A 285,451-nucleotide genomic window follows, 5' to 3' on the forward strand; every position below is an offset into this window, starting at 1 on the left:
CTTCACTGAATTTAGACACCCTAGAGAGGTGCTGAATCAAAACCAGGGGTTAAATCTAATCAGTCTTCAATTCTTCCAGCTAAAAGTTAAGTGATCTGTCAAATGGAATACAATATGAGAAAGCATGAAATTTTCCCTTGGTAGGATGAGTAAAAAAAGTAGCATATTATCGAAATGGTAAGGGATTGCAGGGCATTGTGGGTGTCCTGTTGCATGAATGGCATTTGGCTTGTATGAAGGTTGGAAAAATCCATCTAGTTCCCTCCTGCCCTTTAGGGAAGGAAACTCCTATCCTTAGGGTCTGGCCTACATGTGACCCCAGACTCTTGACTGTCCTCTGGGCAATAGGGGATGGGCAATAAATGCTGACCTAGCTAGCGATGCCCACATCCCATTAATGAATTAATAAAAACTTGTTGATACAATCCAAATTTTCTGACTTCTTTGCAATCCAGAGCTTTCCTTGTTTCTTTAAACTCTCTGAAGCTCTTTATCTTTTTATTTTTCCTCTCTTTGGATTTCTAGTTCACGTTTTCACAGTTCCCTTTCTATGTCATCTCTTTCCAGCTCGTGGCTTTTTTTTAATCCCGTTCATGTTGAAGGTGCTTTGATTTGTAAATGAATTCTGACCAACTCAATCTGTGTTTTATCTGCATTAACTTTTAAATCTTTCTCCTCCCACCTTAAAAATATTCCTTCTAGTTTTGAATTCTGCTACCTGAGGGAAAAGACCATTGCTGTTCACTTATGGCTGTGAGTTAGTGGAAATGTCCTAGAACCTTAATCCTATAGACCTTTTTTATATCAGGTAGAAATGTCTTTGCAAACCTTTTGTAAACCTATCCAAAACATAGTAGCGGGGGTCTATTGTGTCTCGTCTTCCAATTCAAGTTCACTGTGTATGGATGGTATCAGATGTCTCAACAAGTGGACTACTGCCCTTCCCTGTTTTCTAAAGTGTTATCTTGATATTTAACCAGAGTAATAGGCCATGCAACAAAGTTTCACTTTTGCTTCACAGTATTTTTATTGCTACTTATTTCCATTTCCTTTTATTACAGTGTGCTGATATTGATCTTACTGGCTCAGCTTTCAGGTACATGTACTGTTTTATTTAAAGCAACTTTCATTTTTTTTAAAAAAGAATAAGGTTAGCAGCTAATTCTGGAACTTCAAGTCTTTCCTTGACCTTCAGCTGAGATCATCAGTTACATATTTTTGTTTCTAAATATCCTATTTGTAGAAGTACCCTCCTTGAGAGCCCTGCAAGGTTGTTTTCTAAGCTTTTTTTCAAATGAATTGAGCATTTACAGGATACATATTTTATATTTACACGCAGGATGCATTTTTTTAAAATCAGGAAAAGGAGGTTGGCAATGACTTCGACATAACATTTTCTCCGTCACTTCTCGGCATCAATGAAGTGTTACGGTGCAGAGAGAGAGGCCATTTGGCCCATTATGCCAGCACTGGCTCTTCGAGCAAACAGCATTACCTCCTTCCAGTCCCCTGTCTTTTCCCCATACTCTTGCATGTTATTTCTGTCTGTAATCTTCTAATGTCTGCTTGAATGCCTCAATTGAACCTGTTTTCCTCCAACTTCTTCAGGCAGTGCAGTCCAAACCCTAACTACTTTCTGTGTGAAAATTGTTTTTTTCTCACCTTACATTTTGCTTTCTTTAAAAATCACTTTAGATTTTGCCCTCTGATTCTTGATTCTTTTGAGTGGGAACAGTTTCTCTTCTTCTAATCTATCCAGACCCTTGTAATTTTGTAGTAGGATAGGTGTATAAAAGCCTCATATTTATGGGTAAAGTTGCTTACATGTGGAACTCGGTACAGCAAGGTCTGGTTGAGCTGAATGACATTGATGCACATGCAGGGAAAGGTAAATGAGATTGGAGAGGTTATTTCTGGTACAGTTACATGAAGCACCGGCTGAGAGATTTGTATAGAGAACAGACAGTGGTATAGACCTGATGGGCTGAATGGCTACTTCTGTGCTGTTAATTCTTAGCTGTCCTACTGGGAGCCATGACCTGGCACTGACTGTCCTTTCATTTCACTCTCCAATTTTAATAACTCCATTGGGGAACAAACAAGCAGTCACTTCAAAAAACCTCAAGAAATGCTGGAAATACTCAGCAGCTCATGCCATGTCTGTAGGAAGAGAAACTGTTATCAGTTCCAACCAATGATATTAGAAATATAATAGGAGTTTAAGTCAATGAAAGAGAAGAGACTGAAAAGAGAGCCAAAAGGTGTCTATAAATGGCTGAAAGGCAAGGAAGATTAAATAGCATGAGGGATGATGCGAAAAAGGTATATGTGAGAGGTTAAAAACAATAGAGGTGTAAATGGCAGAATAATGAACAGTTGTCATTCAAAAACCAAAAGAAGCAAAAAAAAATCAAAGCAAGGAAATATATTGGGTATCAAGATTATAATCTGAAATTATTGAATGAAATATTGAATCTGGAAAGCTGTAAAATATCTAACTGACGGATATAGTACTGTTCCCTGAGCTTGCATTAGAACTTCACCAGAACATCAGAGGAGACCAAGGACAGTGAACAGTGTGAGGGTAGTGAGATTGTCTGTCTGAAATATAGCATTGTATCATCAGGATCTTATCATGAAAATCATGCTTAACTAAACATCTGGAGCTGTTTGAGGATATTAGAATATCTGAGAGAGAGAGAGTGCATGTGGAGTATTTTGATTTCAAGAAGTCTTTTAATAGTATCTTGTGTAAGAGGCTAGTGGGCAAAATTAAAGAACAAGAGATTAGAGGGAATGTACTGACTTGAATTTGAGAATTGTTTGACAGATCAAAAACAGAGAATGGGAATAAATAGGTCTTTTTTCAGGTGGTGATTGATAGTCTATGCAGGGTTCGGTACTTGGGCCCTAGCAGTATCTTGAGCAATTCCAAACTTGTATCTATATTTATCATCTTTAAGAATCAAGGAAACCATTTCCATGCACAGCAACACCCAAATTCTTAGCTCTGGTTCTAATTAAATTGTTTAATGAGTGACATTGATGTGAAGATTTGACTATCTACTCACTCCCTGAAAGGTTTCTGTTTCTGCTGTCAGGTGACGTTTATGGTGCTTTGGAGTTTCCATTCCTCAATTCCAACCGATTTCGCAGCAGCTGCTGTGCAAGGTAATGTCTAATTTGTTATCATCTTCTGAAAACATTGGCATGTTCTCACAAATTGGCTCTGTTCTTACCATATACGCCATCTTAAATGGAGGGTCTCGCCTTCTGCAGATGAGAGACCTGGAAGTTCTAGTTTCAGCGTTTTCTTTGACCAACTTGAAGGTGGTTAAAAATTAACCTGAGTTTGATGTGACTGCTATACGCCTCCCATGCATTGATTGTGGTTAGAATATCACTGCCAGCCATATTGTGGCAAGGTGCCTGTATCACAGAATAGAAGCAAGAGAATGTGTGCTCTTGAAATGTTTTAAATGAATACAGATCCTAGGATCATGATTAGCTTATTGCTGTGTTTCCAACTCCTCATTGTTCCCCTCCTGCTCACTCTGTACCTCCTCACTGTTCACTGACCCTGAGAGTGAGGGAAGGTGGGATCAGGAGTGGGGAAACCAGGGAGATGGCAAGCTGGTTGATGAGTGGATGTGAGCCATGCGCTGAGTAAAGGCAGGTGCCAAGAGTTCCTTGGGCATCTGTGGCATTACACATGCAGGGTCTACACTAACCTCCATTTCCAGGAGCATGTCAACGATGCCAACAGTGTTAACACCCTGTGCTAATGTAGTAGCAGGAGGTACAGTGCATTCCCTATGGTGTTTTCATTCTGACCCTTTCTCTATACTGTACTTATTGATTTGATTTTATTATTGTCACATGTACCAAGATGCAGTGAAAAGTATTGTTCTATGTCCAGGTGAAACGTATTTTATAGAAGTACATCAGGATAATGGAACAGAATGCAGAAGATAGTGTTACAGAGAAGGTGTAGAGAGAGATCAACTTTAAAATGAGAGGTCTGTTCAAATCTGATAACAGTGGGGAAGAAGCTGTTCTTTAATCTGTTCATACATTTTTTAAAATAAGTGTTTTTTCTTTCCCCATATTGCAAAGACTATCATAAATTGTAACAAATCGTAACAGACCACTCAGCCTGTTGTGACTGTTCCCCAGCTCTGAGTAATCCATTCGGTCCCAATTTCCTGTTTTTTTATCGCCACTGTTTCCCTTTATGTATTTATTCCTGTTCCTTTTTGACAGTTACTATTTAATCAGCTTACAGCTCATTGCAGGCAATATATTCCAGATCATCATCACTGTAATTAAAAAAAAAAGTTTTCTCAATAATTTTGCAAAGCACCTTTAAATCTGTGCCCTGTAATTACAAATCCTTCTGTCATTTAAAGTAGTTCTCCTAGTTTACTCTATCCAAGCCATTCATGATTTTAAACTCGTGTAACTAATGTTCATTTTTCATTCATTGAGGTAAGGATAGCTACTTTCTCCTGAATCATCACGTAACAAGTTGCTTCATGTCTTTACCAAAAACAGTCTGCCCACATTTGAACGCAGTGCTCTATCGTGGTCCACCCAGCAATTTTTAAAGCGGTGGCAAGAACTGCCGATGCTAGAGTCAGAGATAACAACACTGTATGGAGCTGGAAGAACACAGCAGGCCAGGCAGCATCAGAGGAGCAGTTGAAGAAGGGGCTTGACCCGAAAGGTCAACTTTCCTGCTCTTCTGATGCTGCTTGGCCTGCTGTGTTCCTCCAGCTCCACACTGTGTTATCTGTAATTTATAAATGTGATTTTTTTTTTCCTGGCACGCGTTCTGCAATCAGGCTATCATAATGTGTGCTATCATAGAGACAAATAATACTGGGGTCTGCAGAGAATCATTGGAATTTATGTAGTGCCTTGAATGTCAAAATCAACCAAGGTGCTTCATAGAGACCATGGGAATTGACATGAAACTTGGAAGAGTGAGATTAGGAGATTTGAGCAAAAAGATTTTGAGTGCTGCTGCCCTTCTGCTCTGTGTGTAGGAGTCACTGAGCGTCGATGTGGATTATGCCATGATGGATCAGGAGATACCATGCTGATCACCTTGACCTTTCTTCTCCCAGTCAGTTTGCGTCACTGTGCATTAGGGTGACATTAAGCATATCATATACCTTTTCCTTGGTCACACTTTATGAGCATTAACCAGCAGAGAATGGGAGAGGAGAACTTGCCTAAGGAGCTGGTTTCTGGGCATCTGGACATAACGGCATTCCCATTGGAGTTGACTGTTCAGGAGCAGGACTCCAATACTGATAGGTTCACCTTAACAGAGAATGTTTGTTTGTGATGGCCCAGTGGTTCTCCTGCTTGATCCCCAGGTTCCTTGTAGGGACCACTGATGGAAATATTCTAGGATCTTTAATGTGACATCAGTCATTCCTCCAAGAGGAACAACATGAAATATTGGACAAAAGAATCATACTGAGAGAGGAAGGATTAGAGAAGTTGGAATCCTTTTAAAGTGGATACGTCACCAGGGCCAGATCGATTGTTCCCGAGGGTGTTGAAGGAGGTCAGGGAGGAAATAACAGGTGTTTTGAGGTTTATTTTCCAATGTCCACTGGATACAGTTTGAGGTGTTGGAGGACTGGAGGAATGCAAGTGTGGTTCCGTTGTTTAAAAGGGGTGCAAAAGAAATGCCAAAAATTAAAGGCTAGTTAGGCTTACTTCAGTGACGCAGGTTGTTCAAAATGACCCTGAGAGATTGGATAAACAGTCACTTAAAGAGGCATGGACTGACAGGAATAGTCAGCATAGTTTTGTTAAGGGAAGGCCATGCGTTGCACGTTTGAATTCTTTAAGGAAACCACAAGGATGATAGATGAGGGTTGTGCTCCGCATGCCAATGACATGGATTTTAGTAAGGCGTATTGACAAGGTCCCACATGGCAGACTAGTTAAATAAAGTAAAAGCCCATGGGATACAGGGTAAAGTATCATATTGGATCCAAAGTTGACTTAGTAACAGGAAACAAAGGCCAGTGGCTGCTGTTGCAAATGGGAAACCGCATCAAGTGGTGTTCCACAACGCTTCGTTTTGGGATCTCTGCTGTTTGTTTTATACACTTAATGCTTTGGACTTGCACACGGCACAACTGGGGGAGATTTGCAAACCACAGAAAAATTGACCATGGGGTGGATAGTGTAGAGTATAGCTGTAAGCTCCAAAACGATATGGTTGGGTTGGTGGAGGCGAGCAGATGGAGCTCACTTCTGATAAGTGTGACGTAATTGCCAAACAGTGAAAGGGTGCTGGACAATAAACAGGACTATACTGAGAAGGCTCGATTACAGTGAGAGACCTTGGCATGAAAGTGTGCAGGTCCCTAACGTTAGCAGTACAGGTAGATAAGATTATAAAGAAGTATGTGGAATGCTCTCCTTCATTGGTAGAAGTAGAGAATACAAACGTAGGGATGTAATGATGAAACTGGTGAAGAGTATTATGTGCAGTTCTGGTCACCACATTGTAGGAAGGATGTAATTGCTTTGGAAAGTGTTCAGAGAGGATTTACTAGAATGTTGCTAGGGAACCTGTTTCCTTTGAACATGGAACAGTACAGCACAATACAGGCCCATGATGCTGTGCCAACCTATTATCAAACTACCCTGTATTACCCTACATTTTACTATCATCCATGTCCCTGTCCAAGAGTCTCTTAAATGTCCCTAATGTATCTGACTCCACTACCACCACTGGCAGTGCACTCCATGCACTTACTACTCACTGTGTGAAGAACCTACCTCTGACATCTCCCCATACCTTCCTCCAATCACCTTAAAATTCTGTCCCTTCGTGATAGTCGTTTCTGCCCTGGGAAAATGTCCCCTGGCTATGCACTCTATCTACGCCTCTCATCATCTTGTACACCTCTATCAAGTCACCTCCCATCCTTTTTCGCTCCAGTGAGAAAAGCCCTAGCTCCCTCAACCTTTCCTCGTAAGACCTGCCTTCTAGTCCAGGCAACATCCTGGTAAAACTCTTCTGCACCCTCTCTAAAGCTTACGTAACTTCCTATAATGAGGCAACCAGAACTGAACACAATATTGCAAGAGTGGTCCAACCAGGGTTTTACAGAGCTGCAGCATAACCTCACGGCTCTCAAAGCCTATTCCCCTGCCAATGAGAGATTTCAAAAACCAGGGGTTATAGATTCAAGATAAGTGGCAGAAGAATTAGAGGGGATGTGAGAAAAAGCTTTTTTTATTCAAATAATGGGGTGTGTGTGGACTTTGCCCTGAGTTGGTGATGGAGGCAGTGACTCTAAACTCTTTTAAAAAAAGTACCTAGATCTGCACCTTAAGTGCTGGAAGCTATAGGACTATGGATCGTGTGCAGGAAGATGGGTTTAGAAAGAGCTCCTGGGTATCTTTGGGTTGGCATGGATAAGACGGGCTGAGTGCCCCCCCCCTCCCCCCCACCCCCCTTCTGTGCTGTGTTATTTCTGTGATTCTAGTAGATGGCCCAGGTTTTGCTGCAGTCAGGGAGGGTAGTTTTATAGACTTTGACCCCTAGAGGCCCCTGTTGTCAAAAACCCTTTGCAGCCTGAAGATGGCTGTGCTAGCATAACTGACTCAATTTTGGACCTGATCCCCACCATCCTCTGGATGAAAAGGTTTCTTTTCAACCTTCCTATTAGCCTTCTCCTTCTTAGCTTAACTCCATGTTCGCTGGTCATTGACCCCTCTAAAGGAGAGAGCCCCTTCCTGTTCATCTCCCTCACAATCTTGCGCATCTCTCTCAGGTCCCCTGTCAATCTTCACCAATCTATGGAAAATAGACCTAGTCTATTCAGTCTGTCGTCATAGCTCAAACCCTCCAGCCCAGGCAGAGGTTTGAAAGTGACTGTAGGCAATGTCCTCAGTATCAGCCTGGGTCACTTTTTTTCTGTTTTGGCAAAAAGCCATTCTATTCATCAAGCAGCAGGCTGAGCACATGCTGAAACATGCCGTCCGTACAGCTCTTAGGTTTTTGCATGAAGCGTGTTGCTCCTAAGTGGCTTGCTAGGTTACCTGAGAGGGCAGTTAAGAGTCAACCATATTGCAGTGGGCCTGGAATCACATACACATCAGACCAGGTAGGTGTGGGAGATTTCCTTCCCTAAACAACGATCATGAACCAGATCGGTTGTTACGACAACAGTTTCATGGCCTTCACTTACGAGACTCACTTTCAGACAGATTTCTAGTCCAACTTGCCCACGCCAACCAGACATCCTACATTAATCTAGTTCCATTTGCCAGCATTTGGCCCATATCCCTCTTCAACCCTTCCTATTCGTGTACCCATCTAGATGTCTTTTTAAGTATTGTGATTGTACCAACCTCCACCTCTTCCTCTGACAGCTCCTTTCCACAACACGCACCAGCTGCTGTGTGGAAAATGTTGTTTCTTCTGTCCTTTTCAAATCTGCCCCCGTCACGTTAAACCTATGCCCACCAGTTTTAGACTGCACCCCACCATCCCAGGGAGAAGACCTTGCCTATTTGCCCTACCCATGCCCCTCATGATTTAATAAACCTTTGTGAGGCCTCGCCCTCAGCCTGTACACTCCAGGGAAAATAGTCCCAGCCTATTCGGCCTCTCCCTATAAGCTCAAACCCTCCGACCCTGGCAACATTTTTGTGAATCTTTTCTGAACCGTTTTGGGTTTCACAACACTTTTTTTTTTCCTGTAACAGGGAAACCAGAATTGAATGCACTATCTCAGAAGTGGCCTCAATAATGTCCTGTACAGCCTTAGCATGACCTCCCAACTCCTATGCTCGATGCACTGATCAGTAAGGGCAAACATACCGCTTTCCCTATCCCGTCCACCTGCAACTCTGTTTTTGAGGAATTATGAACCTGCACTCCAAGGTCTCACGTTTGGGGCCCTGGGTTACTAGTCCAGTGACTCTACCACCAGCTTCCTGCTCATTGAAAGTTGGATGTATTGGGTTTTTTTTCAGTGAACTGTGTTTCGCAAGGGTGTGATTGTCTTTATTTCCTACCGGAGTTCAGGCAGTTTTGTGCTGTAAGTTCATGCTTCGCTTGAGAAATGTGGATCATTTACAGGTTTTTCTTCTCCCTCACAGTCGCCGTAGTTCTTTGATAAAGGGTCACAACTTAGTGTTTGAAATACTGTTTTAAGTAACAAGCCAAGCAGACTTGGGGGACTGAGGACTGGGAGACCTATTCCAGGCCTCAACCTGAATCTGCTCTGTGTCAGTTCAGCCTGACATTCCCAAACACATTTTTGTGTAAAGTTAGCACAGAGGTTGAATACTTCCATCCTTCGTTCTGTGTGGTTTCAAACACAAGTCTCAGAGGAAGAGCTGTCATTTAAGCACACTGTGTAATGTTGAGATTTTCAGTCACTCTTAAGAATCTGAGGAATGAACTCATATCAAGCACTCATCCTGGTAATACAACGAGAGTTGCAGTTCTTTTTATGAAGATTACAAAAGAATGTCTTCCTATGTTCCAGTTCACATTCACCATGCGTTTCTCTGCCCCATTGATACATTCACTGACAAAGTAACTGATACTACAGAATCTGGGTCCTTTGTAGCACATTAGTAATGCACACAATGTCACATCACCATTTAAAAAAAAATACTGCAGATACTGGCAATCGAAGCCAAAAAAACAGAAATTGCTGGAAACATTCAGTGGGTCTGGCAGCATGTGTGGAGAGAAAGTAGCATTAATGTTTCTGAAGAAGGGTCACTGACTTTAAACATTAACTCTTTGTCATCACACATGCTGCCAGACCTGATGAGCTTTTCCAACAATTTCAGTTTTATGCTTATGAAATGATCTTGTGCTTCTTCCATTGGACATGTTTTGATCCCATTTTAAGTCAGAGTCACAATTCAAAGATTGTTTACATTGAGCTGCTAAGTGAGGTCTATGGTACAGGTCTGAATGAAGTCTTTGGAGTCCTCCTTGTCTGACACCTTACATGGAATTAGAGAAAGTGGGTAAAAAGATGGTGATAGGAAACATTTATTGTTATCTCAGTTTACTATTGAAATGAAAACAAATCCTCATTTCCAGGCATTGGTTGAGTCCCAAAAACCTTTAGTGCAAAATAGCTAGAGCTATAAAACTATGTAAAACTGAGGAAAAGCAATCTCGGAGAATGATTTACATTTCAAACACTGCTGGGAGTGCAGAGTGAAGCACTTTGTCAAGCAATGGTGACAACACTGGCAGAAATCGGTTTCTTGCTGTTTCTCCCTTCCTGTTTTGGTGGCAGCTGAGTTTTGCTGAAAGGAAATATTCCTCTATAATGTTTACTGACATAACAACACTGGAATATTTCTCATTTGAAAACACTCAAAAAGAAAATGCCTCCCTTCTAGTATTTTTCCTTAAGCAACTAATGTAGCAGAACACCACAGACACTTTTTATAATCTGCTTTTGAAAGCTGTGCAGAAATTGTAATTTACAAAGGGATCAACTTAGAACTGGATTTTTACACTATTTCCCAAAAGAGAATTGTCACGTGCCGTTTGTTATTGAAGGTCTTTTAAAGGTCGAAGAGAAAATTTACTCGTACTCTATAAATTTAACTAGAAGGGATAATGGAAGAATTTTAGTGTTTAATGAGGACAGTATTCAGGTGGGTAAATTCTATCTGGAATTTGAATCCTGGCTGTAATTAAAAATGGTCCTGTTGAAATGTTAAATTGGTCCATTTTAGTGGCCTGATGGCAATCGTCTCCAGAATAAAAACCTTCCATCCCATTGCATTTCAAGTCCATAGTGAGCTATTAGTAAAACTCTTGCATCTCTGTCTCATTGAGAGTTTTAAGTCTGAACCCAGAATTTTGAGCACCAGAATCTAGTCTGGGACTCTAGCGTGGTGCTGAGGGAGTGCTGCAGTACCTTGGGGCTGTCTTTCGGATGCAACATTAACTTGAGGCCTCATCTGCCCACTTGGTTAGATGTAAAAGATCCCCTGGCACTGTGTCAGAGAAAAGCAGGGAAACTCTCTCAGTATCCTCACCAATATTTATTTCTCAATCGACTTCAGTGAAAAACAGATAATGTGTGTGCACTGCATTACGTGGAAGCGTACTGTGTACACAATAAATACTTCACTTTCTATATTACAACAGCACACTTGCAGAGTAATTCATTGAATGGAAAGTACTTTGGAAGTTTTGGAAGATACTGTGTAGCTACCAAGCCTGTCTGTCTGTCTTTGTGAGAGGAGACTGTGATTGATACAGTTCTTATTGTTAGGTGGATTGGCCATGCTCATTTGCCCTGCAGTTACCAGAGATGTACAGGCTAAGTAGATTAGCCATGGCAAATGCGGGGTTACGGGGATCGTGTAGGGGGTTGGTCTGGGTATAGAACTGTTCGGAGGGCTGGTACAGACTCACTGGGCCAAATGAGCTCTATCCATGATTCATTACATGGAGGCTGAGTGAGTGTGCCTGCTGAAACCAATGTAATGTAATAATTGCTGTACTTTGTTAATTTGAGACCATGAAAGCTACAGGCTTCCTTGACCAAGGGAGGCTAATATGGAGTGATGAATGTGAAAGAGGCTTTTGTAAAATACATTGAAAATTATACTGCTGGGCTTAGCCTCCTACCTAAAACAAAATGAAATGCAAAATTCATTTAGGAGGTCCTGACAAGGAGCCTGTCGGGCAAACAATTTATTTCTGGTTTCTCCATATGGATTTTCTTATTTGGCATAGGCATTTACTATAAATCTTGACCTAAGGGAAGCATTCCAATTTATTGTCCAAAAGGACTATTCACATGAAAGTTCTTTCATGCTTCTATATTCAAACACAGATTATTTTAGATGTTTTAAAATCTGGCTGCCTGTAATGCTCACTTAAAGGCTCCTCAGTTATCAGCCAGAAAATGACTTGCTGCAGCTTTACTAGATTAAACTCAGAAAAAGACTCCATCACCATCTTTGAAGACCCAGCTACTGGGCTTGATTCAATTCAGCCTAGTAGCTATTCTTGGTGTGTGATTTAAAACTGGGAATGTTGGTAGCTATTTAGTCGTGGAAATTAACCCCAATCACGTCTTCTCTTGATCATCGTTTTCACACTGGGCTTGCTGGATAACAATAGGACAAGGAATTCTGACCCATCTTCCTTGCTATCATGCAGGATACTCTGATTAATTGTGGGACTCTACATAATGCCTTCAATGCTCTCCCCGTAGTTGGAATAGAACCTACTATTTCATTCGTCTCTTCTACAGCCCTCAAAGCGGCAGTGGGATGAGGTTGAGACTGTCACACATCGTCTGGAATGTGCCTTTGCAAGGGAAGTCTGCAGAAAATTGCCCTGGTTCTTGTTGAGGTTCATCCCAAGTAGCTCTGTGTCGCGGGACTCTGTGCCGTAGGGTCTGTTCCCTGGGATGCACTAAAGCTTGGGGCAGCTCCTGCCAAGGCACAGTGGGGGAAGACCGCTGCCTGAGGTCTTTCTGCTGAAGTTAAATGAGGGCCCATTCAGTTATTACACCCTCGCAGTGTCTCTCAAATGAAATAATGAGTCCCAAGCCAATATGTTACTGTTAGGGTGAAGGGCAAGGCTGGTAGGTTTAGCGAATGCTGGATAACTAGAGAAGTTGAAGCTTTGGTCAAGGAAAAAAAAGGAAGCATGTGTCAGGTATAGACAGCAGGGCTCATGTAAAACCCTGGAAGAATATAAAGGCAGTGGGAGTATACTTCAGAAGGAAATCTGGGGGACAAAAGGGGACATTAAATAGTTTTGGAAAATTAGGTTTAAGTAGAATCCAAAGGGATTCTACAAATCTATCATGGACAAGTGACTAGGGAGAGAATAGGGCCCCTTAAAGATCAACAAGTCTGCCTATGTGTGGAACTGCAGGAGATGGGGAAGATACTCCAATGAGTATTTTGCATCAAGTTTACTGTGGAGAAGGATATGGGAGATGTAGAACGGGGGGAAATAAAAAGGGACATCTTGAAAAATGTTCAGCAAAGGAGGAGATGCTGAACGTCTTAAAATGCATAAAAGTGGATTCATCCCCAGGACCTGATCAGGTGTACCCTCGAACTCTGTGGGAAGTTAAGGAAGAAATTGCTGGGTCCTTTACTGAGATATTTATATTATCAATAGCCACAGGTGAGGTGCTGGAAGCCTGGAGCTTGGCTGACATGATACCACTACTTAAATGTGGTAAGGAAACGCCAGCGAACTGTAGACTGGGATGTGACCGACATTGGTGGTGGGCAAGTTGTTGCAGGGAATCCTGACGGACAGGATTTACATTTGTAAGGGCAAGGACTGATTAAGGGTAGTCAACATGGTTTCATGCATGGGCAATCATGTCTCACTAACTTAACTGAACTTTTTTTGAAGAAGTAACAACGAGGATTGATGAGGGCAGAGTGGTAGATGTAATCTACGTGGACTTTAGTAAGGTATTCGACAAAGTTCTGCATGGTAGACTGGCAAGTTTAGATCACGTGGAATACAGGGAGAAGCAGCTGTTTGGATACAGAACAGCTCAAAGGCTGAAGACAGTGTGGTGGTGGAGGGTCGCTTTTCCGACTAGAGGCATGTGATCAGCGATGCACCACAAGGATCAACGCAGGATCCACTGCTTTTTGTCATTTATATAATTGATTTGGATGTGAACATAGGAGCTATGTAAGGGACCTAAAGGGGCAACATTTTCACGCAGAAGGTGGTGCATGTATGGAATGAGCTGCCAGAGGGAGTGGTGGAGCCTGATACAATTACAAGATTTAAAAGGAAACTGGATTGATATTTGAATAGGAAGGGCTTCGGGGAATATGTCCCAAATGCTGGTAAATGGGACTAGATTTATATAGGATATCTGGTCAGCATGGATGAGTTGGACCGAAGGATTTGTTTCGGTACTGTATATCTGTATGACTCTATATGATTCTAATGTCTGTAAATATGGTCTTGTGTGTGGAAAAGATGTCTGGGGTTTGCTTGTTGGATAAAGTCAAACTCCAGTGTGTTTCCTCATTTGCTTCTGTACAGAGCCCCGAACTGTGTTTGTGACAATGTATCTATCTGTATATAAAAATAAATGTTAATTAATAAAATATATTTTTGAGATTTGAAATATGGTTTCATTTGGTGGCAGGGTGGCTCAGTGGTTAGCACTGCTGCCTCACAGTACCAGGGACCCAGGTTTGATTCCTCCCTCGGGCGACTGTCTGTGTGGAGTTTGCACATTCTCCCTGTGTCTGCGTGGGTTTCCTCCCACAGTCCAAAGATGAATACACTGGGCTGGCAATGGCCTCGTGGTATTGTCACTGGACTGTTAATCCGGAGACCAAGATAATGTTCTGCGGACCTGGGCTTAAATCCCACCATGGCAGATGGAAGAATTTGAATTCGATAAATATCTGGAGTTAAGAATTTAATGATGACCGTGTACCCTGTGTCGATTGTCAGGAAAATCCATCTGGTTTGCTAATGGAAACTGCCATCCTTGCCTGGTCTGGACTAAATGTGACTCCAGACCTAAAACAATGTGGTTGACTCTTAACTGCCCTCTGGGCAATTAGGGATGGGCAATAAATGCTGTCTGGCCTGCGACTTCCTCATTCCATGGATTGGGGGGGTGGGGGGTGGGTGGGGAGGAGGAATGTGCAGGCTAGGTGGATTGGCCATGCTAAATTGCCTGTAGTGTTCAGAGATATGTAGATGGGTTATAGGGGGATGGGTCTGGGTGGGATGCTGTGAGGGTCAGTGTGGACTTGGGCCAAAGGGCCTTGTTTCCATGCTGTAGGGATTCACAGAATCCTGTGAATATGTAGGGGTGTCCAAGATAACAAAGTGCGAGGCTGGATGAACACAGCAGGCCACGTAGCATCTTAGGAGCACCAAAGCTGATGTTTCGGGCCTAGACCCTTCATCAGAAAAGGGGGATGGGGAGAGGATTCTGAAATAAGTAGGAAGAGGGGGGAGACGGACTGAAGATGGATAGAGGAGAAGATAGGTGGAGAGGAGAGTATGGGTGGGGAGGTAGGGAGGGGATAGGTCAGTCCAGGGAGGACGGACAGGTCAAGGGGGCGGGATGAGATTGGTAGGTAGGAATATCTCTGATCGCAATATGTAGCAGTGCTTTTGATGCAAATGAATGCAGCTGAGGCTTACATTTTAAGTCTTTGTTTCTTTTGTAACAAATTGGTATTATACCAAATCCCATGTTCTGTGTAAAATGAAAGGATTTCCAAAACAGTAAATCCTGTCTTCTTTTTATTTAGTGGAATTTTGGGGGTGTCCTTGCTTTTGGTTTCTGTAACTGTGAAGAGCAATCTGTCTTCAGAACAGTATGGTACATTGAGACTGCTAACAAAGGTAAGGAAATAAAACTCCATACTCTTAGTGTTTAAAACAATGTTACTTAGTGGTGTAGAGTTACACCTCTCAGATCTGACACTAAACCTATTGAACAGACTTTTGTTGAAGTGCGATCCTTGACCTGTTACTGGAGCATTCAAGGCTAAACAACTGTTTTGAGATAGTAGGAACTGCCACTGCTGAAGTCTTGGGTAATAAGGTGTGGATCTGAATGAACACAGCAGGCCAGACAGCGTCAGAGAAGGAAAGCTGACGTTTTTGGGTCTGGACCATTCTTCAGAACTGTCAGAGGGGAAGGGGGCTCTGAAATAAATAGAGGGAGAGGCAATGATAGAAAGTGGATAGTGGAGCAGATAGGTGGAAAGAAGACGGACAGATCAAGGAGATGGGGATGAAGCCAGTAAAAGTATGTGTAGGTAGAGAGTTGGGGTGGGGGTTGGTCAGTGAGGAGAGGGGGCAGGTAGGTGGGAGGGAAGACTGACAGGTCAAGGAGGCGGAAGTGAGGTGAGTGTAAGTAGGAAGTGGGGGTTGGTCAGTGAGGTGGGAGGAGCGGATAGGTGGGAGAAAAGACGGAGAGGTCATGGAGTTGCGGACGAGACGGGGGACTGTTCTAGGGATGGGGTTGGGGTGTTGGGGAGATTTTGAAGCTTGTAAAGTTGACATTGAAAATATTGCTATTTCTAAGAAAACTATGAAATGTCTTCATCATCAATTTTACTTTTGTTCTGGTGCACAGTGTTGCTTTACTATTAGGACATTTATTGAATGCAAAATGTTATGTTTTACTAATTAATTGAAGCACATGATGGTTTTTTAACAAAGCTGGCTCTGAAATAAATAAGAAATCAGTTTGCTTTAGCATCAACAAGTTGATAGTAACTGTACTGTGAATTTGCACCCTGAGAAGGGGCAGATTTACTAGAAACTTAGTATGTGTTTTTAGTCTTAAGTGAGATTTTTTTTCTTCCCATGCACCAGTTTTCATCTGAGCTTTCATCTGTATGAACAAACATTGCATGCTACCAGCCTTTCAACCTAGTTGTGCTCATGCTTAGCTCCAGTCTTGCCTGCTGAATGTATCTATTTTGACTGAAAGACATAGAGACTAGTACAGCACTGCTAGTTTGGACTGACCTAAAGACCAAGAGAAGTTGTTCCAAGTTTTTCTTAAGTAGTACGGACACAGTGGGCTGAATGATCTTCTGTGTTGCCTGTTCATTTAAAATAGATATGGACCTAGTTGCATCAGCTGTATTAAAAAGCAAGCTACTGGAGAGCATTTGACCATGAAGTTGATGTTTCAGTTTGTCTCATGTGTCCCTTAGCATTAAATTGGATAAAAGCAAAATACCTTGCGTTAGAATTAGAATTAGATTTTGTCACGTGTACTCAGGTTAAGAGTACAGGAGTACAGTTTTTTTAAAAAAAAGTACAATGCTGCCATTCCTGGCACCACCTTGGATACAAAGTACCTGGGTACAAAATGGAAAAATAATGAATAAAGTTAAAAATTCAACGTTAAAGTCCTTGCCCTCACAGTCCTCACGAGGGCTCGATGTCCTGTGTGCTGGGCTCGCCCAACGCTGCAGTAGATGCCAGGGAACTTCTGGCTGCCTGCAATTGCTGCAGTGGTGGGCTCACTGTCCCCTGCGCTGGCTTGATCTTCCCCGTATTGAGCTCACTACTGCTACTGCTGCCAGGAAGAAACTTTCCTCACATGTACTGGAGGCCTGTATGTTGGAAGTCCAAAATAAAACTATAAAATTTGTAGCTCAAGTTGAGCTTCTGGATGTGAGTTTGCTTGCTGAGCTGGAAGGTTAGTTTTCAGACGTTTCGTCACCATTCTAGGTAACATCATCAGTGAGCCTCCGAAGCGCTGGTGTTATGTCCCGCTTTCTATTTATCTGGTTAGGTTTCCTTGGGTTGGTCATGTCATTTCCTGCGTCGGAGGCTCACTGATGATGTTACCTAGAATAGTGACGAAACGTCTGAAAACTAGCCTCCGAAGCGCTGGTGTTATGTCCCGCTTTCTATTTATCTGGTTAGGTTTCCTTGGGTTGGTCATGTCATTTCCTGCGTCGGAGGCTCACTGATGATGTTACCTAGAATGGTGACGAAACGTCTGAAAACTAACCTTCCAGCTCAGCGGCAAACTCCCATCCATAAAACTATAAAGTTTAGAAAAAGATAAAAATATTTATGGTCTCGGATCTTTCACCAGTTCACTAGAGGTCAAAGACCAAAAATGTTACTTGTTTTTCTCTCTCTCCAGATGCTGCCTGGCCTGCTAAACATTTCCAGCACTGTTTTTCTTTTTACTTGTCTTGCAAATAGTTCTTAACTCTTGTTAGTATAAAATTATTTTGCCTGTTCCTCATTTGAGTATGTGGCAGTTGTTTAATCTAGATTACTCCTAGAACAATTCTGCCTCAATTTCTATTGTAGAATACAAACTGACATGAAACCATTAAATAGCTAGTGATGGAATGTGTTCTGTAAGTGTTGATGTATATACATAAGGATTTTGCTGCTAAGATGTTCAGGGGAAATCCAAGTTGCATCAATTAAATTAAATTCAGATGTTGTTGTTATACTTGATTATTCTGATACATCAAAAAGAATATAAATTTGGACAATCACAGGATCAATAACACTGTACTTTTGCAATAGCCCTGACCTGTTCTTCACAAAAGTTTTCCAGTCGAGATCTCTGTACTACTTAAGAAGTACAATGAGTGTAATAGTAATAAATTGATAAGAATGTCTTCAAATTGTAAAACGGCTTCAGGACTTAACCTTCTAAGTCTACACTTATCTTAATAACTTTCAAACAAAAACCAAAAGAACTACACACACTGGAAATCAGAGACAAAAACAGAAATTGCTGGAAAGGCTCAGCTGGTCTGGCAGCATCTGTGGAGAGAAATCAGTTAACATTTCAGGTTCTGAGGAAGGGTCCCTGGACCAGAAGTGTTAACTCTGATTTCTCACCGTAGATGCTGCTAGACCTGCTGAACCTTACCAGCAATTTCACTTTTTTTGCTTCATAACTTCCAATCCCAACCCCAGACAGATATTTATCCAGTTGATCTTTGATTTATTCAACCAAGATATTCTTTAGAGAAGCTATCATATATATCTTTTTCTGTGATGTAGAAGAAAAGTTGCTTGTATTCTCTTCATTCACAACTTGTTCGTTTAAAGCCAGTCTATTTTATCTGTAATCCCTCGAATGCCTTGAATGAAACAAATTGTATTTTTGCCATCCCTCGTCCTATCACATTCACCACTTTTCTTCAATAGAGATAACAAGTCTGACAGCTTCTTCTCATGACTTGAACATTAAGAGCTGAATCTGCCCTCCTGAGGCAAGAAGAGGAAGTCCACCTTTGCAAAGTCATCTTTTTTTTTGAATGGGTGCCTAACTGTTAGTGTGGGTAGGATAGAGTTTGGCTCACTGGCATTGGAGATGGGATGAGGAATTGACTGCTTTTTTTCCTAACGTACCCTAGATTGCCTGTCAATCAGTGTACTCTGTACTCTGGTAGTAAGTGTCTGCTTTCTAACTCTAACCGTGTGAAGTTAGCACTGTTGCATATCACTGCGTATCATGCTAGAAATCAAGTCCTGCTATTCTTGGGGTTAACACAAAAGTTGAAGATTTTATAAAGGAATGAACTGTCTGCCTTTCTCCTGGCTGTTTTCAAAGGATCCAGTACTAATTCTCTAAGGAAGAGCTGAATTCACATTTGTTTTGCAGTTTTATGAGGCTATTAGAGGATTAATTGCCTTTGATATATGTTGATACGTGTTTGGTTTTTTAAGACCCAAGCTGACCGAAAACACAGACCTTCCTATACTGAATAATTACTATTCTAATAAATACACTTTAACTATGATAAATAACAATGAACTGTTGACCTATTACTCTTAGTTAACATTCTAACACTTGTAAACTCCCTGTCTATGTGCATGTACGAACAAACAAAAAAAATGGGTTCAGGGAAAGTCTGGAGAGCAGGGTCAATGGTTGTTCACAGGATTTGCTGAGATTATCCTTTCCCTGATCAAGGTGCTGATTCTTGATCTTCTTTCTCCGGGTGCTTTCACTTATTTATTGGGCGACTGGTTCACACCTTTAAAGTCTCTCTTAAAAGCCACCGCTTTCCAATGGACAGAAATAAACTGGCCAGCTTTAGGGGGACAAAAAGATGAAAGAACTGCAGATGCTGTAAATCGAACATAAACAGAAGTGCCTGGAAACGCTCAACAGGTCTGGCAGCAACTGTGAAGGAAAAATCAGAATTACCATTTTGGGTCTGGTGACCTTTCCTCAGAAGAATCTGAGATCTTCAGACTTGACATTCTTCTTACTGCAGAGGGAAAACAACTCCCTCCTTTTTCTGAGATAGTAGGAACTGCCGATGCTGGAGAATCTGAGATAAAACGGTATGAAGCTGGATGAACACAGCAGGCCAAGCAGCATCAGAGGAACAGGAAAGCTGACGTTTCGGGTCGAGAGCCGCCTTCAGAAAATAAAAAGAAGGGTCTTGACCCGAAACGTCAAACTTTCCTGCTCCTCTGCTGCTTGGCCTGCTGTGTTCATCCAGCTTCACAGTGTTATCTCCCTCCTTTGTTCTGATCTGATGGCTTCTGACATGAATGTTGACACCACTAAGCTGTTCAGCTACATGGGAGCCAATCACATAATTGTTGGCAGGCAGTCATCAATGAGTAGTCACCATTTCACAGACAAATAAGTCACTTTTTGTTTTCAGCCGAATCTCCATTTATATACAGCCCCAGCTAGTCTGTAGCTAGGCTTTCCCGACTGTTTGAGCCAACAGCTGAGTAAACAGTGCTAATAATGATTGCCAGGTAACTAACTGGCTTTTGACAAAGTGTGCAGAAGTCCTTCAATAGTCCTTGGCTTTTCAAACAGTCCTTTTCCCTATTTCTGTTTGCAAGTAAAAACAATAAAATAAAAAGATATGTTCTTTCCAGTAATGAGTTCAAACAGACCCCACGTGTGCTGTCGCAAGGGTCTTCAGCCACTGGGTGGAAATCATGATTTTATGGGGGAAAATGTCAATTTTCTTGAAGGGTGAATAATACTTCTGTTTAAGTGGTGTGAGCTGAAAGCTCCTTAAAGCTAAAAGGTTTCAGATTTTTGAGTCATTGCTGCATAGGAAAAAAAAATGTACAGTTTGAGGAAACCTGGCAATGCTTCTACCAAGACTCTGTGGAGTGGGAGGATAGAAACGTATTTTAAAGCACTTCATCTGGACACCAAAGGTGATGCCCTTTTGGGTTTTCTCCTCTTGCAAGGAATTGAAACCCTGGAGACGGGGGTGCGGCAATGGTTGGAAGAGACCTATAGCTGAGCACAGAAAATGTAGTTAGTTCCTCCCTCCCTGTCCATCCCCACACCACACCCCAGGCACAGCTCAGCTAGATCTTGGATACCTAAGCAGTGCACCTTCTAGTGACGATTGGAATCACTATTAGCAACGCTTGCATTTCCTCATTTAACTAGAATTCTGTAAATTTTTGTGATCAGAGTTAATGGGAATTGCAGATGCTGGAGAATCCCAGATAACAAAGTGTGAAGCTGGATGAACACAGCAGGCCAAGCAGCATCCCAGGAGCACAAAAGCTGACGTTTCGGGCCTAGACCCTTCATCAGAGAGGGGGATGGGGAGAGGGTTCTGAAATAAATAGGGAGAGAGGGGGAGGTGGAACGAAGATGGAGAGAAAAGAAGATAGGTGGGGAGGGGATAGCTTAGTCCAGGGAGGATGAACAGGTCAAGGGGACAAGATGAGTTTCGTAGGTAGGAAATGGAGGTGCGGCTTGAGGTGGGAGGAGGGGATAGATGAGAGGAAGATTAGGGAGGCGGGGACAAGCTGGGCTGGTTTTGGGATGCAGTGGGGCGTGAGGAAGGGAGATTTTGAAGCTGGTGAAGTCCACATTGATACCATTAGGCTACAGGGTTCCCAAGCGGAATACGAGTTGCTGTTCCTGCACTTTTCGTGTGGCATCATTATGGCACTGCAAGAGGCCCAAGATGGACATGTCATCTAAAGAATGGGAGGGGGGAGTTAACATGGTTTGTGACTGGGAGGTGCAGTTGTTTATTGCGAACCGAGCGTAGGTGTTCTGCAAAGCGGTCCCCAAGCCTCCACTTGGTTTCCCCAATGTAGAGGAGGCCACAATGGTTACAGCAGATGCAGTATACCACATTGGTAGATGTGACGGTGAACATCTGCTTGATATGGAAAGTCATCTTGGGGCCTGGGATGGGGGTGAGGGGAGGAGGTGTGGGGGCTAGTGTAGCACTTCCTGCGGTTGCAGGGGAAAGTGCCGGGTGTGGTGGGGTGGGAGGGGAGTGTGAAGCGGACAAGGGAGTCCAGGAGAGAGTGTTCTTTCCAAAAGGCAGACAAGGGTGGAGTTGGAAATATGTCTTTAGTGGTGGGGTCGGATTTTAGATGGGGGGGGGGGGGGCAGTGTTGGAGGATGATGCGTTGAATCCAGAGGTTGGTGGGGTGGTATGTGAGGACTAGAGGATTCTCTTTTGGCTGTTATTGCAGGGGCGGTGTGTGAGGGATGAGTTGTGGGAAATGCGGGAGACTCAGTCGAGGGTGTTCTCAACCACTACCGGGGGGAAAGTTGTGGTCCTTGAAGAACAAGGACATCTGGGATGTGCAGGAGTGGAATGCCTCTTCCTGGGAGCAGATGCGGCAGAGGCGAAGGAATTGGGAATAGGGGATGGACTTTTTGCAGGAAAGTGGGTGGGAGGAGGTGTATTCTAGCTATCTGCGGGAGTTGGTGGGCTTGAAATGGACATCTGTTTCTAGGTGGTCGCCTGAGATGGAGACAGAGAGGTCCAGGAAGGTGAGGGATGTGTTGGAGATGGTCCAGAAATTTTTGTTAGTTTTACTGGAGTACTGCCAGTCTCACTGTCCTTTCCATACCTGAGCTGTTAAAAATAGTTGTTGAAAGAGACAAATGTTTTGGAACATCTTTTTTCAAATTCTAGAAATTTCAAACATAGCTGCTATCTCAGCCATACCTAACATCAGACTCCATATGTATTTACTGTGGCATTATGCTGGGCTGTTAGACATGGTGATGTCATCTCTTCCGTATCCCTCTACAAAGCTGCGCTGAGAAGATTCAATTGCTAACCGCGTCATACCATCTCCGTATTCCCCACAGATTCCAACGGATCCATGCAGTACTTCTAACTTCTTGTCCTTTTGCGACAGACTTCCAGTAGCTGAAGCGTTTTGCCTTTTATTTCAAAAAGAAAGGCTTGTTGGATTTCATTGGAGTTGCAATGAAACCTTATCTGGTGAACTTTTACATTGGTAACAGCCCACTTTTGGTGATACATTCAGTCTGAATTCAGATCATAAATGTAGAAAAAGAAAGGCCTCCCATTTAAGTCTGAGGTGAGATTTTTCTTTTGAGAGTGGGAAGCCTTTTTTCTGGGAAACTGTTGTAGAAATCCTTTCATTTTACACAGAACATGGGATGTGGTATAATACCAATTTGTTACAAAAGAAACAAAGACTTAAAATGTTAGCCTCAGCTGCATTCATTTACACCAAATGCAATTCTACATATTCTGGGAATAACTCTGGAGTTATTCAATGTTTTTATTGAAGAGGAAGGTAGATTCTTGACTAACAAGGGAGTCCATGTTATCAGGGTTAGGTGGGATTTTGGAATTGAGGCCATATTCAGATCAGCTATGGTCTTGTTGAATGGTGGCGCCAGCTCAAAGGGTTTGAATGGCCTTATTCTGCTCCTCATTCACTTGTTCGTATGTGTCCAAACCTTGGCTGAAATATCGTGACGTTCTCCCTTCGGAGCTAGTTATGTTGTTCTTTATTATCCATAGAATGAAGTCATCCTCCTTCAGACTGCACCACCTTATTTAGTAGATTAAGATTTCAGTGCTCTCTACATTGTATCCTTGGTGAAATGGGATTTTTTCAGAGCTTTGCTTCTTTTATGTGCGCATATTGTTTTTTCTCATTGAACTGAAGTGAGAAACACTGATTATTATTTTACAAAAAAATCATGAAGTAGCCAGGAGAAAAAGTTGTACAGCCTTGACACATTCTGTAACCTTTCTTTTACTGCTAGGTATATTTCCAAATTGTTGATACCGTGTTCCTAAACGCACAGTTTCTTCACAAATGAAGAACGCTGTGTTTGGACTATGTTGCTCCAACCTCTAGCCATTGGTTTGCTGAAACCATGTTGTTTTCTCTGGAGATTTCAAGTAGTGAAGTCCTGACTTTATTGTCTGTTTCCTGCAGTGAGCAATTTCCACGCTGATGTTCCTGACTAGTCCTATTACCCCATGCAGATCACAGTCACACATAGATTTACACCACATTTCAGCTTTAAACAAATAAATAAAGTTAGAACTCCAGCTTACTTGTTAGAGTATTATATAACCTTCCTTTACTCAACTCTCCATCAACTCCTATTCACCTAGGGCAAACACTAAGGAATTTCAGGGATACAGTCAATTCCGTAATTTGCATCACCTATGATACACCGTGTTGCTATTTTAAACATAACATTAATATCTGTATTATCAGTATTCAGGACTGAAAATGACAGCCAGGAAACAGTATGGCTTGTGTTTAATGTGTGTCAGTGAGCTCTGCATGTTAGTGTGCTAATTTTGGGTTGAGACAGCGACTAGACTAGAATAAAATTTTAAATATTGGCAGTTTTTTTTTGTGACATTTTTTGAGAAGTAAACTGGGACGGTGTTTAATCGGTTACTAGAAATAACAGTGAACAGATAAATCGATTATTGGTCAAACCCAGTAGTGACAAAAGGTAACTGATCTGAAATGTAAATTGTTTCTCTGTCATCGACACTGCTGGGCTTAGGGTGGAAGTGGGAGTGGGCTTGGGCGTAGGGGGAAGGCTGCGGGCTCCTGGCAACTATTCCATGGGCACTTCTTTGGGCCACCTGATGTGAGGCCAGGATTAAGAAGAGATATTATCTGGCCTGAAGGAAATCCTGTGTAGCAAATAGCTTGAAACTCCTTAAAGCTTGGGGTCAAGGAGCTGTCGCCATGACAAACACGGCAAGTCCGAATTGAGTGAAGTGCGTGCTGTTGGGGTCTTAGTCAAAATGTGACGCTTCTTTCTGTGAGGCCATGCCTTGAGATTTTGGGGGAATGATGTCAGGAATGAAGCCTCCCTTGTTACACTGTGCACCTTCCCTTACTACTCTAACAGATCTGGGAGTTGAGGGAGCATAGCAGAGTTCAATCCAGCAGTTATTCTTGTGGCCCAGCTGTTGTAAAGGAGGGACTGCAGAGATGGTAGAGACAACAGCAGGTATCAGGTGCGGTTACCAGCAAATGACTTACGGCCAGTGCAAAAGGTGACTGCCACCGTGCCACACCCATGCCAGCTGCAGGAGGAGAATTTACAGTCACAAGGGCTGTGTGGCAATGCCATCCCATTATCCTGAAAGGGGGGTAGCTTAATTACTTTGTCAGTAATTGTTTCAGGGCAGCTCCCGGAGATGCCGTGGCATCTCTCAATCCTCAACTCAAAAGTATATCCAAATTATCACTGATGCTGTCTCCTGATCAGCCAATCTATTCACCTTGACCACCTTTGGGAGTCAGGCATTAGGACTTTCGGCCATCACTGCCTCTGTGTGCAATCAGGGTTAACTCCGCAGAGCAGTCATTTTACCCGATTTTGAGCCATCAGTCTTCTTGAGCAGAAGAGGGCTCCACTCCCTTAAGTTCACGTCATCTGTGACCAGTGCAGCTCGATTTTGCAGGTCTGCAACCCATTTCCAGGGAGGTGCCATGACTTGTACATCGTGGATGCCTCAGAGGTGCCAGCTCTTTCAAAGGTCCTTGCCCTGTTAAATGATGGTGCCAAAGGGCACTTCCCACACCTGCCTGAAGAGCCTCTAAGAAATCCTCAGACTACCATTGAGGAAAGATGCAGACCAGAACCATTGCTGGACAGACCTTAGGCTTCCTGAAGATCAGGTTCTGATCTGGTGAACCTTCAATTCATTTCCTCCGTAGCCAGAAGCACCTCCTGTTGTGACAGATTGCTCTTGCAACCACTAAAAACACTCAAATCAACAAAATTCTAAATAAAGCAAATGACTATATTCTAAGAAATGATCTGTTCACTCTGCCTTCTATTGCTAACAACAGATCCTGTAAAAGAATTCTCATCTTCACCAAAGCAAGTCAGTTTTTCCTTTAGGCTATTCCTTCTCTGTATACCAAATTTCACTAAAATCTGTCAGATAGTTTGCTTATAAATAACATATCTGAAAAACTAACAACTTGGACAACACCAGTACCTCTCCTCTTCTTCAGGTAAATATTGTGGTGGAATATTCACAACTCTGTGTGGAGAATTCCAGAGATTCACAGCCTTCTGAGTAAAGAGGTTTCATCTTACCTTATTCCTGTGTGATCATCTATTTCCTGTGAGACTGTAGCTCTGTGATCTAGATGCCCAGATTGAGGGGGAATAACCTTTCTCATTTTTGTATGCTTCAACAAGGTAACTCTTCTGAGGCAAATGAGCATGTGAAACACCTTAGCCGTAAGAACTAGGAGCAGGAGTAGGCCATCTGGCCCCTCGAGCCTGCCCCGCCATTTAGTAAGATCGTGGTTGACCCTTCTGAGACTCAGCTCCACTTTCCCTCCCACTCATCATAACCCTTAATTCCTTTACTGTTTACTGTTTAAAAATTTATCCAGCCTTGCCTTAAAAACATTCAGCGAAGTAGCTTCAACCGCTTCACTGGGCAGGGAATTCCACAGATTCACAACCCTTTGGGTGAAGAAGTTCCTCCTGACCTCAGTCCTGCATCTGCTTCCCTTTTATTTTGAGGCGATGCCCTCTAGTCCTAGTTTCACCTGCTACTGGAAACAACCTCCCTGCCTCCGCCTTATCTATTCCCTTCGTAATCTTAAATGTTTCTATAAGATCCCCCCTCATTCTTCTGAATTCCAATGAGTATAATCCCAGTCTACTCAGTCTCTCGTCATAATCCAATCCTCTCAACTCTGGGATCAACCAAGTGAATCTCCTCTGCACTCCCTCCAGTGCTAGTATGTCTCGTCTCAAGTAAGGAGACCAAAACTGCACACAGTACTCCAGGTGTGGCCTCACCAGGACCCTGTACAACTGCAGCATAGTCTCCCTGTTTTAAACTTCATCCCTCTAGCAATGGCAGACAAAATTCCATTTGCCTTTTTAATTACCTGCTGTACCTGCAATCCTACTTTCAGTGATTCATGCACAAGTCCCTCTGCACAGCAGCGTGCTGCAATTTTTTTACCATTTAAAACAGAGTCCATTTTGCTGTTACTCCTACCAAAATGGATGACCTCACACTAATCAACATTGTTCTCCATCTGCCAGACTTTTGTCCACTCACTTAGACTATCTATCTCCCTCCGCAGACTTTCATTGTCTTCTGAACACTTTGCTGTACGACTCAGCTTAGTGTCGTCTGCAAATTTTGACACGCCACACTTAGTTCCCAACTCCCAATCATCTATATAAATTGTACACAGTTGTGGTCCCAACACTGATCCCTGAGGCACACCACTAGCCACTGACCGCCAACCAGAAAAACACCCATTTACCCCTACTCTTTGCTTTCTACTAGTCAACCAATCCTCTATCCATGCCAATACGTTACCTGTAATACTGTGCAACTTTATCTTATGTTGCAGCCTTTGGTGTGGCACCTTGTCAAATGCCTTCTGGAAATCCAGATACACCAAATCCACAGGTTCCCCATGTCAGGACCAAATGCTTAGAAGTTGGATTAGTATAGATAGAGGGTTTGATGGGCATGGACACAGTGGGCCGAAGGGCCTTTTTTCCATGTTGTAATACTCCGTGACTCTCTAACTTCTAATTCTCATAAACTCTTGAGTGTAGGAGCCATTTTGCAGTTTCTCACAAGAAGCTGCTTTTGGCCAGTGACTGTACTGTAAGTTGTGTTTCCTGTTATTGATATTTTGTATAGGAGAAAAAAACTCAGTTTCTTTAAAAGTGTCCATAATTTTGAGATTTGGTATGATGACTTCTAATTATAAAGCCATCTGTTCACATTTGTCTATTTTAGGCCAGGTTTGAAATGATGAAATCCTTGCTCCCTGAAGGAGGATCTCAAACACGATACCTAATTTTGTTTTTAACCAATCTTTACCAGATCATCATCTTTCCATTACATCATTAAAAGGAAATAAACATACACAAAATAGGCTTCTGCAGATTGTATTCCCAGCCTGTCTTGGAGTATGTGAAGGTCTGACAGTACTTTCTTAGCCTTTTGGGTTTAAACTGTTTATTTTTAAATACTTGTTTCCCAGAGGGTGCATGAAATGGACAAGATATTCAGACGTAGAATGACTCCTGAGTCGCTCTTAATGCATTTCTAGCTCTCACTCTGGTGTGGGAGCTTAAACTATCTGAAAATATTTTGTACCACTTTTTTGAAGAAAAGATTTAAAGCCTGTTTCCTGACTAATTTATTGAGGTACTGCTATCATAATAAGTTGTTCCAGAGGTTAGCTTGAGTTGATTTATATTGTGTCCTGCGTGTCTTCATGACCTAATGATCATTATTGTTACTGCACAAAATTGCAAAAGCAGCAAAGGACAAGTTCGCTGATAAAGTGAATGGGTTCATTGTGGGTCAGGGACTCCTGGCAATAAATTGATGCTTTTCTTCATAGAATGTGGCTTTAAAGCTCGCCCTTGCATCTGCACTGGGGGTGAATGTTTTTATTAAAAAGTGATGCAATTAATGGTAGAGCCCTCGGAAGTGTTGCTGAACAGAGACTTTGGGGTGCGGGTGCAGGCACACGGTTCCTTGAAAGAGGAGTTGGAGGGAGGCAGGCTGGTGAAAAAAGAGCGGTGTGCTTTTCGTCATTAGTCAGAACATTGAGTATAGAAATTGGGAAGTCATATTATGGCTGTACAGGACATTAGTGAGACCACATTTCTGGCCACCATCTTATAGGAAGGATGTTGTTAAACTTGAGAGGGTGCAGAAAAGATTGACAAGGCTGGGGCCAGGACTGGAAGGTTTTGAGTTGTGGGAAGAAGCTGAATAGGGTGGGACTTTTCGTCCAGAGCGTCGGAGGTTTGTTGATGTTTATAAATTCATGAGGAGCAAGGGTGAATAGCCATGGTCATTTTCCTCTGGTGGGAGAATCCAAAGGGCATAAGTTTAATATGAGGGAGGAAAGATTTAAAAAGGACCTGGGGGGTAACTGTTTTCACACAGAGGATGGTGTGTGTATGGAATGAGCAGCCAGAGGAGGTAGTGGAGGCTGGTGCAATTACAACATTTAAAAGGCATCTGGATGGGAATATGAATAGGACGGGTTTGGAGGGATATGGGCCGAGTTGTGAGAAGTGGGACTGGTTCAGGTTTGTGATGTCTGGTCAGCGTGGACAAGTTGAACGGAAGGGTCTATTTCTGTCCTGTATGACTCTAAGTCCTAATGACGATTGGCTCGATCGACGTCTAAGCTGAGAGAGTATTGGTGGGTAAGGGGGAGGTGCCGTGAACCAAGATTCCTGTCTCCACTGATGCTGCAGTGGTCACTGCTGGAGAATATGCTGTACGTGTTTCAAAGTAGAATCTCCTAAATGCTTCTGAATTTGCCTGATGTTCGTGAGGTAAAATAGCACCATGATATTTAAACTCATTGAGTGCTTCAAGGATGCAAGGTTTGAAAGTGCACTTTCCAAACTCCTTACATTATCTCCCCAAATAAACAGAAGGGTCTGGGCCCGAAACGTCAGCTTTTGTGCTCCTAAGATGCTGCTTGGCCTGCTGTGTTCATCCAGCTCCACGCTTGGTCATCTAGGTTGACCTCTGTGTATATTTGAAGCATAATACTACTTTCCTCAACTGGATGCTCCCCGTGGGATTTACTCCAATCTCCGTTAGATTGGTTGGCTGGATGGCTGGTTTGTGATGCAGTGTGATGTCACAGCGTGGATTCAATTCCCATACCAACTGAGAATACCACGAAGAACTCCCTTTCCCAACCTCCCCCTCAACTGAGGCATGGTGACCCTCTGGTTAAGCCTGGGTGTTCCGTTACATGTATTGCAAAATGTTGGTGCGCAGGAAGAAAGTGGAAAATTGTCATTTTGTTACAAGGGGAATGGATAATAAAAGTAGGGGTTTTTTCCCTTCAGTTGTAAAGAGCATTGGAGGAGCTGCATCTTGAGTGCTGTATATTGTTTGCTGTCCTTAATTGAGGAAGAATGTAAATGGGTTAGAGTCAGTTCAGAGAAAGTTCACTTGATTCATTCCTGGGATGAATCTGTTACCTCTTGAGAAAAGGTCAGATAGGCTGGGCCTATATCCATTGGAATTTGAGAATGAGATATGATCTTTGAGATGTAAAGTCCTAAGGAGACTTGATGAGATGTTTCCCTTTAAAAGAAGAATCTGGAACTAGAAGATAGGTTAAAAATAACGGGTGTCCCATTGAAGACTAAGGTAAAACTGAGGAATGGTTGGCTCCCTCAGAGTGTTGAGAGCCTGGAACTCCCATTACCAGAGTGTAGCAGAGGGTGGTTCCTTCGTTTTTTTTTATATGGCAGTGGTCGATAGCTGCCTGTCTAGCAAGGGAGTTGTGGTATTTGGGATAGATGAAAATGTAGAGTTGAGATATAATCAGGGCCATGATGGAGAAACTAGAGGGGCAAAATATCCTACTCCTAATTCATACAATTGTGTAAAGTACGGAGCTGGGTTCAATGCGAGAGCGCAGCCAAGAAGGAGTGCACAAAAGATGAGGCAGCATAGACCAGGATAGGTGTATAGATTGGTGTGGAGACTGAGGCACAAGAACATAATGTGCTAATGATCTGGGAATATGGTGACAGGTTTAGGAGTAGAACACAGGAGTCAGAGTGCAGATCTGGCGAGAACAGAAGACAGACCAGTTTGGTTGACTGCAAGGGTCGACCCTGTTTAGAATAAAAGTTAGATGTTCTAATATACTTTTTAAAAAAAGTTCCATTAGTAAGCAATTTTGTATTTTCTATCATCATAATTAAGCCAGATGATAAAGATTTTTCAAAACAAATTTCAGTTATCCAGTAACTTGTTGTTACTCACTTGGTGAATCTTGCTATCTGTTTGCTCTGTTGGTTTTGATTCTTTTGTGTCTGTGTTGAATGGTGGTTCATTCTTAGTTTTCAGTTTTACTTTTTCTGGTATGCCATTTGTTGTGGTCCGTTGTGAAATGCAATTTGTTCAGCGTGCAATTTAACTCATTTAGAAACAACAAGAACTTTGAAATTTTCAGAAACGTTAAGTGATAGCTGAGGTTCAACAGACGGGAGAGCAAGATGCAAGACTTTGGCCTATGTGTTAGTGGGTGCCCCATGTTGCTCAGAAATAAACAGGCAATGTTTCATAAGGAGCATTTAGGATAAACCTTCGTCTCTATAAAACCATAAAGTCTGGGTGAGGTCATTGCTTTTAAATTTGAAGGTCAGAATCCTGACTTACTTTCTTTCTCCTTTTTAAACGTATAATTGGTAAGGTCATCCATGGGTTATAGACATTCTGGTCCTTACGCAAACGTATAAATCAAAATTGTGTCATTTCAGGAATTTTAAGTTGCTGAGGGCCTTTTGAAATGACTTGCCTTCATTTCTTTGTAAATATGTCATTATTCGCAGGAAATGTGCGTCAGATATGCTGCTTAAATTGTAATGAAAACACACACACAAGTCCTCGAGTAATTCAAGCCTGGCAGCCTCTGTGATCCATAATCAAAATATTAACTCTGTTTCTGTCTGCGGATGCTGCCAGATCTGCTGAGTTTTTCCAGACCTTTCTGTTTTGTTTTCAGATTTCTGGCATCTACAGCATTTTTCAGTTTTGTGTTGTGTTGTTGTTTCTGTTGAGGAGAAGTAAATTTGACACTTTCAATAACTGTATTATGCACAAAACTTCTAATTCATGACTATGTGTCCATTTATAATCCTGTAACTGGCTATTGTGAGTACTAGACCACCAACATGTAGGCAGCAAGTTCCAGATCATTTACATTGTAAATACATTTCCTCCTCACATCCTGCTGTAACCTTAAATCTGTTTTCCCTAAAGACTTAGACCACCACAGAATTGTTAGTGTGGAAGGAGGCTGTTAAGCCCACTGTGCCTGCACCTGTACTCTGTAGGTAATAGTGCTGGCATGTAAATCTCCTGCCTCTTCACCATATCCCTACACACTGCTTCTACCAGATGCTCTGTTGAATGCCTTATCTTCAACCTGCCTCTACGACATTTACAAGAACGGCATTCCATGTGTTAATTACTGGCTGTGTTTGCTTTGTTTGCACATGATTTTGAGTCAGTACCCTCTTTTTTTTCTTTCTTTTAGAGTGCAAAAAGTTTCTCTATCTATTCCACCCCCAACCCAATCATGCTTTTGAAAAGTTGTATCAAATCAGTCATGGGGAACAGTTCTTTGTCAACCTGTCATAATTCTGTACAACTATTAAATTCCCTCATTCTGCATTCTGATAAATCTCCTCTTTACCTTCTCAAGGACCTTTACATCCTTCCAACTAGACTGGATGCAATACTCATTGTAGCTATCCTGACTTTTATAAAGGTTTGACATAATTTCTCTGCCTTTGTTCTCAATACCGTTTTATTTATGAAACCCAATCCCATATACTATGCTACCTTTGCAGAATAGTTTGCCTGTTGCAAATATTAAGTAAATCCCCAGATAATTCTATCAATTAAGTATATGAAAAGTTATGAAGTGTGTATTGAATACCTAAGTATTCTGTGTGCTGCATATAAACATACACTACTTGGCTGACGTTTTAAAATGTAATAATGCTGCCATTTTATTCTTTGTGTTAGCCATAATTTTATTTTAAAATTACGCTGCTTGGACTTGGTGGTAGTATAGAAAGGGTTAAGGTTATAAGAAAAATATGCTTTTTCACAGCTGGGTATTAATTTTACATAAGTGACATGTATTTTGAAGGGGTAAAGTTCAGAAATGATAGCCTCCTCTAGACTATTTGTTCACTGTAGTCCCTTTAATTGCATAAGTCATGCAAGTATCTGCAATAAAACATGGAGAGGTTGATTTGATAGTTGCATATCTTGTAATTATTTTCCAGTTAAATTCAGTTTCTGAAGCTGTGCCTTTTTATGAAAAAAATGCTTATTAAACTCCAAGAGGAGAATGTTGTTTCAGAAATCTGAGACCTGCTTCTCATGTGCAGACCAAGTGGATGTAGCACACAGTGAAAACAACAACAATTTGTCTTTCACAAAGTACAACTTCCCCAAGGCCTTTCACAGGAGCATTATCAAACAACTTGAACCACAGTCACATTATTATTTAATTATAATGTGCTACTTTTTAGCAACAATATAATTCTGCCTTGTCTGATCTTAATTTATTGACTGTTGTATTAGTCAACATTATTAGCCACAGATAAATCATTTACCAATCCTGATTCTGAATCAGCTAGCCAAGATTTTCTTCTCCTCCTTTTAAAAATCTGGTATCTACTGGAGATCATTAGATCATTATGTGTGTATTTTATTTGCCTGAGTAGTTCGATACTGGATTTGTTTGCAGATAGTCATTTGATTTCTGGCCTGGCTTATTTTGTAACATGCAAGCCTGATACTTTCATGAACATTTAAGTATGTCCACATTATATTTTGCTTATTTTTGGATTTATTGTTTACATCAGACTCTTCCTTACAATGACTTGACCTCAGATGAATCTGGTGTGAGAGTTTGCAAACATGCTGCTTATTTACCACTAAAACTGGGTTTAAATCAAGAGATAACTATTGAAAGAATGTCTTCAGTCTCTGAGAGGTATAAGCTGTTCTCCAAGACAAATGTAATAAAATGTGAGGCTGGATGAACACAGCAGGCCAAGCAGCATCTCAGGAGCACAAAAGCTGACGTTTCGGGCCTAGACCCTTCATCAGAGAGGGGGATGGGGGGAGGGAACTGGAATAAATAGGGAGAGAGGGGGAGGCGGACCGAAGATGGAGAGCAAAGAAGATAGGTGGAGAGGGTGTAGGTGGGGAGGTAGGGAGGGGATAGGTCAGTCCAGGGAAGACGGACAGGTCAAGGAGGTGGGATGAGGTTAGTAGGTAGCTGGGGGTGCGGCTGGGGGTGGGAGGAAGGGATGGGTGAGAGGAAGAACCGGTTAGGGAGGCAGAGACAGGTTGGACTGGTTTTGGGATGCAGTGGGTGGGGGGGAAGAGCTGGGCTCGTTGTGTGGTGCAGTGGGGGGAGGGGATGAACTGGGCTGGTTTAGGGATGCAGTGGGGGAAGGGGAGATTTTGAAACTGGTGAAGTCCACATTGATACCATATGGCTGCAGGGTTCCCAGGCGGAATATGAGTTGCTGTTCCTGCAACCTTCGGGTGGCATCATTGTGGCAGTGCAGGAGGCCCATGATGGACATGTCATCAAGAGAATGGGAGGGGGAGTGGAAATGGTTTGCGACTGCCCTCCCAGTCGCAAACCATTTCCACTCCCCCTCCCATTCTCTTGATGACATGTCCATCATGGGCCTCCTGCACTGCCACAATGATGCCACCCGAAGGTTGCAGGAACAGCAACTCATATTCCGCCTGGGAACCCTGCAGCCATATGGTATCAATGTGGACTTCACCAGTTTCAAAATCTCCCCTTCCCCCACTGCATCCCTAAACCAGCCCAGTTCATCCCCTCCCCCCACTGCACCACACAACCAGCCCAGCTCTTCCCCCCCACCCACTGCATCCCAAAACCAGTCCAACCTGTCTCTGCCTCCCTAACCGGTTCTTCCTCTCACCCATCCCTTCCTCCCACCCCCAGCCGCACCCCCAGCTACCTACTAACCTCATCCCACCTCCTTGACCTGTCCGTCTTCCCTGGACTGACCTATCCCCTCCCTACCTCCCCACCTACACCCTCTCCACCTATCTTCTTTGCTCTCCATCTTCGGTCCGCCTCCCCCTCTCTCCCTATTTATTCCAGTTCCCTCCCCCCATCCCCCTCTCTGATGAAGGGTCTAGGCCCGAAACGTCAGCTTTTGTGCTCCTGAGATGCTGCTTGGCCTGCTGTGTTCATCCAGCCTCACATTTTATTATCTTGGAATCTCCAGCATCTGCAGTTCCCATTATCTCCAAGACAAATGTGCTCAGTTTGTCAAACATCCTGGGTTTTTTTCCCCCCCCACCGTATGAAGACACATTATTGCTGAATAGTTTCATGGATGTGATAATGCAGACGAAAATGCTGGAATCTTGTAGGAACGAGTTGGATATTTCATTCTGAGGACTTTGGTTTTCTACTTCCATAACTATCTTGTGAACAAAATCACTGCTATTTCAGTAAATCTTTTGGTGCTGTGGTGATGATTTTATAATTGCTAATCACATCTTTTCTGTGATGGGTGTGTTTTCTTCAGACAGATCTTGATCATGTCCATTTTCACAACTTGGCCTTTCAGCTGGTTTTAAACAATGGAAACAGCTCTTGCTTATCCCCACATCCCCATTTGTTCTTCAATCAGTTATTAATTAAAAACAGATTACCTGGTTATTATCATTTTGCACCCTTATTCAAAAGACAGGTAGATACAGACCACTTAGCATAATAGGTTATTAGTAAAATGTTAGCATCTATTATAAAGGATGTAATAGTAGAGCATTGAGAAATATAGAATGTAAGCAAGTCAGCATGGCTTCATGAAGATGAAATTATCTCTGACAAATGTTTTAGAATTCATTGAGGATATTATCATTATAAATGACAGGGACCTAGTAGATGGAAATCCAAATGTAATATAACATGCATACGATACAGTACCACGTGCATTACTTAATAGGATAACAGTCCATGGTGTTGATGGTATTTTCACATTGATGGCAGATCGGCTAACTAATACAACACAAGAGTTGGGATATGGAGCACATTTTTACGGTGGCAACCTGTAACTCCACAGGGATTAGTGCAGGGGGCCCGATTATTTACAACATACATTACTGACTTGGAAGAGGAAAGTGAATGTAATTTTGCCACATTTGGATATATCATAAAAATAGGCAGGAAGGCACGTGGTGAGTATCTCGCAAAGTCTGCAGAGGGATATAGCCAGGTGAAATGAGCTGGCAAAAACGTGGTAGATGGAATATAATGTGGGGAAAGGTGAAGTTATGCACTTTGACTGGAAGGATAGAGGAGCTGAATATCTTTTAAATAGAAAAAGATTGCAAAAAACTACAGCACAGAGGAATCCAGAAGTCTTTCAAAATAACAAAAAGCCAGCATCCAGATTCAGTGGATTATAGAGAAGGCCAGTGGAACAAAAACAAATTGCTGGAAAAGCTCAGCCGGTTCTGAGGAAGGGTCGCTGGATCCAAAACGTTATCTCTGATTTTTTGTTTTCTTCACGGACGCTGCCCGACCCACTGAGCTTTTCCAGCAACTTTTGTTTTTGTTCCTGACTTACAATGTCCTCAATTTTTTTTTTTATTTAAGGCCAATGGAATGTTGGCCTTTATGTCAAAGGAGATGGAGTATGAAAGTAGTGAAGCCTTGCTAAACCTATACAAAGCTCTGCTTAGACCACACCTAGAATACTGAAGTTTTGGTCCAGATGTCTAAGGAAAAGCATTGGAGGCAGTCCAGGGAAGGTCACTAGGTTGATCTGGATAGGGAGGGGATTCCTTATGCAGTGTTCTTAAGTAGTTTGGGCTTGTACTCATTGGAATTTAGAAGAAAGAGATGTGTCTTTATTGAAACATATACTCTTAGGGGACTTGACAAAAAGCTGCTTTAATAGTGACCATGCTGTTTACTGTCATAGAAGCCCATCTAATTCACTAAAGTGCTTTAGGGAAGTAAATCTGTTATTCTTACCTGATCTGGCAGACAGATGCACAGCAATGTGCATGATCTGACCATGTAGAAGTGAAAAGGTCATATTCCCTATCGGACCATTTAGGATCAGAGGGCAGAGTATCAGAGTGAGGCATCTCATTCAAGGTAGATGAAGAGAAACCTCTGAGGCTGGGGAGTCTCTGGAATTGTTTATCACGGAAGGCTATCATGGCTGGGTCATTAAGTATATTCAAAGCTGAGATGGTCAGGTTTTTAATCGGTACGAGAATCATGGGTTACAGAGCAAAGGCAATAAAGTGGCGTTGAGCATTATCAGATCAGTTATGATCTTATTGGAAGTCTTAGTAATAAGCAAGCACATTTCAGTGCATCTGTAGGCCAGATCAGGTAAGAATGGTAGATTACCTTCCCTGAAGGACTTTAGTGAACTAGGTGGGATTTTACAATAATAGACAGTGTGTTCACCATTAAACTAGCTTTTTCTTCCAGAATTTTATTGAATTTGAATTTCACAGCCTGTTATGGTGGGATTTGAACCCACGTGTCCAGAAAGTTATACGTCCCTGCATTTTACTCTGTCATCTTGTTGCTCGTGTATTTAAGAGATAATGGGAACTGCAGATGCTGGAGAATCCAAGATGATAAAGTGTGAAGCTGGATCTAGGCCCGAAATGTCAGCTTTTGTGCTCCTGAGATGCTGCTTGGCCTGCTGTGTTCATCCAGCTTCACACTTTATAATCTTATGCTCGTGTATTTAACCTGTTTCTTCACAGCCTGTATGTGTCATCTCGTTTACAACATCTAAGGCACTTCAAAAAATACTTCAGTAGCCGTAAAACGTTAGTAATAAAACACTGCTACATCTAGTAGTTGTGAAAAGTGTGATATAAATGCAAGTATTTTCTTTGAATTTTACAACATTATTTAACCTCTTATTATTCCTTTATCAGCTCTCTTGAAAGATTTAGTTCTGCTCTAGAGTGTTTCTTCATAATTCTGCAAATTAATCCTCTTTAAGTACTCACCAAGCTGTCATTTCCAAGTTGCTGTGGAATATGGTTCCAACTGTTTCTTTTCAAGCAGTTTGTTCAACATCCTATTTCTCCTCTAGCTCCTTGTTCTCTTGTAAAGTTCACATGGATATCTGCTTTTACCCCATGGCACTCGTGCAAGTTTTCTGTCTTATAAGTGCCATTTGTCTAACTTTTCAATCAATTTCTAAATCATTCTGATCAAAATTTTTCACACCTACTACTATACCCACCACTGAATGTAAACATGAAGTTATTTATAATGCCAGGATGAGTTTCCTGTGCTGTTTTCAATTTAATAGGGCTAGTGTATTTGATTGAAATTATCTGTGCCATCTGTGTATCTGTATTTCATTACAGTAGCTTTTCTAAAAATTAGGTAGCCAAAAACAATGGTCAGCTTATGATATCTTCACAAATGCAGGTGTCACACCTGCTTAAAAGTATTTGCATGTAGCATAAAACCTCCCTGTCAGTACCAAAAGCCTTGTGACGTTTCTTACTTGAGAGGCTTTAAGTACAAAAGTGCACTACAGTACTGGAGGAGTGCTGCACCTTCAGAAACACCGACATTCAAATGAATGATTTAATCAAGACCTCATCTGCTGTCATGATAGATGTAAAAAAAAAGTTAATGCTATTTTGTAGAAGAACAGTATTCATCCCACAATCGACATTTGCTTATTGCGGTTTGTGGGAGCTTTCTTTGTGCAGTTTAGCTGCTTCATTTCCTAAATTTGAAATGTAGTTGTTGTAAAATACTTAATTCTCTGGAAGGTGCATTCAGACTTCTGAACACATTCTTCATCTTCAACCCTCTGCCTGTTTTCCTCCACACTCTACTCTAAGAACAAGCAAAGAGCTAACGGCCTTCTTTGTAGCTATGATTTGAGGCCTTCAGTTCAGTACCTCTGCCACTTCCCTTACTTTGCCTACCCCACTCCATCATATTGAAACAGCTATTGTCAAAGTCACAAATTACGTCCAGTGGAATTGTGGCAAAAGTCTATTTTTCCTTAGCTTTCTTGACCAGGATGCAGCCTTTCGCATGGTTGATCTTGCCATCTTCCTCCATGTCTCTTCAGTGTTGTCTAATGGGTTGGAACTGTGTTTACTTCCTTTCTTTTCTGTCTATTCAAAAACAAGGAATCACGCTCAATGGCTTTAATGTCTCATGACTGTATTTACCTCTGGTATCTTCTACATTCTGTTCTTGGACCCTTCCTATCTCTCATCTGCAGCATCCCCTTAGTGACATCGTCCAGGATGCATTAGTTCTCACATATATGCTGATGACCCCGAGCTCAATCTCCCAGCATCCCTCTCCACACCTGCACTCTGTAATTTACAGATGCCTTGCCTGCTATCTGTTTTAAATATTGGGAAAACTGAAGTTATCAACTTTGTGTCCCATCACAAACTCAACTTCCTAACCATCAACTTCATCCGTACCTGGTAACTCAACAAATCTGTTAACACTGGTGAGCTGTTTGAACTAAGGTGAGTGGTTCAGAACGTATTCACGGCGTCACTAGAGCCATCTTTGTCCCTCCCTTAGTCTGTCATTGCCTCGGCACATTGACTGAAGACATGCTCTGCGTATTACATCTGGATATGTCTATTCAATGTATTCCTGGGTAGCTTCCCATGTTCTATGCTCCACAATCCAGAACTCTGCTGCTGTTAACACTCATGCGACCATGAACCCTATGCTCATTGACCCCACTTACACCTGGTCAAGCAATTATAACGACCATGTCTTTCTATTTGTGTGGATTTTTTAAAAAACTGGGGACTGATCTGAGAAAACAACCATTCGGAATACTGGTCACTATGCTTTCCACTCCTAAAACTCGACTTTAAAGTTTGCTCCCTAAAATTTTACATTGCTTTCCTTCCCTGACACTTTCTCTAAAACCTGTCTCTTTCTAACCATTTGGTCATTTGAACTAGTGCTCCTTTTGGAGTTCAGTTCCATTTTGCCTTATAATACTGTTCTGAAGTGCCTCAGGACCTAGACCTAGGCCTAGACCCTCCTTCAGAAATTCCCCTCCTCCTCTCCCCATAAAAACCTCTGAATCTCTCTCCCGCTGCAACTCTCTTGTAATCTCTTCGGCCTTGAAACTGTTTGACATGCTGAAGCAAACCAGGTACTACAGCCACGTGACCTTTCTTAATACCTGCCTACGGAACCAGATCATCCCCAATGGACTACAGTCCACATTCAGGCCTTCCCAATTTGGCCCTAACCATGACAATGCCTACATTCAGAACATTGCGATTTTTCAGATGCGTTTCTCCCTGTTTCTACTGAAAGGCACACGCGCAGCAACGCGCCGGCATCTCTTGTCAATACAATCAAGCCTACGCAGCTCAGATCCTCCCTCTCTCACACCTGCAAAGGACCTCTCCTGTTTTTTATTCCATTTCTGAAGAAGGATCTAGGCCCTAAACATAAGCCTTCCTGCTCCTCTGCTGCTTGGCCTGCTGTGTTCAGCCAGCCCTACACCTTGTTATCTATTAAAGGTTTTCTTCTAATTTTTAGCTAATCTGTAAAGGCAGAGTTTAATCCACAGACATCTGCTTTCAGGTGGTGATACGGTCACATGAGATAACCTGAGCACTCCTGGGCCAGAGTGGCACAATCCACCTTCTTTCGCACAAACGCCTCATTCCCTAAACCCCGCCTCTTCCTCCGGTACATTGATGACTGTATCGGCACCGCCTCTTGCTCCCCAGAGGAGCTCGAACAGTTCATCCACTTCACCAACACCTTCCACCCCAACCTCAAGTTCACCTGGGCCATCTCCAACACATCCCTCACCTTCCTGGACCTCTCAGTCTCCATCTCAGGTAACCAGCTAGAAACTGATGTCCATTTCATTCTTCAAGGACTGCAACTTGCCCCCCGCAGTGGTCGAGAATGCCCTTGACCGCGTCTCCCGCAACACATCCCTCACACCCCGCCCCTGTCACAACCGCCACCCCCCCCCCCCCCCCCCTCCCAGAGGATCCCCCTCATTCTCACATACCACCCCACTAACCTCCGGATACAACACATCATCCTCCGACACTTCCGCCATCTACAATCCGACCCCACCACCCAAGCTATTTTTCCATCCCCACCCCTGTCTGCTTTCCGGAGAGACCACTCTCTCCGTGACTCCCTTGTTCGCTCCACACTGCCCTCCAACCCCACCACACCCGGCACCTTCCCCTGCAACCGCAGAAAGTGCTACACTTGCCGCCACACCTCCTCCCTCACCCCTATCCCAGGCCCCAAAATGACGTTCCATATCAAGCAGATGTTCACCTGCACAGCTGCTAGTGTGGTATTCTGTATCCATTGTACCCGGTATGGCTTCCTCTACATTGGGGAAACCAAGCGGAGGCTTGGGGACCGCTTTGCAGAACACCTCCGCTCGGTTCGCAACAAACAGCTGCACCTCCCAGTCGCGAACCATTTCAGCTCCCCCTCCCATTCCTCAGACGACATGTCCATCATGGGCCTCCTGCAGTGCCACAATGATGCCACCCGAAGGTTGCAAGAACAGCAACTCATATTCCGCTTGGGAACCCTGCAGCCCAATGGTATCAATGTGGACTTCACAAGCTTCAAAATCTCCCCTTTCCCCACTGCATCCCAAAACCAGCCCAGTTCGTCCCCTCCCCATACTGCATCCTAAAACCAGCCCAGCCTGTCTCTGCTTCCCTAACCTGTTCCTCCTCTCACCTATCCCTTCCTCCCATCTCAAGCCGCACCTCCATTTCCTACCTACCACCTCATCCTGCCTCCTTGACCTGTCCATCTTCCCTGGACTGACCTATCCCCTCCCTATCTCCTCACCTATACTCTCCTCTCTACCTATCTTGTTTTCTCTCCATCTTCAGTCTGCCTCCCCCCTCTCCCTATTTATTCCAGTTCCCTCTCCCCATCCCCCTCTCTGATGAAGGGTCTAGGCCCGAAACGTCAGCTTTTGTGCTCCTGAGATGCTGCTTGGCCTGCTGTGTTCATCCAGCTTCACACTTTGTTATATTCCATTCCCCTGCAGTTACCCTGGTTTGCAATGTATATATTTGGGCATTGGCTGAGGGCAGTATTTGTTTTCATTGTGATGCCCCAAGGTGAGCAATGGGCTACTGCATGAAGAGCAGCAGCTTAAAAACTAGAAAAGGCATTGAGCATAAAACAGTACAGCACAGTACAGGCACTTCGGCCCACGATGTTGTGCCGAACTTTTACTCTAGTCCTAAGGTCAATCCAACCTCCACACATGTGTTATACTAGTATCCATATATCTACCTAATAGCTGCTTAAATGCTCCTAATGGGGTGGACTCCACTACCCTGTCTAGCAATGCATTCCACACCCCTACCACTCTGAGTAAAGAACCTACTCCTGATGTCTTCCCTGTTTCTGCCTCCACTCACTTTAAAACTATGCCCCCTCATAATAGCTACCTCCACCCAAGGTAAAGAGTCTCTGACTATCTAGTCTTAAAGTGTATATACTCTACTGAATGCCCTATTACATCATTCCCAGCACAACTGGGGAGAAAAATGAAAATTTCAGTGGCTATCAGAAATGGCATTTTTGTATTTTGAGAATTATCTCTAATTTAAGTAAATTATGCCATTTCTTCTAAGTTCATGAGTGCCATTATTTTCTCTTTATTACTTTTCAACTCCTTCAGGGAAATGAGAGTTTATGGGAGGTTACAAAATGTGCCATTTTATATTCTTTTGAATTCCTGCTTTGTTATTGTCAATAAGTTTTGATTCTCAAAAAATTTTCCTTCCTGACGGAAAGCTATTTCCCTTATTATACCTTGCAGTTAAATCAGGCCCTGAATTCTGCAGTCATGACAATGTAATTGTATGTTGTGTCTAGCAATTTGATGCCACTTGTTATTGATTTTTACCACTGTGTTTACGATCAAGACCACAGCACTTCCCACAAACATCATGTGCATGCGAGAGAATGAGTTAAATGCTGTAGTTGGATCTCCAGAGTTCCTGATGCCATCTGAAGCCTGAAATTAAACTACAGACTTTTAAACCGTCTTGACTGCCCGCAACTCTGGATGAAATATGCTAAAGCAGGAAATTATTGTACTTGGGAGTTCTGTAATTTTCTTTTTAAAAATGCACAATTTTTTGATTTTTGCTTTCGACCCAAGGCTAGTCCTCTCCACAAGGGTTGTATAGAAATGGGTGATTTCTGTTCAAGGTTGTTTGTCACATGATGCTGTAAGAAATGTGTCACAGTTGATGATGATGTGAAGAAAACAGTACATTGAATTTAAGTACCATGTCATTAACTTTAAGACCTGAACACAGTTATAACCAACACTAAAGTGACAGACTCCATTCTTAGTTTTAAAGATCTTAAGTATAGCATGTTATGAGAATTTTTCTGGTGGAAATAAGATGATGCCCATAATCAAGTAGAAGCCCTACCTTTTTTATTTTTCTGTGTTTTTCAGTGAGGAAAGGAAAAGAACGCTTGTGAAAGCCAGAGATTTTTGAATGAATCCTACACTTTTTGAAAGCATGTTACCAGACTCTCATTGCAACTGCTTGACCCAACAGTTGTGTAGGAAGCAGTGGGGAAAGCCTAGTTACAGATGGTCTGGGGCCATTTGTACAAATGGAGCTTCAGCCAGTAACATGCATCTGATTAGTCTGTGAAATAGCGACCAGTTATCAGTGACAAAGGCTTTCTGCCTACCAACATTTGTGATTGGCTCCTGAGTGGAGAACCGCTTCAGTTGTGAATGCTCAGGTCCAGATGCTGGAAAGGAAGAAGCAGTTTGTGATTTGCAGTAGAAAACACTTCAAGGCTGAAGGTAGCCAGATTGTTTACCCTTTACTAAATAAAAACCGAAAGTACTGTGGATACTGTAAATTAGGAACAAAAGCAAAGCCGCTAGAAAAGCTCAGCAGGCCTGGTAACATCTGTGAAGGGAATAACTGAGTTAACATTTTAGATCTGCTGACCCTTCCTCAGAAAGGGTCACAGGACCCGAAACCTTAACTCGATTTTTCCCTTCATAGACGCTACTAGACCTGCTTGGCTTTTCCAGCGGCTTTGTTTTTGTTTGCTGTTGCTTTTATTCTGTCACTTGCACTTACTTACAAAAATTTTGGTTTATTATGAATCAGTCACCCTGTATCTCCTGCAAACAAGTGAAAGTACTTTGAAAAGGAAGATCAGCAAGCAGCGTTCTGCTCGACAAAAGGGTCATCTCAGTAAATGCTGTGAATATGGACTATTGAACTGCCTTCCCAGTCTTTCCATCAATAACATGCAAAATCTTCTGTGTCTCCGCACCTGTCCCTGTGCATGTATAATGGGGATGGTTTCGTAAGTGGAGTAGAGGTTGAACTTGCAGAGTTGTACATCAGTGGTTCATAATTGATTATCTTTGGTTAGAATTATTTTATTGTAATAAATAATGATTCTTGTTATGTCCATACTTTCTGTAGATATGTTTCTATGCTGGAGGATTGCCACGTGTATGTCTGGATGGGACTTGCTTGCTTTCTGCTGTTGCCTTCCCAAATGACAGGGGACAGTGTTGAATTTTCCAATTTTTCATGAAGTGACTGAATCTTTCACTCATGAAATGAGGGCCATTATCACTTGTGACTATGTCAGGAATTCCATAAACTGCTGAGGTATCCTTTTAGGTATTCAACGACCACTACTGAAATTGTCAAAGTCAACTCATCCATTTCCCCCGTTGCCAGAATAGTCGTCTGCTGCAACAAAGTAATCAGTTCCTATGTATGTTGAGAGATCACATCCCAGCTTCAGCCAGAATTAATTAGATTCTCTCCCATTGGAGATAGTTAGTTATTAAAAAAACTTACAGCTTAGTGGACAATGACATTATATATTTAGATTTTGGAGCTGCAAATCGGGAGATTAATTTCGGATCAATTGGTCATATTGCAACAAAGAATCTATTATTTCAGAGGACAGTGCAAGGTTGGTTAGCATTTTGAAGCTAGTTCCTATTCAAGGACCATAGACTTTCAAATAAGTATCTCAGGTGCTTGCCTGTTTTATTGTTCGATCTGAGAACTGTTGAAGTAATATCATTTACCCACCTTATCACTTGACACTCTTACCTGACAAAGCAGTTCTGAGGCACTGAATAGCCAAGGTCTAATCTTAAGTTTCAGCTTCCTCACGGCAGAGGAAATACTTTTTCATGCTTTCCACTCCATTGAATCCATTTTTTAAAAAATTCCCTGATTAGATCGTTCCAAGGTGTATGATGCACAAAGCAGTAAAGCTCCAGTTTATGAAACCTGCTGTCATAATTCGCATGGAGATGGCCTCAAGGCCCTCCGCTTCTTCCTGTCCCGCAGGCCCGACCAGGCCCCCTCCACCGACACTCTCATCCGCCTAGCGGAACTCGTCCTCACACTCAACAACTTCTCTTTTGACTCCTCCCACTTCCTACAGACTAAGGGGGTGGCCATGGGCCCCAGCTATGCCTGCCTCTTTGTAGGTTACGTGGAACAGTCCATCTTCCGCACCTACACAGGCCCCAAACCCCACCTCTTCCTCCGGTACATTGATGACTGTATCGGCGCCGCCTCTTGCTCCCCAGAGGAGCTCGAACAGTTCATCCACTTCACCAACACCTTCCACCCCAACCTTCAGTTCACCTGGGCCATCTCCAGCACATCCCTCACCTTCCTGGACCTCTCAGTCTCCATCTCAGGCAACCAGCTTGTAACTGATGTCCATTTCAAGCCCACCGACTCCCACAGCTACCTAGAATACACCTCCTCCCACCCACCCTCCTGCAAAAATTCCATCCCCTATTCCCAATTCCTCCGCCTCCGCCGCATCTGCTCCCACGATAAGACATTCCACTCCCGCACATCCCAGATGTCCAAGTTCTTTAAGGACCGCAACTTCCCCCCCACGGTGATTGAGAACGCCCTTGACCGCGTCTCCCGCATTTCCCGCGACACATCCCTCACACCCCGCCCCCGCCACAACCGCCCCAAGAGGATCCCCCTCGTTCTCACACACCACCCTACCAACCTCCGGATACAACGCATTATCCTCCGACACTTCCGCCATTTACAATCCGACCCCACCACCCAAGACATTTTTCCATCCCCACCCCTGTCTGCTTTCCGGAGAGACCACTCTCTCCGTGACTCCCTTGTTCGCTCCACACTGCCCTCCAACCCCACCACACCCGGCACCTTCCCCTGCAACCGCAGGAAATGCTACACTTGTCCCCACACCTCCTCCCTCACCCCCATCCCAGGCCCCAAGATGACATTCCACATTAAGCAGAGGTTCACTTGCACATCTGCCAATGTGGTATACTGCAACCACTGTACCCGGTGCGGCTTCCTCTACATTGGGGAAACCAAGCGGAGGCTTGGGGACCGCTTTGCAGAACACCTCCGCTCAGTTCGCAACAAACAACTGCACCTCCCAGTCGCAAACCATTTCCACTCCCCCTCCCATTCTCTTGATGACATGTCCATCATGGGCCTCCTGCACTGCCACAATGATGCCACCCGAAGGTTGCAGGAACAGCAACTCATATTCCGCCTGGGAACCCTGCAGCCATATGGTATCAATGTGGACTTCACCAGTTTCAAAATCTCCCCTTCCCCCACTGCATCCCTAAACCAGCCCAGTGCATCCCCTCCCCCCACTGCACCACACAACCAGCCCAGCTCTTCCCCCCCACCCACTGCATCCCAAAACCAGTCCAACCTGTCTCTGCCTCCCTAACCGGTTCTTCCTCTCACCCATCCCTTCCTCCCACCCCAAGCCGCACCCCCAGCTACCTACTAACCTCATCCCACCTCCTTGACCTGTCCGTCTTCCCTGGACTGACCTATCCCCTCCCTACGTCCCCACCTACACCCTCTCCACCTATCTTCTTTACTCTCCATCTTCGGTCCGCCTCCCCCTCTCTCCCTATTTATTCCAGTTCCCTCCCCCCATCCCCCTCTCTGATGAAGGGTCTAGGCCCGAAACGTCAGCTTTTGTGCTCCTGAGATGCTGCTTGGCCTGCTGTGTTCATCCAGCCTCACATTTTATTATCTTGGAATCTCCAGCATCTGCAGTTCCCATTATCTCTGCTGTCATAATTGAAGCCTTTCAGTTATTGTAATTTTGATCCCATTCTGTTGAATCTGTACTGCACCTTCACTAAGGCCTTTGTAGCTGCCCTGAGATGCAGCACCCAGAACTCAAGGTGAGCTCTCTCTGTCAAATTGAATCGTCACCTCCTCATCTCTGTAGTTCAGACCTACTGAGATAAATGCAGATATTCTGAGAGTCTTTTTTGATATTTGTTTTCTACGTATCTACTAGTTTTAGTGAATTGTGTATACTGACATCTGAAACTAATGTGGAATGCCTTCACATTCCCCTACACTGAGCTCTATTTGCCAACTGTGAAGCTGTTAGTTGCTTTTTAAAGTTCTGCTCCACCTGGGCAGCTTATTGTGCGTCCCATTTTGATGCCATCTGCTAACTTTGATGTCTAATTCTCCATCACTTCATTCGAGTCCATGTGAAAAGCTGAAGCCTCAGCACAAGCCCCTTGGGAACACTCGTAGCCTATTTTGTTCTACCAAGTCTGCTTAACATACTACTGTGACCCTTGGTAGTTTATTACTACAATTTTCCTGTATAATGATGCTTTATTAATAATGTCTTACAGTCATCAGTAACAATTGATCTTTTTGTTTACAGGTGTTCTCATTTGTAAAATTTTTGTTCCGATACATTTTGTGCACATTATTTCATGGTCTAAATGTCAGAAATGCATTTCCTTTGAAACTCCAATTGAAGAGAATTTCAAAGAATATGCATTTTAAACGCAAACACCACAATAATGGAGTGCAAGACTTCAGAGAGTAAACACTGAAAACCCACATTCCGTAATAACAAACTGATGAGTGCGAGCACTGCCACAGACATTTCTGTACCAAACCTCAAAAGGCTTCATTGTATCGTTACCATAATCTCAATTTTATCCTCGTAATCCTTTAACTGATTTGTTTGCAGCATCTGTTAACCAATAATTGTGAGGCTGCATGAGAGAGAATTGTACATTACTCATAGCATTAAATATAACTATCTGTGTAAGCAAAATCAAAGCTGAGAAATGGTCAAATCCATTCTGAGGAAGGGTCACCTAATCTGCAACATTAGCTCTGATTTCTCTCCACCGATACTGCCAGATCTACTGAGCTTTTCCAGCAATTTGTGTTTTTGTTTCAAAATCTAGTTGTCCCGATAAACCTTCCAGATGCCTTGATGCTTTGGAGTCAGGTGGAATTTTCCTGCTCTAGGTATGGCTTCTCAAAGCGTTCCTGCAACTCATTGGGAAACTTAATGTTAGGAAAGGAAACTCCACTTTTTTTATTGAATGGCCCAACAACTCCAACCTCCCTAATGGGCCATAGCTGCACTTTATATACTTGCATGTTGAGGAGAGAGAGGGTGCCTCACTTACCTTCCATTGGGGCCTGCTATCCCTTTCAGGCTGAGATTAAAAATTAATTTGGAGAAAACTGAAGCCCTGCATCAATCTATATTCCAAGAAGAATATAAGACTTCAGGCATTGTCTTCGATAACACAATGCTGTTGTTGAAAAGAAAGTGGATAATAAGCTTTCTACAGCAAATAGTGCATTCTGCAAACACTACAAACAAATAAGGAGTAACCACAGCCTGAGAACACAAACCAAACTCAAAAATCTACAATGTCATTGTCTTCAACCCTTGCTCTTCTAGCTGGCACCAAGCCCTAGATCACAGTATTGCTTTCGAGAGCGCTTCCATCAGTGTTACGTCTGCATCATCTTCGCAATCTGCTGGTAAAACTGCATCACAATCGTTGAAGGCCCGGAAACAGCTCACGTCACCAGCATCAATGCCATCCTCTTGCAAAGCCAATTGTATTGGACGGATCATGGTGCATATGAGTGACAGTCAGCTGCACAAAATTGGTCAGTTCTCTGTATGATACACTAAACAGAAGGGCCCCATTCAAGCATTTTGAGGAGTCTCTGAAGGGGTCCCTCCCTGTGCACTACATCAACCATCATCAGTGGGCAGCTCAGGTCAGGGATTATGACATCTTGAGATGCTGCTTCAAGAACGCTACAGAGACTGAGCAAAGAGCCTGCACAATGAGGAAGGATAGATCCAGCTACAGTCTTCGCTTGCACCTTCTGTGGGATAATCTGCCAGGCACAGGCCTGACTAACCAACCTCCAACCAATGAGTACATGCTTCCTAAAATCATCTCCTGTGCAGATATGTCATGAGAGACATTGACCCAGGAGCTGGTTACTTTATTCGATTTCTGCTTTCTAGCTGCAGGCAAGAGTATTGCTGTTTGCTCAGAATGCACATTTAATCCTATAATTTTGTTATTTGTGGTGTGAATAAAGCCCTATGAATAAAATAATGTAACTAAGAGTACTGAAAGTACTCTACTGTGTAGTAGCTGATTTTTGTTTATTTACAGTCAGATGGTCTGGTAATCTTACTTTGTTACTAGTCCCATACAAAAGACATTTTATATCCAAATGAAATGTTGACTTGTACTTCATATATTTGGAGTATCTTCCTTTTTCTTTGCTACGTTTATCCCTGGTATATTAAATGAAAGATAAAGTAAAGTTGTCATAATCCTACTGTACTATAGGGCTGCAGTCTCATTCGAGACAGGAGGAACTGGTGGTAGTTTAACCTCAGGATCACCGTGCCTCAGGCAAGGTGTTTGGGGGGTTGAGAAGGGGAGTTCTTCATGGTAACCTCAGGTGTGGTACAATATTAAATATTCAGATGAGGAATGTTAATTATTCTAATATGTACCATCATAAAGTTTCTGAAATTTTGAAAACTAAGATTAATGGAATAATTTGATTTCATTAGTTTCCATCAGTTAGAGTGATATCTGTTACTTTGGAATTGATTTTGTGATTTACGGGCTATAGGCAGTCATTGTGAAATTTGAGAGTTCTTGTCTGAATCATTGGATGGGGATAGGTGTGGGTGGGGACAATCCAAAAATTGGCAGACCCTTCATTATAGTTAAAACTACTCCATCAGTTTGGATCTTCACTCTACACAGATCATTTTTTCAGGTCAGAAAGAAAAACAGATGGACGGAAGATCAGAAAACTGTAAATATATGCCTTTTGTGTGTTTAGGTTTTGACTGCGTGTTTGTCATTGGTTGTCTTTGAGACGCTTTTGAATGTAACTACAAGTTGCAGGTGAGTAAGCGTTTCATTACCTACGTATATATTGATTTTTATGCATAGAAGTGTGACAGTGCTGATTTACTTTTTCTTCTTGCACTGAAAAAAATTGCAATACTACCTATCATTTTTTAAACCTTTTTTCTTTATGCATGCTTTTATCATAAAGATATGTAACAATATATCGCCACTCAGAGGAGACCACTGGATAATAGATATCCATCATGCAAATTTTGTGGTATTCCTGCGGTGCTGATATATTTGCAGGAACTAAACTGAATGCTCAAGAGAGGCAGCAACTCTGTACAGAATCTATTATCTGACAAAAATCTCACAGCTATATGCACTTCCTGTTTACCTTCCCGTTTTCACTGTGGTAGATTTGTGTGTCTGTAGCACCAGAATCTGATGGTCCAAACCGGTAGCAGTATGATTAAATTCTCCTGCTAGAGGGGGAAGTACGAGCCGTGGACAATTTCTGTTATGAATATAGAAAGTAAATTATAGCAGCAATACAAATAGAGAAAATCCAACATTAAATTGAATTAAACTGAATTGTATTTGTGTTACACCTTTCTTATACTTTTTCCAGCCCTATTTGCATTGCCTTCACCCATTTTGTAATTCAATTCATCCTGCTTTCCACCCATTGCCTGCATTTCCTTGTTCTTTATACCCCCACCCTCTACTGACTCTCCTTTCCCTGTCTCTGCACTTAACTAATAATACCTGTTAAGTGCCTAAGTGCTTTCCAACCCTGTTGAAAGATCATTGATCTGAAACATCAGCATTGTTTCTCTCCCTGCATATGTTGTTTGACATTGAGTATTTCTAGCTTTTTCTATTTTAATTATTTTCTTGTGTGTTGCAATGGAGTAATCTGACTCTAGTTCACATCAAGATTCACGTGAGGACCATGAAAAGGGCACAGAGATTTGCCAGAATACAGCTAGAGACTTCAGTTATGTTGGAAAATTGGAAAGGCTGGGGTTATTCTACTTATAGCAACAAAGGTTAAGGAGAGATTTAATGGAAACGTTCAAAATTTTGATAAAGAGAAAATATTTCCACTAGCAGGAGAGTTGGTAACTTGAACACAGGTTTAAGATAATTGGGGAAAGACCCAGGGGAATGATGGGAAGGAAATGGCATCTCTCTGGCCATCTGCCAGGGTCTGGTTTGCACCCCTCCCGATGCTTTGTGCCCCACATACCCCTCCTCCCCACCTCCCTACCACCCCTTCCCCCATCCATCCACCCACCAATGAGAATGGGATGGTGTGTATCGTCTGAGGTTTTATTTATTGGTGGAGCAGCCTCTCAAAGAATGTTTCCTTTTCTGATATCCTACTTCTCTTATTCCTGCTATTTTCTATAATTCTTGTCCGTCTCCAATACAGCTGTTTGTTACCCCACCGCACCCCCGGCACATGCTTTTGATCTCTCCCTCCAGTTGTCCCCTTCCCTTTCCTATGCTCCTCTCACTCCTTCCAAATTCTTCTCCTGTCCTGCCCTCTTCAATCTGTCTTTTTTCTCCACTCTCCCATCCTCTCTAGAAATGGGATTTGTAAACTGATTTGGAATTCAGTAATATTCACTCAAACCAAAACATTGATAAGAACATATTCAAACATTTGCAAAGTCAGCCGTCAGTAATAATGAAGATGCATTGAGATTTAAAGTGCTTGCTTTTACCCACAAGGGAAATGTTGTGAATCATACTTAAAGCGGGAATTTGCCGTGCAAACTGAACTGAACGATCTCCGATCAACATTCAGATTGATAGTCAGACTTCAGATCGTGTTTTAAAGCATTCCGACTACAGGGGATGTTTGTTTTAAGAAATGTGAGAGAAGGATACCAGGGAATTATAGTTAGTTTTAACATCTGCTCTTGAGAGATGTCTGGAATCTATAATTTAAAAATAGGATGACTGAAGTTTTTCAGCCAATCAGGGATAATCCGTGTGGATTTGTAAAGAATAGGTCATGCCAGATGAATCTGATTGAATGTTTTGAAGCAATGGCAGGAGAATATCCATGAATGTTATTTATAAGGATACCTAGAAGGCAGTTAATAAAGTCCCTCATAAGAAATTGCAATCTAATGTTGAAGTTTGTGGAATTTATTACCTGGTTAAATGAATTGCCTGAGCAGAAGTAGACTGCGAGTAGGGATAATGGGTAAGTATGCGTGATAATATTCCACACAATCTGCATTTTGGTCTAGCTTTTTACTTGTAAATTTGATAAAGGGACAGAAAGCCACGTATCCAAATTTGGCCATGTCATAAATAGAGGTAACATCATAACTTCCTATTTGCACTTACAAAGGGATGTTGACTTAATTAAGGGATTGGGGAAAAAGGTATGGCAAATAGATTTTAATGCAAGCTTTGAACCTAAAGATAGAACATGCTACTTTCTGAATTGTGAGAACTCAAAAAGAGGGATCCCAAGAGATTTGGAAGTACAGGTACACACTGTTTAAGGTATCATGATCAGGTACAGATGTAATAATGTGCATTATATCAAAAGGAATAGAATAAAGAGGTCAAGCTTCACTCTCATATAGAGTCTTGGTTGGGTCTGTCTTGGAATGATCTGTGATTCTGGATAGAGAATTTTGAGAGAGGGCTGGGGCAAGGCGGGGGAGTGTAGGTTTACCAGAGTGATATGTGAAATTCAAGAATGAAATTATTGGGGAGATTACATTAATTAAGGTTGTATTGAGGGAATTTAAAAGGTATGTACCGTTTTGTTTGAAGTTGTCAAGACATTAAGGAGAGTGGATTTGGTAGCTGGAGAAAAGCCCAGGGGCATAATCACAAAGTTACAGCCTCAGGATTTCAAGAGTGAAATTGGGGGGAAGGAACAGCTTCACATAAATAGTGACATGAGTTTGGAATCACGTCCACAAATGGAAATTGATGCTTAATCAACTTTTAATTTAAAAATTAAGCTTGATTAATTACTAGCTAAAAATATCAAGGCATATAGGCCTGTTAGGCAGGTGTTTGGATTTGGATGATAAATCAGCCACAATCATGCTGACTGACAGAATAAGACTGGGGGGCTGAATGGCCTCCTTCTGTACCTATGATCTAACCCTCTAACAGCCCTGTACACTAATGTTGCTGCACTCTGCTCAGTAATGTGGCAGTATGGTCAATGGCCGCATCCATACTCAACATGGGAAACAAAATGCCCCTTTGAAAGGGTAGGAGTATAAATTTGCCATCAGTTTAAGATTGTCTGTCTCCTTTAGCAAACGTAGGATTTGGTCCGACCTGTTTGTCTTCTGTGGAAGAAACCAGCATCCCTAATGACAAGTTCCTGCTGTAGGATGTAAAATTGGAATAGTAAGCTGGCGATACTTCTCACCTGAAGCAGAGGAGAAGAAATCTCGCCTGTATGATAGTGCTGAGCAGGCTGCTTATTATAAATGCCATTAAACATTTGGCTCCATTGAAGTCGAAAGAATGGGATATGAAGTGAGGCATACATTTACACTGATTTGTTTTATAATACCTAGTCCCACTACATTCCCTTTCCCAAGAACAATTTCTGACTGAACCACATAATTCAGTGTGACCATTCAAAGATGTGTATTTGGAGACTTGGTTGAAGAAATTTTGCCAACTCCCTTGAGAAGGATTTACGTGAAGGTGGATTGTTTGAGAAAGTTTGTTTTATATAAAAATAAATGGGGCTGGATGACTATGAGCCTTTATACCATCTTCTCACCTGTGCAAGCTCAATTTGAACTAAAGCCAGACTAATGCAAAACCAGGTTGAGCCATTGCCATTGGATTTCTCGTACTTTTGGACAGATGTCTTAAAAGCAGTCATAGTTTTTCTGGGTGGACAGTCGACATGGGAATTAAAGGGACTGTTTTTACAGTAGTGCTAGAAGAATGTTTTGAGGTGGGGTTTGGGTCACTTTCTATGATCCCTGTAGAGAAGGAGGCTACTGTGAGCTAATCACATAACGTTTCAAAAGCTAATATTTCCAAAGAATTTATTTTCCAATGAATTGTCTCATCTTGATGAGTAGAGAAGTTAACCCCCAAAATGGATCTGTACAATACAAAGTTAATTCAGTTCCATCCCATAGCAATGGCGTGGAGGTTACATACAAGTCAGCACATTATTAGTATGAGCTTGAAATTAGATTGGAGGTAGATGATGTGCTCCCTAGAAAAAGCTTTTAAACAAGATCAGTGAGATGGGGGGGAGGTGGTGGAGTTGAGTTGAGGAGGAGGCAAACATAAAGCTGAGGAAGTGAGAAGTCAGGGTTTCTTGGTTAGGCCAAAAATAAGAAAACAACTTCGAGTCTCCTCTGGTCTGCTGCCAGATTTTGCCGCTGGGTTTAGAACTTTGCAGGCCTCCTGATCCCTCGGGTTGAACAACATGATGCACATGATTTTAAATTAAGCCCCTCCTTGGCTAAGCTCAATCCCCCACACTGTTACAATCCTGACAGTAAAACCGTTTGGTGGTGGTTGGCGGGGGTGGGGGTGGATGGGGATTGCGGTGGGATCCTGTCAGTAATGTGATGCCATCATCTTAATATCCTCCTGTCACTGTCAAATGCCAGGCTTCAGACTCTACAAATTAAGCAGACAGCCACTGCTCATCCCCAGCCACGCATTACAGACATTGTTCATATCAGTCTCTGAATATAGAACTCTTCTGCTCCTTTTGTATTAATCAATCCATTTCAAAATTTTAATTAACTTCGAGGTACCTTGGAGTGTTCTTAATTGCTTTCTGCTTCAGAACAATTGTGTTTTGTGATATAAACTTTATTACTTCAGAACAACCCTGTGCTGTTGTGTTGAAACACGTTTGCAAAGAAAAATGAAACAAGTGCTCTTTAAACATTCACAAAGATTACTGAAATGCCTAATCTCACAACTGTCATTAAGAAAGATGTTAGAGTGAGAAGCAGCAGACTGCAGTGTGTGCAGAGTTAAAGAAAATGCCTCATTTTACTTGCTGTAACAATGATTGTGAATAATGATGCTCTTTAAAATGCTGCTGAACAGGGACTGGGGATGAGCAGGGCACAGGCAACTGAGGTGAATCAGTGGGAGCCAGCCACGAGACTGGCAGTGATTTCTTTTCCTTAACTTGGGCTGTAGGACGGTGGGGGAGGGGATTGGGGATGTAAATTAAGGGCGCCATGTTACTGACAAGCTCCCTCCCTGGATCACTTTACTTTCAGGATTCAAGTAGAGTGGAGGATTGGCCTCAAACAAGTAAAAGCTGAAGTAAAAAAAGTGCTGATTGTGCCACAGCATGATTTTAACAGTATTGAATCTGGCAGCAGATCAGAGGAGAGTAACAGCACTGGACGCAGTGCAGAAACCCACAGGCACAGTGGAGGCAATAGGCCTCCAGGTGGGAGTGAGCGAAGTGTGGAAGAACAGTCTGCACATTAAAAACAAATGAATAGAATGACTAAGAAGATAAGCAACAATCTTGTGAATCAAATAATATAACTAGACAAATAACAAACAAAAGGACATTTATATCCTTCCAAAAGGTTATTTTAAGTGTGCACATTTACCAGATAGTTCCAGGAGCTTGATGGATTTTAGCTACCGATTTTAGTTTTAGTGGGAGGCTATGGGACTGTGGTATGGTTGCTGGACTGCTAATCCAGAAGCCCAGTTCATGCCGAAGGGACCCTGCTTCCAATCCTGCCACTGCAGCTGGTACAGCATTGAACTGGGTGGAGAAAGTATCTGGAATTAAAATTTTTCTGAAGACTGTGAAACTGTTGTCAATTGTTGTTTTAAAAAATAAAATCAATCTGATTCACCAAAGCCCTTTAGGGAAGGAAATCTGCCACCTTACCCAGTCTGGTCTAGATGTGACTCCAGATACACAGCAATGTGCTTGATCTCAACTGCTGTCTGAACTAGCCTAACAAGCCCCTCCATTGCAACAAACACTGAAATTTAAACTAGATTGACTGCGTACAATCACCTGAGTCACCAGAAATGACAACCCTACAAACATCTGGGGGTAGTGCCAAAATTAGAAGAGCTGCCTCACAGAATAGAATTAGCTTTATTGTCACATATACTCAATGAGTACAGTGAAAAGTTTATACATCGCCACCTACAGCACCATCTTACTTACAAAGATACCTAGGTACAGCTTCTTTAGTTACAAGATCTTAGAAAACAGAGAAATAAAATGTCCAGCAAAACACAAATCCAGAACAGCGGTCTTCCAGCCTATATGACACAGGCACTGAGATGCAGTCTGCACTGGGCCCTGGCTCCAGACTGCACCAGGCTTCACCCTGAGGAACATGAGGCTGGGAGATTGCTTCAGCCCGCGTGGCCTGGGGGGTGCTGCCCCGCCACGCTGTGGGGAGGGGTGGGGTGGGGGCGCTACGACAGTCTGGGAGTCAACGCCGGACGCCAGGAGTTGTCCACTGGAAGAAGACACCAAGAAGAAGAATGGGTGGAGTGAATGAACTCCTACTGTGCCGCCATCTTGTACCGGACTAGTCAAGCAGCCAACATAGTTACACTCTCAGAATTGTACCTACTGACCATGTCCCAGACACCAGTATCACTGTCCCTGGCTATGCCCTGTCCCACCAGCAAGGTCGACCCAGCAGAGGTGGCAGCACAGTGCTATACTCTTGGGAGGGAGCTGTCCTGGGAGTCCTCCATAATTGACTCTGGACACTATGAAGACTCCCAGCATTGGGTCCAAAGTGGACAGGGACATCTCCTGATTCTCATGTACCAGATCCCCTCCGCTGATGAATCAGTGCTCTTCCATGTTGACCACCACTAGGAGGAAGCAATGAGGGAGGCAAGGATGGGGACTGTACAGTACTCTTGGCAGAGGATTTCAATACTACCAGGAGTTGCTCGGTAAAAGTACTACTGATTGTGCTGGTCGAGTCTGCGTCAGGTGGTGAAGGAACCAACAAGAGGGACAAACGTACTTGACCTCATCTTTAACCAGTCCTCAAAATGCTGATGTACCCACTTGTGACAGTAAGAGGGGCCGCTGCACGGTCCTTGTGGAGATGAAGCCACACTTTCACATTGAGAATATCCTCCATTGTGTTGTGTGGCACTGTCTAAATAGGACAGACTTCAACAGATCAAGCAACTCCTGACTGTGCAGCCGTGAGGCGCTCCCAGGTCATCAGCAGCAGAATTGCACTCCAACACAATCTGCAACCTCATGACACAGCAATGTCCAATTCTACCAAGCCAGGGGATCAACCCTGGTTCAATGGTGAGTGCAGGAGGACATGCCAGCAGCAGCACCAGGCATACCAAAAAAATGAGATGTCAACCTGGTTGCAAATCAGGCCCACTCTTGTGCCAAGCAGCAAATGATAGACCGAGGCAAACAATCCCTTAAGCAAGGGATCAGGTCGAAGCTGTGCAAGACAGTCATGCCAGTCATGAATGTTGGTGGGCAATTAAACAAGTGACTGGAGAAGGAGGCTGCACAATATCCCCATCCTCCGTGATGGGAGAGTGCAGCACATCAGTGCAGAAGATAAGGCTGAAGCATTCACAACAGTCTTCAGCCAGAAATGCTGAATAAAAAAGAATCTACTATTTAAATGCTGAGCGAGATGGCAGAGCTCAGGGATGCAGCGGGCTCTGGCTGTTTTGGAATATAACACAAGAAATAGGCAAAGTAAACCATTCTGCCCTCAAACTGTCATGTGTTCAACAAGATTTTGGCTGATGCACCCCAGGTCTCAACTCCTGTTCTGTGCCAGATCATCATAGTGCTCAACACCCTGATATTTCAAACATCTGTCTACCTCCTCTTTAGATACTTTGTGACCTAGCCTTGAAAACACTCTCAGGTTGAGAATTCCAGAAATTTACGACCTACTGGGAAAAGAAATTCCTTTGCATCTCTGTTTTAAATGAGTGTTCCCTTGTTTGGTAACTATGCCCCTGAATTCAAGACTTCCTCATAGGTGGAAACACCTCAACATCTACTCTGCTAAGTCTCCTCAGAATCTCGTATGTTACAGTAACAGCTTCCCTACTTCTATACACTGATGAATAAATGTCTTGCTTTGTCAGCCATTCTTGATAAGGCAGCCCCTTCATCCCAAGCATCAACCAGGTGAATCTCTCTTTTGACCAATTTCCAATGGCAGTACATTTTTTTTAAACAATGGGACTAAAATTGTACACAGCACCCCATGTGCAACCTCACCAACACTCTGCAGTTGTAACAAGTATTCTCTAATGTTAAACTCCAGCCCCCCTAGAAACAACAAAGTTCAATTTGCCTTCGTAATTTGCTGTGTGATAACTTCTAATGTCCATGAACAAGAACATCCAGATTCCTCTAGGTTGCACTTTTTTGGAGCTTGTCTCCATTTAAATAATACTTTGCACATTGATGCTTCCTACCAAAATGCTTGATCTCACACTTCTCTACATTAAACTCCACCTGCCAAGATTATGCCCGCTCACTGAACCTATCTGTGTCTTGGTTCTGTATGTGCTTATCAGAACATGCCTTCCCACCAATTTTTATAATCATCAGCAAACTTGGATACATTGCACTGTGCCCTCCTCTCCCAAATCATTGATGTAGGTAGTAAATAATTAAGGTCCTAGGACTGATCCTGTTGCACTGCACTAGCTACATATTTCCAACCTGAAAAACACCCATTAATCCCAACTCTTCACCTTCCGTGTTAACTGATCCACAATCCGTGCCAAAATATTATGCCCAATATTGTAAACTCCTATCCTGTATAAAACCTTTGTTGTGGTATCTTCTGGAAATCAAATACAGTACATATACCAGTTCCCTTTATCTACTGTGCTTGTTTAATCTTCAAAGAATTTTGATACACAAATTAGCATTGGGCTCCTAGAGAACACTGAGGAACAAAGTGTCCTTGGTGTCCATAGATTCCTAAGGGTGTCTGCATCAGTACGCAGGATTGTGAAGAAGGCATACACAGTGCTTGCCTTCATTGGCCAGTATGTAGAATATAGAAGGAAGGGTGTCTTGTTACAACTTTGCAAAACATTGATTAGGCCGTAGATGGAATACTGTGTGTAGTTCCAGCCTCAGGAAGGTCTTAGTTATGAGGAGAGCCTGGATAGGCTGGGGTTTGTCTTCCCTGGAGCAGAGGAGACTGATGGAGGATGTGATTGAGATGTGGTTTGAGTCCTCAGTTGTACTTCCTCAAACTGTGTTTGAAGTTCTTCCATGATTGATATGATCACTAGCCCCCAGGTGATCCTTAATTTTAAGATCTCTTATTAATCTTACCTAATTTATACATACTACATCTAAAATGGCCTGGTTCTAGGTAAGTTGTGTAACATATCGCTCTAAAAACAATCCCTGATGCTCTCTACAAATTTGTCTTCCAATTTGCCTTTGCCCATCTAATTTGTCCAGTCAATATGCAGATTAAATTCACCGATGACAATTGGAATGTTGTTCTTACAAGTCTCCAATATATGCAGATTTATACTTTATGAAGAAACTCTCTGGCAATCAGAAACAGTACCCACGCATGACTTTGCTCTCTTGCTATTCCTTATTTCCACTCAAACATATTCCACATAACAATCTTCTGCCTCAAATCAGCACTCAGCACTGCATTAATACCATCCTTTATTAACAATGCTACCCAACCTCCTTTTCCTTTTTGACTATTTTTCTGGTACACAAGTCGTTTTTAAATATTAAGTTCTCAATCCTGGTCAGCCTGCAACTACTTCTGTGCAATAGCTAGCAGGTCATGTACCTTTATTTATGTTTGGGCTGTCAACTGAACAATCCTCTGACATACGCTGTGTGCATTCTGATACAGAACCTTAAGGTTTGAATTTTTACATTGATATTATTCTGGTTCTAATTTATGCTACACCCTTCTGCTTATGTTTTCCTCCCTTCCTGTTACTCTGACTATTGTTCACCTTTTCACTATCCTGCACCTCTGCTCTCCCCTTTCTTTGTGATTTTTGAACCTTACTTCAACTCCTTCAACTAAACAGCTATACAATTCACCACGATGCTGGTCCTGGCATTGTTCATTTGAAGCTCATTCCAACAGGGCTGCTGCCTGTGTCCCATGGATTAGAACCCATTTCTCCCATTCCAGTGTTTGGACTACACAGTTACATCTCTAATCTTATTTACAAAACACCAATTTGCACTTGACCAGGGTAGTAATCCCATGATTAACTTTGTGGTTCTGACTTTTAATTTAGTCTCAATCTGCTCTTGTTCCCTCAGCAGAAGCTCTTTCCTAGTCATAGCTACCCCATTGGTACCTATGTGGGCCACGACAAATGCAGCCTTCCTCGAAAACCGGAAGATTTAGCAGCAGAAGTAGGCCATTCAGTCGATCAATCAGCTCTGCCATTCAAATCTGGTCTCATAATCCTCAGCTTCACTTTCCTGCCTTTTCCCTGTAACTCTCGATTCCCTTGCTGATATCTTCACCTACCAGTCCGCATACTTCTGCTGTCCAGAAGAGGTGTCCTGAACCTTGGCATCGAAACCTTTGGGTCTCTCTGTCTTTACAGAGAATATTATCCCTATAGAGTCTATCCTTTATTACTACTACAGTTCTCTTTTATCCCTGTGCTTGAATGGCATTCTGTACCATTGTACTTAATAAGTTTGTTCATCCTCCATGTTGCCTGTGCTCTTGTCCAGACCAGGAACATGAACCTCGAACCTGTTGGACAAGACCACTGGCCAAGGCTCCTCCAAAGCTAAAACCTGTCTCCATACCTGCTTTGTTCGTAGTCACAGCCTCCTGTCCCTGACCACAGACCAAATTTGAAGCACATAATTAAAGGACTGTTACTGCCGCTGAAAGACAGTGCCCAAGGATTTTACCCACTCCCTGGTATGCCTTGGTAACTGAGGCTTGATTCGGCTCAGAGCCACTCTGCTGTTTCCCTGGTCTGTTGTACTGTTTCAGAAGTAGCTGAGGCTGTGCTATCTCAACTGCTCTTTATGAAGTTATTCAAGCCGCTCTGTTTCTCTTGCTCTCCCTGCTTTGTCTCTCACTCATTATGAAGCAGTGGACCCTCTGCTCTCTCAGGCTGTTTGCGAAGCTGCTGCCCTCACCTTTGTGCTGCTTCCAAAGTACAGGATTCTTCCCTCTCACTGTTTCAAGGGTCAGTGCATGTCTCCGGGTTCTCCTCTCTCTCACTTACTTGTGTCTTAGTGCATCAGTCACAAAGGTTAGAACGTAGGTACAAGCAGGTACTCACAAAAGTGAATGGAATGTTACTGCTCACTGCGAGGGGAGTCTGGTAGAAAGGTTATGTTTTGTTTATTGGTGAGACCGCTCTGGAGCAATAACAAAGGACAACAGCTCAGAGAAGGTCTACTGCATTAGTACATTAGAATAGATGGCTTGTCTAACTAGGAAAGGCTAAACAGGCTAGGCTTGCATCCAGTGGAGTTTACAAGCTTAAGAATTGATTGAACTTATAAGATTATATGAAGCATTCAGGAGGACATTGGATGGTTATTTGGATCAAAAAGGTGTGCAGGGATATGGGGAAAAGGAAGGAGATTAGCACCAGGTAATAGAATTAGTGCAGGTGAAATGGGCCAAGTGGGCTGTAACAATTCTGTGAAGACCTTATGAGGCTCTTTTATGGGTGGATGTGGCAGAGTCTAAAACTAGGGATGACATTAAAAATTTGGGGTAGCCCATTTAAGATCTTATTTTGACTAATTCCAAGTTGCATCGTGTTTTTTTTTTGGAATGTTTGTCGTTGCAAGACTGGATGAGTTCTCTCCATGTATCTTACCGATTCGCATGATTAATTGCGTACCTTGCTCCCATAGGGGGTCTCACATCCGATTTCCACCCCATCTTACTTTGTGCCACTCCCAAAACAATTCGCTCTGGGATATCTTGGATTTCACTGGCATCCCTTGTACCTGTGCTACCTTTGAAAGGCTGGTGTGCACCTGGACAAGCACTGTCCGTCCAGGGCTGCCTCACACACTCGCTGGCATTTGCCCTGACCATGACAGATAGGGGTAACTTGGTTCCCACATTGTGGGCAGAGTCCTGAAGGTCCTCCTGGGCAGGCAGTTGCTGACCCAGGACTTCTTTGTCCCCTAGAACTAACAGGTGTAGGCTATGACATCAGCCTATGCCAGCATGGTCCCAGATTGCCATCCCTCATTGAAGCCATCTGGTGAAATGCCCATAAACTGTTAGAAGAAGGCCAGTGTCCACCATCATCTCTCCAGTACCTCACACTCACTCCTCTACTGTATCCACACTCCACCAAGACTCATGTTCTACCATTCTCACTATCCCCTGCATCATCTTCCGTCCTCACTGTCACCCAACCCAACCCCTGGCACCACTAACCCTGCATGCTCTTTCACTGCCTACTTACCCGATCAGGATATGTCCCCACCTGCACCAACAGTAATAGCGGTACCACCCACTTACACCTCCCTATAATACCTGCCTCTCTTTCATTGTGGGTGGAAAGCAATCCCCAAAGTGGGTGGATGAAGAAAACACCTGACTCTAGTTGCTTGGCATCAATGGCTGCCCTTGACTCACCGTGGCAGGATCCCTGGAACAAAGTCTAACCCTTTGACTTGACTGAGACCTGCTGACAACATGACAGGATCCCAGGCTTTGTGTCTCCCCTACACAGCATGTCAAGACAGCCGTAGTACAATTCTGGTATTTCTAACCAGAGGGCAGATGTGAGAAGGCAAGATAATGCACGGTTGGGATTCTGTGCACATCCGGGTCAGCTCCTAGCAACAGAGCACTGTGACTGCAAGTGAAGTGCCGGATGGATAGTTTGGTCCAGTCCGTTTGCTGGATGTGTGTCCCTGAGCGCACTGTGTCCTTGCTGCAGCAATGAGAGTTTAAGGTGTAGCCTGAGGTGAAGCATTGAAGTGTAAAAGCAATTACTAGTCTAGTGACACGGCCATTATTGAGCCTTCTTTGCTCAAAGGAAAACAACCCTAGCTTCTTTCCAAATAACTGACATCCCTCATCCCTGATAAATCTTTCTACATTTGCTCCAAGGTCTCGGTAACCTTATTAAAGTGTGGTGCCAAGTAATGGGCACTAACTAGTAATTTATAAAGGGACACACTAGTCACCGTCTCCTTAGTGCGGAGGGATGTGACAAACGAGATGTGCAGCAGCGAGCTGGAATGATTGATTGTTCAAGGAAAGAACTCACTGGTGTTTGGAAATAGTTCGCATTGAGTTGAATTACGAACAATATCCCGAGAGCTGTGATACATTGGATTTGTAATGCTGTTTGTGTCGCACCTCAAACAGCATTAGATCCTATTTCATGTATATAGGATTCTATTTTACTGTCAAGAAAGATTTCTTTTTTCTTCTCAAAAGTGGGCACTATTGCATAAATTTTAAATGACTGTCAACAACACTGAATATTTTGTAACTATAACTTTGAGAAACCTGTTCAGTTTCTGGTGCAGACGGTAGTGATTGTTGAAATTGGCAAGGTAATAATTGAAATAACAGTAGAATATTGGATGTACCTCATCATAAGTCAAACAGCCAGCTCTGAGTGCACCACCAGAACACAGAGTGTGACCATGTGATGAAATAAATAGCACGCTCACAATGAGCTTGTTCAAACTCATCTGATCCCAGTATTACCCTGCCTGTGTTATAACATGGTCGACATTAGTGGGTGTGCAAGGGTGGGCAGCCCATTTATTTAAGCAAATTTCTTTTAAAAGTGCGAGAAAGAGTAGGGGTGTATCATCTTTCTAAAAAAAATGAGCTGGACATGTTTCTAAATGTAAATAAAATACCTTTTTCTATTCATTTGTGGGATTTGGGCATTGCTAGCTGGCCAGCATTTCTCGCCCAAACCAAGTTGCCCTTGAGAAGGTGGTTGTGAGCTGCCTTCTTGAACCGCTGCTGGCTACCTACTATGCGTTGGCCCATGATGCTACTAAGGAGGGAATTCCAGGATTTTGACCCAGTGACAGTGAAGGAGCAGCGATATATTTCCGAGTCATGATGGTGAGTGGCTTGGAGGGGAACTTGAAGGTGGTGAGGTACCCATATGTCTGTTGCCCTGGTCCTTCTAGACCTAAGTGGTCATGGGTTGGAAGGTGCTGTCTGAAGATCTTTGGTGAATTTCTGCAATGCATCTTGTAGATAGTGCACATTGCTAATACTGAATGTTTGTGATGGAGGGAGTGAATGTTTGTGGATGTAATGCCAGTCAATTGGGCTGTTTTGTCTGGATGGTGTCAAGCTTCTTGAGTGTTGGAGCAACAAATGGAAAGTATTCCATCACACTCCTGACTTGTGCCTTGTAGGCTGTGGACAGGCTTTGAGGAGTCAGGAAGTGAGTTACTCGCCGTAGTATTCCTAGCTTCTGACCTGCTCTTGTAGCCTCTGATTACGTGGTGAGCCCAGTTGAGTTTCTGGCCAATGGTAACCTCCAGGATGTTGATAGTGGGGGATTCGGTGATGGTAACACCATTGAATTTCAAGGGACGGTGGTTAGATTGTGTCTTATTGGTGATGATCATAGCCTGGCATTTGTGTGGCACGAATGCTCCTTGCCAGTTGTCAGCCCAAGCCTGGATATTGTCCAGATCTTGTTGCATGTGAACATGGACTGCTTCAGTATCTGAGGAGTCATGAATGGTGATGAACATTGTGCAGTCATCAGCAAAAATCCCCACTTCTGACCTTATGATGGAGGGAAGGTTATCGATGAAGCAGCTGAAGATGGTTGGACTTAGGACACTACCCTGAGGAATTCCTGCAGAGATGCCCTGGAGCTGAGATGATTGACCTCCCACAACTACAACATCTTCCAATGTGTCAGGTATGACTCCAACTACTGCAGAGTTTGCCACCTGATGCCCATTGATTCCAGTTTTGCTAGGGCTCCATGATGCCACACTCTGTCAAATTCAGGCTTGATATCAAGAGCTGTCACTCTCACCTCACCTCCTGGAATTCAGCTCTTTTGTCCATGTCTGAACTAAGGCTGTAATGAGATCAGGAGCTGAGTGACCCTGGCAGAACCCAAACTGGGCATCACTGAGCAGGTTATTGCTGAGCAGGTGCTGCTTGATAGCACTGTTCATGACACCTTCCATCACTTTACTGATGATCGAGAGAAGACTGATGGGGCAGTAATTGGCTGGGTTGGATTTGATCTGCTTTTTGTGTATGGGACATACTTGGGCAATTTTCCACGTTGTCAGGTGGATACCAGTGTTGTAACTGTACAGGAACAGCTTGTCTAGGGGAGTGGCAAATTCTGGAGCACAGGTCTTCAGTACTATTGTCGGAATGTTTTCAGAGCCTGTAGCCTTTGCAGTATCCAGTGTGTCCAATTGTTTCTTGATATCACGTGGAGTGAATTGAATTGGCTGAAGACTGGTATCTGTAATGCTGGGGACCACTGGAGGAGGCCGAGATGGATCATCCACTCTGCACTTCTGGTTGAAGATTGCTGCGAATGCTTCAGCCTTACCTTCAGCTTCCCTCGGAAATACTTCAACAGAGTTAAAGTAATGGAAAAGTGCCAAAAGTCTCACTCCCCAATAGTGAGCTTCCAATGGGAGGGACTCTTCCAAATCTTTGAAATTGGAATTATCAGTTTTCACTGATCAATTCCATGATTTTTGAGATGGTGGTAAGGTCCTCAACTTCAGTCCAGTATTGATCTACAAAGCAAGAAATTTTCAATGCCATTTGGGAAGATCCCAATTAGAAGTTCTACTGTGAGGAGCTAGGCACCAAATTGAAGAGCATACCTCAAAGGCAATCTCGGTTAATACCTGAGCCATACGCCAAACAGTGGAGGGCACATGAGCTTAGTAAATTGAACACATTGCTGAAAGATTGGAGTGGGGGAGGTGGATTTCAGAATGTGGCATACAGACATTATTAGTGGAGATATTGGGATGGTCTCCATCTGAGCTATGTGGGGGCCACCAGTGTTCTAACAAATCATATAACTAGGGAAGTAAAGAGGGCTTTAAACTAGCCAAGAGGTTGAGGGATCAGGCCTGAGTAGATGTAGGAAATCAACAGGCAGTGGAGGTAGGAGAGAAAAGTAATAATATCAGAAATGTGGGCCAAGGGATGATGAGAAGTGACACACAGAATAAACCTAAGAATACACAACAGTCAAGCCTCTAGATGTTGTAAATTTAACAAAAGGACAGAACTAAAAGCTCTGTGTCTGAATGTATATAGCATTCATCAGAAAGCAAACAAGTTGATGGGGCACATTGTAGTAAATAAATATGATCTGATGGTCATTACATAGACTGCAAGCTGACAAGGATTGGGTCCTGGATACTGCTTTTACTTTTCAGGCTAGCTTCATCTCATACTGTAATTTCTTTCTTCTGATTTAATATTTTAGTCATTCTGCTGTTCTTTATGTTCTGTCAAAATAACTCCCATGCCACTCATTTTCACACAAATGCTTTTTCCTTAAGTTGATGCTTTGGTTAACTTCTTTATTAACGACAGATGATGGATCAACCCCTGAGGATTTTTTTTTAATAGTAGGGATGTAGATATTCTGAATATTCCAAACTATCCCTTTAATTGTCTGCCACTGCTTCAGTATTGATCTACTGTCTGGTCTAGTATCCCAGATCACCTCAGCTGGCATACTTATATAGTTAACCGTAGCAGTACTAGCTGTAAATCAGGAGGTTGAAGAGAGGGAGGAACTTAGGAAATTACAACCATTTGGGAAGCGGTGCACTGCAATCAAGTAGAGCTATGGGCTGACAAGTCACTGCTTCCTGTTACACTTCAGCCCAGGGTCTTAAAAGATGTGGCTAACAGGCTGGTAGATGGTTTGGTGCTGATTTCCCAAGATTTCCCTGGATTTTGGAAGAGTTCAGTTGGACAAAAAGTAGAAATTTATTTCCTGTATTCAAAAAGGGTAAAAGGAAGTAAGACAGAAAATGATAGCTTGAAAGATGTGAGAATCAATCAGTACGAAGGTTATAGATGGTTAGAGGTTGCCCCCTTAGAACAGAGATGAGAATTTTTTTTCTCTGCTGGAGGATTGTACAACTTCTAAACTCTGCCTCAGAACATGATAGAGATGGAGTTATTAAATATTTTAAAGGCAGAGGTAGGTAGATTGTTCTTAGGCAAGGGAATCAAAAGTTATTGGGGTAGATGGGAATGTGAAATTCAAAACATAAGCAGATCAGCCATGATCTTGTTGAATACTGGAGCAGACTGGAAGGGCTGAGTGGCCTACTTCTGCTCCTAATTTGTGTTGCTATGTGTATGAATTAAGCAAAAGTGTAAATTTCATGAAAGTCATCACGTGTTGCTTGATGATATACATAGAATGAACTTTTCAGGCTCAGTCCTTGTGTTTCAGATTCTGATAGAAAAGGCAACTGAAACAAAGTTCACTGACACTGAGAGTCCCAGGAAAGAGCATGAAATCTTAATTTCTGACCCAAGAGCTGAGTCATATTGAGTCAACCCAGCTTTTGAACATACAGTTGTGCTCAATATTGATGGTTTGGACTAGTGTGTACTATTACTGTGGGTGTGTTAGCAAAACATGGTCAGTGCCAGTTCTGTCTTGGGAGCTGCAGCAATGGTACTATTGAGACATTTTAAAATGCTTAAGAGTTTTTGCTTCTTGTTAGACGTGGAGCTTCAATCGTGGAATTCCAAACCTGAGTACGTATTCAATTTTCCCCTTGATGTTAGTGACAGATTGTACCAGAAAGAGAGACCGAGTTTAATGGTGTGAAGCTGGAATAGCACAGCAGGTCAGACAGCATCCGAGGAGTAGCTAAGTCAGTGTTTCAGACCGAAGCCTGTCTTCAGTCCCGACAAAGGGTTGCGGCCCGAAATATTTTCGACCTATAGGCTGTGGTTTCCAGCATTAGCAGTCCTTATTGTCACCTTGACAGAGTTTAATCCCTGCTGGATGTGGATCCATTTTGTCTTAATGGTATCTCAATGGTCCAACTGTATTCACTCAAACCCTCGCAAGTCTCTCAGAATGGCAACATTGAACTGGATCAGTGAAGTCAAGAATTCTCTTGTTCACATTCCAAAGTAGATACTAAAGTGAAACAAAATGAAATAACGCACAGGTATAACTCGTTATTCCCTTTTGTACAACTTAACATAAATCCTGAGGACGTGAACTTCCCAGAGTTCTTGTAATTGTTGTTAAATATAACAAATATCAGGGGAATGTAAGATGATGTTCAAAACAAAAACTGATTTTCTACAAATTTAACTGTCTTCGAGCTCTGAAGGTTCTTCTCCACTTAAACTTCTCACATTCCTGGTAGAAGTAATAAAAACTGAAAGATATTTTAAGAAACAATTCCATTTCGTAATATCGGCAGGAATCGCTTGTTTCACAGGCCCTTGGATCCAATGGGTACAGGGAACATGTTGCAATATTTTTTTTCTGAAAATTAACATGACTCAGAAGTTCCACTGTGGTCAACTCTTCTGTTTTTTTGTCCAGCAGCCATGAATCTTCCTGTTCCCCACAATCGTAAGCTCAACGTCATCCCAAAAATTCTTCTGATCTTCTGTGAATCATGTAGAGATTAGCTGTTCAGCAGCTTTCTTTCAGCATTTTACATCTGATTGTTTGTGGCGTTGATTTCGAGTACAGCACTGAAACAAAGGCACTTGTCAAACATCCTGGCACTGCACTCAGGACCAGCCTCATTCACATGAAGATTTTATCAGACAATCTCTTCCATTGTGACTGTTTCTCTCAGCTGCATCATTTTGAGAGTTGTCCTGGGATAGGATCTGTGATTTGTGTTTTTGGTATTTGCGGTGCAGCTTCTGTAGTTTTATTTCCCATCGAAGACATTTTCCCTGTCCTTTGGTTCCCATGGTAAACCTGTTTGGCACTAAATTTCTTGAGTCCACATTCTGGACTTCTGGATTGGAGATTCTACTGGCTTAAATAACGATAACAGGCCTCATGGTCATTCTGTAAATTTGTTACATCAGCAAAATACTGCTTTCATTATTAATTCCATGACCTGGCTGCACAATCTGCAATATTAATCTGGAGCAGAATTCAGGCTGTTAACTTAATAAAGCTGAGCACTGCACTCAGCAGGCTGATTTCAAGGTAATTTTAACAACCAGATCTGATCTGTATGCCACCCGGTTATGGACAGGATGTGGAACTGATTGACAAGAGACACTCAGGTTCAAGTGGGAGGAGTTGGCCAGCTTGCCACCACAGGGCAGCGCAGTGGTTAGCGCTGCAGCCTCACAGCGCCAGGGACCTGGGTTTGATTCCGCCCTCGGGCGACTGTCTGTGTGCAGATTGCACATTCTCCCCATGTCTACATGGGTTTGTCCCAGGTGCTCCAGTGTTCTCCCACAGTCCAAAGATTTGCAGGTTAGTTGAATTGGCCATGCTAAATTGCCTTAGTGAGCAGGGATGTACTAGCTAGGTGGATTAGCGATGGGAAATGCAGGGTTTCACTGATAGCGTAGGGGGATGAGTCTGATGGCATGTTGTTTGGATGGTTGGCATGGGCTTGATGGGCCAACTGGCCTGCTTCCACACTGTAGGGATTCTACAAGACAAGATCTCAAGGGACTGAAGTGGAGGAAGCCTGATTTGAGCAGGTCTGCACTTCATGAGGTCATCAGGAGTCAACTGACTCCACCTAGATCCACAAGGAACATAAAGGAGCTTACCTTATTTGGTCTCTGCTGATCATAGATCCTTTTCCTGTTTGCTTGATAGGGAAACCATGGTTATGTTCTTCCTTGAGTCACAGCTAAATTACAGTCAGGACTGTATTTGTGTAAAAGCTTCCGACCAATGTCATTTTACACCTGGACAAAAGAGCAGTCAAAATTGAAGGCAGTAGGATCAGCTAGCATGCAACACTTCCAAAGAGACAATGAAAAACCTGAGCAGATTCCAGCTCCTAATGTATCTGCTCCTCCTGCCATTTGTTGAAAATATATTGTCTTCTAGCAGGCAATGCCACACAGAACTCTATCATCCTCCCTCCTCATGTTGTTAGGCCAATGAAAGGTGACTTTTGTCTGCTGAGATTGAAGTTTTGGAGGGAACGTGCCATGCAGTAAGTAGCAGTTTCCCTTTGGAAGTTGGTGGGATTATCTATTAGCAAATTCGCCAATAAGACAGGATATTCCAGCCAATGATTCTAATACATGGGCCACACCAGCATTTTCAATTTCTTTTATGCTTTTATTATCTTTGAGCTATACATCTAATATTGCAAAAGCTTTTTCTAAACAAAGTGTTATTCAAAGTGTTTAACACAAATCCCATTTTCTCACAAAATGAAAGATCAAAGGCTGGAAAGCAGGTGATCAATCCATATAGAGCAAATGCAATCACCATCTTATCCTTTAACTTTATGATAAATCTCCCCTAATGAAGAGTTTGCTATTCTCTCACATTAGAAAAATTCAAAACATAAGGAGCAAGTTTCCTCATTCCCTGTAGCAAGTTGCACAGTTCCATTTTGTGTTGCTTTACTAACAATTTGAAAATAACTGATTACTAGACCCAGACAAGATTGTTAGACACGAGTAATCTGCTAATGCCAGGGGAAAACAAAAATAAGTGAGACTTAGAGTTGGTGAGGACTGCAAATGCTGGAGTCAGAGATAAGGCAGTGTGGAGCTGGAGGAACACAGCTGGCCAAGCAGCATCAGAGGAGCAGGAAAAGTGACGTTTCAGCCGGGACCCTTCTTCAGAAAAATTTAGCTGGGCTAAGCAGCAGACAAATGATGGTAAATAATCGTATAGTGATTTGGTGTATTCATTCTTCCTGAAGTGGATTTCAGAACTGGTATTGCTGACAAAATAGACCAGTCAACACAAACAGAATTTCTGCAATTTAACTTCTAAAGAAAAAGCGTCACGTTATTTGCAACATAGTAAAACTGTTGTTTATTACATGCAGGATGCAGTTGCACAACATTTACTGGTCAGATAAATCAGTTTGTTCATCCTGTATGCAATACTGCAGCTTACCATGTGATACTTAGAGATCAGTGCAATACGAGCTGTTTGATTCTGCTGCCAGTGAAATCTCTGATATTATCATTGCATTAGTGCCTTAAAATCGACAGGAACTGATAGTGCAGTGACATTGTCATTGGCCTGGTAATCCTGAGACTAATGTTGTGATTTAAATTCCGCCACGGTAGCTGGTAAAATTTAAATTCAGTAAAATCTGGAATTTAAAAACCAGTCTAAGGATAACCATATAACCGTTGTCAACTGTTATTTTAAAAACTCATCTGCTTCATTAATGCCCTTAAGGAGATCTGCCATTCTTACCAAGTCATGTCTACATGTCTCTCCACATTCACAACAATGTGATTGACTCCTAACTGCACTCTGAAATGGCCTAGAGAGCCAATTCATTCAACAGCAAGAATGGGCAACAAATACTGGCTATGATAGTAATGGGTGTATCTCACAACCTAAAAAGATGCTATCAAATGAATGTATCCCATAACCCAACTTTCTAAAACGTAGATACCTTAAATTCAAAATAAACGGAATGTCCCGGATTTTCCGATGGCCAAACTGTCGTCTTTCTAGCATAGTTAAGAATTTCTGCAGAGTTCCCATCACTGCAAATGCTGATGGAATTGAATAGGAAATTGAAGTTACACTGTGCAATTTCCCTACACCCAAATATCTCAAAAGTATCCATTTATATCAAAGAATTTAGATGATTCCCAAGAAATTAGTGGTTACCTAGGAAAAGTACAGTTATTTCTACCATAACGTGATAGTTGCGTTCTTGCATGACCTCACACAGTAAAAAATCATATTATAGGGAAATTGTTATACTGTACAGTAGAAAGTTTGCGCTATCCAAACATTGTCTACTATTTATCAGTCACGGTACGGCCAATTCGCGTTAACAAAACGCGTTATAGCAGAAATACACAGTTTAAATCCTGATCAATGACTCACATTAACTCACAGACACCCCAACTGCACCTAACTCAGATTACTTACACCCCCTTACCCTGACTTCCTGGAACACACCTCCTTCACCTCTTTCAGCTCCGAGGACCCAACCTTCATTCATCCCACAGGGCTAAACCACACCACCCTCTCCTCGCTCTGCACATCTTCTCCTTCACCTGTCAGAACCCAACATGCCCTTTTACTTAACCTGGCACCCTACCCTCCTAGTGTCCTAACCTCATACCATGTACTTCTCATTTGACAGCAACTGTCAGAGAGGCTGCTTGTGATTCTGGACCATTGTGTTTCAGAATACAGCAGCTGACTGAGGGTATGACTTGCCATCTTCTGATAGTTCTGTGCTCTGAAAGAACAGTCAGAATGGAAGTATGGATCTGTATCCCGTTAGAGAGTCTGACTGGAATCTCCACTCAGGAATGTGGACTTCTCTCCTTTTGTCAAAAAGGAACAGGGAGGCAGTCTCAGCAAATTGCCACTCCTCAGAAAACCTGGCCTGTAATTTGGAATGTTGTCCAGTCACTGAACATTTGATTATATTTGCAGTACAGGACTTGGCATGATAACTTATTGAGATAAGACTTCTGGCCTGATGCCATTCCACTTAAATTTGTCCCACTTCACCAGACCAGGTCATAAACAGTGATATGTCAGAAATGTTGCTGAGATTGCTATCTATTTACGTGTATTATGTCATCTCCGACTTGCAATTCTAATTAGGCGTAAGAATAACAACTCTGCAGAAGCCGAAAAGTTGACTGTTTCAGATGTGTTATGGTGAGCAGGAGCGGACAAAACAATTGAATGATCTGAAAGCAGCAGCATTGTGTGTCGTGCCTATGAACAAGAGAGCACCATCCAGCCTTTCACACCTGCTCTGCTATTCACCGAGAGTCTGGCTGATTTGTAACCTAACTTCATCCATCTGTCTTGGCTCGGTATCGCTTCACAAGGATCTATCTGTCTTGGATCTTGAATTATTAATCGGGCTTCCAGGCACTATTTCTTATGGGAGAGAATTCAGCATTACTGTCACTCTTCACAAGATGATGGTGCTCCCTGACTTAATAAAAAAAAACAAAAAAAAATCTGTGGATGCTGTAAATCAGAAACAGAAGCAGAAATTGCTGGAAAAGCTCAGCAGGTCTGGCAGCATCTGTGGAGAGAAAATCAGAGTTAATGGTTCAGGTCGAGTGACCCTTCCTCAGTACCCTGACATTTGCTGACTTCCTGCATTGGTTGATTGCACAGGCTGCATGATAACATATTCCAGCAAGTTGGGGTTTTTCAGTAGTGTATACTGTTTTTAGAAGCAATAAAACACAACTAAATACCACAACCAACCCCCTAACCTCCCAGCACCTGGCCCAACATGCCTCATCCCCTTTCCCTCACCAAGGCCTGCCACCTGGGACTCGGTGAGATCTGAGACTTGCTTGGAGGTCCGCATCCATCTCTAACACTACCTTGGCCTAAGTTGTAGTACTGGCAGTAGCCACTTCTTCTGGTGGTAATAAAATGTGAGGCTGGATGAACACAGCAGGCCAAGCAGCATCTCAGGAGCACAAAAGCTGACGTTTCGGGCCTAGACCCTTCATCAGAGAGGGGGATGGGGGGAGGGAACTGGAATAAATAGGGAGAGAGGGGGAGGCGGACCGAAGATGGAGAGTAAAGAAGATAGGTGGAGAGGGTGTAGGTGGGGAGGTAGGGAGGGGATAGGTCAGTCCAGGGAAGACGGACAGGTCAAGGAGGTGGGATGAGGTTAGTAGGTAGCTGGGGGTGCGGCTTGGGGTGGGAGGAAGGGATGGGTGAGAGGAAGAACCGGTTAGGGAGGCAGAGACAGGTTGGACTGGTTTTGGGATGCAGTGGGTGGGGGGGAAGAGCTGGGCTGGTTGAGGGATGCAGTGGGGGAAGGGGAGATTTTGAAACTGGTGAAGTCCACATTGATACCATATGGCTGCAGGGTTCCCAGGCGGAATATGAGTTGCTGTTCCTGCAACCTTCGGGTGGCATCATTGTGGCAGTGCAGGAGGCCCATGATGGACATGTCATCAAGAGAATGGGAGGGGGAGTGGAAATGGTTTGCGACTGGGAGGTGCAGTTGTTTGTTGCGAACTGAGCGGAGGTGTTCTGCAAAGCGGTCCCCAAGCCTCCGCTTGGTTTCCCCAATGTAGAGAAAGCCGCACCGGGTACAGTGGATGCAGTATACCACATTGGCAGATGTGCAGGTGAACCTCTGCTTAATGTGGAATGTCATCTTGGGGCCTGGGATGGGGGTGAGGGAGGAGGTGTGGGGACAAGTGTAGCATTTCCTGCGGTTGCAGGGGAAGGTGCCGGGTGTGGTGGGGTTGGAGGGCAGTGTGGAGCGAACAAGGGAGTCACGGAGAGAGTGGTCTCTCCGGAAAGCAGACAGGGGTGGGGATGGAAAAATGTCTTGGGTGGTGGGGTCGGATTGTAAATGGCGGAAGTGTCGGAGGATAATGCGTTGTATCCGGAGGTTGGTAGGGTGGTGTGTGAGAACGAGGGGGATCCTCTTGGGGCGGTTGTGGCGGGGGCGGGGTGTGAGGGATGTGTCGCGGGAAATGCGGGAGACGCGGTCAAGGGCGTTCTCAATCACCGTGGGGGGGAAGTTGCGGTCCTTAAAGAACTTGGACATCTGGGATGTGCGGGAGTGGAATGTCTTATCGTGGGAGCAGATGCGGCGGAGGCGGAGGAATTGGGAATAGGGGATGGAATTTTTGCAGGAGGGTGGGTGGGAGGAGGTGTATTCTAGGTAGCTGTGGGAGTCGGTGGGCTTGTAATGGACATCAGTTACAAGCTGATTGCCTGAGATGGAGACTGAGAGGTCCAGGAAGGTGAGGGATGTGCTGGAGATGGCCCAGGTGAACTGAAGGTTGGGGTGGAAGGTGTTGGTGAAGTGGATGAACTGTTCGAGCTCCTCTGGGGAGCAAGAGGCGGCGCCGATACAGTCATCAATGTACCGGAGGAAGAGGTGGGGTTTGGGGCCTGTGTAGGTGCGGAAGATGGACTGTTCCACGTAACCTACAAAGAGGCAGGCATAGCTGGGGCCCATGCGGGTGCCCATGGCCACCCCCTTAGTCTGTAGGAAGTGGGAGGAGTCAAAAGAGAAGTTGTTGAGTGTGAGGACGAGTTCCGCTAGGCGGATGAGAGTGTCGGTGGAGGGGGCCTGGTCGGGCCTGCGGGACAGGAAGAAGCGGAGGGCCTTGAGGCCATCTCCATGCGGAATGCAGGTGTACAGGGACTGGACGTCCATGGTGAATATGAGGTGTTGGGGGCCAGGGAATTGGAAGTCCTGGAGGAGGTGGAGGGCGTGGGTGGTGTCACGGACATAGGTGGGGAGTTCCTGGACCAAAGGGGAGAAAATGGAGTCCAGATAGGTGGAGATGAGTTCGGTGGGGCAGGAGCAGGCTGAGACGATGGGTCGACCAGGGCAGGCAGGTTTGTGGATTTTGGGAAGGAGATAGAAACGGGCCGTGCGGGGTTGGGGAACAATGAGGTTGGAGGCTGTGGGTGGGAGGTCCCCTGAGGTGATGAGGTCATGAATGGTGTTGGAGATGATGGTTTGGTGCTCGGGTGTGGGGTCATGATCGAGGAGGCGGTAGGAGGTGGTGTCGGAGAGTTGGCGTCTGGCCTCGGCGATGTAGAGGTCAGTACGCCATACTACCACTGCGCCACCCTTGTCTGCGGGTTTGATGGTGAGGTTGGGGTTGGAGCGGAGGGCTGCCCGTTCTGCGGGGGAGAGGTTGGAGTGGGTGAGAGGGGTGGAGAGGTTGAGGCGGTTAATGTCTCGACGGCAGTTGGAGATGAAGAGGTCGAGGGAGGGTAGGAGGCCTGGGGGTGGTGTCCAGGAGGAGGACTTGTGTTGGAAGCGGGTGAAGGGGTCAGTGGAAGGAGGGTTGGGTTCCCGGTTGAAGAAGTAGGCATGCAGGCGAAGACGGCGGAAAAACTGCTCTATGTCCGACCGTGACTGGTATTCGTTGATGTGTGGTTGTAGGGGGACAAAGGTGAGCCCCTTGCTCAGGACTGACCGTTCGTCCTCAGTCAGTGGGAGGTCTGGGGGGATGGTGAAGATTCGGCAGGGCTCAGGGTGGCTGTCTCCTCTGGGGTTACAGGCTGTGGAGGTTGTGGGCGGAGCGATGATGTCGTCGGCCGTGGGCGGGGTTCCGTCGGCCGTGGGCGGGGTTCCGTCGGCCATGGGCGGGGTTCTTCTGGTGGCGCTGCCAATGTCACAGAGCTTGAATGAGGTAGGTCTCCTCCTGGAGTGTGTCAAAACAATTGTAGGACTGTTAGCTCATCAATTTTATTTATTTATTAATGGGGCAGCACTAGATAGACCACAGATGAGGCCTGTCTCTGAATGTCCTGAAGGTGGCGGTAGGCTGCCTTCTTGAACTGCTACAGTCCTTGTGGTGTAGGTACAGTGCTTGAGGGAAGGGAGTTGCAGAATTTTGGCAGAAATCTATCCCTCTCATCAGTCTTTCTCTGACTGAACTGTCAGTTTTCCTCCTGCTTGAGCTGGAACACACTGTTTACAAAGGGTGCCTTCTTGGGAAGAAAAGTTTTAAAAAGGTACCGCATTCGAAGACACGCTTAGAGAATTGGTAGTGTTCCTTTTTTTTATTTCATGTACATGTCAATTTTTCTTTTGAAAGCATCTAGGTAAAGTACTTCAGCCAAGCCCTGTGGTAGCAAGTTCTCCATTTTAAATGTTATTTGAGTAAAGAAACCGCTTAATATTTTTCCATTTGTTCATCATTATCTGGTATTCACAATTGCGGGTTTTGGATTTTTTCCATAATTGGGAATATTGTTTCCACGTCAGCCTGGCCCACCTCTTCCTAAATGGAAAGATCTCTGTCAAGTCTCCTGTAGATCTTCTCAGCCATTTTAACAAAGGTCCCCCAGCCTGTTTAGTCTTTCCAATAGAATAATCTCTCAGTTTTCTTACTTAAGACATAAATCTTCTTTACACTTTTCCCTATATTTAGTTTTCTTAATATGGCATGAACTGTGCACAGTACTCCTAAGTGCAGAGTAAAATCAGAAAGTGGAGAAACTCAGCATGTCTGGCAGAGTCTATGGAGAGAGAAAACCAGAGTTAACTTTTCAAGCTCAGTATGACCCTTCTTAGAACTGAAGAAGGTTGAAAATGTTTTTTTTATGCTGTAGGCAGAGAGGGAGCAGGTGGAACTGATGAATGTGCCCGGAGCAAAAGACAAAGACAGTGATAATTGTGGTAAAGGATGTTTAAAATGTGCATAATGTTAGTCGTAAAAAGGAGAAAATGGGTCAAAGCTAAGAAGATATAAACAAGACACAGTGAGGTAGAGTGGCGATGTAAGAAAATATAGTAAAGAGATTATACTCTGCAGTTGTGAAACTCAACTCAATATTGAGTTCCAGAGGCTGTAAAGTTTCGAAGTACCAGATTTTCAGCATCCAGAGTATTTAGCTTTTACTTGCAAGTGTGGACTGGCCCTATACACATTTAATGTAACAACACTACTTTAAGGTTATAGCAAAGATAATATCTCACGTTGTGGGTGAGGTTGTTGGCTTGCTGACTGAGCTGGCTTGTTCTCATTCAGACATTTCGTCACCATGCCAGGTAATATCAGCAGTGGAGCCTCCAATGAAATGATGTTATTCTACTCCGCTTGGAATTTATACTGTCTGGCCCGTTATGGTGACTACTGTCATTTCTGGTTTTGTTCCGTACAGGTTTGTGCATTGGGTCCAATTTTATATGTTTGTTGATTGCATTATGGATTGAGAACTATGCCTCCAGGAATTCCCATGCATGTCTATGTTTGGTTTGGGCTACAAGCCAAACATAACACAAATGGGAATTCCTAGAGGCATGGCTCTGAACCAATAATGCAATCAACAAACATACAAAATTGGACCCCATATACAAACCCGGACGGAACAAAACTAGAAATGACACTACTCACCATAACGGACGGGACAGTATTAATTCCAAGCAGAGTGGAACAACATCGCTTCATCGGAGGCCTCAATGATGATGTTACCTAGCATGGTGACAAAACGTCTGAACGAGAACAAGCCAGCTCAGCACGCAAGACAACAACCTCATAACTTCACCATGTCTGAATTTTCTCCTCCTTAGAAATAAATCCCAGTGCTTTGTTTGCATTGTCATTTGCTTCCTGACCTGTAAAATGGTTTCATGGACTTGTTCACTTGTATCCCTAGGTCCCTTTGCTAGTCTATGCCACTTCATTTCTGAATTTTTCCTGTAGTACAGAAGATGTTTCCTACCAAATCCAACATCTCACATTATCTAGGTTAAAGTTCATTTGCCACTGCCCAGAGCACATAGTTTATCTTTGATTTAATTTGGTTTATTTATCGTCATGTGGATCTTGTCACGAAATACAGTGAAAAGTGTCGCATTAGAGAGTGCAATTTATGCATAATCTTGTGATTTGTTGCAATTTTATCTGTAATCTCCCATATCCACTATCCCAATGTCAGTTATGAATAACAGTATTGCTGGTACAAATCCTCGAGAAACACTGTTTTATAGTCCTCCAATCTAGATGACTACCATCTCCCCTGAACTTTCCAGCTGATGTGATACTCTGTCACTTACATTTCCTCTAACTCTACATGCCCTATACTTTGTCATGAGCATGTGTTGTTCCTTAAAAAATAATTTGAAAAACCAGTCTTTGACATCCATTTAATTTCCTTTGTCTATACTTTCCATTGCCTCTCCAAAGAATTTGATCGCATTAGTTGAACGTGACCTAGCCTTTCAGAATCCGAATTTGTTATTCTGCATCAGTCATTTCATGCTTTTCTGTCACTTCTGAGAGTGTAGATTCACGTATCCTTCCTGTCACTAGTGTTAAGCTGGCAGTCCACTGTTTCCAGAATTTGCTTCATCTCCCTTTAAGTAAAAATGACCAGCAGGGGCTGCCTACCAGTTCTTTGGCACCACTTCTCTCCTATGAATGCAGCTTATTCATATTGTTGTGGAAGTAAGCTAATTAATAGGGAACTGAACTGTTAGAACTATTATGGAATTTAACATTTAAAAACTTCTTAACCCATTAACGAAGAATTTCAATTCTTGTTAAAAGTGAAATGGTGAACAGCTCCATACCCATTCTTGAGATATCTACCCCTGTTATCTCCTCCCCTTTTTCCCTTAAGTGTGCCGGGGAGTATGTCTTCCAGACCTGGGTATAGTACTTCTTTCGTTTTCCATGAAAAGGTAGACAATATTTTAGGCTAATACAACGGCAGGTGAAAAGGTACAGGAGAAGTTAAAAAAAGATTGTGGAAAGGGAGAAAATGATTAAATAGCAGACTAAAAAAGATGATAATGAAAGTCCAGAGGAGATATTATTGGGTGCTACAGTTGAAATTACTGCATAGAGGCCAGTATCTTGTCCCCAAGTTATCCTTTATTTACATATGCACAGTACATGCGTTCTGACCAGCCAGCTCCGGGCCAGTCGCTAGACTGAGGAGACCTTCTGAATCTCCTGTTTATATCTGTCAGCCAGGGCTCCCTGATTGAGCTTTTGAACTGGGCCAATCGAGGATCTCATAGACAGTGAGTTCCTCCTGGCTCTCAGTCAAGTCACTAGACCAGTAAAACAGAGGAAGAGCAAAGGATGGACAATGTGGCAAAGTAATGAAGGTTCCATCTAATGGTCCAGGAATATCAGTGGAACAAAGTCAGATGGGAGGGAAGGGGCTGACCCAGGAAGTTGCTTAGTTCACTAATGACTTGATTGATATTGATGATTGTGTAACCCATTACAACTGAGTGGTAACTCAGGGACAAGGTGGAGGCTGCACAGCTTTCCTGTTCCCTTAGTAGGCCATATAGTTGCTAGCGTCTGGGCACTGTATGCCCAGCTGATAGACCCAGCAGTGGTCTGAGGGGTAGCAGTTTTAATCTACCCCTTTGCCTTTGTCTGCAACTCACCTCCGCTCCAGCAGGCAGCGCCAGAGTAGACAGCATACAGGCTCCTGTGTCCAAGATAATAAAATGTGAGGCTGGATGAACACAGGAGGCCCAGCAGCATCTCAGGAGCACAAAAGCTGACTTTTCGGGCCTAGACCCTTCATCTGATGAAGGGCCTAGGCGCGAAACGTCAGCTTTTGTGCTCCTGAGATGCTGCTGGGCCTGCTGTGTTCATCCAGCCTCACATTTCATTATCTTGGATTCTCCAGCATCTGCAGTTCCCATTATCACAGGCTCCTGTTTCCAGGCTGGTTCTCTTTGTCTACATTTATTTTCTTTTTCCTTCTTTCCCTTCTTTTTTCTGGAACTTTAACTGTTAGAGCTGTTCAGCAGGACATGGCTTTGATGGGCTCTGGAGCAATGACAACATCTGCAGAGGACTGCATGGTGTGGTGCCCCTGGTGGTAGCATGGCATGGGCTGGGAAGCACTGAGTGGGACTCAGATGGTGGCATTATGTAACAGTGGAGAAGAAACAGTTAGGCTCTCTTTAAGTAAGCTTTCTTTATTTTATTCAAAGTTAATGTGAATGGCACCTATGTACGGCAACGACACACACTTGCCACTGTATTTTGTATTGAATACATGTGACAATACAGGATATTCTATTCCCTCTACCATGGCTCCCACCCTATGACCCCCATCCCACCTTCACTTAGTTTTGATTTGGGCTCCTGTAATGAACCCAGGGCTCAGATGGATGCATTACCTGTCACTGCTCTGGCTGATGCACTAGCAACGACTGGCACCTGTCGATGGATAGGACTTCTGTTGTGGGGAAGGCATCTTAAAATCCCATCAAGCTGCCCCCATGGAACAAAGGTGGGATCCCTGCTGGTTCCTTGACCAGTCAACAAGACCCCCTCCCTGGTAGCCCAACAAAACCTTAGTCACCATCTCCACCCTAAGCACTAATCTGGACCAAACCTGTTCCCAGCTCTGGTACACCATTAGCAAAGTTCCATTGTAATCAAGAATTGAAGTGGTGGTTGAGCGGTGCTGGGTCCACTGTTGTTTGTCACCTATATCAATGATTCAGATGAAAATATAGGAAGCATGGTTAGTAAATTTGTGGATGACCCCAAAATTGGTGGTGTAGTGGACAGTGAAGAAGCTTCTCTAAGGGGTACGACAGGATCTTGATCAGCTGGGCCAATGACCAAGGAGTGGCAGATGAAGTTTAATTTAGACAAATGCGAGGTCTTACATTTTGATAAAGGAAAACAAAGGAAGGGCTTACAAAGTTAATGGTAGAGCCCCGCGCAGATTTGTTGAACAGACAGAACTAGGGGTGCGGCTACATAGTTCCTTGAAAGTAATGTTACAGGGTGGTGAAGAAGGCATGCTTGACTTTATTGGCATTGAGTATAGAGGTTGGGATGTTGTGTCGCAGCTGTACAGGACATTGGTAAGACCACTTTTAGAATACTGTACACAGTTCTGAATGCCCTGCCAAAGGATGGATGTTATTAAATTGGAAAGGGTGCAGAAAAAATTTGCAAGCAGGGGGATGAGAATGGAGGGTTTGACTTATAAGGAGAGGCTGGGTAGGTTGGGATAATTTTTCCCTGGAGCATAAGAGGTTGAGGGGTGACTTTATGGTGGTTTATAAAATCATCAGGGACATAAATAAGGTGAATAGCAAAGGTCTTTTCACCAGGATAGGGGAGCTCAAAACTAGAAGGCACAGATTTAAGGTGAGGGGAAAGATTTTAAAAGGTCCTGAGCGCCAACTTTTCTCACAGAGGGTGGTGAGTATATGGAATGAACAGCCAGCGGAAGCGTTTGAGACTGGTGGAGTTACAATATTTAAACGACATTTGGGCAGGTACATGAAGAGGAAAGATTTAAAGGGATTTTGGCTGAATACAGGCAAGTAGGACTGGTTTAGTTTAGGAAGGAAACCTGATTGGCGTGGAGGAGTTGGCCTGTTTCTGTGCTGTATGACTGTATGGCTATAAAATGCCAATTTAAAAAATGATGTTCTGCTGCTCAAATTTGGATTGAAGCTACATACAGAAATGGTTAGAAGGCAATGACAGAGTGGGGCTAGGTTGAAGACTTAGAATGGCAAATGAGCAGAGATCGGGGTCGCTGTTGCTGACAGGCTGAATGGGGATATGCAGCAGAGCAATCAGCCAATCTATCTTTACAAGCTGTAAATACAGCGGGTTGGAAGAAGTCAATTGTTTTTCACCTGGAAAGCATGGGGTTGGGGCCCTGGATAGAGGATAGGACGAGGTGACAGTGCAGCAGATGGGAGGGTACAGGGGAGAGGGGAGCAAGAACTGGGGGCAAGGGAAAACAGTACAAGAATATCATTGAGTCATTAATCAGTAATCCCTTTGCAAATGCCGAAAGGCTAAACATGAGGTCGCATTGGGGGTGGCAAAATGTTGAATGTAGAGGTTGATGGTATGGCAAGGGATGTTAAAATAGACAATAGAGAAACTAGTGGTTGAGGTTCATTGATTAGACACCTATATAGGAGAACAGAGTCAGGAGACCCAAGTTCAAGTCCACCTGCAAAAGGTGTTTAGTAGTATTTCTAAAAATGTTGATTGGAAAAAATAATGAAAGGAATAAAGGGGGAATGTGGAAGTGATGTGAAGAAGGAGCTGTAAGACTGAATAGATAATAAACTGTATCCACAAAGTCTTAGCTTCTATTTCATCAGTAGCTTGCATTCAGAATAACAAGGAGGACGGTCTGGATTGTTCTTTTTTAATCAGAGTTTTGTTTTTATTTATGGGATGTGAGTTACATCCCTAACTAAGTTCACATCGTCAGCAGGTTTACACACATCACACTTGCTAAGTCTTGACAGCAGGATAATAAAAATCTAAGTTTACAGAATGTGGCTTCACCTTAGATTACTGAATGAGTCAGACCGGAAGCGATGTAGAATAACAAATATTTCCTTTCAAGGAGTATTTACAGATATAAATTTGTCTTGGCTAGAAGTACAGAACTAACAATAGTGAATCCTGTTCTACACGGGATGATCTTTTTCACCCCTTGAAAGGGGCGGGGCCTTGGTGTTGAAATGAGAAATTCCTTGGTGCAAAAACTAATAGAATAGGGAAGGCAAGACAGCTCAGGGAAGCAGTTGGTAATTCACTTGGGAACGGAAGAAACAGAGAATCAAGATTGAGAAGTATGAGTCAGGAAAAAACTGTAGTGTTCCAAAAGCATCAGTGAAATAAATGGTAAGATTTTGTAATGCTAGCCACAGTGACAAGAATGGAGCAATGAAAGCGAGAATAGCCAGCAGAAAAGCTTCTGAGAGAGCCAGAGAAATTGCTCACTGTTAGATAGGAAGATGCAGATCTCAACTGTAAACAATTTTTCAAGCGGAGTCCTGAAATTCTTTGAAATCATATGAAAAACATGAATATGGTGGCCACTGCAAAGGGAAGATTTACAACAGAGAAAAAAGCGAGTGTTGAATTGAAATGGGTGGATTTTAATTCCCTCTAACATACTGATTTTGCTGCTGGTGGTGGGTGCAGGCCCCATGACTGCTCTGATAAAGTTCACTTAAGGGTCTTATGCCACAATAGTTGGCATTAACCCAGAAATAGCGGAGCACCTCACCACGTGAGAGCCTCAAAATTTAAACTCTTGTCAGGGTTACTCACAGGTTCCATGGAGTAAGGCGTCCCTCATTCTAAGGCACTGTGAGTCTAATTGAGGGACTTGCCATAGGGGCAGGGATCCATCCCTCTGCCTTTGCTGCCAACCTCTCCTGTTGTACCCCACTGCCATCAATCCCCTGTCACCACGTACCTTACCAATCACTGGCCTCAGGCGGGCTGCAGCACCTATCGCCTCCCAAGTGACATTGCCACGCATGAAAAGTTATGCTTCTTATTGGCAGGAAGCTCTCAGTCAACCTAATTTCTACCCATGTGGGCTATCCCAACAAAAAAGGCAACGCAGGGCTCTTGGTGGCTGTGCAGCCTGGGCAGGAACCACATACTGCCCAGTAGGCCAAGCAGCTACCTTCTGTACTATATCATTGTTAATTTGACTTACATTTCAGTAGTGCCTTTCATGACCTCATGAAGTCACAAAGAAACTTCTACTTAATTCATTACTTTCAGATCACTAAAAACTGCAGCCAATTCTCTCCCAAAAGCTCACCAACAGCAAATAAACCCAAATGACCAGTTAATTTCTGTGCTATTTAGTGTTATTGTTTGGTAATAAATGTTACCCAGAGCTATCGGTCCTCTTCTTTGATCACAGCTATTAGAATATTTCACATCTGCCAAATCCGGAGGATAATGTCGGGTGACCTGGAGGCAAGTTCCGAAGAAGAGTTATATCCAGAATTGAAATGTTAATTTTGTTGTTCCCTCCACAGATGGTGTCAGCCTTGCTGAGCTCTCCAGCAGTTTCTGTTTTTATTTAAGACCATGTCGTAGCTTTGCAATTTTGAAAGCCAGTCCCTCTTGAAGCACTGATTCAATCCTGCTGTGAAGTGTCGGCCTATCATCTCTGAGGATTGCGATCACAATCTTCTAATTGAGGGGCCAGTATGCTCATAATGTATTCATCTGACACCAAAGCAATGAGTTTACTCCGTTAGCCCCAGTGAGAACAATGTATCCCTAATCTCAGTTTATTGCCTCCAAATAACTTGAGTTTGAACTAATGATGTAATTTGCTTTCTCTGTCTCTCTCTCCAGCCTCATATTTTGTGCACTGGGAGAAGCCTTACTTGTTTATGGCGAGAGAAATGGAGCGGAAATCAAGGGATGAAGATGGTGCCATGTATCTTCTTGTTTCAAAGCCTGTTTCTCAAAAGAAAGGACATTCAGGTTACAATTTTCGGTGGTAAAGCAATTTTCCCTTTCCCTCCTTTCTACAAGTAGACATGATTCAAGAATCCCTAGAGAGCTCAGTGATTAAGATTTCACCTCAAGGCCTTGGATATACATTTTTTTTTAACTGTGCCCTGTGAGAATCTAAAGAGGAAGAAAACGGCATTGTATCTGGTGACAACATTGTGTGTGTGAACTACTTTTAGCTTTACCTTCTCATGCTGGGAACTGGATCACTGCAGTCAATTCACAACAGAAACAGGAAATGTACTACTCTCCTCTGGTTGCCCCAGCCCTGTGAAAAGGCCTTAGAGAGGATTACTGTGAGCAATGCAGCAACGCAAATAAAGATGATTTAAATAGATTGTGATTTTTTTTCCAAAGATATAAATATGAATATGCTTTTAAATGCATTCTTATTGTTCTGATGTCATGCCATTAAATAAGATACAATTGGAGAGTGTTGCAGGGAGAATTGTCTTTCACAAACTGTTTGGCTTTCAATCCCAGTTGCATTGCAGCATGTAAAATATTAACAGATATATTCTAAATGATATTATGCCAGTCAAGTTTACCTTTTCATTTATTTCTCATAAATGCTAAAATATCCTCTTCCAAGATGACATCTTTTAAACTTTCATTTAAATAGAAGGCAGCCAGAAATAATGGAACTTGACTATGATGAAAACAAGAGGTAAAACTCTTGAAATGAGATGTTATAATTTATATAAATGTTTGTGTGTTAGTATCCAAGGGTCAAAGTGGATTTGCAGTATGTCCCTCAAATTGGCCGAACATTAAAGTGTTTTTTTTAATAATCTGTTAAGACTCTCTGCTTTTAAAAATGTAGCCAATTCAGTCTTTGAAAGTCTGTTTGTTTGGACCTGTCAAGTCATGAAGAAATTGGGACCAGCTTTGACCTGTGTTTGTTTTAGATTATTCTTTGGTGTTTGGATAAGTCGCTTACACTTTTGGTATTGCTTGTGGAGTAATGGGACTTGATTTCTAGCACACTACTCCCACTGGAGTTGCAATAAAGTTTGAGGCTCTATGTGAGATATTTTGAATACCTAGCAATGAGAAATGGAGTAACAGCAAAGGATAAAACCACAGATACCAGTTTTTTTTTGCATTAAAAGAAACAGCACTGAAACCAGTGTTAAAGAGATGGAACTATCCTTGTTTGATGTACAAGGTTTACCTAAAGCTAAGCTAATAAAATTTGAAAATGAGTTAAAAGTGGAATAAAATTTGCAAAGGAATTAGAAGCAGATTTCACTGTGAACAATAAGAATGCAGAGATAGTTAATGTACTAACAAAGCATTTAAGATTGGGGGAAATACAAGAGAGGCCAATACTCCAAGTCAGGTCATTAAAGTTAGTTATGATTCAGATATAGTTAAAACAGATTGAACATAAAAAGGAAATGAAGCAATTGGAAATTGATTTCCGTGGAGCAGAATAATAAGGAATGAACTTTGTTATTGGAAAGGGAATTGTAAAGTAAAAGACTCGAACTTCAGAAGAGGAAAAGAAAATGAGAGAGCCCAATCTGGCCTATTGAACTTGCACGATTTTCATCATTGCGCGACAGCTTCCAAGGTCCACATTTCTGGCAAAATCTCAAATCTCTGTGCCTTCCTTACCATCTTAGAAGTCTATATCCTTCATCTGCTTTTGGTAATCACTCTCGTGTTTCATTATATGGCAATTTTTATTTCATAATTCACATATCTTGGTGTAAATTTGGGTTGATGAAGGTTTATTTAAGAGCTAGATAAACATTTGTGTTTAACATGAAAATGTACAAAAGGTTGCAGAAACAGATTACAGCCGTCGAAGGTTGCAAGAACAAAATTATTATGAGGTTCTGTCACATCTTAATAAGAGTGTATTTTATTGCAATTAGCTCAGTGTTAATAATACCATTGCCTTAGAGAAGGCCTTGGGTTCAAGTCTTACTATGAATGTTAATATGCATACTGTTTTCTAAATCGACATAATTGCCGTAATGTTGGAATCCTATTCCATTAGACATGTTCTGTTTTATAGATACCAAACTGAGCCTCTTGGTACCTGTTCACATGGATATTAAAGGGGTACATAACCAAAAGAACATGCACTGGTCAACAACAATCTCAAACTATAATACTACACAGATTAAATGGTCATTATTTATTTACTGTTTTATGAGATTTTGATTGTGTGTAAGTTGGTTGTTTCATTTGCATACAATGCCGAAATTACTTAAAAAATAGTTGATTTCTTATGTAATGATTTGGGCTGTTGTGAGGCTGTGAAAGGAACTCAAGTTAATAGTATTTCCTTTCAAGTCAATGAACAGTTTTATTTTTGACCATCATATGATGACCATACATGACCAAGGGGACCATAGTAGAATTCAGGTAAAGATTGAGAAATAGTGTTCTAGCCTCCAGGGAGGAACAGCAATTTGGATGAAATATTTGAAGGTATTATTGCATGTCAGATGCCCCCAAACAAGAGCTGTCCCATGTGGGATTGGAGGAGGAAAAACGGCAAGCATAAACGCTCATTTTTAAAACTTGTGTGTGTGTGTGTGTGTGTGTGTGTTTCATGCTGTATTTTATTTAAATATTTTAAGAAAGCTTGTTGATAAAATTGAACTACTGGTTTATGCCCAAAGTAATATAGTAATTTTTCTGAAATTGCATTCAGATTTGAGTGTGAAACATCAAGCGCAATGTCAGAGCAGTAGTGTAAGTAGTTCAGTAGAATTCATGCACTACAGAGGAATTAAGAACTCATTGTAATAGAAAATAAAATTTAAAGCCTCCGTTTTGCAGCCTGGTGACCTGCACACGACTGAAGAATTTGGATTTTGTTCCAACAGACTTCCTTTTGTCTCATTATTTCTTTGCCTGGTTAATACTTGTGGTGGTCATGATGTGGAGCTGCCAGTGTTGGACGTAGGTTGACAGTTAGAAGTCACATGACATCGGGCCGTAGACTTCACCTGACAAAGGAGCAGCACTTTGAAAGCTTGTCGTTTCAAATAAACCAGTTGGTCTATAACCTGGTGTCAGGCAAGTTATGACTTAGTTAATACCCATCTCTGAACAAAAGTTGTTTTGAGCTGACCAGTAGCTTCCGTGATTTGAATGTATCACTGCTGCTGAAAACTGAGCAAGTTAATGTTTGCTGCAATATCCAGCAATACTAGTTCAGTTTCGGGATTCTTTAGTTTCCCAATGAATAAGACTTGGACTTTTTTAAACCCAGGCTATCTCTTTAGCTTAGGCATTGTGGGAACTGCCGATGCTGGAAAATCTGAGATAAAATGGTGTGGAGCTGGATGAACACAGCAGACCAAGCAGCATCAGAGGAGCAGGAAAGCTGAGGGTTCGTTTCTAGCCCCGTCTTCAGCTCTACTCCTTTTCATCTCCTTAGTTCGTTGTGTCTCTGCCTCTGCGCCAGAAGACCTGCATTCAAGCTCTATTTCCTTCTGAGGTATATTATCACACCTCAACAAGTTGACTAGAAAATAACTCCGAATCTGTTTTATTTTGCCACTGAAGAATATACTTCCTGCGCTTCTTTATAGTGCCGTGGCAATTTTCACACCCAAAGTGAAAGGCAGACCTCAGGCTTCAGACTTAACATCTGAAATTTAATTCCTCCAAAAGCACAGCATTCCCTCAGTACTGCACAGCAGTATTAGCCTTAATTATTGCACTTTCATCCTGAAAGGGGAGTCAATCCGACAGTTTTTCACTTAGAGACAAGTGTGTCAAGAACTAAAGCACAGCTGACATACAATAGTGGCCAAATTCAGGGATCAGTGGCCAAGAGAACATGAATGTCAACCGGTTAATATTTCAATACAAAGAAATTCCTTGTTGATAATGAGATGAAACACAGTGCGATCAAATAGGTGCCTTTAACTGTAAAATATCTGAAATAGGTGATCAGAATTTTCTTTTCAGCTTAGTCTGTCAGCCCGGCTAATATTCCGCTATCATGAGAGTGTCCTTATCACAAGCACTGCAAACACTTCCATTATCACCTTCTTGGGGCAGATAATACTGCCTGATCAGCATTGTCTACACAAATCAACTCCACTTCATTTGTTTTCAAAGACACATTTTTGTTCATTTAAGTTTCTTGGATAAAGTTTGTTTTGATGCGGGCTTATAGATCTGTGAAGTTAACACTTTTGCATTTTGAACCAAAAAAGTGGACAATTATCAAATGGGAATAACGAATTAGAAATAGCGGTAAAAATGACATTAATGCATGCAAAGAAGTTCATGCTTACCTGATTTTCAGCTAGTAACTAATGCTGATAGAGGTTTCTGTCTGAGACTGACTAAAACTACTTTCTAAAATCAGTTCAAAGTTTCACACACCTTTCCAGGTCTGTTCTGGAAAATCATTTAGTCAATAAATTATCCATAATGTAGGACATTTGGGGCTGTGATAATTTTAATTTTTCTTTTTAATTTTTAAAAAAATGTACTTTATTCATTTAAAAAAGTTATACATTGTCACAAATGCAGTTTGATTCTGTACAGTAGTGTATCAAGAAAACAAACATTGGTATTTGGCTCTGTCTAAAAACCAAAGATCTGTCTTACCCACACAAAACTATATTTATGTACATTTGAGGCATCCGATAACTGAATGGACCCCCATTTACCTTCAGCAGGAAGACCTCAAACATTGCTCTTTTCCCACTGTGCCTTGGTGGCAGCTGGCCCAAGTGTGTCCCTCAGCATGTAGTCCTGGATCTAGGAATGTGCCAGTTTGCAACACTTAGTCAAGGTCAACTCCTTGTTCTGGAAGACCAGTAATAGTAAAAATGTACTTAAGCAACTCAGCAATAGAGGTCCTGTATTTGTGTGATATTGGTCGGAAGGGATTATACTACATCTGACAGTTCATCCACGTTTTGGCTTATATTGTGGAATGAAGATAGTTGGTTTTCCCATATTCTGGTTTTAAAGGGAATTAGTTTGTACAGTGCACACATGTCCCAAAGCCGATGGTGCAGATCGGGAGTTGGGAGAGTAAAGTCTTGGACAATTTGAATGGTGGTCAGTGGATGGATTGGTTGCTGTGGGAACAATAGGAAGGAATAGAATGTAGGGAACCCAGGGCAAGGGAGTAACACCTTTGTGAGGCCCATGGGCATTCCTGGTATATGGCGAAACCAAAAATAATACCTTAAAACAGGTCTGTCTCAGCTTGTAAACTGAAAACAACTATGGATGCTAGAAATCTGAAGCACAAAGATGCTGTGGAAACTGCAGTTAATGTTAAAATGTTAACTGCTTCTCCGTCTACAGATGTCGCCACACTTGCTGAGTTTCTCCATCACTTTCAGTTTCTGTCATCCTCAGATGAAAGTGCTAAATTGAGGAGAGGCTAATTACAACAGTATTAGGCAGGAACTGGGAAAATTAGACGGGGCAGCTATTTGAAGGTACACCCATACGTGAAATATGGAAGTCTTCTAAAAGCCAGGTGACTGGAATGCAGGACCAGAGTGTTTCTGTGAGGATGAAGGGTAAAGATGGCAATATTCAGGAACCTTGAACAATGGAGGGTGGGGGGTGGTGGGACACAATGGCTCAGAGGTTAGCTCTGCTGCTTCACAGCACCAAGGACATGGATTCAATTCTACCCTTGGGTGACTGTGTGGAGTTTGCACATTCTCCTGGTGTTTGTGTGGCTTTCCTCTGGGTGCTTGGTTTCCTCCCGCAGCTTAGCCATGCGAAATTGCCCATTGCGTCCAGGGATGTGCAGGCTAGGTGGATTAGTCATGGAAATGGAGGGTTACTGGGATGGATGCTGGGAGGAATGCCCTTTAGAGGTTCAGTGTGAACTCGACGGTCTGAATGGCCTGTTTTCACACAATAGGGATTCTATGATTCTGTAAAGTGGAGTGAGGTGGTTAATGAGTACTTCACATTGGTATTCACCAAGGAGAAAGACATGGATGGTGGTACGTTTATAGAAGTGTTTGTTGATAGTCTATGGCATATCGATATTAAGAAGGAAAAAGTTATTGGTTGTCTTAAAAAAAGGGCAGATAAGTCCCCAAGGCCTGATGGAATCTATTCCAGGAAACTGAAGGAGACAAGAGAGGAGATTGCTGGGGACTTGACAAAGATATTTGTAAAGTGGTGAGTCTTACATTAGTACTAGGGAAATTATTGAATAAGATTCTTAGGCACAGGACCTAGTAGCATTTGCAGAAGAATGGACTTAATAAGGATTGTTGGCACGGCTTTATGCATGGGATGGTGTCTCATTAACCTGAATGAGATTTTTGAGGAAGTGATGAAGATGACTGATGATAAGACAGCGGATGTTGACTCCATGGATTTTACTAAAGCATTTGACAAGGCCCTTTATGATAGGCAGGTCTAAAACATCAAATTGCATGGAATTCATGGTGAGTTAGCAAGTTGGATACACAATTGGTTGATCATAGTAGACAGAGGGTAGTTGTGGAGGGATTGTTTTTCTCATTGGAGGTCTGTGATCAGTTGGGTTCCACAAGGATCAGCACTGGGACCTCAGTTATCTGTAATATATATGATTTGGATGAAAATGTTGGGGCTCTGATTAGTAAATTTGCAGATGACATGAAAATTGGTGAAGTTGTGGATACTGAGGAAGGATATCAAAGCTTGCAGCAGGCTATAAATCAGCTGGTAAATTATATGGAGAAATGGCAGATGGAGTTTAATCCAGAAGTGTGTGGTGATGCATTTTGGCTGGAACCTTATGAGCATTGATGGGATCTTGGGGAGCAAGTACATAGCTCCCTGAAAATGGCAACCCAAGTGGATAAGGTGGTAAAGAAAGCATCATTAGGGTTCATTAGTTGGCGCATTGAATATAAAAGTTGGCAAGCCATGGTGCAACTATGAAAGACCTTGGACAGGCCACATTTGGAATATTGTGTGCACTTCTGGTCACCACACCATAGGAAAGATACGCAGGCTTTGAGAGGGTGCAGAAGGGGTTTACCAGGATGTTGTCTGGAAGTTGGACAAACTTGGATTATTCTTGCTAGAGCAGCGGAGGCTGAGGGCATGAGCTGATTGAAGTATCTGAAATTATGAGAGGCATGGATAGGGTGGATAGTTAGTCTTTTTTCCCAGGATGGATATGTCAAATACTAGGGGGCATGGAAGCTATGCAAGGAATGCTTTTTTTACCCTGAGTGTAGTAGGTGCCTGGAACATGCAGCCAGAAGAGATGGTTGAAACAGATACGAAAGTTTAAGAAACATTTAGACATACACACAGATAATTGGGCAGGGAATTGAGGACCAATAGAGATATGGGCCATGTGCAAGCAGATGGGATTAGTTTAGAACGGCATTCTGGTTGGCATAGACATGGTGAGCCAAAGGGCCTGTTCCAGTGCTGTATTGTTCCATGTTCTAATTTAACTACCTGTGTCTACCTCCCAATACCATATCAGTCAGTTATCTCCACAGGATATGATACTACTGGATGAAAAGATGATGAACATGATGTGCATAAATTGGATTATTGTGAGGAATATTTGGATATCATGAGCCTCAGTCTATCACTTCAAACTGCCCAAATCTGTCATTGTCCAGTGGCAAGGCAAAGTTCGCATACTGGAGATCGATCAAGGCACAACAGCTAACGTGGATATCTGTGTTGTGTCAAGCTCTACAAGTTCCCCAACATAGAGCTAACCTTCCTGTCTGTTTGACCTGGGCTGTAAAGGTTATATGCAAGTCGCAAGTGACCGCACTGGCTTCTTTGTGTGATTCATCCTGTGTTGGATCATTACAGTAAATCTCCACTACACATTCTCAAAGATCCTCACTTAACTTATGTGTGTCTGCCTGCAACTTTGTATGTCTTTTTCACAACAAACTTTCCAACCTCTCTTAGTGTAATCTGAAAAATTAACTAATGATGAAATAATTGATGCAAATTGTAAAACATTGAGGGTCTAGCACAGACCCTTGCAGGATTCCATCTGTCACATTCTGCCAATGAGACAAAAAACGTATTTATGCCTGTTCTGTTTTACCTACAGCTCCCACTTAAATCACATTTAACTACTTCAAAGAAGTCCAATATGTTGGTTAAATATGATTTCCCTTTGATGAAACCATGCTGACTATTATAACTTGAGTTTTAGTGTGCTTTACTCTGTTAATTGTGCTTTAATCATGAAGGTTTGGAGGGAGCTGGCCCAAATGCTGGCAAATTAGACTTGTTCAGTTTAGGAAAACCAGTCCACATGGATGAGTGAAAAGCCTGTTTCCATGTTGTATAACTCTAGGTCTTTGACTGTAAGTCAGAGTGAAAATCCGGCAGATGAAGTATAACGGAGGGAAATGTGAAGTTGTCCACTTTGACCAATGAAGACTGGGATTATCTTTGCTTTCTTTTATGAGATTAATTTATGACCATGATGGTGGGATCCTTGCCAGTTTCAGCCTGTTGGCCAGAGGGTGCCAACCTAATTGGCCTAATATTACCTGTTTGGTGACTCCCTGCCCTATTGAATACAAGGGTTATATCTGCATATTTCAAGTCCATGGAAGTCTGTTCCACATCTTGGGAATTTGGAAAATTAACACCAATGCATCCATTATTTCATGAGCAAACTCTTTCCAGGTTGTAGGATGAAATCCATTTGTACCCAGAAACTTGAGACCCACGCCTCCATTTGCTGATGAAGAGTCAGTGGATTCGAAACGTCAACTCTGCTTTCATCTCACAAATGCCACCAGACCTGCTGAGTTTCTCCAGCAATTTCCACATTTGCTCCATTTGCTTAGTCCCACTACCCTCATGATTGGAAACTCACAGAGTTCCTCTCCCCCTTTCACCTCCTGATGTACTGCTATTAGTGGAACGTTTACTGCATTATCTACAAAAAAGATAGAATCAAAATATTTCTCCATTTCACCTGTTATTTCCTTAAGATCACCGATTAACTCCACATTCTGCACTTGCCAGAGGACCAAGACTCACTTCGACATTTCCTTCCTAAATACTTGTGGAAATTTTTGTTATATGTTTTTACATTTCTAGCTAACATCCTTTCAAGTTCTAATTTCTTTCTGCTGATTGACCTTCTAGTCATTTTTGAATTGTTCCTTAGGTTCTGACCAATCAACTGACCTGCCAGTCACTTTGCACAGGTATATGCTCTTTCCTTAAGTTGGAATTCTTCCTTGTCTTTTTCTTTAAATTGACCATGGTTTTTGGATTCTCTCTTTAGAATTTTTCTTTAAAGTGGGAGAACACGTATTCTGAAATATTCCCATAGCTGTCTTCCACTGCGTCTCTATTTATGTATTCCTGACCCAGTATGCCAGTTCACTTCAGCCAGGTCAGCTTCTATGTCCACATATTTGCCCTTATTTAGATTGAAAATTCTAGACTTAAACTCTCTTCTCCTTTTCAAACTGGATGTAAAATTTAATCATATTGTGGTTGCTGCCAGGTGGGGATGCCTTAACTACGAAGATATTAGTTAATCCTGTCAAGTTAACACAATAACAAGACAAATAAAGCTTGCTTTCAGGCCCAATTCGCAATGTACTACTCTAAGAAACCAGCCCAAAAGCATTCTATGAATACTCATTCAGGTCTTTCCCCATACAGAAATGGACTTGTGTTTGGAATTCAAACCAGAGAGGAATCTTTCATTTCATTAGTTTGGGCTGGATTTAAACACAGGCTCTGGAGGTGAAATTCCAGTTTGCTTGCCATCCATTTGTCCACGTTCCTTTTCATTAATTCACATAACCTTATCAATGGACAAAAACAGGAGTTTCATCGTTTTACTTTGCTGAAATACTACTTTGCAATTTGTAATGTAAAATATTTGAATCCCAAAAAGAGAGATTCAAGTGATGTTTATTTAAAAGATCAACAATTCTTCAAGCTGTAGAACACTTCATTGAAAATCAAAATATATTAACTTCTAAATACTGTTGCATATTTGTTGGGAACATTAAGATTGTTAAACAAATAGTATGTCAAATGTCAGTGTACAAAGGTACAGATACTTGGGCTTCCTCATTATAGTTCAGTTTGAAATAGTTCAGGTTGAAATTTCTGATTTAGGATTAAATACACCAGTCATTTCCCTCCAGCTAGTGTAAGATTTATTGCACTGTTCTGTAATTAACAGGAAAAGGAACGTTTTAATATAATTTCAATATATCATTTTCAATATATCCTGTGCTATCTAGCACAGCATCACTTTAAATAATCCATTCCACTGAACCTTCAAATGAAACAAATTTGACTGTATTGCAATAATTTCATTTATTCTATTTTTTCAGAAATGAGACAATTTTTTTTTACAAATACAGACCAGAAGAATAGGCAAAACAAAAATCTACCAAGTCCACTTGCTGTTTCCAATGTAGCTTTCTGAATATGCATCTGACACCAACAATGCATAATGGCACACATTTCACTGCTCCTATCAGACATCTCCAAGTCTTGCTTAACTAAAAGCACCACTTAAGGCCCATTTAAGGGTGGCTAGCCAGAAGGATAAGGAGCATTGGTGTCAGAAACCACAAAGTAATTTCACTGATCCCCCTGGCCCCCCAGCTTAACACAATCGGAGCCACAACAGCTGTATCCTGTACTATAAATCTGAAACAACAAATCTGCTGCCCGCTCAGATTGGAAGTCCAAAACACCATCACCATCTGAAATGCACCAACTATGGGTTTGCACAGTTTGGTTTCATGGCTCGACCTCTCAATGCAAGCCTGCAGCTTGGGAATTCCAGATATATGTCAAATCGTTATCCTTGTATCTTCCTCCATGATGGTTATTGTGTTTGGTGTAAATGGAACCTCTGCCCCCTAGTTCTCCATAGTAAATGCCTCATTTCCTGCCAGAATACAGTTTAAATTACAGTAGCATCATGCTGGAATAGACGTGGATTTTTGAAGGCTGCGTGCCTACTAAAATGCATAAATGCAATATAAATGATCGAACATAAGTTCTGAACTCACTGTACAATATCAATAATTTTTCTTTGTTCCTTCAGCTTATCATAGACTGAATTATATCCACTTCACCATCTCCTCTTTCTCCTCCTACATATTGTTCCTTAAAGCTAATCTCTTGGACCAAGTTTGTGGTATCTTATCCTAAAGTCAACTTCTTGGGCTTAGATTTTGTGTTCATTCTGCTGGGATGTACCTAAGGGATGTTCTACTTTGTTAAGGGCAGTACATAAGTGAAAGCTACTATTCATTGATTCTCAACAGCATACATATGATCATACATCACAACTGCAACACTTCAGTTGCCCAGTCGTACCAACAAACAGATGTCCACACAGGGACTAAGTGTTTTGAGGAAGGGTTATAGGAGCCAAAATGTTACCTCTGATTTTTCTTCACAGATACTGCCAGACCTGCCGAGCTTTTCCAGCAACTTCTGTTTTTGCTCCAGACAGGGACTTGTTGGCTGTGCTGGGAGACTGAATATGTGAAGTATGTCTAATTTTATTCAGAAAAGAATAGCCAAGAACAGCAAATAGATGGCATTGTGCAACCAAACAGCAGCCAATAGCTTCTGAGATACAGTTTTCCAAACTTAAAACAATATTATGATATTCTAGCATTAATTCATTTGAACTGTCCGTTTTGGGGCATTTTAATATTGAGAAGAAATACTGACTTTAAAAACAAAAATCTGATCCTCAATCACTGATTGTCACGCTTGAAATTAATGTAAGCTTGTTACATTTCAATAGCTTCTAAGTGTGCAGGAATGCATGAACTGGAGATAAATTTAAATGCAACACTGTTGACCTAAAGCTTTTTGTACTGGGGTTGCATAATGGAAATATAAGTAGCTACTATCCATTACATTCCATTCTTTCAGGAGCATTTTCCAGTCTACTTTCCCTACATCTTTTCCAGCGTAGCAACAGTTTCTCAATGAAACGGTTGATTTTAAGTCCTGTATGTAAAGCAATGAGTCCCTAAATATCTGTGGGTGGCCAGGAAATGGTACCAACTAACATAAAAGGGAATGGTGGAGGTTTCTATAAATGTATTAAGAACATACAGATATTCAGACAAAATGTGGGATGCATTGATGAAACAATTAGGAGCATCGACATACAGAGAGATCTGGGTTTACAGGTCCACAGGTCTCTGAAAGTGGCAACACAGGTGGGTAAGGCGGTCAAGAAGGCATTCAGCATTTCATCTTTATTGGCCGGAGCATCAATGGTAAAAGTTGGAAAGTTATGTTGTAGCTATACAAAACTTTAGTTTGGCCACATCTGGAATATTGCATGCTTTTCTGGTTGCCATACTACCAGAAGGACATTCTTGCTTCCAGGAGGGCGCAGAGAAGATCTACCATGATATTGTCTGGTCTGGAGGGTTTTAGTCATAAGGAGAGGTTGGAAAAACTCAGATTGTTTTGGAAAGGTGGAGGATTAGACAACCCGATAGACATCTACACAATTACGAGAGGCATAGTTGAGTGGATAGTCACAGACTTTTTCCCAGGGTGGAAAGGTCAACTACAAGAGGACACAGGTTCAAGGCAAGAAGGGGACAGTTTAGGGAGAAGTGTGGGGAAAATTTTTCACACACAGGGTGCTGGGTGCCTGGGAACACTAAGTGGAGGAGATGGAAGCAGGCACATTAACAATGTTTAAGGTGCACCTTGATAGACAGATCAACATGAGGCAGAGGGATAAAAACAATGCCCAGGCCGTAAGTAGTGGGTTGAAATAAGGAAAAGGAATTGGTGAAAGTTTCGTCAGCTGAAGGGCTTCTTCCTGTGTGCTATTGTATTGTACTGAATTCAAGGCCAAAATGTAAAGCTTTTAGAGAAAGCAGAGGCCTTGGTCAATCTACTAAATAATTTGCATCCATCTTCAACAAAGAAGATACCGTAACTCTCTACAGTGGAGAAATTAGTTAGGTTGGAAAGGCACTTAAAAAAATTGAGTATTGCCAATGTAGAAAAGTTTTTTTTCTACTCATTCATGGGATGTGGCCATCACTGTCAGAACAGCATTTATTGCCCATCCCTAGTTAACTTTCAGATGGTTGTGGTGAACTGCCTTCTTGAACCACTGCAGTTTATATGCTATAAATATAGGCAGAATGCCATCCAGGAATTGCAGGATTTTGACCCAGCGACACTGCAGGCACAGTGATAGATTTCCAAGTCAGAATGCTGAGTAGCTTGGAGGGGAACTTAGAGGTAGTGGTGTTCCCATGCAGCTGCTGACTTGTTCTTCTAGATGGAAGTGGTCATAAATTTTGAAGGTGCTGTCTAAAGGGTCTTGACGATTTCCTAACTACAAATTGTAGATAGTACATGCTGCTGCGACTAAGCGTCAGTGGTGGAGGGAGTGAATGTTTGTGAATGTGGTGCCAGTCAAGCAGACTGTTTTGTCCTGGATGGTGTCAAGCTACTTGAGTGCTGCTGGAGCTGCATTCATCCAAGCAAGTGGAGAACATGGGAACATGGCTTCACACTCTTGCCTCGTGCCTTGTAAATGATGAACAGGCTTTGGGGAATCAGAAAGTACTTGCTGCAGTAGTCTTAGTCTCTGATCTGCTTGTGTAGCTACTGTATTTGTATGAGTAGCCTAGTTCAGTTTATGGTCAGTAGCAGTCCCCATGATGTTGGCAGGAGGGCATTTAATAATGGTGTAACACCATTGAATGTCAAGGGGAGATGATTAGAGTCTCTCTTGTTGGAGACGGTCATTTCTTTGCATTTGTGTGGTGCAAATGTTAATTGCCATTTTTCAACACAAACCTGGATATTGCCCAGGACCTGCTGCAGTTGGACATGGATTGATTCAGTATCTGAGGAGTCATGAATGGTGCTGAACTTTGTTCACTTATGATCGCACATGGAAGGCAGGCCATTGATGAAGCAGCTGAAGATTGTTGACCCTGAGACACTGCCCTGAGGTGAGATGAGTTTGACTGCACTGAACATCAATGCTGCATTTGACTGACTGCAGCATCAAGACAACTCTCCACTAGTGGAGTCAAACCTTGATGTGGAGGTGCCAGGGTGGACAAAGTCATAAGTCACATGACACGAGGTTTTAGTCCAACAGGTTTATTTGATGACACAAGCTTTTGGAGTGCTATTTCTTCATCAGGTGAAGCACTGCACCTGATGAAGGCACTACGCTCCAAACGCTTGTGATTTCAAATGGACTATAACCTGTTGTTGTGCAACTGGAGTCAAACCTTGCAAGGGCAAGATGTCAGTGGTTGGTGAAGGTTTCAGCTCCAGGATATTTCCACAGGAGTTCCTCAGGGTAAAGTCTTTGGTTACTTCATCAATTACCCTGGTATCCCGATAAACCTCGGATGCATTCCAGATGGGAGGTAAAGACAATGGATGTGTTATTCACAATTCTGCAATAATTCAACAGGATGTCTGAATACAAGAACTAGGATTATATCTGGTAATGATTATACAGTAAGCACAGCCAAAGTAGAAATGCTGACTTGTCTATACAGATGCATTTTTTTCCGAGATCTTCCTCAAACTGTTCAACCATGTAGCCTGAAATGAGTGAAACTGTAACTCCTCATTCCATTAAAATATGTTAATAATGTCAACAGCTGCACCGATTCGCATAACCGCACAATGATGCAGAAAACAGCAATATCTCATGACTGAGTTAACCAAGAGAAAAGCCAATCAGCGATTCGCTTTATCTGAAGCATTGTTACTTGTGATGGCACTAATTAAGGATAATTGTCTCTTGTTGGTGAGCAAACAACCAATTTTACACCTCACTGCATTCTCTTTTTGACTGACTTCATTCAAAACCAGCATCAAATGAGACGTAAAGCTGATTACTGATTCGATACCATCCATTTCTTTTTCCCTAAGCAACAATCGCCCTAAACTATGGAATGGAAACAGATGTCGCAATGAAAGAACATCTGGTGGACTTGACCAGGTTTCGTGGTAAAATTCTTGCTTTTTGGTTGAATATGATGGGTTCAAATCTCACTTGAATCTTGAAAACCTAAAAGAATACAGACACCAACAACTAGGAATACATCACACCCAAATATAGAGATAGAAATCTTGCCCTTCAAACACGTAAATAAAAGAAGATCGAAAGAACTGAGATGCTGTAAATCAGAAACAAAAACAAATTGTTGAAAAAGCTCAGCAGGTCTGGCAGCATCTATGGAGAGAAATCAGAGCTGATGTTTCAGGCCCAGTGACCACTCTGAAAGGTTAACTGATTTCTCTCCACAGATGCTGACAGGCCTGCTGAGCTTTCCCAGCAATTTCTGCTTTTCTTTCAGTCACATAATATACGTTCTAATTTATCCAGAATGATATTCCAGGACTAATGGTGTATGTATTATCAGAAGTAGTCATTTGAAAGAGAGGTTAAGCAGAGAACGCCCACATCACAACAGCACAAAGGAGGTAGTTATCAGGCAATAGCATGTTACAGATAATGACAGTTTTGAAGGGATTCCAGTGCATACATCATGGGTCCTGGCTACCCCAGAAAGCTGATTGACCTACACCAATAAATTCTGGGGTCACTACTGAGTGTGCCTATAATAAGCAATAGCTAACAGCCCACGTCAGTTGAAAGCCATTCGAACTGTCCATAATAAAAGCTCAATAGCTATTTACCTCCCAAGTTTTAGACACGACAGACCGTCCTGATGGGTGCATGAGCGTAGGAAGAGAATTGCACAAGTCAGCTCAAACATTCTATAATGGTTACACTCAAGCTACTACTGACAACTCAGATTGATCGGTGACAGAGTTTTCCAACTACCGTGGGCCTCAATTCATATAACTTATGAGTATTTTTATTTTTGTATAAAATCCTATAGATTGGTGCAGGTATGTTACGCAGACTAGATTTGCAAAGTGACAGTTTGAAACAACTTGTTTTAATCAATAAATCAATTTCCAAAGCGACAGTGGAAGGTGTACAGTATATTGACATGAAAAATGCATGTGAAGGATTCACTTTTAAATAGAATTTGTTTGAAAATTAGAAATCTGAATTACCATCAGGAAAATTGGCTTAATCATGTTTGTACATTCAGCATTTCTGTTTGGTAGGTCTGTACTTTGCTAAAACAGTTTGTAATTTTCAGAACAATGCATGTATTTGCTCTAAAATACCATCAGAAAACAGAGCATAATAACTGATACTGGCCTAAATTTGTGCTTGTTTGTTCCGATAAATATGGCTTGTTTTCATTAGCTAACAGTGCAAAAGCTCATCATTCAAATATCTCACCATTCAAGCATTATCAAAAGATAATTAAACATTGAAAAAGTAATGCCAGATAAGGAAGAGGAAAAAAAAAGTCCAGCAATCAGATTTACACCAGTTTTACATCAATGGTTCAACAAAAAGTTATTTTTTTGAAGATTAAAACCTTAAAGCACGATAAATGTGCTCAGAATAAACTCTAACATAGAGCATGTTAATGAAACTAAAAAGAGTGCAGTTTTACTTATCTTCGTCATTCAACAGTGTTCCACAACAGAAACACTTGTAAAATTGTAATATGGACAAGGTCAAGAAATGGATTCATACACAAATGTACAAAGTTAACAATTTCTTTTTGAACTCTACTGTTTGGTAATACTGGAAAAAGTTCAGTGTTCAGAAGTAAATTCCTTAAGAAACAGCTCATATGATAATTCAGTATATAATGCAGAACAAACCAAAACTGTTCTTCAAAAATTTGTCAGCTTAATATTAAAACACAATTGAACTGTTGTTCAGTATTGATAGTCGATGCCAAATAAATAGACACCATGTTCAGACTTACAGACTGAGAAAAACATCAACGCTACATCTTCAGGCCACAAAAGTGCATTTCCATCAGCGGATATATAAAAATAGATCTGTTTGTTTTATGCAGTGGCTTATCAGTACACGCATACATTACAGAAAGCTATTCCAATCTTAAAAGTTCTTCATAGTTAGCTTACTTCCAGCAGCACTTGAAGATCCATTGGAGGGCGGTGGGGGAGAACACAAGCTTATCACAAGAACCTGGGCTGCATCAGCTAATATACAGTCTGGGCTAAGAATGCTGGGTAAGTCTCCTGTAGTGTGGCAGCACCTCGTTTTCAGAAAGATGAAGAGCAAATTCCAAGGCCACTAACACTGGAAACTCAAATGCTATCAGTTCCCGTCTGTTAAGTCTGAATTTTTCTTCCAGTTTCTTTAGAAAGAGAAAAGAACAAGTGTTACATAGAATTAAGGTTATGCAGTCACAATAATCTCACGTGATGCATGTTTTTCAGAAAACTAAGCAAATTTTATAGTTATTCACCAACACCCACTTTAACCAAGTGGGAAATATTCACCATAAAATCACAATCAACAAGCTGTGCAGCCACGAAACTGACCTTATTAGGGTTGTGCAGCACAGCACATTTACCTACTGAAGCACTGGAGGACTTGTTCATCCCTTATTTGAAACAGAGGTTGCCAACTCAGATATGTAATTGTGAACTATTCAAATCATTTGACTTCAATGACCTCCTTCTCCTCATTTATTTGGTACCTCCAGCTAGCTTGCTGACGTATCTGCCTGACTTAATATGTTAAGAGCGGAAGGAGCCGTCACTCATTCCCACTCAATTCTGTTAAACATGAAGTCATTCTCTCACCCTTTCCTTTATATGATTGACCTTGACTTCACGAACATGTCTGACTAACATTAAAGTTTAAAAATGTATTGCTCAGAGCCAAGCTCGGCCTTTTCTTCTACATCTGCCAGCAACACTGCTTTCTTTTAGTTCTATAATATCAACTCCCTCAGTCCTTTACCTCATCCCAATGATATGAAACCCTACTCACAGAGTTATTACATTAGTATTATTATTAGCAGAAGAAAGCCATTCAGCCCATCTGTCTTCATTCTTACCAAAATGCACCATTTCTCTGCATTAAATTAAATGGGGAGACACATGGCAGATGAAGCTATGATAGTCATTAGAGAGGTACGACTGCAAGATGATCATTTCTTTTCTGTTCATTTGTGGTATGTGGGTGTTGCTAGCTGGGCCAGCATTTATTGCCCGTCCCTGGTTGCCCTCAGGAAGGTGGTAATGAACTGCCTTCTTGAACTGCTTCAGTCCACCTGCTGTCCGTTGACACACAAAGCCATTAGGGAGGGAATTCCAGGATTTTGACCCAGCGACGGTGAAGGAATGGTGATATATTTCCAAGTCAAGATAGACAGAGACCTGGACAGGAACTTGTGGGTGGTGGTGTTCCCGTATGCCAAAGCTAAGAAATGAATATTCAAGGGTATTTGATATTTCAAAAGGATGAAGAGGTGGGTAATCATGGATGAGATTAGTACAATAGTGAGAAGTGATCGTGGCTCTGAAGATCAAGAATCAAGTTTGGGTTGAGGTAAGAAATAACATTGGAAACAAATCACCATCATCTATAGGCTTGGGTGGGAGCTCAGCGATAAGCTCACTGACTTGAAAGGTTAACTGTACTTCCTACCCCATAGATTCAAATAAACCTGGGGAATATTTCCAGAAATTTCTATCGTATTTCTAGTTTCTCAACTTACCTCAGTCAACCTGTGCCTCATACCTACACAGTTCATTTCATTTAAATTCAGGGCCCAAGTATCGGGCTTAATGGAATCACTCTCTAACTATATTATGATCACTTTTCCCTGGAGTTTATTTATTATGAAATTATTAATTAATTGTCCTCCCTTGGTTGATGAATCAGTATTCCTCTATGTTGAGCAACACTTGGAGGAAGTACTGACAGTAACAACAGCACAAAATGTGCTTTGGGTGGGGGATTTCAATGTCCATTGCCAGAAGTAGCTCGGCAATGGTACTACTGATTGAGCTGGTTGGGTCCTCAAGGACATAGCTGTTACACTGGGTCTGCAGCAGGTACTGAGGGAACTAACAAGAGGGAAAAACATACTTGACGTCATTCTTACCAACATGCCAGCTGCAGATGCATTGGTCCATGACAGTATCAGTAAGAGGGACTGGCACACAGTCTTTCTGGAGATGAAGTTCCACCTTCACATTGAGAACACTCCATTGTGTTGCGCGGCACTATCAGAGTGCTAAATGGGACAGACTTTGCACAGATGTAGCAATTCAAGATTGGGCATCCACAAAATGCTGTGGGCCATCAACAGTAGCAGAATTATATTCCAGCACAATCTGTAACCTCATGGCCCGGAATATCCCCACTCAGCCATTACCATCAAGCCAGGGGATCAACCCTGGTTCGAGAAGCTCCAGCGAAACTGGAATCACTGGGAATCGGGGGCAATATCTCTAGTGGTTGGTGTCACACTTGGGAAATAGTAAGACAGTTGCAGTTGTTGGAGGTAAGACATCTCAGCACCAGGACATCTCTGCCGGAGTTCCACAGGGTAGTGTCCTGGGCCACCCATCTTCAGCTGTTTCATCAATGACCTTCCCGCCATTATAAGATCAAAGTGAGTATATTCGCCAATTCACAAACTTCACAATTGTCAGCCTCACTCGCAGCTTCATAGATACTAAGGTGGTCCATGTTCAAATGCAACAAGCCCTGCAAAATATCCAGGCTTGGGCTGACAACTGAAAAGTAACATTTGCGCCACTCAAATCACAAGCAATGACCATCACCAATAAGAGCCAATCTAACCGCCATCCCTTGACATTCAATGGCGTTACTTGAATCCCCCACGATCAACATCCTTGAGGTTATCACTGACCTGAAACTCAACTGGATTAGCCACATAAACACAGTGGGTGTACAGCAGGTCAGAGGTTAAGAACAGTGCAGCGAGTAACTCACCTCCTGACTCTCCAAAGCCTGTCCACCATCTGCAAGGCACAAGTCAGGAGTGTGACAGAATTCGCCCCACCTGCCTGGATTGGTGCAGTTCCAACAACACCCAAGAAGCTTGACACCATCCAGGACAGTGCAGCCGGCTTGTTTGCCACCACATTCACAAACATCCACTCCCCCGACCATCGACGCTCAATAGCAGCAGAGTGTACTGTCTATAAGATGCTGAAAATCACCAAAGATCCTCAGACAGCACCTTATAAACCCACAAACACTTCCACCTAGAAGAACAAGGGCAGCAGTCATATGGGAATACCACCACCTTCAAGTTCTCCTCCAAGCCACTCGCCATCCTGATTTGGAAATATATCGCCGTTCCTTCACTGCAGCAGTTCAAGAAGGCAGCTCACCAGCCCTTTGTCAAGGGTGACTAGGGAATGGGCAATAAATGCTGGCCCAGCCAGCGACACCCACGTCCCACGAGTGAACAAAAAAAACATGGTGTCGGAGCTGACAATATTAGCATGGATAGAGGATTAGCTAATGAGGAAGAAACAGAGAGTTGGAATAAATAGATCATTTCAGGTTGGCAAAGTGTAACCAGTGGGGTGCCCTAGGTATCACTGCTGGAGCCTCAACAAAATATAATCAATATTAATGATTTAATTGAAGTGACTGACTGCTATTTAACGAAATTTGCTGGAATGGCAGAAAAGCAAGTCATAAGAAAATTACAAAGACTCTCCAAAGGGCTGTAGATAATTAAGTGAATAGACTAAAAAAAAATCAGCATATGTCAAGTACAGTGAGAGAAAAAAAAGTATGATTGCCCACTTTGGCAGCAAGGAAAGAAAAGTGGAAAATTATTTAATTGGAGGATGCTGCAGTACTGAAGGACTGTTGTGCCTTTTCCTACGAATGCCATAAGGTTAGCATATAATTAAGCAAGAAACTAGGAAGGCCAATGGGCATGGAGTATAAAAGTAGCCAGGTCTTGATAAAATAGTACACGGCCATGGTAAGACTGAACCAATCCAATTCAGCCTTAAATAAACTCAAAGATCCAGCCTCTGATGGTCACATGGAAACAATTCCTGGACTAATAAGACAAGACAATTTCTCCTCATCCACATTTTAAAAGGGACGCCTCATATTTTAGAACTGTGTCCCCTAATTCTCATCTTCCTCACAAAAGGAAACATCTTGGTATTCATACTTCTTGGTATTCACAAGATCTTATATGCTTCAGTAAGACGTCTTCTCATTCTAAAGGTTTAACCTTTCTTTACAAGTCCTTCATCTGAAGAATGAATCACATGAACCTTCTCAGATAAGCTTCTAACATAATTATATGCTTCTTTGAATATGACAACTAAAGTTGTTCACAGTACTCTTGGTGTGGTCTCACTAAAGCTCTGGACAGCTACAGTAGAACTTGCCTGCTTTTATAGCACTCCCTCTTATGCTGTGACATCATTTCCTGTACAGCTCTCATACTTGCAGCTGCTCAGTACCCTAGTGCCCTTTGAACCCGTTGTTGTTCAGATATCTGCTCTGTGGAATGCAATTGCTCATTCCTCTGATATAAATCTTCTGACCCAGGTTAGATTTTGAGCCCTGCACTGTTATTCTCCCTCAGCCACATATGATAACCTCTGATACTTCTTCTCAACTATGTTTTTCCTTATCCCTTTTACATTCTGCTGAGTGTCCTTCTTTGCTCAATGTGAGCTGCTATGATTCCATGTGAGGACCACTTCATAAATGTTATATGCTCCGGTTACATTTCTATTTGAAGTGAAATAGCAATTACAAATTATCTCTACTGCAATTTCCCAATATTATCCAACTTTTGAATTTTAAAGAAACTCAAATGTACACCTGTGATAATGGGAACTGCAAATGCTGAAGAATCCAAGATAATGAAATGTGAGGATGGATGAACACAGCAGGCCCAGCAGCATCTCAGAAGCACATAAGCTGACATTTCGGGCCTAGACCCTTCATCAGAGAGGGGGATGGGGTGGGGGTTCTGGAATAAATAGGGAGAGAGGGGGAGGCGGACCGAAGATGGGGAGAAAAGAAGATAGGTGGAGAGGAGAGTATAGGTGGGGAGGTAGGGAGGGGATAGGTCAGTCCAGGGAAGATGGACAGGTCAAGGAGGTAGGATGAGGTTAGTAGGTAGGAGATGGAGGTACGGCTTGGGGTGGGAGGAAGGGATGGGTGAGAGGAAGAACAGGTTAGGGAGGCAGAGACAGGTTGGACTGGTTTTGGGTGCAGTGGGTGGAGGGGAAGAGCTGGGCTGGTTGTGTGGTGCAGTGGGGGGAGGGGACAAACTGGGCTGGTTTTGGGATGCGGTGGGGGAAGGGGAGATTTTGAAGCTGGTGAAGTCCACATTGATACCATTGGGCTGCAGGGTTCCCAAGCGGAATATGAGTTGCTGTTCCTGCAACCTTCGGGTGGCATCATTGTGGCACTGCAGGAGGCCCATGATGGACATGTCATCTAAAGAATGGGAGGGGGAGTGGAAATGGTTTGCGACTGGGAGGTACAGTTGTTTATTGCGAACCGAGCGGAGGTGTTCTGCAAAGCGGTCCCCAAGCCTCCGCTTGGTTTCCCCTATGTAGAGGAAGTCACACTGGGTACAGTGGATGCAGTATACCACATTGGCAGATGTGCAAGTGAACCTCTGCTTAATATCGAAAGTCATCTTGGGGCCTGGGCTAGGGGTGAGGGAGGAGGTGTGGGGGCAAGTGTAGCATTTCCTGCGGTTGCAGGGGGAGGTGCTGGGTGTGGTGGGGTTGAGGGCAGTGTGGAGCGAACAAGGGAGTCTCCCCTTCCCCCACCGCATCCCAAAACCAGCCCAGTTCGTCCCCTCCCCCCACTGCACCACACAACCAGCCCAGCTCTTCCCCTCCACCCACTGCATCCCAAAACCAGTCCAACCTGTCTCTGCCTCCCTAACCTGTTCTTCCTCTCACCCATCCCTTCCCCCCACCCCAAGCCGCACCTCCATCTCCTACCTACTAACCTCATCCCACCTCCTTGACCTGTCCGTCTTCCCTGGACTGACCTATCCCCTCCCTACTTCCCCACCTATACTCTCCTCTCCACCTATCTTCTTTTCTCTCCATCTTCGGTCCGCCTCCCCCTCTCTCCCTATTTATTCCAGAACCCCCACCACATCCCCCTCTCTGATGAAGGGTCGAGGCCCAAAACGTCAGCTTTTGTGCTCCTGAGATGCTGCTGGGCCTGCTGTGTTCATCCAGCCTCACATTTCATTATCTCAAATGTACACCTTGTGGCTTTAAATTCACAAAAGTGAGTTATACAGTCCATCCGGTCCATGGCATCTACAATGCATTATTTAAACATTGTTTCTGTTATTATGCCACCTACCCATCAATACAATCAGGGAAAGCTGTTATTTTATTCCAATGTACTTACATCTATCAGATGCTTGACTTCATGCTTTCGGAGGTCACTGCCTACTTTGGCAGCAAGCAGAACACATGCACCAGCACAGAGTTTTCGGTTTTGTTTATTTAGTTTGCCTTTGAGGGCCAGTTTCTCAAAATAGACAAAGGACATGGCTACAGTGGGCTCTTCCAGGCCACATTCCTCTTGAGCCAGCTTCCGCATTTCACGTTTCAGACTGTGGGAAGCAAAAATGCCATCAGTAACCCACATGAACAATTGGATTTTAACTTCCATCATCTGATTGTTGTACCCAAGATGTTTTGTGATTAAACTAGCTTTCAAAAAGGAAGGAATGTGCAGCTAAAACGGCTTAAGCATCAGGAAGCCCTTATGGGATAAACAAAGCCATACGCAATGAAATTAACAATTTTATCTAAAAACATTGAAAATGGGTAACCATCAAGAAATGTGCAAATTCTGTTAACTTCATGTGTGCATGATAATATCCCATACTGCAAGACGCAGCGCTGATGGTTGGCCAGTTCGGAAAAACAATGGAGTCAGACTCCTGAATACATAATAAACACTTCAAAAGTTAATGCTGAGCAAACAATACACATGGACAGACAAGTGAATTTGTGACAGGAACCAGAACACTGTCTCTCCCCTGCCTGCTTCTCTCATCATCCCAAAACACAGTATACAGTGAAAAGGAAAATTAAGAAACAAAGCTATTCACAAAGAACTCAGTGATAGAGATGTTCTGGCACTGTTAGGTGTTAGATCAAGTATTCGCTAACCATGCTCTCAGGTTAAAATCAAACAACCCTAGGACTTTAAGGGCTTTTGAATTACGCAATCTTTATTTCTCTCGACCTTTAATAGATAATCTTGCTTTTAAGCTTATTACTTGTTAATGGTGTTGCCTCTTTTTATTGCCTTGGAGGTTACTACTAAATGGGGTAAAATGCGGGAAATCAAGCTGTGCTATTCTTGGAGTTATCACAGAAGTTAAAGATTTTATATAAATATGCAAAATTCCTCCATTTACCTGTCTTTTCAACCCAGGTTGACAGGAAGCACTGCCCAGATTTCTGTACTTAACAATGTCTTTCCAGAAACAAATCAATGAAAGCTCTCAGCCTCAACCTCACGACAACTCAAATCCTTTACAAACCAATCCCAGATCCCATCCATCCCTCCATTATGATCAGTGGAGAAATCCTTCCAAAAGTGGAACATTTCCCCTACCTGGGAAGCTCTTATCTAAAGCTGACGTCAATACAGATATTCAATATTACATTCAATCTATGAGCATTGCCTTTGGATACCTTAGGATGAGAGTTTACATGACATCATGCTGATACCAAGATCCTTGGGTACAAGGCAGTCATCTGTCCAACTCTTCTACATGGATTTAAAACCTGGACGACGTATAGATGCCACCTTGAGACGTATCATCAAAATTGTTAGAGATGGATTCTCTGCATCAGCTGGGACGACAGGGATATAACCATCAGCATCCTTTAAGCAGCAAATAGCACCGGTATTGAGGCCATGATCATCCAAAACCAACACTGTTGGGATGGGCACAGTCTTAGAGTACCAGAATTCCAAATGCCAAAGCAAACCTCCTTTGCCCAGCTCAAGGAAGGCACTCAACAAGAGGAAGGCAAAGGAAGCCTTTCAACGTCTCTCTGAAAGCTTCTCTCAAGAAATGCAACATAGATACCAACTCTCATTCGGAAGAAATCGACTCAGTGGAAGCTCCCCCGTGAAGGGACATGATTCTTTAAGACATTCAGTGGCAAGAGGAAGTGTGGGAAGAGAATCAGAGAAAAGAATGCCAATGATCTCAAGGCCAAACACCTGCTAAATGTGTGGTTAGAAATGCAACTCTAGGACAGTCATGCAAGGACCCATTACACCCACAACCAGTGACACCGAGTTTCCTAGGTGAGCAATCAGACTCATTAGTGAGTGATTGCTCACGCCAAATTAACGAGGACTAGTATTCACTAGAAGAAAATGACTGCAACTACAGGTAAACAATTACAAACCATTAGCATACAACTCTACTGGGATTAGAGTTTTAACCCTTTACAGAGACACACACAGACACAATGAATTAAGATTGCAACTGATCAAAATACACATTGATTTGAAAAGCTCTCCTGGCTGCATTCCATTTCCTGTAAACCTTTCACATCATGATTATCACAGTTAATGTTTGGGAAGTTGGGAAATCCTTTACTATCACTGCTTGATTACTTTTAAATTTCTCTGAAATTTGCCAACATATCTGCTTTTCTATTTCTCTTGGACTATAATGGGACCTATACTGCATTGCCAGCAATGTGAATGCTCCTCTGATTTTTGTGATCTACCTATATGTCTTCATTTGAGGAGCCTTTTAAGATATCAGTACTCCTTAATGCTGCCACTAATTCCCTGATCAATATATTGATCTAGCAACAGTGAAGGAACAGCTATAAAGTTCTAAATCAGGGTGGTGTGTGGCTGGTGTATCTTTCGGGTGGTGATGTTTCATTGTATCTGCAGCCTATAACCTTCACAGAGTTGGAAGATGCCTTCAAACGAGGTCGTAGTGCATCTTGTAGATGGTACACTGCTGCCACTGTGTATTTGTAGTGGGAGGAATGAAGGTTTGAGTTGGTGGATTAATCGAACAGGTTATGATGTGCTAAATGGTACCAAGCTTCTTGAGTGTTGTTAAAGTTGCTCTCATCCAGCCAAATGGACAGTGTTCCATCACGCTCTTGATATGTGCTTCTGCAGTTGTTGGATAGGCTTTGGGGAGTTACAGGGACACAAGACTTCCAATCTCTCAGCTGTTCTGGTGCCCACAATATTGATATTCCTGGTCAATGGTAACTCCTCAGGATATTGGCAATCATTGAATCACAGGTAATAATGCAACTGAAAGTTAACAATAGATGCTTACTGTCCGATGTAAATGACAATATGCCATACATCAGGCCAATTGTGATTGACGTCCAGGTATTCCAGCTGCAGAGTTTGAAATTGTATCACAGATTCACAAGTCCAAATCATACAGAAAAATAAGGATCTATGGTCCCAACACCAATTTTTATGGAACACCACTTTACAATATTTGTCAATCCAGTTCATTATACCTCGAACTTCTACTCTCAGCTTTTTGTTTTGTAGCAATAGAGTTGTAGAGTTGTATAATATGCAAACAGACTCTTCAGTCCAACTTGTCCATGTTGACCAGATATCTTAAACTGATCCAGTTCTATTTGCCAGCATTGGCCAATATCTCTCCTAAATCCTTCCTATTCACGTACTTGTTCAGATGCCTTTTAAATGTTGTAATTGTAGTCGCCTCCACCACCTCCTCTCGCAGCTTGCTTCATGCATGCACCACCCTTTGTGTGAAAAAAATCCCCCTTAGGTCTGATTTAAATCTTTTCCCCTCTCACCTTAAACCTGTACCCTATAATTTTTAACTCCCCTACACTAGGAAAAAGACATTGGCTATTCTCCCTAACCATGCCCCTCATGACGTTCTTAACTTCTATAAGGTCACCCCTCAGCTTACGATGCTTCGGGGGAAAAAAGCCCCAACCTATTCAGCTTCTCCTTGTAGCTGAAAACCTTGCAATCCAGCAACATCCAATACAGTCTACTGCATCCAGTGCTCCTGATGTGGTCTTCTCTATGTCAGTGAGACCAAATGTAGACTAAGTGGCTGTTTCACCGAGCATCATCGCCTGGCCTGTAACGGCCAACCTAACCTCCTGGTCACCACCCATTTCAACTCCCCCTCCAACATGTCTGTTCTCGGCCTCCTCCTGTGTCACAGCGACTTCAGAATGCAAATTTGAAGAACAATGCCTTTTCTTCCGCTGGGCACCCTCCAACCCAGAGACTCAACATTGAGTTCTCCATTTTCAAATAACCATTCCACCCATCTCCCAGGTCCGCTTCCAGTTGCGCCTCCTCCCTTCCATTCCACCTTCTGACCCTCCCTTCCAGCCACCAATCAGATTCATCCCTGCCATCACCAGGCTGTATCTACCACCAGTGTCCACCTATCACTACCATTCCAACTCCACCCCTTCCCTGCCCCACTTTATCTGCAGCTCCCTGTACTCCCACATCCAGCCCCGAAGAAGGGTAATACCCGAAAGGTTGACAGCTCCTTTCCTCCAGATGCTGTTTGTCTACCTAACATCTTGGTAAATCTTTTCTGAACCATTTCAGGTTTAATAATGTCATTCTATAGCAGGGAGACCAGAATTTAACAAAGTATTCCAAAATTGACCTAACTAATGTCATGTACAGCTGCAACATTATGTTCTAACTCCTACACTCGATTCAATATCCTAGAAAGTTGAGTATGCAAAATGCTGGCTTTCCATCCTGTCTACTTGCGACTCTACTTTCAAGGAACTATGCACCCTTAGGTCTCTTTGTTCAGCAACAATCTCGAGGGCCCTACTATTAAGTGTATAAGCCCTGCCCTGGTTTGTGTTACCAAAATACAACACCTCACATTCATCTAAATTAAACTCTATCTGCCACTCCTGAGCCCATCAGCCCATCTGATCAAGGTTCCATTGTACTCTGAGATAATATTCTACATTGTCCACTACACCAGCAATTTAGCGGTCATCTGCAAACTTATTAACCAAACCTCCTATATTCACATCCAAGTCACTTATATAAATGACGAAAACAGTGGACCAGCACTGATACCTGTGACATATCATTGGTCACTGGCGTCCAGTCCAAAAAGCTACCCTCTACTACCACCCTCTGTCTTCTACCTTCAAGCTAATTTTGTATCCAATTGGCTAGCTGTCCCTGAATTCCATGTGATCTAAACTTGCTAAACAGTCTATCATGCAGAACTTTGACGAATGTCTTGCTAAAGTCTACGCAGACACTGTCTACTGCTCTGTCTTCATCAAACTTGTCTTTCTTCTTCAAAAACTCAATGAAGTTACCGAGTAATGATGTCCCACACACAAAGCCATGTTGACTATCCCTAACTAGTCCTTGACTTTCCAAACACATATAGATGCTGTCCCTCAGAATCCCCTCCAACAACCTTTCCACTACTGACATCAGGCTCACCAGCCTACAGTTCTCCTTACCACCTTTCTTAAATAATGGCACCATGTTAGCCACGCTCTAGTCTTCCAGCACCTCACCTGTGGCTATCGATGATACAAGTACCTCAGCAAGGGACCCAGCAATCTCTTCCCCAGCTTCCCACAACGATCTGGGATCCATTTGATCAAATCCCAGGGATTTATCTACCTTTATGCATTTTAAAACATCCAGCACCACCTCCTCTTTAATAAATAAACTTTTTAAAACATAACTATTTATTACCCCAGGTTCCACAGTTTCCATGTCCTTCTCCAAAGTAAATACAGATGTGAACTATTTCTTCAGTATCTCACCCATCTCTTGAGGTTCCACACACGCAAGTGGCCTTGTTAATCTTTAAGGGGCCTTATTCTGGCCCTAGTTACTCTTTTGCCCTGAGTGTATTTATAGAATTTCTTTGTATTCTCCTTAAATCTATTTGCCAAGGCTATTATTTATTCTGTTACTTAACTCTGAGAGTTAGGCCACTCAAAACAAATCTTTGTTTTGATATTCAGTACTGAGTCCCATCACTATTCAGATTTTTCTAACATTTTGATTTTGAAACATTTGTACATTAATTACTCAAGCGATTGGGAGCACATGCAATGAATTGCCCTGATGCTGAACAACACTAAAAATTGAGTCCTTTCTCTAAGGTTAGGTGGATTGGCCATACTAAGTTGCCCATAGCACGTAGGGATGTGTGGGGTCAGTGGATTGGCCATGGGAAATGCAGGCTTACAAATATAGGGATGGGCAGTGGATATTGATTGGATGCTCATCCGAACATCGGTGTGGACTCAATGGGCTGAATGGTCTGCTTCCACACTGTAGGGATTCTACGATTCCAAGTGCTGGCAAGATAATAACAAAATTGAACTAAATTTCAAAGATTATGGATGAAGTAGCTGGATGGATAATTCCAAGACTTTCTCTGGGTGTTCTTCTGATCAGCCACTGCGACTTTGGAGAAATCCTGGCAAAAGCTCCCGATACATCAAGCAAATGACGTTTCCAACAAGGGGATGGCTCCTAATCAAGAGGACGTGATTGAAATGAAATTCCCAGTGTTTCCACACACACACACACACACACACACACACACACAATGAACCATGCCATTCCTCTCCTGATTAAGAGGAGTTATTAGAGGCATAAAGTTATGGCTGCAAATTTCTGAAAGCACACAGCTTTTTGGACAGATGCAGCCAGCTAGTTGTAACTTTTATTTGAGTACTTAGGCAGTAAATTATGCACAAGGCATACAATTGATTCACAGCACATCAAAATTTAACACCTGAATGTTGACAGCACCAGAGAAGGTAAATCAATGAATAAGTCAATATAGAGGAGCTTGTTTCAGCTTTGGGTGAAAGTCATTTATCCACACATTTCACACAAAATTAAAATACTCTCTGTACGGTCACAGGGACTCAGCACATTGGGCAATTTTGAAGTCCTGTTACATTTGCTTTTTAAAAGCAAAATCCCAAGGTCATCACAGGCTGGAAGTAACACTGGCACGTAGCAAAATGTACCCAATGCATCAGATGGCATGTGCTGTGACGTGTCATCCATACTGGGCCTTTAACAGAGAATCCGATCCAACACACATTTGGCAAAGAAAAGAAAAGCCTGAGTTTTGGATTCATGACCATCTGGTCAGGAAAGGAGCATTATAATCAACAAGAGTCAACCACACAGTGTCAGTAAGATTTTATTCTACACTGTGCAAGTTGGTGCCATCTACATTTCAAATCATCTAACATGGCTCCCCATCAAAAATTTCATTGTCCACTTCTATGAATGCGGTCAATATGTTTACATGAAGTCAATTGATGGGTGGTTTTTAACAAGAGAATCCTACGACTCAGGGAAAGACTAGTAAGATATACAAGGTGCTAAGAGGGAAATCTGACTGTGCAGACTGTAATGTACCAGTAAAATTTGTTATACACAAGGCAGAGACCTGGTGGCCAGATGTGCCCACCTAGTGTTCTGTTGGCCACTTGATTTTTTTTTCTTCATTCATTCACGGGATGAGGGCATCACTGGCCAGGCAGTATTTATTGCCTGTCGCTCATTGTCCAGTCGGCAGTTTAGAGTCAACCACATTGCTGTGGGTCTGGAGTCACATGTAGGCCAGACCAGGTAAGGATGGCAGTTTCCTTTCCTAAAGGACATTAGTGAACCAGATGGGTTTTTCTGACAATCGACAATGGATTCGTGGTCATCATTAGATTGTTAATTCCAGATATTTACTGAATTCAAATTCCACCATCTGCCATTGCAGGATTCGAACATTATCTGGGTCTCTGGAGTAACAGCCCAGCGATAATATCACTAGGCCATTGCCTCCCAAGTTGATCTGCCACCCAAATAAATTTTATATAATTAACCTTGCAAATGAATAGGAAGCAACACTTCCGAAATGCAACATAGTGGGAAAATTATTTTTGTTAACTAACTGTACGAGTCTCTCTGCAAATATACATAAAAAATGAATTGGATTATTTTAAGAATTGCTACCATTTTGTCGTCAAGGGTAAGCTTTTTGTTTGCTAAGACTAGTTCTTCAAACTGTTTCAGGTGAGATGCAGCACATCAGAAACTTCCTTACTGCCATCACAACAATGTGTGACTATTGACAGTCTTACCATGAATGGTGCTGCTAATGTTGCACTTTTGACACAAAGGAGTGAAGCTAAGACTATGATGTGCTGGCTAGTCACTCAAAGTGGTCCTGCAGGATTCTCACTGCTTTCTCAATGACATTAATGAGGCATAAAATGCAAACAAACCTACGCATGGCTATGTATTGTCACTGCCATGTACACTTTGATATTCAGATTGAGTAGCTTTCCTGGCAAAATGAAGACTTGAATTGACAACTGAAAGCAAAACAGTGATGAGCCATATAGGGCCATATGCAGACATTTCACATCACTTGGGCTGCCAGATTCCCACACAATCTTGTTTTAAAACAAAGATCAATCACATTGAAACAAAATTCACATTGTACGCTTTAATGGAGCAAATCCCATGTAGATAATACATCTGATTCCCAAATCTCCTATCAAACATCTGAATCAACTACAGTAAGCTTTTCACCCCCTCAAGCTGGCTGCTTTTAGTGAATGGTCCGATTGTGACCTTAACTCAACTTTCCAGTCCACGTCCAGCACCCTTCGACTCCCTCCTCAATCAAGAAAAATCTACTCCACACGGTCCTCAAAATACTCCACAGCTTGCTCCACTGCTCTCTGGAGAAGAGAATTCCACAGACTATTGATCCTTAAGTTATTTCTCATTCAAATAGGAGATCCCTCATTTTGAAACTGAATCCACTGCTTCCAGTCTTACAAGGAGAAATGACCTTTCAAGCATTCACCCTGTCACATTTCCCTCAGGAACTTGTTTGATGTTTAAGGCTCACATTGGCACCTATCAGGATCTATTGGCTGATGAGTTTGATGAGGGTTTGCAAAGCCCTGGGAAATTGTGCACTCCCAACCTGTGATTTTCAAACTCTAACAAACAATGGAATTTTAGCCCATGTCTTCCCCATGACAGTGGGCTTTTCTTGGGATCAAGGTGGAGAAAGCAACTTCCACTTTATTATCCCCCACTGTGGTCAGCAATAGTCAAGAGTCTTAGAATTGACCAATGGGTGGGGGAGCAAGCAATGGCATGCAGTGTGGATTGATGCCGGAAGATTGAGGGGGAAGTAAAACAGAATTCCAATCGTCTCCCAGCAATCACTGGCTGGGCAGTTAAATCAACCTTGATTCCAGGCCTCAGTCAATCCACAATAACAGACACAATAATCAATGCACATCCTGGCTACAAAGAACACTGGTGATGATTGAACAACAACCATCAAGTTTACTGTGTGGAACCTGGAAAAGTAGGCCTGTGACTGAGCAATTAAGTTGCAAGACTCTCTCACTCTTGTAAAGAGTTTGGTCTGATCATTCGCATCAGCAAGTCAGGCATCATAGTCCAGGACTTTGCAATACCATCATGTATCAGAATCGAAAACACGGGCCTGGAAGTTGGAGCTTCACATATCTAAGCTCCACTATTGCCAGCAATCCACTATTTGATGTTGAAATCAACACGTGCATCACGAAAGCTGCAGCTGTTATGTTCCAAGCTGAGTAGCAGAGAGTGGAACGACAGAAGCTGACTGAGAGTGAACAAATGACAAATCTACCAAACTCGTGTCCTCAGAGCACTCCACTAAAATAATGAGACCTCTCAGTATCACAGAAATGTTATGGCACCCAACATCTTCTTGAACGCCTTAACTGAACTTGCCAGAGAGTGCATTCCAGACCCAAACCACTCGCTGCGTGAAAAGACTTTTCCTCATAAAGCATTCGCTTCTTTTGCAAATCACTTTAAATCGACGTGCTCTTGTTCTCGGTCCGTTTATGACTGTGAACATTTTCTCCCTATCTACGCTATCCAGCTCATCATTTTGAAGAACTCGATCAGATCTCCTCTTAACCTTCATCCCTCTAGCGAAAACAGTCCTAACTTAGTCAATTTATCCTCATAATTGAAGTCCCTCATTCAAGGAACCATTCTGGTAAATCACTTTGGCACTCAGCATTATGCTCACATCATTTCTATTATGTGGTTCCCAGCGCTGTATACAAAACTCCCATTGAGGTCTAACAAGAGTCTTAACACAAGTTCAGCATGGCCTTCTTGTTCTTATACTCTATGTCACTATTAATAAAGCTGATCACACTGTACACTTTTTAATTTACTCTATCCACTTTATGTGTCACCTTCAATAATCCGTGCACATGTACACCCAGGTTCTTATTCTGGAATCACTTTTTGAATTGTTCCCCTTATTTCACATTGCCTGCTCATGCTCTTCCTATTAAAATCACCTCTCATGTCTCTGCACCGAGCCATACTTACCACCTATATGCTCACTCCCACAGCAATGTGGTTTGCTGTAAACTGCCTCGTGGGCAACCAGGGATGGGCAGTACTGGCTGGTCCAGCCAACAATATCCACATCCCGCAAGTGAATTTAAAAGAGACCTCTGGACAAGGTGGGATTTGGACTGGTGACAGAGGTAGAGATAGTACCATTGTTCTACAAAAAGTCCCTAAGGATCCAGTCCTTTTTGTAGGAAACCTGATTCGGAGATGTTATGACATGTCGCTCGAGGTGGTGGGATTTGGACCTCTGCTGGAACTTGGGTAGAGTACACTATCATCACACCACAGGAACCCAGCTCACAGCTTATTTTATTACAGATATGTCAGAGGAGCTTCTACCCAATCAACCACTTGAGAATACGGTCTGAGGCAAACGGGACTTGAACTGGATCTTCTGGCCCAGAGGTGGGGACACTACCACTGCACCACAAGAGACCCTTCACACAACAGCTATAGATACTTTTGAATCAAGTTGCTCAGAGATGTTACTATGCACCTCTTGAGCAGCTTGGACTTGAACTCAAGCCTCCTGGCTCAGGCAGGGTCGCCAGCACATGGCAACAAGGACCCAGTTAATAAAACACAAGGAGATGGCAAGAACCGGAAACGCTAGAGTCAGAGTCAATACAGTGTGGAACTGGAAGAACTTGAACACAGTCAGGACCCTTCATCAGGACTGAGGAACGGACAGGAGCTGGGAAAAACATAGGCGGAGGAGGAGATGGACAAGTTGCGTCAGGTCAAGGAGGCAGGGATGAGAGGGAGACTTGGGCATGGGATGAGGCCGCGGGTGGGGAGATTTTGAAACTGGTAAATTCAATGCTTAGGTCATCAGGTTCTAAGTTCCCGAGGCAGAACATGAGGTGTTGTTCCTCCAGGTTGGTGTCATTGTGACACTGGAGAAGGTCCAGGATGGATATGTCACCCAGGGAGTGGGAGGGGGAGTTAAAATGGTTCGCCACCGGAAGGTGTTGTTGATTACAGCATATGGAGTGCAGCTGCTCTGCGAATCGCACTGAGTCTGTGCTTGGTCTCGTGGATGTAGAGGATGCCCAATGAACATTCATTCTACTCTCCAACTCTGGAGCTGTTCTGATGTATTCGTAAAGAGACCTGTAATTTCAAACACTGAGAAAGAGAGATCAGCCTCCTTTATGTTACTGAAGCATTTGCTCAGAACCATTTGGTACACGAAATGAGAATCCCTCAATGTTTAAAGCCCTTTGTAAGGTGGCATAATGTTTTGTCAAGCTCTCAATTTGACTCCATCGAAGCTGCCAATAGGCAACACATCCAGACTATGGTAAAGATATTTTTCGAGTACAATCAAACCCTTTGGTCTCCCAACAAGTGTCTCCAAGATGGAGGCAATGCTTCCATCAGCACCAGATGAAACCACTAATGGCAACAATCTCAAAGATGTAGTGCGCACTTCAGGGATGTCACTATTGAAGATGATATTGGTGCAAACGTCCAGAAATCAAGTTCTGGCTACAGTTGACTACATGATCACATCTGGAAGCAGAACGGCATTGAGGTGAAGGCCTAATATCAAACTTGCCCAGGGCATTGCTCTTAACATCCTGCTGTACACTGCACAATCCCTGCCCTACAACTAGTGTCCCAAAGCCCTGGGAGACAGACACCAATGGTTTCACAAGGTACTTCACAAGAATGAGGTCCTTCGCAGTGCCAGCCTCAAGAGGCTAGTAACAACATTCCAGAAAATTCGTTATCAGATGGACAGGCCATGTCTCCCACGTGGATAACTACTGACTCCCCCAAGCAGATCTTCCCTGGGAAAACATCTGAGGGGAGGTTAAGGTCAGTAACCATGTGAAACAAGACCTGCTTAAGAAAAACTTTTACAAACTTCTGCCTCGCAGACCAGTTCTCTTGAGAAAATGCAATATTCAGCCCTGCCAATGTGAAGGCAAGCACTGAAATCAGCCATTCTCAAGAATTATCTACATGAAATGCACAGCAACCAAAATACCCAGAGGAAGACTAGAGGTGGGTCAGCTACAAAGCTCCCCTAGTACCACAAACACGAGTTGCCAGTACTGGGGATGTTTACCCCAATGTCACATTGAACTAATCAGAAACGTGGAATTCACAGAAACCGAATAAGTCACTCACAGCTTCAACATAAACAATGAGGGGATTCCTGCAAAGGGCAAATCAAAGGGCCTCAAACTGCAGTCACTGCAGAACAGATGCACCTAATCTGTGGTTATTATTCCATAAAGGCCTCTGCCTCACTTGGGCCATACAAAAGATTTCCTCAAGAGTCAAAAGTTAACAGAACGGCAGCATAGTGGCTGTTTTAGTGGACTATTAATTCAGAAGATTTAAAGATGCAGGAACAGGTGTTCACATTCCACCTTTACAGCTGGGGAATTTCAATTCAGTTAATTAAATAAATCTGCAATTTCAAATGAGCACCAAAATTAACCATGTAACTAGCAGCTCGTCATCAAAAACTCATATGGTTCCTCAATGTCCTTCAGAAAAGAAAATGTGTCGTTACTCGGTCTGGCTTACATGTGACCCATGCAATATACCTGACTCTTACTTGTCCTGCTGAAATGGCCTAGCAAGGCTTTGTGTTGTCATGAAGGTGGATCACCACTGGTTTTCTCAAAGGGCAATGTAAGTAGTCAATACATGCAACTTACCAGCAGCATCTACATTCTATCGATGCATATAGAAATTCACAGCTACTCTATTTGCTTACCTTCGTATCTTACTGAGGGTCAATTTAATATGGGGAAACTTTTCTCTGAAGGTTTCATTCATGTCCTTTTTCAGATCGGACGGTTTGACATATTCAATCACAGTTGTCTGCAGAGGAAAGAAATACTGGCTTAGTAATTTAAATAGGTACAATTATTCTTTGACTTCTGATGATAGATGCATACCAAAAGTATTAATCTGCATGTTTCTTTATAAATGCCAACTGACCTTTCATGTCTTTCCCCATTTCTTAGTTCATCAGTTTTGCACCTTACCTGTTTGATATCTCATACGAGTTACATAGAACATTACAGCACAGTACAGGCCCTTCGGCCCTCTATGTTGTGCCAACCTGTCATACCGATCTCAAGCCCATCTAACCTACACTATTCCATGTACGTCCATATGCTTATCCAATGACAACTTAAATGTACCTAAAGTTGGCGAATCTACTACCATTGCAGGCAAAGCGTTCCATTCCCTTACTACTCTGAGTAAAGAAACTACCTCTGACATCTGTCCTACATCTTTCACCCCTCAATTTAAAAAGCTATGCCCCCTCGTGCTAGCCGTCACCATCCTAGGAAAAAGGCTCTCCCTATCCACCCTATCTAACCGTCTTATTATTTTATATGTTTCAATTAAGTCACCTCTCAACCTTCTTCTTGCTAATGAAAACAGCCTCAAGTCCCTCAGCCTTTCCTCGTAAAACCTTCCCTCCATACCAGGCAACATCCTAGTAAATCTCCTCTGCACCCTTTCCAAAGCTTCCACATCCTTCTTATAATGCGGTGACCAGAACTGTACACAATACTCCAAGTGCGGCCGCACCAGAGTTTTGTACAGCTTCACCATAACCTCTTGGTTCCGGAACTCAATCCCTCTATTAATAAAAGCTAAGACACTGTATGCCTTCTTAAGAGCCCTGTCAACCTGGGTGCCAACTTTCAAGGATCTGTGTACGTGGACACCAAGATCTCTCTGCTCATCTACACTACTAAGAATCTTACCATTAGCCCAGTACTTTGCCTTCCGGCTACTCCTATCAAAGTGCATCACCTCACACTTGTCTGCATTAAACTCCATTTGCCACCTCTCAGCCCAGCTCTGCAGCTTATCTATGTCTCTCTGCAACCTACAACATCCTTCGTCACTATCCACAACTCCACCGGCCTTAGTGTCGTCTGCAAATTTACTAACCCATCCTTCTACGCCCTCGTCCAGGTCATTTATAAAAATGACAAACAGCAGTGGACCCAACACCAACCCTTGCAGTACACCACTAGTAACTGGTCTCCAGGATGAACATTTCCCATCAACTACCACCCTCTGTCTTCTTTCAGCAAGCCAATTTCTGATCCAAACTGCTATATCTCCCACAATCCCATTCCTCTGCGTTTTGTACAATAGCCTACTGTGGGGAACCTTATCGAACGCCTTGCTGAAATCCATATACACCACATCAACTGGTTTACTCTCATCGACCTGTTTGGTCACCTTCTCAAAGAACTCAATAAGGTTTGTGAGGCACGACCTTCCCTTCACAAAACCGTGCTGACTATCCCTAATCAAATTATTCTTTTCTAGATGATTATAAATCCTATCTCTTATAGCCTTTTCCAACACTTTACCAACAACTGAGGTAAGGCTCACTGGTCTATAATTACCAGGGTTGTCTCTACTCCCCTTCTTGAACAGGGGAACCATATTTGCTATCCTCCAGTCTGGCACTATTCCTGTAGACAATGACAAGTTAAAGATCAATGCCAAAGGCTCGGCAATTTCCTCCCTGGCTTCCCAGAAGATCCCAGGATAAATCCCATCCGGCCCAGTTATATCAAAATAGCTCAATTTAAATAAAAACAGCAAGATGCTGCAGATGCCAGAACTCTGAAATGAATTTAGACAAAGGCTTGAAAAGCTAGCATCTGTGGACAGAAACAGAGTTAATGTTTCAAATCGATAACATTTCATCAGAGCTGAAGAGAAACAGATTTAAGTTTTTTTTTAAATTTGTAGAAGGGAAAAAGAACAAAATAGAGGTCTCTGACAGAATGGAGGCCAGAGAAGGTTAGATAATAAAATATCTTGTCACACAACAAATAAAGAGTGATAATGGATATATGAAGAAACAGAGGGTTATGCTGGAAGGCAGTGTGAATAAAAACCACATGAAGTTGTTTCAAAAAGTGTTGGTGATTAGCCCAGCAAATCAAACAGGAATAAATAAAATGAAAATGTGGAGCCAGAGGTTCAGATCTGCAGGCGTTGAATTCAATGTTGAGACCAGGAAGTATAGACTGCCCAAATCAAAAGATGAGCCGCTGTCCTTCAAGTTGTGCTTCACTGTAGCAGACCACAGACACAGCGGTCCACATGGGAGCTAAGAGGAGAACTGAAGTGATACGCAACCCCAGACGCATGACATCTATGGTTTGTCGTTTGAAGGGAGTTTGTTCCGGAACTCACTCACCCAGTCTACATTTAGTCTCCCCGGTATTGCAGAATCCACATTGTGAGTAGCAAATACAGTAAACTGAACCAAAAGGAGTATAAGAAAATCACTATCACTTGGAAGGAATACGTGGAGTTGTATCACCCAATGCAAGCAGGTACAGATTGGTTCCACTTATGGCAGTAAGCTTTCCATAGAATCATTGAATCCCTACAGCGTGGAAACAGGCCCTTCGGCCCAACAAGTACACACCGACCCTCGGAGCATCCCACCCAGACTCAGTCCCCCCATAACCCACTTAATCTACACACCCCTGAACACTACGGGCAATTTAGCATGGTCAATCCCCCTACCCTGCACATCTTTGGACTGTGGGAGGAAACCGGTGCACCCGGAGGAAACCCAGACCCGGGGAGAATGTGCAAACTCCATACATACCTGAGGGTGAAGTCGAACCTAGGTCCCCGGCACTGTGGGACAGCAGTGCTAACCACTGAGCCCCTGTGCCAACCTATTGTACTTTTTACTTTTATAGTATGAAAATCCGTATCCTGAATTATAATTCTGATGGACAACTGGAGAGAGCATGCACTGCCTATAACCAACCAGCTTAACCAAGCTGGCTGCTATTTTACTTGTTGAGACCTTTCAGGATTTTTGTCTGAACAAAGCCTCAGGACTCTCCAACGTGCTCCTTGGAACTGAGATCAGGAGGCACCTCTTCATGTAATGGTGGGGAACCTGTGGCATTCTCTGCCACTGAAAGCGGTTGAGGCCAAATCACTCAATGTCTTAAAGGAGGAGTTACATACAATTCTTGGGGCTAATGGCATCAAAGGGCATGGGTCGAAAGTGGAAACAGGGTACTGAGTTTGATAATCAGTCATGATCATTACGAACGGCAGAGCAAGCTCAAAGTACCTTATAGTTTATTCATGTTCCTTTTTCTAAGTTTCAACCTCTACAGACAAGACTGTCCGATACATTACACTGTTTTCTGGATATCCATATACATCACATCACCCTGATCAACCTTGGCTGTTATTAAAGAAATTCGATCTTAGTTAAACACAATTTATCTTCAACAAATTTGTGGTTTTATTTAATCCATATTTGTCCAGGTAATTGTTAAACTTTCTCCCAGGTTACCATTTTTAAAAACTTCTAAACAAAAAACTTAGGGAGCTAGACAGAAAATTAGCAAGCACGGCCTCCAACATTGTATTCGCCAGATTAGCCCCCAGTGCCACGTTCATATTCCTATATGCCACGGTGTTTGGAGCTTCCTTCATAACTCACTTCCTTTGCTACATTGAATGCCACCTTCCACCAGCCTCCCCTATTACCTTAGCTTCATTATCCATCTTCTCCATTCCTTTGTTATCTGCCCAGCGTTTCACCACTACTTCACAGCCACAAGTGCTGTGGCTGTTGGATTTCTTTAAAGGCCTTGGGGCTTTCCTTTCAGCAAAATGATTCACTTCAGTATGAAATTTAATAAAAACTACAATGAAAAGTGTTTAAACAAAAACCGAAAGAACTGTGGATTTTGTAAATCAGGAACAAAAACAAAGTTGCTGGAAAGGCTCAGCAGATCTGGCAGCATCTGTGAAGGCAAAAAAAAAGAGTTAATGTTTCGGACCTGCTGAGCTTTTCCAGCAACTTCTGTTTTTATTCCTGATTTACAGCATCCACAGTTCTTTCGGCTTTTATTTAGTATTTAACTTACAGCCACATCTCTTCTAGTATTGCCCATTCTGAAGAAGTTCTGCTCCTCTCTCTAACAGGATTTCCTTCCAATCTTTCTCCTTGTTCACTGACATTAATTTCACTGTCAGTCCTGGTGTTTGACCAAGTATTTGCTAAAACTCGTTTCCACAGCCATATCACATTCAATACTTCCTGATGAAGGGTCACCGGACCTGAAACATTAACTGTTCTTTTTTCTTCACAGATGCTGCCAGATCTACTGAGCTTTTCCAGCAACTTCTGTTTTTGTTGTTAATGGAAAGTGCTCGACTGTCTGAGACGGGACACTGAGGATCCCTCCTTCACCTGAATTAGTAAGGTTTTCACAGCTTGAAAAAATGTGTTTTAGACTTTCACATTTCGATACAAAAGAAACTGGATATCTCAGTGTTTTCAGTTGTCTGTCCTAGTCATATTTACAGAGAATTTTCAATAAATCAATCTGTAGTTGAACAAAGACAGCTTTGATAAAATTCTGTTCATGGACTACAATTGCTCCAAACTTTTTTTAAAAATCTAAATGCATGAATGTTTCAAAAATAAGCCTCTTAAAATTTTGGAATAGAACATTACTAAGACAAATCCAAACTCTTTCTTGGACTAATAGATCCATAGTTAAAATAATCACCTCAAAACTGTGATTTTAAGAAAAATCAATATTTGGTTAGATCCTGTTAGATACTCCCTTCAGCAGGAAGAGATTTATGCAAAGTGCTGACTGCAGTGATACAGGGTGTGCAACGGAGAGGGGAGCTAGGAGGGTGAAACTGCAGGGAAGGGAAGATTCTAATGAAATGTTGGGAATATGAGGGACAATGACATAATGTGGTGAACAGAATCAAAATTACGGTAAGGGAATTATAGCTCTTACCTGAGGAACGGTTGAGAGTATCACAGAATATGTAGGAAATGGAGGGACAGTTTGTTTGCATTCAGTTAGTGAGTATTATGAAGTGATGACATTGTAATGGTGCCAGGTGGTCTGCACTGTGATACCAGAAGCAGAACACTTAGATCATGAGTCTACTCCTGCATTTCTCTGACCACAAGTTCTCAGCCTTTAAACAGTAATAAATTGGAGTTGGTAGGCTGAAACAAGAGACGCCATCTGTGGGAAGTTGTAAGATTGTGACAGCGAAGTAAAGCTGAGGGAGAGCATCACATTTATTCTTCCACAGGTACCTGCGATTCCAGGTTTCAGTGTCTTTTTTTGTAAATGATCTTGATTTTTGTTGCCTCCACTACCCTACCTCCTACAGCAGTGAAGCAAGTCACAAAATAGCATGCTATGCGACAATGACAGGAGTAGACTAGCCCTCCTTGTCCCGTCATCTTGAATACTGTTGACCATACCAACCTCCTCCAACACCCCTCCAGCTGGACAGGATCACTCTTACCTGTTTCTGGTCTTACTGATGCAGTAAATCTAGGGAATCATCTGCAATGGCTTCCCTTCCTCAACCTCCTGCAATTTTCCTTCCTAGGGCCAGTGGCAGCACATTCATATTCAACTACAATCTGTAATCCCAGCATATCGCCCCACTGCCATCAATCCTGGTTCAATGAAGAGTACACCAGGTATCCCGAAAAATGAGGTGTCAACCTTGTGAAGCCACAATCCAGGTCTCCTCGAGTACCAAACAGTACAGGCAGCGTGCGATCAGCAGAGCTAATCAATCATACAATCAAAGGACCAAATCCAAACTCTGTAGCCACATCACATCAGTCATGAAGTAAATTATTCACTGGTGGAGGAACTTCCACAAACATCCCCATCTTCAAAGATGGCAGATCCCAGCACATCAGCGCAAAAGATGCAGCCAAAACCTTTGTAACCATCTTCGGTCATCCTGATGCTAAGTGATCATCCTAAACTACCCAGATAGCAGTTATCAACCAACTCCTGATCTCATTACAGCCTTGCTCCAAACACGGAAACAAAGTGCTGAATGCAAAACACGAGGTTAAGAGAAATATCAAAGTGACATTTAACTGGGAAGGGCATTAAGAAGCCCTGACAATTTTTTTTTTGGGGAAGACCTCTGACTGGTAATACCTAGCATATGTGAGGATGGGAAGAACATAGGAGCCATTCAGCTTCTCTCGCCTACTCCACCTTTCTAGATCACAGGTGATCATTCACACAATAGCTGTATACTCCTTCATACCGTTTGGAACTAAAGATCTATAACCTCTGTCTTGAACTTTCTTAACAGCTGAACTCGCACCGCCTTGAATGAAGAAATTACTTATCTCTGTTCGAAATGGCTTGCCTTTTATTTTGAGAGTGGGTCCCCGGGGTCTGGATCACAAAACTAAGAGAAAAGTCCTTTCTTCACCGACTCTGTCAATTGCATCAAGAATTTTGAAAGCTTCAACGTAATCACATCGTATTTTTCTGAACTCCAAAGAATTAAGGCGTCGTCTATTCAATCCCTCCTCAAATAACAGTCCCACTATCCCAGGTAATGAATTTGATTAACTTCGACTGCACTTCCTCAATGGCAACTGTATCCTTCCTAAGGCAAGGGGATCAAAATTTCGTACAGTTCTCTCTGTGGGGTCTCACTAGTATTCAATATGACTGCAGCAAGCCTTCTTTGGTCCAGACTTAAACCCTCTTGCGCTAAAGGGGAACATACCCTTCGCCCTCCTTTGCCTGCTGCAGATTCATGCTAGCTTTCAGTGACTTACGAACAAGAACACACAGGTCCCTTTGGACTTTAGTATTTTGCAACCGCTTAACAATTAAAAAATATTTTGCGACTTTGTTCCTCCTGCCAAATGGAATAAACTCACATTGATCCATATTGTACACCTCTTGCTGTTATGGACCAGACCAAACCACTTCAAAATATATTAAGACGACAGCCTGGGCCATAACTACTTCTTATTTTAAAAAGTGCCAGGCATTGAATTCACGTTGCAATTTGATTGGTCAAACTACCAGTCTTGAAGCAAAACACACATAATTCATGAGGTATAGTTAAAATACAGCACAAGAAAGAATTTGAATAACAACTCTATGGAAAAATTAACAATATAATAGATTATTTAACTGCTAAACAGTAACTGTTCCAATATAGTAGCATCCCATAAACATACCCTTGGCAAAAACAAATTCAGTAAATAGATTATCTCACATGCAATTCTTCAGTCTTGGAGGAAAGAACAAGACGACAAAACTCAGACAGAGAGAGAGTAGCAGGGAGCAATGTAATACATCTTCCAAACCCAGCTAAAAGACTCAGCAACTGCTAATGAAACACTAAAACTAAAAATCCTGGTTCTGTGAGAGCTTGACCACACCCATTCAAGCTGCTTCAACTGTTCTGAATTTTTAAAGAAAACTCAAGATCTCACGAGCTGTTAACTTTATGGGCTTTCAGCAAACCATATACACCTGTCTCAACCGTTCTTTGTTTAAAAAAAAACTCTTAAAGGCATAGTATAGTCACACTTATCTACTCACTGAACCTGTCTAAATCCTCTTGGCACTTCTCTCACAACTTGAGCCTTCCGAAACATACCGCATCATCTACAAATTTGGAAATATTACAATTGATCCCCACATCCAAATCATTGATATTGACTGTAAATAGTGGGTTTCCAAGCACTGATCCTTGCAGAACTGCGTTAGTCACAGTTTTCCAACCTGAAAATGTCCCATTTACTCCTCTTCTATGCTTCCTGCTTGTTAACCAATCCCCAAATCATGCAAATATATGATCCTCAATCCCATGTGCTTTACTTTGTTTACTAACATCCTGTGTACCACTTTATCAAAAGCTTTCTAAACACCTAAGCCCTACATCAGTCAGTACAAACCCAATGGGCTGAAGGGCCTCTTCAGTACAGTATGACTATATGACTCTATTACCATCCACTGGTTCTCCCTTATTGAACCTGCCAGCAACACCCTTTAAAAACGTGCAGGCTTCTCAAACATGATTTGTACCGCATGAATCCAGCTTCTGTCCAATCAGACAATTACTTTCTATATATGCACTGCTTACAGCCTTTAAAATAGATACTAATAACTTCCCTACCACTGCCATCAGGCTGACGGGTCTTCAGTTGTTCTCTCCCTCCTTTCTGAAACAGTGGGGTAACAGTTGGAACCTTCCAAACTGCAGGCATTGTTGCAGAATTAGCAGAAGTATTTTTTAAAAAATCACTATTGCTGTGGCTATCTCTTTCAATACTGTGCAGAGAGAGTCAGTGAGTGCTGTAGACATGTCAATGCTCAGTCCTATTAGTTTCTCGAATACTACTTTAATTTTACTAATTTCTTTAAGTTCCATGCTCTCGCTAGTCCTTTGGATCCTAATGATTTCAGGAAGACTTCTTGTGCCTTCCTCTGTGGATGATGGAAGTCAATGATCTCAGCTACAGGAAATGACTGCAGGAGTTCCTCAGGATCTCAAGCATCTTCGGCTGTTTAATCAATTACCTTCCCTCCCTCATAAGATTGGAAGAAATGTCTACTGATGTGAAGAGATGACTGCACAATGTTCAGCACCAAGCGTGAGTCTTTAGATACTGAGGCTTACTGTGTCCATACGCAAAATTCCGTTTGCGCTGCTAAGTGGCATGTTACATTTGCACCTCTCAAATATCAGACAAATATTGTCCCTCTCCAACAAGAAAATGTCTAACCATTTGCCCCTGGCATTCAATGGCATTCTGATTTCTGAATGTCCCACTTACAACACTCTAAGGGAGTCACTATTGACCAGAAACTGAACTGGATGAGCCATATAAATACTGTGGCCACAAAGGCAGGTCAGAGGCTGGGAATTCCGCAGTGAGTTTCTAACCTCTTGAGTTCCCCAAGCCTTTCCTTTATCTACAAGGCACAAGTCAGAAGTGTGATGGAATACTCCCCACTTGCCCAGATGTGGTAGATCCAACACTCAAGAATCTTAACACCATCCAAGGCAAAGCTCTCAACCTGACTGACACCACATCCACTACCTTCATATCATACATGCGCAGTGGCAGCAGTATGCACCATTTACAAGATGCACTGCAGCAACTCATCCATGTACTGTCAACAACAATGTCCAAAGTCACGACTTTTACCATCGAGAAGGACAAGGGCCTCATGAGAAAACATTAGCCCCTGCAGGCTCTCCTCCAAACCATGCTCATTCCTTGGGTTGTTGGTTCAAAATCCCGAATTTCCCTTCCTAACAGGATTGTGGGTCTATCTACAGCACATGGGCTACGTGGTTCGGGAAGACAGCTCACCCACCTTCTCAAGGGCATTAGAGATGAGCACCAAATACTGGCCTGGTCAGCAATGCCCACATCCTTTGAAAGAATAAAGAAAAACCTTGGTTGAATTTTTATATTTACACATTCAACATCTGCTTGTTAAAAGCATGAAGCCAACACGTTCTAAGCAGCTGAAGTTGCCAATTTTACTTGTCGCTGCCACATCATGCCGCAATTGTAAAGAACAGCAGCCTACTGGTTACTAGGGAAACTATCAATACAAGAGATCTGCAATACAAAAAGACAAACAGAAATCAATGCCCTACTAAAAAACAAATCAGCACATTTCCCACAGTAAGTTAATCCCATTTAAGTGCCTGTGATGATGCCCAGTTCTCTTTGTCAGTAACAGAAAGGCTACCTTGGCACATTCAGGAACCAGTCTACAAGGCTGGTATGAAGTTGCACTGATCTCAATCCTCCAACTGTTTGCTGGACGCTTTTGAAACATTTCCTGTGGTTCTGCTCACTGTTGTCATTTCTCCTGTGCCCAGCTTGACAGCATGCATTTGGATTGGAGACCATCACAGATGGTGAAAGGACTGTATTGCTGGCTCATGGCTGGGCAAAATACAGGAGCATTGGAAAGGAACCAGTGTCACTGAGAATTTTTCATTGCATTTCAGTTCAGAAAGATCTGATATATCTTCAGCTTCACAGGTGAATTTGGTCTGTAGGTCCGTAGCACAACTGCATTCAGTTACACAGCAGTAGTGCCAGCTGTTTCAGGTAGAAATTAACTCACACCAAGTTCCAGCACACAGGAATAATTTTAAACACCAGAAGAAATTGATTGTCATGAGGAAAGCGTGAGTGAGTTCAATGCAAGCCAAAGCCAGCCCACAGTTCTGTTGACTTCACATCAAGTATAATTTTAAAAATCCATCTTTCATTCTACATCACCAATTTTCCCTTTATGGACTGCTGGTTAGCTCTTTTACAACTTAAATATGTCCTTTAATCTGTGCATGTCCTTCCTTGCATATTAAATTTCGTCAACAGTGCTTTTAAGGTAATTACAAGGACAAATCAAACAACAACGCACAGAGCAATGGCCTGGCCTTTAACACAAACTGATGTAGGATTTACACCCAAAAATCTAAACACAATGTGTCCACTATACATACAAAAGAAGACTGTGCACAATCCTTGAGAAATTTCTCTCCCTTTATCCTTGTTTTCCTATTATTTTCTATTTTGCCACCGTTCTACAGAAAGATGAAATTTTAAAAAGTGAAGAAGATGTCAAGCTATGAGTAGTGGGAAGAGATAATAAAATGTGAGGCTGGATGAACACAGCAGGCCCAGCAGCATCTCAGGAGCACAAAAGTTGACGTTTCGGGCCTAGACCCAGCTTTTGTGCTCCTGAGATGCTGCTGAGCCTGCTGTGTTCATCCAGCTTCACACTTTATTATCTTGGATTCTCCAGCATCTGCAGTTCCCATTATCACTGATACAGTAGTAGGAAGAGTTCCAGTTTCTCTCAAGCAGCTTCACAGTAGCGGACTTGTACGGAAACATTAATGTCAGGAATGAATGCATATTATTCACAAATTCATGTGTTAGTTTAAAATCTGGCTTGTTTATTCCAGATATCAAATTAAAATTTAAAGCAAGGTGACACACCAAGCTGTCTTATCACAAACGATAGTGGGGTTAAGCTTGCTTCCAGGCCCCTGCCATTGACTGGCCCTGCGGTGTGAAACTGATGTTTGCTGTAAAATAACTCCTTGGGGATCTAGAAAAGAAATGCTAAAAATATGTAATAAAGAAAATGTGCAAGAGTATCAGCAGAATATTCTGGAGATTCAATCATCAGTCATTGCTGAGACATTTTATTGGGAGAAGCCTGTATTTTAATGTAAATTTATTGCAGACTTTCCCACTTTCTGGTTGGGAATGGAATTAACGCACAGTAGTGTGGAGTTAGGGTATTGCAAACAATGGAAATGCACTGCAGATATTTTTAAACAAAACCTCATTTGAATTTGAATACATTAATTTTAGTGCCACTTTTAAGGGCTGCCAACTTAGTTTCATTTGGTTTATTTGTTTCTTTGGATGTTAAGTAGTGCAAAAATATTAAAGCATTTTAAGTTGAGGTGCGGATGCTCACCTGCTCCACTGCTACAAAAGCTGAACAAATGGCTGAGCTGTCAGAGAAATTAGTATCTGATCAGTAATTTTGAAGTTTCAACAGATGGTTGTACTATTAACAAACATAAGGATCAAGGTACAGGTTGCAGCTAACATTAAAATCTAAATTGTAATTCTGTTGAAAGCAGAATAGCACTTTAGCGATTAAAGAAAGTACCATAATACCTCTGAACACTCTCAATTTTGTTCAATCAATGGTCAATTACTATTAATAAATAAAGTCCTATAATTAATTACTGCATTAAAAACATACTTATAATGAGGTGCTGTATGAAAATTTATGTTACATTGACAATAACTAAATCCACCAAAAGGTTCCTAACTCTAGAAAAGGCTTCCTTCATGATGCATAAACCCTTTGACCTGACATGGTTCACTCAGTAGTAGTAGCTCTGATCCTGAACCAGGAGAACTGGGCTCAAGTCCCACTTTCTCCAGAGGTGTGTAATAATATGTGAACAGCTTGATTAGAAAAAATAAACAGAAGGTTGCCTTACGTTAATTGTCTATCTGTGTGATACTGCACTTTAGGAAAATTAAGGAAAACTTGGAATTTTGCGGGGGTACAATAGCTCAGTAATTAGGACTGCTGCCTCACAGCAGCAAGGACCTGGGTTCGATTGTTAAAAAAATTTCTAAAGCTTCAGAAACCCACCTGCCCTACTGAATATCTGAAGCTCAATGAAACGGAAAACTGAGGTAGATGGCAATGAGGCAGTTCCTTTGTCAGATTACATGCGTTTCATGTAACCACATTCTCCACAGCAATCAACCAGGACGATACCGGGAACATGGTCAAAATTCTGGATTTCTGCTCCTTAATCACCGATTCCATCTGCATCGGCCTGATGTGGGTTTGTGCCTCATCAGAATGGCAAAATCTGGCCCACTGTTGAAGAGGTCCTTTTTGCCGTATACTTTCAGACAAGTGATGATTACACTACAGTGACAACATCAGAGGTAGCTTTCCGCTTTTCATCACAACAAATAAAACAGATTGACCGACTCTCACCTTTCACCTTGATGAATTAAATGTGCATACAAAGCAAGTGTCCGTTACCCCTCACGTCTTCGGTAATAAATTTTGGGACTGGATCACGTTTGGCAAATCCCTTTCAGGAATTACAACTCCTAGGAAGTCTGTGCGTCTGTGCACAATCGTGATGTCCCTGAGAAATTGTTAATTCATTATCGAACTTCATCGACAGGAAGGAAATTGACTGAAGATAATACATAAGGCTAGTGTTGATTTATACTTACAACTCAGAGTTGGAACAATCAAGCTTCTGCTATAACAGTGCAAACCACGACAGGCAGACTGTATTGGAATAACATTCTAAAACAATTTTGCTCAAACATTTATTCCTGTTAATAACAATATTAAAGAGAAATATTTCAGTCGCATATAGAAGGAATAGTGGCACAGATTTTGCGATCAGAATTAAAAACCATATTCCTGATCCTGACTTTACAAAAAGAAAGTATATTATCTTTACAGGGATCTCCTGAGGAGCACTCTCAGCTGAAACAGATTAGCACAGTCCAGAAATCCATGCAGTCAGCAGCAGATTTATCACTGTTGAAGCTTTGTTCCTATTTTGATACAAAACCTACTGTATTCCTAGATTTACAAGTCCTGAAGCCATTTTCATAGCTACTGAGGGAAGTATGAGAGTGAATTGAGAGCAAAGTGAGAGCTTAGTGTGCCAGGGGGGTTAGGCGGTGTTCGAGAGATAGCTTGCAGGAGACTGGGGAATAGAAGGTCACCAGCAAGGGCAGGACGAGAGGAGATTATGGGAAAGGTGGCTGGTCGAATCATAGAAGTGATTGACAGACAGTCCGGTGATTGGGGGAGATTGACATCAATTTAATAGTTATCCAGGAAAAAAGTGGGTTTTTTTGTGATGCATGCAGAGAATGTGGGCTTCGTTGGCCAGGCCAATGTTTATTACCTAACCCTAAGTGCCCAGACAGTAGTAAAGAGTCAATCACATTGCTGTGGGTTTGGTGTCACATGTAGGCCAGACCGGCTAAGGATGGCAGATTTCCTTCCCTAAAGCACATTAGAGAACCTGAGGGATTTCTCCCAACACTTGGCAATGGTTTCACGGTCATCATTAGACTCCTAATTCCTGATTTGCATTGAACCCAAATGCCACCATCTGTTGTGGCAGGATTCATTTCCAGAACATTCCCTGGGTCTCTAGATTACTAGTCTAATGATAAAACCACGAGGCAATCACTTCCCCAAAACAGTCACCCAAGAAAAGTTAGTGATAATGGGAACTGCAGATGCTGGAGCATCCAAGATAATAAAATGTGAGGCTGGATGAACACAGCAGGCCCAGCAGCATCTCAGGGGCACAAAAGCTGACGTTTCGGGCCTAGACCCTTCATCTGATGAAGGGTCTAGGCCCGAAACATCAGCTTTTGTGCTCCTGAGATGCTGCTGGACCTGCTGCGTTCATCCAGCCTCACATTTTATTACCCAAGAAAAGTTAGATACATTAAGTTTAAGTCAGTCCAAAAACTCTTGACTTGAACGTGGGGTTTTTCCGTAGACTTCCAGGCAGCAAGTAATTGCTCACTGCAAGTTTCAATTTCCGGGACCATCCCCAGGAGGTTCGCTGCATCAGGGCTTCCATGAGGTCCAAACACACAAGTACTGTCGACTCTGTTTCTCATTGGAGGATTGACTCTGGGTCAATATAGCCTGTAATTTATGAATATGTGCAACCACTCTCTGATTAATGTCAGCAGTTATTAAGTACCTCCCATTACATTCTATCAAAAAGAAACATCAACCTTAAAGGGTCAGACCACAATTGGCAGCAATAAATCACAGCAATAATCCCAGACCACAAACAATTTCTCAGATTCATTAACGGTGATCGGAATTCCTTGTATCCCTCTGCGCCAGTGTATTTATAACACGCAAGTTAACGAGTCTCGGACAAACTGACACCCCTGTCCTCACAGGGACCCACCTTCATGGGAGGAACAGCTGAAGAGACCAGCAGGGGAAAGGCAACTTCTACTGGCAAGGACAGGCTGGTAACAACATTCATATCCATGGAGCTAGTTCTGCCATTCAGAAAATAATAGTCTATTCACTGCCTGAACTCCCCAGTGGTATAAGTGAAAGGTTCACAGCACTTCACCCAGAGCTCAACCAATAATCAATACACCACTGTCATCAGCACTCATACCCCAATCCTCCATTTGGATGAAAGTGTTAATGAAAAGATCTGCTCTGTACAAAGTGAAATCTTCCCTAATATCAGTCACAGAGAACAGATTGTGGTCGATGGGATAACTTTAGTATTCTCCCCTTCCATTTGTAACTGCGGCGATTTTAATATCGTTTTCCCTTATATCTTTTGCTTTTCGAAACAGACTATGACATGTTCCCCATTTGGTGAAGTCTAATTTTTAAATGAGTGTTCAAATGAGATACGGGTATTAATTCACATGCCCGAATGTGCAGTAAGTCTGCGCCCAGTGAAGGTTCTTGCAGTGAGTTGCTCTGGCAGAATTCACTTTCCTGGGAGCTCAGGCAGATGCAGTTAAAGGGATAGCTAGCTGTGTGATTCTAATAAAGTGGACAAAAAGAGTTCACTATTCAGGCAAAATACAGAATTCACCCTAGAAAGCAGGTTGAGGTTAGAGGTCTGCTTTAGCTGAGCTGGGAGCCACTAGCTGTCTGTCCCAATGTTAAACAGCAAATTGAGAGAGTTCAGCACTGCACAGTTAAAGTTTGTTGAAAACAAATGTTTCAGTCATGTGACAGAGTTCCTGGGGAGGGCAGTTCAAGTTAACAAAGTGGTTTTAATGTCTCTTGCCAAAGTAATTTTATTCTGTACGAGATAACTAAGGGGTTATTAGTATCATTTCAGGCATAATGATTTTTAAATCTATCCTTTGTTCAGAACTGGCTGGGAGAAGCACGGTATCTGTTGCTCTTTTGTGTGGGTTTCACTGCAATTTCATACAAATGGATTGTATGATACTACAGATGGTGAGTTAGCTTTTGTGCTGGTAATTGCCAGACATTTCTACAAGTAGCCAAGTAATCCATTTCGTGACAGCAGCCACACTGAACTCCAGAGTTCCATTTTAAAATTTAGACAAGAAAATGCGGTTTATTTTTAAGAAGAATAGAAAACTTTATGATCTCCCTTCATGTCTTGCCAGTATGTCACACCCCAAAAGGAGACCATTCATCTGGGGACTCTAATGCTAGGGTTAGCCATCAGTCCAATATCAGGAGTACTGGAGAAAACCAGCATCCGAGAAATCAATGTGAACAGTGGCCTCCTGCTGACAAAGTGAGCTCAGGATAGCCTCATTATAACAAACATTGTCAGGACTCACCTGGGAAAGTCTACTGAGATTCAAAGCTCACCATTCCTAGGATTGTCACAAAAAGTAAAGACAAAGTTCTCAAAGTCCTAATTTGCTGGTTGAACGAACCCAAGTTAACAGAAAACACTGAGCAGCTTTCGATACTTAACAAGGACTGCTACTTATTACAAAGCAATCAGTCTGACTACAAAAAAAATCATCATACAACCAAACAGGGCTCATTTCCAGATTCTTTCAATTCTTCGCAGAAGACACAAGGCAGTTCACGTGTTAATTATAGAGTCTTGCGGTTGCTAGTTAGCTGACAGCAACGGTTGGAGGCAGAAAAGGAGGTGGGGGGGTGTAGAAGAGAGAGAGAGAGAGAGAGAGAGAGAGAGAGAGAGAGAGAGAGAGAGAGAGAGAGAAAGAAAGAGAGAGAGAGAGAGAGAGAGAGAGAAAAATGGAGAGAAACAGGGAGAGGGGAGAGTGCGAGAGAGAAAGCGCAAACGAGAGGAAAAAGTCGGGGAGGTCCCTTTCATTGCTGGAGGCAGAAGGTTTCTCGCCTATAAGCTGCTCAAAAGCCAATTAGAATTCCTATTATGTTGACAACTTCTAGCATCCACCTCCTGTCCCGACAGCACAAACCAATCAGCAATCTGTTGCTGAGCGAATGTCACCCTGTAAACACACTCCCAGTGCATGGGATCTTAGACTTCTTCCCCATTGTTTGAAGAAAGTAACAGGGTAAACTCAACTCACAAAGAGTTCTAGCATTTTCTGGAAAAAGGGAAGTAACTCTTTCCACAGTCCTTCAAACTTTTTCCCGTTTTGGTCAACAATCCAAACTGAAGGTGTGGACACTACAATAAAACAAAAATCATGGGAGACATCCCAGATCAAGCACGAGCATCTCCAAAGCTATACAATTGTTCAAGTCAACTATGTGAATGATGTCTGTATCACTTAAACCATGTGGGTCACCAATACCTGCTAGAGGGGTGAAATGGCAGATTTAAAACAAAGATGAGGAGGAATTACTTCTCTCAAAAGAATTGTGAAACCGGAACTCTCTACCCCATAGGGCAGTGAGTCATCCTCATCGGCGAGAGACCGTCAATGCTGACAATGATGAGAACAACAGATGCAGTGACCCTGCACAAATTTGAGGAGGAAACAGATTTGTAATTAGCAATGGCTCAAAGTGTTATGGGGAGTACATAGGAAGGTGAAGTTCAGGCCAAAATGAGATCAGCCATAATTGTATTAAATAGCTGAGCAAGCTTCAGAGGCTGAATTGCCTATTCTTGCTCGTAGTTGTTACATTCTAAGACACCACACATGCAACCTATGGAAATGAGAAGAAAAGTGACTCTATCCTTCCCGCTCCATCTCATGCCTTAGCTTCAGTCAATGCGATAACTGTAACCATTTTCAAAAAGGGAAATACATTCTTCGTTGGAAACACGTGAGGTATTTGCTGATTGTCCACAGCAACAAGAGTCTTGACACAGATTCTTTGGAAGCATTACATCTCGAGGCTGAGGAAACCCTCCCACAGGCAGAATGCAGTTTTCGCCTTTCTAAAGAAGAGCCTAAAATGGTCATTGTTGCCAGGAAAATGCCAAGAACACCACCGGGAAGTTTTCATCGCATTTACCAACCTGACCTGTGCATTTAATCTGTAAAGCTTGCCAGAGATTTGGCTCGGTCTGAGCAGCTTCATCACTGCCCTGCACCTGCTGCATGTTTCTGACGCTGAGTGTGCTTGTGTGGGAGATCTGGAAAAGATGTGTTACCCAGTTTACCCATGTGTTTGTGTGTGCGTGTTGTGTGGTGCACGCGCACGGTGGATGTGAGGAGGGCGGATGGGGGTTGGCACCCGGGTGGGTACAGGTGGTGGTTTATGACAGTTGAAAGTAGAGGTGTATGTCAACGGTTTATAATAGTTTATCTATGGTTTCAATGTATTTGAGTTAAATACAAACACCTGATCCATGCTTTCTGTCAACTTGGGATTGAAATACAGGTAAATTGTGGCATTCCTCTTACTTTCCAGAATCATTAACTTTGGTGACAACTGCAGGGTTTGATTTCAAGTGCGCTACCCGAGTGAGGTGTGACAGTGTCTGTATCTGTCCCTGTGCATGTGACAGTGCTGCAGGTGACGGAGAGCTCAGTTAGTATGTTGGGGAGCAGTTGTGCAGAAGGGTGTCATGGGAATAACGACATGCTTCAACTTGACTTACAATTGCTAGGTGCAGCTCTAAATAAAATCAGTGTAAAATAATGTGCAATTGTCTGACAAAACAGATCCCGAGAGATCCATCATCATCAGCATCTTGGCATATTGGATGTTCAACGTTCCAGCATCAGTCAGCTTTCTCAACCATGGCAAACAATGCCATTGGGACTGGAAGATCTGGGCCGTCAAGTTTTCATTTTGCTTTTTAGAATGTAGTTTGCAGAAGAGACAGCAGGACCCAAAAAAAATTAGTTGAGCCTTCACAACTTCTACTTATATTGCGTTACACCCTCAAAGTCATATATTATTAATCATTCACAATTTCTCACGCAAGATGGTGTACAGTCTGCGAGTTTTGAGAAGATTTGTAGCTCAGGTTGAGTTTCTGGATGTGAGTTTGCTCGCTGAGCTGGAAGGTTAGTTTTCAGACGTTTCGTCACCATTCTAGGTAACATCATCAGTGAGCCTCCGGTGAAGCGCTGGTGTTATGGTGTACAGTTTGTGCTGACTCTACAATTGTTTCCATCTGGTTTTCCGTTGTGAATATGAAGGAGTTAACATAATATGGGACAAACACAGAATGCTGGAAAAACTCAGCAGGTCAAGCTCTGATTCACCTTCAGAGTCAAGCTGGACTTGAAACATTAACTCTGTTTGTCTCTCCAGCAATACTGCCAGACCTGCTGAGTTTCTCCAGCATTGTGTTTATGAGCTCAATTTTCAGCATCTGCAGCATTTTGCTTTCAGCCAGTCATGAGACGAGCACAGGATAGGCATTACTGCTTAAAGGCTAAAAAAAACTTAAACTGTTATTCTATAAATGGTACAATTTAAAATCATAGGTCCTAATCTTTCTAGATTCTATGTTTTATAATTGGGAGTGAAGGAATTAAGGACCAAAACATTAGGAACCCCTTCATTATGTCAAGGCTTAAAGCAAAGCTCTCATTTTACATCTTGGATGTTGGCTCGCTTTGTCACCTTCAGCAACATGAATAAATAATCACATTCAGCTAGGTTCTAAACTGTAAAGAAAGCTCATTACTCAAGAGAGTTCAAGTTGTATCTCCACTGTTCTCTTGAAAGATAATAAATGATTGAAAGTAATGCAAAATGAATCATTCGCACAATGGTTTGCTCAACACATTTCTGCCAGTATGCTACACTGCTAAAGGCAAGTGTACCAGAGAACTTGTTCAGTTCGGTTCTATCTCAGTTCATTGATCTCAGCCTGATGACAAGAGGAGCATTAAAACTGGTTGGAGGGTTTGGGAGAATGGGACAAAGTTGGTTTGCTGCATGAGCAGGCAGATTCTTCTTTACTCTCCATCTTCGGTCAAAAAACCCTGCAGCCATATGGTATCAATGTGGACTTCACCAGTTTCAAAATCTCCCCTTCCCCTACTGCATCCCTAAACCAGCCCAGTTCATCCCCTCCCCCCACTGCACCACACAACCAGCCCAGCTCTTCCCCCCCACCCACTGCATCCCAAAACCAGTCCAACCTGTCTCTGCCTCCCTAACCGGTTCTTCCTCTCACCCATCCCTTCCTCCCACCCCAAGCCGCACCCCCAGCTACCTACTAACCTCATCCCACCTCCTTGACCTGTCCGTCTTCCCTGGACTGACCTATCCCCTCCCTACCTCCCCACCTACACCCTCTCCACCTATCTTCTTTACTCTCCATCTTCGGTCCGCCTCCCCCTCTCTCCCTATTTATTCCAGTTCCCTCCCCCCATCCCCCTCTCTGATGAAGGGTCTAGGCCCGAAACGTCAGCTTTTGTGCTCCTGAGATGCTGCTTGGCCTGCTGTGTTCATCCAGCCTCACATTTTATTATCTTGGAATTTCCAGCATCTGCAGTTCCCATTATCTCTGATAAGATTTTAGTCACAGCCTGTTTATCAGCCTGCCCGAACAGGGAGCTCTGAATAGGATGGATCTCTAGGCCTTGTCAGCACATTCTGGCCCAGGGAGCAGATCAATGAAAGCTGCTTGCCTCCCGAAGTGACTTTTCCCAGCTGAGTCCCAAGAGGAACAGCGAGTCGATTGGAGTTTTTTGCATAGTCGGGGGAGCAGTCAGGAGCATTTCTGCTCCTCCACCCTCCAGAGAGATGGGAAACTTTAGAAAATCAAACTACTACTGCGCAGATTGGGCACTGGAAGCCCTACAGCTAAATTCATCTGCATTGCATCCGTTACCCTGCCACAATTAGACAGCAATTTCTACATCAGTAACTTTCACCAGAAGTTCTGTTTGTGTGCAGGCTGCTTGTGAAGTAATGGGTATTGCATGCAACACCTTCAATATTCAAAAAGCTGCAACATTCACTGCCTGGATTCACATGTCAACACAACTTTGGTAAGACACTAGAGAGAAAACCACATGCAAGGAACTCAAAAATCAGTAAAGGTAGTGCCTCATGAGAGAACACAAGTTTGAAACAGATCAACTTAATTTTTCTACTTTCTCCTAGCTTCCAATTTTGGAAATCTGAAATCCCCATTTTAAAACCCACGTTACTTGCTGTTTGGATATCTTAGCTATTCCTATTTGGATCAGCCTGGACAATCCCCCCAGTTCCTTGGAAACATCACTGTGAGGTCTTTAATCCTCCCTCGCATTGCTTCATGCTTATTTACATTACATTCTTGACACCTTGAATGGACATGCATTGTTCACAATAGTACTTATGCAGTGATGCTCCATAGTAACGTTTGCACAGAAACAAAGATGTTTTAGCAAAGCTCAGATATGATTCCTACAGCTTTGTGGCTTCATACAGCTGCACAAAGCTATTACATAGGTACCTACCATATAGGAAGGGAAGATCAGAACTCTTTTATGTTTTCCACATGGCCACTGTGGGTCATCCAGCAGGTTTGGATCATATTCCGCAAACTCCAGTACTTCATTGCCTAGAATAAAACGAGCATTATTTTCATCTTTCTACAGCCACTCTCTTCATTTGTTTTTTTTTGCACAGAATCATACAAGTGTCACTGAGCATAAACAGTCTTCCAGCACAACTTTACAATCTCCAATTCCGCACATTTTCAACATTACATTTTAGATCTGCAGCTGCCGATAGAATTATGATATCTGGTTATATGTGTTGCATTTGGCGCACATTTCTGATCTCCAGACTGCAAAGTAAAGCAGAGCGGGGTATTGGAGAAGCAACACAGATTTATGATAACAATACCAGGTACCAGTGGTACGAATGTGGAACTCACTGTCACAAGGAGTGGCTGGAATGAACAGTATGAGATTTATTTAAGGGGAACCTAGACAAGCATGAGGGAGAAAGGAATAGAGGCTCACAGTGTTAGATTTAGATGGGAAAAGATGGAGGAGGCATGAGTGGTGTAAACACATGCATGGACTAGTTGGGCTGAATGGTCTGTTTGTGTCCTATATAATGTAATCCAGTGTAACTGAGAGCTTAAAGTTAACAGGAAAGATTGAACAGGCTGCAGCTCTTTTTACTCAAAAGCAGATGCATAGAGGTGTGTGAGGTTATGATGGAGGCTCAATGGGGTAGCTGTAGTGGAGGTATTGCCAGTTAAAGGCAAATTCAAAACTTGGGGCCAGTAACAAAATATTTAATTACTATTAAATCCAGTCATAAATTAAGCAGAAACTTCCTGTACCAAGAGAGTGTTTAAATGTGAAACTTGAAACTGTAGTGAAGGCAAACAGCACAGATGTATTTAATGGAAGTTAGTTAATTCATGAGAGGGAAAGGATCAGGAGGACACGTTGACAGATTTAGATGAAGTACAGTAGGAAGAAGCTGAGATAATGCATTTACACCAAAAGAACCAGCTGAGCCAAAATGGCCCCTTTCTGTGCTATAAATCCTTTCTATTATGTGTCTGCATAAATGTATCTATGGGATACAGACTTTTTTAATGTACAATATATGCTATGAAATTTCTGAGTAAATAAGAGTAATGGAAACATAGGAAATGGAGTCGGCCATTCATCCCATCCATTGCATGCCTATCAATTGAATGCTTCAATGCTCCACATCCCATATTCTAATACACTATCGATAATCAGAAACTTATCAATCTCTGCCTAAAACACATTCAAAGACTGAGCTTCCACAGCGCTCTGTGGCAGAAAACACCCAAGATTCACAAACGTCTGAGTTTAAAAAAAAATTCTCCTCACCTTAGACTTGTATGGCATCTCCCTTATTTCTAAATTGTACATGCTGTTTCTAGGCTTCCCAGCTGGGGGAAACATCTTACCTGCATTACCTCCAAATACTAACTTCACCCTTTAACCTTACCCTTCAAGTATTTTGCATCCTATTTCAATGCTCAGATGCACTATTTAAGCCACACACCTACAGCTTACTAATTAACAATTCAATCATCACAACGACAAATTATGTAAAGGTACAAATCCCTTGAGATAGGAGCATGCTGTTGCTCCAGCAGTCTCACTAAAACTGTGCAGGCAGGCAATTTACAGCAAACACAACACACAGCCCCCCTTTAAGCCAATCCAACATAAGATTATTAAACAATTGCTGGCAAGACATTTTTCTTTCTTCATTCATTGGATGACAAACATGGCCCTGATGTCAAGGACCGTCACTCTCAAGTCACCTCTGCAGTTTAGCTCTTTTCTCCATGTTTGAACCACAGCTGTAATGAGGTTAGGAGCTGTGTGACCCTGGCAGAATATAAACTCAGCATCATTGAGCAGGTTATTGCTATGTACTGCTGCTTGAGAACAATGTTGTCTCCTGTGTTACTGACGGATCAAGAGTGGACTGATGGGTCAGGTTGGATTTGTGTTCTTTGATCACGTCTAGACTTTGATCCAAACTTTGAGAGCTCATTACGTCAAGACTGCTCACTTTCATTCACCGAAATATGTTGACGTTTTCGGATGTTCAGTCCATTTCCTCAGAACAGGACCAACAATTGAGTGGTTGCTGAAGAAAAGAAAAAGCTGATGGGATTGTCTCAAAACAATGGTAAAATCATCACTCTTCACATCAGTCTGAAGATAAATCCCTACAGGACAAGACAACCAACATCTGCTTTGTGGAAAGTGAGATCATTGTATACACTGATGTTTTAGTTGGGAATATTATGAAAGATGGGAAGAAAAACAACCATTTCATCAGCAATGTGTGAATCTTCAAAGGAGAATTCAGAACCAAATACATCACTTGCACCTTCTGAGTCAAAGTCATTTCAGGCACTGACTGCCATGAGAAACAATTGAGGAAATTATGTATCAGGCCCTTGTGGGTGGTAGGAAGGGGTAAAGAGATATTAATGGTGCATGAATCTCTCACAGCCACCGCAACTCGACAAGTGCACACTGGACTCCCATCAGGATGCAGCCCTGTAACTGCGGTGATTGGAGTTACCATCTGAAAATGATCCTGCCTTCCAGTAGAACACTTAAATGGAAAACTTCAACCAAAATGTGTCAATGTGGCATTAACACATACGTGGAGAAAATGAGGGGAAGCTTATTGATTTAAAAACTAAACAAAAATTAAATTATATTATGACAAAAACATCAAAAGCTCCAAAGCTTCTATCAAACCATCTGTTGTGAGCTGCTGTCCTGGGCACTGGTCACTGACTCTACATCTGCAATAACATCCCCACTCTACTTTTTGAAAATGTCAACTTTCCTACTCCTTTTGTAGCAGTCCGCAGCTTAGGACAGAATGGTTTTCTAGCATGTATAATGTTTACAACTTAAAATATTCATAGCTCTAATAACTTTAGGTGCATAATTAGTTCTTTTTAATTTTCTATCAAGTGATAATATCAATTTTAAACAATGCTTCTTAGATTCTGAGATCAACGTTTAGTTAATTGCAAGACATTATAAATGCACCACCATATTCATCCTGGGGGCCAGATAGCTCAGGTGACTGGCTGGCTGGTTTGTCATGCAGACTGATGCTGACAGTGCAGGTTTAGTTTCCACTTGGGCTGAGGTTAACCACTGCAAACTGTCTAAAACAGAGCAGCCCTGCAGGACACTGTGACCTTGCCTTTACCACGATATTAATCTTGAAGGTGGGGATGTAAATCCTTTGCCCTCTTGTTTTTTTCTGTAATTCACTATCAGCAAATTTTGAAACACTACCACACTGGTAAGTGCTATAAAACAACAAGAAAATAACCAACAGTCTGGATTAAAATCATGTTCTCTCCTTACAGTCTCCAAATAAAATAAGACAGGAAGGATTTTCCGAGGAAGGGTTACCGGATTCGAAACGTTAACTGTTTTTCCCTTCACAGATGCTGTCAGACCTGCTGAGCTTTTCCAGCGGCTTTGTTTCTGTTCCTGATTTACAGTATCCACAATTCTTTCGGTTTTTATTTAGGATAGGACTTATTCTGCTAAAAGAATTCTTGGATTTTAGACCAAAAGATATGGGAGCAGAATGAAGCTACTTGGCTTATTGAGTTTGCTTGGCCATTCGATCATGGCTGATATGTTTTGCAACCTCATTCTCCTGCCTTCTCCCCATAATCATTGATCCCCTTATTAATCAAGAACGTATCTATCTATCACTGTCTTAAATGCACTCAATGGCTTGACCTCAAAAGCCTCTACAGCAATGTGCTCCAGACTCTCACCACCCTCTGGCTGAAGAAATTCTTCCTCACCACCATTCTGAAGGGTCAGCCCTTCACCCTGAGGCTGTGTCCTCAGCTCCTCCTCTTTCCCACTAGTGGAGACATCGTCTCTACATCACTCTATCCAGGCCTCTCACTATTCTGTCAGCTTCAAACAGAGCCCTCTCAGACTTCTAAACACCATCATGTACAGACCCAGAGTCCACAAATGCTCCTCGTATGACAAGCCCTTCATCCCCGAGATCATTTTCATAAATTTCCCCTAGACCCCCTCCTACGCCAGCACATCCTTCATAGATATGGGACCCAGAACTGCTCACAATTTTCAAAATGTGGTCTGATCAGAACCTTATATATCCATAGTAACTGCTCCTGTATTCAAGCCATCTTGAAATGAATGCTAACACAGCATTAGCCTTCCTAACTTCCTTCATGAAGCTCTGCTGATTCCACCCTATTTGCACCATGCACTTCCAAATACTCTGCAATCTCATCCTTAATAATGGACTAAACTCTTCACAAAAACAGAGATTCAGGGTAACTGCCATTTAGTACCCTATCTTCTGCCTGCCACCTTTCTTAATCAGGGGTGTTACGTGAACCACTCTCAGTCCTCTAGGACCCTTCCTGGCTCAAATGATTCCTGAAAGATCACCATCTTTACAAACTCCTCAGAACTCTGAGATGAAGTCCATCTGGCCAATGGGATTTATCTACTTTAGACCTTTTAGCTCTGCCAGCGCTTTCTCCTTGATGACCACTACACTTACTTTTGCCCCGACTCTCTTGAGGTCCTGGTATGCTACTGACATCTTTCATTGTAAAGACTGATGGAAACCTATTGGAAGTGGATAAGATGGTCACCCCAATTGCTCACTGACTACTCAGTTCCTCAGCCATTTCTTTGTACCCCATTACTACTTCTGCAGTCTCATTTTCCAGCAGTCCAATGTCCACACTAGGCAGTTTTTAAGGCAGTGCCAGATAGATTCTTAATTACCAAGGGATGAAAAACTATTGGAGATATGCAGGAATGCAGAGTTGAAATTAAAAATCAGATCAGCCATAATACTTACTGAATACAGAGCAAACACAAAAGATTGAATGGCCTACTCTTGCTCCTTGGTCATATGCTTGCAAAAGATGAATCCCCTGCAGTCTCTTACTTTGAAGTAAAATAAACTGTCCGGTCATAAATGAAACATAAAGCTGCAATTATAGTGGATTATCTGAAATGTTTTTCACTCCTATCAAAACTAATGAGTTTAGGTTCAGAAGTACAAGGACAAAGGCAACAACTGAACTGTTTACACCACATGAGAGGATGTGTAGTGGTAGACAGGCAATTCAAGCATCTGCAACTAAGCTGAGCCAGCTTGTCACACAGCATTTCTGTCTGCTCCAAATTCAAGTCAGCCACTAGAGTCAGGAATGACAAGGAAGCAACTTGTTCAAGTAAAACATCTGAGCTCTCACCTTCCAAAGCAGAATGCCCAACACATCAGTTAAGAATGAATCTCTCAGTAACATAACTGAGGAAGTGGACAAGATGGTTGCACCAATAGCTCAACATATGAAGTTCCAATATATTGCAAAAAAAATTTGATAACAGGGACCACTGTAACAAACTATACAGAATAGTTACACAGCACTGACCGGTTCTACCAAAGAAATACAAGCGGTTAAGCAGCCTCCAGTTCAAAAGGAGGCCGACAGACATCAGACTGACAGACCAAGTCAAATACCTTCTTCCCAACAAACTACCATTCTTACACATCCAAAGAGAATACATTCTGGAAGAACCGTAACACTTCCAGATTGGGCTTTAATGGGTGCGGAACAGTAGATAATGGTAAACGTAAATACATAAACAAATATACAGCAATATAACAATTATGAGCGAATAAAAGATTTGAGAGAAGGTACTGGATGTGGGTCTGAAATAAGTGATTTTTAATCGAACGCAGTAAGCATATCCAAAGTGTTGATGTCAAGGAGATTATGACCAGAGTAAAGAAACAGCTTGTATGAGACAGCCCTGGAGCTATCCTGTAGCTCTTTAGTGTCCACAGTGATGTAGGACATACTCATGTAATGCAATAAACTTCAAACTGTCTCCTCAATAAGTCTCTTCTAGTTACTGAAAACAGGAGGTCACATTCTTACCAGACCATGAGGCTCTAGAGAGAGGTGACTGGTGATGGTTTAACCTGAGGGTTACCATGCCTCAGGGAGAGGTTGGGAAGGAGAGTCCATTATAATAACTAGTGAGAGAGCCAATGCGAGAATTGAACCCATGCTGTTGGGATCCCTCTGCAACACAAACCACCTGTGTCGCCAACTGAGCTAAATGGACCAGAGTAGACAGGAGGATATCCTAATCCACACTAGTCTACTTTAGGCATAACTGATAAGCTTTGGCAGTCAAAACAGGAGTCACTTGCTGCAGAACGCCCAGCTTCAGACCTGCACTTGTAGTGTCAGATTTTACATGGTTTGCTTTGATCAACCTACAATGTCTCAGTCCCACAGTCATTTTACAATCTTGTAGCCTATTGCATTATATTAAACACATACAAATATTGAATTTTACATTCTGTCTCATATTTAAACCTTAAGACAATGTACCAGTGTCGCAAGTATTTGTGCTCTGTCCTTAGAAATATTTCTAAAGCACACACACGCACACGTACACACACACATGGTGGTCAGTCAAACACTGACTCCTACATGAACAGCAGCCACTGAACACCAATGCCTGTGGTGCTACCTCAACATTTGTCAACAACTTTTGGGTGAATGGGAGAAATTTCCAAAAGAAGGGTATTTGAATCACAACACTTTGTGTGTGCGATTGCCCTGCTGGCGAGGTAGAGGAGGAGATGGAGTGTTAGTGACGAGCACAAACACTCACCGTGACACTAAGCTTCGGTTTTACTCAGAAATTGATTTTTTCCAGTCACATATAACTAAGGAGAAACTGGGCCTAAGGAACTAGAAATGTACAAGTGCACTCATGTACTTAATTATTCTCTCTAGGCCTACCATATTGCATCCTCTACAAAATAAGTCTTTTGATGTGGCACATTGAGTCATATGAACTTTACTTTTATTTGCGTTCCACCCAAGCAGAAGTGTTAGATGTTTTTGCTGGACAGTTGGTACTTTTGGTTCATTAGAATCCTCCTGTGCTACGCAAGTCTGAAAATTGAAATAAGTCTAAGCAGCACATGCTTATTTCTGTTAGTTACCAGTGTCGATGCTTCCTTGGGAACTGTTTGCCCTTCCAAGAGGAAGATTGCGATGGCTGCTGTTCCGAAACTGGGATAATGAAGCTGTAGAATCTATTGTATTCCTCCGGCCACCCAGAACATTGGTTGGATAAAGAAACTGAGTGTACGAAACAGTCTGTGAGGAAGAGGTTTAAAAATATGCATCAGCAAAAATATATCCTGTGTTTTATTCAGCCCCAACTGTCAATTGCTAGGCTCTGTCTCTGGTATAAAATATAAATGAAGCTGTATAGGTAGTGATGCAGTTTTATAACTGGTTCCAACGTATCATGGTTCTTGCAAATACACTTTTATCATTAAAACTTCACTGGATCTCTCAATAAACTCATATCTTCTCACATTTATGAAAGAAACTCATGAATGAAACATTACTGACAAGATATCCAGATTTTTGCAACTTAAGTAAAATCTGAACCTGTGAAAATAAATGCTTAAGAAAACTTCCCAACAAATTAAAAGATACAGGAATCTAATGTTGCCTCAGGTCTGAATTCACTGTGATAGGATAAAGTACTGCTCTCTCTCTTTCTCTTTCTGCATTGACTACATGAGTGACAAATAATGATCTTGCACAACTTCAACCAAGCGTCTGGTCTCAGCAGAAATCCTGCATGAAACAAACTGTCTCACTTAGAAAGACCGTAAGAATAACAGGTATCAAAAACGGAGATGTTACAGATTCATTTACTGTCCAATAGACATTTTGCTGTTTCTCTGGATCGCATTTGTGATGATTTATATGAAAAGACAGGGAAAGCTTGAATAGTTTTACCCTCAGTAGGAAAGGTTATGGACGGGTTTGACAGCAATATTCAAGAGTTTGAGGGCTTTTGATGGAATAGGTATGAAGAAGCTATTCCCACTTGCAGAAAAATACACAATGAGTAGATTCAGTTATAGGATTTTTATTGTTCATTCATGGGATGCAGGAGTCACTGGCTAGGCCAACATCTGATGGTCATCCCTAACTGGTCAGAGGGCAACCACATTGCTGAGAGTTTGGAGTCACATATATTCCAGACCAGGCAAGACTGGCACCTGCCTTCCCCTAAAAGGCACTGGTGAACCAGATGGGAGTTTCAACAATCAGCAACAATTTCACAGCCGTCATTACGTTCTTAAACTGCCGTGGTAAGATTCAAACCCAAGTCCCAGAACATGACTCTGAAATAATAGCTTAGCCATTACACCACTCTGTCATAATCTCCACAGGAGTAACTCAGCTGGTCTGGCAGCACCTATGCACAGAAAGCAGGGTTAATGTTCCAGGACATGGAAATTACTCCTTACTACTGCACTGGCCAACATTTAATGCATAATAAGAATCAAAGAAAGATCACAGCACAGGAGGAGGCCAGAATGTCTGTGCTAGTTCTTTACAAGAGTAACTCACATGGTTCACCAACTTCTTCCCTTTAGTTCATTAGCCAATTTTTGATTGAACCAGTCTCTATCACGCTCTTAGACAGGGCACTGCAAATCCTTTCAATGCATTGTGTGGCAAAGTTTTCTTTTCATCAATTACTTTAAATTGGTGTCTCCTAGCCCTCAGGCCAACTGCCAAAGCAATCTGTTTCTCTCTCTAACTTACTCAGACCCCAACTGATTTTGAAAAATTCTACTGATGCTCCCCTCAACCATCTCTTTTCCAAGGAAACAGTTCCAGCTTCTCCCATTGATCTGTGTAGCCGAACTCTCTCAGCCTTACATCTATTATTGTGAATTTTTCTTGCAGCCTCTAATCCTTTGCTCCCCTCCTGAAACAATACTCCAAGTGCTTGCTTTTCTACTCCATTGGAGCGAGAGAGTTAGGAGAAGGAGGCGGCCATTTGGCCCTTCAAGCCTGTCCTGACATGTGTTAGGATCATGTTGATCTGATTGTGGTTTTAATTCTGCTTCCCTGTGCGCCCCCATAATCCTTGACTTCCTTGTCTATCAAAGATCTAACAGACTTGAATAAGTTCAATAACCACCATCCACCGTCCTGTGGGAAGGGAATTCTACCAACTAGTGACCACCAGAGAAGAAAAAACTGCTTCCTTAATTTCCATTTTAAAACCTGAACTCTTATTCTTTTATTGTGTTCCTTCAGCCTTCTGTGCAAGAGGAGCTGCTTCCCAGTATCCACCCTGTCAAGTTCCCTTAGGATCTTACGTGTTTCAATAAACTCATGTCTCATTCTTTGAAAGTCAAATGGGCACAGACCCAACTTATTCAAACTGTCTTCGTAAGATAAGCCCTTTATCCCAGGAATGAGTCAAGTGAGCCTTCTCTAAACCACTGCTAATGCAATTATATCTTTTCCCAATAAGCAGACGAAAACTACACAGTACTCCAAATATGGCCTCACCAAGGCCTGTACCATTACAATAACATTTCCCTACATTTATATTCCATTCCGCTTGCAATAATTCTGGCATTCCATTTGACTTCCTAATCACCTACAATATCTGCATGCTAACTTTTTGTGATTCATATAGGAGAATATCCAGAAGCCTCCGTACCATGATTTCTGCAACTTTTCTATATTTAAGTACTATTTTTAATTCTTCCTGCCAAAGTGGACAATTTCACATATTCCCAGATAATATTCCAGCTGTCGCTTACACTGCTCACGCAGTTAAGCTCCCTATGTTCCTCTGCTGTTCATTCCCACCAGTCACGTTTCACACGATTGAATGATTTAACTTCCCGTGTTGGACAATTATTGCAGGCTGCGTTAGGAAATGACAACTTTTTTTTGAAAAACACAAAGTCAGTCATCATTTTGTTTATGTTTATTGGGGGGAATTTCAGATTTTTGTCCTGCCACGCCACCTTTTTTTTGGCGAAAACACTTTGCCACCTCCCCACAGCCTAGTTTATTCACTATTTTGATGTAATTGGCAAATTCAGCTACTGTACATTCTGCCCCCTCTTTCAAATCAGGGATAAAGACTGTAAATAGTTGAGGCCCCAGCACTGATCCCTGTGACGTCCTCTAGGCCAGCCTGTCAACCCCAATAAAAACAATTATCATTCATTTCTGCTGCCTATTAGCTAATCCAGTCCTTCATTCATCCAAATTCACCCCTGCCTTGTTATCTTATTTTGCATGGTAATGTTTGACGCATCACCTTATCAAACGCATTTTGTCCACCATGTACACCATTTCGACAGGTCGCTGTTTAATGGAGCTAGGAACAGCAGAAGGCTACGCCCCATCATGGCTGATCTCATCTCAGCCTCAACTTCATTCTCCTTTCCAGTATCCACAACACTTCAGCTCATTGCCAACTAAAAATCTGCCTACCTTCAACTCAAATTTACTCGACATCCCCCCATCCACCACATCTGGGTAATGAATTCCACAGATTCACGATCCTCTGAAGGAAGTAATTTTAGTGATTGTAACAAGGTCAGCCAGCTGGACCTCAGAATGAGAGTTTACTAATTGGGGCTGTTGTTCAATTCCAATCAGGGAGCCCTGGCTGACAGATACAAACAGGAGTATCAGGCTTCCTGTGTACTCTGAGATCTGGCTCTGAGGGAGGTGGATCAGTGTCAGGGTCTCTCCACGTGTAAATCAAGGGTAACTTGGTGACAGGATACCAGCCTCTACAAAGTTATTTCAGTAATTTCTCATCTGTTTTGAATCTGCTGCCTTATCTTATCTCTATCTTGCTTTGTGTCACACCTTTACTTAGAAAATGATCCAAAATAAACGCAACAAACAGCCCAATCATTTAATTTTGGTACTGGAAAAGCTTTTAGATGTGATAATTTGTTACAAAATTAACAGTCACTTGTCAAATGTGAATTACATGGAAAATGCAGTATGGATTTGCTAAATTCACGTTTCATTAACTTGCTTTCCATTTTAGATGGATAAAACAGAGAAGGTTAATGAGGAACACATAGTTAGTATGATGTGCACACCGGGCTTTTGGTAAAGTCCCACATAACAGACTCGCCAACACATCTGAGGCCCATGCAATAAAAGTGTCTGTGACATGAATACTAAGTTGGCCAAGAGAGAGGAGACAGGGGGACGGTGAATGGTTGTTTCTCAGTTTGGAGGGAGATGTTTGATGGCTTTTACAGGGGTTGGTATCGGACCACTGCTTCTCTTGATCTGTTACGCTTTCCCTTGCTCTCCAATCACTAACGATATCAACGCAGCTCAAGGCTAATTTGTCTCAACTCTTCCCTCTCATGGGAATACACCTCAATTGTATTCAAACTGTCACTTTTTCGAAAACAGGCTGAAAGTGTTACAGTTTTGTCCGAGAAGGCTGGAGTCTAATTTAGAGTCATGGAGATTTACTGCATGGAAAGACGCCCATCAGCCCACCAATTCTGTATTGGGCAAAAACAGCCAGCTAACTATTCACATTTTCCAGTACTGAGCACAAAAGTTTGTATGTCTTGACATTGCAAGCATACATCTAAACACGTGTTTACGTACAATAAAAGGTTTTCAAGTCTACCACCCTTTCATACAGCGAGTTTCAGGTTCCCATCACCCTCTGGGTGAAGATAACAAAGTGTGAAGCTGGATGAAAACATCAGGGCTGTGCTCCTGAGATGCTGCTTGGCCTGCTGTGTTCACCCAGCTTCACACTTTGTTATCTTGGATTCTCCAGCATCTGCAGTTCCCATTATCTCTGATCACAATTCTATCCTCTGGGTGAATTTTTCTTTCCCCCCTTTCAACTGCTCACAGTGTTTCAGACACGCAGCTGCTCTGTAATATGGAGATATTTGTCTCAGTGACTGCTGTTTGAAGAATGCTAGAAACAGAGGTTGAAAAAATAACGAAAGACAAAGAACAAGACAGCACGGGAACAGGCCCTTCAGCCCTCCAAGCCTGCACTGACACATTTTGCCCTTCCTTACTAAAACTGTCCTCACTTCCACGATCTGTATCCCTCCATTCCCTTCCTAGTCATGTGTTCGTCCAAGCGCTCCTTGAATGTTGCTATTTCGTCTGCTTCCACCAGCTCGTCTGGCAGCTCGTTCCATGGCACTCACCACCCTTCGTGTGAAAAACCTGCCTCGCGCATCTCTTTTCAATTACATCCTCCCTGCCCCACCCCTCACCACCCCCCACTTGCACCTTGATCCTGTCTCCCATAGTAAATGAAACCTTCCACCCTAGGAAAAACCAGCAAACTTTCCACTCTATCCATGCCATTCGCAATTACAAACCTCTATCAGGTCACCCCTCAACCTCCTGCATTCCAGTGAAAACAAACCCACCCTATTTAACCTTTCTTCAGAGCTAAAATCCCCCATAACAGGCAACATCCTGGCAAACCTTTTCTGTACCCTCTCCAAAGCATCCACATCTTTCTGGTAGTGTAGTGACCAGAACTGTGTGCAATATTCCAAGTGTGACCCAATTAAAGTTTTGTATAGCTGTAGCATTGCTTTTCTATCCTGATACTCAATGCTGCAGAGCTCCTACTGTGCTATCTGATACTATGATTCCAGATACAGTCCCTTAAAATTGCTTGACGTCACCATTAGACTCCTTGCCTTCATGACCCTGTCCTTAAAAATTCTCTCTCTAAACAATTACTAGTCTTTTGAAAATTAGTCCAAATATCTTGTTAAAATGTTTGGTGTTAAGTCTTGCTTCATGTCTTGGGACATTTCACCCCAATACAGACACTTTTTTTTGTTTTTTGTTTGCTCACATTTCCGCCTTGAAACTACACACAAGGAAATTCTCATTGAGAATCCTAGGTTTCGAGCTGTTAGAATCTATTATCATGGGTTATGGCAAAAGGTTTCCTTTAGCAAATCTTGCACACAGCAGTGTGCACTGTAGGAATTCACTTCAGATCCTCAGACACACCATGCAAACCCATGAATACTTCTGACTAGATGGACAAAGGGCAGCAGATAAATGGGAACCTCACCATCTGCAATTTCCCCTCCAAGCCACTCACCACTTGGAAATGTGTCATCGTTCTTTCACTGTTACAAGGTCAAAATCCTGGAATTTCCTTTCTCAGGTCATGTGGGTCAACACACAGAACATGGACTGCAGAGGTTCAAGAAATCAGCTCATTAGCATCTTCTCAAGGACAACTGGGGATTGGGTAAAAATACTGACCAGCCAGTGATGCCTACTCCCACAAGTAAATAAAACTCTCACTTGAAGTCCAACGCAAAAGAAACTTCACAACTTCAGGCATCTCTATGCAGATTACTTTTTAAGCGAGGAAGATAGATGATATGTTGGTTTTATTTTCCCAGAATTCTCTAGACATGGGAAAGGTTCTGTTAGATTGGAAAATAGTGAATGTAAAGTCTTTACTGAAAATGACGAGACACACAGAAAGGTATGGGTCAGTGAGCTGTCACTGGGATGATTTTAGGAGCTATTGTTAAAAGATGTAATAGCAGGTTACTTAGAAACATTTGTGGTAATCAAGGAGAGTCAACATGATTTCCTGAGACGGAAATTGTGTTTTATATGTTTCTTGGGATTCTTTGACCAAGTAACTTGTGCTCTCGATAAAGAGGAGATGGTGAATGTGCTGCACTTTGATTTCCAGACAGTATTTCTTAAGGAGCCACCGGAGGTTACTGCAGAGAATAAAAGCAATTGCTGTAGGAGATAATGCACTGACATGGGTAGAAGATTAACTAGCTAATAGGAAATAGACACTGCAATCTTCCCAGTGATACCCACCTTGCCATCAGCACCTAGTTCCACTCCTTCAAGGCCGATCACCATCTCCTTGACACCGATACCACCTGAAGAATGCCTCTGCCTCCCGCCCTCAGCTTTCAGATCCCTGAAAATACAGAATTACTTCAAATCACTCACAGCAGAGGGTAGAGAAAATAGAGTGCATGGAACTATTCTCCTTTGTCTCGGTGGATCTAGAGTAGATAGATTTTGCATCAAAGTAAAAGCAAAGCAAACCAGTACTTTCTGCATTCATCATTAAGATGATGGTAGCTGCAAGTTCCCTTTCAGTGGACAATATGTAAACACTTTAAACTTCCCTTCCCCAACGGCCAGCAAGCCTCCCTCCCCTCAACTTCATGTTATGGCCCTGACTTTAATGAATGGAGCAGGTGGCGTGGGGAAAGGGGCCAGGGTGGCATGGGGAAAGGGGCCAGGGTGGCGTGGGGAAAGGGGCCAGGGTGCACACTTACCCTCAAAAAAGAGAGAGGGGAGACAGGCTTAACGTCAGCACAAGCACCCGGACATAACCGTGATCCAAGGTGAGTGGGGAGAGTTGTTCTGGCTGGGCAAATGGAATAGGGCTAGGGAAACGCAAGGCAAAGGAGGAGAGGCCAAAAATAAAGTTAAAATTAGGTTTTTATGACTTCTCTGCCCACTGGGCCTTCTCCAGCCCATGACCTGCCTCCTATTTAGGTCTAGGGCAGATATTGGGAACAGTCACAGGGGAAGGATAGGAACAAAATTAATGTTGTTTAGGCAATGAGTGCTAGCAGGGTGCTTGGACTTGGAGATGGGGGCCACCTCAGCACAATCTGGTCTTCTCCTAGAACCTGCCCACTGCATTCACACTGCAGCAGGGGTCAGGTAGAAACAAGGACACTTGCCATCAGCACCATTCCTCTCCTTGCTGGGACAGTTGAGCCAACAATCCCCAAACCCAACAGTGACTTAACTCAGCACACAGAGTGGAACATATCCTTTACCTTTCATAATCTAATAGCTGCTGAATAAAAGTAGAATCAAGTGGGAATAAAGTTAACAACTTCTTGAGAGTTTAGTGAATAAAAGCAATTTGAAAACAAGGTTCTGCAAAGATGGCTACATATTCTCGAAAGCTATTAATTTTTCTGAAATGTTTCTGTTGTAAAGAAAGCCTTTAGTTGGAAAATCTGTAGTCATTGTTACAGTTGTAAAACATCCCCATCAACAAAAGCGAATGACAGATAATTGTTAATATCGTTCTCCATCTGGTCATCTGGCATTCATCATGTTCTGAAAAATATCAGCTTTCAAAGTTCTGGAAATAACATTGCACATTTGTGAACAAATAAATGTTATTACTTTCCATTGCTCAATGAATAATACTTGTTAAATTAACACACAACACATTCACATTATTTATGCTCTCAGCACACAAATATAAAGAACAGCTATTTGGACAAAAAGGGTATATCATGGGAATACAACACAGATTCTGTAAGCTTATACAGAAACTGCAGCTTATCATAACCAGTCACATGTCCACATCACAGATGCCCATTCTGACTCCTTTTGCATAGTCTCAAATCAATCTATTTTTCAGGTATTTATCTACTGCTTTCTGAAGTGTTATAGTTAATTTGGCTTCAGTCACCAATTGTATGCAATCCCATCAAATATACCGGTATGTTTTTGAGAATGCAATGGCCAGATCTAAGTAATAACATTAAGCTGACATCTGGATGTGAGATTGCTCGCTGAGCTGGAAGGTTAGTTTTCAGACGTTTCGTCACCATTCTAGGTAACATCATCAGTGAGCCTCCGACAAAGCACTGGTGTTATGTCCCGCTTTCTATTTATTAATAGAAATAGAATAAATTAGAAATAATAAATAGAAAGCGGGACATAACACCAGCGCTTCGTCGAGGCTCACTGATGATGTTACCTAGAATGGTGACGAAACGTCTGAAAACTAACCTTCCAGCTCAGCGAGCAAACTCACATCCAGAACCTCAACCTGAGCTACAAATCTTCTCAAAATTAAGCTGGCATTTTAAAAGAATGTAATGAGATATTTAAATCATATTAGGCATGTAATTAAAAAGTAATGTTGGAGGTTACTAAATGCAGATTAAAATAACTTGGATAAAGTAAGAACTGCAGTCGCTGGAGTCAGGGTCAATACAGCGTGGAGCTGGAGGAGCACAGCAGGTCAGGGCCCTTCATCAGTAAAGTTATTACAAAGGTGTATAAAATATAAATGAAGCATTAAGCAAGCCTGGCACATGTACTTGACCCACACCTTGACTTTAGCCATCAAGAAATACAGCAAGTCCCAACAGTTAGTGGCAAGCCATCACCTAGTAGAGGATCTCAGCAGACAGGAAGGAAATGTACAAATACAATTTAAGTGAATAACCATTTAAAAAAACCCAAAATGTTACATACACAGTAAAAGACGGAATGTTCTCTTCAAACCATTTGATGTCCAACGCAGTGGGAAAGCACAATGGCTTTCAGCTAAGATTAATACAGCAATGAAGAAGCTATAGCAGGCAACTTTGGAATTGATGCTTATGTAAATAGATTTTAGTGTTCACCCTCTGGGCGTAACACAAGAGATGGTCCCTTTAAATGTGGGTGCTTTAAGTGGTGACTCATGTATTCCATAACGTAATAACCCACTCTTAATTTCTAGCCCATTATGCTTCTCTTCCAAATCTACAGAAAGAAATACTGTGTAGACTTGTCTGGTGCGCTTCAAACAAATTTAATCATTGAGATACTTCCAAGAAGAAAAGAAGGCATTTCCTGCAGTCACCTTCACAAACAGTCTGCTAGACGGTTTTTTCCATAAAGCCCCATTTAATAAACTTAATAAGTTTTACCGTCATAACTCATGTTTGCACAATCAATTCTGAATATAAGAACTCCCCTATAAGCTGAGTTCAATCCCTGAATTGGGTTCAGTGAGCAAATGTCGGACAGTGAGCTGTCTCAATGAGCATCTGGGCTAAGAGGAGGAGAGTCATCCAGAGTTCTTGTCAGTGGAATGAACAGATCAGAACATGATCAAGCTCAGGGGTGATATTCACCGTCCAGGGACAAATATGAAGAACTGCCACTGGGGGGTGACAGTACAAAGATTTCATGCGCTATGTCACCATAAATGACATCACCTGGTCAAGAAAGAAGCAAACAGGAAAATGCAAAAGAAGAAGAAAAATGTTGAAGTTCAGCAAAATTGGTTCTACCTGGCATGGTCTAGTGGACATTAGGAATGTCAGATCAGCCATGATCCTACCGAATGGCGTAGCAGGTTTGAGAGCAGGAGGGGGTTGGGGAAGCCTGCGGGGGTGAGTGGCCGACTGCTGCTCCTATTTCTTTCTGGTTTTATCCCAACAACGGGACTTCTCCCCCAAACTGAATCTCTAATATCTCCCCCGGACATCACTGGTACTGCACAAAATACCAACGATGTCAGCCTGCAGTGACTACAAAAGAACAGGCTGGGGGTTGATATATTCTGCCTGCAGTATTTACAAGGCTCAACGACTGAAATGTGGAGAGGCTCCACAAGTTGCAATGCACGTCAGGTTGTGTTTTTGTTCAATTTCTACTGTTATGATCACCTACAAAGGGCTAACTGGCATTGTTGATTAATTAGCACCTCTGGATTCTAGTGTGTGCCAGTTAATACAGATGTGACTGGATCAGCTTAACCTTAAAACAGAAATGAGTGGGGAGACAAACTGCCTCCACGTTAAAACAACCACAGCTATGGTAATTAAAATGTCTGGTAACCGACTGTACATTTTCACAGCCACAGCATCATCTTTAGGCAACATCCCAAAATGAAGATGGATGGACTCTCACTTACCAAGCAGTCAAAGGGATGCCTTTTCTCTTGCCAACGCTTAGGCTGTTGAGAAAACAGTGCTTCCCATTTTTGCTAAGGTGACCACATTTCAATGCCAAAAGCCCAGAGTGAAGATTACAAGGGCTGAGGGTGGAATTTAAAATTGCTCAATTCGTCCTGAGGTGGTGAACAGCCAGCAGTTTGCAGGCCGCAGCTATAGCGACAACGGGCCCTCAGACAACCAAAGGAAAGGAAATCTCAACCATTTTATGGGGCCCCCCAGCAATCAAAACTCAATCTAAATCTCTATCGATTTCACAGCTTGTGACCTACAGTTTCCAAACCCTGAAACATAGACTAAAGGATAGGGACATGGCTTTACAAAGTACCTTCCACAACCTCAAATGTCACAAGGCCTACTGATCCACAGGTATTTATTGAAACAGTCACTGTTGTAACATCAAATTCAATTTGCACAGAGCCCTAAGATAAATCATCAGGCAACCTGTTAACTCGATGTGACTTTAAGGATAATTATTGGTCAAGGCACTGGAAAGAACCACCCCTCTTTTCTTCAAATATCGCTTTGGGACCTTTTACACCTATTTAAGAGGTTACTCAGGACCTTGGTTTAATGCCTCAACAAAAAAGGAAGCTCAAAAGCTGCAGCACACTGTCAGTATTTCATTGGCATAACGTGCTGGGTTATGTGCTCAAGAGACTGGGACTTAAACCTACAACTTCGTTACTCAGTGGCAAGACTGCTACCACTGAGCAAAAGCCAACACAAATCAGCTTCATTAGTAAACAAGCATTTCAAAACTCTAACTTTGTTGCCAGTTAGTTAATTACACCCAGATTTTAGGAGATGGGAAATCTCCCACCCTCCCATGCACTGGAGGTCAGTGCTTTTAAGCTCTGAAGGACACAGGTCTGTTACGTCAACCCCTTACAGACTGCTTCTCAGGATTCCAGGAAGATTAATATTTCCTGACTTCCAGTCACATCGATGGAGCCAACATTCTGTTTGCGTTGGTTCTCAGGTGTAGAAAGGAGAGATTACATGTACAAGATCCAGGAATTATGAGCAAGGTCCAGGAATTGTGTGCAATACAATTACCACAGAAATGATGTGCAAAGCCTGCTCATTAATTTCCTAATGTTTAGTCTACACTGCAACCTGTGGAGTTTGATAGCGCTCGATGTGCCTCCTGCAATCTCCTGGGATTTCCGGCATAGCCTTAATAGATCTGGCATTGTTCTGCTGGTGCTTCATAATATTGACATGCACCGCGTAGTGTAATGTTGTTGTAGTGCTCACACAGAAGAAATGCTAATAATATTGTTCTGGTTGGATAGAGGCTGATTGTTTTAAGATAAAAATGTACAAGATGATTAATGACGAACTTTTTACAGAAACAAATAGCAGTGAGCAAACTACTACCTAATAGTAAAATGTTCACTATATGGAGAGTGGTACATTGGACGTGGCATGGAATCGTAACATATAGCTTTTTAACTTTATTTGAAGCATCTGAGAGCAGTCTCTGCAGGGGGTTCCCTGATCTACCGCCGTAATTGGCACCATAAGGAGAGAAGAATTGGACTAGGAAAGCATTAATCTTGAGTTCCCATTTAACTCTTGGGGGTGGATACCTTAATTCAATTCAATTTGGCTGCACAATCAGAATTCAATCCAAGATTATGAATTCCTTGGTCAATACAGAAACTGCATGTCATGCTGCACACAAATACAATTGCTCAGCAGTGGTACATCAGCACCCCCAGTGGTGACAGGGAATAATTAAAGCATGATAAGTTAGATATGGACAGTTTCCACCACAAAAGCTGCAATCAGAAATTTACAACCAGAAAAACCCGACAGAATATATATACAGCTGTAAAATTTCTGTGCTGCAGAGAAATAGATTGATTAATCTCTGGCTTTGGAACCCTTCCTCCTGGCCTCAGACACAGAATTACGTGAAAATTTAAACAAACAGGAATAATGACATCTTCCACGCTGGGCTTAAAAGCAAAGAGACTACCCTCCAGAAAATTTAACTTAGATTGCCAGGTCATGCATCTCACACAGATGACTACAAGTCGGTTTTCAGTGGCAAACTGTCTCAGAGCAAACAATAAAAGGCAGTTATTATAAACAATACAAGGGCAAACCCATTAGAAAGTCTTCCCTAGCTTCTGTATTGTAATTGCCTGGATAGTACTGAAGTCAACTGCAATATGTCAAGGCAAGAATTGAAATTTAGTTCAGTGTATTTTCAGACCATCTCCAGATCAGACCTGCAACATTCAACATGCTCAGTAGAAATTTGGCCAGCATTTCTATTCTTAAAAACAAATCTTGCTCAATATCCTTTCCAAATAGCAATGACTGTCCCTTGTTCTGTTATCCTTTGGTTTTCAATCTCCTGAAGTCCCTTCAGGAATCTGAGTGTCCCCTGGACCTCTCAGCAGGCTTAACCAATTACATGCCTCCATTGGTCCTTGGCTTCAAACCATTTTTCTCTTATTTCAAATCATTCAGTGACTTCTCCTTTTGGTTAATTAAAATCAGTTTAAGCTCATTCTCAGCAGCATCATCTGATTCTCTCAAGACTTTCAGTCGTCAGTGTCTCTTCTGTCTGTAGATATGGCAAGCTCTGTCCACACACCTTCCATGCTCACAGAGCTGCACTTCTCTCTCAGCAATTCCAAGACTCAGCAAAACATTTTCCTTTCATCGGCTTCAGCTTACTGTACACCCCACTGCAACTGAATGCTGCTCATGATTCTTATGGTAATGGATTATTGAGGAAGTCTTAAACATATAAGCCAGGCATTCAACAAACTCTGTCCTGCCAGATTTTCATAGCCTTCCCAAGAAATGTACTGAGTCAACAGGAAATAACCAGAAAAATACCTTGAAGACATACCATAACCATCCTCACAGAATATCATAGCCTTCATATGGTCATCCAAACGCATTGTTGTTGGGTTTTGTGTTGCTGGACTCCGAGTTTGTTGTCACATAACCAGAAGTGCAAATGATCATCAAAACAAAGTTTCAAAAGCAACTAGAATTATGGAAAGGAGTAGTCTAGCAACTTGCAACTTGTCAACAGATGTGCAAACATTATAAACTATCAATGCAGAATTTTTATGGCAGTTCTTCAATTTCTTTATGGGACTAAATTGGATGGGGTGGAACATTACAGTTTTAATTGGATTATAGATCACTGGATGGCCTCACTGACCGAATGGTGTTTAGTTCTTCATTATCTTATGACATTCATAACAGTGCAGATCATTTCCACTTAAGGAGGCAGTCGTTTATACTGGATAAAAAGCAACGACCATTGATCATTAGTAACTAATTTGCATTATGATCCAATTTGAAAGCTCCTAGTTATTGCATAACTTCAGGCAGAAAAAAGTCATGCTTGCTGTATACAAATGAAGCACACAATTCATCATTTTTTTCCTTTTTGTTTATAAACAGTGTACATAAAATAGTCAGGGCCCTATTCAGAAGATAAACACAATTGTCTCTTGTAATATGTTGGAAAATTACACAGTGCAGAAAACCCAATAAACATTCACTGAAGCTGTACTTCTAATCCAATACCATGCCTAAAGATTTAATTGAGGTCTTCTCCCCTAGTAAAGCAGTAGTTTGCCACTTTTAAAACTGCGAATCTGGTTATCACCATTCAGTGTGGAGGCAATGATTCAATTTCATTTGAGGCATTATTGAGAGAGGACCTTGATTGCTGGAGAGCACCTTCTCGAAGGAAGGTAAGAAGACCAGAGTTGGCTGAAAGATAGAAGTCCTTGCTGAAGTCTAGGGACCAACAGAAAAGAAAATCATTCAAGTAGGGGATCAGGAAACTGCTGATGTTGATAAGCAACAAAATAGCAGTGCTCCTGAGATGCTGCTTGGCCTGCTGTGTTCATCCAGCCTCACATTTTATTATCTTGGATTCTCCAGCATCTGCAGTTCCCATTATCTCTAACAAAATAGTTTTGCCAGGTTATATCAAACATTGCAAATATCGGATTGATTGTGTTGCCATCTGCTCTAAGCAGAAGAAAATATATTTCTGCAGTTGTCTGGTTACTCTATAATTAGACATCAGTGGATAATAAGTGAACAACAATGAAAACTGTTGGAGATGGGTCACCGGTACACTACTCTGAGTCAGGAGTCCTGGGTTCTAGTCCCACCTGCTCCAGAGGTGTGCACTAACATTATCTGAACAAGCTGGTGAGAAAATATAAAAATAGGCTCTGAGAATCCTCAATGAGATGATGGTGAAACCCACTGAAGTTCTTGTGGTGGTCACTAGAGTTCTGCTCTCACAGCTAACTAGCCACCACCATACTGTGGAGTCCAACATATGCCTCACAGCCATCATGCGCTCTGAAAGAGGAAGACAGTGGTTATAATCTATAAAGGTATTGAGGAAATTTGCAGGAACAGCAAAAAATCACACCTTTAATACAAAGGTAAATACCATAATGTGAGAAATCTGAAGTGAAAATTGAAAATGATGGATTACCCAAGCAAGTCTCTGGTAGCATAGTAAAAATTAAAGTTTCAGGTTGACGATCTACGTTAGAACTCTGCCAGGATTACAGGGAAATCAACAGATTCCCTGAGGAATTTCAGGGTCATTTATACAGCATATTCAGTGGTGTTTTAATACGGCCTGGGGGAGTTGTGCATGGCATGTACATTGTATAAATAATTTACAACGAATGCTTAAAAATACAGCTGGCAATATTTTTCATCTAAAATTCATTTCCCTTGATTCTGCTTTGTAAGGTACCATGCTGGTGACTTCCAAAGCCATGACCACTTCTATCTCGAAGGATGGGGCAGCAGATACCTGTGGACACCACCACGTCCACAGTCGAGAAACTCTGACTTTTCTTCACAGATGCTGCCAGACCCGCTGGGTTTTTCCAACAACTTCTGATTTTGTATCATTGAAACTAAATTTTCCCAAGGTATACAATTGTAATTCATTCTTTCCCAGATCTCAAAATAACAGAGTTGCTTTGGCCATCCTTTATTCAGGATTCAAAAACACAAGCTGTGTACCCTCTAGTTCACCTCAAAGTGGAAATGGATGCTCCAGTGCCCCATCTAGGCTCAATGCAAGTTGGAAGAACAACCCTTCACCTTAGGCTTAGGCACCTTACAGCCTGCAGGATTCAACAGCAAGTTTAACAATTTCAGAGTGTGAAGGCCCTTATCCTTGTTTGTTAATTTTTCTAAAGCCCTTGCTCGTGTTGACATGCCGAACCATTTTCAACCATTTACACTTCTCATTAGCAACCTACTTGTAATGATCTCTGCCTCAGCTATGTCTTTGTTGCCTACCGTGTGTGTGCATGTGCATGCATGGGCTCCATGTATACTATTCTCTTCAAGCCTAACCCTCTTCCGTCCCCACCCTCATCAATATATATACCATCCTTCGCCAGGTATTTTTTTGTTCTGACAAAAAATCACTTGATTTAAAACATTAATTGCAGCAATTTCCACTTGAGTGGCACTGATTCACGTCGCTTCCCTTCACTCCATTCAACTCTGCACCTAAGCTTCCTATCAGCACTGAAGAACATCTTCCAGGCTAACACTTCCTGTGTGGCACAGAGGGAATGCTGCAATTTTAGGTGGATTTAACTTGTTTAGCTACATTCAATGGCATTGAAGAATTAAAAGCACAATATAAAGAGCCCAGTGTTCCCCAAGTGCCCTGGCTGAGCACCATGCCCCAATCAAAAGTCCAAAAATAACACTATTTGATACTAATGCCATTTGCAAAATCCTGCTGCACACAAACAGGAGTGCACACGCTTCACTTCAGGGTGATTTGCTCCTTGTGAAGCACTTTCAGGCCGTTTTTAACAAATCCAATTACTGCGCCAATCTTTCCTTTTTTGAATAACGAACTTTAGCCCTTGAGACTGTTCCAAAATACCAGACTAAAAGTGGAAGAAATTGTTACCTTCCAATAGTGGCCACAGATTTCATGTTTATCACTGCTAGTTGGAGGATGACAGGCTGGAGAAGGAGACTTCACTCCTTATCTTCACTGTTCAACACTGGGACCCACTTTGGGCTGACAGTGGTGCAAGTCCATACCAGCTTATGTACCAAGTAACGGTCAGCAGAACAAGTTATTTCCGTAGTGCACTCACAATGCAATTCAACACAAGCCTAAATAACTATAAACCTTCAAATTAAAGTGTTATTTTAAGTCTTGTTTTTTTTTGGGAGTCCGAAAATGATAGCTAAATTTTGTTCTGCAGATGATTTTAATGTTTGTTTTGTCTGCTGATTTGGAATGATATCATGCACATCAATGTCTTGTGACCAGAGGCAGACATTACAAGCTTGAAATAGGTTTGTTTTGTCTAAACATATACTTTTTTGAAACATTAAAAAGGTAATAACTATTGAGCGCATTATCCCTCTCTGCAACAAGTGAAGCCTGTACTTTGCCGCCTGAAAATTAGCTGATGCATTTGACTATGTAGCAACAGTGAGGACTATTTTTTGTTTGGTGGTAATGCATTTTGAGGTGACCTGCCAATGTGATAAAGCACTATTTAAGAGCAAGTTATCACTTTTGGATTTCTTCCACAATTTCCATCATCTCCTCAAAAACCAAGAGATCTAGAAAAATGTCTGTCTTGATGGAGTTGTTTCCAACTCACTTTCAAAAGTATAAATGATGTGTCAGGAATAAAATGAATCCAATTTGTTCATTAAACTGTAACAAAATACAGCATTCAATATCAAGTCACAAAACATAAATTTATCTAAAGAGAGGAAACAAACTGCTTTCTCCATCCTTTATATCATTCCATTTAAATTGAGTTGTCAATATGTTCTAGATGAAGGACATCAACCTCTCCCCAGGCCTGAGGTGTGGTGATCCTCGGGTTAAACTGTCACCAGAAACAGCAGCCTTATTGTCTGGTAAGAACTTCACAACTTTGCTTTTATGTTCTAGCTATAATTTCAACTTTTAAAAAAACGTATAAAAATAGCATCATTCATGATCTCAGGACATTCCAAAGTGCCTTACTGCCAATGAAGTACTTTAGAAAGTATAGTCACTGATGTCGGTATGGGGAAGCCAATTTACAAAATGCAAGGATCTACAACGAGAAGTATGTAAATGAAAAGATAGTCTACCTCAGTAACGTTGGTGAGGATAAACAGTAGCCAGCACATCAAAGGAGAATTTTACTGTTCTTTCTGAAAACAGCTAATGCATAGCATATAATTTAAGACATATCAAGGCAACTGAGCACCAAGGCTGACTGAGTAGAGTGCTGGGAGTTGGGTGAGTTAGGTGAAGGAAGAAAGAAAGTGCTCTTTTGCTTTTTCTAACTAGGAACCTCTAGCGTAGGTCAGTTGGGTGTGTCTCGTCAGTGACTGGGAAATGCGCAAAGTCTATTCTAATAATAAAACCTTAAATAGCAGTGGAAGTGGTGGTTAGGTTAAAATAAATACGAACTAAAAAGTTGAATAAAATAAAATAAATCCAGCATCAGGCACTTTATCTGGTTAGGACTTCAAGGATGGAGTGTAGTTCTGTAAAAACACCATACATGCCAAGTAGTGGGACTGCAAAGACCATTACTGTAAAGTGAAGGCACAACACCAGTATAAATGTTGTAGGTGTAGCTACAATAACCCAATTTTCAGAACCTATTCCTTTAAGGTTAATTACAGGTAACATAGTGGTGGAAAAATTAATTCAGCTTTAAAAAAAAACTTTTAAAAATTCTTATAGGCTACCATTGAAATCTAACAAGGCCTAGATTCTAAGTTCACAGAGAAAGTTTTTCAGGACATAATCAACAACTTGGATATAACTTGAACGTTCAGTTCACGACTTATCACTTGCAAACAGATGGAATTTTGGAGACGTATCGTCATTCTGTCAAAGCAATGATTAAGGCAGACTGCCACAAATACCCACTGGAATTGCATTCAGAGATTCTCCTGATGAGTCTTCTGGCTTTAGTCAATTTCAATTGATCTAAGATCATGAGATAAGAGATCATTAAAAATGATCAAGTTTTTTTTAAAAGGCAAAGAGACAAATCCTTAATGATAGATTGTGTCCATGTTTTCAGAGAGACTGACAGCATATAAAGTAACACAGGAGCACTTAAATCTTTCACAGGCAGAACTGAAAGAATGGGCTGACAGACACACTAGAACTAGAACATTTCAAATAGAAGACCACGTATTAACATTCCCTTTACAAGGTCAACCTCAAAGTGGCATTCAGTGGTCCATACAAGCTAGTTAGGGGGATATCTTATCTGGTAGATATTCCAGATTGCAGGAAGGTGAATCAAATATGACAAAAGAACACAGAACTGCAATATCATCACAGAGAAGAAGTTGGGAAAAGGTATGTCAGAGATTATGAGTAATGCAGGATGACAGAGATCGCAGAAGTAAGGTAGATTGTTCACTAACTGAACCTCCTATAATGTGACTGGCCAATGCTGAAATACCAGGACAGCTAAATAACTTGTTTTCATATTTCGAGAAAGGCTAACAGTTATTTCAGGTTACGTTAGAAATTCAAGGCCGTTTGTTGAGGTATGTTTACGTTTACTTTGTTAGCCAGACATGATATGGATTTAAGGGAATCAGTACTGATAAAACAATATCCTTGTAGATTACCAACAACAGAAATTGCTGGAGAAACTCAGCAGGTTGGCAGCATCTGTGGAGGCACAGCAGGGTCAACATTTCAGGTCCAGTGATTCTTCTTTAAGAGGTTCTCTATGTACTTTGTGTTTTTCCTCCTTATTGATTAATCCCAGATAAACATGTTCAGATGGAAACAGAGATTCAGTATCTTATGCAAAATGACCTGGCTGAACCTGGTTAAAGCAGCTGGAGTTCACAGCAGTTAATTCCTTAATAGAATGGGTTGACTAGAATTTACATAGATTATAACTATCCAATCAACCCACTGATTGCGGCATTGACTTCCCAAAACAAAAGGCCTGCAGAGGCGTAAAAGAATGAGAAGGAATTATGATCACATTTCCCAATATATCACCATTTAAGTGATAATCTTCCATTTTTCACATCAACATGCATAACTTTGCATTTAGCCACGTTGAACTGCATCTGCCATAAGGTGCCCACTCATTCAAATTGTTCAAGTCACCCTGAAGCCTCACTGCATCCTCCCCACAATCCCGTCCAAATTTCGTGACATCATCAAACTTGGAAATGTTGCATTCGACTCCATAATCCAGATCATATGGATGTACATGGAATAGTGTAGGTTAAATGGGCTTCGGATCGGTATGATAGGTCAGCACAACATCGAGGGCCGAAGGGCCTGTACTGTGCTGTAATGTTCTATGTTTTATATTTATGTATATCATAACTAGTTGGAGTAATTCTTGTGGTACCTCACTGAGTGCCCCTCAGAAAAAGACCCATTCATTCCCACTCTGTTTCCTGTCTGTTAACCAGTTTTCAAACCATGCTGATGTATTGGTTCCCTAATACCTCTAGGAGGTTACCTGTGCTCTAGCATGTGAAGACAGGACCAAAATACACGTTCAGTTCTTCTTTCATTTCTTTGTTCTCATTATAATTACCCCGGGTTCTGACTACATCTTTTCTCTAAAAAACTTTTTCTCGTCACGTATTTGTAGAAGTTTTTATGGTCAGTTGCGACGTTCCTTGCAATTTTACTCTCATAGTCTCTTTTTTTCCCCCCCCAAGGCAAGGGAAGGCTCTTATAGAATTCATAGCTCCTAAAGCTTATTCCCAGATTTCTGGGAATGTGTGAGTTTCATTGGAAATTCGTGCCCAAATTCAGCACAACACCTATATCTTCATCAGATCTGTTACAGAAAGAGGCAAAGATGGAATGGTCAGCACAGGGCCAAGCTGCTTTTGAGAATCTTAAGGCAAAAAGAAATGTAGTGCCAGTGAAGGGACAGTACGGTCAGAGAGTTTGATCTTGGTTCACCACACCGAGTGCTGGGATTCAGGAAATCTACTTAAAGCTGGAGAGAAAGTTGAAGTGGAAGTGGAAGGATCCTGTTTCCATGGTCCATGCAATGTGCCAACGACATAGGCAGGACAAAGGAAGTGTTCTGGGATAGTCAGTATCAGGAGTTAGGCACTGAAAGAAGCAGCGTTTCAATATCTTTGGATTAAACAAACAGAAATTGCTGGAAATAACAGGTCTAGCAGCAACTGTGCAGAGAAAGCAGAGTTAACATTTCGGGTCCAGTGACCCTACTTCAGAACTGATTGTAGCTAAGAAGTTGGTTTATCTACTGAAGATTGGGAGGTAGTGTTGGTGATGATGGCGATGGGGTGGCTGAGAAGGGGTGGCAGGAGCAGATAGAGAGGACCACACAATAAGTGGAGATGGAGCCCAGACAGAGAGAATAACAGTTGAACAGACAAAGGAATGGGTAATGGTCAGCCTGGGAGAGTCAATGGCTGCAATGGGGACTGTCAGTAGCTGACAAAGGTTTTGCTGTGTTAGCAGTCCATGTGATGGCCTAGTGTATGGGGGTTGGACTAGGGACATGGGAGAAAGTGCTCAGGCACTAAAATTATGATTTTTAAAAAATCTTTGAATTAATATCTGAGCCACATGCAAATTGACATGGGCGAAATAAGATTAGAGAAATTAATGCACAGCTGAAAGCCTGGTGCAGTATCAGTGGGTTCCAGGTCATGAGGAACTAGCACCAATACTGGGGAAAGGGAGGACTATACCCAGCACCGTTCCTTGGGTAGAGAGAATCAGGGTGACTGCCCAGGGTTCGAAGGGCCGAGTGGCCTAGACCTGGTCCTAATTCAAATCTTGAAATCTAACTGAGAACGCAGACAGGCTCGCAGTTAGGCCTCTCATCCGAAACCCAGCATTTCTGAAAATGCAGCACTCCTTCAATACTGCACCGTACTATCCTGGATTTTACGCTCGAAGTTTTGGGTTGGATCTGTACCTATGAGGCTTTGGCAAGAGTGTTGTCACTGAGCCCTGACTGTCCCATCAGACTTTTAATGATCCTTTCTCACCAACAAACGTTTTAAAACTTCTGTTTACTTTTCTTTCTCCCCCTCACAACTACTGGTACCATTCTGAAGATTGCTACAGTTTTTGTTTTGTTTAACTGAAATGGTGCTTCTTCTTTAGTCTGGTGAAAGGCAGATGGCTTTCTTGCTCCATCTCCTCTCTTTTTGTGTTTCCTGCTCCTGATGTAGGGATGGAGAGTCCTCTACCTCTTTAGCAACATTGTCATATCGTGCTGCTTAATAGTATTATGAATGATTGTGATCTCAACTGTATGGCTTCCACAAAATTTGACCAAGCACTTAAATGACACTTCAAACCCATAGGCCTCATTATTTTTGTCCTCACCCTCTGTCTGCAGATACCTCATGGGAGTCATAAGGCATGACTGCAAGGGATGTTCCTAATCACATAAGCCTTCTGGATACATGGTTCCATGTCATGGAGGCTGACATGGTAATTTGTTACATGTGAAAAACATAATGACAGCTTCCAGGATCACAGCACTGATTCACATAATAAGGTGTTAGAGGTTGCAGACTAGCTAGCCATAAAATTAGCACAGTATAAAAACTGTTTTTCTTAATATATAGCAGATATTTGAATACAGAAATGTTCCACACACCGGAATGCAAAATTCTGAACATTGCCTATTCAGCTCATGAACCATGCGTTGTATTGCTGAGAGTGAAATGTGAACAAAATATCTTTATTTTCATATTCTCAATACACAAGACACAATAACAATAGTCGGCTGAATTCTCATAATGCCCGGTGTATACTCACCCTGTCTGACTGTTGTCTCGATATGGCATTACTGAAAACACTGAGCAGAAGGATCTCTTGCCACTGATTAGCACTATCCTAGAAAAGTAGAAACGAACAGTCACTCGCACTTTGGTTTCACCTCGTCAACAAGCTCAACAATGCAATGGCCTCACTGCATTAATGGCATAAGGTGGTTAGTTACAACACTCAACTCGGGGAGAAAAAAAGCTACATATTGCAGGTACTGGAAATCTGAAGAAATAAAACATAGGAAGTACTGAGAAGGTCACATGTCATTTGTGGAAACAGTGGAGAATGCTCATGAAAGGTCATCCACCTAAAGTTAACAAACTTGAACTCTTGTTACTCTCAATTTATAACAGGTTCCAAACGCTGTGCTGGTCGACTGTCAATCATCGCCGGATTATTGTTCTTTGTAATATCAATTGTTAAATATAACAAACAAAATCCCAGAGATGTCATTGAGTTCACCTTTCCTGCCAGTCAACACATATGGGATAAAAACTGGAAAAACTGCAGGTGCTGTAAATCAGGAACAAAAACAGCAGTACGAACTCAATCGGTCTCTTCTGCACTGTATGATTCTATAAACCAAACTTTGTTCATTTACTCCATATTCTCTTCTATTGTGTCCAAAGTAAGGCATGTCCTATGTTCTGGACCTCTGGTCTACAACATTTGGCTCCCAAGAAAAATCTCTCATTGCTCTGATCAAAAGGCTATAAAGTTGCTGATGAGTCTTTCCCCCCACCCTATCCCCCCCACCCCAATGGGATGAAACTTGAACACCTTGTTATAAGTGATTGAACCATTCCAACAAATGGCCCAGGTACTGAAGTCAAAAACTCCCCCTCTCTCACTCTTAAATGCAAAAGAAAACCCTGCATGAGATATCTTCAGTGAAGTAATCATTTTCAAAAATAGTGATCAGAGATAATGGGAACTGCAGATGCTGGAGAATCCGAGATAACAAAGTATGAAGCTGGATGAACACAGCAGGCCAAGCAGCATCTTAGGAGGTGAAGGGTCTAGGCCCAGAACGTCAGCTTTTGTGCTTCTGAGATGCTGCTTGGCCTGCTGTGTTCATCCAGCTTCACACTTTGTTATCTGAGCTACCTGTTGCCTTCCACTTTAACACACCACCCTGTTCCCTGGCCAACATGGCTGCTTGGCCTGCTGTGTTCATCCAGCTTCACACTTTGTAATCATTTACAAAATGTAGTTAAAATATCAGTAACCATACTGAAAATGTGAATGTCTTTGAAGAAAAGGCAGACTTTGTTATTTAATCATGGGTTATGGGTTTCACTGGCTATAGTTACAAGGAAGATATGAAGCCATGAAGAGAGACAGTGGTGCACAAGGAGTAATACTGAGTCGTTTTAATAAAGAGCACTGTGCAAAGAAGATAGGCTGAATATCCTCCTTCAGTGCTGGAAACTTGCACCAGTCTGGTGATATTGTTGAATAAAGAGAAAGCATGCATTTCAATTTTCATTAAATAGTAATGTGATCCCTCTCTCCCTTCACCAAATGTACTTTGATCACTTATGAGAGAAGATAAACACAAATTTTTTGCTGTCTAATTTGCACAGTTGAAACCATTTTTTAAGACACAACATTAGTCTTCAAATAGTTAACCAGCGATCTAAGCTGTTATCGCACAAGTAATGGTATAGATTTGTCATCATCTTATAAAGTAACAGTATCCCTAGCCTGTTCTGTTAAACAGAGGGCAAAGTCAATATTTTGTTGTGTACCTTTCACCGTACCAACCTTCTGTGTACTGTGTAGCGTGAATCGTCTACTGGGAAATGGGAGGCTTAAGGTAGTGATAAATTTGTCTGATTGAACAAGAATGAGAAACACATGAAACCACTGAGGCTCTCCTGCTCAGATTAAAAATTTTGGAAATTATGCCCCTAACCATGTGTTTTAATGAATGGGTTTACATTGTAAGCTATGTGGAAATGACCCTTGGCTACAATTATTCTTACAGAACACCAGTAACCGCCAAGGAATTAGATTATAGTGCATACAAAAATATAGTTATGTGAGTCTTTTCTTTACTGTAAGATTTAAAACTTGGAATGTCAATGAAAGATTCTGTGAGATCTTTCTGGTTTTTTGGCACTATGTTAGCTTTCCATTGACTGAAAAATCCCTTCTCGTCAACGATCCCTGAAAAGTTCCACAAACAATGATCCTCCAAAGAGAGGACGGTATGTGTGATGAAAGATTAAATTATTGGTGTTCATAGTGAGAAGCGGGATGAAGTAAAATTACTGCGCAACTTACCATCTATATGAATCAGTTCGATCAGGGAGCTGACTGCAACATTTCTAAGTTTCCTGCTGATACAGTTAGATGGGATTGGAGTGTGAGTGTGAGAGTGCGAACGTGTAAGTGCGAGTGCGAGAGTGTGAGTGAGAGAGATTGAACGAGAGAGTGAGAGAGCATGTGTGTGCGAGAGCGCGTGTGAGAGAGTGAGATCAAAATATGGGAAATGGAAGAAAATCAGAAAAAAATGAATATTTCGCAAACGTTAGTGAACTGGCAGAGGGATGTGTGTCAGTCGTACGCAAATCATAATGTTAATAGGCAGTTGTAAAAAGCAGCCATAAAACACAAAGAAGATTAGTCTATACAAAGAGACTGAAATAAAAGTACAAGTCATTAACTGTCAGCCTGCCAGACTCTCCTCAAAATTTTTAAAACTACCTTTCAGCTTGATTGGATATCAGCACAAGTTTGCAAGTGCAGGGGTGAGGACTGAACAGATTTACATAGAGTTAGGATTCCAGCAGCAGAAATTTGAATAGAGTTCCCAATTTTTTTCTACAACGTGAAAAACTGCTTTCAGTCATACTGAACATTCCTTAGTTACTGCAAAGAAACCAAGGAGAAGGTCCACATGGTCCATATTACAGCAACACCATCAAGAAGGAAATGAGACAAACAGCACTAATAAATCACTAAGAATTGGTTTCAATTCACACTAGAAGCACTCAGCCAGATCCAACTTTGGGAATATAGTTGCCTGTACTTGTTCCTTCAAATCACATTTTCCTATGATTCAGTTCCTTTTATAAAATGTTTGCACTCTACAATATTATATTGTTTGCGAGATTTTGACAGTTTCAAGAGGATAGAAGTTACTCCTTTGTGACTTGTGCTCAAGAACAATTTATCATGCTCATTTAATATTCTTCTGACCACTATTTTAATAGATGTCTGGTGATTTATTTTATTTTAACTTCACACAGTAAATTTGGAGTCGGGTCATTTCACTACTTTTATTTTTGTATTTAAAAGCTCTATAACCCAAGCGAGAGAACCCAGGATATAAACTCACCTTGGCTGGCAGCTAGAAAAAGGCGAGAGTGAATCGGCAGCCTGTTTTACAGCCGACCTCATTTTCTTTCCTGTTGGAGCTGGACAGAATTTGAAACGAGCTGCTAAACTGCAATCACCATTCTATGCTGCCAGCAAAACTCCATTACCAACAGCTCAAAAAAAATGGGATTACAGCCAAGTCCGAAATGACAGTGAAGGCATCAAATGAAGTGAAAAGAAATCAAAATCTTTATTCAGCCCGAGGGAAGGAAGCAGCAGACAATGAGGGGGAAGGGCAGAAATAGGGAAGGAATTCATACCCCTCGCCATGTAAAGTGTTTCCCTCTGCCTTCAACAGCACTCCCTTCTGTACATCTTACATTGCCAGTGTGGCTGAACAGAGTGTATAGCCGAGGTTTAAACTCAGTAAAAGTAAAATTGCATTCTTGCAATATGCCAAGTCTCTGTAATCTTACCAGGCCATAGGGCTGCTCTCTCATCACAGACAGGCGAGGGGAGAGGTTGAAAAGGAGGGTCCTTCATGGTAACCCCAGCCAGTGCTTGTGGATTGAACCCACACTGTTGGCATCACACTGCTCCACAAGCCAACCATCCATCCAGCCGAGCTAATCCAAGCCCCATCTTGCAATATGAGCAAATACTATCAAGACCACATGCATTTCCTGCTCCCCCACTGTTCTGACATAATACTGAGGAGCCTACTTTTACATATTGCAATTTCAGAGTCACAAGCATTTCAGCATGGCACGTCTGACCCCTTTGAGTCCACTGCAATTCTTGTGCTGGTCGAAGCTCCCACAGTGGTGTTATTTTGGGAGTTTTATGTTGCTGAACGAGGGCATATGCAATTTGCCTGAGTTGGACAGGGGCGGGTGACTCCTGCCAAGGAGAGTAAGTTCCAAGTAACTTTGGTGGGTTGCTGCAGTGCATTGTTTGAGTTTGTACCTTTCTGGTGTTGTTACAAATGAAAACATTTGGTCAGTCTTGGACCCTTGACTCATTGGTGTGCGCGCTCCAGGATGAACCAATTTGCACACTTGCTTGTTGTTGGCTTATGATCCTTGAGGAAATGGGGCCTTTTGTGTTCCAACAAACGGAAGTCAGTTTTTCAAACAGTTTGCCAATGACAACTCAGGTTAATCAGAAATCTTTCAGATCTCTACTGCCATATTTGCCCATATTCCTCTGACCACATCTTAATACCTTCACGTAAATGTCTGAACTTGTCAGGCACTCAGTGAATCCAAATCATAGGGCTTTCCAGTGAGACATCCAACATGGATCTCTGATCACTCACTTCCTGTATCCTGCAGGAAGCATATTTAAAGGCAGATTGGAAAAGACATACACAGTCAGTCCAGGGCAATATCTGAATTTGAATTTGGAAAAAGATGCTGGAGATTTCTTGCTTTCCTTCGCATACAGCAGCGAGTTCCCACTGGCGTTCCACTTTACCTTTATTTACAAATCCACTCAGTTTTATGAATAACACAGTTCCTTTTTTTGGCGGTGCAGTGACCAACTCAGTACTTTATGTGGCTCCGAATGCTTAGTTTATAAGGCAGCGAGCAGAACCTGATTACTCAGGGTAAATACTGAACAATGGGCGGCAAGCCATTGAAATATCATCTGGAACTCATTAGCTTGAGACTTCAACAGGAATGCCCAAAGAACTGGGAAACCTGGTCAAACTATTGAGGCGTAAAGTAAGGGTACGGAATAACATTCTAATTTCTTTTATGCATTTTATGTAAAATGGGAGAGGAATGGGAAAATATCCATGCCTTCACACTCTGCTGGTTTTCTCCTCCACTCTTCTGCACTGAAGACACTAGCTTCTCACTCCTCAGGTGCCACCTTTGGCAAATGGCAATTATTCCTATGAGAGAGTCTCCACAGGGAAGATCAACAGACTTACAGCAAATGGGAGATATTACATCTGTGCCTGATCTTTTCGATATGTTTGCACTTTCAGCAGCGGTCACATCGCTGCAATCATCCGGGGGAGTAGAAGACAATTTCTCCTCCCTCAGAAGATGGTAATGCCAAATCCATAGACATGAACAGGTTGGAAGCAGCTAAGTCAGCAAGCTTTGGGAGTTTTGTTGACTGAATGTTCGAAATGAGAGAGCCATTAAGCACGTCGCTTTGAGGCTCTGATTGAACTTCAAATCATAGCAATGGAGCATTTACAGAGAAATAATTTGCTCTGTGTAAATCTCTTTGTCTCCAAACACAAAGTTCGCCAATGCATCCATTTTAACGCTAAGGGAATGCTTGCCAAGCAGATCTTTAACAAATTAGAGAAACTGTGGTGTGGATTTAAATGAACCCAATCATTTAGGAATGAAGATAGCTTTACCACTGAGGCCTTCAGTATCTTTGTACAGTTCCAAAATCATACCAAATTCCCATGCTATTTTTATTGCTGATGCAGTCAGAAAATAAATCCTTTTGGTTCTGTGCAGTGACTAAATTTGCCGTGTAATAATTAGCATTTGAGGCTTTACAGGCAATCATTTTTGCAGATGTCACATTAATCCTGAGCCGGAAACTATGAAGAATTAGCAGTGACATTCTCTGGAGCCAACTCTAAGCTGCAACTGCTATGCTGCCAGCAAGAGGTGACCTATTCACAGGGAGATTTACACTGTAAAAGAATGTGCCAAATCAGTCAAACTGTAGTTTATTCTATGCAGTATTTCAGCTTTGCAGAAGCTCCAAACAGTTGAGGATGTTAATTTGTTCAAACATATTTTGGGGTAAAATTTAACTGAAGATCAATATAAAACTGGTGCTTGTCAGTGGTGGGAAACTGGCAGTAGCAGAAAACAGAATCAGCGTCCCTTTTATCCCTACTTTCCTTTCCATTGACTTTGGTGCATCGTGAAATTGGATAGACGATGTAACCGAGTTGTTCTGTTAACCTTCCCAACATACCGTGCCCCCCCACCTGCCCGGTCACTGCTGCTGCCAAACACTAATCCCTCCTGCCAACTTTTTAATATGCTTAGCAGAGGTAACAATGACCTCATCTCTTCTCCATTTTGCAGAACTCCCTTTGTTCCTAGCTGAGGCATGATGCAGAATTTGCCATATAACTTCAGTCAGCTGGGGCAACATTGCAGTCAGTATACTCAGGTCTACACAATGACACCTGATGGTCTAACCAGTCCGGAAACAGGATATGACTACACAAACTGTTAATCAACGAGCGGTCATCTCAAAAGTCTAAAATGATTGGTTAATCAAATATTTGTTGATTCAAAAGGTACTCTAATTTGCCATAAAGGAAATTAAATATTATCACAAGTAGAACATTAACTGGTTTGAATAAGTAGGGGGCTATTACTGCTGCAACGATATTCTAAAGCCATTGCTTATCTAGTGGATTATGATTTGATTTCGTGTTATACACAGGAGAAATTTTCCTTCCCTACCAGGGGCAGAAGTGACAGTTTAAGCAAAGAAAATTGCTCTGCAATTCTACAAAAGGCAGGAGTGTAGCTCTGGTTTCCATGCCAACACTAGCTAAACATGCCATCATTTTCCTTCATATGATGCATTCTGCAAATATGACAAACTATAACATTTCTGTACAAAGGACATGATAAACTGAAGGTTTGCTATACATTTCTCACCTGCAGATACCCTTGGTCGTGCTAACTAAAGAGATTTAGATCAACTTCCACCAAAATCTCTGCACCCTCGCCTGAATACCAAAATTCACATTCTATTTATCTAGACAAGCTATTCCCATTACAAAACCCTCCAGATTCAGCAGCATCAGCTAACCTCATCAACACTCAAGCTACAGCAAATCCAATTCATACAAACTCCACAGCATACACCCACTTTTACACAGACTACTCCTTGATGTCTATCCCATTCTCAACTGTTTCGATTACAATTAATTCTGCAGGTGCTAGAAATCTGTAAGCAAAAGAAAAAGTGCTGACAGATACTCAGCAGGTCTGCTAGTATCTGTTGAGAGAGAAACACAGTCTTAGGCTTAAAGATTAACTCTGCTTTTCTCTTCACAGATACTGCTCAGCAGACCTGTTGAGTTTCTCTCAGCATTTCCTGAATTGGTTCCATGTCCATACTACACTTGTTTTGTTTATTCATGGGCTGAGGACGTTGCTGGCTGGGCCAGCATTCATTGCCCACTCCTGACTGCCCAGAAGCCAGTTAAGAGTCAACAACATTGCAGTTTCCTTCCTTAATGCATGTTAGTGAGCCAGATGGGTTTTTTTTTTCCTGACAATCAGCAATGCATGCATGATCACCATTAGACTCAATTCCAGATTTGTTTTTGTTGAATTCAAATTCTGATGTTTCAAGACTTGAACCCAGGTCCCAAAACATTCCTGGGTCTTTGGCTAACAGTCCAAATGATAATATCACAAAGCCATTGGCATATTCCTTCATGTTTGTACATTCCCCTATGGCCCGATGCACTCTCCCAACTAGAGTAGTAATCCCAATGAGTTTGTCCCATTGTCTCGGTGACCTTCCCAACCCTGGCTATTGATCCCTTTGCAGTACAATGGGTGCCTCCCACTGTGGACCTATGAACTCTGCCAACGGTCTCTACCTGGTTCTCCCACCAGAACACCTATTCACACGTGAAAAGGTTTTTGGCAATTATTGTAGGCAATTGCATTACCATAATGGCTATGACGGACACTCACTTGAGACCATGATGGCATCTTTCTCCTTTAGGTGACCTTGCTGCTTGGCTATCTCTTCCACCATCTATCCTGCCATGACTGTTGTTGTGGTGCGAATTACCAGATCATATCTTGACCTGACTCCTCAACTTCTCTGGCATTTTCTCCTTCCTAACCAGTGCATGCCTTGACCGCATCCCCTCCCAACTTCAAATCCACATGCTGTTCCTAAGTGACACAATCAGCAAGCACACCATTCATTCTCACACATAGCTGTTGTCAGCCAGCACTATCTCATGCCTACCAAGCTCAACTCCTTCACTGTTGCTGACTAAACAAGCTACTTAACCAACATCCAGAACTCGGGGAGTAGAAATTTTCACCAATTAAAAATTGCAAAGACTTGAGTCATTGTCTTTCGTTCCTACTTTAAACTCTACCCGATCTAATGGCACAATCCCTCATACGGTCAAATATCACGTTGAACCAGATTGGTCACTAGCTTAATAATATATAACAGCCCAGGCACATACTCGTGCCATTACTAAGACTGCGTATTTCCATCTCCACAACACTGCCAGATGTCACCCTGTTTCAGTTCATCTGCTGCTGAAAATCCAATATATTCCTTAGATAGCTCTAGACTTGACAACTCCAATGCTCTCCTACCTGTTCTCCCATATCCTACTCCTCCATAAACTGGAGATGAGCCAAACCAAACCCTGACACATACTAAGTCACGTTCACTTATTGCCCTGTGTGCACTGATCGATACAGGCTTCTAGTCAAGCAAAACATTGATTTGAAAGTTTTCATCATCTTTTTCAAAAGCCTCCAATGGCCCAATCCTTTCCTGTTTGTATTATCCTCCAATTCCATAATCCCCCAAGCTCCGTCTGCCCACCATGTCTACTCTCCTGTGCATCACTAATTCTATTCGCTCCACCACTCATATGTCTACCTGCCACTGTCTTCCAAAATTCTGTTCTCACTTCATGAAATCATTCCACCTCGCTTCACTCTGACCAACCCATTGATCATCTGACCTAATTCCTCCTTCTATGGTTTAGTGACATGATGATTTATTTTGTATTGCACTGTGAAGTGCCTTGGGACATTTACTCAAGGTAACAACACTAAGAAAGTATAGATTTTATTTTATTCAGTCATGAGATGTGCGTGTCCTTGGCTAGGACAACAAATGCTGCCAATCCCCTAATACTATGGAGATGATGGTGGAGAGCTTTTTTTTGTCCTTTATTCATTAATGGGATGAGGGCATCACTGACTAAGCAGCATTTATTGCTCATCCCTAATTACCCAGAGGGCAGTTTAGAGTCAACCACATTGCTGTAGGTCTGGAGTCACATGGAGACCAGGCCAGGGAAGTTTCTTACCCTAAAGGTCATCAGTGAACCAGATAGGTTTTTCTAACAATCAACAATGGGCTCATGGTCATCATTAGATTCTTAATTCCAGATTTTTTTCCCCAATGAATTCATCCATCTGCCATGGCGGGATTCGAACCTGGGTCCCCAGAATAATATGTGGGTCTCTGGATTAACAGTCCAGCGATAACACCACTAGGCCATTGCCTTCCCCTAAATGCTGTGAAGGAGGAAACTACAGCATTTTGACCCAGTGACAGTAAAGGAACAAACTACAGTTCTAAATTGCTAAGGTGCAGCACTTGGAGGGGAACTTACAGATGATGGCATCTGCTGTTCTTTCCTTCTCAGTGGTAGAGTTATGGAAAGTATGACTGAAGCAGCCCTGGTGAATACTGCAGTTTGTAATTAGTACACAATAGTCCAGCAGTGCAGGGAGTAAACATTGAAGGTGGTGGATGGGGTACCAATCAAGCAGGCTGCTTTTTCCTGGATGGTGCTGAGTTTCAGTATTGTTGGAGCTGCACTCATCCATGCAAGTGGGCAGCATTCCATCACACTCCTGACTTGGCCTTTATTGCTACAGCATTGGCTTCTATGTCTTATGGCTCTTACATATATATCAATGCTACAAGAGTTGGCCAGAGGCTGTGAACGCTGACCCCACAAATCATTTCCACAATCTAAAAGATGCAAGTCAGGAGTGTGATGGAATATGCTCCATTGCCTGGAGGGTTCAGCTCCAACAAGACTCAAGAAGCGTGATAACATCTGGGATAAAGCAGCCCAATTGATTGGCACCACATCAGCCACTTTCCACTTTCACTCCCTCTGTCACTAACACATAGTGGCAACAGCGTGTACCATCTACAAGATGTAATGTGGCAACTCGCCAAACTTATCTTTTGATAGTGCTTTCCAAACCTGCATCCTCTACCATTAAGACAACTGATGTAAGAAACACTGGCACATGCAACTACTTTCCAAGCCACACGTTATCCTCACTTGAAAACGTATTGCCATTCTTTTACTGTCACTGGACCAAAACCCAGAACTCCCTTTGCAACAGTGCTCTGGCTATATCTACACCGCCACTGGAATGAACCAGTTCCTGACGGCAGTTCACTAGCTTCTGAAGGATAATTAGGGGCAGCCAACGAATGCTGGCTTAGCCAGTGATAGCCACATTCTTTGAACAAATAAAAAAGTTAGTTCAGCTAGTGGTCAGAATGGATCCCCAATGTATGAACATCCAGATGCGATCCCAGACATTACAGTAACTTTAAAGACCTGACTTATGAACATTTCTTGTACTTACAAGCAGCTGCTTTACATTGTCCTGCATTGTGTTCTGACATGCGAACAAATCGACTTGTGAATGGACTCCAGAATGGAAACCGTTTGCAGTTCAGAGGCTGTTTATATTACAGTTATTGCATTAGGAGGCATCGGTGACATACCAGTGACAGACCAACAGATAAAACGGGGGGTGGAATCAAAATTTACTATGTGCACAGTCGGTCACTTATGTGTTTGTACACAACTAGTGAAGGAATAGTGTTTGTAAGTCTGTTTAGAACCCGCAATAAAAGATGTGATCAAATAAAACCGACTGGGGACTAGTTTTCAGATTGATTGCTCAGAGTCCTAAATGATCAAAGAAGCTTCACTCAGATTACGCACCCTCTTCCTGGAAATTCTTTTCAACAACTTTCACTTATGAATTGTTTTGTAAAAAAGGAGCTGTTGCTGATAAGCCTTCAGTCATGTAACACTATTTATCAGCCTGGAACTGCCTCATCACACTGGAGAGTTGCGATTTTGTTACTCATTAAGTATGCTACTTAATTACAAGTTTTGTTGATAATAATATGATTTTAAACATGAAACTGGGAAACTGATGGCAAGTAGCCACAGGAAGTATTTCACTTTCAAACAATATTCCATTAATACAAATCATTACGTTAATTATGTAAAGAAATTTCAAAGAAGATACTTATTTAGCACCATTCAGAACCTCAGAGTCATACAGCACGTAAACAGAATCTTCAGTCCAACCAGTCCATGCTGAACATAATCCTAAACTAAACTAATGCCACCTGTCTACTCCTGGTCCATCTCTCTCCTGGTCATGTACTTATCGAAGTGTCTTTTAAATGTTGGAACTGTACCTGCATCCACCACTTCCTCAAGAAGTTCATTCCACACATGAACCACCCTCGAAAAAATTTCCCCCTTAAGTCTTCATGTTGTCCCAAAGCACTTTGAATCAATCACGTCCACTTGAAATGCAGTTATTATAGTAATTTAGGGAAATATTGCAGCCAATCTGCACATAGCAAAGTCCCACCAACACTACTGACATAAAGGTCAAGGCGGATATCCTAAACTGATCTATCCCATTTGCCAGCATTTGGTCCACACCCCTCTAAACCCTGTATTAATGATATTGCTTGAGTGATGAATATTGTTCAAGACATTGGAAGCTACGTACTGCTCTTCTTCAAACAGCACCAAGGATCCATCTGAACGCACTGTGGAGGCTTTGGTTGAATGTCTGATAGTTCAGTACCCCTTCAGCAATACACTGAAGAGTTCACCTACATTAGATGCTCCAAGCTCTGCAGTAAATTTCTGAGTTTGAGACGAGCGAGTTACACGAACACATTGCATGTTAACTCATTTGACTGAAGTCATTTTATGCCACACATGCATCATGACTATTGTAGCTACTAACCCCTAAATGGTCAACTGCGATTGTAATCCAGAGCCTATCATTCCCGCGTGTAGTACAGCATTAATACATATTCTAACCTATAGACTCAGATTCCTCTCCACATTAATTTTTGAACTGCCAAAGTTGTTTGGAGGCAAAACTCACACTGTCAATTTAAGGCTACCTGCTGAACTGCAGTATAATGTTAAACCTTATGAAGAAGTATTCCAATAGGAACCGTAGCCATTTAACCACTCCATCCAAACCAGCTTCCACTCCCCTGGTATTCTCGTCCTCAATATTTGAACAACAGCATTTCGTTCACCTTATTCTTGTTTTCTGTACTTGTTCATGACGTTTTAATGAGCTCAGTCCGTGGATCCCCTAGTCTTTTTAAACCTCCGCTGTTTTCAGAACTTGACTATTTAGACAGTGCTTACTATGTGCAAAATGTGAAAATGAGACTTTCTACTACCTCATCCAAATCATTAGTAAATGCAGCGAAGAGTTGAGAACTCAAGACTGTTATTAATACGACCACTATCATAGCTGATCAATGACAGTACCTACCCATCATTCGCTCTGTCTCTTGGAAATCCCACTAGTTTCTAACCAGGTCAAAAATTTATCTTCGAACACATATCGCTAACTTGAGCTGAAAGTCTTTCCATGATGGTCTCCGTCAAATAATTTTTGGAAGAACACACAAATAGTATTTCCCTCTTCTAATCATAAATTAGAAGGTAAGAAAATAGCAAAGACCCAATGCTGGACACTACCAAACCAAATGCTTGGCACATTCTGTTTGTAAAATTGCCTCATACCTGCCATTTCTGGTGTCATGTTGTCGCATATTTTTGATAAAGTGAATTTTCTTAAAGTTCTTTGGTCTGGGTGAACCTGATAGAGTCCGGCATCTGTGAGAAAAGGCAATTAAAATGGAACCATCAATGCTGAATGAAGACAAGTTCCTTTCTCAAAAAAAAAAGTGCCTGAAGCAGAAAGTGACATAAAATATACAGGCTGTTCTCCTATACTTGAATTAAAAAAGAAGATGCTGAAGAAACTCAGACTGTTTGGCAACCTCTGTGGAGAGATTCTTTCTCGGAACACACCTATGGGATTCAAAACATTAACACTGTTTTCCTCTCCACAGAGGCTACCAAACATACTGAACGTTTCCAATATATGTATTTCAGATTTCCAATATCTGCAGTATTTGGCTTTTACTCTCCTCAAAAGAATCCAATTTACACTGTCACTGAGACCGATAATAGATTCCATTGTGGTCCAACTGACTAGCTTCCTAGGGTCAACTAGAGATGGGCAATAAACGCTGGCCCAGACACAGCAAGACTCATATCTCATGAGTCAATAAAAAATAGTTGGATTGAACATCAATATACTTTTAGTGAGGAATGGCCTTAGTGGTAAACCAACTCAGTAACATTTCAGTAAAAAATAAAAGTTTCCCATCCAGTGGGATAGAGCGAGGAGTAGCACAAATCACACCCTTGGGCAAGACAAGGCCCATCTGGAAAATAGCTATCTGGTGAAGCAGAAAGGATTTTGCTGTGTATTCCACTCAACAGTGATGATTGCTTGTTGGGATGGGAGCAATATTCCACTGACTGTGATTACTCAATGGGTGTTACTGGCAATTTGGTCTATTTTCTTACCTCCGTAACGGAGCATTCTCCTCTATATCTTCCAGAGTTTCTAATGAAGAACGTTGGGAAATCAACCGGCGCCTGGAAAGAATAAGAGGAATACACAGTGAATCATTAGACATGCCGTCTGTTCACAGTCTTCTCAACAGCACCAAACATTAATGCTGCACAGCACCTCTGAACATGAAAGGAATGTGAGGATCTGTACAAACATTAAATCAAAAGTCGAAGAGAGCTGAAAAGCTTAAACTCATCAGTGGCAGCTCTGCACAGATTCCAAGAATATTCTAACAACTCAAGTTTTCTACTTTTCCACAGGATAATGATATACCAGTCGGGTGAGATTCTTGAGTAGCAGCGTGCAAAAGGTTAGTGGACTTACCCAATAATTTACACATTTACTCAGGTGTTACAATGCAGAAGGAAGATGCGTTATTTGTCACAATTCTATCCAACTGGCAGGAAGCAGCACACAGAGTGGAAGGTGGTGTTTAAATCATAGTGATTCTAGGTACAGGAAAGGGTAAACAATGCAGTTTATTGATGTGAGCTCGCTACCCCTTGTCCCCTTAGTCCCATCAAACCTTTGGGCTGTCTCCCATTCGACAGAGCGAGACGTGAGGTTGAGAAGGCAACACCTTCACTGTAACCTGACAGCGAGTGGAGAACAGAGACAACAAAATGTGAGGCTGGATGAACACAGCAGGCCCAGCAGCATCTCAGGAGCACAAAAGCTGACGTTTCGGGCCTAGACCCTTCATCAGAGAGGGGGATGGGGTGAGGGTTCTGGAATAAATAGGGAGAGGGGGGGAGGCGGACCGAAGATGGAGAGAAAAGAAGATAGGTGGAGAGGAGAGTATAGGTGGGGAGGTAGGGAGGGGATAGGTCAGTCCAGGGAAGACGGACAGGTCAAGGAGGTGGGATGAGGTTAGTAGGTAAATGGGGGTGCGGCTTGGGGTGGGAGGAAGGGATGGGTGAGAGGAAGAACAGGTTAGGGAGGCGGAGACAGGTTGGACTGGTTTTGGGATGCAGTGGGTGGAGGGGACGAACTGGGCTGGTTTAGGGATGCAGTTGGGGAAGGGGAGATTTTGAAACTGGTGAAGTCCACATTGATATCATTAGGCTGCAGGGTTCCCAGGCGGAATATGAGTTGCTGTTCCTGCAACCTTCGGGTGGCATCATTGTGGCACTGCAGGAGGACCATGATGGACATGTCATCTAAAGAATGGGAGGGGGAGTTGAAATGGTTTGCGACTGGGAGGTGCAGTAGTTTGTTGCAAACTGAGCGGAGGTGTTCTGCAAAGCGGTCTCCAAGCCTCCGCTTGGTTTCCCCAATGTAGAGGAAGCCACACCGGGTACAGTGGATGCAGTATAGCACATTATGCAGAGGTTCACCTGCACATCTGCCCATGTGGAATGTCATCTTGGGGCCTGGTTACTCACGTTGTTTGCCTCACTCTACATGGCTAACCAGTTCTCCAAACAATGGCTGAGGTTACCATAATGACCCATTTTCTCAGCCTTACCCCTCGCCAGAGGATCACCCTCAGGCTAAACCACCATCAGTCATCTCTCTCTTTCTCTCTCTCTAATGAGACAGCGCAACATATGGTCTGGTAGGACTATGGCAACCTGACCTTCTCTTTTAACCCCTCTCCTTAAATCTTAACATACAGCTCAGGCCTTTAAACTGACAGTAAAAGGCCTGAACAGTTGGCATTGTTTGATGATGCTGTGACTGTTTACATTCATGTATGTGCATGGACAACCACTGCAGTGGGATTGAAGGAGTTGCTAGCTAATCCGAGTGATTGACAGTGGAGAGGGTGAGGCTGTCTGCTTGTGAGGGGGTGAGAGGTTCTGTTTCATCCAGCCACACTGCTTTACAGCTGCAGAACACATCCTGCATACTCCTCTTTGTCCTGCTCCAACCTCCCCCATAACTTTCTGCTCCATACTTCAATTATTCCCAAAATGTAGACATGGCTGCAAAGTATTCACATAAATAATCTAAATTAAATGCCATAATGAGTTGGCAAATTTGATATGATGTTCATAAACAGTTAAAAATTTTAAATTAGGCTGAAACTGATTTTAGATAAGATCTATCATACAGTGTTAACTCCATTTGTATCCATTTCCGTGGACTGTATCCAACATATACCACAACATTTCAGAGTTTAAATTCTTCAGGTCTCTGTTTGGTTCCTCCAACAGAACGCCTGACAGATTTATATCCAGCATTCCTAATTTCTGAAATTTCCAGGAATTTCTGACTTGTTTCGCTGTGGTCAATTATCTGCAGCAAAGGGTGAATGCTCACTGCACTAGGAAAGGCCCAGTCTAAAAATTAAGCAATATTTCAATGCAACATTGAAGGAATGTTGCACTGTCAAGGGGCACTGTGCCAACGAATAGCTGAAACGAGGTCTATTTGAAATGGCAAACAGAAAGTGCTCGCAAACCTAGTGGCTTTGATAGCCTCTGTGATCATTTAAGCCTCTGCTTAACATTTCAAGTCCACAAATTATGTTGGCTTTTTCAGCATGAGGATTTGAATACAGGAGCAGGGATATTTTGCTGTAAGTGCACAGGACCTTGGACAGGCCACATCTGGAGTATGCTGTGCAGTTTTGATCTTCTTATTTGAGTGAGGAGAGACTGCAACGATGATTTACCAGACTGATACCCAAGATGGTAAAATGTTCTTATAAGAGAGACCGGGTCAGTTAGGACTACATCCATTAGAATTCAAAAGATTGAAGGGGACAAAAGTCACAAACTCAGGAAAGCAGTATTATTCAAGTTAAACACAGAAAGGGCCAGGGTGTCCAAAATTAGGGGCTACAGTTTAAGGATTCAGGATACGTCTTTGTGAACGAGGATGAGGAGAATTTTCTTCATCTGGGGGCTACAGGACGCTGTTGAGACCAAATCATTGAATATTTTCAAAGTGGAGTTAAATGGAGTGCTTAGGCCCAAACTGATGAAAGGGTCTGGGAAGAAATGAGGTCCGGGTACTAGGTGGATGATCAGCCAGGATCATATTGAATCATCTACTCCTGTTCACGTCAGATTGCTCCAAAAGCTCTAAAGCCACTTTGCTGGGGCAAAATGCTCTCAAGACCCATGTACCCATCCTGCAGATTAGGGTGTTAAAAAAAGCTCAGCAGCATCCCCTACCTGCCCAAACATCAAGTAGTTAATGATGACAAGCGAAGAAAACAAATCATGCTGAGGGAACTACAGAGGTATATCCCTCTTGTCCATTGCAGATAAAATCCTGACACACCTTCTGTACAACCATGGAGTCATAGTGGTATGGAAGGAGGCCAATCAGCTTCCATGCTAGCTCACTGTGCGTCAATCCAATCAGTCCCATTTCCCTGCTCTACCCCAAAGCCCTCAAATGTCTTTCCAATTTCCCTCAGAAATCATTCTACAATACTGCTCCATCACCTTCATGGCCACCAAGTTTCAGGTCAGTTTCACTTCTGCATCAAAAGTGCTTCCTCATAACCCTCTGTACCTCTTACTCTCAATATAACGTCAGGTCTTGATAACAGGGTGCCAGTCAAATTACTGCCATTAAACAGACCAGGGTATTACATTGGCACAAAGAGACAAGTAACAGCAGATGGAAACATTTTTAAACATAATATTTGGAAAGTAAAACAGAAAAAGCTGCAGAATTTAGCACTAAACGTGTGAGGCAGGATCAATTCAGTTGTCAGAGCTATTTATATACAAAGTGAGTTACTTAGCTGTTCTCGTAAATATGAAGCAACAACAGCTTCCATGAACATAGCACATACTTACCACAGCAAAATATACCAAAGGTGCTTCCTCAAAGAGTTGTGACACCAGGTCATGCAAGGTAATATGAGGACAGATGACCAAAAACTTGATCAAAGAAGTTGGACTTAAAGAACATGGTAAAGTGAGCGAGATATAGAGGGGGAGCGACCAGTTTCAGGAGGAAACACCAAAGCACAGGGCCTCGTCAATTGAAGGCATAGCTACTAATGATACTGCACTGAAACCTGAGGATTCTCACAAGATTAGAGCTGGAGAAGCATAGAAATCTTACAGGTTTATCGAACTGGAATAGGTTACAGAGTTAGAGAGGGGGAACAACTATTCAGGAAATTGAAAACAACGGTAAGAATTTTAAAATTAAGGCATCTAATTTCAGTCTGCGAATCCAGGCAATGGGGCAAGACTAGATGCAAGTTAAGGTACAGAACAGCTCAAGTTTAGAAAAGGTCCAAGTTGAAAGCTGGCCAAGAGCATGTTGGAATGTATGTATTATATAAAAAAAGAACATTTGCTCAATACGGGTTTAAGGCCTCAAATTAAATTAAAATTAGTGTCACAGCGAGCTCTTGTACTTTAAGTATCAGCTTACATTTTGCAATGTGGTGAAATCACAAAATCCCAGGAGGAGATAAGCTTTTGCATAGGAATAGAGCAACAGTTGGAGCTAACTGAATGAGCTTGACATATCTTTAACCAACCGGCACAAGAAAGGTGATACCACAGACTTGCTAGCTAGCCATTTCATCTCTCAAATAGTAAGAGATACAGAAAAACCAAGCATATAATAACCATGTGTATTGCATAGAAGTTGCTTGGGAACACATTGATAATATAGGAAAAGCAAAATACTGCAGAGGCTGGAATCTGAATGTAAAATAGTGCTGGAGGAGCTCAGCAAGTCTGGCAGCATCTATGGGCAGCGAAACCAGGTTGAAGAAAAACAATATCAAACACGAGGAGGAAAAGAGAAAGCAATGAAAAGAAAAATAATAGTTCCAAGGAAGAGCCACACCAGAGTCGAAACTTTAAACTGTTTTTCACTCTCTACTGATGCTGCCAGACTTGCTGAGTCGCTCCAGTATTTTAGCCCAAAGTCCAGGCCAGTAGAAGTAGCAACTAATAGGTAGGGTGAACGCACTCAGTCTTTTTCCCAGGGTTGGAGAATCGAGGACGAGAGGGTATCAGTTTAAGCTAAGAGGGGAAAAAATATATGGGAATCTGAGGGGCAACTTTTTTTTTTACACAGTGTGGGGTACGCATATGGAATTGGCTACCAGCGGAAGTGTTTGAAGTGGGTACGTTAACAGCATTTCAAAGGCATTTGGATGAATACATGGATAGGAAAGGTTTAAAAGGATATGGGCCAAGTGCAGGGAAATGGGGTTAGCATGGATGGACGTTTTGGCCATCATGGCCCAATTGGGGCTGTAGGACTCTATGACATTAATTGGTCTAAAACGTGCGTAGCATTGTTTGACGAACTGTATTTTCCTGTCTGTGGAGGATATAAAGATTAGACATCAGCTCAGACTGGGCTGGAACATGCTGAAGGAGCTACAATGATCATAGTGACGTGCACACAACCCTTCCTCCACCACGTTCCCGCTCCAACCTGAAAGCACAACATTCTGGGATTGTTTTCCACTGGCAACCAGAAAAAAACATCCAGAACCTCACCTGTACAGATGCTCATCATGTAAGAACCAAGTAAGTGTGGCCATTCAGCCATCTCAGCCAGACTCAACTCTGTCTACATGAACATGCAGCTTTCGTGGGGAGCTTGGATTATTTTTCCTTCTCTCTCCCAGGAGTGATGTCACTGGTTAAAGTTGGGAATTAACCCTGGAACTCGGTGTTTTATCTAAGTTGGACTTGTATCAAAATAGTAGCTTTACTCGCTTGGGACTATTTGCATTCCTACCTCAGAGTCAGGATGTTATGGGCTCAAGACCACTCCAAAAAAAAATTTAGCACTTAAGGCACGCTGACTCTTCAATGCAGTACAAAAGGAATATTGGTGTTTTAGAAGTGTCATCTTTCAGATGAAATGTAAAAACAACGTCCCATCAGTCCCCTCATCAGAACAAAACAGATCCTACTGCACTACTGGAAAGGAGGGCACGGTAATCGTACCCTTTAGCAATCCCTCAAAACCAAATGTGGTTACCATGTGGCTGCTTGAAGATACTTGCTCTGGGGAAATTTGACAATAGTGAGTATACATCAGAAGCACTTAACTGGTTGTAATAACTTGAAAGACACTTCATAAATCTTTCTGTTTCCTTCTTTCTGGGCTTAGAATATGCAGTATGCTGCCATTTTTCTCCTTTGGTTCAGTGCTGATTGAGACAGAAGGTCAGCAAATCTGGGATTGAGCTTCTACAGTCACTGACCCAGTTATATGACACGCACACCTTTATACTAATGTTCGTTTTCAGGCATCACTGCAACTAGTCATTATGTTAGAAGAGCAGGAAGCTACACAATGGCACAGTTCATGATTCTCCAATGCGGTCCATCAAGTCATGCCTAATGGTTTCCAGCACACAGCTTTCGCAACTATTACAGAAGCAAAATACTGCACCTGCTGGAAATCTGAAGAACCATCATACTGGACTCAAAACATTAATGCTGTTTCTCTTTTCAAAGATGCTGCATAATTTAGAATCATAGAAACCCTACAGCGTGGAAGCAGGCCATTCTGCCCATTCAGTTCACATTGCCCCTCTGGATAGCATCCCACCCAGACCCACCCCACATCCTACCCCTGTAACCCTACATTTCCCATGGCTAAGCCTCCTAGCCTGCATGTCTCTGGCGCTGATGGGCAATTTAGCATGGCCAATCCTCCTAGCCTGCACATCTTTGGACGTGGGAGAAAACCGGAGTACCCAGAGGAAATCGACGCAGACACGGGGAGAATGTGCAAACTCCCCACAGACAGCTGCCTGAGGGTGGAATTGAACCCGGGTCCCTGGTGCAGTGAGGCAGCAGTGCTACCCAGTGTCACCAGCATTTTTTGATTCTATTGCTCTCAATTTTTGTTGGCCATCAGTATGAGCAGGATTCACCACATCAGCGTGCATGTATAACATGGCTTAAAACTGCACTGTATGGGCAATGTATCAGCACCAAATTGCTGCCAGCTCTCAGTTTGGACCTTTGCATTGAAGAAGGGCAAGCACCATCATACTGTCACTGGTCTCTACTGTTCTTCTCTTCGTCTAATAGTAGTGCCTGTTGCAGGCAGAAACAAAACGAATTGGCCCCTACAGAGGCCTGAGATATAGGCCTGGCTGGTACAGGATTTCCATCCCATGTAATGCTCAACCCTAAAGCTTAGTTACTCAGTTGGAGGAGCAGCACAAACATCATTTCACCACCACCAAATCCTACCGCAGGGGTGGGGGTGGAACATCAGGGAATGTCACAGGCTACCCCTACAATTCAGCCTGCTGTGCTCTCACTGGGTCCAAAGAATCCCTCAGGAATTGAAAGCTCGCACAAGCATTAACAAGGACTCCGATAGAAAACTCACGACATCCTGGGTAGGATAGAAATATTCCATGAAAAAATTTGTTCTCCTGCAGTACTGAAATATATTTCACAAATTATACCTAGGCTCCATTATGGACCCCCAGCTGCAGGCATTAGAGAAACCAGGTTCTATTTGACTGGTTACAGGCTATGGGTCCTGAATAACACAGTTGGTGATAAAGGTCATCTCCTAACTTGCAGGCAAACAACCAGGACACCACACTCTGACAATGAGACACAGATTATAAAACTTCAATACCATGTATTTTTTCTCAAATGTTACCTATTAAACAATTCCAGGAGAATGAAGGAACTTGATTATTCTAAGAAAGTTCAGGCTGTTCTTCCACAGTCTATACCCCTAAAAACCTGATGCCAGCTGAAGTTTTAGGGCCCATGTTCTAACTCACACCAACTTTACCCATCGTCCCTCTGCTCATTCTTGGTTCCTACATTGATTAAACAAAGCCTTTATTTAAAAATTATCAACTTCAGTCACCTCACCCCTGACTATCACTGGAACCTCCTGAATCCCCATAACAATCCAAGATTTCTGAATTGCTCCAAACATCCTTGCCTATGTCAATCATCTAGTATCTTTGAGAGCCGGACTGTGTCCAAGAATTTAGCCATTGTCTTAACATCTTCTTCTGTGGCTGCGTGCCAATCCTTGCTCCCATGCACCGCCTTGGAACATTTTATCACTTTTATGGAGTAGTCTAAAAGGCTGTACGTCTCTATTAGAGCTTTCCCATGAAACTGCCCCCCCACTCACCAATTAGAAGAAATGTAAAATATCATTATCAAACGCAATACTGGTGACGGGTGCAAATAAAATGACTAATCAGAATAAAACCTAATGACTACACAAAATTTATAGCAGCCCATAAGACAGGCAGAAGTAGGCCATTCAGTCCGTCAAGTCTTCTCCACCATTCTATTAAATCATGGTTAATCAGGTAATCCTCAATGTCACTTTCCTACCTTTCCCCCCATAACCCTTGGTTCATTAAAAACCTGTCTCCATTTTGGATATGCTTAATGACCCACCCTCATCAGCTGCAGTGAAGAAGTCCACAGTCTCACTACCCTGAGAGAGAAAAATATCCTTATCTCTGTCTTAAACATATGACCCCTCATTCTGAGATTTTGTCCTCTGGTCCTGGACTCTCCCACAAGGAGAAAGAACTCTTCCATATCTAACCCTGTCAAATACCCCAAGGACCGTGCATGTTTCAATAAGGGTGCCTCTCATTCTTCTATATTCCAACTATTATTATTCCAATGACAGAATAATAAACCTCATGGTTTTGAAGAAGCATCTTAAAAGAGGAAATTAACACAGGAGTGAAACATTTTGGAGATGTGCAGGAACATGCAGTGTAAGCAAGAGTTGGAAAGATTAGAGTCAGAGTTTCAGGCCAGTGTATGGCAGCAACCAGCCATGGAAGACAAAAATGATGCTGGAAATATATAACAAATTTGCTAGATATGTAAACAAAGGGAAGTGTTTTCTTTGACCGAGCTATTGAGATTGGGTATTCTTGGGACTCAGTGTCAGACTTTGTGCACTGGAGTTATCGCAAAGCTGTCCCATTTTAACTGTCTATTTTTTTTTTCTCTCCATTCATGGGATGTGGGCATTACAGGCCAGACCAGCATTTAATGCCCAGAGTGGGGTTAAGTGTCAACCACATTGCTGTGGGTCCAGAGTCACATGTAGGCCAGACCAGGTAAGGATGGCAGATTTCTCCCCTAAAAGACGCTGGTGAACCAGATGGGTTTTTCCAACAATCATCATTCAGCTCCTAATTCCACATTTTTACTGAATTCAAATTCATGGCAGGATTCAAATCCAGGTTCCCAGAATATTAACTGGATCTCTGGATTAACAATCCAGCAATAATACCACTAGGTCATCACCTCCCCTGTAGTCAGGTTTCAAGACATGTACAAGCCAGGTTTTACATTAACAAGAAAATCATTTTTTATTGAGATCAAATGCTTTTAATCAATGGCAAGAAGAAAAAAAGAACTGCTAACTCATAATTCTAATTTATATGCTACTCCTTTTAAATTTCCTTCTCGCAATCAGACAGAGATGACATGGATATTAAGGGTGAAAAAGAAATCAGGGAAACACAGTCCAATAGCAACAGTCTGGAATACAAGATTCAATGGTGGCTCTCTTTCGCCTCCTTTCTATTCCTTGTAGTTATTTGCTGCTGACACAAGGTTGGATCTACACTGATAGCCTCTTGCATTCACTGGCTGAGAATTGGTCCTTCAGTGTTTTTGAAGATATTTCATTCTTCCTTCAGCTCAGGGTACTGCAGGGAAAGCTGGCTGGACACAGCTCCCGATGACGGGCGCACGGGAGAAAGAGTCACAGATATTTTTCAATGCTCTTTGCAGGCTCAGCATTTCTGCTGCACTTGTCCCTGGTCACCTGGTTGGAAGCTAATTAAAATGTTGCTGTCAAACAACTAGCCGTTCAGTTCAGCACCATTCGGATTTCTGCTGTCCACTTTTGCTCTCATTTGTCTCGGGAGAAAGTGCACAGCTCACAATGTGCTCCAGCAAACATGGTCTATAAAACTCCCACAGCCAAATCTTGGCACAGTGTCCTTGGTTGAAAGCAGTATCCCTTCCCATTTGTTAGTCCAGTCCAAAAGTTAAAAGTGATCTTCACTCCTGAGAGATAATGGGAACTGCAGATGCTGGAGAATCCAAGATAACAAAGTGTGGAGCTGGATGAACACAGCAGGCCAAGCAGCATCTCAGGAGCACAAAAGCTGACGTTTCGGGCCTAGATCTCTGGTGAAGGGTCTAGGCCCAAAACATCAGCTTTTGTGCTCCTAAGATGTTGCTTGGCCTGCTGTGTTCATCCAGCTACACACTTTGTTACCTTCACTCCTAAGAGTTGCCTTGGGATACTGTCCCATGATAAAGGTGTGAAACAAATGCAAGTTGCTTTCACTTGGCTCATGTTGTCCTACCACCAACTGACCAGGGACAGGTGCTGATCTCTTGTCATTAGAATGGTTTACTAGCCCACACTGCCTAACAACCAGCTAAAAGCACTGTGAAGGCAAAAGGGAGGAAAACGAATGGAGTCGCTTCAATGCGTCAGTGATTGAGCTGACTGGTCTGTTTCTCTACTGTGCACATACAGTGTGAAAATCTGAGTGCTCTCGGTTACATCATCCAACTATAAAGCCCAGCATTACTTTTCCAGCACAGCTCATTTTTCTGTTTGGTCAGCAGCCTAGGCTTCATTCCAGTGAAACAAATAATATCAAAGTAATCCTGGGTCAAAAGCAAAAGCTGCTGAAAAGAGAAAGCAGAAGCAGTCACATGAGAAGGCTTCAGGCAGAAATGAAGCTGATGCAATAGCAGTGGAGCAATAAATACATCAGCCACTCTGAGGCCGTGTACTAAACACATCAGAGTAACAAATGGCTCAACATTTAGATCGAAGTTCAAGATTCCACGCTGTACACCAAGCAGAAAGAAAACAAAGGGTGCTGATTATTGTGAATGTAACCACAGCACTCCTCTACAGTCAATCGCTTCAAGATTTTATTACTCCCTGCGAAGTAGGCAAGTCAAAAATCGCAAACATCACTGTGCAACCCTTTCTTCAACACTGTTTTTAGCATTAAGATTCATATAAACTGAAGTGCTTAGATGTAATATTAGTTGATTTTGTGCATGATGTACATTTGCAGATATGCTATAGGTTACTGATCAGCAAGTGGCAGCCAACATTCTGACTGATTCTTACAGAATATTTCATTCCTTGAATACAATTTGCCTCGCTGCCCTGACCGACAGGAATCACACCACCACCAATTGGCCAAGCACAATCCAGTGCTTTGACAGGTTAAAAGAGCTGCTATCATGAGTGGTGTTGCTGGCATCAAAATTTGGCAGTACCTGTTCAACAGGCTCAAACTTGTTTCGAGTCACTTGCTTCCTGCCCAGACTCTGCACATACGTTGGAGTCAGGTTCCACATTGTGCAACCTCGGAGAGAGCAGGTGTCGCTGAAACAGCTGAAATAAAGTGTTACCACTCACCACTGGTGTGAGTGAATGCGATACTGTACTCATGTTGGCCTTTCACAGGCCAGGTTGGGGCTGGAGCAGTTCGCAATGCCCATTTCCAATGGCGTGCATCTCACACATGGACTGGAATCAACACCTGAACTGCAGGGACATACATTTGCAGGTAAGGCTCAAGCTAAACCATGCAGAGCATTAGTACATTAGTACTACTGATGTCTCAACTCCTGATGCACAATGCAGACTGACTTTGTTAACTTGTTTGAGATAACAAGGTCCAGAGCTAGATGTACACAGCAGGCCAAGCAGCATCATAGGAGCAGGAAAGCTGACGTTTCAGGTCTGAACTCTTCTTATTTCTGAAACGTCAGCTTTCCTGATCCCCTGATGCAGTTTGGCCTGCTGTGTTCATCCAGCTCTACACATTGTTATCTCGTGCTTTCTTCCCTTCCTGATTTGTATACAGAGTATGAAGGCAGAAAACTAAGCATTTGCACTTGTTAATCCCTACCTATTCAGGTCAGATTTCAAGTAATGGTCTACGACTATGACAATATTAAAAGAGAAATGTAGCAAACATTTTACCAACCAGCATCTACGGGACCAACAGGGTGCCAGCTGACCAAATATTCCAGTTGATCAAAAAGGGTACATAATATAAGTAACAGAAATGCAATGTGGGAGTACACATATCACTTTATTTACAGCATATATTACTCAATAATACAACTCTGCCTTGAATAAAATTTAATCGGCAGACAGCCTTCTCACTCACACACCCTCAACTGACTCCTCAGCCATCACCATATTAAACTTCCAGTACTTCAGGTATATAGTTTTTGTCAATTTATCAAAAGTGCCAGTTTAAACAAAGTACTGGAAATACACGAATCAGGAAAGGTGGTAATAAATGATTTAGTTATCAGTGAGAAAGGGTGAAAGTGTGGTGGTAACATTTGAGGTCAGTACTTCCCAGATCAAGAGAGGGCAGTAGTATGATAATTTCCGCTTTTCAAAATGTGGGAAAAATAGCAGAATTAATTACAGAGCTGCAGTCCTCCCTACATTTTTCAAGTTGTAATTTTCAAGGTTTCATCTTGGCATTCTGTGAGAATTACAGGTACCAGCACATGATCAACTTGCTGAGCATCCCAGAACATGAGGGGCAACTCTTTAATACAGAGAGTGGTTCATGTGTAGAATGAACTGCTAGAGGAGGTGGTGGATGCAGGTTCAGTTACAAGTCATTTGGATAAGTTCAAGAAGAAGAAATATTTGGAAGGATATGGGCCAAGTGCAAAAAGGTGGGACTACTTTAGTTTGAGATAAAGATCAGCATGGACTGGTTGGGCCAAAGTGTCTATTTCCCTGCTGTATGAATCAATGTTGAGAGTTCAGTGTCTGACCCTAGAGTAAGCGCAAATATCTAAGCTATATCTCCAGTACAGTACTGAAGGATTGCTGCACTTTCTTTCAATGAGTTGCTGAGCCAAGACCTGATTTGCGCTCTTAGATGGAGATGATAGGGTGTTGTCCTTGATGTCATGGCCTATATTTATCCTTCAATCAATATCACGAAGGAAAATGAGGTCATTATCACATGGCTGTTTGTGGGAGCTTGCTGTGTACAAATTGAACATTTTTCTGAAAATTATAAAAATGGCTACATTTCAAATACTGTTTCCAAAAGCCTTTGAGATGGTACTATACAAATCCAAATTGTTTTGTTCACCTTTCAACTTAGTGAACATTCTTCTATAACATGCTCTATCCCAGGCAATAGACAAATCACAACAGGTTGGAGTGTGAGGTCAATCATGGATTATTTTCATCAATTGGTAATTAAAATAAATAGAGTCACAGAGATATACAGCACAGAAACAGACCCCCTCAGTCCAACTCGTCCATGCCAACCAGATATTCTAAATAAATTTAGTCCCATTTGCCAGCATTTGGCCCATATCCCTCTAAGCCCTTCCCATTCATATACCCATCCAGATGCCTTTTAAATGTCATAATTGTACTCACCTCCACCACTTCCTCTGGCAGCTCATTCCATGCGCACACCGCTCTCTGCATGAAAAAGTTACCCAAAGGTCCCTTTTAAGTCTTTCTCCCCTACACCTTAAACCTATGCCCTCTAGTTTCGGACTTGCCCCACCCTGCGGAAAAGACCCTGTCTATTTATCCTGCCCATGCCCCTCACGATCTTATAAACCTCTAAAAGGTCACCCCTCAGCCTCTGACGCTCCAGGGAAAATAGCCTCAGTCTATTCCGTCTCTCTCTATTTGACATTTCATGCCATCAAAAAATTGAATGCTTCTAACAATTTTGAGCTAAGGCTGTTTTTAATGATATTTCAATGCTAATATAATTTTTAAAAATAGTTTTTCAAGTTCATCTGTTTTCAAAACAAAATGCGCCTGCAGCATTCAAGTGGAGATGACAGTGTGCCTGCTTTGTCAAATTCATCTCTAAATATTCTCAATTCTAAAGCTAAAACAACTACTTTATTTATAAACCAGAAATATCCAAACTGGAGAAATAGTTTAGACTCAAATTTTTCAGAATACGCCACCTGCCAGGATCTCCTATTGTCTTATACCTGTATCTGCTGTATCTCCCGTTCTGAGGAATAAACCTGGTACAGGAGACAGATTTTTGATCACCGTCTGTTTTGTACATTCATGTCAGTTCTTTAGGGTCTAAAGGCAATGCATGAGTACGGAGCATTCATACAACTAGGCTTTTGCTCTGCGGCCAGCTCTCAACCTACACTGCCTCTCATTCTTCCAGGCGTCAGATTCCATGTGTGGCAGCAAGTTTCCAGAATTGAAAGTCCACACATCCACAGGGTGAACTGCGTCCGCAGCCCCACCATGCAGCTCAGTGGTAACCCTGCTGCGAGGGAACATTGCTCTCGATCCTATGTCTCATCAGCACCCCACAGCATTGATGTGATCGGTAATGTGGTTGACATTGAACTGAAATGGGTTAGCAGGCCACTCCGTTCATGGGAAAGAAATGGTCCCATGAAGGAATAAAGAAAATTGGCAGGCAGCAAACAAGCACTGTGTTCTGACATGGCAAATTGTCATCAGTGGCAAGGCCAGCATTTGTTGCCTTACCTTCCATTCAACTGGACGGCTTGCTCAGCCACTTCAGAGAGTAGTTAAAAGTCAGCCACAATACCAAAGGATCTGGTGTCACACATGGGCCAGGATGGTGGATTGTCCTAGAGGCAAAGATGACTGCAGATGCTGGAATCCGAGGTAAAGAAACAGGAGGCTGGAAGAAAACAGCAAGCCAGGCGGCATCCAGAGAAAAGGAGCAGTCAGCATTTCGGGTATTACTAATGTCCCTCCCTGGAGGATATTAGTGAACTAGATAGGCTTTTGGGATTAGTGTTGTAGACCTCTACATCTCTATAATGGATGATTGTTTTGTGATCATCATTACTGAGACTTGCACTCAATATCAATTTTTTTAAATTGAACTTGAATTCCAGCAATTGCCATGGTAGGGTTTGAACCCACGGCCCTCAGCATTAGCTGGCATGCCTGGATTACAAGTCCTGTGACATGACCACTATGCTGCCATTTACCCTCTCAATTAATGGGCTCCCAAGGTTACTGGGCCAATTGAAGGATCACTGGGAATTATCAGTTCACCACCCGATCACCCACACAGAGTGTAAGAACATCTTCATCAAAAAGGCCACAGCTGTTATTGTGTTCAGGCAACTCCCTCTACTGAACACTAAAGCTGACGTTTTGGGCCTAGGCCCTTCTTTTCTGATGAAGGGTCTAGGCCCAAAACGTTAGCTTTTGTGCTCTTAAGATGCTGCTTGGCCTGCTGTGTTCATCCAGCTCCACACTTTGTTATCTCGGATTCTCCAGCATCTGCAATTCCCATTATCTCCCCCTAATGAATAGTCAGTGGCTGCAGCAATGCCCATATGTTACAGCAAGTGTCACCAAGTTCCTCAGATGACTATAGCATTGGGCTATAGTCTGTCTGACAGACTACAACATCACCAACATTTTTCCAACTTCATCTGGGGAACCGACAGGCCAACTGGAAAATGCTACTGGCTTTTCAGAGTGATTACAGTATGTAAGCTGACTGACCAAATACTGTGCACTCTCCAGTCTCACTGAGCCAGAGGGAGACCAACATGCCAGCCTGTGTCAGGAAGTCACAGGACCGTTACCCTCTCATAGCATCTCCAAAGCAGCCTCTGCATGTTCCATGTAAACCCATAGTTTAATATCCAAATAGTCCATAAATAAGTACTTAAGGAGTTGCTGGATAAGTAAAAGCCCATCAAAAAGATTTTGAACTACGAAATGCCGCATCGAAATTGAAGATTAAACATACAGAAGCTCAAACACATGAGTAACAATGCTCTCACATCCTACTTCAGCATAATGACATTACACAACAGACTAGCATCTGCTGAAAAATAGCATGGAATTCCACAGGAACCTGGTGTAAATGTTCAGTTTTTAAAAGTCAACAAACCACACTCAATTCTTTGAGCTTGGGTCAATCTTTGCAGGTCAAAGCGGGTATTTTAATACACTATGAAACTAACATAATAAACTGAAATAAGTAGAAAGATAAATCAAGACAACCAAATGCCTGTTCATTTAAACATATTATTCACATGTTCGAGATCCAGTGACTAACACACCACCTCGTTTCTCTTTGTTGTATTTTACATGTTCACAGTGCTGCGAGGTCCCTTTAAGGTTGCTATGAGGCCGTGGCTTTCCAACATTAAAAAAGGAATGTAACGCCCCACACAGCCTGCTGCACAAAGTTCTAATTTGCCATGGCCATTCCTAAAACTCCACCGTTAATGACATGTGAAATGCTTGAATAAATGATTCCTGTTAGATTACTGATGTGGAAGCTGTGCAGCGGTCTGCAGTCGAACAGTCGAATGGGGGAGGGTGGTGATAATGTCATTAAGCGAAAAATTCACACGTCCAGGCAAAGGCAGTGAGAAAAGCTCAGCTGGATGTAAATTCTATCGGTCACTAAAATCTGGAATTAAAGGCTAGTTTCACACATAGTGCCCATTAAACACAGTGCTGATTGTTGTGAAAACCTATTTGGTTCAATGATCTCCCAGAGGAATATAAATCTGCCATCAGTACCCGTTTGGTCCTAGATGTGACTCCAGACCGATAGCAATGTGGCTGACTCAGAATTTTTCCTCTGAAATTGGCAATTAGGATGCGGGTGATATTCACAACCCATTAAAAACAATGAAGAAAACAAAATGAAAACTCATTTTTCCAGGTTTTATTTAGAGTTAATTTTAAAAACAATATGTGGCAGGCCACAGAAATATGGAGAGACCCAGCAACAGATCACAGAACCCACTGCATTGGTCAAATACAGGGTATAATTCATCCTCTGCTGGAGGATTGAAAAGAAACAAAACAAAAAGTAAACAGCAGCATATTATCATGTTTCAGGGCACAATGACAGGACAACTGTAGCATTGTTTACTGCAAAGTTGCAATTATAAAGACTGATTCCACACTTGTAGTGGGAAGTGACATTCACAAACAGCACACTGGTCTTCAACAGATGGCAGCTCACAGAAGGGTACCAGTAACATCTTACAGAATAATTCAAAACAAAATGTCACATTTACAGCAAACGAGCAAGATGAGAATTCCACATACTAATTTAGATTCAGGTCTGCATAATTATTTCTGCTTTCCTTTAAAGCACTTTTTTTATTATTTAACTCCTTCATGGGAGGTGGAAAGGCAATATTTTAATCGCCCAAACCTAATTACCCTCAAGAGGCTGGTGAGCCATCTTCTCGACTTCTTGGGAACCCATATGGTGTGTGGGCACCCACAGTGCTGATAGGAATAGAGTTCCAAGATTTCAACACTGTGACAGTGAAGAAACAGTGATATATTTTCAACTCAGGATGATGTATTTGTAGGTTGTGGTGCTGTTCCCATGTATCTTCTCCTTCGAGGTAGCTGAATTCTTATTTCTGGAAGATGTTGTTGAAGCAGTCTTGGGCAGCTGCTGCAGTGCATCTTGTAAATGGTACATAACGCAGACAAGCTGCACTAGAGGAGGCAGATGAGTTGCCAATCAAGTTGACTGTTTTGCTCTGGGTGGTGTTGAGCTGCTTATGTGTTCTTGGACCAACACTCATCCAAATAGAGGATACTCCATTATAGTGCTGACTTGTGTCTAACAGATGGTGGACAGGCTTTGGGATGACAGGAGGAGATTTTCTTGCTGCAGAATTCCCAACGTCTGACCTGCTGATGTAGCCACACTATATATAGATATGAACAGTCTAGTTCGGTTTCTAGTCAATGGTAACCATCAGGACGTCGATAGTGGGGAATTCAGTGATGCTAATGGTACTGAGTATACGGTTAGATTTTCACTTGTTGGAGATGGTCATTACACATTATTTGTGAATGCTGCAGCCTGTTGGATGTGGGCACAGGCCTGTTCCATTATCTCAGGAGTTGTAAATAAAACAGCTGTGGTGTGAACAACCCCCTTTCTGTAGTTGGATTGGAGAGAGAAGGTCATTGATAAAATAGTTGTGGATGGTTAGACCTAAGTCCCACTGCACCACAGGTGTGTAATACTATCTCTGAACAAGATGACTAAAGATATATAGTCTATGTGATTTTCCATCTCTTGTGGCACAGTGGTGATGTAGCTACCTCTGAGCCAGGAGGTCCAGGTACAAGTCCAACCTTCATCACAGTTGTATTATAACATTCTCTGAACAGGTTAAATGGAAAATTTCTACACTAAGGAATTCCCGCAGCGGTGCCCTGGAACTGAAACGACAGATATACAGCAACCACAACCATCTTCTTGGTCCCAGTTATAGCTTCAAGCAGCAGAGGCTTCTCTTCCCATTGACTCTAGCTTTGCTTGATGCAACATTTGTTCAAACGCTGCCTTGATAAGCAAGGACAGTCACACTAACCTCAGTTCCTAGAACTTGTCCCTTTTCTCCATGTTTGAATGAAGGCTGTAATGAAGTCTGGATGGGAGTGATCCGAGTTTACAAAGTGAGTCTTCAGTAACAACAGCACCTATCAATATAGGTAACACAGGATTGGAATGTAATTTGAGACATCCAGTGTAAAACGTGCCATTCCTCAGGCATTTCTATAGCCATTTAGTCATTAGTTGCAATACCATTAAGTGCTTAGCCATTTTACGTGATTCCTTAACTGCCTGCGTCCCTTTGCATACATCTTGTGGTCGTAATCTAGATTCTGTTATGTCATGCTAAATTGTGCTGTTCTGCCACAGCTAAAAAAACTGACCACAAACCCCACTTCTGTTGTTGTGAATTTAGAAGGAGCAGACAGCTGCTCAGAAGTAGGGATACTCCAGTAACTACTCAGCGATGTGGAGTTATTTAAGCTGAATGATCATGTCTCCAGTTTTTTTTCGGCCCTCCATTAAGAAACAATTTTTATAACCCTACAAATCTATTGATTAGATTAGATTAGATTAGATTCCCTACAGTGTGGAAACAGGCCCTTCGGCCCAACAAGTCCACACCACCCCTTGAAGTATCCCACCCAGACCCATTCCCCTATAACCCACACACCCCTGAACACTACAGGCAATTTAACATGGCCGATCCACCTAACCTGCACATCTTTGGACTGTGGGAGGAAACCGGAGCACCCAGAGGAAACCCACGCAGACACGGGGAGAATGTGCAAACTCCACACAGACGGTCGCCCAAGGCTGGAATTGAACCTGGGTCCCTGGCACTGTGAGGCTGCAGTGCTAACCACTGAGCCACCGTGCCGCCCTACTACAAACTACTAAGGCTGTCACAATGTTGATCAGGGTTTTCACCACCTGGCAAACTATGAGGATAGATCACTGTTGGATCACTCTGGAGCATGGTGGAGAGTGATCAGTGAGCGCAACACAGTGAAAGGCACTGGGATGGATTCTGTACTGAAGGTGAGCTCTCCATAGTCAAGTACATGGCAACAAAAACACAATTTGCTGCAGAAACGGCAGCATGTGGGAAGAAGACATTTCAAGTCTAGTGACTCTTCTTTCGAACTCTTCTGGTGAACAGTCACCAACTTGAAACACTAACTCTGTTTCCTTGCCCATAGATGCTGCCAGACCTGCTGAGTTCCACCAACAATTTACACTTTGGTATCACATCTCCAGCATCCACAGTTCTTTCATTTATTAAAGTACGGCACAAGACCCTCTCTGCATTGCCTGGCTTTAAATTTACAGGCGAAAGTTCTTCAGTTTGGACAAGGTCGGACTTCTGCCCACCCCCTGGTAGGAATCCTGCTGCATTAAGCTGCCAGCCAATTGGATGGCTAACAACACCAGGCAGGAGCGGCGGGCACTGTTGGTACTGCAGACATGCCAAGGCATGGAGAGCAAAATCTTTTGTGTGTGCATGCATGCGCGGGTATGTGTTTGTGTATGTGCATGTATGTGTGTGTGCACGTGCGCACGCGTGTAAGAGACAGAGAGAGAGAGAGAGAGAGAGAGAGAGAGAGAGAGAGAGAGAGAGAGAGAGAGACAGAGACACAGAGAGAGAGAGACTGTGTGTGTGTGTGTGTGTGTGTGTGTGTGTGTGTGTGTGTGTGTGTGTGTGTGTGTGTGTGTGTATGTGTATGTGTATGTGTGTGTGTGTGTGTGTGTGTGTGTGTGTGTGTGTGTGCATGCGTGCGTATGTGCGCGCGCATGTGCTGTGGGTATGTGCGTGCACTGAGGGGCGGCACACATCTTCAGCTGACACAGGGGGCCCTAGAAAAGAGGCATCACTCCTTCACTGACCAGCAACCCACAAAGTTAAAACTGCTAGGGTACACGTTGGCCGCAAGCCCACGTTTGGGCTAGGGAAAGGATGAGGCCCTTAATTCATTGCGAACTGTTAACAAAAGGGTCCCGATTATCCACATGTGGAGGCTCACACCACGTCTCCCCATCTCCCTGAAACTAGTGACCTTGGCTGCGGTAATCGGACAAGTGGATTACCCATTGCCACATCATGGTTTTGGTGTCAGTGGGAAAATGGAAATGCAAGGATCCAGGCCCATGGCTAAGCATTTAAGACCAACTGTAATGTTTAACTTTTAACTTCATTCCTTTATTTTCCTTCTGCATTCCTCAGATTTTGTATCTCGGGACCTTTGTGCCCAAGATGGAGCTGGAGAATGGCAAATTTGTACATTTTTCACTGTACTCTTATATCCCTGCACTTGCGTACACACGACAATAAAACCTAATTCTAATTCACTGATGGCACATGCCTTCATTTACAGGCTTACCATAGCATTTGCTTCCCGCCTCACCCCCAACCCACCCAGAACTGAACCATGTCTTGTCAGGATCCCAGCTAAACAACACAACCAAACTCTCAAAGTGGGATATTGTGAATTTTTGGGTGAAAATTATGCTTGTCTCTTATGTAAGAGTTTTAATGTCAGTACTTCCATCATAAGTTGGCACAGGACGGCGGGCCAAGCAGCATCTTAGGAGCAGGAGCTTCCTGCTCCTAAGATGCTGCTTGGCCCGCTGTGTTCATCCAGCTCTACACCTTGTTATCTCGGATTCTCCAGCATCTGCAGTTCCCATTATCACAGGATGGTGGGATTTTCAACTCTTTGATTAATGCTGCTTTTGCTGATAGAGTCATACAGTCGATCCAACCAGTCCATGCCAAACATAATTCCAAACTAAGCTAGTCCCACCTGCCCAGTCCTGTCCCATATCGCTTCAAACTTTTCCTATTCATGTATTTATCCAAGTGTCTTTTGGAGACTGTAACTAGACCCACATCCATCGCTTCCTCAGGAAGTTCATTCTGCACGAGAACCACACGCTGCGAAAATATTTGCCCCTCAAATCATTTTTAAAATCTCCCCCCCTCACTTTAAAAATGTGCCCCAATCTTGAAATCCCACATCCAAGGAAAAAGACAACTGCCATGAACTCTATCATTAGCCCTCATTATTTTATAATAACCCCCTAACAAAGGTCACCCCTCAACCTTCCACACTCCAGGCAAAAAAAACAAGTCCCAGCCTGTCTAGCCTTTCTTTATAACTCAAACCTTCCATACCCAGCAATATCCTGGCAAGTCTCTTCTGAACCCTCTCCAGCTTAATGAACCAAGAGAAGAATGTGAAAAAGGTAACACAAGTCATTTGAAGCATCTTGCATATCACTGTGAAAAGTACAATGGCTCCCAAAGGCTCCAGGAGAGGGACCTCCCTATACATGTTATCCCAAATTCCAGGATTCATAAACTGACTAGGATCTCACAGAAGCCTGGCATTAGGAATCTGGGCACCAAAAGACAGCAAACATAAACCTAAATGTAACGTAAAATCAAGCCGAACTGCAACAAATTACCGTTTCAGAATTAAATCAGAAAACAAAACTGCTGCTTAATATTTTAAAATAGGATTCATTAACATTTATCTGTTTAAATAAACCCAAAGTTGTGCAACAACCCAAATGAAATGATATAAATCATCTTTCTCCAGGAATAACCCGGCCAGATATTTAATATAATTAGTACTACCGCACACATTTTAAATCCACTGTTTACGTGTTTCAGTGAACATTGAACCAACTGCTTATGATCCTTCAGTATAAGCCATTGCTTTCACCCATGGAGACAGGCTAAACATTCCAAACTGTGACAACCAGAAGAAACCTTTTCACTTATCGAGTGTGTATGGACAAACTGAAGTAGCAAGACTAAAGTAAATATGAACAGCAAAACAGGAGTGAAATATAGTTTATAAAGAAACAATCAGCAAAACACAAAGGATTAAGGGATTAGGGCTGGGAGTGGAGCATTTCATATCCCTGTGTGTTTGGGTGCTTAATAAGGATAAATGCAAACAATTTTCACATATTAAAAAAATGAGAAGGTTCAGTTACTTCTGCACATTAAATTCGGTTTGTTGAAGCTAAATGACAATTTTTAAAAGTGCCAAAATCAATGTGCCAAGTATACCAAAGCTACATGCTGTAATGATTTGGGGAGATTAATGGAGCTGCATTTCAGAGGGTGCTCCAAATGTAACATAATTTTCCATACGTCTGTTCATTTATTTGTGCTCATCCGTTTAGGTAAACATGAAAAGTTATCATGTACCAGCTGGCAGAGGCAAACCAGGGAAGGTGAGATCCAAACCAATGTGCTGACACCAAAATTAACTTCAGAGCAAGGATAACTAAGTGTGGAGCTGGATGAACACAGCAGGCCAAGCAGCATCTTAGGAGCACAAAAGCTGACGTTTCGGGCCCAGACCCTTCATCAGAAAAGGGTCTAGGCCTGAAACGTCAGCTTTTGTGCTCCTGAGATGCTGCTGGGCCTGCTGTGTTCATCCAGCTCCACACTTTGTTATCTCAGATTCTCCAGCATCTGCAGTTCCCATTATCTCTGATCACAATTTTAACTTCAGAGCAGTTCTGGTAATGTGAGAGCTACAAACTGAGAGATTAAAATATCTTTAATCAACCTGTGCAGACACATTATGACATTTCTGAAACAAGTGGGACTTGAAGCCAGACCTTCTGGCTGAGAGGTAGGGACACTATCACTGTGGATAGGTTCTCATCAATCTGCACAGCGAGATATTATTATGCACTTCTGGAATGGGTGGGACTTGAACATAGATCTCCTGGCTCAGAAGTCGGGACACAACCACAAGACCCAGGAATCGAGAGGTTTATAATACATCTAAGCAGCCACTCGAGATAATTTGACCTTGCAAAGTGCAGCAAATTTATTCAAAGTTTGTTATTACACAAAAGGATTGAGAAACAGTACAAGGTAGGCTTCTGGAATAATGATGTAATATCAGGCAGCAGAAATGAGTTTCATTGAATCAACAATTCAATTTATTGCACTTCTCTCCATGTAGCCAATCTGTGAATATCTTATTGCCTAATCAATATCAATTTGAAACATGCTGAATACAAGCAGGGCATCAGCGATACAACCGGGAAGGAAGGCCCTCTTGTGGCACAGTCCCTATCCCTGGACCAGGAGGCCCAAGTTCAAATCCCACCTGCCCCAGAGGTGTGTAATAACATCAGGCTGATTAGAAAAATATAATTAAAAAATTATAACTGCGATAGTACTGGGCTCTTGTGACAATAGTAGAGTACCCTTCTCCGAACCAGGAGGCCCAGTTAAGTCCCACCTACTTCAGGGATAGATAGTCATCGCTGAGCGGTTTCATTGGAAAATATCGACAACTGGGATAGTTTTATTCCCAACTGTTCTTACTAGCAATGGTCACTGCGCTACGTGTACATGAACTAACTTTGACATGACTCTAAGATACACCGCAAGTCTTTATTTCCTACTCTTATCATTTGAACTTCATGATGTTATCCACAGTTTTATAATATTTAACTGTCAACAAATTTCCTTTAGAATTGCATTTCTTTTCTCTATACTGCAAAAAGCATTATTAATATTCTTTTCAACATGGCCACAGCTAAACATCTACACCAACTTCAGCTTCCCACGCAATCATCATCCATTCAGTCTCTAAAACCTACCAACTTGTGTCTTGAAGATATCTAATGACTGAGCTTCCACAGTTCTCTCTGGGTAGAGAATTCCAAATATTTCTGACCTGTAAGTGAAGAAACTTCTCAGTTCAACATTAATTGACTGACAAATTCATCTTCATTCATCTCCCATTTCGAATTATCATGGAACTGGCTGCCTTGCTTGGCGATTTCAGAGGTTATTTACGCACTGGCCATTTTGCTGGGAGGCTTCAATCACACATGAGCCACAACAGGTAACAACAGCAAATTTCCTTCCCTCAAGGACATTTGTGAACCAGCCTTCAAATTCCTGATTTTTTTCATATTTGCTGAATTTAAATTCCACCAGCTGTCATGCTGGGACATGAGCCCATTTCCCCACAGCATTAGCCTGGGTCTCTGGATTATTTCTGCTATGACATTTTCACAATGTTACTGTCTCCTTGTTCTGAGACTGTGACCTTTATCCTAGATTTTCTAGTCAGGGAAACATTTTCTCAGTTACTACCCTTTCAAACTCTTTACGAGTTTTATATGTCTTGTTATAATAGTATGAAATGTAGGCTATCAAATTTAACTTCCATCATCTGATTATTTTACAGGAGACCCACATGAATGAAAGTGATGCTTATAGAGGAAAAATACTCAGCTAAAACTGCTACCATGGTCAACCGACCACAGAATCTATAGAGTGGCTTCACTGAATCTAAAAGTGTATCCTAAAACAGTGAAACCAGGCAACTCAGTCAGCCCAATAAATTTACACCTCCTATTTAGTTCAAACTTACAAGATAAATTCAAATATTGGAGGATAAAACGTTGCTTGCACTCAGCTTGGAAAGACAATAGAGTTAGACTCAGGAATCTACAAGTGAACCACATTTCAGTAACTTATCAGAGCAGATGGAGAACGGAAAATGAATTCATAGCTACAGAAACTAGAAGGGTTGCTCTCTCTTTGCTGATGTTTTATATAATTTTTTGAGTGAAAGGCTTGGCAAAAGAAACAATTTGGGAAAATAATCATTTACTAAGAACTCCAGGATTCTACATATTTCATAACCGCTGAGGAAACTGCAATGGACTCAGCTTTCACTTCCACAGCTCCAGCTCTTCAAGTACTTTTAAACACAGTTGCATTTAACTTCCTCTTCATACTAGACACCCTTTCTCGACCATGTCTTCACAAGTATTACCAGTGTGGAGAGCATGGTTAACAATGAGATTATTATTTTCTCCTCAGGATTCACGGGCCATAAAATTCCTCTCTTTCTTCCACTCAAGAAAACCTTGGAATTAGCTTCATCATTTTGGTCCACCTTACTAAGTTTTATTTGTAGCATGACAGCCACATGCTGAAGAGGATTTTTTAAATAATTGTGACATAAACAGGGAGTAAAAAAAACAGAAGAGCTAATTCTCCTTTATCCCTTGGTCGTAAGTGTTAACTGGGTCAACTCTATTCTTCAGAATTCAGGAAAATGTTTGTCTATCCAGTCAGACAATCCCGTCATCATAGGGGCCTTTGCTACAATTTCTCTAATGCATGTTTGTCCTGTCACAGGCAAGGAGGCCGGAAATGCACATGGTAAATAACGGGGAATTCTTAACATCCAATCTTTTTGTTTTTAAAAAAAGCTAACATAACATTTACTATTTCTCCGCATCATTGTGTTTTTTGATTGACTCATGGCATTTTGGTGTCTCTGACTGAACCAGCATTTACTGCCCATCCCCAGCTTTCCTTGAGAAGATGGTGGTGAGCTGTATTCCTGAGCCAATGCAGCCCATTTACTGTTAGTTGACCCACAAAACCATTAAGGAGGGCGTTCCAGGATTTTGACCCAATAACACTGAAGGAACGGCAACATATTTCTAAGTCAAATTGGAGGGTGGTTTGGAGAGGAATATGCACTTGATGGTGCTTTCATGCATCTACTGTCCTTGACCATTCCGACAGAAAAGACACAAATTTAGAAGGGGGATGTTGAAGGAGCCTTGGAGATATAGGCATGAAACTGGCATTGTTGCAGTCCATCTTGTAGATTGTTAACACTGCTGCTACTAACAGTTGATGGTTTCCTGTTTTCACTTGTGGGAGAATCTAAAACTGCATGATTTATGATTCTGTGACTAGGACCTTATAGTTTTAAAATACAGCTTTGTGGATGTTTGTAGAAGTGATGCCAACTGAATGGGCTGCTTTGTCCTGGATGGTGTCAAGCTTCTCAAATGTTGCTGGAGTTGCATCCATCCAGGTAAGTAGGGGATATTCCATCATACGCCTGGTGTGTGCCTTGTAGATGGTGGTCAGGCTTTAGCGAGTTAATCACTACAAGATTCTGAGCCTTTGGACTGCTCTTATAGCCACTGTATTTACATGCCTAGGCCTGTTCAGCTCATGGTCAACCATAACCAGCATTCTCTCTAATTTTCTTGCTGGCTGTGCAGACCTCTACCAGAGAGCAGCTTTACCTGGCATCTCAAATGGACAACATCCATGAGGAGAAGGAAAAGAGTCAAAGGTTAAACTTTTTTTTATTTGTTTTCAACTTAACAAAGAAAAGGGCTTGGAATAAGCAACAGCAAACCTCTAAGCTTTTGGAGCAAAAGAAATGGACAATATGACATGTGTTGTGCCCATGCCTAGTCAGCACTAGATGTGTACCACCTTTCACATTGGTCAGGTACCCATCTGCAACTGACGTCATGCTCATTTCTTGCAAACAACAATGCCAGTTTCATGCCTATATGTTTACATCTGACAACCTCAAAACAGTGAAATTAGTAGTTCTTTCTAAATTAGCCCAGTGCCTTATAATTTGCAATATATTTCAGTAAATCCATGCCCGCCTTCTAGAATATCAGGGTAAAATTAGGCATTAGAACATGCTGCTGATATCCACATGGCATTTTCAAGTCTACATAGTTCTGCGTTCACTGGATGGGAGTACAATTTGTATGTATCGATTATGACTGCGCTCAGCATTCAAAATGCTTTCCAGAATTTAAAAATGCCAAGTGGCTACAGTACTGTATGAATTTAGCATAAACTGTGCGTTTGTCAAATCAAATTGTTAACCACCAAGCACAGCTTCAACTGCAAGTGATTGGACTACATTGACCTCCTGGCCTGATTCCATTATTTTTATTAATGTCCGCAGATAAATACTGAAAATCCCAATAAAGAGAAGAACGCCACTGGTAATCTCTTTATGAGGTATTTACTGCACTGGCAAGTTTTGTCATGAACAAATTTTTTATATTATTAATATTTAATCACCTTCCAAAGAACCGATTGTTTTCATCATATGAAATATTTACCACCCACATGTGCTTGGCGCAAACAATAAATGTACATCACAATGAACTAGCTCGCTGCTTAAAATAATTTATCGCTGTTTCTCTTCATTTTTCCTGCTAGTTAGCACTACTTACTTGGGACAAATAGAATAGTTAGAGTGATCGGTCAACAAAAGATGGAGACTGTGAGGTGTCTGCCACTATTTCATTCTGTACAATGCTAGCGTCGTGTGCCAAGTTAAAGCTGGTGAAATTCAGCGCAGGGGATATTAAAGTTCAGAATCAGACACATAAGTGAATCAGTGGGTGATTTACACACTGTGTCAAGGAAGCCTCCTTACTACTATAGCTCAGGGGTTTTCCTGAGAAACAAGCTGAGCGCTGGTGCTAAAGCAATGCTTATTGAAGATACCTGTTTCATTCATCTGAAGTGTTATTACTAGAACAACACAATTTTACAATCAACTCAGCACTTGCTAGCCCAAGCATCAGTTTGTTCCACTTGCAGAGACAGATGCAGCCAATGTCTCGCCGTCATTGATATTAACACATTGTGAACAATGGACACGAGGCCTCCTTGTGGGAGCTGGGGAATTCTCATTCCTAACTCTGCTCACTCACCCTTAGCTAAGAAATGTCAAAGGCTTTCTCAACTGTTGTAGGCAGGCCTTCTCCCGGAACCAGTAGCTCCACTAAACTTTTAAAACATTTCTATACCCATTTTGAAAACCTCTGATATGAAACTCAGCCAAAGATTTGTTTTAGCATAGATATTGAATATACTTTTTTTTAAATAAAGAAAGTTCTCTAGAATATATAGAATCAATGTGTGTAAATACCAGAATGGTATGTTTGACAGGTACAAAGATCATTCTGATTACATCCAGGCTCTACATTGGTTGCACGCAGCTGAAAAAGTGCTAAAAGAATCAAATATCGGTACAAATAAATTTATGCCAGTATTCAAAATGCCTCATAGTAATAATTTTGCCAGTATAGGTCTGATTTTTCTCCAACTAGCGTTTGCTGCCAGTTCCCTCTTGTAGGCATTGTCACAGTTTGGTTCTGGGAAGCTTTAATTAGTTTCTCGACACATTGTCCTACAAGAAGCAGCAATGACAGTGTGCACAAACAAGCTAGTCGACCACAGTGACTTCACAGCCCACCCTAAATCTGTCCTCAAATGATATCAAGATACAAGTGGAGGCATGTGTCCTCGTCTGTTTTCCTCTCATCAGCCCAGGATCACAGAGGTTGACTGTACAGCATTGTTCATCGACTAAATGAAATCAGCAAACTCAACACAGATTTATACTTTGAACTGTGAGCTATATTGTTCTTGATGGAGGGCAAAGTGTCATTGAAACCAAGAGGGGCATATATCTGCACCACTTTCAGTGGAGAGAGGCTGGAAGCACATTAATATCATTAAGGAAAAATGCACAGTGTGACTATAATTAGCTATGTTATGCATATATAATTGGTGTTTAGTGCATGCCACACTCCAGGTATTATACTTTGCTGCAAATGTAGCAGTCTAAACAAAAATGCTAGTCATTTCACAATAATTTATCTGCCCAACAGTCTAATAAAATTTCAAAGCATTTCAAGTGACCTCAGATTGGATTTCAGAGGTTTTGAAGCAGATGTTTTGCTAATTTATACCACTTGCCTAACTAGACAATTGAAAGGACAAGATAGATTTTTCAGCTAGACATCCTGACTGTGTTGCAGGCCCCAGGATGCACATCAGCAAAATGACATATACCTTCCCCTTCAGGGACAACTCTGTTGTGGGCAGGCATAACGGCAGATATCACAAACTAGGTCTCTGTAGTGGGACTGAGATCCAGTCTGGGAATGGATTGACCTGGGGCCAAGTTATATTTTTCTGGTATCTTGCATTCTGGCCCATTCAAACTACATCATCATTCTTGAATGATTGCAAGATATCAGTCCATTCAAACTGTGTTTCATACAGCTGTATAGCATGGAAATAGACACTTCATTCCAGCTCACTCATGCTGATCCTATATAAATCTAGACACTTATTTGCCAGCTTTAGGCCAATATCCCTCTAAAAGAAAAAGATTTATGACGATGTTGCCAGGGTTGGAGGGTTTGAGCTAAAGGGAGAGGCTGGGTGGACTGAGGCTATTTTCCCTAGAGTGTCAGAGGCTGCGGGGTGACTTTATACAGGTTTATAAAATCATATGCCTACCCAGATGCCTTTTAAATGTTGGAATTGTACCAGCCTCTACCACTTCCTCTGACAGCTCTTTCCATACACACACCACCCTCTGCTTGGATACGTTGCAATTTGGGTCTTTTTAAAATCTTTCCCCTCTCACCTAAAACGTATGCTTTCTAGTTTTGGAGTCTCCTACCCTGGGGAAAAGGACCTTGGCTATCCACCCTATCCATGCCCCTCATGATTTTATAAACCTATATAAGGTCACCCCGCAGCCTCTGACACTCCAGGGAAAATAGCCTCAGTCATTCCAGCTTCTCCCTATAGCTCAAACCCTCCAACCCTGGCAACATCCTCATAAACCACTTTCTGAACCCTTTCAGGTTTCACAACATTCTTCCTACAGCAGGGAGAGCATAATTGCATTTATTAAAAATTCTTAACTGACATCACTAAAATCTAGTGAAACAAAACTATTCACTGCACACAGGAGCCCTTATCAACTGCTCCACTGCTATTGTGAAGTAAAATTTAAACTCTAATTTGCAATTTAATCCCTCCTGAAGGTTTCTCTCCTTTCTAATGTTGTCACCTTGAACATTTCCTTTTACTTTATCAGTTGAGATAAAACTTTACCGATAGGGCCATTTAGTTTGCAAAGCTCAATCTGTGACAAGGATCTGTTCTCATCCAGACTGCCTTAAAAACTCTTCCCCCACTTAGCTTCTGAATGATTTCATGTGCTGTCAGTCAAAAGTAGTTTGCACTGCTGCAAAGAAGCTTTTAAATGTGCAGTTTACAATTAATATGCTGTCAATATAGGAAACACAAGGTGACATTCTTGTTAAGATTAAACAGGCGTGTGTCTGTTTTTATCACTACATTCTCAGGTAACAGGCATGATTGTGATTCTGGTGCTGGTCAGTTAACTATGGGGGGAGAAAAAGGGTCTTTCTTTAAAAAAAAACAAGAAAAACGTCAGCACACAGGAACATACAAAACCAGACAAAAAAAAATGTCCATCTAGCCACCACTTCTTCCCCCTCAAATTATGTACTACCTGCTTCTCCACAGTCAGTCTGTTCCACTTTTTCACTGCCCACCCCCAGGCATCTTATGCTTCCAAATATATTTCAAGCTATCAGCTGACCAGGAATCTGCCACAGGGCACCATGGAACTCTTGAAGCAACTGTGCTGTCAGAAACATGCTTGTCGCTCCATACTTTGCACAATATTAGATATTACTTCTACTGGCAACTTCTTTCTTTCACCACGTGCCAGGAGAAGGTGCATTCAAGAGAGGTCAGGAGAGAATGCTCCACATTGGAATGCAGATTACTGGGGCGAGGAGTTGGGCGGGGGGGGGGGGTCTGCTCAAGGTACTTGCAATGACCTGAACAAACCCAATTCAAATGACAGCAATGCCAACACTACTGTTGAAATAATTTGAGCTAATGATTTATTCCAGGACTTATATATCCAACAGTAATCATTCTAGCAGGCGACAGTCGCGAAAATCTAGTGAAAGACTTGTGCAATATTCACCTTGTGTTGGTTTTTGGGTGCCTGGCCACAGAGGCATATAGGAACCATGAGTGAGTTTATGTGATACACAGCAGGAAATCTGGTCACGGTATCAATTACCTCTCAGAGCGGCTGTGGTATACCCTACTTCAGCATCTTGCTTACACAGCGAACAAATTACTCTGACCTCAATCCCCAGATTCCCAATGAGGCCAATCCTCTATCAAACTGTCCTGATGAGTGTACGGCAAAGTGCTTCAATAATGTGTCTTCCTCCAGCAATAATCAAAACAGATTATGCCTGACATTGGGACTTTGATCATTTAGATTCAAAAGGCTGTTATTTAGTGTACTTTGTGTACACATCTCTGACGCTGATTCTAATAGTTTGTGGATACAAATTGTAATGAGCATAAGATTACAAAATGCAAATCTTTAACCTTTTTAATTCAGAAATATTCAGCGAGCATAAAATGGCATAAACAAAGTAGTCGTGTATTTATCAAGCATGGGACCATAATTAAGATGTGTGCTTAGCGTGTCTACTGGTTTGCAGGTTGAAACCTCAATGGTAAGTCACAATCCAAAGCAGCATTTTACACGTAGGCAGACTTTCAAGGACTCCTACATAGAAGTGTGTTCCATTGTGAGGGGTGCTGGGGGGGAGGAAATGGGTGGTCAAGGACTACTCTTCAAAGTGGCACTGTTAACTAGCAACATTTTTTCATCAGCTTAAGTCCAGCTTAACACTACATGGATCAATTCATCTTTGTATGTGTTCACAAGATGTGGACATTACTGGCTTGACAAGTGTTTATTGCCCATCTTTAATTGCCCACAGGGCAGTTAAGAGTCAACCATGTTTCTGTGGGTCTGGAGTCACTTATAGACATAGTCAGGTAAGGAGGGCAGATTTACCTCCCTAAAGGCCATCAACAATCATACTGAACTGGACAGGATAGATAAACAACTAAAACAAAACAGAGCCATAAGTGATGCCAGCAACCCCGGCAACCAAGGCATATAAATAACAAGTGGGGCAGAACAGCAATGCTTCACTGGAGGCGCACTGACCATGTTTCCTACCAGCGTGATGAAATGTCTGCAAACAAACATACCGGCTCGGCAAGCCTACAACTCATCCACAATCCGAGCTACAAATCTTCTCCAAACCTTTAGAAATTACACTACTCGGGTTGTAGTCCAACTGGTTTATTTGAAACCACAAGCTTTCGGAGCCTCAGTCCTTCTGATGGCATGTCATTTCTGACTGCGTCCACCCCAGCCAAACACTAGCACCGCTACATCAAAAACTTTAGGCATTAGTAGCACGGTGGCACGGTGGCTCAGTGGTTAGCACTGCAGCCTCACAGCACCAGGGGCCTGCGTTCGATTCCAGCCTCAGGGGACTGTCTGCACAGAGTTTGCACATTCTCCCCGTGTCTGCGTGGGTTTCCTCCGGGTACTCCGGTTTCCTCCCACAGTCCAAAGATGTGCAGGCTAGGTGGATCGGAGAGGCTAAATTGCCCATAGTGTTCAGGGGTGTGTGGGTTATATGGGGATGGGCCTGGTTGGGATGCATCAAGGGGCGGTGTGGACTTGTTGGGCCGAAGAGCCTGTTTCCACACTGTAGGGAATCTAATCTAATCTAATCTAGTGAACCAGATGTGTTATTGCACCTCTTTAAATTGATTTCAAATTTCATCATCTACCACAGTTCAAACTCATGTTGCCAGAACATTGACCTGTAGCTCTGGATTGCTATTACCACTGTACCACTGCTCACCTATTCCTATTGACATTCTGAATAAGAGTTACTGGACATAACAAGTTAACTCGGTTTCTCTATTCACAGATGCTGCCAGACCTGCTGAGTTCATCCAACACTTTCTATCATTATTTCAAAGTCGTATTCAAGTTCTAGCACCATCGCAGCAGTTTTGGTCCTGGTTACTGTTTATCTGTTCGCAACACAGACTCGGCGTCTCAGTCACATTCCTATGGGCTCAAGCTCCACTCCACAGACTAGGACATAATCCAGGCTGACACTTTATTGTTAACGAGACATTTATTTGAGGGCCTTAACAGGGAAAATTTAAAGGCCCATGGTATTATTCAAAGAAAAACTGGAGAGTTTGCTGCAACTTTTTACCAATGTATCCTTCAATCAAACTAAACAGGAGGCAAAAGCAAGTTAGTGTCTGTTCACAGGTAATATCGGACACCGAAGTCTTCAAAGTTGCAGGCAGGAAATGTGCTGTCCAGTACATTGGAAGACAACAAACAAAAACTGTCATTTATCATACATGAAGCCTGTGTTAGGGTGCATATTGCATAAGCCGAAGGCCTAATATCTTCCTAACGTGCTGCTGCAGAACTTAGTTATCCTGGAAAACCTGATATTATTAAAAGCTGCGTTTAGATAACAACAAACCTAAAGAATGTCTGCAAAACCAACATAAGAATCTTGAGCAAGAGTGCACCTCTCAACCTCACGTTAAACCACACTCTTAACCAACCACGCTGTAAACAGCATCCTCACCCCTTCATTCCCTGGAACACCAAAATCTAACCCTTTACCTTGGAGCACCCGGCCCCACACCCAAACACGAAGAAGATGCCCAAACTAAGCCCTAATCCCATTGCCCACTGTTGGCAGGGCCTGCGTTTGAAGTCTGTTGGTTATAGTGCACGACCAGTCCGTGCACCCAACCTGAAACACAATGCTGAGAGGCAGCAGCTGACAAAAGCCCAGTATCTTACAGAATCATTCTAGCACAGGGTGCTGCCATTCTGCCCATCAGGTCCATACTGGCTCTCCAAAGAACAATCCAATTAGTTTTATTTCATATTTTGGGTGAAGCAATTGAGGCAGTGGGGAGTTGATATATCATTATTTATATGTACACACATTAACACATATGTTCTACAAAGAACTTCTGACTTTTTATCAAAATAATACCTTTTTGGAAAATTCTCTTAGCCACGTGCTGTGTTGCTGATCTGATTCATACTGCTGTAGGTTTTCTCCACTGAAAGTCAGTTCCTTTCCTTCAATCAGTGCAAGAAGGGAACAGTGACACCACTTCATCCAACTTGTGTTTTTCAGCCAGGCCAGGAGGACCTTTGCTCATCAATCATCTCTCAACTAAGCACCAGCATTTCCTTTCTCAGTATCTCCCTTTGCACAGCGCCTAAAGAGAGATTTTACTGAGAAGCAAATAAGCAGATGCTTTTTGTAATAAACCGTTTTGGAAATGCATTTAAGCCAATCACTATCACCACATAATTCTTTGCAAATCAGCAGCTATCTCAGCTAGGGAACAATGTCAGCATCTCTGTTCACATCAACTAATAGAAAGCAACTGATTTCAAAGCAAGTCAAAGGCCCTGGCCTGAATCACAAGGCTGCACAAAATGTGCAGCGAAAAACAAGAGGGCCTGTCTGCCACTGAAGCTGCAGTTGTAGGAACTAGCGAGTTTTGAGAAGATTTGTAGCTCAGGTTGAGGTTCTGGATGTGAGTTTGCTCGCTGAACTGGAAGGTTAGTTTTCAGACTTTTTGTCAACATTCTAGGTAACATCATCAGTGAGCATCAGACGAAGCGCGGTGTTATGTCCCGCTTTCTATTTATCTGTTTAGGTTTCCTGGGGAACTGTTTTCCAGGTTTCTTGTTGGATGGCTGCATACGCCTCAACAACCATTAGCATTCTCCATCCCTCAGTTTGGCTCAACAAACAACTAAAACCAGGCTAACAAAGTGTGGAGCTGGATGAACACAGCAGGCCAAGCAGCATCTCAGGAGCACAAAAGCTGACGTTTCGGGCCTAGACCCTTCATCAGAGAGGGGGATGGGGTGAGGGTTCTGGAATAAATAGGGAGAGAGGGGGAGGTGGACCGAAGATGGATAGAGGAGAAGATAGGTGGAGAGGAGAGTACAGGTGGGGAGGGGATAGGTCAGTCCGGGGAGGACAGACAGGTCAGGGAGGCGGGATGAGGTTAGTAGGTAGGAAATGGAGGTGCAACTTGAGGTGGGAGGAGGGGATAGGTGAGAGAAAGAACAGGTTAGGGAGGCGGGGATGAGCTGGGCCGGTTTTGGGATGCAGTGGGGGGAAGAGGAGATTTTGAAGCTGGTGAAGTCCACAATGATACCATTGGGCTGCAGCCCAATGGTGTCAATGTGGACTTCACAAGCTTCAAAATCTTCCCTCACCCCACTGCATCCCAAAACCGGCCCAGCTCATCCCCTCCCCCCACTGCATCCCAAAACCAGCCCAGCTCGTCCTCGCCTCTCTAACCAGCTCTTTTTCTCACCTATCCCCTCCTCCCACCTCAAGCCGCACCTCCATTTCCCACCTACTAACCTCATCCCGCCTCCTTGACCTGTCTGTCCTCCCCGGACTGACCTATCCCCTTCCCACTTCCCCACCTATAGTCTCTTCTCCACCTATCTTCTCCTCTGCCCATCTTCGGTCCACCTCCCCCTCTCTCCCTATCTATTCCAGAACCCTCTCCCCATTCCCCTCTCTGATGAAGGGTCTAGGCCCGAAACATCAGCTTTTGTGCTCCTGAGATGCTGCTTGGCCTGCTGTATTCATCCAGCTCCACACTTTGTTATCTTGGATTCTCCAGCATCTGCAGTTCCCATTATCTCTGAACTTAAACCAGGCTTCAGTTTCTGACTCGGGACCACATTTTTAAAAGAGATTTTCAATCACACAGCATATTTTCCACAGCCTAAGGAAACCCAAAAACACTTCATAGCCAAGGATTGAGAAGCAGGTGGAGCATCTTCTACATGTGCTCTGTCGGTCATTTGCTAGTGCGGTGCAGTCAATGAGGACAGCTCTGTTCACTTCTGGAGAAGTTAGGAAAGAGTCCATACAATGACCACGAACCCCTCTGCATGGCCTTGTGGGGGCATACGAATCAGCTCCTTGTTAATATTCCTATTGCTCATGCTTTGCAGCAACAAATTGCTGCTCTATGCTGGCAGCTAGTGTACACTACAAGGTTTCAACAGTCACTTGCAAATATCCCTCCCTAAAGTTTGATGCTCTCTGAAGGACCGGATCTAAATTGAGGGAAGACCACGTACAAAGCTAAATGAAGAAGTGGCACTGTGCCTGGGCAATCAGAGTAGGCAACAAGCAGATAACTGAGGGAGCTGAGAGGGTAACACAGAATCAAAGCTCTTCAGACATCCATTGCCAGTTGTGTCTGACAACTGATCAATTTCAGTTCCTGCTATAAGCAGCCTCACATTTAGTACAGAAAATAGTTGCTTCTGGACAGAGGTACAATTGCAAATTATAAAATTGACCTCTCTCAGTGGACACTGCTGTTGTTTCAATAAGACATAAACCAGCTGCCCATGACACCTGTATTTGCATACAAAATGGTTTATTTAAAGAACTAAATCTCTAAAGCAGACCAGCTAGTGGTGTGTTGAGTGCTTAGGAAGAACACACATTCTTTTGACGAAAAGCTCAGGAAGTAACCTTAGGCCCTTTACAAACACAGTACTTATAGTAACAAGTACAAGGTACATTGCAGGCACACACTACCAGGTGCAACCCTAGCTTCCTTATTGTGGTGTAAACATTCATAACTACAACAAACTAATTAATCTAAAGTAAAGCAATAAGATCATCTCATATCCTTCTAAACTCCAACTGATATAAACACAGCCTGTCATAAGACAAGCTTTCCTCATAAAATTATCCACCTTCCCCACATCCCAGAAATCAGTTGAGCGAAACACCTCTGAATTTTTTTTTAAGGCGCTTATATCCTTTCCTCAATAAGGAGATCAAAACTGGGCACTCCAGATGTGGCCTCATTAAGGCTGTATAAAACTGTAGCAAAACATTTTGTATTCCACTCACTTCACAATAAAGAACATTCCACATGCCAGTCTAATTTGCTGTACCTGCACGCTAACTTCTCGTGATTCACCTATCTGAACACAGATCATGCCTAAGGCTTTCCCAGCCTGTGTAGTTCACTAAGAGTTACTCACTGAACTGTTAGAGAAGCGACGTACCCAGCTTTATTAAAACATGTTTAACATAAAAGCTTTTAATGGAATATTTGTCAGCACATGCAATCATTCTGTAATACTGTTATAATATGCATCCTACACAGAAACAAGACATATTGCTTTCAAGTGAGGATGCAGTCGTGTTATTTTATCAGATTAGGAATAGCTTGGCCCTATAAATGTAGATTAGCAGCTCAGATCACACCTTGTAAAATTAACATCAGTCTGGAAATAAAAATCTGGCACTAATAAAAACAACCACTGAGTTTGTGATTTCTCTCAAAATAATAAACTGAACTAGTTTACCACTGTCCTTTTGTAAAAGAAGCCTGCTCTCTGATCAGTCATCCAGTTCCACACCAGCCTCTTTGACTCCCAAATGCCCAACAAGAAAAAAAAAATCACATTTCAAACCTATAACTTCTACTACCTAGAAAAACACAGGCAGGACACACAGGTGGACACTTATCACAAAACCTTCATCGCTCCTGGACCAAAGTCCTCGAATTCCACATCAAAGCATTGCTTTGCTTCAAATTCATCCATCGGATGCTGAAATGACAGGAAAGCCCAGTACTTGCTGTCCATCCGTAACTGCCAATAGGAACTGCTGCAGCCCCTTTGGTGGGGAGGTCCAACACATGATGCCGCTGGGAAGGGATGAAGCCCAAGATTATGAGCCAGTGTCAGTGAAGAAACGACGGGATCATTCCCAGTTGGAACAGTGCTCGACTTCAAAAGGTAAATGGTGGTGGTATTCCCATTCATCTTCTGCCCGTATTCTTGTTGGTGCTAGACATTGAGTTTGGAAGGTTCTATCAAATATAAGATACTGCATCTGAAAGATGGTACATGCTGTTGCCACTGTACAGCAACAATAAAAAAGTGAATGTTTAAGGTGATAGGTGGATTGGGTACCAATCAAATGAGTTACTTTGCTCTAGAAGCTGCACCCACCCAGGTTAGTCCAGTTTACTCCATCACACTCCTGATTTGTACCTTACAGAAGACAAATAGTGTTTGTGGAGTTAGGAGGTCAGTCACCTGAAGAAATTCCTTCAATAATACCTGGTGCCTTCAGCATCTACACGTGAACCCAACTAGCAGAGAGCTTTCACTTGCTCTCGCTCTCGACTCACACTCTCGTGTACGGACTCTTTCCCCATTGCCACTAATATCTCCAGTGAATGGAATTTTGTTAGAATTCCTTGATACCACATTGGTCAATGCTGCATCGCTATCACTAGCAGACACTATCAGTTTATCTCTAGAATGCAACTCCTTTATCCATATCGGACCCAATGGAGTAACGAGGTCAGGAGTCAAGCAGTCCAGACAAAACTCAAACTGAGCATTGGTGAGCAGATTATTGACAACTAAATGACGTCTGTAACCCAACCCTAACACTACTGCAACGTCCACAGTGCCTTCCATTAATTTCACGATGATTGACAGTAGACTGATGGCATAGAGGTGTGTGGTTGTTAGTCAGTAAATCCCGTAACCATGTAGATACTCCCCCATTTACTACCAGACTCAACACCTTAGCTGCTAATGAAAATCAAAATATTCACAGAAACAAAACTGCGTATGGAAAAAGGATGTACTACAAAAGGGATTCATTGTGTGAAGGAATGTGAGGCTTCTAGTGTGTTGCAATGGTAAATAAATGAACGCATTATTTAATACTACATTCTGTGCTGGACTTTGTACTTCAGCTGTTACTCTTAAAGCAGTTTTCTTTTCTTGCCAGTTCCCTGCTCTGTAGCGGTGCCAGCAATCCAATCTGAACACATGATTTGACATCCTCCTAAAAGAAAACAAAGCTACCATTCAGGATAACTTGTTTTGGTCACTGCTCAAAGCGATTCTCGGCAGATGCACAGCTAGAGCAGTTCAAATAAATGCTGCCATTTCAAATGTCACACAACGCAGGACTTAATAAATCGCAGAAAGAAACTTCAACTTCACATATTCGAGACATAGTTGCATTCCGTCATCAACTTTTCTGAGCTCTCCTCTTAGGCCATGAAACCATTTCCTGTAGTTGTAAGGTCTCAATTTATCACTGTTGTCAGTCGTTTGGGCAGTGGCATACTATAAAGTGTGTTAGTCTTACCCTGATTCCTGACCTGAAATTTAAACTGGATGGGTCAGATGGAGGCTGGATTGCAGACTGAAAAACAATGCAGTGAGGCTGGTTGGTGTGCAGCCTGTCAGCGGATAAGACTGTGTGAAGAATGGTTTTCTTTGTATGAAACTCAAGTGTTTTACTAAGTGTCAAAATCTCTTGATTTTGGCACAATGCAAAAGAACAGAGGTGCTGACAGGCAACTTGTCAGAAAACTGGTGTCATTACAAGTTCACAAATACTACTTGGCTTGTTTGGCTTTGAAGGTGCTCCCTGTAGCAAAGGGAACTGGCAAAATGCTCAAGGCGGCTTGCTTTCACTGGGCATAAGCTGTGTGTGTCACCAGGGAGGAAAGGGAGCTTGTTACATTGTTGTGCAAAGCATCTCCAGCCCAAAGAAACTGTTCTGATGGCAACAGATAAAGCAAAAGGTTCACATGGATAGAAAATAAACAAAAGTCCTGAGCCAGGGCAAGTAAATTTCCCAGTCCCTACAAGTGAGCTGCCTGCTCAACATTTATTAGAGAGTGTGGACAAATCTAGCTTCAGGCACAAGTAAACTATTTGAAGTTGCTAAAGACCACTTCGTTCTTGACTGAAACTTCCTGTAGGGGTCACACATTGAAGACGGAGATGAGGAGGAACTTCTTCTCTCAGAGACAGTGAATGTGTGGAAGACCGCCACAGATGGCTGTTGTGGCTGGGTTACCAAGACGGAGAATGACAGGTTTTTAATCAGGAAGGGAATCGAGGGTCATGGGGAAAAGGCAGGAAGGTGGAGTTGAAGATTATTGGACCTTACTTAACGGTGGAGCAGACTCGATGGGCCAAACGGCCCACTTCTACTCCTACATCTTCTGGTTAAGGTAAAATCAACATCAACATTCAGGATTAGATTTGATAGTCAATTGAAGGGAAAAGGTGGAGGGTACTTGGGAATGCTAGATATGCCAGCATTCTGTTGGCTCGTATACCGTTAACACTGACATGGGCTGATAAGGCCAGGTGGCTTACTCACATATTGTAAGTGGTATTTCTATGCACATATGCTTGTGAGATATTCATGTTCGTCAGTTTAATGAAGTTGTCAGATAGCTCCATCAAAATGCCTGCAGGCAAATATGAAATGCCAGCAAGAATTTCTCTCCTCCTACACAGATCCTATTACATGTGCATATCTTTTACTTTCCACCATATTATATGGGATGACTTACTCACACACAGCTAAATGTTTACAATGGAGAGAAATTTTATCTCTGGCAAAGAACAAATTCCCAACGTCAGATTTAAGATGACGCACAATCACTGTAAATAATACTCACTAAGGTAATGTTGACCCAGCACAGTGAAAGGTGCTAAACTAGTAAGGAACACTAGAGATGTTTACAACTACCCCTTCCCTAAGTACAGTAAGATTTGGCTTTTTACCCAACAGTGTTTAACAGTCACCTGTATGCAACCACAACCTTATCAGAGAGAGTCAGGAATGATGTGGCACAAAACTCCTAAGATATAAGAGTTGAAATGGCCATGTCCCACCAATCCAATGCTGCCTCCACTTCACAATTTCTTATATTGTGATAATGCTACGAACTGCAGACATTTCTGTAGAACACCATGTAAGCAGTCATTTCAGGTTGTTGATAAAATGAAAAAGTATGCAAATACCCAATATATGGAATAAAAACATACATGTTGATACTCTGGTTAAAACAATTTGCTCCTTGAAACATTCACTTTTTGTAGTTGGTGTTGGGCCCATTTTTGTATTTTTTGAAAATTTTCCTTGCATTTACTTTGAACTGGATAATGGTTCTTTAGTTATCACATTGTTGCTGACCTAGCCATGACTCAATGCATAAAGCAGCAAAAAAAAATGTTTTCTTTAAGGCCATTATTCTCTCTCTACTGGCTGATGTTATTACCAAGCTGGACCTGTCTTCAGAAGCTTGTACATCTGCTACAACCCGAAACGTCAGCTTTTGTGCTCCTGAGATGCTGCTTGGCCTGCTGTGTTCATCCAGCTTCACACTTTGTTACCATTGATGATAGCACTCCAGTTGTACCCACATTACATGTACTGCAGCGATCCTGTGGATCCAAAGTTAGTTCAGCGGCAGAAAGTCACTGGAGCAGAAAGGGTAATGGCTGATAGGTGCTTTTGTGGCTAGAATCTGTTTCCAGAGGGCTCCACAGTACACAGTTCATAGGCCCTTGCTTTTTGTGGGATATATCCCATGATTTTAAGACTGAGCTGGTAAACAAGGGAATGAAAGGTTCTCAGGGTTAGGTGGGAATGTGGATTTAAGGTTACAATCAGATCAGCCACAATCTTATTAAATGGCAAGAGCAGATTCAAGTCCTGAAAAACCTACTTTCAATCCTTGTTTGTACATCCCTATTTGGACTTGAATGTACAACCAAGAATTTTGCAGATGATACGACGCAAGGCCGGGCACTTAATCATGACAAAGATGGCAATGATTTTGATAGAAAATAATACGAATAAGTGCAGGGTCATACACTTGAGGAAAACAAACAAGCTAAAGAAACAGAATAATTAAAGGAGATTGAGAAGAGTCGAGAAACAGAGGAACCTCACAGTGTACGTCTACACATCAGTCATGTTAGCAGGGCAGGTAAGGTAGTTAAGACATACAGGATACTTTCCTTTCTTAGTCAACTCACTGGCAGACCATGCTGCAAATCAAGCCCCACTATTTCAGGAGTGATCAGAAAAGGTAAACCTATTAAAATAAGTATACAAAATGCTCAATTTACCTGATTTCCAGATCCAATATGATTGAAAGCACTTCTAGGTTTCTATACAACTGTGATTTTACTTATCATGAGTAATTTGACCCTAGCTACAGATAAACTGTTATACACTCTCTGTATATAACACTACATATTAAAACTCTATTTACCTTATCTCTCTCTCTCTCTCACACACACACGCACACACAGAAAAGTAAAATAGAATATTAGAAAGGTACTTTGGTCAAAACTTTTCAGTTGACTTTCTCCAAATATTTCCACTAGTTTGCAAGTAAAACGAGGTAGCTGGTTTGCTTGTAAAATGTCTCTGATTATTAATCAAGAGTCACAGTTTGCAACAACTGCTAAAGGAAAGATTAAATAGTTCGTTTCAGGTTTAAAGTGGGTTCTGCTAGAACAGAATAGACAGGCAGCTCCTGAGAGATTTTTTAAAAAATCTTGCTCCCAGCCTTAAGCTGTACAGTTAAATAAGAACCAATCACATGACAGGAAAAAGGTCTCTCCCATCGAAAACTGGACACGAGACCACAGACGAACCAAACTCTTGTTGCCAACCAGAACTGCATTTTACATAGAGCCCGTGTTTACACCCAAACTTCAACTGCTGCTTGTTCAAACAACTGCTTACTTCATCAAAAAAAAAACAAAGAGCTGTAGTTGGAGATAGTAGGAACTGCCGATGCTGGAGAATCTGGGATAACAAGGTGTAGAGCTGGAGGAACACAGCAGGCCAGGCAGCATCAGAGGAGCAGGAAAGCTGATGTTTTGAGTCTGGACCCTTATTCAGAAAATTTTTAGAGAACTGTAGTTGCTGGAAATCCGAAACAAAAAAAAACAGAAACTGCCAGAGAAACCTGGCAAGTCTGGCAGCCTCTGTGGAGAGACAGCAAAGTTAATGCTTCAGATCCAGTTCTAAACTTTAGCTATTTGCATGATGTTTTCCCACAAGTATTAGGTTATCTGCTTTTTGAAATATGAAGCAATCTTTGCAAAACAAAGGTTTTTAAAATAGTTCTTTCTCATTTCAGCCCATTATGTTAGAAGGCATGAATATGTAAAGACATTGCTTGTTCCTGCATTCCTTAATGACAGTCTATATTTGACTGATACAACATGTTAAGTTAGGCCACAGGATATAGTCCTGCTCACTGATTTACAGGATGAGTATGATTACAATAGAGAGGGTACTGAGGTGATTTATAAGAATAGTTGTCAGAATCAGGAATTTTAGCCTCGAGAAAAGTCAAGGGTTGTTTACTTTGCAAAAGTTGAGGCTGAAGAGAGGTTGTACGGGGGTTTATAACATTTCAAGAGTCCAAGACAGAGTGAGGAGGAAGGATCTATTTAACTTAGCAGACAGGCCAATACCTTGGGGGAATGCATTTTAAATGACTGGTAAATAAAAATAAGAGGGGCATTGAAAGCAGTTTTGTACCAAAAGGTCAGTTAGGGTTTGGAACTCTGTGACCAAGAGCACGGCAAAGGCAGAAACTGAAACTCTCATCATTTTGAATAAAAAAAAACTTGGAAATCCACTCATATTGCCATAACTCAGAGCTTCTGAGGTAAGTTGCAAAGTATGGTCATGCTGTATAGCTCTGTATGGCTGCTATGGGGAGGATAGGCTGAATTTTTGTTTTTAAAGCAAATCTCCAGCACTTTCTCAAAGGTACTTAAATTCAACCACGAAATACTGATGTTGCCATTCATCCCAAGAATGAAATTGAAGTAAAAACGGTATTTAAGCTCAAAAAGTTCTCCCAATAGGAGATAACTGGCATTTTAAAGTACAGGATAGCACTCAGTAGTTTCCAACCACTGAAGTACTTGTGAAATGCAGTCATGTCTGTAATGTGGGAAACTCTGCTGCCAATATGCAGGAAAGCAAAAAAAAAATGAAGAAGAAGAATAGAAAATCTACTTTAATGATACAGCTTAAAGGATAAATATTGGTCAGGATAACTCATCTGCCTTCCTTCAAAACAGTGCCTTCAAAACCTTCCTGAAGTCTGGTGCCCATAACTGGATGCAATACTCCATCTGAGACCAAACTAGTGTCTGAGAGATGTTCAACAAAACACCAAGCTCATATGCTCGATGCCTGGAATACTCCATGCTTTTGAACTGCTTTAATTTATCATTTTATACCATCAACTAGTTCAGAAGTATTATTGCACAGGTCTACAACAAGTGGGACTTGAACTTGAGCCTCCTCGTCCAGCAGTACGAACACTACCACTATGCCACAAGAGGGCCCTTTAATAACTTATACACATGCTTCCAGGTCCCTTTGCATCTGCACCCCCATTAGAATTGTAACTTTTATTTTGTACTCTCTCTCATGTTTTTTTAACTAAATTGCACCACATCATACTTATCCAGATAAAGCTGAACTTCATCTGCCACCTAACTGCCAACTTCGACAACTTATCGATATCATTTGAAATTCGACATAACCTTCCTCAGTTTACAACTCATCTAACTTTAGTCTCATTCACAAATGTTGAAACCATACTCTGGGCACAAAGGTGTAGATCATGAATGCATATCATGAAAGGCAAGGATCCAAACACTGACCCCTTGGGAAGTCACTATAAAACTACACCCAGTCCAACAGATATAGATTAATTGTTTGTTATCACTTAGCCAATTTTGTATCATTTTGCTACTGCCCTCTATTCTTCCAGTTCTAATTTGGCTCACAAGTCTCCCACGTGGCACTATATCAAATACCTTCTGGAAGTAGTTATGAGGTACATTAACAGTGTTGCCTGGATCACCTCATCAAAAGGCCCCATGTTAGTGAAAAAAGACTCTCCTTCAAGAAATCCATGCTGGCTCTCTTTAATTAACCCACATTTGTTCATGTAATCACACACTTTGTCCCAAATTATTATTTCTAGAGGTTTCCACAACTGAAGTTGAACTGAATAAAACCAAAAGGACCGCAGATGCTGTAAATCAGAGAAAAATAGAAATTGCTGGAAAAGCTCAGCAAGTCTGGCACCATCTGGCAGAACTGAGGAAGAGTCACCAGAACTGAAAAGTTAACTCTGGTTTTTCTTCATTGATGCTGCCAGACCTGCTGAGCTGCATCAATGAAGAAAAACCAGAGTTAACGTTTCAGTTTTAGTGACCCTTCCTCAGATCTGCCAGACTTGCTGAGATTTTCCAGCAATTTCGGTTTTGTTTCTGAAGTTAAATTGAGTTGTCTGTAGCAGCTTTGTTGATCCTTGAATTTTTTTCAACAAGGGTGTTTTCTCGGCAATTCTCTGCTCCTCTGGCACCACCCTGAGTCTAAGAAAGGCTGCAAAATTGTCAGCATCCCTGCAATTTCCATTTATCTTGACATCTCATTCAACCTTTTGTCAAGTTATCTTGTACAGTCAGCTTATTCAATATCTTCTCATTGACTGCGAATACTTCTCGGGACGGAATTTCCCTCTTTTGCACCATGGCTTGTGCAGTATTTTCCTTTCTTGGTAAAGACAGATGCAAGGTTTTTGTTTTATACTTCAGTCACATCATCTGCCTTCATTTGTAAATCCCCTTTTTGGAAGTTAACTCAGCCCCACTCCTCCTTCCAATTTCTCTCAATATTTTTTCATTAACCTGTTCACAGATGTTATTAGAAAACTTTGAAATTTTCTTCTATGTTTATCACCGCTCTATTGGTCGTTCCATCATTGCTTCTCTTATTTGATATTTCCTCACTGTCCTGGACCTACTTTGGTCAGGGTGGTTCTTAACGGTATTTTCTACCTGACATCCGTTATAAGCAGACTTCTTCTACTTTATTATGATGTCTACCTCTTTTGTCAAATAGGGAACTGTTGATTTGATGCTCTACACTTCACCGTTCGAGGGAATATACTGTATCTGAACCGTGTCTTTTTTGGAGGTAGATCACTGTTCAGCTGTTTTTCCTGCTGACATTTGGCTGCTCTTACATCAAACTTGGCTTTACTCCAATTACTTTACTCTTCCTCTGTACTGTTCATTAGCTTTGTTATAGTCAGCCTAGTTAGAAACACAGTGATCACTATCACTGACAATGTCCTCCCAATGATGCTTGATTTATTTGACCTACTTCATTCCAAAGAACAAGGTCTAACAGCGTTTCCTTTCTCTTTGGAATGAAAACATACTGCTCTAGAAAATTCTCCTGAACACAACTTACGAACTCCTCTCTGCCTTCAGACAATTGCTCTCCAAGTCTAAATTCAGACAATTAAAGCTTCCATTGTAATTACTTTAAACAGTTTCTTCTTCTGCAGGTTCCTTGCAAACTTGTTTCTCTACATCCTTCCCATAGTTCGTGTCATAAAGATTACTCTGGGAAATGTAACTGTAATTTATTTTTATACTTTGGTCAAATTGATTCTCTCTTTGAATCCTCTGAAACGTCCTGCCTCTCCAGTATTGCAACACTTTTCTCAATCGATGCCACCATTACTCCCCATATTCACCTTTCCCCATTTTGTACAATATCTTGTACAGAGGAATGTTTAACACCCAACCCTGCCTGCTCTGGAGTCACATCTTCGGAAGGATATATTGGCCTTCGGGGGATGAGTACAACATGGATCTACAGAAGTGACACCTAGGAATTAAATTAATGAGGGGAATTTATAAAAATTGGGCCTGATTCCTCTAGAATTTAGAAAGTTAAGGAGGAATCTGATCAAAGTATTCAAGATGTTTGTTTACAGGAAAAGACAGGGTAGGTGATGATAAGCTATTTCCACTGGTTGCGGATTCTAGAACTAAGGGGCACAGTCTGACAGTTACGGCCAGTCTGCTCAAGAGAGATGTTAGGACCATTTGTTCACACAAAAGGTTGGTGGATATTTGGAGCTCTCTTCCACAAACAGCAGTGGATCCCAGATCAGATGTTAATTTTAAATCTAAGACTTTTTTTTTAGTACACCAAGGTTTTAAGTAATGCAGGGCAAAGGCAGATTTATGGAGTTACCTCACAGATCATCCATGATCTCATTGAATGATGGAACAGGCTTGAGAGTTTGAATGGCCTACTTTTGTTTCCATATTCCTATGTCTTCTAGACAAATATCCATTTGGATGGGAGTAAATATTTGCCAGGAGAAACTATCCCAGAAGGAGATTGTTTACTGGACAGTTGGGACACAATGAAATTGGTCACTGTACACATGCTTCTGCCAACGTTCCTTCAGTACCAGGACTGCTGAAGGGTGTAAACCCAAAACATCGACTCTCCAGCTCCTCTGATGCTGCCTGACCTGCTGTGTCCCTTTCCAGCTCCAGATTTTATTGACTGACTCCGGCATCTGCAGTTCTTGCCATATCTGACCTTCAGGTCAGTCCTTATCTTTATCGGTCTGTCCCCCTACATAATAATTTTTTCGTCATAATCCAAGCTCACCTACTATTCCGGATAAAACAGACCCTGCCTGTGCTTCCTGAATTACAAATCTAATCTTCACCCACTCAACCTGAGGGGCTTTGGTGCACAGTTGGTTGGTCACTCATCACCAAACCTTTACCTGATCATATCAAACAGTACCGTGTTCCAGTCCCCTAATATAAATTTCCAACTGTTCGAGTTGGAAAAGGCAAATACTCTCAGCCTCTGTTTTACAAAGGCACTATTGCATTAACTGCACTGCAACTTTCCCCACCCTCACATCCAATATTGTGTGAAGGAGGCTTATGAGTTTCTTAATCACCAAAATCAAGATGTCACTGTAACGACAAACAAAGGTTTACCAGACTGGTTCCTGGGATGGCAAGACTGTCGAAAGAAGAGTGGCTGGATCAGTTAGGGTCATATTCACTGGAGTTTAGAAGAATAAGGGGATCTCATAGAAAGTCATAAACTTCCAACAGGATTAGACAGGAATGATGTTCTCGATGACTGGGGTCACCAGAGCCAGGGGCCACAGTTTAAGTCTATGGGGCTGGGTATTTAGGATTGAGTCGAGGAGAAATTTCTTCACCAAGACAATGCTGAGTCTGTGGAATTTTCCTCCACAGAAAGCAGTCAAAGCCAAAATATGGAATGCTTTCAAGGACAAGATATAACTCTGAGGGCTAAAGGGGTTAAAGGTATGGGGAGAAAAAAAACAGTGTACTGAGTTAACAAAGTGCGGGGCTGGATGAACACAGCAGGCCAAGTAGCATCTTAGGAGCACAAAAGCTGACGTTTCAGGCCTAGACCCTTCATCAGAGAGGGGGATGGGGAGAGGGTTCTGAAATAAATAGGGAGGGGGGGATGGCAGACTGAAGATAGATAAGAGGAGAAGACAGGTGCAGAGGAGAGTATGGGTGGGGAGGTAGGGAGGCGATAGGTCAGTCTGGGGAGGATGGACAGGTCAAGGAGGCGGGATGAGGTTAGTAGGTAGGAAATGGAGGTGCAGCTTGAGGTGGGAGGAAGGGATGGGTGAGAGAAAGAACAGGTTCGGGAGGCGGGGACAGGCTGGGCTGGTTTTGGGATGCAGTAGGGGGAGGGGAGATTTTGAAGCTGGTGAAATCCACATTGATACCATTGGGCTGCAGGGTTCCCAAGCAGAATATGAGTTGCTGTTCCTGCAACCTACGGGTGGCATCGTTATGGCACTGCAGGAGGCCCAGGATGGACATGCCATCTAAGGATTGGGAGGGGGTGTTGAAATGGTTCGCGACTGGGAGGTGCAGTTGTTTATTGTGAACCAAGCATCGGTGTTCTGCAAAGCGATCCCCAAGCCGCCGCTTGGTTTCCCCAATGAAGAGGAAGCCACACCGGGTACAGCGGATGTAGTATACCACATTGACAGATGTGCAGGTGAACATCTGCTTGATGTCGAAAGTCATCTTGGGGCCTGGGATGGGGGTGAGGGAGGTGGCGTGGGGGCAGGTGTAGCACTTCCAGCGGTTGCAGGGGAAAGTGCCGGGTTGGAGGGGAGGTGTACTGAGTTACATTAGCAGCCATGATCATATTGAATAGCAGAGCAAGCTAAAAAGGCCACATGGCCCACTCCTGATTTTAGTTTATAGGTTTAAATTTCATGAAGACAAGATGAACGCACACTGATGTTGCATTTCATCATATTACCATACAAAGCAATGCCAGGGATGTATCAGTGATGTCTTAATTACGATCGTTCTGGCAAAACCTTTTAGAACCTTTATAGGGTTTTGCTAGATGTTTTAGCACAGGAATTTCCCAAAAGGCACTTTTGATGTTAGAATTCATGACCTAAGGGATTCTGAGACCCATTATAAAGAAAGAAGTTGTTAAGTCTTTGTCATTTTTGCCTGCACCTGACTCGGGTGAAGTTAATGTTGACAACAGTTCATAAGGCTGGAGAAGTGTTTCATTTCCAACCTGGCAATCTTCATTTGTATGATCACAAACATTCACTAGAAACTCAGAAGAAATTAACCCTGAAACTCTGATTACAAGTTTTCCCATTTAGGCGCACTGTTTTTTTCAAAATCAACTGTTTCTCTTTGTCAAGGTTACAGAAAGCAATATTCTCTGTAGCTATTAAAGCATTATATGTTATGATTAATGGTGCGGAATAAGCCAATCCCATTTACACAGATTTAACCTTACCCTTCATATTAACAGTTATTTGCTCCAGAAATGTGCCAATACACTACTAACATTCTTCATTTCAGCTTCCTGTTTAACTGAGGCATAACATCCCTACTTTTTTTATTCAGATCCTCTCATGACAAAAAACAGCATTCCATTAGTCTTATTAATTACTACTGAATATAATCAATATTGAAGAATTTATATACAAGTTAGGAGCAGATATATGCCACTTGGCTGATTGACCTACTCAGCCATTCAATTACATGATCCAATTAATCCAAAGTGCACAATAACTTTACATCCACTTTTTTTAAGTCAAGCATCTATCTACCACTACTGTAAATATATTCAGCAACTCTGCTTCCACTGGCTTTAGAAGCAGAGACTTATGACCCTCTGTAAGAGTAAACTTTGCCTCATCTCTGTACTAAATAGAGTCAGAGTCGTACAGCACAGAAACAGACCCTTTGATTCAACCAATCCAGGCCAACCATGTTCCCAAACTAAACCATTTCCACTTGCCTACATTTGACCCATATCATTCTAAACCTTTCCTTTTCATGGTCCTGTCCAAATGCCTTTAAACGTTGTGACTGTATCCACCAGTTCCTCTGGCAGTTCATTCCACATACAAACCATTCTGTATATAAAAAAAAGTTGCCATCCAGGCCTTTTTTAAATCTTTCTCCTCTCACTGTAAAAATAGGGCCCCTAGTTTTGAACTCCCCCACCCTAGTGAAATGACCCTTACTATTCATCTTTCTCCTCTGCCCCATGATTTTATAAACCTCAGTAAAGGTCACCCCTCAACCTCCTATGCTCCAGAGAAAAAAGTCCTACCATATCCAGCCTACTTCTATAACTTAAACACTCCATTCCCAGCAACATCCTGGTAAATCTTTTCCTGAACCCTCTCCATTTTAATAATATCTTTCCAGTAATAGGGCGACCAGAACCGGACACAGTACTCCAGAAGGGGCCTCACCAACATCACGTATAATAATCTCAACGTAACATCCCAACTCCTATAATCGAAGGTCAAACAATGAAGGCAAGCATGCTAAACATCTTTTTAACCACCCTGTCTACCTGTGACATAAATTCCAAAGAATTATGCACCTGAACGCCTAGGTCTTTCTGTTCTGCAACACTATCCAAGGGCCTACCATTAACTGAATAAGTCTCGTCCTTGTTTGTTTTACAAAAACACAATACTTTTCATTTATCCAAATTAAACCCATCTGCCACTCCCCAGCCCATTAGCCCACTTGATCAAGATCCCTTTGTAATCTTAGATAACCTTCTTCACTGTCCACTATACCACCAATTTTGGTGTCATCCACAAACTTACTAACCATGTCTTCGGTGTTCTCATTCAAATCGTTCAATACAAATGGCAAATGGAAGTGGACCCAGTACCAATCCCTGTGGAACACGGCTGGTTATAGGCCTCAACCAGAACTGGACAGAGTACTCCAGAAGAGGCCTCACCAACATCTGTCTCCTACTGTCATGTCAATTTTGTATCCCATTGGCAAGATCACCCTGAATCCTATGTGATCTAAAAACCAAAAGAACTGCAGATGCTGTAAATCAGAAACAAAAACGGAAGTCGTTAGAAAAGCTCAGCAGGTCTGGCAGCATCTGTGAAGAAACCAGACCCGAAACGTTAACTCTGACTTTTTCGCCACAGATGATGCCAGACCTGCTGAACTTTTCCAGCGACTTCTGTTTTTTTTTTCTATATGACCTAACTTTACTAATTAGTTGATGATGCCGAACTTTGTCAAAGGCTTCACTAATGTCCAAGTAAACCACTTCTACCGCTCTGTCCTCAATCTTTTTGGTTACTTCCTCAAAAAACTCAATGGAATTTAGGGTGGCACGGTGGCTCAGTGGTTAGCACTGCAGCCTCACAGCACCAGGGGCCCGGGTTTAATCCCAGCCTCGGGTGACTGTGTGGAGTTTGCACATTCTCCCCGTGTCTGCGTGGGTTTCCTCAGAGTGCTCCCATTACCTCCCACAGTCCAAAGATGTGCAGGTTAGGTGGATCGGCCATGCTAAATTGCCTGTAGTGTTCAGGGGTGTGTGGGTTATAGGGGGATGGGTCTGGGTGGGATGCTCCAATGGTGGTGTGGACTTGTTGGGCCAAAGGGCCTGTTTCCACAGTGTAGGGAATCTAATCAGAAAAGGTTTTGGAGCAGATCTGTAGCTCGGGTTATGGGGATTAGATTGAGGTTGGTTGGCTCGCCGAGCTGGTTTGTTGGTTTGCAGACGTTTCGTTACCGTGCTTGGTATCATCCTCAGTGCAGCTTTGATGAAGTAACGGTCACAAAACGTCTGTGAAACAACAAACCAGCTTGGCGAGCCAACCAACTTCAAAGCTCAATCAAGTTTGAGACATGATTTCCCCCGCTCAAAAACCATGCTGACTAGCCCTAGTTTCCAAATGCATGTAAATTCTAACCTGCAGAATTACATCCAACACCACCACCCCTACCTACATCAGGCTCACATGTCTACAGTTCCCAGGCTTTTCCTTACAGCCTTTCTCAAATAACTTTAAAAAGTGGGCAACGACATCACTTTTAAGCAGAGTTTCAGACTCTCACACTACAGAAAACATGCTTTCTATATCCGCCCTGTCAAGACCCCTCAGCATCTTATATGGTTCAAACTAATCACCTCTTTGTCTTACAATTCCAGCAAATCAAAGCCTATTTTGTTCACTCTTTCCTCATAAGGCCACCTGCCACCAATGAAATCAGGCTGATCTGTACCACAACTTCATGTAAAGAAATTTTCTGTCCAACCTGTTCAGAGACATTATCACACACTTCTGGAGGTTATGAATCCAGGTCACCTAGTCTAGGGTAGGGACTCTACCACGCTATTGATCCGAGACTTGAAAATTTCACTTGAATCATTCTTTCCAGGAAGAAATTTCTGGATTTCCACTTTTTATACAAAAAGTGCTTTTGAGTTTTGAGAAGATTTGTAGCTCAGGTTGAGGTTCTGGATGTGAGATTGCTCGCTGAGCTGGAAGGTTAGTTTTCAGACGTTTCGTCACCATTCTAGGTAACATCATCAGTGAGCCTCCGACGAAGCGCTGGTGTTATTCCCGCTTTCTGTTTATCTGTTTGGGTTTCCTTGGGTTGTGATGTCATTTCCTGCATTGGAAACCTAAACAGATAAATAGAAAGCGGGACATAACACCAGCGCTTCATCAGAGGCTCACTGATGATGTTACCTAGAATGGTGACGAAACATCTGAAAACTAACCTTCCAGCTCAGCGAGCGATCTCACATCCAAAAAGAGCTTTCTGATTTCATTTCTAAATTCTTTGGCTCTAATTGTAAAATTATGCCCTGTTCTTCTGGATACCTCAACCAGAATAAATAATTTATCAGTAATCTGCTGATAAAATTTTAAATATCTCATTTAAATTTTAATCTTCTCAATGCGGGAGAATAGACAAGGCTTATGCAGATTCATTTCACAAGTTGACCCTTTAAATCCTGGCATCCTTCCAGTGAGTTCTGCCACCCAAACCTGAAAAGAGAACTCTATATTACAAAGTATCTGAACAATGGTTTCTATCATGTCCATCACAAAACCATAAATAGTTATGACCCCAACTGTTGGTAATACTGATGTACTCAGATGCTAATGAGAGATCTGGCTTGATAAACCGTAAGTTTCATTTTTGTTTTTGTTTGCTGTGGGGGTCGGTCACTGAACATAATCATAGTCAGAAGTCACATGACACCAGGTTATAGTACAACACAATCACAAGCTTTCAAACCTCTGCTCCTTTCTGAGGACTTCACATGACAAAGCAACAGCGTCCCCCAAAGTTTGTGATTTCAAGTAAACTTGTTGGACTATACCCTGCCATCATGTGACTTCTGCCTTTGTCCACGCAGTCCAACACCAGCACCTCTACATCATAAACAAATTCATGAGAGGTTGCCAATGTACTTACATTACAAACATTTTATACAAAACAAGCACACATAAACATGTTACACTATACAATACCTATATGCAACAGTATTATTGCAAATTTGAGAAAGAAAGATATAACCTATTACTGTGACCACCACAAAACAAACGTCAGTGAAGAGTCACCCCACTTTTCACACTAAAGCTTCTTGTTTAGCTGGTATGGTTGTAATTGGTTTCTGGAATGTTCTTCTTACTGGTTTCTGAGCACCTTCAGAGCAAACACATAGGTTTTCCATAGACTCAGCTTCCAGCTGTTTTCTGGCCAGTCTTCTAACTGGTTTGGTATGCCCTCAGACTAACTCACTGCCATTCTGAATATTTCTATCTCCCTGTCATTGGACATGTTGTGGCTAGGCAACTCAGGATTTTAACCCTAGCCCTGACAACTGGGACAGTTGATAACAGCATCTCTGCTGTAAAAGATTGTAAATCTCTGAATCAATCTCCATCAGACTGGGCCTGCTCTGAGCTACTTTCCCTCTCTCTGGGTTGTAAACTAAAGTCAGCAATTATCTCCCTAGTCAACTTGTTGTTGCCTTACGTAAAGATCCTTTTTCTTCTGACCTCTTAAAAAAAGTCAGATCTTCATCAAACTGAAAACCAATCTATTTTCCTTCATTTTAAAGGCTACATTTTCAAACATTTATATATTAGGAACCTTCAGCATCTGCCTTCTTGCAGCCGGTGACATACTAAGCACGTTTGGGACTGTAGAGGTGAGAGGTAAAAGGAAGGATAATTAGTGAGCTTTTGTAGTTGCTCTTCAGTAACGCCCACAGGAAGCTATAGAACAGCTCTATCATACAAAAGCTTTGGCGATATTTATACTTACATGACTAACTATGCTAAAGTCCAAGGCGCATCTCACCCTGTGAGGAAACAATGAGGAGGTGCTACAAACACCTATGCTCACTGTTTTATTTGTTTTCACTTTCGGACAGTACTTAGCTACGTAGGATTACCTTGATTAATATCCAAGTAAGTCCAACTTAAGTTGATGTTGTCTTTCAAGAGGTATATTCAGTCCAAATTTTATCATTTACAAACCGCAGTATGGACTCAACAGGAGTTAAGAATTAACAGCTTGTATTACTACGTTGCCAAGGTATGGTGAGACATTTGAACTTCAGCAAAGGATAAGGCTTTTTTCATATAGTGGAGCACTAGTAATGCCTGCTAGTTCTACCAACATCAATTCATGTATAGAAGACAATTTCAGAGAATAAAAGCACTGGAGACTGAATAAGCACTTTCAGCCCCTATAGCTCAAATCACACGTAGGCAATGTGCACTAGCTCTATACTAACATCAGAATTGTAGGTGGCTGTAACAAGGGAACTTGATGAACAAATTTTGCGCTGTTGCAATCAGAACAACAATACTACTTGTAAAATGGTTACATTTTGCCGGGGTGACAGGGTGGTCTCACGAGTTATCACCAACTACCTCTGCATGCACCAAGCTAGATTACATGTCCTTTTAATAATCATTCATGAATTCTACGCTCACTGAAACTTGATTTGGACAATTACAAAATCATGGCAAATGATGAACCACAGGGGTGACAGAATTCTGTTTGTGTGTCACACTCCCAATACTTTACTCAAATGTATCCAGCACTTGGACTTACTCGTCTATATTAAGTATCCACATAATCATTATGTCACAGCAGCAGAAAATAAATCGATTATTCAACTATAATACAAAACTGTGAAACCAATAGAGGTTTTGCAAAGAATGGGGAATCTACCACGTACAAAAAAGCAGCAATAGTATTGATCAAAGGAAATCTGGAAGAATTGATGACCAAAACATTTGCTAGAAACATTTTTCTTCACTGGAATCCTTAGTAATTTGGTGAAAAGAAAACAAAGGCCTTATTAATGAGAATACATTTTGGTTAACTATCAAGATTCAAATAAACACAAAATTTTGAAAACAATCTTAGGACACTTCTGCAGTAAACACTGTTCGATTCATAGGAGTAATTTTAATGTCAAAGTTCCAAAATCATAGAAACAGTTAATACACAATTGTTGTTGTATAAATATAACTTTCAAAAGAGAAGTTTATTCAAACTGCATTTTTAGTTCTGCCATAGTTTTCTTTTACAAGATGGTGCTGGCAGCAGGAAAGGACATGTTCGGGCTCTGTGCCCGTATGTTCCCACTCACCTGGCCAGCCGCATTTTTTTTGTTTTGTTTCTTCATTTCTCTTCCATATCAAAGTTCACTTTTTCTTCTTAACTGCAGCTGACGCAACATGGCTGTTTCTGCGAAGGTTTGCTGCAGCAGCAGAAGCATGGCGGATCTGGATGTCTGTTCCCCGTGGCCGTAGCGGCTTCAATGTCAATGGCTCTGGTCCGTTCCTCCTAGTGATGGTGCAGCAGTTTCAGCAGTGGCTACAGCAGTGGCAGTATGGCAGCACCGGTTCCTTCCTCGTGGCTATGGTAGCTTTGGGTGGTGAGTGAAGTGGTGACAGCTTCAGCAATGGCAATTTGGTGGGCCTGGTCTGTCCCTCTTGGCTACAGCAGCGGTTTCGGTGGCAGCATGGTGGGTGAAGTCTGGAAATCCTTGCTTTGGCAGCCTCAGGAGCGGTTTCAGTGATGGTGTCCCACAGCCACTCCATGAAGCCAGATTGCCATGGAGGGAACAAAAGTTGAACTTTCTCCTAACTTTGTCTCAATTATTTCTTTTTATAATTTCTGTAAATAAAACTGTGCCACATTGTGACAACTGATGTATTTTATGAAAATACAGTGAGATATATAAGTGACTATAAATTGCTGCTCTATTCTAGTTTGACATTAAATATTGTATTATGAATGGATAACTGCCAAAGGAGAATTGAACCTCCAAAAACTGATCCCTCTCATTAGCTTGAGGTAATAGATTAGATTTTTCACTTGTGAGCATTTGACAGTATCTGCTAGACTTGTCACTGCACATTCACATTTCTATTATATTTGTAGGACAAGTTGCTGAAAGTGCAAGCAGATAATGGCATGTGAAAACTGGGCACTTGGAATCTGATCTTTGTAAACGTCAGTGTATCTCTCTAAGCATATTGAGGAATTTTGAAATAAACCATACAAAGACTGCAAAGAAAATGTAAACTCAATGTCAAATCATCTACAGAAAATGAGAGAAAATGATTAGATTAAGAACAAAGTTACAAGTGAGTGAAAAGAGCTAGTGAAAATTATTGTAAAATGTCAAATTTCAATCTCCAACAATAATTAATAACTGGCAGGATGAAACACCAGAAGCGTTTCAATGCCAGAGAAGCTGGTGGGTACAATGAATGCACTATATTGTCAGGCAAGCACTTCGATTTAAAAATAATAACATTTTTTAAAACCAAATTTAGTTCATACCTACTGCTCAGAAACTAAAACTTACAACATTTGATGGTGCGGCAAAAAAGTGAATGGCAAAACAGCACAGCTCAGGCGGGAGCGTTCAGCAATTGCTTTTTATACCCCCACCTATTCCTTGTCCGTAGATCATATTTGCACATAAACAACCATGACTTTGCGACCATTTTGAGAGTACTCCTGGTCCCATGAATGAATTCTCCTTATAATGAGGCGGGGGGTGGGGGAACAACACATATAAACATAGCTGCACACGTGTATACAGTAGAGGCATGTATTAAAAAGTTATAAGGACCGCAGGCGCTGGATATACTCAGCAGGTCTGGCAGCATCGGTAAGGGGAGAAACAGTTTACAAATAACTCAGTTTGATGTCAGATTTCCCAATACCTGCTGTATTTTGCGATTGGTGTTCTGATTTTCAAGAAGCCCAATTCAACTTTCAAAACACTTAAAGACTATCATATAAAACAGCACACATACAGCATATAAAATCCTCATAAGGCTTGTGCACCAACCTGGATCTTTGCAAATCAAAAGTGCTGCTGCCCATCTGTCCCTGTTCCAGGTAGTAGTTGGGGACTGATGCCTGCCTTAAGAAGGCAGCAGGCAGTATTCCCTGAGTGAAGGAGTTGATCCTTGCCCTGCTACCGCCGCCTGCAGGAACACATGGTGCGGGAAGAGGGGATGCGGTAGCTCCGCTCGGCTGAAACCTGCGCTCGGCAGCGAGCAGCGCCGTCGTCTCCCCCGGAGGAGGGAGCGGGGAAGCTGCAGCTCCAGCTCCAGCCCCAGCCCGGACAGGCACTGCTGTCCCACTAGTCCTGGCCGCTGCCCCGTCCTCCTCAGCCTCATCCTGTGTGAGGCGCCCATCCAGAGAGATGTTGGTGAGAAAGCTGAGTGCCGCCTGCCTCCTCCTCGGGTCTATCCGTTTCCTGGTGCTGGGCTCGTTGCTGCTGCTGCTGGAATGTAATGCCGAGCTGGGGTTGTTGCTGCTGCTGGTCACAGCCGCCATCCTCCTGTGGAAATGTTGAATGTATTCCAACGCAGCGTGTGTGAATGTGTGTACCTATGCATATAGATAGGAGTTGTTTCTTCCTATCTCGTGCTTGTACGTTTATACATTTAAAAGTGTGTGCCCATGCTAGAGAGCTAAACGTGTTACTGCAGTGCCCAGTGCAAACACTATGCAGCGCTCTGTTAGCCCCAGCAAGCTGGAGGGAGGGACAAGGGGGTGGCGACCAGGCAAAGCGCATGATCCTCAGCCCTTCCCACACATACCGTTGCACTTGTACAGTCATCTTAAGGTTTGCAGGCTTCCCGCAGACACCGTCATGTCTTGACTGGCTAGTGGGAATTTTGTGCAAGGCTTTAGAATGCAAACGTTGCGCGTCCGAAGAAACGGAATCTGCACGGCAACTTCCTTCGGGGGACGCAAACAAATTTTCCGACCAAACGGTGTGCAAGGATTTCAATATCCACTCCCTTTGCCATTCCGCTGGCGTCTCCTGCTGGCCGCCTACTTGCGGTTACATTCAGCCGTGTGGGTGGGTCGGTGTTGTGTGTGTTTTCTGTTTGGCCGAGACCTGCGAGTGGATTGCAGACAATGTAAATGTGATAATGTACCTTGTGCAAATGCCGAGCTCATACTGTGCACGAACCAGGGAGCTGAGGCATTATTCTCACTGTGCATGAATTAATAGGGTGGTGTCCACTGGCACCACAATCCCTCTCTTCGTCAGATTAAATGAGCCTTTGAACAGGCAAAGAGCATGTGGCCGAATGCGTTTGTATGGTCATAAAACATATAATCCTAGCTTCAGAGATAATGGCAACTGCAGATGCTGGAGAATCCAAGATAATAAAGTGTGAAGCTGGATGAACACAGCAGGCCAAGCAGCATCTCGAGCGCAAAAGCTGACGTTTTGCTCCTGAGATGCTGCTTGGCCTGCTGTGTTAATCCTAGCTTCATATGTTCTTGCAACAAATAATTAGCCAATCACAAAGGAGAGGGGAAATGTCCACAAATAAAGTTTATTCCAAACTTCAGTGCTCTTACACTGGAGATTTCTTGATTTGGAAGCATTGGCCTACATTCCTAATTAAGGTTCACTGTGCCCTATTTTATCTGTTGTCCTGAATATTTCTTTTTACATGGTCTCTTGGTTTTCATTCTGCTAAATATTGAATTTCTTGAGCACTTCTTCAGCACCCCCATGGTTACCAGAAATTTCAGCTAAGTTGTATCAGAGATAATGGGAACTGCAGATGCTGGAGAATCCAAGATAATAAAGTGTGAAGCTGGGTGAACACAGCAGGCCAAGCAGCATCTCAGGAGCACAAAAGCTGACGTTTCAGGCCCAGACCCTTCATCAGACAGGGTCTAGGCCTGAAACGTCAGCTTTTGTGCTCCTGAGATGCTGCTTGGCCTGCTGTGTTCATCCAGCTTCACACTTCATTATCTTATTTCAGCTAAGTTACCTGATTTAGTGCTCAACTGAGGAGATTTTATAATCACTGTATTCTGGAGGGGGATGGAAATAGACAACTTTGTACACATGATGACTGCTCAGTGATTTCTGTCGATAGTATGCCGGTGCCAGGCAATGACAATTAAATAGCTTGGAAATATTTTCTGTGTTACTACAATCTTACATTCATAGACATAGAACATAGAACATAGAGATTGGAGTGGGGGGGAAATTCAGCCATGGTAATACCATTGAATGTCAAAGGCTGATGGTTAGTTCTGTCTTGTTGAAGATGGTCATTGCCTGGCACTTATGTTGTGCAAATGTTTCCTGCAAGTAGTAGACCAAACTTGGATATTTTTCAGATCTTGCTGCATTTGGACACGGACAGCTTCAGTATCTGAGGAGTCACGAATGGTGCTGAACATTGTGCAATCATCGGTGAACATCCCCACTTCTGACCTTATGCTGGCGAGAAGGTTATTGATGAAGCAGCTGAAGATGATTGGGCCTAGTACACCACTCTGAGGAACTCTTGCAGAGGTGTCTTGGAGCTGAGATGACTGACTTTCAACAACCACGGTTGTCTTCCTTTCTGTCAGACATGATTTTAACCAGTTTTCCCTCTGATTCCCATTGACCCTGGTTTTGCTTACACTCCTTGATGCCTCATTTAGTCAAATGCAATCCAGCTGTCAACGGCAGTCATTCTCAACCTCATGTCTGGAATTCAGCTTTTTTATCCATGATTGGAGCAAGGATATAATGGGGTCAGAAGCTGAGTGGGCCTGTCAGTAACCAAACTGACTGTCAGTGATCAGAGATAGTAGGAACTGCAGATGCTGGAGAAACTGAGGTAACAAGGTGTAGAGCTGGATGAACACAACAGGCCAAGCAGCATCAAAGGAGCAAGAAGGCTGACTCAGCTTTCCTGCTCCTTTGATGCTGCATGGCCTGCTGTGTTCTACCTTGTTACATGAGTGAACAGGTCAGAGTTAACAAGAACTGCCGATGCTGGATTCAGAGATAATAGCGTGGAGCTGGAGGAACACAGCAGGTCAGGCAGCACCAGAGGAGCAGGAAAGCTGACTTTTTAGGTCGGGTCCATTATTCAGAAATGGGGAGTGGGAAGGGAGCTCAGAAATAAATAAGGAGGGGTGGGGCTATAAAAATGCAGTTTGATAGCACTGTTGATGATGCTTTCCATTATCTTATAGGTGATCGAGAGGAGACCAATGGAGCAGAAATTGGCCGGGTTTGACTTGTCCAGCTTTTTATGTAGAAGACCTATCCGGGGGCAATTTTCCTCATTGATGGGTATCTTTTTTGTATTTTCATTTCTGATTTCCAACATTCACAGATTTCTGCTTTTGTATTGAGTGTGAGAATCCCCTCAGGGTATCCTTTTGTTGTAAAACACCATCACCAGACATCCTGGCTAACAGTCATGCGTATATTGTGGTGTTTCTGTGGCCAGATAACTTACAACCTTTACCTCTACTTGAATGAGAAGGATGTGTGCAGGTCATTGTGCACCAGATAGCAAAACCTAGTTGCATCCGGTCGTGTGAAGTGTGGGCGTTCAAGATAGGTCCCATCTGACAAATCAAGGTCCAAGTCACAGGATAGTGATGAGGAGGAGGGCTAAAACCTCACAGGAGTCAATACACTTACAACTTTTGGAAATTTGGCAATTCTTCTTGCTCAATTTTTACACTGTAATATACTCCAAACCTTGAAGGAACTATTTATTCTGAGAACATTGTGCTTTTCAATTTGAAAGCTATCTGTACTGAAAAGGAAAGACACGCCAAAAATCAAAAATAAAAAATTATTCAATAAAGCAGGTGGGACACGCAATAAAGTGCAACGATAAAAACTTGCAAACTAAAAATAAAATAAATTATCTGCATCAAAGGTCTCTAAGTGGAATCTAAGTGATTTGGGCTATGGTGAGATTTGTGCCAAATTTGATAAGAAGTCTGGTGATGTCCATTTTGACATTGGGAGCATCACACTCTACCCTTTATGCTTTTGACAAGCAACAAGGCAAGTTATAAATTAATGGGGGTCCCTGGTACTGTGAGGATTGGATTCCTCCAAATTAATTAAACTCAACACTGGTAAGAACAAAGAATGTCTCAAAAAGGATTCTGTAAAATGAAAGTGAGGATTTTCAGGTGTTTATAATGAGTGAGGATTCAGACTTTGAAAGATTTCACGAGATCATTTGGAACTGAAAAAGAAGTTGAAATGCAATGTGCCCATCACTTGGAAAGGGGTTACATGAGAAGCTGGGGATGACTTCCCAATTTATTTATTTCTTCAGTGAATTGCACTGTGGGAGGTAACCACACATCTCCAACGGTTCATCTGGATGGTGGCCACCTCCAATCAGTGTGGCCTACTGCCATCGGCTATCCTGAAGTTTTATTTTTATTTACCAATTCAAAGGCCCTGTTTTTATTTTCTGTTATATATAAAAGACTAAATGACTTCGATATCGAAATGCAAACTAAAATATCAACATTTTCTGATGATACAAAACCTGAGGGTGGGACAGACAGTGAGGATAAGATCAATCACCTGCAACAAGACATCAACATAAGTGAGCAAAATGCGCAGTAAAGAGGCAGATGGTATTCTTAAAAGAAGAGTGAAGTAAGGGTCTAGGCCCGAAACGTCAGCTTTTGTGCTCCTAAGATGCTGCTTGGCCTGCTGTGTTCATCCAGCTCCACACTTTGTTATCAGGGAAGTAATGTATTTGGTGGAAAGGATAGGGTGAGAAAGTATAGACTAAGTAGCGCAATTTAAAAGAATAAATAGTAACAGCCTGACCTGAGACAGATAGGTAAAGATGTTTGAAGACAGCAAGTCATATTGAGAGAGTCATTAGTGTAGCATATGGGATCTTGATCTTGGTAAATCAAGTATTGGGTTTGTATTATGTACGGTAGCAAGGAAGGTATAAAGCTGTGGTGATGTCAGAACCAGATCACAATGTTCAGTTCTGGTCACTACTTATTTGAGAGAAATTGAGGGTCCTTGAGAGGGTATATACGAGATTTACCAGAATGGTTCCAAGGGTGACGGATTTTAGCTACAAGGTTCAGCCCCACCTCCCCCCCTCTCCTGCGTGCCTCCCGGACCCGTCTCACTTACCTGCTGGAGCAGCAGACTTACAGACTCCCAGGACCCTAGATGCAGGAAATCTACAAGGAAACAGGGAAACCATGCTGCCCTGAAGGGGACGTTGGAACAATGTGGTTTCTATGCTCGGTTCGGTTCGAGCAGAATGCCAGTGGGCACGGTGACACCTGTCCCAACAGCCCCGGGCACACCTGCTCCCTCTGTCACCGTTGCAGATGTCAGATCATTTTTCCTGGGAGTCAACGCAAAGAAAGCAGCAGGCCTGGATGGTGTCCCCGGTCGGGCACTTAGATCCTGTGCGGACCAACCGGCAGAGGTATTCACCAACATCTTCAACCTCTCCCTCCCACAAGCCAAAGTTCCCACGTGCTTTGAGAAGACCACCATCATCCTAGTACCTAAGAAAGCACATGCAATGTGCCTTAACGACTACTGCCCAGTGGCTCTGACCTCCATTATCATGTAGTGCTTCAAGAGGCTGGTCTTGGCCCGCATCAACTCCAGTCTCCCAGCCTGCCTTGATCCCCTACAATTTGCCGAATGATGTAACAGGTCCACAGTGGACGCCATTTCCCTAGCCCTGCATCCGTCCTTGGGACATTTGGACACCGAGGGCACCTATGTCAGACTCCTGCTCATTGACTACAGCTCCGCCAGTCAACACCATTATCCCCTCCAGACTGATCTCAAAACTCTGGGACCTTGGTCTCAGCTCTGCCCTCTCCATCTGGATCTTCAGCTTTCTGACCCATAGACCACAATCAGTGAGGATAGGTACCTGCACCTCCTCCACAATAACAATTAACACTGGAGCCGCCCCAGGATGCGTCCTCAGCTCCCTGTACATTTACGACTGTGTTGCCAAATTAGCAAGGCCATAAGAAAACACAAAGTGAATGCTAGGTTTATGAGTGGAGAGAAAGATGTAAAGTTATATTGCACTTTTCACCACAATAAAAAATTCCAAAGCATTTTACAGGCAACAGAGTGTTTTATGAGGGCTCAGCAGAAAACACGGCACACAGTAAAATTTGATTTATTTGTTGTCGCATGTATCATTGTTACAAAATACTCTCTGGCACCATCATACAACAGACAAAAACAAGCCAAAACGTAGAACATAAAGGCAGAAAAATGAAGAAATAAAGAAAGTGTCCACCTTTACACTCCTTGTTAGGTGGTCCACCACGGGCTGTGGGCCTGGTAGCCAGGTACGAGCCTCCTTCGCCATTCCATGGCATCTGGAATGAAAGTAGCTACACTTCAGTGCCCTTGCCACTGTGAATGCTTGCTGGGCCTCACCAATGCTGAGGTCAGTGCTCCTGCTGGGTGCTGCACCGGCCCAAACTGCCATCATGAGCCCATTTAAGGCCCATCTCGTTGATGCGGTCACTGTCAATGCTGCCCGGACCTGTACTGGCCCAGGTTTGACTCCACAGCTGTTGTTACATGTCTGCGCTGCTGGGTCCAGTCACTGCCCCTGCAACCAAGCTCTTCATCAAGAGATGGGTAAATTAACATAGAAAAGAGAAAAAAAAATGGGAAGAGGGAAAAGAAATGAAAAAGCTGACAGTGCGGACAAGTCACAGGTGCAGAAGCCCTATTCTACTGCCATCTTACAGGAAGTAACTATACAACAAACTCGCAGACAGCAAATGGGAGGAACTGTCTGTTTTTCTGATGATAATTGAGGGATAAATGTCAGCTAAGGGATAACATGCCAGCTGTTTGAAACAACAGTTTGGAAGCTTTTACAGCCACCCAAGAGGTCAGATGGTGCCTTGTATTTCTTTTTAAATTCCTGGATGGGTTGTGGTCTTTGCTCGAGGTCAGCATTAATTGTCCTCAGTAGGCCATTTCAGAGAACAGTGAAGACTCAACCACATTGTTGCTGGTCTCAAGTCACATGTTAATCAGATCAGGCTAGATTTCCTCCCCTCAAAGTCATAACTATGGACCTTTACAACAACTCATGAACATCATTACTGAGACCAACTTTCATTTTTAGAATTTTTGTTAATGCAATTCAAATTCCACTTGCTGTCACAAGCCAAGAACAATAAACTCTGGGCACCAGCTCAATGACATTTCCATTATGCTGCCATCGCCCCAAAATGATTGATTGATTGTCACGTGGACCGTAGTACAGTGAAAAGCTTTGTTTACGAGCAGTACAGGCAGATCATCATTAAGCAAGGATGTACAGATCAAAAGTTGTAAGAAAACTTAGACAGAGGCATACATTGCACAGGGAGCGCACAAGGTGAGATCAACATTAGCAAGATCAGCAATATTTGAGGCTAGAGAGTCCCTTCATCAGGTCTAATAATGGCCAGGAAGAAACTGTTCCTGAGCCTGGTGGTGCATGTTTTGAGGCTTCTGTATGTTCTGCCTGATGGAAGAGGTTGTGGGAGATCATTACTGGGGTGGAAGGGGTCTTTGATGATGTTGGCAGTCATTCTACAGCAGCAATCCGTGTAAATGGCCTAGTGATATTATCCCAGGACTGCTTATCCAGAGACCCAGATCATAGTCTGGGAACCCAGGTTTGAATCCTGCCACAGCAGATGGTGGAATTTGAATTCAATAAAATAGCTGGAATTAAGAATCTAATGATGACCAAGAATTCTTTGTCAATTGTCAGGAAAAACCTGTCTGGTTCACCAGTATCTTTTAGGCAAGGAAACTGCTATTCTTACCCGGTCTGACCTACATGTGACTCCAGACCCACAGCAAGGTGGTTGACTCTGAACTCCCCTCCTTCGTGATGATCTGTTCTGTGCACACCACCTTCTGTAGTTTCTTATGGTCCTGGGCGGAGCAGTTGCTGTACCAGGCCATTATGCACCCGGACAGTATGCTTTCCATTGTGCATCTGTAGAAGTGGGTGAGGGTCTTTATGGACATGCCAAATTTCCTCAGCCACCTGAGGAAGCAGAGGCATTGCTGTGCTTTCTTGACTGTCATATCTATGTGAGAAATCCCATACAGTTGTTGGTTATCGTCACTCCAAAGAACTTGACCATTTCAACCCTCCCAACCTCAGTTCTGTTGATGTAGATGGGGGCATGTTGTCCTCCTTTTTTTCTGAAGTCAATGATCAATTCTTCAGTTTTGCCGATGTTGAGAGAGAGGTTAACTCATTGCGCCATGTCACCAAGCCCTCTATCTCCTTTCTGTATTTTGACTCATTGTTGTTAGATATCCGTACCACTATGGTAGTGTCATCGGCGAACTTGTGAACAGGGAGCACAGTAGGAGGCTGGGGACACATCCTTTGGGGGCTCCAGTGTTGAGTGTTATCGTGGAGGACGTGCACTGATTGCAGTCTGTGGGTCAGGAAGCTGAGGATCCAGTTTCTGCCTTAAAATCTTCTTCCTTTCTTACTTCGTCCTGTTGTACTTTGTGCGATGAGCTGTCCTATTTCAAGGCCTCCATCATCAAGATCCATATCTCTCAGGACGGCCATGTTATGGTAAGTGCAGTAGACTGACCCTTGGAGAAGGATTTTAAAGAATCCACCTAGTCTGCACATCTTTGGACTGTGGGAGGAAACCGGAGCACCCAGAGGAAACCCACACAGACATGGGGAGAATGTGCAAACTCTGACTGTCTGTGCGGAGTTTGCACATTCTCCCCGTGCCTGTGTGGGTTTCCTCCAGGTGCTCCGGTTTCCTCCCACAGTCCAAAGATGTGCAGGCTAGGTGGATTGACCATTGCTAAGTTGCCCATAGTATTCAGGGGTGTGTGGGATGCTGCAAGGGGCGGTGTGGACTTGTTGGGCTGAAGGGCCTGTTTCCAAATTGTAGGGAATTTAATCTAATCTAAAACAAGCATCATGTCTAAAAGCACCACTCAACTGGTCCAGGAATTGGAGATGCATCTTAGGAAGCGGGTACTCTGTTCAATAGTTGCCTTACTGAGCTAATGACGTTGGTTGGATCATATCCACTATTATGTCCAGGGCCCCTGTAGACGGATGGAAAGCCATTTTCTAAAGGAATAATCCTTATCCTCTAGGATGCAGCCATGGACTTTAGAGTAGAGTGAAAATCAAATTCTAAAGTTGCAGATGACATCATATTGGTGGCTGGTCGAGACTGATGAGGACTGTACCAGAATATATAAACTGGCAGAATGACAAATAAAGTTCAACACAGAAACATACAGTGTAGTGCTTTTTGCATGAAGTATAGGGAGATCAATTATTACTTGGGAGGTGTAAATTGAGTTCAGGAATATAGGGATCTTGCCAAGTATAAATACAGCAATCACTAAATGATGTGCCATAGGTTAGCAACTATGAGAGCATCTTCCCGCATCTTTAATGAAATTTCCAGGTGGCAGGGCAAGTTTCTAACCAGGCAGCAGTGAGCTAAAAATTAAGTCAAATTATATCTTATTACTCATCTTATTAATACTGCAATTTACCTCATAAATATTCAGCTTCCTATCTTACCAAACACGATAAACAAGTTAAATGTTGAGACTTCTCAACATGGAAATCAGAACAGGTGCCTGGTGACTTCAGCTCACTGTGTGACTGAAAGGGAATCCACATTGGACACTGGGAGCCAACATCTCAGAGTGCACTCCACAGCCCCACATACCCCATATCCATTGACGTTGGCATCTGATATGTGTTGGCCTCCAAGAATCCTGAAGAGCACTCCTCCATTCCACTTACACAATGCTTCTGCATTTTAGTGCACCTGCAACTCTCATTGTAATACTGCTGCAAGGACACTCGGCATTCAGGGGTCACATGCCTAGCTTGTGGACTGCACCAGGCTGCAACTCTAAGCCCTTCACTTACTGTCATAGCACTCACTCACTGTGAGTCACCTAGATGCTCACAGCATCCCTGGGCTGCATTACCTTGATTTGCACTTTGCCTGCTTGGCCAGACCTACCAGGGTTGATACTACTTCTGTCTTGCCTTGCCATTTAGCATAGGCACAAAGACAAGAACCTTATCATAGTTGTCAGCAGGAACAGTCAAGTCTGGAGGGATAGCCTTCAGCCAGGGGTTCCCAGCACAGTAAGTCAAGGGCAGCCTCTGATAGCAATCCAGACACTTAGCCATAGTCAGATACTGAGGGCAATAGGAGTCAGGAAACTCAAAATTCTCTTAAGGTTAACAATGAGATTCAGTTGGCAGTTATGAAGGCAAATGCAATGTTAGCATTCATTTCAAGAGGCTAGAATACAAGGGCAGAGATGTACTTTTGAGTCTGTATAAGGCTTTGTTCAGACCGCATTTGGATATTGAGAGCAGGTTTAGGCCCCATATCTGTTGGTTTTGTAGGGGTTTCAAAGGATGTCTACAAGAATGATTCAAGGTTGAAGGGCTTATCATATAGGGAACAGTCGAGGACTCTGACTCATTGAGGACACAATGGAGTTTAGAAGGATAACTGGAGATCTCATTGAAACTTAAGTATACTGACAGGCTTGGATAGGGTGGACGTGGAGAAGATGTTTCCAATAGTTGGAAAGGCTAAGACTTAAGAGTGAACAGATGACCCTTTAGAACTGAAATGAAGAGGAATTTCTTCAGCCAAAGGGTGGTGAGTCTGTGGAACTCATTGCCACAGAAGGCTGGTAAGTCACATCATTGACCATATTTGGAGAAATAGATAGATAGGTTGTTGATTAGTTAGGGGAGCAAAGGTTATAGGGAGAAGGCAGAAGAATAGGGTTAAGAATCATAAGAACCATGATCAAATGGTGGAGCAGTGCCACTTGTCCTGATACTCTGACATCTTTTGGTCTTATGGTCTTCCTGTGTAAGTGGTGAGGAGCCAAATGTCAGGAAGCCAACCATCCGCCTTGGCTCTTTCTACTCTGCAGGGGACTTCTTCTGTGACGGCATGAGAAAGAGGCAGGTATTAAGGGAGGTAAAAGTAGGTAGCACAGTTTGGTGCAAATGAGTACGCAGCACGGAAGGCATGTAGGGCTACCTGCTATCGGAAGGTTGGGGTGGTTGACAACAAGAAACGGCAGACGTTGCAGACAATAGTGAGTGTGGTAGGCCATGAGCTTTGGTGAGGGGGTGGGTACAGGTGCAGAGATGAAGTGTGCATAGTGTATCAGAGGGAAAATGGTAGCATATATCCTGGGGGGAGTGGAGAAGGTCATTGACATTCCTCTACATTGAGACTGCACTGACACAGGTGACAACCTTAGACTAGGCTGGCATGGTCTAGCGTGCTAGCCTGGGGCATGGAAAAGACAATTTCCCTTTGCCTGCCTTGTCATTGGCAGCTCTGGACTGACTGTGCTTTTCCAGGTACACACTGGGATTTTATAGATGGTACTGGCACAAGGCTGCCAGCCTTTTGGCAGGTATCCAGTCAGTGACAAGTTGTTCTGGTAATGTTGCAATGATGAGATGGGGACGGATTCGAATGAGAGGGTCACCATAGGCATTAGTTACTAGTTAATGAGATGGGGTTGGTAAGGTACGACAAGAATTCTCACCAGGCCTCGTGGCGAGAATCCCTCAAAAAAAAGCTCAATGTAACTCACACTTTGCCAAAACGTAATATTCAGCCCCTAGTCAAAGAGATTTTGAAGAGGACCAGATGTCAGGGTCTCTCTCCACTGAGATCTTAAGCTGTTCTACCCACACATCCATGTGATATTATCATGGTGGGTGTGTTATGGCACTGCTCATATTAGCCCTTTCAATCCAGCACAACTGGCACTGAGTTCTGACCCAAAAACAAACCTGGCTCTTGTCTCCACTTCCATATTCAGCTCTCTGTGTCTACAATCCAAACAACAAAAACAACGAAGAACATATTTAGTTAAAAATTCTAATGTATTTGCCAAAATCTGTGCTCCTTGCTTTTAATACAGCAATCAAACTGTTTAAAAGGAAGTTTCTGATTATAGCTGCAACAAATGAGAACAGTATCATTTCATGACAAAAAACAGTTTGCTGAAGTGAAAGCCATTCCCTCATTAAATATAATGCTACATTTTGACTCATGTTACACCTTCATTGCTTCACTTTGCAGAGTCCTCTGCTGGTATGTCAAAGGATTGCTTGTACATTTAAACATTCTTTGAGATAAGACCAAAAAAAACTGGCAGGTCTGGCAGCATCTGAGGGAAAAACGCAGAGTTAATATTTCAAGTGAGGTGACTTGTCTTTTTGGCCTGATGCTCGAAGATTGTCCAGGGGAAAAGAGGAGGTGCCCTAGAGCTAGCGCTGAGCTTCCACAATTTAGAAATCGCACACAAGACAACAACAGCACCCCTTGTCGCCAGGCATGATGACAAAGCCAGGATTGGATCTGAGAGCACCGAGTATGGTCAGTTCAGAGGCAGATAGGCTTGAATGAGTAAGTGGGGTCAGAGAAATAAAGGTGACCAATGTCACATTGACAATTGTCAAACAGCAAGCTGAGGGTGGGCAAAAGGCCAGAGGGAGGGGTCCAGGTGGAGGGACAGTGTTGTAGTCAGGTGAAGGCAGGGAAGAGTCACTGGACTTGAAACAATAACTCTGCTTTCTTCCGACAGATTCTGCCAGACCTGCTGAGTTTCGCCAGCAATCCTTTGAGATAGTTTTAACTTTGGACAATAGGGTAGAATGGGCAGCTATAAAATTAACGATCCATTTAAATCAGTAACTCAACTATATCTTTTTTAGCCTCAATGGAAAGGAAAATTGGATGTGATGTATAATCATATGTATAATGTGATGTGAATTATTTGAGATTGAAAATGAAGATCACACCCAAGAGACAGCGAATGATGCTAGGCAAATGAAGCAATGTGTGAACCATATACTAGGACAGTCCAGATGTACAAAAAACATGTACAACATTAAAACAATTGATTTTAGATCAGCCTGTGTATGAAACCACTTGCATTCTGTACTGCCCATTCTAATTTCTAACCTTTTTCAATAGCAACATTCATCCGAAGATGACATGAAATCATAGATTCCGTACGGAATGGAAGCGGAAGCAGGCCATTCTACCCATCAGGTCCACACTTGTCCTCCAAAGAGTATCCGATCCAAACCAACACCCCACATCCCCCGCAACCTAACCCTGCATTTTCCATGGCTAATCCACTGAGCTTGCATACCTTGGACACTATAGGCATTTTAGCATGGCCAATGCAGCTAACCTGCAAATCATTAGACATGGTGACTTCATACGTATCCGATTGCATAATTCCCACTTCATATAAAATGGATATCCAATGTTGTTGGACAGGCTTTACTTAAACCAAGTTAGAACCAGACTTCCAACACATCAGATAACTAAGACTGTAGTTAGGATGTAAAAATAAATAGGGCAAAGTGGAGGATTTAAATGAAGGGACACATTATTCTAAAGAGAAAGCTAAAGATATGGAGAACAAAAGTGTGACAGCAAGGGGCTAAATTTAGTTGTGTTCATACACAAGAATTACATTCAGTTTAGGGAAAAGTGGCAAGAAATTAACCTTAAAAGTGCTTTATCTTCATGCTCAAAACATTTATATCAAGACATATGTATTAACAGCAGAAAATAAATCCATTTGATCTAATAGCCATTACAGTAATAAGGTGACCAATGTTCAGCACCAAATATTTCAAAAAGAGGCACAAAATTAAAAATTAGTAATTGCCTTAAAATATCAATGAATAGAATCAATATTATTTGAGGCGAGTAGTAACAAGGGGTAGAAATAGTGGTGGGAATGGTTTATTGAGCAAAATATTAATCAAAAAATGAGAGGAGCTTGAGCAAAGTTAATGTAATAATCATTTGGGACTTCATGTATACTGCACAAATCAAATTTGCAATTTTAGTTTGGAGAATGAGTTCACTGAGTATGTTTGGGATAGTTTCATCGAACAACCAGGCAAGAGCTTATTTCAGATTTTCTCTTGACTTGTGTGATCATGGTTAATTAGTCATCACATAGTCAGCAGCCCTCTGGGGGAGAGCGACAGCAATTTGATGGAATTTCATATAAAGCTTCCCCTATTAATTTCAAAACTACAGTCTTACACTTTTATACAGTAAAGCCAATTGCTTGAGTTTGAGGGATAAGTTGAGATAGTTTAAAACATCAGGTTAAAAGGCATTGTGGTAGAAAGGTAATGGAGAACTTTCAAGGGGGGAAAAATCATAGTTCTGAGTAAATATCTAGAGAAACAAAAACTTAATGAAATACAATGATTCATCTGTGGTCTAGAAAAGGGATTGAGGGGTGTATTAGATTAAAAGAAAAGCCTTATAATGTTACCAAAAAGAGTGTAAGGTTGAAGGTTAGGACAATTATAGAAAACAGCAAAGGATGTTTAAATTTTGATGAAGAATGGAAAAAAAAACGTGAGTGTAAATTAGCAATACATATAAAATGGAATTGTAAAATTATCATCAATTATACAAAAAAGGGAAACAGTCATGAAACAAAAGAGATTCTGAGACAAAATAAATTATAATGAGAATTGACAAAGGGGTGAGATGTTCAATGTTTTGAGTGTTTGCAGAAAAAAAATGCAAATAGTGGGGGTCCAAGAAACAGAACAGAGTGAGAAATGTAAACTAATTAATACCAATAAAAAATAACAAATTAATAAGAGTAAAGGCTAAAATACCCCGGAGCTATTAAGACTTTAAAAGAGGTAGCTGTAGAAATAGATAGCACACTAGTTTTGATGCTCCAAAATTCACTCAATTCTGGAAAAATCCCAATGGATTGAAAGGCATCATATATGACATTACTCTTCTAGAGATGGATAGGATATATGGAATGACAAACCAGTTAGCATGGCATCAGAAAATGCTCATTTCTATTAACGAAATAGTAACAGAACATAGTCTTGTGAAAGAGAAATCATTGTTTGTCAAATCTTTCTAAGAATGCAATAATGTAGATTGAGAGTGAGGAGATCTTGTGGTGCAGAGATGGTGTCCCCAGCTCTGGGTCAGGAGCTTCTGATTTGAGCCTAGGCCAGCACATTTTGCCATGGAACGTGCATTTGTAACGTGACCAAGCAGACTGATTGTCAGCCTATCAATCCTTTCCAACATACTTGATGGCGGATGGTAAGACTGGAAGTGGTTTCTGGTCAACTATTCTGCAGAAGGCAATGAGAAACCGCTGCAATACTTTGCCCATAAGTGGACAGACCCAATGGAAATCCATGGTCCAACCCGTAGAAACGAAGACGTAAAGAATAGAGAATCTAGTCAATGTCGTCAGGGTGACTAACTGTCTCAAATTTGTCCCTTCTCCCCACTGTAACCAAACAATGACCAAACCTGCTGATACTGGGTAGGCTTGTGGTATCACCTTTTGGATGGGTTTCACAGCTTTGAGATTACCAACCTGAAAGAGAAGAGGAAATTACAGACAATAATTCAAAGGCTGCGTCTTAGAACCATGCTTCCAAATGCAATTGAATTCTAGGCACCCAGCAATATTCCACCCCCAACTCATCCATTTTCACAAGATTTTTACTGCCATCCTGCACCTTGCACAGGTTCCCCTAGCACCACAATCCCTCAGTCCACCATGTCAAAGTGTCTCATAGTAATTTTTTGCTCCTGAAAATTGGTTACCGTCTATGTAGCATAAATAACTTTTCAAACATCACTAAAGAACCCACATGAAGCCATGTTGCACAAGATAAGCATTTATGGAATAACATATTAGCAAAGATTGAGTTACAGAGAACAATGTGCAAAAGTTATTGAGATAAAGTCAAGCATTTTGCTCAACATTATTTTGGAAGTAATTGAATGTGTAAGTTATAATGGGCAAAATGCCTTCCTGCAGAACTGTGCAGCCCATGACTCCTCCTTGAATTGCGCAGCCCACACTCGCTAAACAGAGAGAGTTTGAATTTTAGTTGTTTCTTCAGATGTTTTGCCAATTTTCCGGTGAAATTACATGAGGTGATTTGGGGGGCACCCATTATAAATTCAACCTCGGGGTGTTTACACAGACCTTGGCACACTGGCAATTCTGAATTGAGTAAAACTAGACAGAGTAATGGATGGAAATTTGCAGCCAGCAGAGACTTGATTTCCTGGTATGTAGGGCCAGCTGCAATGTTCTCCTGGCAGCACATACTCGGAACACTATGCTTGGACTGTGCATGGTACCTTTCTACCTACAGATGAAGTGAGTGAAAAATAGGACCGGCTTGTACACCAAGTGGAGGACTAATTCATCAAATAAGATAGGAGGGGGAATTTCTACTTTAATTTTTTTGTTTTTAACCTGTTGGTGCATGTTAGAGTGATTTAATGACCTCAAAATCAAAAATCGTGCCATCAGCATGGGTGTGCTGAGAAGTTGCCTTTCTGTCACATCAATTGTTTGATAATAGATTATGGTTGCAATGGTCCATTGACTCCATGATATATGAAGTTGCAAGGAAGCAGAAAGTTAGCATGTAGATATAATAAGCAAAGGATTAGGCCAATTTAGCCTTCCCTGCTGTTCAGCATAATCATGGCTGATCCTCATTCTCAATGCTATACTCCCACTCTGTCTCCATTCACCACTATCTTCCAGATATCTATCCATTTTGTTCTTAAATATATGCAGTGATTTTGCCTCCACAGCCTTCTTTGGTAAAGACTTTCACAGGTTCACCACCCTCTGACAGAAGAAATTTCTCCTGGTACAGTCCAAAATGGCCTACCATGTATCCTGAGACTGTTCTACATTCCCTGGGCAGAGGGAGCATCACCTTTGCATCCAGTATGTCCAGTTCTGTCAGAATTTTATACATTTCAAAGAGATCCCTTCTCATTCTTTCAAATTCCAGTGAATACAGGCCCAGTTGGCCCAATCACTCCTCATACAAGAGACCTGCCATCCCAGTGTTGAATTTGTGGTGCCTTTAATAATGAAATTTCCTAGTATTTTCAGTGAAGGATGATGTATTCATTGGCTGCTATTACAGCAATAACTAGCCTTCTCCAAACATAAACAAATCTCCATTAAATAAAAAGACAAAAGGAAAGATATCAGAAAAATCACAAGAATCACCGGGATGACTGAAGTCACAATGTTCCACTGAACCAAAACCAAATATTTATTTTGCACTATATTTACCCTATTATTAATGTAGTGCTTTGGAGAATAGAGAGTTTTGTTCCTAGAAAGGAAGACAAGTAACTTTAAGTTGATGTGGGATAAGGTTTAATAGTTATCCCAATGTCATAAGTCACTGCCCTGTGTCTAGTGGCTGAAAGGATTCACTAGATTTGATTCTGGAGATGAGGGGTTTGTCTTTTGAAGAGAGACTGTGCAATTTAGGCCTAATCCCCCTGGAGTTTAGAAGAATGAGCAGACATCTAACTGAAGTACATAAGATTCTAATAAGGATTGACAAAGCAAACTTGGTGTTTCCTCTTGTAGGGCAATCTAGAATGAGAGTTCACAGTTTTAGGACAAGGGGTGACAGATTTAAAACCGAGATGAGGAGAAATTACTTCTCCCAAAGGGTCCTGAATCTGTGGAATTCACTGCCCCAGAATGCGGTGGATGCTGGGACATTGAACAAATTTAAGATTTTTAATGAGTATTGGGTTAAAGGATTATGAAGAGCAGGCACGAAAGTGAAGTTGAGGCTGGGATGAGATCAGCCATGGTGGTATTGAATGGCGGAGCAGGCCTGAGGGGGTGAACAGCCTACTCCAGTTCATATTCCTTACGTTCTTTTGTAAATAGGAGACAGAGTAAACAACCAGCCCTTGGAAGTAATGTGTCACAACATCTGTTCAACAACTGCTCACTGTCAAGGGGTAGTTCACATCAGGTAAGCCTTGCAGGGAGCTGTTCTCATGAGGCAACTGTCTTGTTCAAGTTGAAGAGGATCAGAAGACATAAAGGAAGACACCTAACACTTAGATGGAGAGCAAAATGCTCAATTTTAATGAAATTGACAGAGTCTGTGCCAACTGCCTGTTGTCCTCTGGCATCTGTGAATCATATCAAATGCACCAAGGTGGATATTCTTCTTTGCTAATTACTCAATGTATTGTATCTGAACCGTTGCTTTAATAAACTATCTGAAAGCAATTTACAAATGGTCAGCTGCAAATATTTAGATAATGGTGGTCACAAACCCAAAAATCTAACATAAGGATTCAGTTTGGTAAATGCTCACTGTACTTCTATTTTGGCAAGTATATCCTTTCTTAGATAAGGAGAACAAAACTGTACACATTATTCCAGATAATCTGATCGCATTTTATTTTACTCCTTTTTATTAATTAATTTTTCGGTGCATTTTGTTGGTTTCTAGAACATTCCCATCATTAGAAGAGATTGTTTCTTTAGTGATAATGTGGCACTTAAATACAAAGAACATGAACAGCTGGTTGAACTTCAAAGTTCAGTTGATAAGATCTGGAATTGAAATCTAGTCTCATTAGTAGTGACTAAGTACAGAATCATCCCAGTCCCTGAATAGCGTGGGTCAGTTGGGAAAATGGGGTGTGATTCCTCAGAAATGAGAATCTCAACAATGAGAGTGTGAAGTCGATTTTAGCATGCCATCATCATCAAATCTTGATATGTATTTAATAATTCCTAGCTCAAACATTCCAGGTAGCTCCTTATTGTTTGCACCTCCAGACCTCCATCTTGCACTACAGCCAGCAACATCTCAAAGCACATACCATGCCAATGCAAACTCCCATCACACTCCATCCAACCAAATGAGCAAACAAAACTACCCTCAATCGTTGTAAAAACCCACAAAGTTAGCTAATGCCCTTTATGGAAGGAAAATTGGTGCCTTACCTGGTCACCAATGTGGCCTCAGGGCCAGCAATGTGGTTGACCCTTTCAGTAAGCCATGCACAGTTCATTTGCAATTAGGGATGTGCAACAAAAACTGTCCTGGCCAGTGATGCCAACGTCCCATGAAAGAATAAATGAACTTTTCAAGCCTCTTAAATCTAATATTAATATTTTAACTCCCTGTGAAGGAACAGATGGATCTTCCTCACTGAATTCTTGATTCACAAAGGAATGTATTTTGATGAATATTTGGAATTGCTTTGTAAAGTGTTCTCCATTACTTATGTGTAGTTATACCTTTAAGCCTTTAAATCTACCTCAGCCAGCACTCCCTTCATATGTATGCGACTGGCTTTGTTTACAATGAACTCTATAAGGACTATCCTTCTCAACCTGTCCCCTTGCTTAAAATGTGACGACTTTCAAATTAAACCACCAACAGTCACATCTCTCGAATGAGAGACCAACCTGATGGTTTGCTAGGATTATGGCAACTTTACCTTTACTTTTACTGATGAATCCTGCCTTCATTGTACAATAATCATTCTAAGACAGCTTTATCTCCTGTCAGTTCCACGAGGCATTGTTTCAGGAAACTGTCACAAATGCATATTTTTTCTTCCAGTCTACTTTTTCTAGTTTGATTAGTCCAATCTATGTAAAAAATAACATCCCCACGGACTTTTGTATTGCTTTTATTCTGAGTTCCAATAATATTTTCAATGCTTAAAGGTGTAAATATTGATATCAGCTTTGACTTTTTACCACTATCCCCCCGTTCTAATTTCTGCTGTGCTCTTCTACATATATTTTCTATCCCTTCCTGTCATACTTTAGTTATTGTTCACCTCTTCACTACCTTGCACTACCTTTCTTTTTGATTAATTAAACTTCTCTTCAGTTGTACCGTCCGTCCCACTCATTCATTTAAAGCCCGGCCTACATCCCCTACAATTCATCTGAACATGGTCCCAGCATGGTTTAAAGGAAGCCCATCCCGGTGGATCTGTTCACTCTTTCCCCTCCAATTGGTGCCAGTGCTCCACTGAATTGAATACATCTTACCAACCACATTCCTCAACAATTAAAGAAATATGCTAGGCATTTTTATTTCAGTTTCCCCCGCATTTTATAAGCCAATGCTGTTCTGGTAGTTTTTTTTTGCCTTATTCATTCACAGGATAAAGGTGTCACTAGCTCGGCCAGTGTTTATTGCCAATCCCTAATTTAGTTAATTAAGAGTCAACCACATTGCTATAGATAGTCACATATAGGCCAGACCAGGTAAAGATAGCAGTTTCCTTCCCAAAAGGGCCTCAGTAAACCAGATGGGTTTTTTCCCCTCAACAATCAGCAATGCACTTATGATAATCATTAGACTCTAATTTCCCAGGTATTTATTGAATCAAATTCTGCCATAGTGGGATTTGAGCCAAGGTCCCCCAGCACATTATGTGGGTGTCCTGATTAACACAGCAGAAATAATACCACTGGGCCATTGCCTCACCTTAGTAGCCACTGGCCGTGTTAAGACCATAAGACCATAAGACGTAGGAGTGGAAGTAAGGCCATTCAGCCCATCAAGTCCACTCTGCCATTTAAATCATGGCTGATGGGCATTTCAACTCCACTTCCCTGCACTCTCCCCGTAGCCCTTGATTCCTTCTAAGATAAAGAATTTGTCGATCTCTGTCTTGAAGGCAAAACCAGTAGGCAGCTTTCTCTCAGCCAGGTGTCTCCAGACTGATTCCGAATCTGGTCAGAAATTACACGGAAATGAGGAAAAACAGTTCAGTGACACTGTGAGTTCATTTTCACTATCCATGTTATTGGAGTAACTGAGAAAGAACAGGCATTCTCTGAATGGTCAGAAAGTTAAAACTGTTTTAATGGCATGTAAAATATATATTAACAACTTTTTCAAGCACAAATGAAAAATACATGTCTGGGACTCTGAATATTTAATTTCTTTGGACTGGATTTTCACTTTTTTGCCAATTTTTTCCACTCTTCTTTTTATCAAAACGTCTAATTTCTTAAACATTATGATAAAATTTTGGGAAAACAAAACTGAGCATGCTACCCAACATCGGCAAAGAAAGAAACAGTGAAAATATTTCAAGCATAAGCCTTCATTCAAATTCTGTTAAAGGGATTTACCTCGAATGTTAACATCTCACTGATCTCTTTTTGACTAAGATAGCTTTCAAAATGAATATGACAGGAAAATATTCCCAGCCCCTGAGTGACTTGGACCTTGATGAGGAACTTGGGAAAATCGATTGAGATGGGTCCTCAACATCAAGGGCCAAATGTGCTGTTGTCAAGCAAGTTGAACATTGCAATCAGATTCTCGTTAGCAATTTTTATTCATTCATAGGATGTGGGTGCTGCTGTCTGGGCGAGCATTCATTGTCTGCCTCAAGTTGCCCTTGAGAAGATGGTGGTGAACTGCTATCTTAAACCACTGCAGTCCATTTGCTGTAGGTGCACCCACAATGCTCCAGGAAGTGAGTTCTGGAATTCTGACGACAGTGAAGGAGCAGTGATATTTCCAAGTCAGGATGGTAAGGGAAACTTGCGGGTGATGGTGGAGGTGACCCTTAGGTTAAACCACCACTGATCAATGCTTTATAAGAGAGAGTTTGGGGTTGAGTTGGCTGGACACTTTGTTTTTCATGCAGAGGGATAATGACAGCACGGGCCAAAATCCCGCACTGGCTGAGATTACTTGAAGGATTTTCAAGGGCAGAGATTGAGAAGAACAAGTCTTGAAAGTTCTCCCTATATTTTTCTTTATTCATTCACAGGACCAGGACATTGCTAGCTAGGTAGCATTTATTGCTCATCCCTTGTCTGAGGCATGGTGACCCTCAGGTTAAAACCATTTCCTGTTGTTTTTCTCCCTCTCTAATGAGGGAGTTGGTAACTTTACCTCTTGCACACTATTACTAAGCGCCAGTGGTGGAAACTCGATATTTCTGGATGCAATGCCAATCAAATCGGTTGCTTTGTCCTGGATGGTGCTAAGCTTCTTGAGTAATGTTGGAGCTGCACTCATCCAGGCAAGTGGGGCGTATTCCATCACACTCTTGACTTGTGCCTTGTAGATAGTGGATGGGCTCTAAGACTCCAAGTCTCTGACCTGCTCTTGTAGTTGTTGTATTTGTCCAGTTCAGTTTGTGGTCAATGGTAACCCCTGGGGCATTGATAATGGGGGATTCAATGTTGTTAAGCCATTGAATATCAATGGGTAATGTTTAGATACTTTCTCTTTTGAGATGTTCGTAGATTAGCATCACAAAAGAGGAGGAAAACAACAACAAACTGCCATTCCTAGATGTCACAGTAGAGCGAACAGCCAATGGGGAACTTCAAACCAGTGTCTACAAGAAAACAACACAATACGGACCAAATACTGAACTACAGGAGCAACCATCCCAACACCCACAAACGAAGCTGCATTAGAACGTTATTCCAATGAGCCACCACACACTGCAGCACAGAGGAACTACGCAGAGCAGAGGAAAATCACCTATACAGCGTATTCAAAAAGAATGGGTACCCTATGAACACAGTCCGCCGATTCCTCAGCAATAAACCCAAACAAACAGACAAAACGGGCCCAGAAACCATAACCACTCTCCCCTACATCAAAGACATTTCCGAAATGACTGCCAGACTACTCGGACCTCTTGGCATCAGGGTAGCCCACAAACCCACCAACACACTAAAACAGCAGCTAATGAACTTAAAAGACCCTATACAGACAACAAACAAAACGAACGTCATCTACAAAATACCTTGCAAGAACTGTGACAAACACTACATTGAACAAACAGGCAGAAAGCTAGCCACCAGGATACATGAACATCAACTAGCCACAAAACGACATGACCCACTATCACTCGTATCCTTACATACAGATGAGGAAGGACACCATTTTGATTGGGACAGCACATCCATCCTAGGACAAGCCAAACAGAGACACGCACGAGAATTCCTAGAAGCATGGCATTCCAACCGGAATTCCATCAACAAACACATTGATTTGGAGCCAATCTACCATTCCCTGAGAAAAAGAACAGGAAATGACATCACCAACGCAGGAAATGACATCACCAAGCCAAGGAAACCTAACCAGATAAATAGAAAGCGGGATATAACACCAGCACTTCATCGGAGGCTCACTGATGATGTTACCTAGAATGGTGACGAAACATCTGAAAACTAACCTTCCAGCTCAGCGAGCAAATTCACATCCAGAACATCAACCTGAGCTACAAATCTTCTCAAAACTCGATTAGCATTTTGTAGCATGTATGCTACTTGCCACTTTTAGCCTTAAGCTGGAGAGAACAAAGAACAGAGAACGATGTGGCACAGGAACAGGCCCTTTAGTCCAACAAGCCTGCACCAATACTTGATGCCTTTCTAAACACACACCCCTTGCCTCTATGCGATCCATATCCCTCTTTCCTCTGCCTATTCGTGTATCTGTCAAGATGCTTCTTAAATAGCCGTTGTATCCAACTCCACGCCTCCTCTGGCAGTCCATTCCAGGCACTTACCACCCACTGCATAAAAAAACTTGTCTCTCACATCTCCTTTAAACTTTCCCCCCTTTTACTTTAACCTTACATTCTCTAGTAATTGACATTTCTACCCTGGGAAAAAGACTCCAACTATCCATGCCTGTCATCACTATGTAAACTTCTGTCAGGTCGTCCCCTCAGCTACTGACATTCAAGTGAAAACAAACCAAGTTTGTCCAATCTGTCCTCATAGCTAATACTCTCCATACAAGGCAACATCCCAGTAATCTATTTCTGTACCCTCCCCAAAACCTCCAAATCCTTCTGGTAGTGTGGCAAACAGAACTGTGTAATATATTACAAATGTGGCACAACTAAAGTTCTATACAGCTGCAATATGATTTACCACTTTTTATACTTTATGCCCCGACTGATTAAGCAAGCATGTCATATGCCTTCTTGACCATCTTCTCCATTTTTGTTGTCACTTTCAGGGAACTGTGGATCTGTACGCCTAGATCCCTCTTGATGTTTCCAAGGGTTCGGCCATTTACTGTATCCTTTCCTCCTGCATTAGACCTTCTAAAATGCATCACCTCATATTTATCCAAATTAAACTCCATCTGCCAGTCTTCACTCAAGACCCCAACCTATCTATATCCTGCTTTATTTTCTGGCAATCCCCCTCACTTCCCAGAGCTCCTCAACCTTTGTCTTGTCTGCAAACTTACCAATCAGGACACCTACATTCTCCTTCAAATCAGATATCATATATTGTATACAACAAGAGTCCCTGTGCTGATCCATGCAAAACAGTACTGGTCATGGATCTCCGTCAGAAAAACAACTATCCGCCATCATTCTCTTACCAGCTCATTGCTGTGAATTCACCTTGTGTGTCAGGTTACCATGTCAGACCTTGTCAAAGGCCTGGCTGTTGGATAGTGTTCAGATCTTATTACATTTGGACATGGACTGCTTCAGTATCTAAGGAGTTGGGAATGGTTCTGAGCACTGTGCCATCATCAATGAACATTCCCACTTCTAACCTTATGACGGAGGAAATTCCCAAAATTGTAAGCCTGAGGCTGAGGCTGAGCAGGAGCCTGGTCTTCGGCAGGCCATCGAGTGATGGCAAACCAGGGGAATTTCTCTCTTGACCAGCTGCGAAGACGTGGCAGTGCCATGCTCACCAGCATGTGTTCCTGACATTCCTCCAGCTCAAAGAACCACCGAGGAGTCAGCATTTGAGCTGATGCAGGGGGTAGCTTTGCCCACAATCCTCTCTTCCTCAGAGATACAGGAGGAGAGCCAATTTGCCAGAGTCCATGCAGAGCACTTCCAGACTGTCAGCGCTTTACCAGGTGTACAATAGTCTTTTAAATATAATGTTGGTGCCAGGAATCCCAGGAATCCCAGCACATTATTCTGCCTACAGCAAGTGGGAGGTCCACAGGGGCATGGTACGTGCCTAATGGGGCATTTGGATGATTGCGTGCGAAAACCCCTTCAGTGTCACAGACAGAAACCCTCCACAAACCTCAACAAACCTGATACTAAACCAGTTTCTAGTGAGATTCAGCCTGGTATGTTTGAAAGGAAAAAAGTTGTGCTTACCTATGGGGAAAGAGTTCTTGATTGAGAGTAGCCGGGTAGGTGACGCAGCTATGATAAGAAATAACAGCAGGAGCAGGTCTTTGGCCCCCAAGCTTGCCCTCCCTTCAACATGATCATGACTGGCCTGGCCCAGGATGCCAATTGTGTTTTGTGCCAACTCATCATAGCCATCAACTCCTCAATGTTCACAAATCTATCCCCTTCCTATTTCAATACTCTCAGTATCTACTCCCCAAAGTTCTCCATGGTAGAGAATTGCTTACACTTACTGCCTTCTGAGAGAGGAAATTCCCTCACATCTCAGTTTAAATGAGTATTCCTCTATTCTGTAACTATGTCCCCTAATTCAAGACTCCCCCATTGGTGGAAACATCTTCTCAACATCTACCCTATCAAGCTCCTCAGAATCATGTTCATTTCAATAAGGCCACTCCTCATCCTTCTAAACTCCAATAAATAAAGGCCAAACTTGTTTATCCATTCTTGATAAGGCAACCCTTTCAGCTCAGGAATTACCATAATAAGTCTTTTAAACTGCCTCCAACGCATACATAATATTCCTAAAAAAGGGGACATTAACTACACAGAACACTGCAGATGTGACCTCACCAACATCCTGTACAGTGTTAAAAAGACTTGACTATTTTTAAATTCCAACCCTCTTGCCAGAGGCCATTCTGTGCGCCCTTTCATTTGGCATCCTACTCCATGCCTTCAAAAAACCCAGAAACTGTACATCTACCACCTCCCTACCCCCATCAACACTGCCGGTAATTGTGAGAATAGCCTCCTTCTGTCTGAACTAGTAGTGTGCAAGCGAGAGGATTTTGAGTTGTTTTGAGTATTTTCCCATGACAGGTAGGTCAGAGGAAGTGAATGATTGTGGGAAAATATCTGACTTCAGGTACTCACTGAAGCCGATTTTGTTCAATGTTTGATTCACGAAAACAAAGGCCCTTTAAAATGTCAGAAATCCCACAACACCAGGTCATCATCAACAAGTTTATTTGAAATCACAAGCTTTCGGAGTGTTGCTTAACTAATGAAGGGGCAGCGCTCTGAAAGATTGTGTGATTTCACGTAAACCTGTTGGACTATAACCTTGTGTTGTGTGACTTCTGACTTTATCCACCCCAGTCCAACACCAGCACATCCACGTCATGGCTGCCTTTAAAATGTATATAACGCCGTTCTTTTGTTACAAAATTAAATATTCGTATCATGTGCATCTAGTTCCAATCCATTTTTATGTCTGGTATGTCTTTTTGTCTGGTGTCACTGTTTAAATATTCTTTCATAGGATGTGGGTTTTATCTTCAAACTCAACATTTGTTGCTCTTGAGAAGGTGTTGATGAACGGTTCTGTGAAGCTACTGCTGGGTGCCTGGAGTTAAGCCAGTCAGATATTTCTCCAACTGATTTCTGTAATATAAGGTTGTGGTTCTGAAAGGATTAGTGCAGATTAAGTTTGTTAAATTCCAAGAAATCTGATGCTGCCCTCACAATTTGAATGGGAAATAGCAGAATGTCTGAGGACCTTGCAGGGGGTAGATCTGGTATCTTTGATCTCCTCATAGTCTTAGCATCATAGGGCAGAACCTCATAGGGGTCTGAGAGATGTGAACTATGGCAAAACGTATGGCTGGATCAGGTGACATGATTGGTGAGGCCCATCTCGACATTAGCAGCAGTTCACAACATCTTTTATGCTTTTCACAAGCTTCTCACTAGGAAAGTGACAGGGTTTAACACTTGTTAAGTGCCTTATTAACAGTTCGACTGACCTCATTAATATTCAGCCAACTATTTCACCAAATGTACCACACAAGTTCGCCTTTGGGAAAATTCAGCATGGAAATCAGAACAGGGACATGGCCGATTCAGCTAACTGCTCACTCCGAATGATCTCCACATTGGAAAGCAGCCTCTGTCATCTCAGGGCATGCTCCATGGACACTGCCGCATGCACATTATGTTCACAGACATGAGCATTTATTATGTGCCAACCTCAAAGGACCCTCTGATCCACTTCCCCTTCAAAGTTGCACCTCAAGATAAGATCAAGGGCTCGGTGGTGCATTGGTAATGTCCCTATCTCTGAGCCAGGTGGCCTATGTTCAAACCCCACCTGCTCCAGAAGTGTGTCATAACTGCCCTGGACTGGTAGATTGAACAATTCCTAATTTAACGACTCTCATAGTAGTTCTACAGCAAGGATGCTGTGTGCTAAGGGACACACACACAGCTCCTGGACTGTACCAGGCTGTATCTTCATTTATTGTCATTATAGTCACTCTAGGCTGTCCTTAATGCTTACAGTGTCCCTGGCCTTACCTTTCTACACTTTTCTCTACAGAGCAGAAACATTGAAGGTGGATGGTGTGCTGTCTGTCCTTGGCTCCTCACCCATTATGATCTTAATATTGCCTGCCCCGACCAGGGCTTAGACAGGTATCAGAGGCTGGCTTTAACTAGTTGTAGTGGGGCTCCTGAGCAACTGCTATCTCCATTGATCTGACTGTGACCCAGATTGTGGACTTGCTTCCCTCAAGGGATGAGAGGGAGGCCGGTACTGTCGAAGATGCAAGTGGTAGCATAGCTGCTAGTTTTGGTGCAGGTGAGGAGGTATCCTGAGTGAGTGAGCAGGCAGCACAGAGGGCATGCAGGGTTAGTGTTGTCAGAGTTTGGAGTAAGTGAGCATGTGTGTGGGCAATAGTGAGAATGGTAGAGTGTGAGCCTTGGTGGGATATGGGTACAGTAATAGAGAGAGAGCGCAATTTCAGAGAGATGGTACTGGCACCTGCACAGGTGGAATGCAGAGGCTGTTGACCTTCTTCCTAAAGTGCTGGGCATTCCTCCACAGGGCATTCACCTGGAGGTGGGTACCAGGCAGGCATGGTGAGGTGCTGCGGCCTCCACAGATGCTCCTGAGAGAAGGGGAAGGCCAGCACTGGCACACCCTGAACACCAGGGACATCCAGGTCCCTGCCACAAAGTGGGGAGCCAATTTCCTGTTGTTTGCCATGTCCAGGGCAAACATCAAGAACCTTGCAGGGCAGCTCTGACAGTGTTTGTCTGATTGCCTTTTAAAGACAGGGCACGTGGCAGGAATGCTGGTGGATCCTGGGATCTCCACTGAGTGGCAGGTGATTCCAAGAACAATGCATGGTGAGATGGGGAAGAAAGTAGACATAAGAAACGACAATAGAGTGTGGAGATAATTATTAAATGCATTTGGTAACACCAGGCCAAGTAGCAAGAAATTCTCCAGAAAATTCAACACAACTTGAACTTACCCAAAAAGATGTAAGTTTCAGCCCTCAGTCTGTTTTACTAATGTAACCAGATTTCCATCATATAATAAGCTAGAATTTGTTTAAGACAAAGGTCTCTTCCAGTTAGACTCATTTGTAGATTTCCTCTATCACTTTGGACTAAATCGGCTTTGTCAAACTGGTCAGCAAAAGGTATTGTGACTGAGATTTGCAGTATGGGCACCCTCTTGAGTACAGCAAAATGCAAGAGTCAGGTCTGTGTTACACCAATGGTGCCTTCACCCATTTTCTGTCTGAATTGCTGTTTAACTTCACTTCAACACTGGATCGCAAATCGACGTAATGGCTCCAACTCCTGGCTGTAATATGAAACCAGCGCACAGGAGTTATCAGAAACCGAGAATGTATTGCAGTACCAGCATTTGGACACTAAGTGTCTCTCATGTGCTTTATGGAAAGTTGATTACCGGCAGTTCCTGGGCTGCGAATGTGTTTCATTCTGATACCTATTCATAAGTCACAGCATAATGCAAGCCAGTGGAAAAGAACTGTTCATCAGTCCAGGCAATGCTCCCAGATCAGATCAGTAACATTACACCCAGTATGAGATTCCGTTCATAAGTCAGGGACACAACGTACTTGTTAAAGAAATACTAACATCCAACTAACCAACTGTAGGTTTTCTCCAATACACCTCACATTCAGAATGAAGCCAAAGCATTTTACAACATGAACAAAGAATGGATAATGGATAACCGGTAAAACTAGAATATGAAAGGAGGGAGCTATTGACTCATATCTAGCACTTCACATGTGCTTGCCAGTTGTATCAACTAACAACCAGGATCCACAGGTTTCCATTCGACCATCACAAGAGATTACAGCAAAAGTAGCTCATTCAGCCCATTTGAATCTGTTCTCCCATTCTATGAGATCAGAGCTGGCCTGATAATCGTCAACTCCACTGTCCTATCTTTTCCCTACAATCCTTCATTCCCTTAATTCCAATGCTTTATTTCACTGAAGATGGTTTAATCATGAATTATCCCAACCACATTAATCAAGCACTCTCTTCTGTGTGTGATATTACCCCTGTGTGATATTACTGTGTATGATATTACCTTTGTGATATTACTCATGTATGATATTACTGTGTACTATTATCCATGTGAAATGTAATCTTGTGTGATAGTACCTGTGTGTGATATTACCATGTGTGTGATATTACCGTGTGTGTGATATTACCTGTGTGTGGTATTACCGTGTGTGTGATATTACCTGTGTGTGATATTACCGTGTGTGTGGTATTATCGTGTGTGTAATATTACCGTGTGTGTGATATTACCTGTGTGTGTGATATTACCTGTGTGTGGTATTACCGTGTGTGTGATATTACCTGTGTGTGATATTACCGTGTGTGTGGTATTATCGTGTGTCTGATATTACCGTGTGTGTGGTATTACCATGTGTGTGATATTACCTGTCTGTGATATTACCTGTGTGTGTTATATTACCATGTGTGTGATATTACCTGTGTCTGATATTACCTGTGTGTGTGATATTACCTGTGTGTGGTATTACCGTGTGTGTGATATTACCTGTGTGTGATATTACCGTGTGTGTGATATTACCTGTGTGTGATATTACCGTGTGTGTGATATTACCTGTGTGTGGTATTACCGTGTGTGTGATATTACCTTTGTGTGCTATTACCTGTGTGTGATATTAGCTGTGTGTGATATTACCTGTGTGTGGTATTACTGTGTGTGTGATATTACCGTGTGTGACATTACCTGCCTGTGGTCGGGTTGATTAAGCGTGCTGGTTGAGCTATTTGCACACATGTCGGAGTGTTAACCCTGGGTTGTTCTGCCTTGCATGACCTTAGTCTTCCTTTTATCCTTCTTTCTTCATGCGCAGCCACAGTTGCTGGCTTTTGCCTCCTCAATGGTGTTGTATTGTTGATAGAATCATCTCTTAGGCTTGTCCTCCTAGGTAATTAATTCATGTCTTGTGTTGGTCTTACCATTTGGACAAATGAACTCTATCTCATCATAAGGACACCTCCTACTTTAAAGGCGATCACTTCAATTGTGTTGTTATTAAAGTACAATACAGCTGCAAATGTCACATCTTGTGGTTAAACCGTTTCCTGCAACTTTATTATCATCAGGAATGTGATCTAGCTGTCCCAGGTCATGCTCATCTCTCTGCATTCGCTGTTTTTTGACATATTCTGGTTGGGTTAGCCCATAACTGGGTATAACAGAGTACGTCTGGAAGTGCACTCAAAGCAAACTTAGGAAACAAATAACAAAATGGCAAATTGTTCCGGTTGGTGAAGGGTAATATAAATGGTACAGGTTAAATGTTTGAAATAACAGGCTACATTGATGGAATATAAACATCAGAGGAGCTGAAGGGCAGTTGGATTAAGCTCTTTAAGGATGTGAGAGTAAAATTCTTCAAACTGATTTGCTGGGGAACAGGGCTCAGTGGATTTTGGCAAGGAGAAGCGACTGCTTTGTGATTATTCCGGGTAGATGTGTAAGGGTTGCATAATACATCTGGTGATTTAGTGAGAGTTCGGGAAGTCCAGAAGGGAGTGCCATTGTATAGATTCAATTATTTCCTTTTTTCAAACAAAAAATTGCCTTGTGTCCTGTCAAACAGTATGACGAAAGAATTGATCCCAGATCATGTGCAGTCACAGTAATAAGAACCTTGGACAATGGAGTCTGCAACATGTCATTATTGCAGGTGGTATTTCCTGTTCCTTATCCATCATGGTGGCACTGATCCACTACTATCCTACACAAATAATGCTGGGCATCCCAAAGCCAATAACATGCTTTTAAAATAGGGTCACTGTTGTGATATCTAAAACATGACAGCCCCAATTTGTACACTGCAAGGTCTTATAGACAGCTGCATTATAATTAACAAACAATTGACTTGGTTTGTAATAATATTTGAAGAATAAATATTTACCAAGATGCCTGGAATAATTTCCCTGCTCTTTTTCGGCATAGCACCATAGATCTTTTACAATGTCATGAAAGAGCAGATTGAGTGTTGGCTCCGTGTTTCATCCAAAAGACAATACTGACGATAGTGCAGTGCTCTCACATATGTGCTGCATTGGAATGTGGCTTAGGTTTTGGTGCTCAAATCTCTGAAGTGGGACTTAACTCAGAGGACAAGAGGCATTAGATTATATCCTACAGTCAAAGTGCCTTTAAGAGCAATACTCATGATATAATTACTGCATCGTACCATTTGCCCTGAGGGAATAAAGGTTTCATATCCATCTTAACTTGAATCATTTCAAGCCTAACACTCCACTGGAAACATACTCCTCCATTGCAACTTAACATTCACCCAGATACTCCAATGTCTGAGGAATGAAATGTTTATATATAATTGATAGTAATAATAAATGTCTGTTAAAATCTTCAACACCGCAATATCCACTCCCATTCTTAGATTACAGGAAGTAACATTAGCATTGCCATTTCAGGTAAAAGACCCTGTTAGAGGTAAATTCACAGCACAGTAGAAACATTGGCTATCTTCAGAATATCTTAGTAAGAGTTATTTGGAAAAATACTAGAAGACCAACCGGACAGTAGCTTTGGAGAATGGGTCTTCAGCAAGATAGCGGTAGAGTAGGACACTCAAGCTGGAGCTCCTCCATTCTGCCCATTCTTTTTCTTAGTTTTTCTTCTCTTTTCTGCAGTTTTCTTTTCATAAACTATTAACTTCTTAAACTTACCCGGATGGAGTGGAAGCAGTGAGTCCCAGATCAGAAGCTGTTGCTGACGAGTCGAAGTCCAGACTGGTGCAGGAGGCGGGTCCTGGGGACGAGCCCCGGACCCAGGGACGCAGAGGGGGAAGTGAGACCCTTGCGAAGTGGAAGTGAGGGCTCAAGTTTTGGAAGTCGGGCATAATCTGGACACTTGGCCCAGTGTGGTCTGAAGGATCGATGGTGGTCTGGCCTTTGTGAAAAGGTCTGTAGTTTGAGTACTTTTCAAAAAACATTTTATTCTCATGCTGGACTTTTTCAGTAATTCAAGTACATAGAACATAGAACATTACAGCACAGTACAGGCCCTTCGGCCCTCGATGTTGTGCCGACCTGACATACCGATCTCAAGCCCATCTAACCTACACTAATTCATTTACATCCATATGTTTATCCAATGACGACTTAAATGTACCTAAAGTTGGCGAATCTACTACCGTTGCAGGCAAAGCGTTCCATTCCCTTACTACTCTCTGAGTAAAGAAACTACCTCTGACATCTGTCCTATATCTTTCACCCCTCAATTTAAAGCTATGACCCCTCGTGCTCGTCGCCACCATCCTAGGAAAAACGCTCTCCCTATCTACCCTATCTAACCCTCTGATTATTTCATATGTCTCAATTAAGTCACCTCTCAACCTTCTTCTCTCTAATGAAATCAGCCTCAAGTCCCTCAGCATTTCCTAGTAAGACCTTCCTTCCATACCAGGCAACATCCTAGTAAATCTCCTCTGCACCCTTTCCAAAGCTTCCACATCCTTCTTGTAATGCGGTGACCAGAACTGTATGCAATACTCCAAGTGCAGCTGCACCAGAGTTTTGTACAGCTGCAGCATAACCTTTTGGTTCCAGAACTCAATCCCTCTATTAATAAAAGCTAAAACACTGTATGCCTTCTTAACAACCCTGTCAACCTGGGTGCCAACTTTCAAGGATCTGTGTACATGGACACCGAGATCCCTCTGCTCATCTACACTACCAAGAATCTTACCAGTAGCCCTGTACTTTGCCTTCTGGTTACTCCTACCAAAGTGCATCACCTCACACTTGTCCACATTAAACTCCATTTGCCACCTCTCAGCCCAGCTCTGCAGCTTATCTATGTCTCTCTGTAACCTACAACATCCTTCTTCACTATCCACGACTCCACCGACCTTAGTGTCGTCTGCAAATTTACTAACCGATCCTTCTATGCCCTCGTCCAAGTCATTTATAAAAATGACAAACAGCAGTGGATCCAACACCGACCCTTGCAGTACACCACTAGTAACTGGTCTCCAGGATGAACATTTCCCATCAACCACCACCCTCTGTCTTCTTTCAGCAAGCCAATTTCTGATCCAAACTGCTATATCTCCCACAATTCCATTTCTCCGCACTTTGTACAATAGCCTACTGTGGGGAACCTTATCGAACGCCTTGCTGAAATCCATATACACCACATCAACTGGTTTACTCTCATCGACCTGTTTGGTCACCTTCTCAAAGAACTCAATAAGGTCTGTGAGGCACGACCTTCCCTTCACAAAACCGTGCTGACTATCCCTAATCAAATTATTCTTTTCTAGATGATTATAAATCCTATCTCTTATAGCCTTTTCCAACACTTTACCAACAACTGAGGTAAGGCTCACTGGTCTATAATTACCAGGGTTGTCTCTACTCCCCTCCTTGAACAGGGGAACCATATTTGCTATCCTCCAGTCATCTGGCACTATTCCTGTAGACAATGACGAGTTAAAGATCAATGCCAAAGGCTCGGCAATCTCCTTCCTGGCTTCCCAGACGATCCTAGGATAAATCCCATCCAGCCCAGGGGACTTATCAATCTTTTTAAATGCTTTATATTCCTATGCTGGACTCTACTTATTATTCTTTCCATCCTGTGACAATACTTATGTTTCTGTACCTAGGTATCCTGTACCTCAGATGGCTCCATAAGATATTGCAAACTTCTCACTGCACTCATTCAAGTACATGTGACTATAAGGCCTACTCCAATTCTAATTCTAACTTTAATTCAAAGCATTTGACAAAGGAGAGTTCTTAACCTTAAGCAGCATCAATTCCTGTGATAGCGAACACAGAAATATATAAATCTGTGGATGGGATATTATCCACTAAGAAAACAGAACTAATTAGTTTTTGATTATAATGTAAGTTCTTCCAAGATTAAATTAATTCCCATTTTAAAACGATGCTGAAATATAGTCTAGAGTTGGGATACTGGTCAAAATGCTCTGTTTATGATACATGAGTAACAAACTTTCATAGCGCAATCCACAAAGTCTTTGCCCTTATGAAGGTTTGGTTATTAATCTACACTCACACAAACGAACATCTATAGGAGTTGTGTAACATCATTATCCAGAGGTGCCAGAACAGTATATACCTGAGAGGATTTGTTCATTTTGGCCAGATAGATGTGAACTTATTTTATCACAACAAGTCATTTGAATAAGGGCAAAAATGTCAAACAGTAAAACATTATACCAAGGCATCATGTCGATGTTAAACTAAGATATCGTGTATATGTTACACCAAGGACACATGGGGGCTGAAACTGACAAGACAACTACCATGATCAGAGGATTAGAAAGGGTGGACAGTGAGAGTCTTTTTCCAAGGATGATGACTTCAGCTTGTACAAGGGGGCATAGCTACAAATTGAGGGGTGATAGATTTAAGACAGATGTCAGAGGCAGGTTCTTTACTCAGAGAGTGGTAAGGGCGTGGAACACCCTGCCTGCCAATGTAGTTGACTCAGCCACATTAGGGGCATTTAAACAGTCCTTGGATAAGCATATGGATGTGAATGGGATAGTGTAGGGGGAGGGGCTTAGATTAGTTCACAGGTCGGTGCAACAGGCTGAAGGGCCTGTTCTGCGCTGTATTGTTCTCTGTTCTATGTTCTATGTTCTAAGTGAGTTTGTGCACTATCTGGGGATTAATCAGGGTATTCAATGACTAGTGAATGCATGTGAGTCATGCCAAATGTATCAATCCCAGCAGAAGAGAGACCCTCTACTTCCCATAATATTTCATCCATTCTTAGATTGAGAGTAACAATGGATTCATAGCATATGGGGAAGAATGCATCCTTTTAAAGGATTACTTCTGTGAATTTCCCATTGATCAATAAAACAGCAACACAATGAGTGGGACTGACTACAACATATTAAATGTTATGTTCAGTTTATTCAGTGTCCTGGTTCAGATAGTGCTAATTGTGGTTCGCATGGCAAAGCATTTCATGATATGTGGAATACATGACGAGTGACCCATGCCACATCACAGCTCATTATCCACGCTCAAACGGTCCACCACTCAGGAAATTATATGCAATCATTAGGTGTTAATCAACAAAGTAAGATTGTGTTGCTGCATTTTCATGTAAGGTAATTCCAATGGAGAAGGCATTTTTTTTTCAGTCAACCATCTTCAGTTGCTTCATCAATGACCTTTCCTCAATCATAAAATCAGAAGTGGGAAGTTCACAATGATTGCTCAATGTTCAGCACCACTCTTAACTCCTCAGACACTGAAGCTGTCCATGATCAAATGCAACAAGATCTGGACAATTTCCAACTTCAAGCTGACAACTAACAAAGAACATTCATGTCTTGAGAGTGCCAGGCAATGAGCAACTCCAACAAATGTGAATCTAATCATTGCTTCTTGACATCCAATGGCATTACCATTGCTGAATCTTGCAGAATAAACATCCTTGGGGTTACCATTGACCAGAAACTGAACTGAATCGATAAGTATTGTGATTACAAGAGTAAGTTAGAGGCTAGGGATGCTGCAATGAGTGACTCACCTCCTGTGTCCCAAAGCAAGGTGAACTTGCAAGTAATATCACCATCTGCAAGGCACAAATCAGGACTATGATGAAATATTCCCTGCCTGTCTGGATGACAAGAACAACAACAATGGCACTTGGGAAGCTTGACACCATTCAGGGCAAAGCAGTCCGCTCAATTAACACCACATCCACAAGCATTCAGTTCCTCCATCACCAAGACCCAGTAGCAGCAGTGTGTACTATTTGACAATATACTGCAGAAATTCACCTAAGTTCCTTAGACACCACCTTCCAAACACACAACTACATCAACCTAGAAAGACAAGAGCAGCAGATACATTGGAAAACTAGCAGTTGCAGATTGCCCTCCAAGCCACTCGCCATTCTAACTTAGAAATATATCGCAGTTCTTTCAGTTTTGCTGCATCAAAATCCCGGAATTCTCATCTCAATGGCATTGGGTGTCTTCCTATAGCACATGGACTGCAGTAGTTCAAGAAGTCTGTTCACCACCACCTTCTCGAGGGCGATTAGGGATGAGCAGCTCCAGCAACACTAATGGAGCTTAAGACCATCCATGACAAAGCAGCCTGCTTGACTGGCATCTCATCCACAAGCATCCCTCCACCACTTACCATCAATAAAATACACTGCAGAACTTCACCAGGTCTCCTTAAAGTGCACATTCAAAACCTATGATCATTTCTATCTCAAAGGAAAAGGGCAAGAGATGCATGGGAACACACATCCCCTGCCCCACAGTGAAGTTTCCCTCTAAGCCTCTCAGCATGCTAACTTAGAAATGTGCTGCTGTTTTTTCAGTGTCACTCGACCCAACATTCTGGAACTTCCTCCTTCACAGCATTGCAAATGGACTGCAACGGTTCAAGAAGGCAGCAGTAAGGGACTGACAATGAGTGCTGGTCTATCCAGCCAAGCCGACATCCCCTGAATCAATTTTTAAGAATTACCATTCGCAGTGCAACTTTTTCTCAGAAGACAGCCAAGTGGCTACCTACTCTGGAACTGAGGACATTGGTCGGGACATGTGACATTTCACAAGATAGTCAGAATGAAAAAAGTGTTGAGTGAGATTAACCAGTAGCAAGCCAAAAAGTACTACAGGGATGATGTGGAACTTTATAGACAGATACACAATCACCACATTGGCATAAGTTATCAAAACTCCTTAATGTTACACTGAAGTGCAAAGTATTAAGTTTTACCTGTCTATGTAATTATCAAATTGACAACATGTGCCTGTATACAACTATGTATCTATATTAGGAATAGTTCTTTATCTTTGGAAAAAGAAGGATGTGTTACATTTCATATTCAGTATCTCAATATGCTGTTAAGTGACATAGTCATGCTATCACTAATGCATCATTGCATGTAACCTAAGGATATGCTGATCTCATAGTCAGTCTTATTTCAGGTCATTAGAAGCTTGACATAATCATGGAAGCACGCTCCTTCATTGTAACTGAACAGTTTAACATTGACCCAGATGTGTATGTGCTTGAGGAATGTTTACATCCAATAGCTGTAATAAATGTGTGCTGTACTTAGCAATACCATAAGAACCATATCTAGTTGCTGATGTTAAATGAGATAACACAAGCATTATCGCATCAGGTAAAGCAGCCTTTTGGATGAAATATCACACCAAGACGTCTATCAACTGAGCTGTGCTAACTGTAGAGTCTGAGTCACTAACTGGTTTTCCATCTGTCCACTCTTCCTATATCTGCTGCCCGGAGGTTACCATGGGGAAGATGGTAGTTATCCTGGAATTGATCCAATAGACAATTCCTTTCCTTCCATTCTCCCCTCATCAAATGTGTTTAATCTTGGTTGAGTCCTTCAAAGACAAACTTGATTTTTGGCATTTAAAACACATCTTTCCCTTAAATACCCCACTGCCTCCCCAATGCAACTTCCTGAGTTATGATCAAGCCAATCTGTCCCATTTAGAGAGGTCCTGCTGAGATGTTTGAAAGATATCCCAACACAGGAAGATGAGGTTGGAAGATTTGCAACATGACAATTGAAGCTGATGAGAAAAGCAGAGTCAACGTGTCACACTAATATTTTATTATTATTGGGATGTGTCACTGACTAGGCCAATATTTATCGCCCTTGAGAAAGTGATGGTGTGCTGTCTTCTTGAGTGGCTGCAGTCAATGTGCTGCAGTAACCCACATGCTGATAGGGAAAGATTTCCAAGATTTTCACCCAGGAACACCGAAGGAATGGTGATATGTTTCCAAGTCAGGTGAGTTGGCTTGGAGGGGAACTTGCAGGTGGTAGTGTTCCCATGTATCTGCTGCTCTTGTCCTTCCAAATGGGAGCAGTTGTGGGTTTGGAAGGTGCTGTCTGAGGATCCTTGGTGAATTTCTGCAGTCTGTTTTGTAGACAGTACACACTGCTGCTGCTGAGCATTGGTGGTGGGTATGTCAGTGCACGTGGTGCCAATCAAATGAACTGCTTTATCTTGGATGGTGTCAAGCTTCTTGAGTGCTGTTGGAGCTACACCCATCCAGGCTTGTGGCTTGTGCCTCGTAGATGGTGGATAGGGCTTGGGGAGTCAAACATTTGGTTACTCACTGCTGTGCTTCTAGCCTCTGGTCTGCTCTTGTAGCCATTGAGTTTAAATGGGTCGTCCGGTTCAGTTTCTGGGTAATAGTAACTCACGGTTGTTCATGCAGCTGTTGGTTGAATTTAGTGATAGTAACACTACTGAATGTCAAGGGGCGTGGGTTAGATTGTCTCTTATTGGAGATTGTCATTTTGTGGTGTTTATGTTACTTGTCTCTTGTCAGCTCAAGCCTGGATATTGTCCACATCTTATTGCATTCGAATATAGACTGCTTCAATATCTGACAATGTGTGAATGGTGCTGAACATTGAACAACATCTGCGAACATCCTACTCCTGACCTTAAGCTGGAAGGAAGGTCGCAGATGAAACAGCTGAAGATGGTTGGGCCTCAAATACCATCCTGAAGATCCCTGTAGTGATATCCTGGAGCTGAGATGACTGATCTCCAACAACCACAGCATCTTCCTGTGTGCCAGCTAAGATTCCAACCATCAGAGAGTTTAGCCCCAATTCCCATTGACTCCAGTTTTGCTAAGGCTCCTTGATGCCACACTCAGTTAAATACAGCCTTGGTGTTAAGGGGTACCACTTCCTCCTACACACTTGAATTCAATTGTTTTGTCCATGTTTCGACAAGGTCCACAATGAAAACAGTGTTGAATGATTCTGGCTGAATCCAAACTGTAGAGCTTAGATCTGTTCCTACTGATTGTGGGATCACTAATCACTCACTGTTATGCTATTTGGTATGCAAGTAGTCATGCTTTGTAGATTTACCAGACTGACAGCTCATTTTTAGGTATGCTTGGTGCTGCTCCTGACACACTTCTGCACTCTTTGTTGTAGCAGTGTTGATCTCCTGGCTTCACGGTAATGGTAGAGTAGGAGTTATGCTGGGCCGTGAGGTTGCAGATTGTGTTAGAACATGATTCCGCGCTGTAAATGCTAACAGTGCCTCATGAGATCTGGATGCATTAGCATGACAGGTCACCTGTCATTTGTCTATATTCCAATGAGTACAGGCCCAATAGCCAATTGCTTCTACATTTTTGAGACTCATGAGCTGACTTGAAAGTGTCATGGTTCATTTTTGGAAAGGATGGGGATATACATTCTCCATGCCTTTAAAAGACTCCACTGCTTTTTAGTTTGAAAATACACTTTATTCATAAAGCATCTTTGTATATATACATTGACACAAAAGCAGTTCAGTTCGGCACAATCACATTTCAAGTAAACACAAAAGATTGGAGTTTGACTATACACAAAGCTAATGAACTCTCTTACACGTACGAAAGTAATATTTACATATACTTGACACACTAGGATGATCAGATAACTGAATGGATCCTCATTTACCTTCAGCAGAAAGACCTCAGACAGCTGTCTTTCCTCTGTAAACTGTGGCACCTAATTATTTCTGCTATATTTTAATGACTTGGATGAAGACAGTGAATACACTATAGCCAAGTTTGAAGAGGACATAAAAATATTCAGGAAGGCAAATAGTGAGAATGACAAAAGGAGGCTGCAGAGAGATACTGGCAAGTTAACTGAATAGGCACAAACTTGGCAGATGAAATATGAGGTTAGGCACTGTGGCAGGAGGAATAGAAGAACTGAGTTGAGAAATTCTGCAGAAAGCTGCAGAACAGATAGATTTGGGAGTCCTCATCTATGAATCACAAAAATCTAGCATCTAAGTTCAGTGGGCAATGGGGAAAGCAAATGGAATGTTGGCCTTTATTTCAAAAGTTATGGAGTATGAACGTAGGGAGGGTAAGCTAAAACTGTGGAAGACACTAATCAGATGATAACTGGAATGCTGTGAATTGTTGAGGTGCCCTGAAAGATTTACTGGCGTTGGAGGTTCACTGGGATGATACTAGGTACAGAGGAGCTGTCTGTTGAGGAAGGGTGAGGTAGATTGGGCTTGTATCCGTTGGAATATAGACAAATGACAGGTGACCTTATTGAAAAATGCAAAATTCTAAGAGGATTTGGCAGGATATGTGAGGACAGGTTTTTTTTTTCCCTTGCAGGAGAGTCTAGAACCAAAGGACATATCTGAGAATAATGGGTCACACTTTTGAGGCAGAAATGAAGAGAAATTTCTTCTTTCAGATGGCAGTGAATCTGCAGAATTTGTTGCCACATTGCACTGTTGAAGCTGGATCATTAAGTATATTTAAGACTGAGGTAGACAGATTTTTAATTGGTAAGGGAATCAAAAGTTATGGAGAAAAAGCAGGAAAGTGAAATTGAGGATTATCAGATCAGCCATGATCTTTTGGAATGGTGGAGTAGACTTGCTGGGCTGAGTGGTCTACTTCTGCTCCTATGCTGTATTATCTTAGGTCTGAGCCACTGGAGGTGGGTTTGCTTAGCTTTATCTATTGCATACTTCTTCCACTGTTTGATGAACAAACAGGCAGTTTCACCAGGTTGGCACATCCCATGAGAATTCCCTTCTGTCTGGATAGCACTGCGTAGTCCCCTCTGCTGGATCCGTGCTACTAGTGAGAACAGCATATATCCAAGGATGCTGGTGCTGATATCTGAGGTAATATCCATTGGGAATGATTCAGTGAGTATGACTGTGTCAGGCTGTTGCTTGACCAGTTTGTGGGATAGCTCTCCCAATTTTGACACAAGTTTCCAGATGTTTGTCAGCAGGACTCTGCAGGATCATCAACACTTGGACACTGTTGTCGGTTCTGGTACCTAGGTCAATGCCAGACCTTGTGCTGTTTTTATTCTTTTTGCCTCTTCTCTACCAGTTTGACATTAACAGCTTGCCTGGCTAGTTTGGAGAGCTGTCAATGAGACAACCACATACATGCAGCAAACATGTGACAAATGTTTTTGCTAAAAATAATATCTTCCTGTGCCTGACATGAGTGATGTTAACTACAGTGAATGTTCAATATAAGGTTATTTAAATATTTTGACAGGGCTCCAGCGGGATTCCGGCTTTACAGTGAATGAATCTTCTTGTGTCACTATCTATCAGCTTTATCAAACAAGGGAGGTGAATGCAATTATAATTAAGGTCAACCATGACCTTACTGAATGCCAGAACAGATTTGATGGGCCGCTTGGTCTACTCTGTTGGTCTGTCAGTACCTATAATTAAAGTCCTCTTCCATGGGTGTTGATCAACTGTCGCTGAATTTTCAACCTAATATATCTTGTTTCTTCTTATTAACAGGGACAAAGAAGTTTAAAATCGAGGCTAAATGAAGCTGCTGAGTGATAAATTCATAAATTTGATTTGTGTTCAGCAGAAGCTGGGGAACGTAGTTAACGGGCTTATGATATTGATTTTCACTTTATTTGTCACATATTCTGTAGCTTGTTAAAGATCAGTTTGAAAAACATGAAGGCATTCAGTAATGAAAAGAAACAGAAACGTCCAATTTTAAGGACAAAGTTCAACTGCAATTTCTAACATTTGGGCGAATTCAAATAATGCAACGCCTCCATTGAATGATCCTACTGTGATCTGCGAGGTCCTAGTGCCTGCACAGTCATGTTGCTGTTCCAAATCGTTTATTTCAGACTGGATTCAGGAATTTTACTGCTTCGTAGCGAATTGTTATCCATTACAGCTGTCTTGTCATTCTGTAAATTATATATAGACTTTCCCGTATATTTGGTGTTTTGTTTGGTAGCCATTTGTCCCATTATTCGGCTAAAACTCTGAAGTATCGATACAAAGAATTAATAAAAAATATCGCAAAGCTAGATAGATTGTTAATGGCCTGCATCTGGCGTTTAAACAGGAACAAAAACAAAGTTGCTGGAAAAGCCCAGCAGATCTGGCAGCATCTGTGAAGGAAAAAACAGAGTTACCATTTCGGGTCCGGTGACCCTTCCTCAGAACTCCGGACCCGAAACCTTAACTCTTTCTTTTCCTTCACAGATGCTGCCAGATCTGCTGGGCTTTTCCAGCAACTTTGTTTTGGTTTCTGTTTTACAGCATCCGCAGTTTTCTTTTCAGTTTTTATTTTGCATCAGGCATTGTTCATTGCTGTGTTTTCATTGAAACGCCAGCAGAGCAAAGGATTTCCAGCACTAAAGCACATTGAGAGATTTAGATTAAAGCATAAAGAATAGGGCTTGAGAAATTTATGAACACCGGTTGAAGCTCGAAATTCAGTTACATCTTTTACTTCCAGCCTAAGGATGTTTTATTTATCTAAAATTTTAAATGAAGCTTTTGACTTTTTGGTGGAGATAAGACTGTTGTACGACTATCTTCACCTATACATGACGTTAAATGGACATACATATACATATAAATATACATGATGTGCAATAATAGGATTTTCAGGTTGCTTAATGTTAAACAATTAAATGTGACATTACACGATGTAGACATTCTTGCAAAAATATTG

The 285,451-nt window shown here is 42.2% G+C and overlaps 2 protein-coding genes across 14 annotated transcripts in view; one reads left to right on the top strand and one right to left on the bottom strand.

Annotated features, from left to right (window-relative positions):
• LOC125452058 (transmembrane protein 241-like) overlaps positions 1-85,388 on the top strand; it is a 141,024-nt gene extending 55,636 nt beyond the window's left edge. For 6 of the 8 annotated variants that reach the window (XM_048529988.2, XM_048529986.2, XM_048529983.2 and 3 more), the window contains 4 exons: positions 1,062-1,096; positions 3,102-3,171; positions 15,310-15,403; positions 84,434-85,388. In XM_048529988.2, the coding sequence (XP_048385945.1) occupies positions 1,062-1,096; positions 3,102-3,171; positions 15,310-15,403; positions 84,434-84,619 (385 nt within the window). In that variant the 3' untranslated portion in view covers positions 84,620-85,388. Of the gene's footprint in view, positions 1-1,061; positions 1,097-3,101; positions 3,172-15,309; positions 15,404-49,626; positions 49,692-84,433 lie in introns of all 8 variants that reach the window. The other 2 variants (XM_048529984.2, XM_048529989.2) reach the window with 2 other exon arrangements.
• A 15,117-nt stretch (positions 85,389-100,505) lies between these two features.
• Positions 100,506-243,267, bottom strand: cables1 (Cdk5 and Abl enzyme substrate 1). Of its 6 annotated transcripts, none has more exons than XM_048528405.1 (10): positions 242,529-243,267; positions 185,089-185,160; positions 184,234-184,326; positions 171,273-171,350; positions 155,541-155,646; positions 148,814-148,970; positions 141,745-141,848; positions 120,706-120,812; positions 107,883-108,090; positions 100,506-101,823 (listed from the first exon to the last, which is right to left on the bottom strand). In XM_048528405.1, the coding sequence occupies exons 1-10, from the start codon at positions 243,020-243,022 to the stop codon at positions 101,683-101,685; spliced, it is 1,560 nt and encodes a 519-aa protein (XP_048384362.1). In that variant the 5' UTR covers positions 243,023-243,267; the 3' UTR covers positions 100,506-101,682. The 6 variants fall into 6 exon arrangements, with proteins under 6 accessions (XP_048384362.1, XP_048384363.1, XP_059502132.1 ...); XM_048528406.1 differs by lacking the exon at positions 242,529-243,267 and adding an exon at positions 242,037-242,114; XM_059646149.1 differs by lacking the exon at positions 242,529-243,267 and adding an exon at positions 240,810-240,824.
• Between the last annotated feature and the right edge of the window lie 42,184 nt (positions 243,268-285,451).

The sequence above is a fragment of the Stegostoma tigrinum genome, chromosome 5 (assembly GCF_030684315.1).
Source record: "Stegostoma tigrinum isolate sSteTig4 chromosome 5, sSteTig4.hap1, whole genome shotgun sequence".
NCBI classification, from domain to species: Eukaryota; Metazoa; Chordata; class Chondrichthyes; order Orectolobiformes; family Stegostomatidae; genus Stegostoma; species Stegostoma tigrinum.

Bases quoted from the DNA above. Each gene is read 5' to 3' on its own strand.
- cables1 (XM_048528405.1), bottom strand. From the start codon at position 243,022: ATGGCGGCTGTGACCAGCAGCAGCAACAACCCCAGCTCGGCATTACAT. The intron at 185,161-242,528 runs GTTGGTGCACAA...TATTCTTTCCAG, and splicing joins TTTGATTTGCAAAGATCCAG to GCGCCGGTTGATTTCCCAAC. The intron at 171,351-184,233 runs GTATGAGGCAAT...CTACTTTTCTAG, and splicing joins CATGACACCAGAAATGGCAG to GATAGTGCTAATCAGTGGCA.